This window comes from Podarcis melisellensis (assembly GCF_964234715.1).
Source record: "Podarcis melisellensis genome assembly, chromosome: 8".
In the NCBI taxonomy this organism is placed as follows: Eukaryota; Metazoa; Chordata; class Lepidosauria; order Squamata; family Lacertidae; genus Podarcis; species Podarcis melisellensis.
Window position 1 is genome coordinate 87,971,916 of NC_138540.1, and position 283,599 is coordinate 88,255,514.

At 48.7% G+C, this 283,599-nt stretch overlaps 7 protein-coding genes, 1 long non-coding RNA gene and 1 pseudogene across 18 annotated transcripts; 5 read left to right on the forward strand and 4 right to left on the reverse strand.

The window, feature by feature from the left end:
- Positions 1-3,302: 3,302 nt before the first annotated feature.
- Positions 3,303-9,715, reverse strand: LOC309375994 (kelch-like protein 6). 2 transcript variants are annotated; one of them, XM_081922109.1, is made up of 4 exons: positions 9,493-9,715; positions 7,179-7,257; positions 5,058-5,285; positions 3,303-4,932 (listed from the first exon to the last, which is right to left on the reverse strand). In XM_081922109.1, the coding sequence occupies exons 1-4, from the start codon at positions 9,578-9,580 to the stop codon at positions 3,393-3,395; spliced, it is 1,935 nt and encodes a 644-aa protein (XP_081778235.1). In that variant the 5' UTR covers positions 9,581-9,715; the 3' UTR covers positions 3,303-3,392. The 2 variants fall into 2 exon arrangements, with proteins under 2 accessions (XP_081778235.1, XP_081778236.1); XM_081922110.1 differs by lacking the exon at positions 7,179-7,257 and having other exon boundaries at positions 9,493-9,649.
- A 1,904-nt stretch (positions 9,716-11,619) lies between these two features.
- LOC309376718 (mitochondrial ornithine transporter 1 pseudogene) lies at positions 11,620-13,132 on the forward strand (annotated as a pseudogene). The gene has a single exon. The product of its transcript is annotated as a mitochondrial ornithine transporter 1 pseudogene (transcript).
- A 4,420-nt stretch (positions 13,133-17,552) lies between these two features.
- FBXO27 (F-box protein 27) lies at positions 17,553-31,046 on the reverse strand. 2 transcript variants are annotated; one of them, XM_081922304.1, is made up of 6 exons: positions 31,005-31,046; positions 21,978-22,418; positions 20,745-20,856; positions 20,334-20,429; positions 19,412-19,547; positions 17,553-18,117 (listed from the first exon to the last, which is right to left on the reverse strand). In XM_081922304.1, exons 2-6 carry the CDS (start codon positions 22,366-22,368, stop codon positions 17,881-17,883), a joined length of 972 nt encoding a protein of 323 aa, XP_081778430.1. In that variant the 5' UTR covers positions 22,369-22,418; positions 31,005-31,046; the 3' UTR covers positions 17,553-17,880. The 2 variants fall into 2 exon arrangements, with proteins under 2 accessions (XP_081778430.1, XP_081778429.1); XM_081922303.1 differs by lacking the exon at positions 31,005-31,046 and adding an exon at positions 22,564-22,986.
- On the forward strand, positions 29,468-62,360 carry ACP7 (acid phosphatase 7, tartrate resistant (putative)). Of its 3 annotated transcripts, none has more exons than XM_081922235.1 (14): positions 29,468-29,711; positions 32,574-32,852; positions 36,309-36,509; positions 37,643-37,825; positions 38,024-38,049; positions 39,075-39,172; positions 41,073-41,135; positions 43,596-43,710; positions 43,832-43,945; positions 46,123-46,180; positions 54,512-54,579; positions 55,973-56,044; positions 58,182-58,319; positions 60,377-62,360. In XM_081922235.1, exons 2-14 carry the CDS (start codon positions 32,744-32,746, stop codon positions 60,440-60,442), a joined length of 1,311 nt encoding a protein of 436 aa, XP_081778361.1. In that variant the 5' UTR covers positions 29,468-29,711; positions 32,574-32,743; the 3' UTR covers positions 60,443-62,360. The 3 variants fall into 3 exon arrangements, with proteins under 3 accessions (XP_081778361.1, XP_081778363.1, XP_081778362.1); XM_081922237.1 differs by having other exon boundaries at positions 29,619-29,806; XM_081922236.1 differs by having other exon boundaries at positions 29,619-29,791.
- LOC309376236 lies at positions 61,074-62,898 on the reverse strand. Its single transcript, XR_014171091.1, has 3 exons — positions 62,652-62,898; positions 61,471-62,424; positions 61,074-61,202 (listed from the first exon to the last, which is right to left on the reverse strand). It is a non-coding gene; the product is annotated as an uncharacterized lncRNA (long non-coding RNA).
- Positions 62,899-67,772: 4,874 nt separating this feature from the next.
- Positions 67,773-148,905, forward strand: PAK4 (p21 (RAC1) activated kinase 4). Of its 6 annotated transcripts, XM_081922007.1 has the most exons (10): positions 68,257-68,297; positions 68,800-68,839; positions 125,088-125,311; positions 135,030-135,737; positions 137,665-138,162; positions 139,793-139,926; positions 141,895-142,021; positions 145,285-145,410; positions 145,843-145,977; positions 147,863-148,905. In XM_081922007.1, exons 3-10 carry the CDS (start codon positions 125,108-125,110, stop codon positions 148,016-148,018), a joined length of 2,088 nt encoding a protein of 695 aa, XP_081778133.1. In that variant the 5' UTR covers positions 68,257-68,297; positions 68,800-68,839; positions 125,088-125,107; the 3' UTR covers positions 148,019-148,905. The 6 variants fall into 6 exon arrangements, with proteins under 6 accessions (XP_081778132.1, XP_081778133.1, XP_081778135.1 ...); XM_081922006.1 differs by lacking the exons at positions 68,257-68,297; positions 68,800-68,839 and adding an exon at positions 67,773-67,904; XM_081922009.1 differs by lacking the exons at positions 68,257-68,297; positions 68,800-68,839 and adding an exon at positions 74,621-74,642.
- An 11,032-nt stretch (positions 148,906-159,937) lies between these two features.
- LOC309376205 (sushi domain-containing protein 4-like) lies at positions 159,938-174,725 on the forward strand. Its single transcript, XM_081922475.1, has 5 exons — positions 159,938-160,130; positions 163,512-163,658; positions 169,653-169,868; positions 171,890-172,028; positions 173,573-174,725. Exons 2-5 carry the CDS (start codon positions 163,556-163,558, stop codon positions 173,910-173,912), a joined length of 798 nt encoding a protein of 265 aa, XP_081778601.1. The 5' UTR covers positions 159,938-160,130; positions 163,512-163,555; the 3' UTR covers positions 173,913-174,725.
- An 8,198-nt stretch (positions 174,726-182,923) lies between these two features.
- Positions 182,924-197,038, forward strand: NCCRP1 (NCCRP1, F-box associated domain containing). Its single transcript, XM_081922385.1, has 6 exons — positions 182,924-183,170; positions 188,701-188,772; positions 190,262-190,349; positions 191,611-191,706; positions 194,198-194,342; positions 196,411-197,038. Exons 1-6 carry the CDS (start codon positions 183,041-183,043, stop codon positions 196,549-196,551), a joined length of 672 nt encoding a protein of 223 aa, XP_081778511.1. The 5' UTR covers positions 182,924-183,040; the 3' UTR covers positions 196,552-197,038.
- Positions 197,039-199,040: 2,002 nt separating this feature from the next.
- SYCN (syncollin) lies at positions 199,041-201,239 on the reverse strand. Its single transcript, XM_081921644.1, has one exon. It carries the CDS (start codon positions 200,927-200,929, stop codon positions 200,531-200,533), a length of 399 nt encoding a protein of 132 aa, XP_081777770.1. The 5' UTR covers positions 200,930-201,239; the 3' UTR covers positions 199,041-200,530.
- Positions 201,240-283,599: the final 82,360 nt, after the last annotated feature.

Here is a 283,599-nt window from a genome sequence, read left to right on the forward strand (position 1 = left end):
TTCCATCCCACCGTCAGAACAGCTCTTACTAATTGGTCTTTGGCACTCACTGCAGCAGGATACGGCTGCATCTCTTGCATCAGTGGCTTGCTGTTGAATCTGCTTGTAACAGTGAATTGGCAGGGACAAGGGAGCCAGCAAGACAGACTTAATGTGCCTGACAAGCTGCTTGTGCGGATAAAAGACAATAAACTTCTGTATGCTACCTTGAGCATCTTGGAGGAAACACCAGGCCTATCAATAAAATTGGCACAGGTAGGCTGTCTCCAAACATGGCTGGAGGACACACTTGTGACTCTCTCCTACACTGCTTGGTTGCTGCTGCCTGTTTTTAACAAGATCTGTTGTGCCCTTTAAACAGCTCTAGTCCGCCAAAGCTTAGTAAAGGTAAAGGGACCCCTGACCATTAGGTCCAGTCGTGGCTGACTCTGGGGTTGCGGCGCTCATCTTGCTTTATTGGCCAAGGGAGCTGGCATACAGCTTCCAGGCAGTGGCGTAGCATGGGTTGTCAGCACCCGGGGCAAAGCAAGTAATTTGTGCCCCCTAACCCGTGGATTTGCGCCCCCTAACCCCCAGATGTTGCGCCCGGTGCGGCCGGCCCCCCACGCTATGCCACTGCTTCCAGGTCATGTGGCCAGCAGGACTAAGCTACTTCTGGCAAACCAGAGCAGCGCACGGAAACGCCGTTTACCTTCCCGCCAGAGCGGTACCTATTTATCTACTTGCACTTTGAGGTGCTTTTGAATTGCTAGGTTGGCAGGAGCTAGGACCGAGCAACTGGAGCTCACCCCATCACAGGGATTCGAAACGCCAGCCTTATGAACAGCAAGTCCTAGGCTCTGTGGTTTAACCCACAGCGCCACCCGCGTCCTTCTGCCCCAGTAAATCTGTTAGTTTTCCAGGTGCCACAAGATTCTTTGTTGCTTCTAACCATCAGGACTCTATTTCTAACTAGCTATTGCTGACGATGGATGGCCATGGGTTGGAGCTCTCCTTCTCCATGAGTCAATCTAATCCCTTGAAAGCCACTTCAGCAAATTGCTAACCCAACCTTTCAGTGGCAATGAATTCCATAAGTTAATTATGCCTTGCTTACAGAAGTACAGTACTTCATTCAATCCTTCCCACTTTATATTCATGGGTCTTTTGTGACATCTAGTGGCACAGTAAGGGAATATAACTCCAGCCCAATTGGCTACCGGTACTTCTGTCCGCTTTACCCATAAAAGATAAATCTCTCTTTGCCTTCTCTCACTCTTTCTCATGTCTTTTAGAAGACATCTGAAGGCAGCCCTGTTTAGGGAAGCTTTTAATGTTTAACAGACCACTGTATTTTAATACTTTGTTGGAAGCCGCCCAGAGTGGCTGGGGAAGCCCAGGCAGATGGGTGGGGTATGTATAAATAAATAAATAAATAAATAAATAAATAAATAAATAAATAAATAATATTTTCCTTCTAACAATAGACCTTTTACACAAAACGCAAAGTGTTTCCTTCCTTTCCTCCCTCATGCCCAGCTCTCCCACTTCCACCGAATATTACCTTGTCCTCTTTTCTCCTAACCTCCAGGTCTTCTTAATTCCATCCCTGTTAAAGAGGAGCATGTGAGCTCTGCATGAGTTGACTCCAAGACATGGAGATAAAAGTGGGGGTTGGAGAGAGAGAGAAAGGAGGGAAGATGCAACATGGAGCAGGAGCAATCAAGGCCAACTAAGGCATCAAGCAAGGTGTTGTTTAGTCGTTTAGTCATGTCCGCCTCTTTGTGACCCCCTGGACCAGAGCACGCCAGGCCCTCCTGTCTTCCACTACCTCCCGCAGTTTGGTCAGACTCATGCTGGTAGCTTCCAGAACACTGTCCCACCATCTCGTCCTCTGTCGTCCCCTTCTCCTTGTGCCCTCCATCTTCCCCAACATCAGGGTCTTTTCAAGGGAGTCTTCTCTTCTCATGAGGTGGCCAAAGTCTTGGAGCCTCAGCGTCAGGATCTATCCTTCCAGTGAGCACTCAGGGCTGATTTCCTTCAGAATGGATAGGTTTGATCTTCCTGCAGTCCATGGGACTCTCAAGAGTCTCCTCCAGCACCAGAATTCAAAAGCATCCATTCTTCGGCGATCAGCCTTCTTGATGGTCCAGCTCTCACTTCCATACATCACCACTTCGAAAACCATAGCTTGAATTATACGTACCTTTGTTGGCAAGGTGATGTCTTTTTTTAAAAAAGCAGAGACATTAGCAAGCTATTGTTGTTTTTTTTAGTACCTGCCCTTTACCCGAATGCCCCAGGGCAGGTTCCAGCATTAAAACATATTTAAAAAATTGAAACAACTTGCAACCATAAAATAAGTGGGTCCTTAAAACATGTGCCTCAAGTGTCAGAGACGTGACTTCAGCTCTATCTCAAGTTTCTGAATTGGTCGCATTGCCCTAAAACCACCTCTGCGCCAAAAGCTGTCTAATGGAGGTGCCCGGCACACCTCTGTGGGGAGGGAGGTCTACAGCTTAGAGGCCACCACAGAGAAGGCCTCATAGGCCACCCTCCCCCCTAAGCCTCTGAAGGAGAAACTACGGAGAGGGAGTTTGGCCAAAACATCTGGAGGGCCCCAGGGGAAGGCTGCCCTCCATTTCTTGATGTGAAGGCCAGCACGAGGGCAGATATGCAAGGAGGTAGCCCAGGGATGATTGTGCCGTGCTTCTCTCTGCGCATGTGTTAGAGGCCGAGGGGATGAAGATTTAACAGCCATGAATGATTAAAGACAATTTCCCTCCATCTTAAAAACTCTGCTCTTGGCTGGCGCAACAGAGGCTTAGTCAATGCTTTCTTCAGTCAGCAAACTATAATCTTCATTCTTCTGTCAAATGCCTTAAGTCAAAAGACGGAAGCTGGGTGAGGAGCCAGACTGCCCCAGACAGTTGTCACCTGTCCTGTAGACATATTGCTCGCAGTGTCTGCTGGCAGGTGACCTCATCCCAGCCACCATGCTTTATTGACATATACTGTGCTGTTAGGATTTTTTTTAATCTGAGATTGCTTTCCAGCTGAAACCGGTGGCCTGCATGTTTGCTTCCATGTCCCCACAATACCTGCTCAACCTGTACGTTTGTTAACAAAAAGATTACTACAGAGACACTAAGTTTCCAGTGCTTTTTGCTCCACAGGAAACTCCTTCTGCCCTGAACTCCCCATAGCTTGGGGGGGGGGGGATTGCTGAAGGTTGGGCCCTGAACCTGTGCAAAATGCTAATGTGTTGGCCCAGAATGTTTAGTGCCCGCCTTGATACAGGAAGAAGCTGACTGAGAGAGAAAGAAAGATAGATGTCCTAGGTTTTTAATGGGCTAAATACTGGAGGAGTCCAGGTGAAAATATCTCTTCCCTTTGGGGAATTTCTTCAGCTCTTATGGTGTGCCAGCTCCCAAAGATGTCAAGGGATCTGGAGGACAACTGGGGGCATTATCCTCCCTCCTCTCTTTGAAGGGGGCCTTGGTGTCTGCAAGCCCAATAGCCACCCGGCTTGCAGAATCGTCTTGGACAAGCGCCTTCAAGTTTGGCTTCAGCACCTTCAGGGTCACGCATTTCAGCACCCTCCGCACCACCGTTCCTTGGCCCGTCAGGCTCTCTGGGTACTGAGTCCAGGAACTTTCTCCAGGCTCCCAGTGGTAAATGGCATCGTGAGTCCTGGAGGTGCATACCCCTCCCATCACATAAATTTTCCCCTGGAAGTAAGCAGCGCCTGCAAAGGCAAGGGGCAGTGGCAGCGAAGGGATGGTGACCTCGCTGCTTATGACGCCATCCTCGCGCATGAAAAAGCATTTCGAGGTACACGGAAGAAGCTGGCTGAACCGGCTGTTTGGGTACGTCTGGGTGTTTTTTTTGGCAAAGAAGCCCCCTAGGACGCAGATCCCGGTCTCCATGGTGACAGCAGCTGCACCGTGGAGACAGAATTCCAGAGGCACCTGTACCCAGGTATCCAAGAGGATGTCATAGAGAAGGATGCCCTGGTAAACCACTTCGTCGGAATCTGCATCTCCTCCGATCAGGTACAGCTTGTTCTTGAACGAGGCCGAGGCAGAGAAGCGCAGGATGACGGGCAGGCTGGCGATGGGTGACCACGTCTGCTTCACCACGTCAAAACTCTCCGCGGAGGCGAGGGGGCCTGTGTCATTCCAGCCACTCAGGGCAAACAGCTTGTGCTTGCAAGTCAAAAGTATGTGGACGGACCGGGGCGTTGACATGGCGGGGAGCTGGAGCCAGTGGTTGGCTACGGAGTTGTATTCGTGCAGCGCCTGCGAGTAGGAGCCATCAGGGTGTTTGCCCCCTGAGATGTAGAGCTTGTGATCCAGGGCTGAGCATCCAGGGAGCGCCACGAGCTCTAAAGGTGGCAGTTTGGTCCTGGACCCCGTAGCTGGATCTAAGCACTCCATGTAGCAATCCATATCTTCGTTGACGGAGAGGATGTCCCTCAAGCGAGGCACTTTGATGCAGATGATCCTTTCCTGGTACATGCCCTGCCGGAGACCCCCACTTGCCTGCAGCCTCCCTGCCCCATCTAAGTCTCCCCACTGCAATTCCACTTGCTGGTCGAGCGTCGCTATGTCTTCCTGGACTTGTGCAATTTCCCTGGGCGTCAGGAGAGGGAAGCGGACATGTTGCAGGAGCGTCTTGAGTACCGGAAGGCGCTCAGCGGGTGCGGCCGCCACCCACCGCTGCACAGCCCAGAAGACGTACATTTCGGAGGTGATGACTAAGTGGCCCGAGGAGATGAGGCAGATCAAAGCTCCGAGGTCGAGATTCGGGAAATCCTTGTGTTCCAAGAGGGTTTCAAAGTTGAGGCCCAGGTAGTGCATTGTGCTTCGCAGCAAGGTTGGGTTGTTGTGATCGTAGGCCAGCATGTACAAGTGGAAACAGTTCTCCTTGGAGATCCTCTCTGATAGATATCTGCCAGGGAGCAATGGAAAGAAAGAACGTCACTGGAAATCCTGTAGGTGGAAGCCGCTTATTCCTTTGGCTTTCGAAACAGGTGTTGGGGAGAAATATAAGAGGAGCCAGACCTCTTGCGCTACCTGCTGATGTGTTCAAGAGCTGGTGTGACCTGGAGCCGGCTGGCTGCTGTGAACAGATCTTCAGCGTTCTCTGAAGTGAGGGCCAGTTCCCCCGAGTAGAGGTAGGCTAGCAGATTCTGGAGGAGGGAAGGATCCATGTCTTTCAGCAAAACTTCTCCATCTCTGGATTCCTTAAAGTCACTCGTAAACACAGCCTGGAAGTAAGGGCTGACGGAGGCTAACAGGGCCCTGTGTGGGAAATGGAGACCGTCAGATTGGCCGTGGAGCAGCTGGGTACCCTCAAGTACCAAACAGCCTTTTACCCTCAGTTGCCCCACCTGAAAAATGGGATAAATCATATCTCTTCTCTTGGAGGTATGTTGTGAAGAAGAAGAAGAGTTTGGATTGGATATCCCGCTTTATCACTACGCTAAGGGGTCTCAAAGCGGCTAACAATCTCCTTTCCCTTCCTCCCCCACAACAAACACTCTGTGAGGTGAGTGGGGCTGAGAGACTTCAGAGAAGTGTGACTGGCCCAAGATCACCCAGAAGCTGCATGTGGAGGAGCGGGGAATCGAACCCGGTTCACCAGAATACGAGTCTACCGCTCTTAACCACTACACCACACTGTGCTTATGCAAAAGAGAGGGTCTTTTCTGCGGTGGTGCTTCTGAGTACTAGCTCAGACCACGGGAGGGGAGAGTTGCTCTTGTGCTCAAATCCTGCTTACAGATTTCCCACAGGCCTTTGGCTGGCCGCTGTGAGAATAGGATGCTGGACTACGTAGGCCACTGTCCTGATCCAGCAGGATTTTCTTGTGTTTTTATGCTCTGACTCTGAACTGCCCCTTCTAAAGAGTCAGGCCAAGTGCTGACATTAAAAGCTGTTCAGCACCTGGTTAAGAGCTTCCTATTTGTCCATGAGTTTTAGACTGTAGATGGTTTGGGAAATTGTGCTTTATTCTGTTTTTTTAAAAAAATATTTTTTATTGAATGATTTTATGTTACAAAAAACATTACAACCATATTACCACAAAATATAATTGAGAAATAAAAATTACATACATCAGTATTTTGTTTGTTATTTGTTATTTACCGTTTTATTTCCTCCCAAACATTCCATACCCAACACACACACGCACACATACAGAAAAGAAGAAGAAGAAGAAATTAATAATGAAAATAATGAAAATAAATATTTTCCCCCTTTTATCTTACAAAATCTTTTATTCAATTTTGCCTTCCTGTCAAATCCCTTCGCATATGTTTTATCTTACAATTGAATGTACACAAAACAATAAACCTTTCTATATAAATTTTTCAATACATTCAGAAAACATAATAAATCCTTAATTGTTATCCACCTCCTTTTACTTCCTTTGTCACTCGAATGCTAGCATGGAGTCAAAACTATTATTGTATTTTTGAACCTATCTTCTATAACCATCCCATTTTCCCGCAAATTTTTGCTTTGAGTTTGCTAGTCAATTGAGCCATCTCCACAAATTCCTGTAATTTGATTTGCCAGTCTATTATTTTTGGAGCCTCCTGATCTTTCCATCCCTTGGCCACAAGTGTTTGAGCCGCTGCAGTTGCATACAAGAATAACTCTCTTGACTTTTTGGGGAAATTGTGTTTTATTCTGTTGGCGGGGTTTTCAGGCTTTTATTTTGTCTTCCCCTGTTTTGTTACTGTTTCCAGTTGGTTTTCAAATTGTATTTAGTCAGACTTTTGCATGCCACCCTGCGAATAAGACCTGAATTGAATAAATAAATTCCCATATCCAACGGCACTGCCTACACATTCCCACCCAGTGGGATATTAGGGAGGCTTCCAAACTTCCAAATTCCTGGGATTTCTTGGCACGGATGTAAGAGGTTTTTATTTTGCCCCACCGCTTTCTCTGGGAAAACACACTGTTTACCTCTGAATTGGAATAAACGTCAATCGGTTTTTCTACAGATTGTTCTGATTCAGTAGCAAACAGCAGGGAATGCGGAAGGACCAAAGGAAAATGTCTTGGATCTGTGCCTGGGAATCACAGGAGAAGCAGAAATGTGGAGGAACTCTAAGAAGGAGAAGGCTGCTTGGCTCCATTAGCTAAAAGGGCATTTCTGGCCCTCCTGTCCAGCATGGGACCCACCTGTTGCACGGAAACCGCTTCCCTCCAGCTACCAAGGTGGCATTGCAGAGTTCCTGGGTCTTATGCAGCTGCTTCAAACCTGAGGGAGAGGGAGGAAGATGAAAGCCTTCTAGGTCATTATAGCTGCTCACCTGAGGGGAAAGGGCAGCTCCCTAGAAAGGGGAGGTTAACGTATGGGCCATAGCAAACAATCCAGAACAATTGCTCAAAAGCCCCTGTCCAAGGAGAATGAAAGTTTATTTTTTATTTAATTATTATTGGAATTTTATTTACAATATAACACAACCCCCCCACCCCACCCCAATACACAAATCCACCCTCATTAAACGTGAACATAACATACAGTGAGCATAACATACAACAATACAAACAACCAAATAAAAGGCTTCCTTTATCCTGCATCTGGCCTCCTTATTTACTTCTTATAAACTGTTTCCTTTATGAGTAATTATTAAGATTTTTCTAATTATAACTTAAATATCCACAAAGTCTCCTGCAGACATTAATCGAAACAAGTCCAGGTATGTATTTTAGGGCACTGAAGTATTCTCTGCATCTTCCCCATGCTTTTTGTAACTCTTCTCTAATGTGATCTCTAATTGCCTCTGTTAATCTAGCCAGTTCAACATTCTCTAACAGTTTATCTTGCCATTCCTTTTTTGTTGGCACAGTTTCTTTTTTCCAGTTTTTAGCAATTAGGATCCTTGCTGCTCAAGGAGAATGAAAGTTTAGTGCAACTGGATTGTGCTCTATGGTCCCCTCTGCTAAATCACTGGGAGGGGAGAGGTGTCACTCAGGATAACTGTGAGTCAGATCACCAAAAAGAACTCCCCCCAAACACCAAAAACCCCTCCAGCCATTTGTGTTTTATTCTTTTATCTTTTATCTTTTGTTAGCCACACATTGAATGCATGCGCTCTACGTGGGGCTACCTTTGAAGGTGACCCAGAAGCTACAACTAATTCAGAATGTGGCAGTAGACTGGTGACTGAGGGCAGCCGCTGAGACCATATAACACCGGTCTTGAAAGACCTACATTGGCTCCCAGTACGTTTCCAAGCACAATTCAAAGTGCTGGTGTTGACCTTTAAAGCCCTAAACGGCCTCGGTCCAGTATATCTGAAGGATATACAACCCCCCACGTTCTGCCCGGACACTGAGATCCAGCGCCGAGGGCCTTCTGGTGATTCCCTCCCTGCGAGAAGCAAAGCTACAGGGAACCAGGCAGAGGGCATTTTCGGTAGTGGCACCTGCCCTGTGGAACTCCCTCCCACCAGATGTCAAAGAGATAAACAACTATCTGACATTTAGAAGACATCTGAAGGCAGGCCTGTTCAGGGAAGTTTTTAATGTGTGACATTTTAATGTATTTTTAATCTTTGTTGGAAGCCGCCCAGAGTGGCTGGGGAAGCCCAGCCGGATGGGCGGGGTACAAATAAATTGTTGTTGTTGTTATGAGTTTGTAAGTGCCAGACCTTTGAACACCTGGACCCAGCAAGTGTTAAAACATAAGCCAGGCTAGCTTCCTGATGAGCCATTAAGAGAACCAAGGATAGGGGCTCTGTGCCAGACGACAAATGGGTGGGCCCCCTCCTCCCTCTCTTAGACAGTTAGTAGGACAAAGCAGGAGATTGAGGGCAGAATTTGCTGTGATGTGACCTAGAGGGGAAAAGGTTACAGCCTGAAAAAGGCAGAGAGCAAGAGTGTGCCATGGCGGACTTCTGTTTGACTCCAAGGCTGTGGCTATGGGAGAAACAAGACCCATTTGGGGGGTTGATGCTGTGAGCCCCTCCATCACAGGATCAGGGTGTATATGTCTGTAAATAAACCCTATATCCTAATGACACCACAGTCTCTGCTGTGTCTCATTAACCCTGGGTAAGCGCCTGGAACCCCTGGAATCTTGCACTGATCAGAGTTTGGGGTGACATGTGGCAGTATATTATCGGGCAGCCTATATAAAAACTGTTAATGATAGCAGCGGCCAGAATAATACGTTGCTCTTATCCTGTCATGCAGAAAATTCTGCAATCATTTGCTGCTGCCGGGGTTTCAAGACCAGGAAAAAAAGGCTTTGCTCAGGTGGCCAAGGGAGATCAGAAGGCTGGGCTCCCAGCATTTATTCCAGGACTGGCGTCTTTCCACATCCCCTCCTACCCCCCGAAGAGGCTTTGGCCTCAAGGACAATGAGGCTGCCGGCTACAATAGAATCATAGAGTTGAAAGGGACCAGGAGGGTCATCCAGTCTGACCCCCTGCAATGCAGGAATATTTTGCCCAATGTGGTCCGAGTTTGAGGTCAGCCTCGGACTCACCCTGGCTGAAACAAGCTTTCAGTGAAGAGCTCTCTGGCTCATGCTCCTCCTCCTTTCTGCCGACTTCTGCCATGTCCGCTGGATCCATGCCTCCTGCCGCCAAGTCCCGAGGGGCTGCCACTCTCTCTGGGAACCTGCCCAGGGGGGACTCCGACCTGCCTCTCACTTGCCCCCTCAAAGTCTCTCTTAAAAGCAGCCTACAGCTCAGGCACCAGTGTCCCTGGGGCAGCCATCACCACCACAATGGTCGCCGTGGCACCTTGGGCCTCCTCAGGGCGCCCTAGGAATTTAGTGGTTTGCCCTGGCTCAACTTGCTGCCAGGGGAGCTGCAGCAACTGTTGTGAAGATGGCGCCTTTGGGAAGCCTGTGGGCCCTTGCTCCACTCCCTGAATGTGGGAAGAAGGTTGCAGTACCCGGGATAGCTCCTTGCCTCGCGGCAGATCCATGTGGCACCCTCTCCGCTGGATGAAAACTCTGTTTCTGATCACAACCCAATCTCTTAGTGCGTTTTCTTGTGCGGAAAGCTGGTTTTCTTTTTCTCCTGCAGATTGTGCAGGGGTAATCGTAGTACAGTGGTACCTCGGGTTAAGTACTTAATTCGTTCTGGAGGTCCGTACTTAACCTGAAACTGTTCTTAACCTGAAGCACCACTTTAGCTAATGGGGCCTCCTGCTGCTGCCGTGCTGCCGGAGCACGATTTCTGTTCTCATCCTGAAGCAGTGGCGTAGCATGGGGGGTGCAGGGGGGCCCGGCTGCACCGAGCGCAACATCTGGGGGTTAGGTTTAGGGGGCGCAAATCCATGGGTTAGGGGGCACAAATTACTTGCCTTGCCCCGGGTGCTGACAACCCACGCTACGCCACTGTCCTGAAGCAAAGTTCTTTACCTGAGGTACTGTTTCTGGGTTAGCGGAGTCTGTAACCTGAAGCGTATGTAACCTGAAGCGTATGTAACCCGAGGTACCACTGTATGTGTTTCGATAAAGACAGCTTACATAGAAGAGATGTGAAAACTGTGCCAAACAGAGGTCACTAGGAGAACCTGCTTATTTTAAGAATGGGCCAAGAATCATCATTTTATTTATTAAATTTGTATACCGCCCTATACCCCCAGGAATGTTTGTGCAGGAAAACTCAGCCTTGAGCTAGATAGAGAGAAAACAGGAACCCTGTCTAGGGCTGGGCAATATATTGATATATCATCCAACAATGGTTTGAAGCCCATATCATCATAGCGATTTCATAATTTTTGACCTGGCAATATATCGCGAATCATGACGTACATTAGGGGCTGGGCGATATATCGCCCCAAACCGGTTTGAAGTTCATATTGTGATATCAGATTCATAATTTGTGGCCCGGCAATATATTGCGAATCATGATGTGTGTGTGTGCTATGCAAAAATCACAATGCGGGGGAAACCGTGAAGACAGCCATTGCCTCTACATAGCTCCATCCTGACTTTAGATATCATGACATATCCGTATATCACGATGTTTAGCTGGTAATATATTGCGATGTTGAAAACCAGATACCAACTTGCCATGACCTTCTTGCTGAATTAATCATCCGGCTCTGATAACACAGGCATGCTTTTCCTCTGAGAAAGTGGCTCAACTTTTACACATGTGTAAATGTAAGCTATAGTATAGTCCGTATAGTTCAAGCCATGGTTTTCCCAGTAGTGATGTATGGAAGTGAGAGCTGGACCATAAAGAAGGCTGATCGCCGAAGAATGGATGCTTTTGAATTCTGGTGCTGGAGGAGACTCTTGAGAGTCCCATGGACTGCAAGAAGATCAAATCTCTCCATTCGGAAGTAAATCAGCCCTGAGTGCTCACTGGAGGGACAGATCGTGAAGCTGAGGCTCCACCTCAGGAGAAGAGAAGACTCCCTGGAAAAGACCCTGATGTTGGGAAAGATGGAGGGCCCAAGGAGAAGGGGACGACAGAGGACGAGATGGTGGGACAGTGTTGACCCAACTGCGGGAGGCAGTGGAAGACAGGAGTGCCTGGCGTGCTCTGGTCCAGGGGGTCACGAAGAGGCGGACACGACTAAGCAACAAAACAAAATGTAAGCCTCCATCTCTCTTAAGGCTTTCTACTTTATATGCCTGTGAACACCACTTTCCCCCACTGGGCGGCAGTTGTTCTGACCAAGTAAAGCTGCCTCAAACATCACAATGGGGCATTTGTTGGGGGGGGGACCCACTGCAATTGCTTATAGTTTATTATGTGAGCCACCATAAGTACTCCAAAGGAAGGACTGAAATACAGTAATTGTGGTAGAGGAAGGTAATAATAACAACCATCTAAGAAGAAGGGGGTCCAGGGCAGGCGATGCAGGTGAGTCGCTGGCGAGTTGGAGCTGGAGAGAGCTACCCATCACATCTCTTCGTGGGCTGCAGCAAACCTGGTGATTTAGAGCCGCCACAAAACCAGTGGGAAACATGAAAACCAACCCTGTCATCCAAGCTGCCATTGACCTCACGGCAGGGGCTGCAGGAGGCACTGCCCGTGTGATTACCGGCCAGCCATTTGATACCGCCAAGGTGAAAATGCAGACGTTCCCTGCCATGTACCGAGGGTTTGTGGACTGTTTCGTGAAGATTTACAAGCAAGTGGGGCTCCGAGGCTTCTACGAGGGCACCACGCCGGCTCTGGTCGCCAACATTGCCGAAAACGCCGTGCTCTTCATGTGCTACGGCTTCTGCCAAAGCGTTGTCAGGAGCATTGTGGGGCTGGACAAGAAAGCGACGCTGAGCGACCTTCAAAACGCCGCCGCCGGCTCCTTTGCCTCTGCCTTTGCCACCTCGGTCCTCTGCCCCACCGAACTTGTGAAGTGTCGCCTGCAGGCCATGCACGAAATGCAGTTATCCGGGGAGGTCGTGCGCGGGCGCAGTACAGTTTGGTCGGTAGTGAAAGGTGTCCTGGAAAAGGACGGTCCCCTTGGTTTCTACCGCGGCTTCTCCAGCACTTTGCTGCGCGAAATCCCAGGCTATTTTTTGTTCTTTGGAGGCTATGAGCTGAGCCGGACGTTTTTTGCATTTGGGAGGCCAAAAGAGGAATTGGGCCCTGTGGCGCTGATGGTCAGCGGCGGTTTTGGTGGCGTGTGTCTCTGGATTGCCGTCTATCCCATTGACTGCATCAAAACTAGAATTCAGGTCCTTTCCATGGATGGAAAGCAGGCAGGCTTCATGGTAACGTTTGCAAGCGTGCTCCGGAAAGAAGGTATCTTTGCCTTGTACTCAGGACTGAAACCTACCATGATCCGAGCTTTCCCAGCCAACGGTGCCTTGTTCCTTGCCTATGAGTACAGTCGGAAACTGATGATGAACCAGTTTGAGATGTAATATTTTTTATTACAATCATTGGAAACCTTTACAGGTCGTGAGAGCTGCTGCAAGAACAAAAGAAATTAATCAAGTTTTAAAGATTCTGGTTTAATTTTTTTAAGTATCTGATGTTTTAAATAAATATGTTGGGGGTTTTTTTCTAAAACAAACACAAATCAAAGAAGAAGAATATAATACTTGAACAGAAGTATTTGCATTTACCCCAGGGTCAATTTAAAAAGCTCCTGTTCCCTAAGCCACTTCATTAGACTGAATGAAATGCCATTATTAAAAATCCTTCCAACTCTTCCCCGACTTTTATTAAAGTACCTTTGGCTATAGGTGTGCAATTCTTGTTCCAATAACGGAAAAATACGATAATCTTTTGAAGGATTCTCTCTCCCCCATTAAAGCAATATTGCACAATTATCTCCACCCCTCTGAAGTGCATCACCTCCCGCGACCTAGGGTGAACAGCATTTGCTGTAATAAAAGGATAACAAATATAATATTTATTTAACACTTCTGGAATCTCCAGGTGTCTGAACATGTCTCTGAGGGCATGATCCAATTTGGCCTGAAACCCATTATCTCCAGAGTACATTTTCAATAGTGTCTACGTCGATGAGGACGACCTCGGAGGTTGTGGCCTCTCCTTCTCTGCAGGTTTTTAAGCAGAAGTTGGATGGCCATCTGCCATGTTTGATTTTTCCCTCCTCACGTTCCAGCAAAAGGGTTTAGGCCTGTGCATTTGGGTCACGAAACCACTGCAGAGTGTTGATTTTTCACAAAATAACTTTAATTTAGGCCTCGTTTTTGCGGACGGGTGTAGCCTACTCTCTGCACTGGGTGCGTCAGGTTGTGCATTTTTCTTTTCTGAACATCCCCCTGTTTGGAGGGCGTTGCAAAGCGATTCCCTCAAAAACGTTGGGATTTTCTGTGTCCGTTCCTTCCTTCCTCAGAGACCTAATAAGGAGCTGAAGAATATAATACTACCTAATAATCTGGTGAAGAATATAATACTACTTCTACTAATGATAATCGTTTTAATTTTTGTTCCAGGGTTGTTTCTGTGGAGAGGTTAGACATTTCTCCTCAGAACAGGCAGGGGTTTGAGCCAACGGGGCAGAGACCCTCCAGCTGAGGCAACTTTTTCCCGCCTTTTTCTCCCCTGCTGGAGCCAAGCTCAAAATGGTTCCCTTTACGGAGCTGCCTTCGTCTCTCTCCTCAAGGCCTGGAGGGGAACCTTTCCAAGGCAACGATTTCTAGAAGATCGCAGCCAAATAACATGTATAAACACTCTTTCCCTCAGGAATTTGTTCAGGAGAAGGTTCTCCCTCCTCCATTTCATTCATATATATATATATACACACACACACACACACACACACACACACACACACACACACACAGACACACACACACACATATATATATATATATATACATGCAGGTTTTGGTGTCCTCGGGTGTCTTCCCGTGTAAAAGTTGGGGTGTCTAGGCGACGTTTCGACGAGGTCTCACTCGTCATCTTCAGGCTGGTGCTTTCGGCTTCTTGTTACTGGAACAGAGCAGGATCTCAGTGTTTGAGTTCCTATAAATACTGTTGAGGGGGTGTGGTGTATAGCCTCCAATGTTCTGGGCAGAGAGGAAGTTCCCAGGCTAGTGTGCCTTTTCTTCTTTTGTTCCTTAATTACTTGAGGGATATCCTGAGTGATTTCTTGAGTGATATCCTGAGTACCACTTAGGTGGGTCATTAGGTGTGGATTAGTTGCTAAAGTCTTTGACACCTAATGACCCACCTAAGTGGTACTCAGGATATCACTCAAGAAATCACTCAAGATATCCCTCAAGTAATTAAGGAACAAAAGAAGAAAAGGCACACTAGCCTGGGAACTTCCTCTCTGCCCAGAACATTGGAGGCTATACACCACACCCCCTCAACAGTATTTATAGGAACTCAAACACTGAGATCCTGCTCTGTTCCAGTAACAAGAAGCCGAAAGCACCAGCCTGAAGATGACGAGTGAGACCTCGTCGAAACGTCGCCTAGACACCCCAACTTTTACACGGGAAGACACCCGAGGACACCAAAACCTGCATTCCTGTACCCGTGAAAATCTACGAAAGCATATATATACATATACATACACCCCCCATATTTTTCAGTGTATAAGATGCCCCCCATGTATGACGCTCCCCCCCATTTTTGGGGACTCCAAATTAAGAAAACACCCCTCAGCACTACCCGTGTATAAGATGAGCCCCAATTTTAAACCTATTTTTTTTGTTAAAAGAAACAAAACAAAACCTGGTCTTATACATGGAAAAATACAGTGTATACGTGTGTGTGTATATATATAATTTTATTTATTTATTTTCCATTTAATAATATACATTCACATCATTATTATCCACTTTACCTCCCTGGCTCTTTATACTGTAATAATAATAATTTAATAATAATTTATTATTTATACCCTGCCCATCTGGCTGGGCTTCCCCAGCCACTCTGGGCGGCTTCCAACAAAATATTAAAATACAGCTTTAGAGCTTATCGGCTTCCTTCTGTCCCGCCTCAGGGCTTTCAAAATTAACCTTTATATCATTGCATTTTGTACGTTTTCCAATTCCAATTGCACTCATTACAAAATAGCTCAAAATTTAAATAAATACAGAAAGGTAGAAAACTTCTCATTACAAAGTCAAGAAAACTTCTCATTACAAGTCATCGGTCAACCCTGCTAGTGATGTTAATCGCTTACGATAATCTGTCAGATATTGTATAAATTTATTCCAGTCCTTTTGGAATACTTGATCATGCTGGTTTCAGATTTTGCCCATAAGCTTTGCCAGTTCTGCCCAGTCCAACATCTTCATCTGCCACTCTTCTTTCGTTGGTACTTCATCCATTTTTGAGCTAAAAGAGTTCTTGCCATTGTTGCATAAACAGTCTTTTATCTTCCCTTGATATCTTTTCACCCACTATACCCAATAAAAAGGCTTCTGGTTTTTTAACAAAAGTATTTTTAAACATTTTCTTTAACTTATTATATACCATTTCCTAGAAAGTCCACCACATGTGGTAGAAGATACCTTCCCTTTCCTTTCATTTTCAGCACTCATTGGTTCTTGCCTTGCACATTTTAGCAAGTTTAGCTGGTGTTAGGTACCAGCTGTATATCATTTTCATAACATTTTCTTTAAGTGCACTGCATGCAGCAAAATTAATACCTTCCTTCCACAACCTTTTCCAGGATTCTAACTGAATATTATATCCAATATCTTTAACCCATCTCCTTCCTCCATTTCACCCCCTAGGGTTGTTCATATTTTATTTTGAAACTGAGGAATCCCACCCCATCCTTAGGGGATCTTGCTCTCTGCCACATCCTGTTCAATGAACGTCCTCTGGTCCACTCTGGCAAAAGTGGAAATTAGGAGGAATGTCATGGTCCGGTTTACAGGCAGTCAAAAGTCTTGGCTGAGGACGTCGGGACCGGGGGCAAGATGGCGGGTGGGAGCAGGAACGGGGGTCCAGAAGCCTGGAGTCAGGAAGCCAAGAGTCTGAGGGTCAGAGAGCCAGGAGTCATGAAGTCAAGGGTCCGAGGATCAAGAAGCAAGGAGTTACGAAGTCAAGCGTCCGGGGACAAGAAGCAAGGAGTCACAAAGTCAAGGGTCCAAGGGTCAGGAAGCAGGGAGTCACGAAGTCAAGGGTCCGAGGATCAAGAAGCAAGGAGTCACGAAGTTAAGGGTCCGAGGATCAGGAAGGAAGGAGTCACGAAGTCAAGGGTCCGAGGATCAGGAAGGAAGGAGTCACGAAGTCAAGGGTCCGAGGATCAAGAAGCAGGGAGTCAAGGAGCCTAATACAGCAAGGCAGGAAATTTGTTGCTGTGGCAAAGAGCCAAAGGGAAATGCTGACCTTAAATCCCTTCCCGGCTCTTGCCACCAGGTGCAGCAAGTTATCAATCGGCCTCACCTGTGCGGTTGCGTCTTGCCTCTCCGAAACAAACTTAGGAAGGTCCCTATCCTGCAAAGTCCTACTGGCCACAGGACCTGGCTCCTGCATGCACTCCTGACAAGGAATTTCTGTGGGCTGGAGGCTGTACGGTTGCCATATTGTCCTGTGTTTCCAAGGCGCGTCCTCTTTTTCATGAGCAGCCTCGTCATAGCGATCCACAGTTAAAACTAGAAGTTGGCAAGTGTGTCCTAATTTTCTGCTCTTTGAAATGTGGCAACCCCTAGCCAAGGACGTTCGCCATCTTCTTTCCTCCCCTCTGCATTCTCTCATGTCTTACGGAGTGTGGATTCATGGATTTTGGTTGTCCTGGTTGCCTGTTGTGGTTTACTGTAATTTTTTTGTGTTATTGGATATGATCACCCTGGCCTTTTTTGTCTCAGGCATGGCGCCTAGTTAGATCTTGGATGGATCCTGCCCCAGAAGTGGAGGCAGAAGACTTTGAAAGGCCCATCTGGTCTGGTGGGGGAGAAGATATCCCATGTACAGTGTACTCCAGCCACCTCTTCCTACAGAAGTTTGCAGTCAACGGGCAATTTCCATTTTTCTTCCATTAGTGATCTGCTTGGCTGGGTGCCCAAAGAACAAACGTTTTAATATTTTAAGACCAGCATGTTTGTCTTAAGAGAGAGAGCGGTTGGGCCAAGAACCAGGAAGATGCTGGTTGCTGCAAGCGGAATATTCAGTGTTTCAAGGAACCAGCCAAATCTTTTAAATATTTATTTATTGAGTGAGTGAGTGAGTGAGTGAGTAAGTGAGTGAGTGAGATTATTATAGTAAATTGAAGAAAGAATAGAAAACAAAAAAAATAGAATATAAAATATTTTTTAAAACAGCTTTTTCTCAAGGTCTCTTGTGAACTTAAGTTATTTTCAGAGTGCAAAAAAACCCCAGAACATTAGTTAAACAAAGATTATTTAATTTCACAGTAAAGGGTTTCTTTAATTCTATATATATATATCTATATATATATATATAATGTTTAGGTTCCTATGTCTCAAAACTCCTCCTTGCAAGCCATCAACGACGTCCTCTCATCACTTCAGGATTTTTCTCCACCTGGAAGAACGTGATCTGGGAGGAATATGATTTGGCGGCAGCGAGAAAAACACCCTGGTGGGAGACCGCAGGGGCTCCGGCGAGAGTTTTACCAGCACTGTAGAGTTTGTGATTCGAGCCCCGTAATGCCCTGCCCAGAATTGTGTGTCCACCCCTTTGTGCCAGAGCTGGATGTAGCGAACGCCGGGGCCGTAACTCCTGAACACGTGGGACACCTACAGAGGCAGGAGGAGGAGCAAAAAGTCAAGGAGGAGAACCTTTGGAAAACAGCAACACCTTAGAAAGCTTGCCACGGGTTTCTCGTGTCCTGCATCTTTTTTGCTTTAATTAAAGCCGTGCAGTGCTTCCTCCCGAGGCAATGTTGGCCAATGTTGCTCTCCGTACAGCCGGTCTTCCTCTGTTAAATAGATTTTTTTCATGGCAATACATGCATGGTCACACCAGTGCCTAGACTGTTTAACAGGTAGTTTGGATGAAGCCTTGGATTTCAAACAGTTTTGCAAGAGCAGGATTAAACAGTAAAAACTATTGTTGGTGTCTTTGCAGATAAGAGTGCATCGCGATACAGTAGGCTACCTTTGGAGTACATGATCGCCCTGATGTTTTGACGTACCCGTATTTTTCGCTCTATAAGACGCACCAGACCATAAGACGCACCTAGTTTTTGGAGGAGGAAAACAAGAAAAAAAATATTCTGAATCCCAGAAGCCAGAACAGCAAGAGCGATCGCTGCGCAGCGAAAGCAGTGATCTCTCTTGCTGTTCTGGCTTCTGGGATAGCTGCGCAGCCTGCATCCGCTCCATAAGACTCACACACATTTCCCCTTACTTTTTAGGAGGGAAAAAGTGAGTCATAGAGCAAAAAATACGGTAATTTACTTGTCCATTTTACTTGTGTTCAGCATCCATTTACACTCTGTACAAGCGATCTGAGTGCTAAGGTTTAGTGTTAAAACTAAGGGTACATGGACACTCTCGAAGGCGTTTTATCGCCTTGCAGATGGTTGTAGCGTTTAACAGACTATGCGAGGCTGCAAAGCAATCAATGGTGGAGGCTCCCGTTCCTGGATGTGAATTCGCCCGTTCTGTCCCCTTCAATGCTTCCATTTAAAATAACAAGATAATAATGCCAAGATCACGGGTTCGTTCCCTGTGCCTTATAAAGCAGCCACACTTTGGGGAGAGTAGTAAACCTGGCAACACATGGAGCAGGAATTCAGAATAAGTCTGTTTTAAGGAGCAATTGTGGGATCACCCAGTTTTAACTGAATGCTCTGACTTTATTATAATTAGCTCCAAAGTAATCTTACCTGACACTTGTATTTAGACTTTTTCTGTTTTGACAAATGAGGCTGCTATGCCTCTTTAGAGCACAATTAACTCCTCCCCCCCCCCCAGGTTTTGGCTTTGCACCTGCATTTGGATCAGTACTATTCCCGTGCAGCCCCTTGGCACCTACGATCTTTAATCCCAAAAGGAAGGAAAAGAGGCCTTGGATAGCAAAGAACACCTTTTGATACTGGGCATCGTTCCACTGCGGAATGGGATCCGGATTAGCGTTGAATTCGGCAATTACTGACCAATCTGCTGCCAGGAGCTCCACACGGATTTTGTATCTGCAGCCGCAGTCTTCCCGGGCACCCCACCTGAAAGGGATGGCGGAGAGGATGGGGTATAGCCAAGGCAGCGAAAGGAATGGAGCATATCTGAAGGAGCCTCTCCATCCCATCGTTCTACCCGGACACTGAGGTCCAGCGCCGAGAGCCTTCTGGAGGTTCCCTCCCTGCGAGAAGCCAAGTTACAGGGAACCAGGCAGAGGGCCTTCTTGGTGGTGGCGCCTGCCCTGTGGAACGCCCTCCCACCAGATGTCAAAGAGAACAACAACTACCAAACTTTTAGAAGACATCTGAAGGCAGCCCTGTCTAGGGAAGCTTTTAATGTTTGATGTATTACTGTATTTTAATATTTGGTTGGAAGCCGCCCAGAGTGGCTGGGGAGGCCCAGCCAGATGGGCGGGGTATAAATAAATTATTATTATTAATATTATTAATATTATGTAGGCCAGTGTTTTTCAACCTTTTTTGGGCGAAGGCACACTTGTTTCATGAAAAAAATCACGAGGCACACCACCATTAGAAACGGTTAAAAAATTTAACTCTGTGCCTATATTGACTATATATAAAGTAATTCTCTTGAATAGGAATCAAATAAACACAAAGAAAGTATTTTATAATTACTTTATTATGAAATAGTAAGTAAACAGAAATATGAAAAATTATAAAATACTTTATTTTAAAATCTTTCAAATTTTTCAATTTTCCCCACGGCACACCAGGCAACATCTCGCGGCACACTAGTGTGCCGCGGAACAGTGGTTGAAAAACACTGATGTAGGCTAATTCTCAGGAGATCAAAAGAAGAGTAGAGCTCACCAGTCACAGATAATAACATCAGGTTGGCAGGTATCCATGAGCTCCTCCGGAAAACCTTCTTTCAGCAAATCAATCAGCTGTGATTTTACACACCACCTGGGCAGGTGGGGGACAACAAAGACATTAATGCTATGTTTACAGCATGCTGGGCTCCTTGCGTCTTCCAGAAAGACAGCATCATTACAGAAACACAAAGCAGCTAAGACTTTGTGACCTGTAAGGGAATAGGCAAGGAAAAGTGGCAACTCAGAGAGGAGAAACTGGCTGTAAGGGAATAGGCAAGGAAAAGTGGCAACTCAGAGAGGAGAAACTGGCTGTGCCGCCAGCCGCAGTTAAAAAGGATGTCCCAGGCCACAGGAAAATGGAGCTGCCGAAAAAATTGGGATTGTGACGTCTCCCACATTGACTCACACGTATGATGAGGCAAAGCAAGTCTGGGCCTCTGCTCCTTCCACATGCTGTCTGTTCTCTTCCACTCTCCACCCATTCCCTCCATGCTGGATCACCCAGTGTTGAAACTGTTCTGTGGGCACAATAACGGGTATCAGTGGAGATGTCGTTTTCACATGCAAAGTGCGAGGGCTCATCTACACTAATTTCCTCCGCACTTTCTAGGTCCATTCTTTCCTGGATGCTGTCTGTTTTTGTTTCCTAGGAATGGGTGTCATAGGAATGCAGACTGGATTATTGTAACTCCCTCTACGTGGGGCTACCCTTGAGACTGACCCAGAAACTCCAGCGGGTGCAGAATGCCGTGGCGAGACTCCTTACGGGGTCTTCGCTGCAGGATCACATTCACCCGGTGCTAAACCAGCTGCACTGACTTCCAGTGGGGTACAGGATCAGGTTCAAGGTGCTGGTTTTAACCTTTAAAGCCCTATATGGCCTAGGACCCTTGTACCTACGGGACCGCCTCTCCTGGTATGTCCCACAGAGGACCTTTCAGTCTTCAAACAAAAACATCCTGAAGGTCCCGCGCCACAGAGAGGCTAGGCTGGCCTCAACTAGAGCCAGGGCCTTTTCGGCCGTGGCCCCAGCCTGGTGGAACGCTCTGTCACAAGAGACTAGGGCCCTGGGGGACTTGACATCTTTCCGCAGGGCCTGCAAGACAGAGCTGTTCCACCAGGACTTTGGTCAGGGCACAGCCTGACTCCCTCCTTTGGCAATCTTCACAGAACTTTAGCCTAATGGTTGCCATCAATTTGAGTTGAAATAATTTTAATGAAATGATTTTAGAAAGTTGTATTATTTTATTGTTGTTAGCCACACTGAGCCCGGCTTCGGCTGGGGAGGGCGGGATATAAATAAAATTTATTATTATTATTATTATTATTATTGAGAGCCTGGCCACTGGATCAGGCCCAAAGCCCATCTAATCCAGCGTCCATGAGTACAATGCACCACCAGTACTCAGCGCCATAATGCTTCTGCCTGGGGAGGACAGGATGTCGACATCATGGCTAATAGCTGTTTTTAGCTCCTGCTTTGGAAAGCATTGAGAATTGCCTCTGGGAATGTGCAGAGTACGTTTCCTCACACCACAATCCCAACAGTGTCTCTGATTAGAGTGCAAGCATTGGAAGGGATAAGTTCTGGACTTTAGACTCCCTGGGACCCACCTGCCTGACTCACCAGCTCCCTCACCTGTCCCACAGGGATTCTTGATCAGGTTCCTCCCAAAGGGCCGCAGGACCCCGACTCGGCGGCAGTCCATTCGGGGGCATCGTTGGGCAGCTTCAATGGCATCGTGCATGCGCGGGTCCCTCTCCCACTGAAGTTTCCAGACGGTGGGCCTGTCAATTAGGTCCCTCCACCTGCAGCACACCAGGCGGCAGCGGGTCACCAGTGTCCGGGCAGGCACCCAGCTCAGGATCAGCTCCAGCAGTTCCTCGGGCAACGGGTTCAAATCCACCAGGCACTGGATTTCCATTCCGTCAGCGGAAGTGCTCTTGCTTTTTACAAGTCCCATGTCTGGTCTCTGACTGCGGTCAAGTTTCGGAAATAAAAGTTGAAGACGTTTTAAACTAAAATACATTGGGACGGAGGCCTGTCATTCTCCCCCATACTCCCGGGAGTGGTGTTACCCTGGAAAGGAAAAAACCTGAGTCTGCTTTCTTGCTGCGATAATTAAGAGTGAACTGGAGTACAGACAACAAATTCAAGCTTGGTTCTCCCACCCGCAAAGTGATGCCTGCTAGTTTGTTTTCTTGCAGAAACCAGGTTTCTCTACCTTCCCCATTGCAGGCATAAACCTGGTTCTTTGCACCCAAAGGAGCAGGCAGCCCTCTCCCTTCTGCGCGCCCAGGGACCACTCCTTCCGCAAAAACAAACCGCGCCTGGAGGAAGAGCAGCGGAAAGGAAGCGAAGCCGGCCGGACCCGGTTCCCGTGTAGACAGGATAAGCCAATCAGCTGCCGGGGAAGAGAAAGGGGCGGACCTTCGAGCGCAAGAGCAAAGCTGGCGGGGATTGGCGGAAGGGAGGTTGATTGGCACTCGCCGCGCCCGTCATTTCCGATCACGGGCCTTGCAACGTCAAGCGGCAGGCAGGAATTCAACTGGTGGAGCTTCCTCCTGCGCCACGCGCTGGGGAAATGCAAACTTTGGAAGCCGCCCGCACCATGAAAATAACCATTCGCTCCAAACCAAGGAGAGCATTAAAACAAGGCAGTGTTGTTGCTTAGTCGCTTAGTCGTGTCCGACTCTTCGTGACCCCCTTTTTTATTTCAAAAAAGGAAAAGGTCTGTTAAGCGTATTGAGTTGTGCAGCAATAGGGTCCAGTTCAGTCTACCTTACAGGGTGACTTCCAGGATATATACACCATACATATCTTGTTTGAAAAGACCTGGTTGTAGCCTTTTTAATCCATGGGTAGGAATAATTGTTGCACCCGAGCAGAGACAAAAGGTGTCAAACAACACCAAGGGGTTAATCCAGAGAAAGAGCGTTTTATTCTGCCATGGGGGGGGGGCAGAGGCACCTGTGTGATTCAGTTCACAAAAGACAGGCCGCAGCGAAAACATTTTACAAGCAGGTTTTATCCTTTTTTCAAACCCCTTTTTTCCTCTCCCCCTTCACAGATTCTTACATAGAAATGTTGCTTTTCGTTCTCTGACTCTGTTCCCGGAAGTATGTTGCAAATCAATGTACCAGGACAAGGTTATCTTGGATCTGGGAAGCGAAAGCTTTACTGTTCTCAGCTATGGGTTTGTTACAGCGTTTTTGTTACAAAGGACTGCTTAGCTCGTGCTTTTTGTCTTAGAGGAAAATGCAGTTTTTTAAAATGCGTACGCCGAGGCCTGGCTGGGGGGGGGGGGGAATTCACAAAAAGTTTTTTTAGGGCTTTCTGGGGTAACCCTAACTGTACCCCTTCATGGTAACTGAGGGATAACCCAGGTGGCAGCTTGTGTCTGTGTAAACTGGGACCCTAAAACGGAAAAAGCATAGTCTTAATCAATGGTCAGCAAACTTTTTCAGCAGGGAGCCTGTCCACTGTCCCTCAGACCTTGTGGGGGGCCGGACTATATTTTTTTTGGGGGGGGGATGAATGAATTCCCATGCCCCACAAATAACCCAGAGATGCATTTTAAATAAAAAGACACATTCTACTCATGTAAACACACGCGGATTCCCGGATTATCCACGGGGATTGGGCTGGATCCGGCCTCCGGGCCTTAGTTTGCCTACCCATGGTCTTAATCAAGCCAGTTAGTTTCCCGGCCCAATTCAAAATGCTGTTTTTGACCTATAAAGCCTTAAAGGACTAAACAATTCCTCAAGGATCGCTTCTCTCCACACCCAGACCCCAAGATCATCTTCTGTTGCCCTCGGAGGGTGGCAACACAAGAACAGGGCCTTCTCTGCAGTGGCTCCCTGTCTTTGGAACGCTCTCCCCGGGGAGGTTTGCCTGGCGCCTTCATTCCATTCCTTTAGGCTCCAGATGAAAACGTGGCTCTTCAACCAGGCCTTGGGGGTGCATATAGTGTGGTGCTTTATAGCGCCTCGGCCTGTTTCTTCCTTAGCCCAATGCAGCATGCTCAGACCAGCAGCAGCTCCTCTGGAGCTCAGGCAGATACCCTGCTCGCTCGCTCCCAGATCCTTTTAACTTGGCTTGGGCATCTGTATGCAACGAAGGTGTCCTGATACAGACCTCTGGAAACCTCTCCTAGGCTGCCAGTGCTGGGAGAACTCTTGTGCTTAGAAATGAGTGTCTCTGAACATGTGCAGATTGACAGAGAGTAGCCACAACCTGGGACTCCTCTCCTGCACACCCTCTTCTTCCTGCACATGACCGGTATTGAAGGCCTTGGCTGTGCTTCCTGCACTGCAGAGGGTCAGACTAGATGAGCGTCGGTGTCCCTTTCAACTATGCCATTCTATTTCCCCCCCTTTGCAAGTCGCCTCTTTGTTTTTGAAAACTTAAGTGCCTGAAGGGAGAGAGCATCTGAGGCACTGCCCCCTCACCTCATAGGGCAGCGAATTTGGGGGGGGGGTGCATAGAGCACAATGCAGGCAAGCCGACAGAATAGAATCATAGATTTGGAAGAGACCACAAGGGCCATCGAGTCCAACCCCCTGCCAAGCAGGAAACACCATCAGAGCACTCCTGACATATGGTTGTCAAGCCTCTGCTTAAAGACCTCCAAAGAAGGAGACTCCACCACACTCCTTGGCAGCAAATTCCACTGTCCAACAGCTCTTACTGTCAGGAAGTTCTTCCTAATGTTGAGGTGGAATCTTCTTTCTTGTAGTTTGGATCCATTGCTCCGTGTCCGCTTCTCTGGAGCAGCAGAAAACAACCTTTCTCCCTCCTCTATGTGACATCCTTTTATATATTTGAAAATGGCTATCATATCACCCCTTAACCTCCTCTTCTCCAGGCTAAACATGCCCAGCTCCCTTAGCCGTTCCTCATAGGGCATCGTTTCCAAGCCTTTGACCATTTTGGTTGCCCTCCTCTGGACATGTTCCAGTTTGTCAGTGTCCTTCTTGAACTGTGGTGCCCAGAACTAGACACAGTACTCCAGGTGAGGTCTGACCAGAGCAGAATACAGTGGGACTATTACTTCCCTTGATCTAGATGCTATACTCCTATTGATACAGCCCAGAATTGCATTGGCTTTTTTAGCTGCCGCGTCACACTGTTGGCTCATGTCAAGTTTGTGGTCAACCAAGACTCCTAGATCCTTTTCACATGTACTGCTCTCAAGCCAGGTGTCACCCATCTTGTATTTGTGCCTCTCATTTTTTTTGCCCAAGTGCAATACTTTACATTTCTCCCTGTTAAAATTCATCTTGTTTGTTTTGGCCCAGTTCTCTAATCTGTCAAGGTCGTTTTGAAGTGTGATCCTGTCCTCTGGGGTGTTAGCCACCCCTCCCAGTTTGGTGTCATCTGCAAATTTGATCAGGCTGCCCTTGAGTCCATCATCCAAGTCGTTGATAAAGATGTTGAATAAGACCGGGCCCAAGACAGAACCCTGTGACACCCCACTAGTCACTCTTCTATATATTCAACAGGGGCAGCTTCCCCAAATATATGAAGGGATGGGGAAAGGCTGCCGAAATCCTGCCTGTTCCCCCCTCCCACTGGTACAGAAACAAGGGCAATTAAAAGAACAAATATACTTTCACAGGCCTTGGAGATAGTTGCAGTCATGGATGCTTTCGCTGAGATTACTGCATGGCAGGGCTTTGGGCTACATGACCCCTGGGTTACTTTCCAAACTCTACAATTCTATGATTTTCTGGTTCAATTAAGCCCAAATGTGGAGGAGACTATCAGGTACTTCTCCAGAATATCGTGGGTGTTTTCCATCTTGACAGCTGAATCACTTTCTCTTCTGCTTCTGTTCACACCTCTGGGCTCCATAAAAAGAAAATGAAGAGATGCTATCGCTTTGAATGTTATTTTCCTTGTAAGCTGAAAAGCGGTAATTGTACCCAGACATGGCTTGGTTCGAGAACAGATTATAACACGTCCTTTAAAAAGAAGGGTGGGGAGTTTAGCTCAACCCTCCTGTTAGTGTGATCAGAGCAATCCTATCGGAAAGACCTTTTCCTGGCTGGGTGGCTGGCCCCTGATGTGTGACCCATCCATAAATGTTTATTGCTGCATTATTTGCCCATTTGATTAATTCAGCCCCCAAAAGCAACTGTCAACGGATTCTGTGAAGCAAAGAATACTGTAATTGAATATAACCCTTCTTAGTTATTGTTAATGTTATAATAACACCCCCCAACGATGAACATAGCTTTTACAATAGGAGGGTGGGATACAAATATATATGTGTGTGTGTGTGTGTGTGCGCGCGCGCGTATACCTAAGCCAGTGACCTTTGCCTGGCCACATCTTGTGGCAGGGAGTTCCACACATCTATTCCTAGCTTTGGGGAGAAATGCTAAATGTCCCTGTTCCTGGACCCAGCAGATGCACTGGATGACCCAGAATAATAATAATAATAATAATAATAATAATAATAATAATAATAATTTATTATTTATACCCCGCCCATCTGGCTGGGTTTCCCCAACCATTCTGGGCGGCTTCCAACAAAACACTAAAATACAATAATAGAGATTGGTACATTTCCCCTTCTACTTTGGAGCGAAGGAGAAAAGCTCTCCCCAGGCAGAGAAGAAGTCACCCCGGAGCTGAACCGAAGACGGGAGGCCGGAGGATGGAAGACGCGCAGGGACAGAGTGGGTCTTAACAAGACTAGGACGGAAGACGGCCCCGTCCCCTGTTGGTCTTTGGCCGGGAGGCGTGGGGGCTCCAATCCAACCCCCCACCACCTTGACCGGACGAAGGAACTCCTGCACTGCAGGGGGTTGGACTAGATGACCCATGGAGCCCTTTCTTCCCACTCTGCAATCTGATGGGTCTGCGGAAAGAGGGTGAAAGGGCTCCTGCGCGCCTTCCACAGTTCTGGCTAAGGAGGATTTTAGCAGGGATCAGAAGGCTCTCCGCGCCCCCTCCCCGATATCTTTTTTTAAAAAGGGGAGATTGTTGGGATACTGCCAGGGAGACAAAGGCCATCATGCCCCCACGCCGTCTCCGGATGATCCATCGATCTCCCGTAGAAACACAGTATCAGTCAATTAGCGACACAAGCCTCAGAAATAGCATGCCACATTCCAAGACTAGTGCACGCTCCTTCAGCAGAGTTCGGACAACGAAAGATGCACTCAGGAGAGCATTATTTACAACTTTATTCAGCATTGATCAGAACAAAGAAAAAAACATGACGGCCTGCTTCGATGTCCCAGGCACAGAGAGAACACAAAAGCTATATACAAAAACAGAAACATCCTGTGAACAGGAAATACACAGGCTGTGACACAACAACCTGCTTCTTTCTTAAGGTGGAACGGAAATATCCTAACAGAGATATAAGTTACGTTTTGGGCATTTCCACTCTGATCTGCTATTGCTTGGTTCTACTGCCTTGTCTCCTGAGAAATCTCTATGTGGGACAAGAAGCTACAGTTAGAACTGGATATGGAACAACTGATTAGTCCAAAATTGGGGAAGGAGTACGACAAGGCTGTATATTGTCTCCCTGCTTATTTAACTTATATGCAGAATTCATCATGCGAAAGGCTGGGCTGGATGAATCCCAAGCTGGAATTAAGTTTGCCGGAAGAAATATCAACAACCTCAGATATGCAGATGACACAACCTTGATGGCAGAAAGTGAGGAGGAATTAAAGAAGCTTTTAATGAGGGTGAAAGAGGAGAGCGCAAAATATGGTCTGAAGCTCAACATCAAAAAAACGAAGATCATGGCCACTGGTCCCCTCACCTCCTGGCAAATAGAAGGGGAAGAAATGGAGGCAGTGAGAGATTTTACTTCTTGGGCTCCATGATCACTGCAGATGGTGACAGCAGCCACAAAATTAAAAGACGCCTGCTTCTTGGGAGAAAAGCAATGACAAACCTAGACAGCATCTTAAAAAGCAGAGACATCACCTTGCCAACAAAAGTCCGTATAGTTAAAGCTCTGGTTTTCCCAGTCGTGATTTATGGAAGTGAGAGCTGGACCATAAAGAAGGCTGATCGCTGAAGAATTGATGCTTTTGAATTCTGGTGCTGGAGGAGACTCTGGAGAGTCCCATGGACTGCAAGAAGATCAAACGTATCCATTCTTCAGGAAATCAGCCCTGAGTGCTCAGTGGAAGGACAGATCCTGAAGCTGAGGCTCCAAGACTTTGGCCACCTCAGGAGAAGAGAAGACTCCCTGGAAAAGACCCTGATGTTGGGAAAGATGGAGGGCACAAGGAGAAGGGGACGACAGAGGACGAGATGGTGGGTCAGTGTTCTCGAAGTGACCAGCATGAGTTTGACCAAACTGTGGGAGACAGTGGAAGACAGGAGTGCCTGGCGTGCTCTGGTCCAGGGGGTCACGAAGAGGCGGACACAACTAAATGACTAAACAACAACAATTTATGGACCTAATAGGTCCACACACAAAACAAAACACTGTTGCTGTACATTATGTAGGTTTTATTTCTATCTTTTTATCTTATATTTTGGAAATGTACATCCAGTGTTGTTGTTTTTTAAAGATATCTATTAAGATTTTATAAACAGAAAAAAGTTACAGAATGAAAAAGAGAAAAAATAAAAATAGAAAAAGTACAAAAATACAAATGAAAAATACAAAATAAAAAAGCACAATTAAAAACAAATCAGTCTTTTCATGTCTTAAGGTTCATTTACTTATTTTCCTGACTTCCTCACGCCTCCCTTTTTTGTATTCCAGTTTAAATGGTAATTCAGCAAATCCTTTATATTCTTTTCAGTGTTTTTTTTTTCCTTTTAATTTTTTGGGGGGCCCCCAAGAGAGTGGAGACCTAAGCTAGAGCTTATTTAGCTTGCACATAAATCCGGTATTAGCCCCCCCCCAAAAGAGGACGTGTCCGGGATTTCCCGGGCGCTGCGCAAAGAAGCCCCCCTTTCTTTCCTCTGCCTCCCCAAAAGATGCAAAGCGAGACCCAGCGACCACAGCTGCTGTCATCTTCCATTTCTGGGGCGGGGAGGGAGACGGGGTCCGGTGCTGCCCGATCGCAGGCACTCGCGGGCCGGGCCAGCCGTGCTCCTCCTCTTGCATCGCAGGAGGGTTGGACTAGATGATGCTTGGAGATCCCTTCCAACTCCTCTGGCTCTCGGCTCCCCCTCAATGGAGAGCGCCAAAGGCTGCGCAAAGAACCAGGAAATCCGGTGCGCAGAGGGAAGCGCATAGCGACGCGCTCCCTTCGGGGTGGGAGGATCTTTTCCCAGAGTCCAGAGAGCAGGAGGAGATCAGCCCCGGGCTTCCTTGCGATCGGAGGGACCTGCTGCTCGCCTTTGCTCTCCCCCAGCGCGCAGAGGCGTCGGGCGCAGGTCAGTGCTGGCAGGCGCTCTGCACACGCTCAGGAACGCCACCCCGTCCGGATTTGCGGCTTGATTTCCAGAAAGGAGAGGTGCCGGGGCTCAAGGCTGCCTGGGGAAGGTGGGGTTGGGGGAGATCCCATGTCTTCTGCTCCGTACGCTCCCAGATTTAGCATGCTAACCCCGGGATACTGTGGGCTTTCGTATGGGGTCGCCTAATAATAATAATAATAATAATATATTTATACCCTGCCCATCTGGCTGGGTTTCCCCAGCCACTCTGGGCGGCTTCCAACAGAATATCAAACTACAGTAACCTATTAAACATTAAAAGCTTCCCTAAACAGGGCTGCCTTCAGATGCCTTCTAAAAGCCTTCTATCTGAGATGCTGGAGTGCTGCTGCCAGTCAGTGTAGAGCAGCCTTCCTCAGTCTGGGGCGGATGGGACTTGTGGGCTAAAACGTCCAGTGGGCACCAGGTTGGGGAAGGCCGCTGTAGACACGCCTGAGCCAGATGGGCCAGTGGTCTGATTTGGTATACCCGGCGTTTTGCCCAAAGATGCTAGGGCATCTCATGGTGTGTGTGTGTGTTCGGTTGGCGAGCTTAGTTCCCCAATTACGCTAATGTAAGATACACAGAAGGGACTTGCTGATCAGAAGGTCGCCGGTTCGAATCCCCGCGACGGGGTGAGCTCCCGTTGCTCGGTCCCTGCTCCTACCAACCTAGCAGTTCAAAAGCACGTCAAAGTGCAAGTAGATAAATAGGTACCACTCCGGCGGGAAGGTAAACAGCGTTTCCGTGCACTGCTCTGGTTCGCCAGAAGCGGCTTAGTCATGCTGGCCACATGACCCGGAAGCTGCACGCCGGCTCCCTCGGCCAATAAAGCGAGATGAGCGCCACAACCCCAGAGTTGGCCACGACTGGACCTAATGGTCAGGGCTCCCTTTACCTTTAAGATACACAATGGCCCAAGTCTATTTTGGGGTGCACACACCCCAGTTTTTTCCTTGTGGTGGGACAAAGGCAGCACACTTGAGAGTGTCTTGCGCCCCAAAGTGTAACTGGGGCCAGAACAATGCCAGGACATCTTATTGGGCTCTGGGAATATTATCTGGGGTGGCTCATATCCTCTTTTTGAGGGTGTAAAATTGAATCCTCAGTTCCTTATTCCTGAGTCGGTGTATTGCACCTTGCCTTTTGAGCTTTTGACCAGAGAGAAAGCTGTTCCTGGAAAGTGGCAGTCTCCTAATTGTGTGTGTGTTTCCTATTTTGGGGTGCAGGGATAAGTAAACTTGGATTCCTTACTCAGTCTGTTCCTTCAAATCTGCGTCCAATAAGGGGATAAGATTAATTAATTAATTTGGGGTTTAGACACATCATACCTGTTCCACGTTTGTGAGAAATCCATCTTCCATTGTGATGGCAACTCAGAATTTGGAACTCCTTGTGTATTTACCACTTGCCAGAAACATTTTTGTTCAGGCGAGATATGTAGAGTGTGGGCATGTGTTTTAATCTGGTATTAGTTTCTCGTGGGTCTTAATTTCTTTTGAAAAGGTCTAGTTACTAGTTGTTTTAAACTGTTTTTATTGACAATTTTATCGTTTAATTCTCTCTATATAAAACAAATAAATGTTCACAAACTGGAACCAGGGACTAACATTAATATAGCCTTTCAGAGAACACGTGACTCTTGGAAGAGGTCCCTGCCCCAAAGAGCTTAAATAGTAATTAAAAAACCCCACAGCTGGAGAGATAACAAGGAGAAACCAGGAAGGCATTCTGTGATGATCTGACTTACAGGAAATGGGTCACTGGTCTCCTCCCAGTCATTATCTGGTTGGTAAACATTTTCTAGGCGCTGCATTCACTTTAATGGCACCCTCAGCCTAGATTGGCTTTTCCCAATTGTTGGACTTCCCCCTGATTTAAATTTGGACTCTCCCTTAATAACCGAAAACCCCGCCCTGTGCTATCTTTATGAGTCAGTGTTTCGGTGTGCACTGACCAATGGTCTTGGATCCCTGATACATGCAGAGACATAATGGGCACCCTCCTCTCAAGCTGCGCATTTCTGTTGCGTTCCTGCCTCAGGAGGAGTGGTTCACATTATACCTGTTGCTGAGATGCCACGGGATAATTAATTCCATGGCAGAGTGCCTTTAAGTGGTTTTCTGTTTGGGTTGGGCAGGTAGATTTCATAGAATCGTAGAGTTGGAAGGGACCCCTGAGGGTCATCCAGTCCAACCCCGGCAGTGCAGGGATCCTGCCCGCAGCTGTCCCTGGGTGAGTTCGAACCAGCAGCCTTCTGGTGAACAGCCAGCACACTGACTCGTTGCGCCATGAGATTCCACAGACAGTAAAGGTAAAGGGACCCCTGACCATTAGGTCCAGTTGTGTCCGACTCTGGGGTTGCGGCGCTCATCTCGCTTTACTGGCCAAGGGAGCCGGCGTACAGCTTTCCGGGTCATGTGGCCAGCATGACTAAGCCGCTTCTGGTGAACCAGAGCAGCTCATGGAAACGCTGTTTACCTTCCCGCCGGAGTGGTACCTAATTATCTACTTTCACTGGTGTGCTTTCGAACTGCTAGGTTGGCAGGAGCAGGGACCGAGCAACGGGAGCTCACCCCGTCATTGCGGGGATTCGAACCACCAACCTCCTGATCGGCAAGTCCTAGGCTCTGTGGTTTAACCCACAGCGCCACCCGCGTCCCTTCCACAGTAGAGCTAGAAAGCGTTCCTTTCTTCCAAGGATCAGCACCCACGGCTGGGCGTCTGCGTTTTGTCTTTGCGGCTCGTCCGGCTCTTGTTGTCCGCTGGCCTCGGTTGCCCTGCAATAATTCTGGACTCTCTCTGAACTTCTTTCTCCCCCAGCCTCGGGTTCCTGAGTTCAAAGCAGCATCAGCAGTTTGCAACGGAGGACATTATAATAGCCCTGTGACTTAGCAGACCGGCTTGCAGCCACGCTGCCAGGGTTTGCAGCTGGTCTGAGTTCTCTTCCGAAGGATTTCAGCGGAGAGGAGATCTTGGTGGGGGTGTGCAGCATGAGTCGACTAGGGAGGCTGTTTGGCTTCCTGTGCCTGTGGCTCCCTCACCTGCAGTGCGAAGGGTTCAGCTACACCCAGCCTGAGCAGGTGCACCTGTCCTATCCAGGTGAGTTTTACGGCTAAGGGGTTTTTGCGTGTCTTCAGTCTCTACCTATTTGATGATATTGGAGGATTAATATATTTATTACCCAACATCCCAGGACAGGTCACAGCATTAAAAGCAATATTATAAACAATTTAAAAGAACTTGCAAACATAAAATAAGCTAAAAAGAGAGCCAGTGTGGTGTAGTGGTTAAGAGCGGTAGTCTCGTAATCTGGGGAACCGGGTTCGCGTCTCCGCTTCTCCACATGCAGCTGCTGGGTGAACTTGGGCCAGTCACACTTCTCTGAAGTCTCTCAGCCCCACTCACCTAGAATCATAGAATCAGAGAGTTGGAAGAGACCACAAGGGCCATCGAGTCCAACCCCCTGCCAAGCAGGAAACACCATCAGAGCACTCCTGACATATGGTTGTCAAGCCTCTGCTTAAAGACCTCCAAAGAAGGAGACTCCACCACACACCTTGGCAGCAAATTCCACTCAGCTCTTACTGTCAGGAAGTTCTTCCTAATGTTTAGGGGGAATCTTCTTTCTTGTAGTTTGGATCCATTGCTCCGTGTCCGCTTCTCTGGAGCAGCAGAAAACAACCTTTCTCCCTCCTCTATGTGACATCCTTTGAACATGGCTATCATATCACCCCTTAACCTCCTCTTCTCCAGGCTAAACATGCCCAGCTCCCTTAGCCGTTCCTCATAAGGCATCGTTTCCAGGCCTTTGACCATTTTGGTTGCCCTCCTCTGGACACGTTCCAGTTTGTCAGTGTCCTTCTTGAACTGTGGTGCCCAGAACTGGACACAGTACTCCAGGTGAGGTCTGACCAGAGCAGAATACAGTGGCACTATTACTTCCCTTGATCTAGATGCTATACTCCTATTGATGCAGCCCAGAATTGCATTGGCTTTTTTAGCTGCTGCGTCACACTGTTGGCTCATGTCAAGTTTGTGGTCAACCTCACAGAGTGTTTGTTGTGGGGGAGGAAGGGAAAGGAGAATGTTAGCCACTTTGAGACTCCTTAAAGGGAGTGAAAGGCGGGATATCAAATCCAAACTCTTCTTCTTCTTCTAAAAAAAATTAAAATCCTTCCAGTAGCACATTAGAGACCAGCTAAGTTTGTTATTTGTATGAGCTTTCGTGTGCATGCACACTTCTTCAGATACACTGAAACAGAAGTCACCAGACCCTTATATATTGTGAGAGGGTGGGGAGGGGGGTATTACTCAGAAGGGTGGTGGGAATGGGGGAATGGGTGATTGACTGATAGGTGTGGTAGACCTGTTGACTGTTAACGACTGCAATTGGTCTTACAGGAAAAGCAAGGGGTGAGATGGCTAAAGCAGCTTTATTATGTATAATGAGATAAGAATCCAATGTCTCTGTTCACACCAGGTCTCTCCATGGTTTTAAGTTTGGTAATAAGTTGCAATAAGTTGTTTTTATTATTGGCTGTTAGCCGCCCTGAGCCCGGTCTTGGTTGGGGAGGGCGGGATATAAATATATTATTATTATTATTATTATTATTATTATTATTATTATTATTATTATTATTATTATTTTCAGCAACTTCTCTTTCCAGTCTATTTCTGGAAATTCTTTTGTAATAAGAAAGCTACTTTGAGATCTTGTATAGAATGTCCTGGGAGATTGCAGTTGTTAACAGTGGTCAACAGATTTACCACACCTGTCAGCCAATCACCCATTCCCCCATTCCCACCACCCTTCTGAGTAATACCCCCCTCCCCACCCTCTCACAATATATAAGAGTCTGGTGACTTCTGTTTCAGTGTATCTGAAGAAGTGTGCATGCACACGAAAGCTCATACCAATAACAAACTTAGTTGGTCTCTAAGGTGCTACTGGAAGGAATTTTTTGTTTTGTTTCGACTACGGCAGACCAACACGTATTTTATTACCCGTAAATAAAATAAGCTAGGTCTTCTTCATCATCATCTTCATCTTCGCATGGCCTTTCATCCAAAGATCTCAGGGCAGTTGACAGCTTAAAAATACAAGATAAAAACACAAAATGTATAATAAAAACAAGAACGAGAAGAAAACAAACCAATAACCTCCCACAACTAACATTTAACAGGTTATAGGATTTCAGTAAGCCCAAGGTCTGGTTGAAGAGGAACTTCTTTACCTGGCGGTTAAAGGTATATAATGAAGGCAGCGGCTGAACCTCCCTCTACATCTGCATCTGCGAGACAGATCTGACAGTGGTTTGCAGTGCCAGCAGCCATTCTCAGCGGCTTAACAATTATTATGGTTATTTTATTATTATGCTGTGTGTTTTGTTTTTATTATTAAGCTCCATAAATTATGTTCTTAGTGTTGTACACTGCCCTGGGATCTTTGGATAAAGGCAGAATAATAATAATAATAATAATAATAATAATAATAATAATAATATAATAATAATAATAATAATAATACAGTGGTACCTTGGGTTACAGATGCTTCAGGTTACAGACACTTCAGGTTACAGACTCCGCTAACCCAGAAATAGTACCTTGGGTTAAGAACTTTGCTTCAGAATGAGAGCAGAAATTGTGTGGCGGCGGCGCAGTGGCAGCGGGAGGCCCCATTAGCTGAAGTGGTACCTCAGGTTAAGAACAGGTTCAGGTTAAGAACGGACCTCCAGAGCGAATTAAGTTCTTAATCTGAGGTACCACTGTAATAATAATAATAATAGTTACAGGTAGGTAGCCGTGTTGGTCTGCTGTAGTCAAAACAAAACAAAAAAAATTCTTCCAGTATCACCTTAAAGGTAAAGGTAAAGGGACCCCTGACCATTAGGTCCAGTCGTGGATGACTCTGGGGTTGCGGTGCTCATCTCGCTTTATTGGCCGAGGGAGCCGGCGTACAGCTCATGTGGTCATGTGGCCAGCATGACTAAGCCGCTTCTGGAGAACCAGAACAGCGCACAGAAATGCCATTTACCTTCCCGCCGAAGCAGTACCTATTTATCTACTTGCACCTTGTGCTTTTGACCTGCTAGGTTGGCAGGAGCAGGGACCAAGCAACGGGAGATCGCCCCATCACGGGGATTTGAACCGCCAACCTTCTGATTGGCAAGTCCTCGGCTCTGTGGTTTAACCCACAGCGCCACCCGTGTCCCTCGTAGCACCTTAGAGACCAACTAAGTTTGTTATTGGTATGAGCTTTCACACTTCATCAGATAATAATAATAGCAACTTTTGATTTATTAATCACTTTCTCAACCACCATCTCAAGGATATTTACGCATAAGATAATTCAGGGCTAGAGTGGCTGGGGTCTGTGTCAGGCGCCTTTGTAACTGTGCTGTAGCTTATCATGGAGAAGAGGGTTTTTGATGCCTGTCAGTCATGATAGCTATGCTGTTCCTTCACTGGCAGCGGTGATCAGATCCTGTTTCCTTCTTTGGAAAAGGCATCTAGTTCTGATGTTCTTAACACAGCTGCCCTGTCCCTTCCCTGCAGGAGACCCCACCACCATGATGGTCACCTGGACCACCTTTGGCCCGGCAGAATCCATCGTGGAGTTTGGCCCCGATCCGGGAGAGGCCTTCACTCGCTCGGCCAGAGGAGACGCCACGCGGTTCGTGGATGGCGGGAAGCTCAGGCACACCATGTTCATCCACAGGGTCACCCTCCAGGGTCTCGTGCCAGGACAGCGCTATGGTAAGGCATGCCGGCGTTCTGGAGCTGTTTGGTGAGAGGCGCCAGAGACCCGCCGAGCCTCGACCCTAGCCACCTCTCTGTTGACTGAGCTGCAGATGTCTCTAGCAAGCAGGGTCTGATCCCAGAAGGAGCCACGGCGGAGGCAGGGATTAGGCCTCGGTGGTGTCCTCCACTGTCTTGCAAGACAGACAAATGCCACTAGTAATGGTGCCAATTCCACCGATCAAAGCGATCTCACAGGTAAAATGGTGCCAAGTTGTTCAGGGCTTTATGTGAGGCGTTTCCAAAGTAAAGGAAGAATTGAACTCTGATTAATAAGAACACACACAGAGGCTTGAACCAGCAAGACTCTGGGAAGGGTGCGTATAATAATCTCTGCGTCTCTCCACCCCTCGGCCCAGGTCATTTTATTCACAAAAGAACTTTTACAGAGTGTTCGTAAGAACCAATCAGATTCTTCTGAGCATTTCAACAAACCCCATGTGGGAACAAAGTTAGATCAAAAGAAATTCTTTTAACTACAAAGACTACTCTGAGCATGCATACATAATCTGAGAGTAAATAAATTAGGCTCTTGGTGTTATAGCGAGAGATGGTCAGTGCAGTGGAGCAGTAAGAAAAGGAGATCCAAGTTCAAATCTCTGCTTTGTGACAAAGCTCCAGGGGCGAATTTATGCCTCACCTGCCTCACAGGTTGTTCCTGTTCCTGTTCCTATACTCTTATCTTGGGGCAAGAAGAAGGTCACCAAATCTAAGAGCACTCCTGGCGCCGTTCCCGGGTCTCTTGTTAGACCTGACAAGGTCTGTGCGTCTTTGTGGTCAGGATGTAAGATAAGACCCAGACGCGCCATCCCTGCTCCACTCGGAACTGGCAAGGCCATCCATTGCCGTCACGAACTGATAAAGGAAAGGGTTTTGAGCACATGCTTATGCAGCTGGGTTTCTGTTTATAGATTGGCTCAAGAGCTCAAGTTAATGCATTTTAGAAATGCTCCTTTGGAGAAGGAAAATGGGGGTTTTGGGTCCCGTTTCAGACTGATTGCACAGAAACCCATTCCTTCACAGCCTGTATATCCCACCTGGAAAATTATCCTGGGAGCTTCCGAGCTGATCTCTCCTGTCCTCCTTTGCAGCCTACCGCTGTGGAAGTGAACAGGGCTGGAGCAGATCCTACGGTTTCTGGGCCTTGCTGAACGGCACCGACTGGAGCCCCCGCTTCGCCATCTTTGGGGACATGGGCCTGGAGAACCCCCAGTCCTTGCCTCGACTGCAGCAGGAGGCCGAGATGGGCTTGTTTGATGTGGTGCTGCACGTAGGTACGATCAGAGAGGGACTAGTCCCGTCTGAGGATTTATCTTGGGGGGGGGGTGTGCTAAGCCAGCTCTCCCTATGACCCCCTTCCTGATTTGGAGGAGAAGACCAGCATTTGTGCTTCTTAAAAATAAAGAAGTCCCCTTTTGTCCCCTGCAAATAGCCCTTCCCCTGTCTGACTCCAATCTGGTTTCCTTCTACAGGGGATTTCGCCTACGACTTGGACACGGTAAGAACTACTTAACTGTAGAATTGGGAGGGATCTAAAGGGCCATCTAGTTCACCCCCCCCCCCGGTAATGCAGGAATCACAGCTAAAGAGGACTTGCTACCTTTGGGATTGGGAATGGGTGGTTTAAAAATTGTTATTTACCGTATTTTTCGCTCTATAAGATGCACCAGACCATAAGACACACCTAGTTTTTGGAGGAGGAAAACAATAAAAAAAAATTCTGAATCTCAGAAGCCAGAACAACAAGAGGGATCGCTGCGCAGGGAAAGCAGCAATCTCTCTTGCTGTTCTGGCTTCTGGGATAGCTGCATTCGCTCCATGAGACGCACAGACATTTCCCCTTACTTTTTAGGAGGGAAAAAGTGAGTCTTATAGAGCAAAAAATACGGTACTTAGAGCAGTTGAATCCGGGTCAAAAAGGCTCCCAGCGTGGCTTATGTAGCAACAAAGCAAGACAGTCCCCATCCACAGGCTTACAATAATAAAGAAAGTAGTAATAATAATATGACATGCAAGGGGAAAGGGATGGGGAGGGAAGAGGAAAAAACAAAACCCAGCCACCGATTCTTAAGCAGTTGTTGGGTAATGGCAGAGTTGGCCTGTGCCCACAGAGCTGATAGAGCGATTCCTGCTTCTCACTGCTGGAATGGCTGCCCTCAGCTGCCCTCATGCCGGTGCCTGTGGAGTAACCACATCAGCGTGGCCGATGCCAAAGTCTGTGTGCTCCTCTGAGCTTACGAGAAGTCAAAATCCTCTGCCAAGGCAACTCCACATGAAGCAGATTTGCACAAGTTCTTTCATCTTGCGTTTGGCTTCCCTGTTTTGCATGACGGGGCTTATGTTGGCATGTCAACATCAGACCTCAGTTCCGTCTAGACTGTACTGTTGTGACACGCCGGAAACTTCATGGAAACATACAGGGGTGTGGAGCGTTGTTGTAGAATCCTTGTGGGTGGCTCTGCCTGAGATTTGGGGAACCAGACCCTTCCCCTCACCCCAAGCTTGCTTTTCCCTGTCTTGCAGAACAATGCCTACGTTGGAGACGCCTTCATGAGGAAGATTGAGCCTGTGGCTGCCTTGGTGCCGTACATGACTTGCCCTGGGAATCACGAAGAAAAATAGTGAGTAGAAACCGGCTAACTGAGAATAAACTGGTTTTAGCAGGCGCTTAAAAGAGTACAGTGGTACCTCGAGTTAAGTACTTAATTCGTTCCGGAGGTCCGTTCTTAACCTAAAACTGTTCTTAACCTGAAGCACCACTTTAGCTAGTGGGGCCTCCCTCTGCCGCCACATGATTTCTGTTCTCATCCTGAAGCAAAGTTCTTAACCTGAAGCACTATTTCTGGGTTAGCGGAGTCTGTAACCTGAAGCATATGTAACCTGAAGTGTATCTAACCCGAGGTACCACTGTACATTGAAGGCCCATCCTGGATGTCAGAAGGCAGGGCGCTTCAAAGATTGAGTTCTTACAGGTGTGGAACAGGTGCACCAGGAAGATCACATGGCAGGACAGAGTCTCAAACAAAGATGTGCTTCCCCAAGCCCACATTCCCACCAAGCATGTTTGCACTCCTGCCTCAGTGACGTCTACGCTGGCTTGACCATGTCCACAGAATCGAAGATGGCAGGAGCCGCAAGGATGTGCTCTTTGGGGAGTTGGCTTCCGGCATCAGGCCAACTTTGAGCTACAAAGATAATAATAATAATAAATTTTATTTATACCCCGCCCTCCCCAGCCAAGACCAGGCTCAGGGCGGCTAACACCAGGTATAAAAACAATTGATTAAAATACAGCTTAAAAACTAGATTCAAGTACAACATTAAAATGCAGCCTCATTTCAGTAGAAACTTTTTGGGGATGAAAACGTCAAATCTCCAACAAGGCCAACTATCCAGACTGGTCCTACATGGGCCAGAAGTCCCCAAATACAGTGGTGCCTTGCAAGACGAAATTAATTCGTTCCGCAAGTCTTTTCGTCTTGCGAGTTTTTCGTCTTGCGAAGCACGGTTTCCCATAGGAATGCATTAAAAATCAATTAATGCGTTCCTATGGAAACCGAACCGCCTTCAGACCAGGTCTGGGGACAGTCTGTCCCCTGACCTCTTCTGAAGGCTGGCGGGGGCGAACGTCTTTGCTTCCCCCCCGCCTGCCTTCCCGGGACAGTCCCGGGGGCTTTTAAAATGCTGGCGGGCGGCAGCGAAGGCTTCGCTGCCGCCCGCCAGCATTTTAAGATCGCCCAGGGACAGCGGAAAAGTCCTTCGCTGTCCCTGGGCGATCTTAAAATGCTGGCGGGCAGCAGCGCTGCCGCCCGCCAGCATTTTAAAATCGCCCCGGAACAGCGGAGGAATTCTCAGCTGTCCCGGGGCGATTTAAAAGCCCCCGGGGAAGGCAGGCAGGGGGACAAAGACTTTTGCCCCCCACCCGCCTTGGGAAGAGGTCCAGGACCTCTTCCCAAGGCGGGCGGGGGGCAAAAGTCTTTGCTCCCCCCGCCTGCCTTCAAAAGCCGTCCGGGATAGCGGGAAGCGCTTCCCTGCTATCCCGGACCGCTTTTAAAATGCTGGCGGTGGGGAGCAAAGCCTTTCGCCCCCGCCGGCCTTCCTGGACCTCTTCTGAAGTCCGGAGGGGGGGAAAAGGCTTTGCTCCCCACCGCCAGCATTTAAAAAAAGGTCCCCGAGATTTCCCTATGGGCTTTCGTCTTGCGATGCAAGCCCATAGGGAAAATCGTCTAGCGAAGCGTCGCAAAAACCGAAAAACCCTTTTGTCTTGCGGGTTTTTCGTCTTGCGAGGCATTCGTCTTGCGGGGCACCACTGTAAGAGTTCCATCACAGAAGGAGAACAAAATGCTTGATTAACCTGGAGGTAGGCTGTATGAATTGTGTATTGCTTTGTAACGATTTGTTGGGTCTCTGGACCGTAATCACGATTGTTGTTGTTATTACATATAAACTTCACAATGAAGGGCAGGGGCTTGCGACGTCCCTCTCCCCCCTGTGACTTTCTCCCTTCGCTTCCTCTTTCAGCAACTTCTCTAACTACCGCTTCCGCTTCAACATGCCCGGTGGCACGGAGAGCCTCTGGTACAGGTGAGTGTCGTCTAGCCCAGGCCAAGCGGCCGGATTTCCTGCTCGTTTGTGGCCGTCTTGCAAAATGCTGAAGAGGTGGCGTGTCACTAGAGCCATCCGGGTAATGTGTGCCTTTATGCTGATTTGTGTAAAATGCAAGCTTCCTGGAAAAGGGTCTATTGTAGAAGCCACCACCGTTACCTTGAGGGCATCACTGGCCATGCCCAGGAGAGCTCAGGGGTTCACAAAGTGAGTGGCAGCGCCCTCTGCAAAAGAGGTGGTATTCCCCAGGGGGCCCTAAGAGAGGCGGGGGTTTGCTGAAAGTGTAAACGACTCTCAGAGTTTGAAAAGCTGGTATCATGGGACCAAGTTCGCCCATTGGGTGAATTAATTAAACTAAATAGTTTTAATTGGATTTTGATTAAACAGGCAATTAATTGTTCCTGGCTTGAATTTTATTGTGTCACTATCTTCCTTAGTGGGTCTTGCAAAGCGCTTTTCTGAACGGTGCTTTTCATAGAGTAGAGCAGTGTTTTTCAACCACTGTTCCGTGGCACACTAGTGTGCCGCGAGATGTTGCCTGGTGTGCCGTGGGGGAAATTGAAAAATTTGAAAGATTTTAAAATAAAGTATTTTATAATTTTTCATATTTCTGTTTACTTACTATTTCATAATAAAGTAATTATAAAATACTTTCTTTGTGTTTATTTGATTCCTATTCAAGAGAATTACTTTATATATATAGTCAATATAGGCACAGAGTTAAATTTTTTAACAGTTTCTAATGGTGGTGTGCCTCGTGCTTTTTTTCATGAAACAAGTGTGCCTTTGCCCAAAAAAGGTTGAAAAACACTGGAGTAGAGGGCACTGGGGATGAGTTTATGGAACTGCAGGGGCAGGGATCCAAAAAAGTTTGAGAGCCACACAGCTTCTCAATCCTAGAATTGTAGGAAGGGACCCCTGTCCAGTCCAGCCCCCTGCAAAGCAGGAATCTCAACTCAAGCATCCATGACAGAGGGCCATCCGACCTCTGCTTAAAAACCTCCATGGAAGGAGAGTCCAGCAGCTTCCAAGGGAGTCCGTTCCCCTCTCAAACTGCTCTTACTCACAGAAGGTTCTTCCTGATGTTTAGACGGAATCTCCCTTCTTGTAACTTGGAGCCATTGCTTCGGGTCAATGACTCGATGCTGGGTAAATCGGTTGGAAGAATTTGGAGCATCCCCCCAGAGCAATTGGCTGGTTTTAACACAAGCCAAGCTGGGTGCACAGGAGCCTAGAGGAGAGGGGGCTGTGAGCAGCCCAGCCTGGTGCATGCTAGGCATAGCTGTCAAGCGTCCCTTATTTGGCGGGACAGTCCCTTATCCCAGCGCCATGTCCCGCTGCTGTCCCTTATTGATGATGTCCCTTAAATAAGCTACTGAAGGTAATGGGGCCCTTTCTATGTCCAGCTGTCCTTTGTCAACAACAAATTGTTGCCGTTTTTTTTTGTGTTGAATATATGCTATATGGTAATTTATGGACCTAATAGGTATCTAAAGCCATTTGCACACAACAAAATATGTATTTTATCAAAGTAATTGTTGATCCCTTATTTTGGTTGCTGATCCCTTGTTTTCGAGGCTGCTGGTCCCTTATTTTCAAATCTGTAAGTTGACAGCTATGATTCTAGGGCTGGGCCTTGCCATCTTGAAGTGTGACACTCATAATAATAATAATAATAATAATAATTTATTTAAACCCCGCCCATCTGGCTGGGTTTCCCCAGCTACTCTGGGCAGCTCCCAACCGAATATTAAAAACACGATAAAACATCAAACATTAAAAACTTCCCTAAGCAGGGCTGCCTTCAGATGTCTTCTAAACGTCAAATACTGTGGTACCTCGGGTTACAGATGCTTTGGGTTACGCATTTTTAGTTTGCAGACCGTGGGAAACCCGGAAGTTCCGGAAAGGGTTACTTCTGGGTTTCGCCGCTTGCGCATGCGCAGAAGACCAAATCGCATCGTGCGCAGACGTGGCGCTGCATGTTACGAACGCTGCTGGTTGCAGACGTGCCTCCGTCGCGGATTATGTTCGCAACCCGAGGTCCCACTGTAGTTGTTTATTTCCTTGACGTCTGCTGGGAGGGTGCCACCACCGGGCAGGTGCCACCACCGAGAAGGCCCTGTGTCTGGTTCCCTGTAACCTCACTTCTCGCAGTGAGGGAACCATTGGAAGGCCCTCGGAGCTGGACCTCAGTGTCTGGGCTGAACAATGGGGGTGGAGACGCTCCTTCAGGAATACTGGGCCTTTGAGGCCATTTAGGGCTTTAAAGGTCAGCACCAATAATTTGAATTGTTCCTGGAAACATCCTGGAAGCCAATGTAGGTCTTTCAGGACCGGTGCTATGGGGTCTTGGCGGCTGTTCCCAGTCTTTCCTTACATAGTGAGGCCTGTTGCTCTTCCCCTGGGGTCCCCTGACTTCCCATCTTTCCCCCTCAGCTGGGACATTGGACCTGCCCACATCATTTCCTTCTCCACCGAGGTCTACTTCTTCTTGAAATATGGAGAGCAGCTTGTGGCAGAGCAATTTCAGTGGCTGGAGAAGGACCTGCAGGTGAGGAGCAGACCCCTGTTTTTTGGGGGGGTGAGGTGGGAAGGGGGAAAGTGGCAGCTTGCCTCTGGGAGGGTTGGCGTCCCCCACTCACTGCTGATGGCTACCTTTCCCTCTTTGGCAGGAGGCGAACCAGCCTGAACGGCGCAAGGAACGTCCCTGGATCATTACCATGGGGCACAGGCCCATGTACTGCTCCAACAACGACCAGGATGACTGTACGCTGTACGAGAGCATTGTAAGTGAGAGGAAGGAATCATAGATGTAGAATAGACACCAAGGGTCATCTAGTCCAGGCAATACAGGGATCCCTGGCAGATGGCTACGCAACTTCTGCCAACACTCTCCAACCAAGGAGAGTCCTTTACACCTTCTGAGGGACCCCTTTCCTCTGTCAAACAGCTCTTACCGCCAGGAAGTTCCTCCTAAAGTTTAATGTGAATCTTCTTGCTTGTCATTTGAATCAGTTTTTTCGAGTCCTACCCTCTGGAGCAGCAGAAAGCAAGCTGACTCCCTCTTCCTTGTGACAGCCCTTCAGATCTTCTTCTTCTCTGGCGATCCCTCGTAGCCGAGTAAGATTGTCTTCTATAAACACGGTTTTAACAGTGAGTCCGTAAGTGACTGTGGAGGCCAATTCTAGACCCACACGTCTTTCCACAGTGGGGACATTGGTTCCTGGGTGGGAGTTGATCACGGTGTGGATTTGCCAAGTGTGCCTTCCTCTTGGCACGTTTCTCCCTTGAGTCCTGAGTTCGAGTGTCTTCAAAGCCCAGGACATCTTTGGTCAAGGCTGTTCTCCAACTGGAGCGCTCACAGGCCGGTGTTTCCCAGTTGTCAGTGTTTATACTACATTTATTTAGATTTGCCTTGACACAGTCTTTAAACCTCTTTTGTTGACCACCAGCATTACGCTTTCCATTTTTAAGTTTGGAATAGAGTAGTTGTTCTGGAAGATGGTAATCAGGCATTCACACAACGTGACCAGTCCAATGAAGTTGATGTTGAAGAATCATTGCTTCAACACCAGTGATCTTTGCTTCTTCCAGTACACTGGTATTAGTTCACCAGTCTTCCAAAGTGATGTGTCAAATTTTTCGGAGACCCCGTTGATGGAATCTTTTGAGGATTTGGTCTCTATTTCCCAGGCTAAACATACCCAACTCCTTCAGCCGTTCCTGGTTTGGTTTCCAGACCCTTGATCATCTTGGTCGCCCTCCTCTGCAAACCTTCCAGCTTGCCAATATCCTTCTTAAACGGGGGGGGGGGGGGGGTTATGCCATGTCCCATAGGCTGTACCGATTCACAGAGCATACAGCGTAGAGAAAGGGCTTTTCATGCTTGGCACAACTGATTCCATTTGACCCAGATACTAGGAAGAGGCAGGAGGCTGTGGAAGGAAGGAAGCCCCTTCCGCTCCTAAGATTTTACTAGGCATTAAGTTCCCACACTGCCAAGCATATCTTTGCCACCGTGAGGGCTAGAAATTTGTTTTTTGTTCTTATTAAAATGAGAGCTGAGGTTTTTTGGAAGCTGGGTTCTCTGTTCAGTACCACATCCTGTCTTCTGCAGAACTGAGGTGGGGGTGCATTCTTATAATAAAAATAAAAAAAATTATTTATACCCCACCCTCCACGGCCAGAGCCGGGCTCAGGGCAGCTAACACCAATAAAATCAAGGTAAAAACATAATGGGGGGGGGGAACCAATTTAAAATACAGGTTAAAATGCAATTTAAAATGCAGCCTCATTTTAAAAGTAGCCGATAAATCAAGACCCTAAGGGGAGGGAAACATAAGGGTCAGACTGAGTCCAAACCAAAGGCCAGGGGGAACAGCTCCGTCTTGCAGGTCCTGCGGAAAGATGTCAAGTCCCGCAGGGCCCTGGTCTCTTGTGACAGAGCGTTCTACCACGTCGGGGCCAGTACTGAAAAGGCCCTGGCCCTAGTTGAGACCAATCTAACCACCTTGCGACCTGGGACCTCCAAAGTGTTGTTATTTGTGGACCTTAAGGTCCTCCATGGGGCAGACCAGGAGAGGCGGTCCCGTAGGTACGAGGGTCCTAGGCTATATAGGGCTTTAAAGGTCAATACCAGCACCTTAATCCTGACCCTGTACTCCACTGGGAGCCAGTGCAGCTGGTAAAATACTGGATGAATGTGATCCTGCAGCAAGGACCCTGTAAGGAGTCTTGCCACGGCATTCTGCACCCGCTGGAGTTTCTGGGCCAGCTTCAAGTGCAGCCTCGCGTATAGCGAGTTACAATAATCAAGCAATTAATTTCTCTTAACTAAAAAGTCCTAAACATTGCAACCTTCTTTCACAGGGGAGCCTCGAGTAAGTAGTGGGCCGGCTGGCATGGATTAATCTGTTCTTTCTCTCTCTCTCTTCTCTCCTTTCCCCCCACCTCAACTTCCCAGATCCGCCGAGGCCTTGACCCACAGCAGTTTGGCTTGGAGGACCTGTTCTACAAATACGGTAGGTATTCTCCTCCTCCTTCCCTGCCCGCACCTCCATTCTGGCTATCAGATCTGTTGAGATTATTATACATTAAACCAAAGCTAACATAAATCAGCCCCCAAGAACTCCAACAGTGACACAGACCTCGGTCTTCTCACGGGAAACAATATCAACTTTTATAGCTTAAAGTTCTCTTCTCCAAACAGCCAGGTTTATGATAGCGTGATCCTGGAATAATAATAATAATAATAATAATAATAATAATAATAATAATAATAATAATTTATTATTTTTACCCCACCCATCTGGCTGTGTTTCCCCAGCCACTCTGGGTGGCTTTCACAGAGACCAAAAATACACTAAAATATCACGCATTAAAAACTTCCCTGAACAGGGCTGCCTTAAGATGTCTTCTAAATGTCAGGTAGTTGTTGTTCTCTTTGACATCTGGTGGGAGGGCGTTCCACAGGGCGGGCGCCACCACCAAGAAGGCCCTCTGCCTGGTTCCCTGTAACTTGGCTTCTCGCAGGGAGAGAACCGCCAGAAGGCCCTTGGCGCTGGACCTCAGTGTCCGGGCAGAACGATGGGGGTGGAGATGCTCCATCAGATATACTGGACTGAGGCCGTTTAGGGCTTTAAAGGCCAACACCAACACTTTGAATTATGTTCAGAAATGTACTGGGAGCCAATGTAGGTCTTTCAAGACCGGTGTTATATGGTCTCGGCGGCCGCCCCCAGTCACCAAGATAGCTGCCGCATTCTGGATTAGTTGTAGTTTCCGGGTCACCTTCAAAGGGAGCCTCACATAGAGCATGCACCACTCTGGCGAGACAGTCCGCGGGCAGGGAGGGTCTCATCCTGCATACCAGATGGAGCTGATAGACAGCTGCCCTGGACACAGAACTGACCTGCGCCTCCATGGACAGCTGTGAGTCCAAAATGACTCCCAGGCTGGAAGAACTTGGAGGGGAGCTTCTCTGACAAACTGGTGCAACCAAGCAGGGCAAAGGGCACTTGTGGAACAATCAAACAATAAAATAACATAAAATTGGGACGACCAAACAGTAAAATAAAATTGGCACAAGCTCCGAAGCATACTCTTTTGCAACTGAATGATGCGGCTTTATTATGTACACAGCTTAGAACAAAAATACAGTGGTGCCTCGCAAGACGAAATTAATCCGTTCCGTGAGGCTCTTCGTATAGTGGTTTTTTCGTCTTGCGAAGCAAGCCCATTGACAGCTTAGCGGATTTGCGCTACAGCTGTCAAGCGGCTTCCAGCGATCAGCTGTTAAGCGGCTTATCAGCGGAACAGCTGATAAGCAGCTTAGCGGCTTAAGAAAAGGGCGAAAAAAGTGAAAAAAACCCGCGGGGGGATGCAAGATTTTTTTCGTCTTGCGAAGCAACCCCATAGGGGAATTCGTTTTACGAAGTGCCTCCAAAACGGAAAACCCTTTCGTCTAGCGGGTTTTTCGTCTTGCGAGGCGTTCGTCTTGCGGGGCACCACTGTAGAGGGCTCCCCTCACATTATAAAAGCTGTTTTTATAATTTAAACTGTTTATCACCTTCTACGTAGATTATAATTAACATTATTTTGCATGTATTGCCTAAGGACCAGCTCCTGGTCTAGGGTGGTATAGTTCATTATTATTATTATTAATTTTATTATAGTTTTTATTAAGTTTTTCTAATTTACATTTCAAGATAATAATAATTTATAATAATAATAATAATAATTTATTATTTATACCCCGCTGTCAGGGAACTGACATCTAAAGCGCCGCAGGTGCAAAGGCTCCCTGAGGTTGAGAGAGCAGTAGCAGCGGAAGAGGGAACCAGTAGAGGGCGAGCAAGAACTCCAAGGGAAAGTGAGTCGGAGGGATGGCTCAGAGACGCTTCAAGCGAAACTAGTGGGGAGGTCTCAGGACCTCCTATAGGGACACCCACACCTCGACGGAAACTGTCACGCCGAGAGGCCAGACGACGTGTTTCCGTTAAGGAGCTTTTATGTTGGAAACGTTTCCGAAAGCAGCCACTTTCGGATTCTACTAGTGATTGACGCAGCCATGCTGGAGGGGCTCCGTCACAGGCAGAGGTTTAAAAACCTGATCAAACTCTGAGGGACTTGCATTTTACGCACAAGCAGCTCATCGTCCCATCACAGCAATCCGAAAGTCACCGAAAGCCAGCTTGTGCAGAGAGAAGCATCATGAGCAACCCAGCCGGAACCGGGGGTGCAGGAGCAGCTGGAGGGGGTCCAAGCCTGGAAGAAAGGTACAGAGCGTTGGAGATCCAGTTGGCGCTGCAAACGGCGAGGCTTGAGGAGAGGAGGGCTCAGGATGCAGAAAAGGGAAAGGAGAAAACCACCCCGCTCGCCAGAAAGGTACCAGGATTGGTGCAGAAATTCGGGGGGGATCCCAGGAACTATCATGCCTTTAGAACAGAGATGCAATACGCTCTAAACTTGCAGTTTGATGACTTCCCCGACGAGGAATCGCGAGTGGCGTATGTGATTGGCCATCTCGAATCCGGGGCGAAAGATTGGGTTAGACCCCTGATGGCAGCGAATAATGAGATCTTAAAGGACACGAGGAAGTTTTTTCGTGCCATGGACCTGATGTTTTCCAGCGATATTGAGCAGGGGGTGGTGCGAAGGCAGTTAATGGCTTGCCAGCAAGGAAGCAGATCTGTCCGTGAGTACTGGACTGAATTTACTATGCTGATTCATAAATTGGGGTGGGACCTATCGGCGGAGCCCATCCAAATGCTTTTCGAAGAGGGGCTTTCTTCAACCGTCAAAGATGAGCTTTCCCGGGGGCCCAGGGCGGAGTCTATGGACCAATTAACCAAATCTGCGCTGGCCATAGGAGCGCGCCAGGAGGCGAGGGCTTTGGAAAGGCGGGAAGGGAAAGGAGACCGTTGGAGGGAGTTCCGCATTCCAGACATTCCAGAGCCATCTTTCCCGCCGGCAGAGCCGATGGAAGTTGGAACAGCGCGGGCGCGCGCAGTTTCAAATCCCAGTGAAGGGCGGAAGAAGGAGGGAAAGAGCGCCAAGAGATGTTATCTCTGCCAACAGCCAGGGCACTTTGCCAGAGTCTGCCCACAAAGAAAGGAATGGCAAGGGATGGCAGGAGCTGTTGGGGGAAAGGAAGAGGAAAGCAAGGAGCAAGTAAAAGCCAACGCCTGGCTGCCACCGTCGGGGCACAGCAGCCAGGCCAAAGAGCAATGAAAGTGCCCATGCCAGAACCTCCCAGACCTGCTTTAGTGATAGAGGTGTTACTAGAACTGCCAAACGGACACCCACTAAAGGTCAAGGCGCTTTTGGATTCAGGCAGCTCCTGTAATTTCATGAGTAAGGAGTTTGCAGCTGAGCACCAGATACAGACCATCCCTTTAAGTAACCCCTTGCAGGTGACTACGATTGACGGCAGAGAGCTGTTGGGGGGAGAAGTTAGCCAACAGACTGTCCCGATGATAATGAGAGTGGCAAGGCACACCGAACAGATAGCGTTTAATGTGGCCATCCTGGGAGGAGCGCCCATCATTTTGGGGATGAGCTGGCTGGCGCTACACGATCCGCTAGTGGGCTGGCATCAGAGGGTGGTCTCCTTTGGGTCAGCGCATTGCCTAGAACACTGCAAGGAGGGGAAGGTCTCGGGAGGAGACAGAGTCACCCTAGCGGGGATGGAAGTGATGGGCAAAGGGAAGGTGCCCCCGCAATACGCAGATCTGAGCAACGTATTCAGCGAAAGGGAAGCAGACAAACTGCCACCGCATAGACCCTTTGACTGTCAAATCAACCTACTCCCAGGGGCCCAACTCCCAGTAGGCAAGCTGTACGCCATGTCAGACAGGGAGATGCAGGAGCTGAGGGAGTTCATTGACAAAAACTTGAAGCGAGGTTTCATCAGAGAGTCCCGAGCGGTGGGGGGCAGCCCAGTGTTTTTTGTGGACAAAAAGAACACAGACAAACCGAGACTGGTGTGTGACTTTAGGGCCCTCAATGCAGTGTCGGAGCCCCTGGCTTTCCCTATGCCCCGAATTGACGACATTTTGACCAGAGTAAGGAAGGGAAAGATTTTTACAAAACTGGACCTGCGGGGGGCGTACAATCTGATACGCATAAGGAAGGGAGATGAATGGAAGACCACCATGTTTACCCCTTTGGGAGCCTTTGAATACCTCGTTATGCCCTTCGGTCTACAAGGGGGCTCCGCCTGTTTTCAAGCTTTTATAAACCACGTTCTGGGACCTTTGCTCTACAAGAACTGTGTGGCCTTTTTAGACGACGTGTTGGTGTATTCGGAAGATGAGGAACAGCATGTGAGGGACGTTCGAGAAGTGTTGGGCAGGCTGCAAGCCAACCAGCTGTGGGTGAAACTGGAGAAGTGCCAGTTTCATACCAAGGAGGTGGAATTCCTGGGGTACCGCTTGTCAGACAAGGGATTGGCCATGGATCCAGGCAAGGTTCAAGCGGTACTGGAATGGAAGACACCGAAGACCAAGAAGGACGTGCAAAGATTCTTGGGGTTTGGGAACTTTTATCGGAAGTTCATCAAGAACTTTGCCCACTTGACGGCGCCCATCACCGACTGCCTCAGCAGCAAGAAGAAATTTGTTTGGACGGTGGAGGCGGATCGAGCCTTTGAAGAACTGAAAAGGGCTTTCGCCTCGGAAGAACAACTTCTGCATGTGGATTTACAAAAACCCATGAGAGTGGAAACAGATGCATCCGACCGGGCTATAGGGGCGGTCCTTCTTCAACCGGGGAGGAGTGCGTCGGAGTGGAGACCGTGTGCATTCTTCTCGCGGAAACTGAATAAGTCCGAGAGGAATTACACGGTGTATGACAGGGAACTACTTGCCATTCACGAAGCATTCCGGAGGTGGAGACATTTATTAATTGGGGCACAACACAAGGTGCAAGTGTGCACCGACCACAAAAATTTAGAGTATTGGAGAACAGCTCGAGTGCTCAACCAACGACAAGTGAGATGGGCACAGGAATTCTCCAAATTTAACTTTGAGATTTGTTATGTGCCAGGCCCAGAAAACGTCAGGGCGGATGCGCTCTCACGCAAACCAGAATATTGGGAAGGGGAGGAGGTGATCGAAGAGAGACATGTCATCCCGGAGGACCGCTGGGTGTGTGGGGCGGCGCTGGTGGGGCAACGGGAACTGGTGGAGGAAACGGAAAATGATGAATATGCCCAGGATAAGCTCAGAGGTCTCAGGGGGGAGGGCGAGAGCCCCGGAGGTTTTGAGGAAAGAAATGGGGCATTGTATTACAAAGGGGCACTGTATATACCCGAAGGTGAATTGAGGGGGAGAGTACTCAAGCAGTTGCATGATAGCCCCACGGCGGGACATTTTGGGCAACACAAAACCATGTGGTTGGTTACCAGGGAATTTTGGTGGCCTAAGGTGAGGGAAGATGTAAGGGAGTATGTAAGAGGGTGTGACCAATGTCAGCGAGCCAAAGGGGAAAGAAGGGCGCCGGCAGGGTTATTAGAACCTTTACCCACACCAGAACGGCCTTGGGAAGCGATATCAATAGATTTTATGACGGATCTGCCAAGGTCCAAGGGGAAAACAGCCATCATGGTAGTAGTAGACCTGTTAACTAAGATGTGCCATTTTGTAGCATGCTCACATGCAGTCACAGCGGAAGAAACGGCGAAGTTGTTTGTGGAACATATCTTTAGGTTGCACGGGGCTCCCTCGAGGGTGATCTCAGATCGAGGCAAACAATTTACTTCCAGGTTCTGGAGGAAGCTCATGAGCTTGCTACACGTGGAAGTTAATTTTTCAACTGCCCGGCACCCTGAAACCAACGGGCAGGCGGAAAGGGCAAATGGCATTCTTCAACAATATCTTAGGTGTTATGTCAATGACAGAGAGAACGATTGGGTCGAAAAGTTGGCGTTGGCAGAATTTGCCTACAATAATGCGGAGAATGTGTCCACAGGGATGAGTCCCTTTTTGGCTAATTACGGGTGTCACCCCAGGGCATTTCCAGGGGAAGGAGGGGAGAGATGGAGCGTTCCAGCGGCTGAACATTTTGTAGAAGAGATGGAAGCCATCCATCAGCAGCTCCAGCTCAACTTAGAAAGGGCCAAGGCACAATATAAGAAGCAGGCAGACAAGAACAGAAGGGAAGGTGAAACCATAAGGGTGGGGGATCAAGTGTGGTTGTCAACCCAAGGGTTGCCGTTCAAAGGGGGTTGTAAGAAACTGAGGCCCAGAAGATTGGGACCCTTTGAGGTGATTCAGCAGGTCAACCCGGTAGCTTTCAAACTCCGATTACCCAACCACATGAAATTGCACCCAGTGTTCCACAGGTCGTTACTGTCACCATACAGGGGGGGACGTGAAGGGGAGCACGTCAGGGGACCAGCCTTGGAAGAGAGGGAACGCCGCAACCATGTAGCGGAAATCCTCGATTCCAGGTGGAAGGGTAATCAGGTGGAGTATTTGGTGGCGTGGGAAGGGGAACCGGAGTCAGAAAACACCTGGGTAAGTGCAGAGGAAGTCAATGACGAGGTTTTAACAGAAACGTTCCACCAAAGGTTCCCGAGGAAACCTCAGCCTATAGCAAGGTTTAGGAGGGAGTATTTCGGCACCACCGATGAGGAAGAGGAAATGGAAGGGTTCGCGGAGTCGGAGTTGGAAGATGGAGTGGACTCTGATGACGAAGAGTACCTAGAGAGTAGGAACAGCAACAAGTGGAAGGAAGTGTTCGCGACGTCGGAAGATGAGGGAGGTTCTTTCAGGGGTTTTACCTCCTCACCGCCAGTAGGAGAGGAGACGGGAGGGGGTGAAGGGGGCCCTGGAGGGGAGGTGGATGTCAGGGAACTGACATCTAAAGCGCCGCAGGTGCAAAGGCTCCCTGAGGTTGAGAGAGCAGTAGCAGCGGAAGAGGGAACCAGTAGAGGGCGAGCAAGAACTCCAAGGGAAAGTGAGTCGGAGGGATGGCTCAGAGACGCTTCAAGCGAAACCAGTGGGGAGGTCTCAGGACCTCCTATAGGGACACCCACACCTCGACGGAAACTGTCACGCCGAGAGGCCAGACGACGTGTTTCCGTTAAGGAGCTTTTATGTTGGAAACGTTTCCGAAAGCAGCCACTTTCGGATTCTACTAGTGATTGACGCAGCCATGCTGGAGGGGCTCCGTCACAGGCAGAGGTTTGAAAACCTGATCAAACTCTGAGGGACTTGCATTTTACGCACAAGCAGCTCATCGTCCCATCACACCCGCCCATCTGGCCGGGCTTCCTCAGCCACTCTGGGCGGCTTCCAAAAGAATATTAAAATACTGTGATACATCAAACATTAAAAGCTAATCAATCAGACACCCTTAAATCAATGGCTTCTCTTCTTCTTTTTCCATGGTTCATTTGGCATACTCTACATCCTTGCATATTTTACGTAAACTAAACCATTCCATAATCCATTGTTATACCATGAAAACATATTTATACTGTTTATCTTAATGCTACCAGTGTTTTTAAATCTACACAACTTTCACCCAAATAATCAGTAAACATTTTCCAGTCTTCTTTAAATGTATATTCTTCTATTCTTCTATATGTTAAATCTCTGAGGTGTGCCTATTCCACCAATCTAAGTTGCCATTCTTCTATGTTTGGGACCTCGCTCATTTTCTTTTTGGGGCTCGCAAAACACGGGCTGCAGTAGTAGCATACGTAATGATTATGTATGATTAGCATACATAATCTTTTTCGACACCTGGGAATTTCCGACTGAATTATCCCCAACGAAAAAGGGACTCTGGGTTTTTTTTGGAAAGGTACTTTCAAACATTTTTCTTCAATTCATTATATATCATTTCCCAATATTCTTTTCCCCTTTTACAAGTCCACCACATATGATAAAACGTACCCTCTACCTCATTATTAATCTGTATGGTGTTGTATGTTGAAAGAATTTTCCGTAAGTTTTGCTCTATAAGACTCACTTTTTCCCTCCTAAAAAGTAAGGGGAAATGTGTGTGCATCTTATGGAGCGAATGCAGGCTGCGCAGCTATCCCAGAAGCCAGAACAGCAAGAGGGATTGCTGCTTTCACTGTGCAGCGATCCCTCTTGCTGTTCTGGCCTCTGAGATTCAGAATATTTTTTTTCTTGTTTTCCTCCTCCAAAAACTAGGTGCGTCTTGCGGTCTGGTGCGTCTTATAGAGCGAAAAATATGGTAATACAGTAATGAATACATAAATACAATGGAGCCAGAGACTTTGGGGGAGCAGAGATTGGGGCATGGGCTTCTCTGTCTGGCTGACACCAGCTGCTGTTCTCTGCCTTGGCAAAAGCCTCTTCTTCTCCTCCCTCCAGGGGTTGACCTGGAGCTGTGGGCCCACGAACACTCCTACGAGAGGCTGTGGCCGGTCTACGACTACAAGGTGATTCCAGGCTTGGCAAAGGGGCAGTGTCCTGTTCAGAAGCAGAGAAGGGCACCCGAGACCCGGGATAAGGTGGAGAGTCCTTACCCCACAGCAGAATCTCTGCAGTGGGAGATTCGGAGACCTTGCTGGGTTGGAATCTGTAGAATCTGGCTCTCTGCCACGCCGGCTTCAGTGGCTGGGAGCAGCGAGCATCATCCCAGAGCAGGCATCCCCAAACTCGGCCCTCCAGATGTTTTGGGACTACAACTCCCATCATGCCTAGCTAATGTGGATGATGGGAACTGTAGTCCCAAAGCATCTGGAGGGCTGAGTTTGGGGGTGCCTGTCTAAGAGTTTTGCCAGCAAATCCTGGGCCATGTGATCTCCTTTTGCAAAAGGGTTCCCTGCTCCGTGGAACTGCCCATCCTCAGGCAACTGGCCTTGAAGGGGCTGGTGCCATCCCACAGACTCACCAGCAGGAATATCACCACTGCTAAAAAAGTCCTGCTCTTCTTACTTGAACAAGCCCAATCTCATCTGATCTGGGAAGCTAAGCAGGGTCAGGCCTGGTTAGTACTTGGATGGGAGACAGTGTAGGAATACGGGCTGCTAGGACCTGGGAGACCAGAGTTACCTTGGCCCAGTCATGGCCGCCTCTCAGCCTAACCTACCTCGCAGGGTCGTTGTGGGGATTGAATGAGGAAAGGGGAAGGACCAGGCCCACCACCCTGAGCTCCTTGGAGAAAAAGGTGGGATATATAGGAAATACAGTAAATTTTAAGTACTGGAATGCTCTCCCCAGGGAAGTTTGCTTGGTGCCTTCATTACACACCTTTAGGCGTCAGGCAAAAGCATTGCTTTTTAACCAGGCCTTTGCTTGATCTGCTCCTATACCTTGGATAGGCAAACTAAGGCCCAGGGACCGGATCCGGCTCAATAGGCTTCTCAATCCGGCCCATGGACAGTCTGGGAATCAGCATGTTTTTACATGAGTAGAATATGTCCTTTTATTTAAAACGCATCTCTGAGTTATTTGTAGGGCCTGCCTGGTGTTATTTTACATGAGTAGATTGTGTCCTTTTATTTAAAATGCATCTCTGGGTTATTTGTGGGGCATAGGAATTCGTTCATTCCCCCCCCCCCATATAGTCCAGCCCCCCACAAGGTTTGAGGGACAGTGGACTGGCCCCCTGCTAAAAGTTTGGTGACCCCTGTTCTATACCCTTTTAAAATGTGGCTATTTCTGGGGGGGGGGGTTATTGGGTTGTTGTTTTTATATTGGTTATATATGTTGTGATCTTTTCTGTGAACCGCCATGAGACCTCCGGGTATTGGGCGGTATATAAACAATAATAATAATAATAATAATACAGTAAATGTATAATCCTCCTCATCTCTCTTTCTCCTTCAGGTTTGCAATGGCAGCACCGAGGCCCCTTACACCAACCCATGTGCCCCTGTTCATATTATCACTGGATCAGCTGTAAGTGTGAGGTTTTTGGGTGGGTGGGCAGACTTAATTTTAAATGGTGGCTTATGAGCTAATTACACCGTCCTTCTGAATATATACAGAGTTCCTCACATATCAGACTGTTTTGCCCATCTAAGCCTAGTGTCCTAGGGTGCTGTCAGCGGCTCCCGGCTGGCTGCCCAGGAAAGTATAAGACAAGGAAGAATTTCTTACAGACCTATTTTATTTCAGTCTTTACAGAGAGGCTGTAGAACCCAGCCTCTCGGATAATGACGTTGTCCCAAGTGAATCTCCACCTCCACCCCATCTCTTCCCCATTTGTCGTTCTCATCATCTCCTCTATAGGTCCTGCTATGTGCTCCCTGTCTTTGAGCTCTTTGTTCTCCTACTTTCAAGGCTCACCAGGTTCTGGGAGATGGAGGGCCTGGCATGCTTTCCGGTGATAAAGTGTCAGCCAGTGTTCAGTTTCTGTTAATTGATTCTCATGAAAACTTACAGATTCTGGCTTCACACAATTAACACAAGGCAGTGCCAATTTACTCTTGGCAGAAAGCCAAGGTCTGCTTGACCTAGAAACTACTTACTCTGATTGGTTAACGACCAGCACTCAACTCTGTTATCTAGGAATGCTAGCACAGTTTGTGTTTGGTGTTAGGGGTGTGTTAGGAGTAGAAGTGCTGTGTATGGTTAAGAGAGAGAGAGAGAGAAAGAAAGGATTTATTTTGCTTTGTTTTGTATGCAGAAACTCTGCTGGTTTTATTTTTCCTTTTAATAAATCCTGTAAATAGTTATTCTGAGTCTAGCTGACTAGTCATTACCGCCTCAACTAGCTTCTTCGCTGTGCAGAAAAACTCTGCTACGCTTGGGCTAAAGCCATTAGAGCTATGCCTGACACTTCAAAGTTCCAAGAGCCAGGTGTTGTTCTGGCTCTCCCACAATTCCCCAGCTTCCCCCCTAATCTGCCTCTGAGCTGCGACCTCCCGCAAACCCCTGTTATAAATCGACACCTTCTTCCTCTTCCTCCTCCCTGGAAGGGTCAGGATGAAGAGGTGGTTCTCCACCACTCCTCCTCTGCCCAGTCCCTGACACCTAGGGCAAAGCATAATATGAGTCTGCTAATATGATCAGGCCATTGGTCCATCCTGTGCATCATCCCGGGACCAACAAGATGCTTCAATGGGAAATCAGTGAGCACAAAAGCATTCTCCCCTCCTGTGGTTCTCAGCCACTGGTATTCCGAAGCACTGCTGCCTCAGGTTGAGGAGACAGAGTATAGCCATTGTGACTAGTAGCCACCGATAGCCCTCTGAATTTGTCTCATCCTCTTTTAAAGCCATCCCAGTTGGTGGCCATCGCTGCCTCCTGTGGCAGGGAGTTCCGTAGTTTAACAATGCATTGCATGAAGAAGTAATTCCTTTTATCCTTAATTCCTTAAGTCCATAAATAGCAGCACCCTAGAGGTTCCGGGCCCTAAGGAAGTCAGATTAGCCTCAACCAGAGCCAAGGCCTTCTCTGAACTGGCTCCGCCTGGCTCTGCCTCATGAGACCAAACCCCTGTTGTAAATCTATACTGTCTTCCTTCTCCACCACTCCTCCTCTGCCCAGTCCCTGACACCTAGAGCAAAACATAATATGAGTCTGCAAATACGATCAGGCCATTGGTGCATCTTGTGTATCATCCCGTTCTCACCGGGGCCAACGAGATGCTTCAATGGGAAATCAGTGAGCACAGTGATTTCGGGCAGAGAGGAGCCTTTGTCATCACCTTCCACCTGATAGCCTTCCAAATGGATATGCCACTCAATTGAACCTGGGACCTTCTGAATGCAACACATGTGCTCCACCTGACTTGGATTATTTACTATCTTCCTTAGTGGGGCATGTAAACCGCTATTCTCAATAATGTATTTACAGGGTAGCAGGCACTGGGGTTGAGCTTATGGAATCAGGGAGGCCCGAGAATGTTTGAGAACCCCTGGGTTCTCTGTTGTGCAGCTCGGTCAGCCCTCCCCAAGCGGGTGCCCTTCAAATGTTTTGGACTGCAACTCCCATCTGGAGGGCACCGCGTTGGCAAAGCCTGAAGAAGCTGTTCACTGTGGAAAACTCTCAGCTGCCCGGCCTTTGAGCCTCTTCCTTCCTCACCCACCAGGGCTGCAGAGAGCGACTTGACCCCTTTGTCCCCGACCCACGAGAATGGAGCGCCGTGCGGATTGAGGATTATGGCTACACCCACATGCAGATCATGAACAGGACTCACGTTTGGCTGGAACAAGTGTCGGACGACCAGGTAGGCAGCGCTTAAGTCCTGCGAAAGAGCAATGCAGAATATTATTATTATTATTATTATTATTATTATTATTATTATTATTATTATTAATTTATTTGTACCCTGCCCATCTGGATGGGTTTCCTCAACCACTCTGGGTGGCTTCCAACAAAGATTAAAAGTACATTAAAATGTCACACATTAAAAACTTCCCTAAACAGGGCTGCTTTCAGATGTCTTCTATACATCAGGTAGTTGTTCATCTCTTTGACATCTGGTGGGTGGGCGTTCCACAGGGCGGCTGCCACTACCGAGAAGGCCCTCTGCCTGGTTCCCTGTAACTTGGCTTCTCACAGTGAGGGAACCACCAGAAGGCCCTCAGCGCTGGACCTCAGTGCCCGGGCTGAATGATGGGCGTGGAGACGCTCCTTCAGATATATTGGGCCTTTGAGGCCGTTTGGGGCTTTAAAGGTCAGCACCAACACTTTGAATTGTGCTCAGAAACATACTGGGAGCCAATGTAGGTCTTTCAAGACCGGTGTTATGTGGTCCCGGCAGCCACTCCCAGTCCCCAGTCTAGCTGCCGCATTCTGGATTAGTTGTAGTTTCCGGGTCACCTTCAAAGGTAGCCCCACGTAGAGCGCATTGCAGTAGTCCAAGTGGGAGATAACCAGAGCATGCACCACTGGCGAGGCAGTCCGCAGGCAGGGAGGGTCTCATCCTGCGTACCAGATGGAGCTGGCAGACAGCTGCCCTGGACACAGAACTGACCTGCGTCTCCATGGACAGCTGTGAGCCCAAAATGACTCCCAGGCTGCGCACCTGGTCCTTCAGGGGCACAGTTGCCCCATTCAGGACCAGGGAGTCCCCCACGCCTGCCCGCCTCCTGTCCCCCCAAAACAGTCCTTCTGTCTTGTCAGGATTCAACCTCAATCTGTTGGCACATCGGGTTCAAATATAGGGCTTTGTAGAAACATTATTATTATTACTACTACTGCTGCTGCTACTACTACTACATTTATGTACCACCTTTTCTTCCGATGAGCTGAAGGCAATGCACATGGTCCTCCTCTCCATTTCATCCTCACATCCCTGTGAGGTAGGTTAGGATAAGATACAGTGACTGGCTCAAGGTCACCTCATGAGCTTTGTGGCTGAGTGGGGATTTGAACCCTGGTCTCCCAGGTCATAAAGGTAAAGGGACCCCTGACCATTAGGTCCAGTCGTGGCCGACTTTGGGGTTGTGGCGCTCATCTCGCTTTACTGGCCGAGGGAGCCGGCGTACAGCTTCCAGGTCATGTGGCCAGCATGACTAAGCCGCTTCTGGCGAACCAGAGCAGTGCACGGAAACGCCGTTTACCTTCCCGCTGGAGCGGTACCTATTTATCTACTTGCACTTTGACGTGCTTTCGAACTGCTAGGTGGGCAGGAGCAGGGACCCAGCAATGGGAGCTCACCCTGTCATGGGGATTCGAACCGCCGACCTTCTGATCAGCAAGTCCTAGGCTCTGTGGTTTAACCCATGTCATCCCAGGTCATAGTCTTATCCATCACTATAACCATTACGCCACCCTGGCTCTCAACACGATGCTGAAAACAATGCAGGGGCCGGACACATCTGGGGGTCCCAATTAGTAAACGTTAAATATTTCTTGAACATTTTTTGTGTCTGGAGCAGGGGAATGGGATCAGGGGCCCCAAGGCTTCTTCTCATCGGGGATCCAGTGGGTATGAATGGTTCCTGTGCTCCGACACGAGGCCATGGCAGGCCTGCTGCAACCCTGGCCGACATCGGAGTGCAGCTGAGCTGCATCATTGGAAACCACTGCATTCGCTTGGAGGGTGGATGGCGGCTAATGGATTGAGGTTGAATCCTGACTAGACAGAAGTACTGTTTTTGGGGGACAGGGGGCGGGTGGGTGTGAAGGACTCCCTGGTCCTGAATGGGGTAATTGTGCCCCTAAAGGACCAGGTGCGCAGGCGAAAAATACAGTAACTGCAGCCAGGTTGTACATCTTTTCCTGGAGGGACTCTAACCCCAAAGACACACTCTCTCACTCTCTCTCTTTGCTTTTCAGAGTGGGAAGGTCGTGGACGGGATTTGGCTGATCAAAGAACTGCACGGCCCAGAAGCCTGGCACTAGCAGGTCCTTGGTGACCTCCCTGTTCCCTTCCTGGTCTAGACGGTGTCTGGGGCCTTTGCCTTGTGACAACCAGCTTTCAACGCAGGAAGAAGAGGAAGCCACCAGAGCCATTTCCCCTATGAGTCCCAGAAGCAGTAAGAACATCAGATGATCACGGCAAGGGGATCAGGCCAATGGCCCATCTATTCCAGCACCCTCTTCTTGCCCCCAGAGGGAATCCCGCAATATTCCCTCCAAGCACAAGAGCACTTTCTGTGGCTTCCAGCAACTGGTATTCAGAAACATTGCTGTCTCCAGCTGGGAAGGCAGAGCACAGACATCATCGTCATCGATAGCCCTCAGTTTCGTTGGCTCACCCCATTAGGTTCTCCTGTTATGAAAAGTAGCATTTTCTCTTTTGGATTTGAGCTCAGGAAGGTCACCAAGGCAGCCGTGGGTTGCGGGGCAGGCCATTATAAGGGGCGAAGCTTTATTTTTGCAAATCCCTCCAGTGAGGGGTCTTAAAATTATGCTGTGGGGTGTGAGTGATTCAAATCTGCTATAATTTTTGTGACTGGGCAACATTCAGCCTGGTTAGTCTACGCTGGATGAAGAAGCACATAAACTGCTTTAGGAAAAGCAAAGAATTTAAATTGTACCTTCTGAAAATAACCATAATAATAATAATAGAAAATTAATATATATCGTAACTGCAAGTACTTGGAAATCATTTTTGATGGTTGCTATGCAATTCTGCACACAATCTGCTTACCAAGCAACACTAAAAAAGGTAAAGGGGCCCCTGACCATTAGGTCCAGTCGTGACCGACTCTGGGGTTGCGCACTCATCTCGCTCTATAGGCTGAGGGAGCCAGCGTTTGTCCACAGACAGCTTCCGGGTCATGTGGCCAGCATGACTAAACCGCTTCTGGCGAACCAGAGCAGCGCACGGAAACGCCGTTTACCTTCCCGCCAGAGCGGTCTCTATTTATCTACTTGCACTTTGACGTGCTTTTGAACTGCTAGGTTGGCAGTACTCCAAACAACACTAAATAGTATTAATTAAACCAAAATACATTTGGAGTTCCCAAGCCCGTCTGGGGAGACGGGGGCATTTCGCAGGCCCCCAACTGGCTCCAGCCACTGGCAGGCAGCCGGGTGAACTCCGGTTCTCAGAACAGTATCAATCAGCGACTCAAGCCTCGGAAACCTTTAGAGACTGAGCACGCTCTAATCAGCAGAGTGAATAACTCTTCACAACGGAAATGGCGGACAGAGGCATATGTAAGCATATTTACAGGTGTTTATTCAGCATCAGGACACAAGAAAAACATGTCTGTTCCCAGCAAGCTGTGGTGGAATGTAAACAGACATGTGACATACAACAGCTCCATACATCTGTTTAGGTGGAACAGAACATTATAATCCTAACAAAGCCATGTTACAACTTTTTAGCAACCCCTCATTTTTGGAAGTTGAAAAATGCAACCCTCCCCTCCCATGGGTAGGATCCTGCCTTGGTGTCTTTCCTGCCCTCTCTGCATTCGCCACTTCAGCAACCACAGCCTGGGATTTTTTCTCCCTTCATCGGTGCAGTCTTTTCCTTTGCTAGCTCCTCAGCCAACTGCTCTTCCTCTCTGGAAGCACAAGACCTGAGGCAGGAGTTTGATTTGCATCTCTACTAAGAACACGACTGAGCAGAAGGTGAAAGGAAGTCTTGTCACTACACAGATTTGCCGGTGAAATTAATATTATTAAATGGCAGGTTGTGAATGACGTGCAGCCACAAGCTTTTTGAAAGACTTGAGAGCCATGGGAATTGCTGTCATCTACGCAATAATCTGGTGTGAATTGTGTTTTCCTGTAGCGCAGGACAGAGACAATATTGTTTTTCCCCACGAGAAAGAAATCACTTGAATAAAAGTTTGAAAATAGGGAAGCCCAGAATACTACAGTTCTTTTTTAGATTCAGCAACCAGAAACAGTTGCTTGTACAGTGGTACCTCAGGTTAAGTACTTAATTTGTTCCGGAGGTCTGTTCTTAACCTGAAACTATTCTTAACCTGAAGCACCACTTTAGCTGATGGGGCCTCTTGCTGCTGCCGTGCCGCCGGAGCCCGATTTCTGTTCTTATCCTGAAGCAAAGTTCTTAACCTGAAGCACTATTTCTGGGTTAGCGGAGTGTGTAACCTGAAGCGTATGTAACCCGAGGTACCACTGTATAGATGACCCTTGGGGTCCCTTCCAAATCTACAGTTCTTTGATTCTATAACTACCTGCTCAAGCCAAGATATACTGAAACCTAAGAAGACAGATCGGTCACCTCTAAAAAGATGAGACTCAGGATATTCACATAAGGCACAAACTAGCCTGTATTAGTGCATTTTACCATGGTTTTGACATCATCATCATCATAATTTATTATTTGTACCCCGCCCATCTGGCTGGGTTTCCTCAGCCACTCTGGGTGGCTTCCAACAGAAGATTAAAAATACATTAAAACATGGGTAAGCAAACTAAGGCCCGGGGCCCGGATCTGGCCCAATTGCCTTCTCAATCTGGCCCGTGGATGGTCCAGGAATCAGCTTGTTTTTACATGAATAGAATGTGTGCTTTTATTTAAAATGCATCTCTGGGTTATTTGTGGGGCATAGGAATTTGTTCATTTCCCCCCCTTCAAAATACAGTCTGCCTCCCCATAAGGTCTGAGGGACAGTGGACCGGTCCCCTGCTGAAAAAGTTTGCTGACCCCTCCATTAAAATATCAGTCATTAAAAACTTCCCTAAACAGGGCTGCCATCAGATGTCTTCTAAACGTCAGGTAGTTGTTTATCTCTTTGACATCTCATGGGTGGGTGCCACTACCAGGAAGGCCCTCTGCCTGGTTCCCTGTAACTTGGCTTCTCATAGGGAGGGAACTGCCAGAAGGCCCTCAGGGCTGGACCTCAGTGTCTGGGCAGAACGATGGGAGTGGAGACGCTCACTCCCCCAAAAGACTACTTCTGTCTTGTCAGGATTCAACCTCGATCTGTTAGCCGCCATCCATCCTCCAGCCGCCTCCAGACACTCACACAGGACCTTCACCGCCTTCACAAAATTGTAGCGGTGAAAATCAGGATTCAGAAAACATGGGTCTCAGCTGTTTCCCCCTTGCTGCTACTTCCCCAGCCGGCAGCTTAGCTCTAAATCAGAACAAACCCAGCTGCTGTTTGCTCCGATCAAGAGCAGATTTTTTTGCTGGGGGGGGGGGGCGGGGCGCGTGAAGCATTAGGACAAGTGGAAGTGTGGATCAGCCCTAAGACACACACACAATACAGTCTTGAAGGCATTCTAGATTTGCAGTGTTGGTAAAAAGCAAATAATTTTTTTGGGGGGGGAAGCTTCCTGCCTTCAAATGACCTCCCCCTGGATTTACTGCACAAGTGGGGCATGAGAAGGCGAGGCGAAGGGGACGGGGTGGGGAGCAATGGCCTGGTCCCTTGGGGGGCTGGAGTATTTTTAGCCGGGTAGGTGACAGCATCTGTTTGACGCTTCCTCCAAGTGGCTTCAGCAGCCTTGAATCTGTAGTTTTTCTTAATATTTAGATACCAGATGCTGGGATTCAGGTGCAGGAATAGGGAGAGACGTGGCTCAGATTTTAAGTGCGGCTGGCTGCACCGCCAGGCCTTTGGCTTTCGTTGCTGCTGCTACTATTGGCAATTGCGCTCCCTTCACTCTGAGGGCAGGTTGCCACATTAAAATACCAAGATTAAAAACAGTTTAAGACACCATGCAGAAGTAAGCAGGTGCTCAAAGCATACACCTCAAGTGTCAAAAACTAGGGCAAAGAGGTTTGTCTTCAGCATTTGGTGGAAGCCGTATAATGAAGGGCCCAATGGGCACTTTGTGGGGAGGGAGGGCCTCAGCTTAGGGGCCACCACGAAGAAAGCCCTCTCCCATGGGCCACACCCTAAGTTTCTGGGGGTGGAGGAACTACTAAGAGGGCCCCCTCGGCCCATCTCAGCACCCGAGAGGGTATTGGGGTATTGATGAAGCAGAACAACGCCCTAAGGTCCACCGGTAAGTGGTAGAACATCTACGTACTATGCATGCAGAAGGTCCCAGGATCAAGACTAGGAACAATCATTGAATTCATTTATGAACTGCTTGCTATGGGGCATTCCGAAGCGATTTACCACCTTTGTTGTTGTTGTTTAGTCGTGTCCGACTCTTTGTGACCCGCTGGACCAGAGCACGCCAGGCCCTCCTGTCTTCCACTGCCTCCCGCAGTTTGGTCAAACTCATGCTGGTAGCTTCGAGAACACTGTCCCACCATCTCGTCCTCTGTCGTCCCCTTCTCCTTGCGCCCTCCATCTTTCCCAGCATTAGGGTCTTCTCCAGGGAGTCTTCTCTTCTCATGAGGTGGCCAAAGTACTGGAGCCTCAGCTTCAGGATCTGTCCTTCCAGTGAGCACTCAGGGCTGATTTCCTTCAGAATGGAGAGGTTTGATCTTGCAGTCCATGGAACCCTCAAGAGCCTCCTCCAGCACCAGAATTCAAAAGCATCCATTCTTCGGCGATCAGCCTTCTTGATGGTCCAGCTCTCACTTCCGTACATCACTACTGGGAAAACCATAGCTTGAACTATATGGACCTTTGTTGGCAAGGTTATGTCTCTGCTTTTTAAGATGCTGTAATAAATAATAATAATAATAATAATAATAATAATAATAATAATAATATTTTTTTATAAATTTTATAAAAAGCCAATTATAAATATAAAACCAGCTTAGAACAACAGCACAAACGTAACGACCAATTCAGTTTCAAAACAAGATGCCAGCTGAGGTGATTATTTTAGAAGGCTGGAAGAGGAATATCTTTCGCAGGTTCCAAAAAGACAACAGAGAAGGTGTGTGTCTGACATGCGGTGGGAGGGAGTTCCAAAGGTGCCACCACACTAAAGGCCACGAACCTGAAATTATGCACAAGGCAGCTGAGCAGATACGATCTGCAGAACACCCTCTCCAGCGCGACGCAGGGGTGTGTTGGGTACGTACAGGATAATGCAATCTTTTAGTTATCGTGGTCTCAATCTGCTAGGGAATGCCCCCAACCCTGAAATTCAGCATAGCTGTCAACCGTCCCTTATTTGGCAGGAAGCTCCCTTATCCCAGCGCTGTGTCCCGCTGCTGTCCCTTATTGATGATGTCCCTTAAATTTCCCGGGTTTCATGCTTGCCCGACTCAGGGTCCTCCGCCGCGCGAGAGAGCGCGCATGAGCTGCCGTGTCTCCATCTCTCCCTTTCCCCCCTCAGGGGCGCATCCTGAGGAGACGGGTGGCGGCGGGCGTGCAGGCAGCCCCTCTCTTGCGAGACTTCCGCTGCGCTGCCAGGGGAAGCTGGAGGCGGCAGCGGCGGAGGCGGCCTGAGGGAGGAGGAAGAGGAGGGGATGGGGAGAGACGCAGAAGGGCGGCACTTCAGCGGCTGCCACGGCGCAGCAACCGCCTCATGCCGGGCTCGCGGGCGGCGTGGGCGAGAGTCTCCCTCTCCCCCCCCTCTCGGGCGGGTAAGGGCCGATGGAACTCCTCGCGCCAGGACGACGGCAGCCCCGATGTGCTGCTTAGCATCCCCTCCAACCAGTGCAGCATCTTAATGTAGTGATTTCCCCCTCTGCATCCCTTTCATAACTCTATTTTTATGAATCATTTGTCCATCCACAGTTCGAATTTTTACTACAAGTTTTCTGTCAATCCTACCAATGTATGTAACTCTTGACAATAGCTTTTCAACTAAATTATAAACTTTCCCCATTTTTTATGAAAGTGGTCCTCTTCCTGGTTTCTAATTCTGCCTGTAAGCTTTGCCATCTCGACGTCGTTCATTGGTTTTGTCTGCCCCTCTTCTTTGGTGGGAGTTGTAGACCCTTAGGATCATCTAGTCCAACCCCCTGCAAAACACAGTCAGTGGCAGCCAAAGCAGCATGGCTCCATCAGTGCCGGATTTCTGTATAAACTAAGCCAAAAATCCCTTATTTTGGCTGCTGGTCCCTTATTTTCGAGGCTGCTGGTCCCTTATTTTCAAATCTGTAAGTTGACAGCTATGCCCTGAAAGTTTGGAGAGACGCTGCCAGTCAGTGTAGACAGTACTGAACTAGATGGAGCAGTTTCCTACATTCCTCTATTTGGCTTTTGCTGCACTGCCCACGAGGGGGCACCCTTGCTCTGCAACGGAGTCCCAAATTTAGGAGGACTGAACAGGACTTTAAATTTCCACTTACAGTACAAATTAACATGCCAGGCTTGTTTCATCCTCCCACCCAAAAAACAGCTCTGCGTTCATTTAATTGCAAAACAGGACTTATTTGCAGAAAGGTTTGGGCCAGGCCCCTGGCCTAGAACCCTGGAGAGAAACGGGTTCGAATCCCCATGCAGCCAGGATGCTTGCTGGGGGTAACATCTCTCTGGAGCCTACCCTACAGGGTTGTTGTTGTTGTGGTGATAAATACAGGGAGCAAAGCAGCACCCCAGACGAAAGGTTGCCTGCCCTAAAGTATGAATTTAGAAAAACAAAAACAAAACGGTCATGATGATTATTAAAATTAATACCATTAATCCTGAAAATCAGATTAATCATGTTAATGTGTTTTCTCTGATAATAACTTTTATACGATGGTTTTGATAAAATCAATGTCATTACTATTAGTCGTTCATGTTAATGTACTTACAGTTATAATTATTTTATACTTACGATGATCAAAATTAAAACTATCAGTATGCACGTTTAGGATAATTACACTAATATTTAGTTGCACTAATATATTTAGTTGCTCTTGCACTAATATATTTCGTTATCATTATTTTATGCTTACAGTTATCAATGTTAATACCGTCGATATGCGTGATTAGGTTAATTACATTAATGTATTCACGAGTATAATTATTTTATACTAATCATTACATAGATGAATGATTGGATTAATTACAAGGGTCATATTAATGTATTCACAATTATTTCATATTGCCGGATTTTAAATCAGTATTATCAATGTGAACAACAACAACAACAACAACAACAATACTAACAACAACAACAACAATAATGATAATATCAATGTACGTACAGTTAGGGTGATTTCCCTCCCACCCCTCCCTTCTCCTCTCCCCGTCAATCATTCCTTTAGGTAACCAATAGGCGTGCGGGCTCCTCCCCTCCCTTCCCCTCGCTCCCCAGCGCTGCTGGGCCACGCCCCTCGAGGAGCGCCGCCAATCGGAAGCCTCCCGGGCTGTGCGGCGGGGAGGGGGCGTGGCGGCTGTTGCCGTGGCGACGGCGGGAGAGCGGGCTTGTGCCCGGATGTTGCCTGGTTTCGGCTGGGCCGGCTCCCAAGATGGCGGCGGCGGCGCGGCGAGGGGCGCCCTGAGAGGAACCGGGAGGCGGCGAGGAGGAGGAGGAGGAGGAAGGGACGAGGCCGCAGCGCGGAGCCGAGAGCGAGCGAGCGAGAGAGAAGGCAGGCAGCGGGGAAGGAAGCGGGGGAGGGGGGGGAGTCTTCTCGGGGGCGGCCCACCTTGCGGGGTTGTTGTTGGCGGGGTTCATTTATCGAGATTCCCCCTCTCTTCTCGCCCCCCCCATCGGGACCTGGGTTCAAATCCTCCTCCCCGTTTTTATCCTCGCCACAGCCCTCCCTGCGAGGTGAGTGAGTGAGTGAGGGGCGCCAGGGCTGAAGTGGGGAAGGGTGTCAGGATTTGAACCCTGATCTCTCTCCCCCCAGGTCGTAGCTACGCCATGCACCCTGTGTAGGTAAAGGACAGGTAAGCGGGCCCCCCCTCAAGGTCAAAAACCCTGCCCCCCCACCCCGTGAGCTTCATGGCTGGGTGGGGATTTGAACCCTGGTCTCTCCCAGGTCTTAGCTGAGCCATGCACCAGGGAAAGGACAGGTACCTGGGAAAGGGCAGGTAAGGTAAAGGACAGGTAAGAAATGCATTCACAATAGTAGCAGCCATTCGCATCCCACCCTCTGGTCCAAGGAGCTCAAGTTGCCCCCCTCCCCATTTTATCCTCACAATAACCCTCCAAGGTAGGATGGGAGGAGGATAAGCGGATGCCCCCCCCAAGGTCACCCCCCCCACTCTGTGAGTTTCATGGCTGGGTGAGGATTTGAACCCTGGTCTCTTCCAGGTCTTAGCTAAGCCATGCACCCAGTGTAGGTAAAGGACAGGTAAGAAATGCAGTCACAATAGTAGCAGCCATTTGCATCCCACCCTCTGGTCCAAGGAGCTCAAGTTGCCCCCCCTATTTTATCCTCACAATAACCCTCCAAGGTAGGATGGGAGGAGGGTAAGCAGTGGCCCCCCCCAAGGTCAACACCCCCCCCCGGTGTGGGCATTTGAACCCTGGTCTTCCAGGTCTTAGCTAAGCCATGCACCCGGTGTAGGTAAAGGACAGGTAAGAAATGCAGTCACAATAGTAGCAGCCATTTACATCCCACTCTCTGCTCCAGGTGGGATATGTAGCTCTCTGCTCCCCCACCCCCTATTTTATCCTCACAGTAACCCTCCAAGGTAGGATGGGAGGAGAATAAGCTGATGGGTCACCCCCCCCCCCGTGAGCTTCATGGCTGGGGGGTGGGATTTGAACCCTGGTCTCTCCCGGGTCTGATGCTCTAACCACTAAACCAGCACTGGTTCTTTCTGGGGAGTGGAAGGGCAGCGGGATTTGAGGGGTACTAAGGGGCTGGGGTGGGATTTGTGGTAGGGGGATTTGTGAGAAGCAGCAGAAGGTGTGTGTTGGGTGAAGATCGCTGGGTTGGAATTCAGTGGGGGGGTGTCCTTGGCGGAGAAAGAGGGTGCAATGGGGGGATCCTGGGGGGACGAGGGGAGGGTTCTACTGACTCGTTTGTGGCATTCGTTAGCTGCCTTTTCCAGCTGAAGCTGAATGTTAAGCCCATGTTCATAAAACGATAGAATGCAATGGGAAAGAAGGAACTGCAGTGAAGCCATTTCGTCATCAATATGTATTGGGGGGGCGGGGGGAACACCACCACCTGGGAGAGGCAGGCGGCAAGGCCCCAAGGGCCATCCTAAAAAGGAAGAGGACATTGTCTTGATGACAGGCCTGCAGTGAAGGGGCCACACCACACACCTGCCAGTGTGGTGAGGTGTTGTCCAGGTGCAGTGCTGCAGCTAAAAAGTCCTTGCCCCGTGCCAACCCAACCTCTGGCAATCTCACCTGAGGACCTTAACACATGAGCTGCTCCCTATAGGGAAAGGGGTCTCTTTTTATTTATTTAATTTCAATACCACCCTTCATCTGAGGGGTCACAGGGTGGTTTACAATATAAAAAAACCACAAAAATACACAACGTAATGACAGACAAAACAATGTCCCCGCAACCCAAACACAGAATATTGTAGGGATGGCTACAATAGCTGCTAGAGGGGAGATGAAGAGGGGGCTGCTTGGGGTGGCCTAAGGGTGGACAGGTCACAATGACTGTCTTCTGTCTCCCCCCCCCTCAGTTATGAAACTCTCTTATTATGGGTTGGCTTGGGGTGAATTTTCTCCAAGGGGCTCTAAGTGGTGTACATAGTTCTCCCCCTTCAACCCCCACAACAACCCTGTGAGGTAGGTTAGGCTGAGAGGCAGTGACTGGCCTTCAAGATCACCAAGTGAGCTTTGTGGTTGAATGGGATATTGGAACCCTGGCCTCCCAGGTCCCAGACCGGCACTCTTGTCAACTAGACCACACGGTCTTTCTCTAGTTTCTTGCCATTAGACCTTTGTGACAGAACAGGCTATGCATCCGAAGAAATAATAAGAGCAGGTAAAGGTGGCTGTTTATGAGGTAGTGTGGGCATGAAGGGTCAAGGGGGCAGGAGCAAGGAAGCGTGGCATGTGGCTTATAAGAGTTTGGCACGTTCCAGATTCTCCCTCATTCTTTAATCCATAAACAGCATATGTTTTGCACTCACGGAAATGATCAGTCTGTATTTATTGAGCCTGAAATAATGTGCCAACAGTTTTCCGCCGCTGAAAATGGTAAAACACCCTTCTGCTACTTGGCAGGATTGGCCTTCTGCCGTTTCAAAGGCTGTCCTGCAACAGAAACCCTTGTCAACGGAGACAAATAACTACTGTCCAAAAAGCTGCCTGTGGTTATTATGAGCTGCGTATCCAAATTGAGTGGATGTATCAACTAGCCCAGGGGTCAGCAACTTTTTCAGCAGGGGGCCAGTCCACTGTCCCTCAGACCTTGTGGGGGGGGGGCGCGGACTATATTTTGAAGGGGGGGGAGAACAAATTCCTATGCCCCACAAATAACCCAGAGATGCATTTTAAATAAAAGCACAGATTGTGTTCATGTAAAAACACCAGGCAGGCCCCACAAATAACCCAGAGATGCATTTTAAATAAAAGGACACATTCTATAGTACTCATGTAAAAACACACTGATTCCTGGAACGTCTGCAGGCCGGATTGAGGTGATTGGGCCGGATCCGGCCCAGGGACTTAGTTTGACTACCCATGAACTAGCCAGAGTGGTGTTTGGAGAGTCCAGCATAGCCTGAAGGTTGATCGGCAGGGGGGCAAAGGACATTTCACGTGGGAAGGAATGCCACTTGAAAAAGCAGCAGTTTGGGGCATTGCAACACAGCTTATTGCGAGACGAAACGGAACCTTATCCATAACACTTCTTCACTCGTTTCATTGGGTGGGGCGGAATGCAGGGGGGCACTTCTGCCAGAGTGGCTGTAATCTCTTGGGATGGAGCTTGCATGAACTGACCCCTTTTTTCCTATCGTCCATTGAGCAGATGTCTCCAACAAGCGATTTTTAAATCTCCTTCAATTAGCTAGTGTGGAAATGCCTCTAATTGCTGGGAAGTGAAATGCAAGTGAAAATTTAAAAGTGAAGCAAGGCTTGGCCTCTGCCCACCCAGAGACGTTTCTGTTTATGAAGGAGGGTGCCGACCAGTCCCCTTTGGTGGATGTGCTTGAAAAGTATCGCCTTTCTCTAAAAGCATATTGATTGGTGGACGCGCTTCCGGAGGCTTTTCTCTTGGCAGAGTTGCTTCTTCTGATTGATACATCTCGTCCAAATGGACAGAGCGCTGGCTTGTAATTCACTTAGGAAGGGCAATTAATACATCTGGTGTGACAATCAAAGCTCTGCAGCAACACTCAGAGCGAGTGTGTTGTGTTGTTGTAGTTACAGACACCAGCAAGCAGGCTTCTCTTTGCCAAATGTGCAGCCCTGGGGATGTTCCACAGTTGTGGGGCAGCCGTTGTAAAATTTCCAGGCTGGGAGTGCAGCAAATCCAGGAGGTCCTTATCTAATCTTTTGGCTTGTGACAGAGCTAATTTGGTTTGGGATGGGGGTGTTCCTGTATCATCTGCAAAAGCTTTTTTTTTTCTTTGAAGTGAAGAGATTCCCCTTTTGGTTGCTTAGGATTTGCACTTACCACAGCAGCCCACAAGCCACATTCATTTCTTCAAGTGTTTGTATGTGGTTCACAGGCACCTGGAGAATCCATTACCGTAACATAATGCAATAATAGTAAACTCAGATCTCTGAGCGCTGGTCCTTGTGTGTCCAAAATGGCACCATCCATGTAAACGAAGGCGGTATCAGAAGGCTTTGGAATACATGAAGGGCAGGGAGGGGAGGCAAAACAGCCAGCAAGGTCTGAGCGTATTCAATGACATGAGATGCTGGCTCACTGCTTAGAGGCGAGGGAATGGAGTATCCTGGAGCAGGGCATAGCTGGTTAGGGCCCTCAACAGGAACACTCCATACAACAGTAAAGGTAAAGGTACCCCTGCCCGTACGGGCCAGTCTTGACAGACTCTGGGGTTGTGCGCCCATCTCACTTAAGAGGCCAGGGGCCAGCGCTGTCCGGACACACTTCCGGGTCACGTGGCCAGTGTGACATCGCTGCTCTGGCGAGCCAGAGCTGCACACGGAAACGCCGTTTACCTTCCCGCTGGTAAGCGGTCCCTATTTATCTACTTGTACCCGGAGGTGCTTTCGAACTGCTAGGTTGGCAGGCGCTGGGACCGAGCAGCGGGAGCGCACCCCGCCGCGGGGATTCGAACCGCCGACCTTTCGATCGGCAAGTCCTAGGCGCTGAGGCTTTAACCCACAGCGCCACCTGTGTCCCCCTCCATACAACAGTATATTGTTTTAATTCTAGCTCTCATGGTTACAGAAATGTAACTTGAGAAACAGACTTGGGGAAATAGGATCCAGCCTAAGGGCCAAATCCTTATCTCCCCTATGGGCCAAGTTTGACTTGGTGGGCCTTCACCAGCCACATTAGTTTAAATGATGTCCGAAATGTAACTTGTCAGCAGTGTGATACCAATATTTGTATCTTTGTTTTTCAGAACAGCTCAAAAGGGGTGTTTTAACCTGGCAGCAACAGTGTGACATAGATTAGCCAAGAGAATGTCACTTGCCCAGGGCCACCCTCTCTGTCTGGCAGCTTAAGAGGAGTCTGATTTGGGGTTTTCCTGATCCAAGCTCTGTGCTAGCTACTACACTAACTGCTAATATCTATCATGGAATCTCTTGGACCTGGTGAGCTGAGCAAGTGGTGGAAGAAATCTGCTCCCAATAAACCCTTGCTCAGAATAAAGAGGCGGCCTGTGTGTTCAGGTAGCTCCTTATCAGATGCATTTCTGCAGGCTTGTTTACCCAGTCATGGATCAGATGCTATCTCCAGTTAATTGGGGGAACAACTGGCTGCCTGCACCAGTAAGGCCTCCCAGGATGTCCCAGTCGTGTACCTTGACTGAGTGCTGTGTATTGTAGCTCTTTCACAAGGTCACTGGGTTTCTCTACGAAACTGATTTCTATCCACCAGTAGAACTGAGGCTGATGCTGATTGTCCCATGATATATATGAGATGGATGACTCAAAATTGTGTTTGTCTAGGTCTGTAGTAAAAGCGAGTCTAGTCTTGCCAGGAGTTGATTGTCTTCCAGATCATTTTAACCTCTTTTACCCCTTGGACATGCCAACCAAAAGAGAGGTTTGTTGCAGGGGCTTGTGCTCCATGATAATAACTAATCATGGAAGAAATACAAAAGCCCTCCCAAAATGTTTCACGAAATTGACAAACCCTCTGATGCAAAAAGCAGATCTGTAGCTCTTGGCCCCTTCTGGTAAGCTGACACTGTTGTGTATAATAACTAGCTTGGAACCACTTCAAAGGAGGAGAGGATCTCTCAGCAAGGAAGCAACCAAAGGAGAACCCAGGGAAACTGAAGACGAAACCATTTGTAAAGCTGGCAATAGTCCCTAAGGCATGTGGCACAATTGCAAATTCTTCATGAGGGGGAGGGAGAATTATTTGGCTTTGAAATGTTTGCCGTTGGAGTTGCCTCTCTACAGATGGTGAGGGCTAGAAACTTGCTGCTTTAAACAAGATGAAAACTAGAATTCTCAGGGTCTAATGAACCCTGGGGCAAAAGAGCCCTGGGGGTGAGCTGTGACTCTTACTGGGTATCTACAAATTTGCCGTTTTCTGGAAACCCCCAGCTGCAAGGTTGGAGGGGGAAGAGATGTGATTGACTCTGGCAACGCGAAAGAATGCTTTCAATACGAAGCACCAAACAAGGCCTGAAAGCTAGCCAAGAAGCAGCTTTCTCTTGCCAGCGAAAACATTAACTAATCCCAGCAACATTTTAAAGAAAATGCTCAACTTCTGGTAACGGAACAAACCTGCTGGATGAATAAATATATTGTTCTTTGCCTCTTACAACTCTGGCTGGGGATAAAAAGACTTGTGGAAATAAGACTCCGGAAGCATCGTTGTTGAGTTCAGGAAGCAGACTGCTTGTAGGCAGTGGGAGGAGAGGGGCCTGGCTATGAACAAGGTGGTCCGGTCTAGTATTACTCCAAAGTTCTGGTCATTCAGACTCCCTCCTGTACTACAGTGGTACCTCAGGTTACATACGCTTCAGGTTACAGACTCCGCTAACCCAGAAATAGTACCTCGGGTTAAGAACTTTGCTTCAGGCGCGGCAGCAGCAGGAGGCCCCATTAGCTAAAGTGGTGCTTCAGGTTAAGTACAGTTTCAGGTTAAGTACGGACCTCCGGAATGAATTAAGTACTTAACCTGAGGTACCACAGTACTGCATTTCCCCAAATCTCCCAATTTCCTCTCTTTAAAAGATACTGCTTGCATTGGCCATGAAGATTTGAATGAAAAATTCTGCTTGAGCTTCACTGCTTGTTCTTACGAGTGAGTAACTTCAGAACCAAACCCATTGCCTATTCTTGATCAGAATATGGTTCAGTCTATTCCACCTTTCCAACTCCTAGCAGTGGCCGGCTAGAAACGTACAAGCAAGTGGTATATTCTGTGGTATATTGCCTCTGCGTGAGGAGGGTCTCCTTTGTTGTCACAGGGGGTGGAGCCCCTCCCCATGGAAATAAGGAGCCAATGTTGGGGGTCTTTTAGTTTGTGGGGAGGAAAAGTGATAAAGGACATGATAAAATAACGCATGGTCTAGGGGAAAAGGAAGTTTTCATATGTCTCATAGTACCAGAGCCCAGGGCCATCTGATGAGGAAGCTGAACGTTAAAAACATGGAATCTTCTGCTACAAGGTGTGGTGACAGCCAGAAAGCTGGATGGCTTTAAAAGGGGTTTAGACCAGTTTCTGGAGGATAAGGCTATCGGCGGGTGTGAGCCGCAATGGCTGTGTTCTGCCTCCCCACCAGGAGTAGGAGGATTCTGAATCCCATTTGATGGGAATCCCAAGTGGGAAGAGCTGAGGTTGCTCTCTGGCCTTACTTATCACAGGGATCTGGCTGGCCACTGTGGGTAACATGATGCTTGACTAGGTGTAGATGAGACCTCTGCTCCATGAATTTATCTAATTTTTTAAAACCAGAAGCATTTGCTTCTCTCTTAATGAATTCTGTGTGTAAAATTGTACTTAATATTTTCAACTGTTATATGTATAGCTTATTGTTGTAGGGAGCCCAAAAAGAAAGGTCCCTGCCCTGAGATGCTTACGATCTAAAATTTGACCCTGGGGCATCGCTTACCTGGCACCTGTGATTATCAAGGGGGATATTGTTTGGTTTGTTGCTATGAATTTTTGTGGTTTTGTACTGTAAACCGCCCTATGATCCTTCAGATGTCCTCTAAATGTCAGATAGTTGTTTATTTCTTTGACATCTGATGGGGGGCTGTTCCACAGGGCAGGCACCACTACTGAGAAGGCCCTCTGCCTGATTCCCTGTAACTTCGCTTCTCGCAGTGAGGGAACTGCCAGAAGGCCCTCGGAGCTGGACCTCAGTGTCCAGGCAGAACGATGGGGGTGGAGATGTTCCTTCAGGTATACTGGGCTGATGCTGTTTAGGGCTTTCAAGGTCAGCACCAACACTTTGAATTGTGCTCGGAAACGTACTGGGAGCCAATGTAGGTGTAACCAAGTGCAGCCTGTATGTAAAAAAAAGGTCTGCTTTTTTTTTAAAAGTCTTCGTGTTGAAACCTTGCTACTTGATTTTTTGTCTTCTTTCAAATGAAAAATTTCATGGTTTTGAGTGGAAAGGAAGAGACGGGGGGGGGGAGGAGGAAGAGATATTTTTACATCTGAGTTGGAAGTCTCGTTATTTTGCAGAGCCTTATGCTCTAATTTTGAGTGCCTGAAGAACATATGGAAGACTGTCTCTTTGAACATCTATGCTCGAAGGGGGGGGGGAGTCTCCCATCTGTTCAGTGTACAGTTTGATGTGTTCATAGACTGGACAGGGTGGAAGCCTCTTGCCTGTGCCCTTTGTGCTATTCACAATTTCATGGATGCATATTGATAATGTGGTGGTATGGACAGCCAGGCATCTCAAAATCTGATACCTGGAAGCTTTAATTATTATTTTTTAAGGCTTGTGATGCAAGGTGCCTAAGTTTAATTCTATCACCTTAAAAAGCCACTTCTGGTTTCTAGGAATAATTTTAGCTCGTATATATATATATTTAGAGTGATGTTGAACTTGAATGGCATTACTTTGGTGACTTGCAGATGCAAATAGCCTGACATGTGGAAATGTGATAATTGGGCAGGGGAAGTAGACACAAGACAGATGGGGAGCCTGTTGTCTTAACACTGCAGGAGAAAAACGTAGCCTGGCTGCAATTTTAAGGCAGCGAACTCCGGATTGATTAAAAATGGAAGTACTCTGAGAATCCATTAGACTGTCTGTTGGTATGCCTGTACTTCCAACAATTTAAAGCTGCATTTTCTGCTAGAACGGCACTTGGAGTGACATGCAACACGGCAATGAAATAAAGCAGTAATAAAAAATTCACAAAACACCAACATAATCCTAAAAGCCAAAGACAGATATATGAAGCAGCAGCAGCAGTTAAGAACAGGGCACAGTCAGCCAGAAGGAATTCTTGAAAAAGAAGAAATGTTTTTGCCAGCTGTTGAACGGACAACAAGGAAAGATTTCCTGGGGAAGCAGGCTCTGCAGATGGAGTCGCACCACGACTGTATATGTTGAGTCCCTGCCTCTTCCAGCCACCCCAAATGTATCTCTTGTCAGTCTGAGAGAACGGGGCGGGATGTATGGGAGCAGGTGCTTCCTAAGGTACTCAGGACCCCAACCATTTAGGACTTCAAAGCTCAAAACCTGCATATTAGATTACATCCTGGAGCAATTAAGCAGCCAGTGAAGCTTCCCTCTGAAAATCAGATAGTGTCCATACATGGCTTGTAAAATCTCAAGGCAGGTCTGAGGCAGACGGAGGCTGGACGTGCTTGTGCAAGCTTGACCAAGCCCCACCTCCACAGAACTAACGGATCTGTGTTACAGGTGGGAGCCTAGTTATCCTTTGACACTCTTGAGTAATTTATCTTTCAGGGGCTGGGAGAATGGGCAAGTTCAGGGTGGTGGTGGGGCTCTGCCCCCCTGCTCAGCGAACTTGTCCGCTGCCTCCAGTTTTGCCTGTTAGTGCGTCTCTGATCTTCTCTAGCCTGGTTTGTTGGGGTTCCTCTTCCAGGGCATTTCGAAGGTCTGTTCTGAGCATCCATTATGGCACTGAGTCAGTGCCGGGCTCTAGTAGCATGGCAGCCAGGTTTGAGCTCTGTGATCTGCTGGGATGCATTTTGAGAATTCTCTTCTAATGGTAAGCGGTAGGAAAATATTATTAAGTTAACTAAATGAACTGTATATGTAATGGTTCTAGGGCTTGCTCGTGCCTAGGTTGTCGCCACACCTGGCTGGGTTACCTGGGTGAACCCTTTCTGTCTGGACAGACACCCATCCGTCAGTGGGCGTTTCTTGAACTTCTTCCAGCAAAGAAGTTCTTTGACGCCGAGTCTCCTCCTACTCTCCCTGCGCAGAAGTCTTCTGCGCAGGGAGGGTGTGGGCAGCGGAGGACCCGTGCTCTCCCCGCTGGTCTCCGGCAAGGAGTCCTGGAGCCCCCTCGCCGATTCCCCCATCTGCCCCCCTTCTCCACTGGTGTTATGCTGATTTCCTTCCCCAGCAGATGGGCTGCCTCTCTCCCTACTGGGACCCTCTCCGGCATCCCTCTGGAGCCTTCCCTCCGCCTCTGGCTCCGATGGCAGTTCCCTGACAGTATAGATTACATACCCCTAGCCTCGTCTTCTAGATGCTGTAGGTCTTGAAGCCAATTGGGGATCAGGTGGTTTTGTGAATGGATCCCCCAAATCCAAGGTCTCATTGCTGACTCTCTCCACCCTCCCGGCAATGGTGTGGGCAGCACTGGAATGTTAATGGCTTGCCCATTTCTACCGTGAATGACTTTTTTGTTGCTGTTGTGCAAGAAATTTCCTGGCTACCCAACCTTGCCTCTTGCCCTCGAGTTCAACTGCACCTGCGTCTCTTAATAAAAGCAGATTTTCTCTGGCACGGAGGAATTTGCAAAGTGGAGTCAGGCAGTCTGCTTTTGAAAAGCAACCGCTATGCATCGTCCTTGTGCAGCCGATATCTCCCGGCAGTTCTCCCAGCCTGCGCAAGGCTTTGCTCAGGATTTGGGCCTTGCTTTTCTCCAAGGTTTCCATAATTGTTAAGATGGAAGTGTGCTGCCTTAACTGTGCTCTTCTTCCTCCCTCCCTCCCTCTCCCCCTCCTTTTCTCTCCAGGCTTAATGGGAACACACTCATTCAGGAAAGAAAAGAGAGGCAATTTCTGAACGCTTTGCTGATTTGGCTAATCCCAGATAGCTAATTCTCTTGTATGGGCCCAGTGAGGCAGGCTGCTGCCTAAGTCCCAAACACAGCTCAGCAGCAGCATTTGTGCACCCGCATTGGGGAAAAAATATCTTTGTGCTGCTTTGCTCTCCTCCAAGGAAGAAAACCTCTGCTTTTTGCTGGCACCTGCTCCCTTTATGTGGCTTTAATGGGAGATTTCAGAACTAGGGCTGCTGCAGAGAGGATATTAGGGGGGCAGGAACCCCCAGCTCTCAGGGCCTTAGACTTCCATAATCCCACCCTTCTCATATTCCTCACCTTGTTGTTCTTTAACCCTTTTGAGTTGGCTCCTTGAAATAGCTGTGGTGTTCTGGTAATTGGGGAAGCGCAGGGCAGCCTCCGTTCCCTTAAGAAGATTCCAAAAAGACAGACAGCTGTGTTGATCTATTATTTTGCTTACACCCACAGAGCAAGAGCACTGAGCAGAAGGCCCAGTTTATTAGAATCAGCACAGCTGCATTCCTGAGCGTGATTCCCTGGGAGGGAGCGCCACTGATCTCAGAGGTGTTGACTTCTGGCTGAATCGGGTCAACTTGTACAACACCTTGAGCTTTAACAAAAGATACTCAGCCAGCTGAATTTCAGTCTCTAGTTTTTAACTGCAATTGCAGACCATCTTCCGAATAATTACTACTGTTTGAAATGCTGGTGTGAAGTTAGGAGCTGCATCAGATAAAAGGAATGGACCCGACCTCTTTGTGATTGTTGTCTTCATTCTCAGGCTGCTTTTATGCTAATTTGTCTGTCTGTCGCGCAATTAAACTGGAAAGTTTCATTATCTCTTTATTTGCTTCCCAGTAACTGTAGTGCTTGTGCAGGTGAGTTCATTGCTCCTGCTCTAATAATAATAATAATAATTTATTATTTATACCCCGCCCATCTGGCTGGGCCTCCCCAACCACTCTGGGCGGCTTCCATAGAAACCAAAAATACAGTAAAATATCACACGTTAAAAGCTTCTCTGAACAGGGCTGCCTTAAGATGTCATCGGAATGTCAGGTAGTTGTTTATCGCTTTGACATCTGCTGGAAGGGCGTTCCACAGGGCAGGCGCCACCACCGAGAAGGCCCTCTGCCTGGTTCCTTGTAGCTTTGCTTCTCGCAATGAGGGAACCGCCAGAAGGCCCTCGGCGCTGGACCTCAGCGTCCGGGCAGAACGATGGGGGTGGAGACGCTCCTTCAGGTATACTGGACCAAGGCCGTTTAGGGCTTTAAAGGTCAGCACCAACACTTTGAATTGTGCTCGGAAACGTACTGGGAGCCAATGTAGGTCTTTCAAGACCGGTGTTATATGGTCTCGGCGGCCGCCCCCAGTCACCAATCTAGCTGCCGCATTCTGGATTAGTTGTAGTTTCCGAGTCACCTTCAAAGGTAGCCCCACGTAGAGTGCATTGCAGTGGTCCAAGCGGGAGATAACCAGAGCATGCACCACTCTGGCGAGACAGTCTGCAGGCAGATAGGGTCTCAGCCTACGTACCAGATTGAGCTGGTAAACAGCTGCCCTGGACACAGATTTGACCAGTGCCTCCATGGACAGCTGTGAGTCCAAAATGACTCCCAGGCTGCGCACCTGGTCCTTCAGGGGCACAGTTACCCCATTCAGGACCAGGGAATCCTCCACACCTGCTCGCCTCCTGTCCCCTAAAAACAGTACTTCTGTCTGGTCAGGATTCAACCTCAATCTGTTAGCCGCCATCCATCCTCCAACCGCCTCCAGACACTCACACAGGAGCTTCACCGCCTTCACTGGTTCTGATTTAAAAGAGAGGTAGAGCTGGGTATCACCTGCATACTGATGAACACCCAGCCCAAATCCCCTGGTGATCTCTCCCAGCGGCTGCATGTAAATGTTGAAAAGCATGGGGGAGAGGACAGAACCCTGAGGCACCCCACAAGTGAGAGCCCAGGGGTCTGAACACTCATCCCCCCCCCCACTTTCTGAACACGGCCCAGGAGGAAGGAGCGGAACCACTGTATGACAGTGCCCCCAGCTCCCAGCCCCTCAAGACAGTCCAGAAGGATGTTATGGTCGATAGTATCAAACGCCGCTGAGAGATCCAGCAGAACTAGGAAACAGTTCTCACCTTTGTCCCTAGCCTGCCGGAGATCATCAACCAGCGCGACCAAGGCAGTTTCAGTCCCATGATGAGGCCTGAATCCCGACTGGAAGGGATCCAAATGGTCCGCTTCTTCCAGGCGTGCCTGGAGTTGTTCAGCCACCGCTGAAGATAAACGCACAGAAGGATCTGCACTTCTCTGCATTTCCCCTCCTCCACTTCACCAGTGATTGAAGCACCATCTCTTGTGCAAGCTGCTCTTGGAAATAAAATGCTGCAGGGGGGGGGGACTCCTGCTCTTCGAGCCAATAGCATCTGAGAGATGCACACTTAAGCCCAGGAACTGCAGAGGAAAAGGAAGCTCAAACCTCCCTCTCATGTGATGAAAGGTAAAGGTAAAGGGACCCATGACAGTTAAGTCTAGTCGTGAACGACTCTGGGGTTGCGGCGCTCATCTCGCTTTACAGGCCGAGGGAGCCGGCGTACAGCTTTCGGGTCATGTGGCCAGCATGACTAAGCCGCTTCTGGCGAACCAGAGCAGCGCATGGAAACGATGTTTACCTTCCCACCGGAGCGGTACCTATTTATCTACTTGCACTGCGTGCTTTTGAACTGCTAGGTTGGCAGGAGCAGGGACCAAACAACTGGAGCTCACCCCGTTGCGGGGATTCGAACAGCCGACCTTTCAATTGGCAAACCCAAGCAGCACAGTGGTTTAACCCACAGCGCCCCTCTCATGTGATTAGTCTGCTGCATATATCTTCATGTTCCTCGTTTATTTTACCATGCCAGTTGCCTCCCATCCCCCCTTTCACGTTCCTGCCACAGAGGTCTGCGTGCCCATGGTGAACTTGCCAGCATTACTACATCCTTGACCTTTTCTCCTTGGCTTTGCCCCAGAGAACCAAAGACATGTGTTTGGGAAACTTTATTCTCCTATGTGGTGCTATCTGCATACAGGCACGGGGTGGAATGCAACGATTGTCTCATCTTGCAGATGGGAGTCCGACAGGGAGAGGTGTGTAATCCGTCAGCCTGTTAAACGGAATTTTCGAGTCTGGTGGAGAAAGAGAAGAGCAGAGGCCCAATCGCCGAAGCAAGGTACCTCTTCCAGGTGTGTGGCTTCATGGTTAGGCCCAGGGCAAGAGCCTCACACATGAGTGAGCTACATATGCAAGTGAACCAGAGGGCCAGTGTGGTACAGTGGTTGGACTAGGATCTGGGAGGCCATGCACACTTCTGAAGAAGTGTGCATGCACACGAAAGCTCATACCAAGAACGAACTTAGTTGGTCTTTAAGGTGCTACTGGAAGGAATTTTTTTTGTTTTGAATATGGCAGACCAACACAGCTACCTATCTGTAACCCCCCATTCAGCCATGACACTCATTGGGTGTGACCTTAGGCCAGTCACTGCTTCTCAGCCTACGCTACCTCAGAAGGTGGGGATTAAATGAGATGGGGCAGAATTGTGTACGCCACCTTGAGCTCATCAGAGGAGAAGATTGGGATATATGTTGTTGTTGTTGTTTAGTTGTGTCCGCCTCTTCGTGACCCCATGGACCAGAGCACGCCAGGCACTCCTGTCTTCCACTGCCTCCCGCAGTTTGGTCAAACTCATGCTGGTAGCTTCAAGAACACTGTCCAACCATCTCGTCCTCTGTCATCCCCTTCTCCTTGTGCCCTCCATCTTTCCCAGCATCAGGGTCTTTTCCAGGGAGTCTTCTCTTCTCATGAGGTGGCCAAAGTATTGGAGCCTCAGATTCAGGATCTGTCCTTCCAGTGAGCGCTCAGAGCTGATTTCCTTCAGAATGGAGAGGTTTGATCTTCTTGCAGTCCATGGGACTCTCCAGAGTCTCCTCCAGCACCAGAATTCAAAAGCATCAATTCTTCGGCGATCAGCCTTCTTGATGGTCCAGCTCTCACTTCCATACATCACTACTGGGAAAACCATAGCTTTTACTATATATACAATATAAACTTGTGAATTGTGTGTGGTCCTAATAGTGCTGCTTGTTTGCACCTCTTGCTCTTAATCCAGATATCTAGGAAGTCTCTGGAAATTCCAGAAACTTCCTCGCTCTCAGCTTCATGCTAATCCACTGCTGGAGTGCACAGAGTTCCTAGGAATTTTCCTGTGCTTGAGATGGTTCAGTTGTTGCCTCCTTTCTGTGTTTCCCTTCCTTTGTTTACATTGTGCTTTGAAAAGTAATGAGGGTTTTGAATGTTGGGGACATGTTTGAATGAGCAAACTCTGGCAGACTCTTTCTGACATAGCCAGCCTTGCAGGAGGGAACTCGGAGTATTTAGAGTGAAAATGACAAGGCAATTGTCAAGAATTACTTTAATGGGTAGGAATTAGTTTTAAATTATTCGCATTATAAATAGCTGGTATCGTAGTTCCTGGCTCTGAAGCAAGCAAGATGGAATGATGTGTCACAGAAAGGAAAGGTTGTGATTAATAAAACGAATCTTAGTTAAACTAGCACAAAACACACACACACACACACAGAAAAGCTTGATAAATCAATTAGATTCATCCATTTCCCTACAGATCTGCCTTTAAGTAATTCTACAGGAGTTGGCTGAGACTTGCAGAGCTTTGTGGGATGGGGGAGAGAGAAAATGCTCAAGTATTAGGCTACATCTTTTAAATATATATTGACACCTACTTTACAGAGGAAAATAGGGAAGAGCTGACACTTCCTAGATTTTCTGTAGTGGGGAGGTGCCATTCTCTAGTGGAGAAGTTGTCCCAGCGCCATTGTGGTTGAGATGAGCAACAGGCGAGGAAAGGGAGGAGTTGTTTAGCAGCAGAACCTTCCCCTTAGACTCACTTAGATATTTTTTAAGTAATGGGTATACTTCCCGCTAATGAAGATTAGTAGCAATTGCTGTGAGTTCCACCAAACTGTCCTTCCCTCCCATCCCACGTGTGTGTTTTTAGCAGGGAAAATATGCTGTAATTTTGGTAACGATGTAAAGAGCTAATTAAGGGTCTTGCTCAATCAACTAGCAGCTTAATTACCACCAAATAGTAATCGCTTGCGGAAGAGCTGCTGCCGCCACAAGCCCTGTGACATTTATGGTTCTGCACCTGAGGGCGTTGTGCAAAATGGGGAAAGGACATACCCCCCCCTTTTAAAAGCCCATCGCAACTGGGATTTCTGGAGGTGGTGGGAGGAATCTGCTGAGGACTGTGATTCCTTAAACATCCACATCTTCCCTTTCCTCTGGGGAGTGCACAGGGTGGCCTATATGGGAGACCTCCTATAGGGAGGTCTGCTATTCAGACACCAGGCGCCTTCAGACCACCTCTTTGGCCATTCAAAGCAAAACAGTAAACCCCTGTAAAGGGGCGGGGGAGTGAGTTTTCCTTGCATATTTCCCTTGTCTTCAAATATTCCTCCCTGGGCCACTGCTCACTGGCAGAAGATCCCGGCTTCCACCCTCAACATTTTCCAGCAGGGCTGGGTCAGGCTGAAACCCTGGACTGCTGATGCCAAGCGGTGTGTAGACAATGCAGATTTAACTGGACCAGCGGCCTGACTGTGTACAATGCAACTTCCTGTCTGGCTTGTCTAACCTGACAGCACCACTGCTGTTTGTGGGTGGAGGGCTGGACCAGCATTTCTGTGGTTCAGCCTTCCCTCCCAGTTCCTGTGGCCCCAGGGAAGGCTTTGAGCCTGGTGTCTCCACCACAAGGCAAGGTGAGATGGTCACCTCCAGTGGTAAATTTTGGGTGGCCGAGTGAAAGAGAGGGACTTGACCCAGGGCGCAGTGTTGGGTTTTCATTTCCATGCTGCCTCAAAACAGCTGGATCGCATTCTGTGTTTTAAATGATGCGCTCTGTCCCACTCAAGCCCCCTAAGAACCGCCTTCTGGTAGTTTCCTTGCTGCATGAAGCCAAGTTACAGGGAACCAGGCAGAGGGCCTTCTTGGTACAGTGGTACCTTGGGTTAAGTACTTAATTCGTTCCGGAAGTCCGTTCTTAACCTGAAACTGTTCTTAACCTGAAGCACCACTTTAGCTAATGGGGCCTCCTGCTGTTGCTGCCGCACCGCTGGAGCACGATTTCTGTTCTCATCCCAAAGCAAAGTTCTAAACCCGAGGTACTGCTTCTAGGTTAGCGGAGTCTGTAACCTGAAGCGTATGTAACCTGAAGTGTATGTAACCTGAGGTACCACTGTAGTGGCGCCCGCCCTGTGGAACTCCCTCCCACCAGATGTCAGAGAAAAACAACTACCAGACTTTTAGAAGACATCTGAAGGCAGCCCTGTTTAGGGAAGCTTTTAATGTTTAACAGACTATTGTACAGTGGTACCTCGGGTTAAGTACTTAACTCGTTCTGGAGGTCTGTTCTTAACCTGAAACTGTTCTTAATCTGAAGCACCATTTTAGCTAATTGGGCTTCCTGCTGCTGCCGCGCCGCTGGAGCACGATTTCTGTTCTCATCCTGAAGCAAAGTTCTTAACCGGAGGTAATATTTCTGGTTTAGCAGAGTCTGTAACCTGAAGCGTCTGTAACCCGAGGTACCACTGTATTTTAATATTTTGTGGGAAGCCTCCCAGAGTGGCTGGGGAAACCCAGCCAGATGGGTGGGGTATAAATTTATTATTAATTAATTAATTAATTAATTATTATAAAATGCCATAGACTGGTCCTGGAGGCCACGTGACTGCTGAAGCGCTGGGTTCCCAGAGTGCAGCGGCCGGCCTGCTCTTGAGGTGGGATAGCTGGAGAGGCCTGTGTCAGATCTCTCTGCATTCCTGGCATGCCTGCTGGTCCCCCTGCCTCCCTCCTATGCCCCTCTTTCCTTTGAAGGCTGCTCAGGCGCTGACTGCAATTGGCCGGGGCCTCCTGCATCTCTCAGAGCTGCAGTCCATGCAGAGGCTTGTGTATGTGCTGAGAGATGATAGACCTCTTGTTGCCCTCCCTCCTTGTTTAATGCCTGCATCTACCCATTTGCCTTCTGGGCATGCTAATCCCTAGAGCATGGGTAGGCAAACTAAGGCCCGGGGCCCGTATCCGGCCCAAACGCCTTCTAAATCTGGCCTGTGGACGGTCCGGGAATCAGCGTCTTTTTACATGAGCAGAATGTGTGCTTTTATTTAAAATTCATCTCTGAGTTATTTGTGGGGCCTGCCTGGTGTTTTTACATGACAGAATGTGTGCTTTTATTTAAAATGCATCTCTGGGTTATTTGTGGGGCATAGGATTTCGTCCACCCCCCCAAAAAAAATATAGTCCAGCCCACCAAATGGTCTGAGGGACGGTAGACCGGCCCCCTGCTGAAAATGTTTGCTGACCCCTGCCCTAGAGAGAGGGATGAAATCAGAGGGTGCCTGGCTCTTTGAGAGGGAGGGAAGTGAGTGCATTTAGCTGGACCAGCGATGTCCAGAAGTCCAGTTTGGCACAGACCCATTCTGAGCTTGGCTTTTCCGAGGTCTCTCTCTGGCGTCCTGATGGCAAAAGCTCTGGGGCAGAATATTTCAGTGCCTCTTGAGTGAAGCTGGCAGCCAGACTCTTAGTGTCTGATAGTTCTCAAATATGACTAATAGAGAGTCACTCTCCTGGCAGCAGATGTGAGGGATTTCATAGGTCACTTTGCACACGCTTATCTGGTTACAGGGGAAAGAGTTTCCGCTGGTAAGAGAGGAGGGACTGCTTTTGAGGCCAGTGGGCTTGAATGGGCAGAGCCTGCTGAACCTTGAAGCTCACAGGGAGCCGGGTGCAAATCACTATTTCAGTTCGAACTATATTTGAGGATATATCAGGCATGTTCTGGCCTGCGGGAAGCAATAATTTCTTCTAGAGCTCTGATCTTACATCACAAGAGCCCACTGGATCAGACCAATGGCCCATCCAGTCCGTTATCCTGTTCTCACATTGGCTGACAAAATGCTCATGGTAAGCAGAACCCGAGCACAAGAGCCTTTTCCCTTCCTGTGGTTTCCAGCAATTGCTATTTGAAAGCTCGAACTGTGAAGGCAGAGCATAGTCATCATGGCAAATAGCTATCAATACCCCTCCTCATCATTTGTCTCAATCTTTCAGAGCCATCTAGGTTGGCGCCCATCACTGTCTCCTGTGCAAGCGAGTTCCATAGTTTAACAATCTTCAGCTGGTATGTTTGGACTCCCTACTGTAGTGGTTCTCAACCTGTGGGTCCCCAGATGTAGTTGGACTGCAACTCCCATCATCCCTGAGCTCTGGCCTTGCTAGCTAGGGATGATGGGAGTTGTAGTCCAACAACATCTGGGGACCCACAGGTTGAGAACCGCTGCCCTACTGGGTCAGGTGGGTTGCAACAGGAGCACCAGTACCATTCAAAGGTGGAGGCCTGGGTTTGAAAAGGTTGAAGACTACAGTGGTACCTCAGATTACATGCGCTTCAGGTTACATACGCTTCAGGTTACAGACTCCGCTAACCCAGAAATAGTAACTTGGGTTAATTGCTTCAGGATGAGAACAGAAATCGTGCTCTGGCAGCGCAGCAGCAGCAGGAGACCACATTAGGTAAAGTGGTGCTTCAGGTTAAGAACAGTTTCAGGTTAAGAACGGACCTCTGGAACGAATTAAGTACTTAACCCGAAGTATCACTGTACTGGCCTAGAGAGCTGGTAGGAGAGGTCTTGTAAGCAGGATGCGAAGGTATTCTCTGCTAGAAAATTCTCCATAGAATATTCTCCACAAACTGTAAATTCTAATGTAAGAACCAGCTTTACAACCCACATTAAAACAATCTAGCAAATATTAAGTCAAGCTGTGATATTGCCAGTTAAGTAATGAATAATATATTTTTTTTATCTAGTTACATTACTGGGCATTGTGTCATTCACCATTGGCAGTTGACAACATAATTAGAATGCAAAGTTGATGTTAAGTATACGGGTTAGTGGCAGGCTTAGTGATTAACATGAGACATTCACGTTGAATTTTCAATTTCAAGTTTGGTGCAAAAAATCAAAAAATGTGAATTCACTGCATTGCCTCATTGAATAGAAGTATCATTACAGTGTTTGGTTGCCACCTGAACAAGTTTACCCATGAATAAACATGTATATTAACTAATTATATCATTTTCAGTGCGTTAAAATTATATTTAAAATGAATATTCTCCTATTTTAAATGAAAATTCTCTAATATTCTCATTAATCGAGAATATTCTCCAAAAGATTATTCTCGAGAATTTAACATCACTGGTAATGAGGACTCCCTTTTTTACATCTTGCAGATACGACTTAAACAAACCTAAGGGCAAGTGGACCAGCAAGGCATTGTGGATTCACTGGCATCTTCAGCAATCCCACCTCAAGAGCAGGCAGGCTAGTTGCCCAGGTTCATCAGGCCCACAGATGCATGAATTGAATTGCATCTCTGTTCAGGACTTGCTTTTGACCTCCTTCCACCCCACCCCCCACCATAACATGGAATGACAAATACCAGGCGTGGCTCTCCAGGTATTGTTGGACTCCCAGTAGCTCCCATCCAGCGGCTCTGGCTAATGAGAATGGTAGTCCAACAATATCTGGAGAGCCACGGTTTCGCTATTCCTGCCATATGCAAACAGTTGTGTGGGTGAGGGGAGCCAAGATAACGCCTTTAAACCCTTTTAATTTTTACTTTCCTGTCGGGGGTGGCTCTGACGGGTTGTGATGTTCTTTATTAATGAGCACTTTGGAATCCTTTGGTGTCAAGTATATCTTTGTAGAATTGGGTAGGAAGTCGCTTGAGGAATGTGAGGAAGCCCAGGCCTGTGAAGCTTCAGCCTCTGCTCGTTAATGTCACAGGGAAGCCTTTATCTCTGACTTCCCCCCTGCACGATGTGCCGGCTTTCCCATCACAAATATTTCTGTTTGGCTGATTAAAAACAGATGTGCGATGTGTGGTGGACGCCTGGGAGAAGCGGGAGAAGCGTAATGACACCATTCTATGAAAAGATCAGCGAGAGGACTTCTGTCAAGGGGTCTTAGCGGAGGGACAAAGTATTTGGAAAGTTGTGGCTGCAGCCCTTGGATGCCTTTAGAGGTTGAGACGTAATTCCTCCTTCAGGCCTTGGATGCAGTCAGAATGAGTGGCAGGTTTTCAGAAAAGGTGATATATGTCTTGAGTTTTGGGGTGGAGACAATGGTTCACACGAAGCTCTTGTGTGCATAATAGGTAAAGGTAAAGGGACCCCTAACCATTAGGTCCAGTCGTGACCGACTCTGGGGTTGTGGCGCTCATATGGCTTTACTGGCCAAGGGAGCCGGCGTACAGCTTCTGGGTCATGTGGCCAGCATGACTAAACCACTTCTGGTGAACCAGAGCAGCGCACGGAAACGCCGTTTACCTTCCCGCCGGAGCAGTACCTATTTATCTACTTGTACTCTGACGTGCTTTCAAACTGCTAGGTTGGCAGGAGCAGGGACCGAGCACACCCCGTCGTGGGGATTCAAACCGCTGACCTTCTGATCGGCAAGCCCTAGGCTCTGTGGTTTAACCCACAGCGCCACCCACGTCCCATCCGCCACCCGTGTGCATAATAATAATAATAATTCTGTACTTTGATCCTGCGATAGTTCATTTCTGGGTTCACCATCTATGGTTGACTCGAAACAAGCTGCGTTTCAGAGAAGCTGTGTGAAGGCCACATATATGGTGCTTCCCCTTCACCCTTATTCATCCCCCCCCCCCCCGCGATCATCTTGAACCAGGGGTATGTTTTGAAGCATCACCGCAAAGCTCCTCATGTGCCCTGAGATCTGGGCTGCAGCTAATCACTCTTTCACATCTTGGCTTTTATGTGTGAATTCATTATGCAAGGTTTCTTTCTTTGTTTTTTAAGTCTGTGTCGATTTATTTCATACGAAATCCTGAGATTTTTCAAAGGAACAGGCTTGCAGATGGCTGGCGCTTTTCCATTTTTAAATGGTTAATTTCAAATCTCTTTAATTTTTTATTAGAAATGCGCTGCTTTCCCCGGTCTTACCTGATCCGGTGCCGGATGACTGTTTGCCATGTTTATGAAAGACACATTTAGTTTGGATATATTTCCTTTTCATCACAATGTTTTCCAGTTTGGGTCAGTGTTAGAAACTCAGATATATGAGTTGGAGCCAAATGGCTCTGTAAAACAAGGTTACAGTCGCTAAAATGGAATGTCTAGTTGCCATTTTGGGGCAAGACAGCTCTCAAGGCTTATTTTTCAAATGATGGACTGACTGTGATTAATTATCAGTAAAACATCTGTCTAGTTCAGATGACAACCTTGAGTTAGGTTAAGGCCTTTGAGAACTTAAAGAAGAAAAGTCCCTTGATCCAGGGACAGTGGTACCTCGGTTTAAGAACAGTCTGGTTTAAGAACGATTTGGTTTACAAACTCTGCAAAACCAGAAATAGTGTCTTGGTTTGAGAACTTTACGTCGGTCTAAGAACGGAATCCGAATGGTGGAAGGGCACCGGCGGCGGGAGGCCTCATTAGGGAAAGCGCACCTCGGTTTATGAACCGTTTTGGTTTAAGAACAGACTTCCGGAACAGATAAAGTTTGTAAACTGAGGTACCACTGTATTGGCTTATTCTGACTTCTTTTTCTTAATGGTGACATGGACCATTCATAACGCAAGAATATTTTTCACAACTGTGAGCAGGGCAGTGGGGTGGGGTAAGGCAAGGCAAGGCAAGCGATAACAATTAACTATAGCGTTGTTCACTGCTCCTGCTCAGGCTGCACAGAGAATGAATTTTTGGTTCCTGAAATTGATTCTGATTGTGCAGATATAATATAACGGATAAATAATGCTGTGGTATTAGCGTGTGAAAACAGTCTAGATCCAAGGATCTCCAGGCAGGCACCTCCAGGGAGTGGAGATGTCAGGCTAAATCCTGGCATCCAGGCACCTTCACTCGGTCGCAAGTGACTGATAACCAGGTGCAAAAATGTGCCCGGCGCCTGGCTAATTTCGAACACTGGTTTGGGTTTGAGCAGGCTCCGCGAAGACCCACCTAGGCAGGCTGCTGCTGCGTCTGCCTGAATTGCTTTCAGGCAGGTCTTTCAGTTTATCTGCTCAAGCAGCGAGAGGAGGCCAGCTAAACGGAGAGCTCTTGCACAGCAAAGCTGGTAGGGGAACAGCTGGAGAGACTAAATTAAGCTTAGGAGGCCTGCAAACAACCTGCAGGGGGAAAAATCTGTTTTCTGAACATTCTTCCCTCCATCCCTGCCAGTGATCTTTCCATGTCCTGAAATGCTTTCGCTGCATGACCCAGCTCGACAGGGTTGAATGGTTTCTGCTGTTCATTTTTAACTGTTCCTGTTTTGTTTAGGTTTACTATTTGTATTTAGCTTTCCCAAAATATCAGGTTGAGCTTGAAGTGGCTCGTAATAGTATTAAAAATGAGCAAACATCACTATCGCTAGGCCGAAGACGCAACAGCGTACAAATAAGGGAAAAGGAAACAAGCTCATGAGATAGCTAATACAGTCTCAAAGAGATCCAGAAATGGCTGCTGGGCACCAGCCCTGTACCAGTTGAAGGGGTTTCTATACCCACTACATGAGCACAATTGCAGGCAGTAGTCTCTGAAAATGCAAAGGTCGCCATTTCACGCCCATCCCACGAGGAAGGTAGGACTTGGTTTCAATCTCATTTCCGCTGGTGGAGACCCTTAGGGACTTGGTATCACTCTGAGAACAGAATCTTTCTCGGGAGGTCGGGAGGGGGAAAGAAAAAACCCACAACCTCCGTGTTGTCCAGTGAAAGGATAGATTTCGCGCGCACCCCCAACACAATTAGTGCTTAGCGGTATGGTCTGCTGCCAGACTGCATTAAAATCATCATTACAGCAAATTCCTCTTGGAAGCCATCGAGAGACTAAGATTGATTATACGTAAATGAAAAGGGACTTTGATTCCATCTGTGATTGCTTTATCGCTTAGAAAAATCTTAACGTTGCCGTTGGGAGTTTTGTCCAGGTTGGCATGACCTTGTAGGAGGTGAATTGTCACTGTGTTTTGTTTTTTTCTAACAACAACAACAACAACTTGGAAGCTGACCTTGACTTGTCCTTGAACAGAACCTGCTTCAGAGGCAAAGTCCAGTTTCTTGCTGGCAAAAAGTGCTTTGATTTTGTGTCCCTCATTTGACTGGAGGAACACACTTGTGTGGCATGACGCATCTTTCGGCTACTTGCTTCTCTGACTGGTCCTAACAGCTCCTAATTGTTTTGGGTTTAATTAGAACCGTCTTCAGTGAGAACATTCTAATTAAGCCCAATGTATAAAGAGACCTAAGGGTGGAAGCCCTTTTAAAACACAAGAGGCCTTCCGGAATGACCTTCCTTGGTACTGTGTAAGCTTCCAAATGCCTGTGCAGTGAGCTCAAACGAGCCCAAAGCGAAATCCTTCCTCCTTGCCCTTTCTGCCATCGCTAAGGGCCCCTGTGCCTTTTCCTGCGATTCTTGTGCAGTAGGGAATTAGCTACTGCACAACTTGGAAGAGAACTGGAGCAGTCCTTGGGGTCAAATCGGTTGCTTCTTGATTCGTGGCAAGAACACGAAGCTCATTCTCGTGCTCCATCCCAGTGCACGAGAGCAGGGGTCCCAGGCACTTACCCAGGGTTCATGTTTCCTTTTGGAAATGGGGTACAGCAGGGACTGTGGTGTCTTTACCTGGACCTGCGATGGAGGGGTTCAGAGCATTAACACACCAAGGGGGAGCCTTGCTTCTCCCATCTTGCAGCCTTGGATTCAAGCAGAAATCAAAGCTTGCTCTCAAACGTTGCTCTGACTCTCTGTCTAGCTTGCTGCTTTACTTCTAGATCGTATCACTGCAAAACTCTCTACTCCAAACTCTGGCTTGGTCGGTTAAGGGAGGGGCCCCAGCCCATTTGCTGTCTCACATTCAGCCCCTTAACCCCCCATCACCTCACCGGGAAGCCATCCTGGCTATTTTCGGAATTAGAAGGCTTGATTAGCTTTCAGCACTTGAGGGATCCAGGGATTAGAGGGGGTCTGGCATGCAGCCTACTTCACCAAACTCCTAACATTAGGTTAAATTTGGATTTCGCCTCATTTGGAATTGTGTGTTGTGTAAATGGCATTTTTTTGTTGGACCTTTTGGAGAAGGAGTAGAGCTGAGTGAGTTTGCAGGAGAGTTTGGATCAGAGGATTCAGGGAAGGATCAGGAAGTGCTGTGCCAGTGGTTTTCAGCCAGTGTGCCGTGGCACCCTGGGGTGCCTTGAATGATGGTCAGGGGTGCTGTGGGCAACACTGGCATCTGTCCCTCTTTCCTTCACTCCGTCGCGTCTCTGCCTCCCAAAGGCTTGCACAGCTGTTTATTGCAGCAGCGCTGGCTATAAGCTCCGCAGGCGAATGGTGCCTCTGGGAGACACCTCTCTTTGAGGCGGGGGGGGGGGAGCTCAGAGACTCCCAAGGGGAGAGGAATGGAGGCTGAGGGAACACTCCACAAGGGAGGGCTTTTGAAAAAGGGTGAGAGACTGCCAGCTCTGCAGGCAAGGGGTGACATAACTGGGCTCCTGGGGTGCCGCAGAAAGAATGTACCGTATTTTTTGCTCCATAAGACTCACTTTTTCCCTCCCAAAAAGTAAGTGGAAATGTGTGTGCGTCTTATGGAGCGAATGCAGTCTGCGCAGCTTTCCCAGAAGCCAGAACAGCAAGAGGGATTGCTGCTTTCACTGCGCAGCGATCCCTCTTGCTGTTCTGGCTTCTGAGATTCAGAATATTTTTTTTCTTGTTTTCCTCCTCCAAAAACTAGGTGCGTCTTATAGAGCGAAAAATACGGTAGTTGGTTAAGGGAGCCGTGGACTCAAAAAGGTTGAAAACCTCTGTGCTATGCAGAACCTAGTTGACTCAGCCCTGGTGAGTTGGCCTGTGAGCTGCCTGAGACTTGCACCTGTCAGGAGGAGGACCAGGAAACCTGCTGGTTTCAGCCCCTCGCAGTGTTGATGACTAGAAGTTGAGTCATCGTGTTGCTTGCAATTTGGAGGCCTGAGTTGGAAGATCAGAATGCCGACCCAACCCCCCTAAAGTTTCAGCTGACAAAGCACCTGTGTTTTTAGAGTGCAAAAGGTTAACGTACCTGTTTAGAGTTGGTCGTTTCAGCCTGCTTCGTAAGCCAGCTCTTGTGGCTGCCCACTCAGTGGAAATGGAGCAGGGTTAGTGGCTAAGAAAAGGGTCTTTGTCAGTCTCCACAGGTAAATTGCTCCACTCAGAATTGTCCTGATGAACGGGACGGAAGCCACTGAGCCAAATTAGGCTGGTTGCTTGGATACCAGTGACCGGATAGGGTTGAGCCAGTGTGATCTAGTGTTTAGCTTTGACAAGGAAGATCCCGGTTATGAAGATGATGGGTGTGTCCCTTAAGTCTCCCTTGCCCGTATACTTTCTATGGGGCAATTAAAAATTAGCTGGGGGAACTCCTTGCCCATGCCTGGAATCCAACAGCTGTTAATTGGCCACTTACCTGAATGGCTCATCCTTGCAGATGCTTTTGAGGTTGTGCATTTCCTCTGCTGTGCAATGGTGCAAAACTGGAATCGCTTGGATATTCCTTGCCTCAGACTTGCTCTTTCCAGACAGAGACCTGTTGTACCCAACCTCTTGATTCAGGTCAGAGCTGGAATACTGGTCATACACAACATTGCAGGGGATGCCGACTCCCTTTATGGGGTGGTTGTAATGATTGCTGAGAAATTTTTAAAAATTGCATTTATCTTGTGAAGCAACCTGAGAGCAATTGATGAAGGGTGGGGTAGGTTGGGTGGGTGGGTGTACACAAACAGAGAGAGAGAATTTTAACATCGACATTGTGCATTCTTTGAACAAATCAAGGTGATGTTGTTCACCTTTAAAGCCCTAAACAGTTTCTGCCACTTTGTGTGGAGTAAGGGGAGTAGAGGAGTATAAGGGAAGTTTTTAACGTGGGACATTTTAGTATATTTTTGGTCTTTGTTGGAAGCCGCCCAGAGTGGCTGGGGAAACCCAGCCAGATGGGCGGGGTACAAATAATAAATTATTATTATTGTTATTATTATCATTAAGTCAAGGACCCAGACAACTCTGGCTAAAGGGCATAGCTGACCCAGAGACAAGGGAGCTGCAGGACAGACAGATGGACGGACAGACACCCACACCCATCTATTATTATTATTATTATTATTATTATTATTATTATTATTATTATTATTGCCATCTGGAGATCTAAACCAGTGTTTTGAGCTTATGTTGCTATCTAAGCAGCTCGTGGACTTGCCTCCTGAATTGCACATGGGATGAGGCCTTGGATCTGCAAGGAATAAATGGCATTCTTTCCTTGGTGATGGGGAACACCTGAGTGCTTTCTTCTTTTGAATTGCACTCCTCTGTGGTGCAAGGATGTTCCTAGATGGGCACCTCAGGATCTACCACTATGTTGTCCTTTTCCCTGAACCCCCCTTTCCCTTTTGATGTTAAACCACCAGGTGCGGCTCCTGATTGGCCGTCCTTGTTTCAAACGCTGCCGCCTCATTGGCTGCAGGCAGAAACCTCTGTGTGCTTTTCTCCCTTCTGGCTCCGGTCCCTCTTTCAGTTAACCCCTTTCTCTCCTGCAAGATCATGGCATGCCAACAGGCTCGAACACAACCAGAATCTGGCAGATGGAAGAGCTGCCAGAAGAAACAATAACAAGGAAATCATAGGAGCCTGGAGTCATTACGGGGGTGGTGGGGTGGAGGAAGCCGAGCAGGGAAATCCTTTGAAACCCTGATACATCTCAAGGCACAGGCTGGGGCTTAGGGGAATTTGTGCCTCTTAGGAAATCTGGATAAGTTGTTTGTACCATAAAACCTCATTTGTTCTGTGTGGGTAAAAAGTGCCTGTGCATTTCTAACACGTGCAGAAAGTTCTGGTGTCCGGTCCACAGCAGGCCAAGAACTTGGCCTCTCCCCCCAGTAGGGATATGAGAGGACACCCCCCAGGGAAGAGCCGTTAGCCGGATGGTGAACAGATCACAGTACACGTTTCATGTTCCTTTGAGCCTAGAGACCATGTTACTGTCCTCCGCAGGATATATCTCAAACTCTTTAAAGGCATTGGCGAAGTAGTGCTAAAAAGAATGATTCCTTTGCTAAAGATGAATGTTTCTGCCTACAATGGTACCTCAGGTTACAGATGCTTCAGGTTACATATGCTTCAGGTTACAGAAATAGTACCTCGGGTTAAGAACTTTGCTTCAGGATGAGAACAGAAATCGTGCTCCGGCGGTGCGGTGGCAGCAGGAGGCCCCATTAGCTAAAGTGGTGCTTCAGGTTAAGAACAGTTTCATGTTAAGAACGGACCTCCAGGACGAATTAAGTACTTAACCCGAGGTACCACTGTACTTAAAACCCATTGCCCTGGACATTGTGCATAGCCCAGGGGTTCCATTTTAAAAAATAAAATAAAAGCTCATTTACTCTACCTGGCTTCTGAATCTCAGGTTTCATATCTCTCAGTGATAATGCCCATCTCCTTGCTAGATAGAACCCATTCTGATTTTCTGTGGCTTGTGTTAATTGCTTCCTAAGTGGCCGGAAGCCAAAAAGTTGAGGTGGGTTCTTTAATATTGTATCTCTGAAAACAGTTACAAGCTTAAAATTGGAAACTTGTAACTTGAAAGGTAGGATTTCCTATTCTATCTCTCCCCCCCCCCCCCTGTGTGTGTGTGTACACTGACTGGCATATTTTCCCTTGGCTTTGGTTTCTTCGATTCCATGAACTTCAGGCCGCTCCTTTCCTTGCCTCTGATAACTTTCAGTCCTAGTATTGGTAACCCAGCCAAGTGAAACTGTGAGAGGCTGGGAGGGTCCAAAGTCCCCGTTCTGTTGGATCTATGTCCCAGAGCAGAGTAGGGTTACCAGCTTCCCAAGATGTGGGAGATTGCTGTAGATTTGTGTCCATTTGAATTAATATAAGTAAAGGAGGAGGGAGATTATGTTTTAAGATGGTGGGGAGCAAAGAGTAGAAACAGGCAGGCCCTTTTGTGTCCTGGGAAAAGGTGCCAACTCGCCCCTGGAGATAACAGCTGGAGGAAAAAGGAAGTGCCTCTTGATCGAAACTCCACGTTCATAGAAAGGTGTACAAAGATCAAGTGACTGTATAGTTGGCAGGGTCCTGGGGTGTTCTGCCCCTGTAATCTAGGGACTATCGATGAGGCAATTGATGAGGACAGGTGATTTTCTAGATAGCTGTGTCTTTCCCACCTTGTTTGGTAACGGGCATTGAGTGCGAAATGTGTGCTCAGTCCAGTGAACGGCATTTTGACATTTCAAGCGCCATAGTAAGGGGTGAGATGGGGGGGGGGAGACTGAGCTTGAGTGTGTCATTTGGGAACGGCTCTGCCATTTGCACATCTGCATTTCCTGTTTGCACATCTGCACATCCCAGTCTCTCCCACAGATAATAATAGTAATAATAACACTTTTATTTATACCCCGCCCTCCCCAGCCAAGACCGAGCTCAGGGCGGCTAACAACCAATAATAAAAACATGTTGATTAAAATACAATTTAAAAAACAAGATTAAGATACAACATTAAAACATTAGGATGCAGCCTCTTCACAGGAGGAGAAAGGAAAAAGAAAGAGGGGGGAGGGAATCAAACTGATTCTAAGCCAAAGGCCAGGTGGAACAATTCTGTCTTACAGCCCCTGCAGAAAGAAATCAGATCCCGCAGGGCCCTGGTCTCATGAGACAGAGCGTTCCACCAGGCCAGAGCCAGTGTTGAGAAGGCCCTGGCTCTGGTTGAGGCTAATCTGACTTCCTGGGACCACTAGGGTGTTGCTATTTATGGACCTTGAGGCTCTCCGTGGGGCATACAAGGAGAGGCGGTCCCATAGGTATGAGGGTCCTAGGCTGTGAAGTATTCAAATGCCCAGGGTGTGAGGGCTCCCACCTTTCCCACTCTGCAACGGAGCCTAATCTGAGCTAAACCTCACTGGCGTTCCATCGCACTAGACCCAAATGTTGGGCTCGGGCTCTGGGCACATCATTTTTATTCATTAGTCTCTTTTCCCCCCAGAAGGGTGAACTGAAAGCGACTTTACGCCCTCAGTCTTAAAGTTTGCACTTGTAGTATACCTGAAGGAACGTCTCCACCCCCATCATTCTGCCTGGAAGCTGAGTTCCAGTTCCGAGGGCCTTCTGGCGGATCCCTTGCTGCGAGAAGCCAAGTTACAGGGAACCAGGCAGAGGGCCTTCTCGGTGGTGGCGCCCTTCAGGTGTCAAAGAGAAAAACAACTGCCAGACTTTTAGAAGACATCTGAAGGCAACCCTGTTTAGGGAAGATTTTAATGTTTAACAGACCACTGTATTTTAATGCTTTGTTGGAAGCCGCCAAGAGTGGCTGGGGAGGCCCAGCCAGATGGGCGGGGTATAAATAATAAATTATTATTACAGTGGTACCTCGGGTTAAGTACTTAATTCGTTTTGGAGGTCTGTTCTTAACCTGAAACTGTTCTTAACCTGAGGCACCACTTTAGCTAATGGGGCCTCCCACTGCCACCGCCACGCGATTTCTGTTCTCAACCTGAAGCAAAGTTCTTAACCCAAGGTACTATTTCTGGGTTAGCGGAGTCTGTAACCTGAAGCTTCTGTAACCTGAAGCATCTGTAACCTGAGGTACCACTGTATTATTATTATTATAGTGTTTACTTCTGAGCATGTACAGAGTGTTTTCTCTTCATATTTCCTTTCCTGGGTCGCCATTCCACACCCTTAAAACCAAGAGGCTTTTGAAGCTCATTTTACAAATGATTCTGCTGTCAAGGGGGACCCTTCCCCACAAATAATCTTGGCCCCTTCCCTTTGCATTCATCCAGAGGCCCAAAACGGCACCAGGCTAGCCCCAAAGTTTCCTTCGCCTTTTCCCATCTTCCTCCTCTTCCTCTTTGGGTGCCGCTGCCTCCCTCCTCCAGCGAGGGCAGTGCTGCTGCCTTTCCCCTCCTTTCACCCAGTTCAGAGTGCTGGGAAGGGAGGGGTGGAGCTTCTAGCCTTGCAACGTCAGGAAACTTGTGTGTAAGCAGCCGAGCGAGCGAAGAAGGGAGTGTGTGCGTCCCTGCCCGGATCAAGTGTCTCCTAGTCAGGGAAACCAACTGACTCTCCTCTCCTGGGCAGAGAAGAAAAACCCAATCTCCTCTTCCGGATGAGAATCGTTCTCTCCCCCACCCTCTCCTCTGCCGTGTGATTTATTCCTCTCCAGCACCCTGCGGCTGACTTTTCAGGAAGTACAGCGATGGTGGAGGTAAGTGAACTTGCTGGCCAGTTGCTCACCCTCCCCCACGGGGCACTTTCAGGAAGGGTGGGATCCCTGTCCGTGCTGGGCGAGCGAGGGGGACGCCAGGCTCTCCCCTTACCCCCCCCAAAAAACAGTGTGTTTAAGCAGGGCATTGGCTTCTGGTGGAAGCTGCTCAACTCAGCGAAAAGGGAGAGGCTCTATTTTCAGGGTGGTCTCTTTCTTTGTGCATTTAATTTCAATTTTGTGCAGAATTTTCTCTCTTGCAAAAAAGCTTCCGGAGAAAACTTTTTAGAATGGAAATCTAGTGTTGTGGGTTTACTCCTCCCTCCCTCCCTCCCTCTCTCTCTCTCTCTCTCTCTCTCTCTCTCTCTCTTTCTGAAATGGCTTATTGCATTTTTAACAACAGAGTTGCCCACCCATTTCTGAAATGGTTGCCTAGAGGTTGAGGGCAGGGAAGGGCAGGATGTAGCCTACCTTCACGGTCAAATAATCTTGAGTTGGACGTCTGCACCGCCCAGTCGACTGCGGCCTGTAAGGCTGGGGAGGCGGGGAGGCTGTGGCCAAATGGGTGAGGCTTCGTGATAAGAGTTGGTGAACTGCTCCTGTACCTCTAAGCCTGTGGGCCTAGGAAAGGGCTGTGGAGATTAAAGGCCCCAAGAATAACAGTGCAAACTTCAAAGTGCCTTTGGGTATAAACCTATCCCTTGGCCCAGTTTGCTCATGACCAGACTCAATTTATCAGCATTGCAAAACTCAAGTGTGTGGTTGCTCCAAGGAGTTTACAATTAAATGGAGAAAGGGGAGGGAAATGGAGTTGGGGCCAGAAGGGAGCGTGTACGTTTATTTCAGTTCTGTGTAGGTAAGCCTAGTTACCGTGGGGTATGGAGATGGAGGGGTTCTGCCAAGAGCTTCGTGCAAAAGGTGGGTCTTGAGAAGGAATTGGGGAAGCAATGGCGAGGTATTCTGTGAGGGAGCTTGTGGCATCAGAGGCAGCCAAAGGAAAAGTAGACCTTCAGGCGACTTGGAGTGGTGAGGCTGGACTCCTGAATGTCTTAGGTGAGATGATGTAGCAAGAGGAGGGATGGGAGAAAGAGAATTTGGGGACCACAGAGGGCTTTGGAGGTACACGCATGTTTGTAGTAGCAAGAACCCACCCTTCAGCTTTGGCAGAGAGAGTTCCTAAGAAAGTGGGGGTCCCTGGCTCCAGGTTTTTGGGTTCCACACTAGGAGAGGCATTCCCAAGGCTCATAGCACAGTCCTGGCTTTGCAGACCTCAAGATGAGAATTGTTGCATGCAGCTATTTATATGCAATTTGCAGCTTTCATTCCCTGCCTACCAAGGGCTGAGCGTTCTCTTGCTTTCTCCCTTCCCCCCATGCTTTGCCTGCAGCAGTGTGGTGCATAAATGCTGCTGCTCTTGAATAGGCCTCTGCTAAGAATGAAAATTCCACTATTGAGCCCAAAAAAGGGGACTGGCTGAGCAGGGTGCTAATGGCGGGGTAGTGTTGCAAGCATAGGCAGCTGCCTGCTGATGCTTGGTAGCTGTGGGTTTTCTGGGAAATTTCTATTGGAATTTTTTCCTGATGCCCATGTGTGATCTAATTTAGCATGTTTGTTTTACTTGTGTTTACTAAACAAATCTAAACATGTTGAAACATCCAAGCTTACCTAATACCGTATTTGCGTTTGGCACCTGTTCATTGTTGCGTACCCAGTACATTTCCGAGCACAATTCAAAGTGTTGGTGCTGACCTTTAAAGCCCTAAACGGCCTTGGCCCAGTATACCTGAAGGAGTGTCTCCACCTCCATCATTCAGCCCGGACACTGAGGTCCAGCGCCAAGGGCCTTCTGGTGGTTCCCTCCCTGTGAGAAGTGAGGTTGCTGGGAACCAGGCAGAGGGCCTTCTTGGTGGTGGTGCCCGCCTTGTGGAACACCATCCCATCAGATGTCAAGGAGGAAACAACTATCTGACTTTTAGAAGACATCTGAAGGCAGCCCTGTATCAGGAAATTTTTAATGTCTGATGTTTTACGGTTTTTTATGTGCTGTAAGCTGTCCCAGAGTGGCTGGGGAGATGGCTGGTGGTTCCTGCAGATGACCTTAGTGATCGAGCTGGGATATAAGGATTCGGGCGCTCCCTGAGATACCCAGGACATAATTTGTTAATAGCTTTGCAGATTAATACAAGAACCTTCAAGCTGACCTGGTAGTAGATGGGCAGACAGTTTCAGATGCTTTAATGACCACATGTTCTTGACCTGGTATCCCCATCAGCAGTTTGGCCTCAGAGAACGAGAGCTGGAGTTTCCAAACCAGACCCTAGGGCAGCCCCACATGGAGCACATTGCCATAATCTAGCCTCGAGGTTACCTGTGCATGGACTACAATGACTAGTGTTCTTGTATTTGCTGTGCTTCAGCTGGCGATAGGTGTGGGGATTGGATAGCAGGAATGTGCTCAGAAGCTAAAGCCGAGCAACTTCTGCCTTGTACCATTTTGTACGCTGTGTTGAACTGCCCTGAGAATTTTGCACGCTGCTGCCACTTTGGGGTGGCATAGCATTACAGCTGCACAAAGTCGCTTCACTGTGGAAGAAGAGTCTTGTGCTGGAAGCAGAACAGCTAGTGAACTCCTCAGGCTGCAAGCGGAAGGCAGGTGCAAGATGCTCTCTGAGGGTTGTCTGGTGCCTGCACCCAGGGATGTGGGGCAGAAAGGTTTCTGTGGGAGAATTTCCATTTCATAAAATAATTAGCAATGATGGAATGCCAAATGGCAAGCTTAACAGTTTTTAAATTTGTAGCCTCTTTTAAAAAAAGAATTACAAGGAGAATAAGCATGCTGAATAAGATAACTATCAGGCAGTGGTTCCCAGTTAGCTAAGTACTGTAAACCCCCTGTTTTTGAAAAGCCAAGCTATGGACCCCCTACCTTTTTAAATGTTGATACCTCTATTGTGGTATTTGTTGTGTGAATGGTGCCATGGACCCCCCCTGGGTGGGTTACGCAGACCTCTGGGGTACACAGACCACCAACTGGAAACCATTGCTCTAGGGCATTGGAAAATTACCCTATGCAGATTTGCCGAAGAAATCTTTCCATCAATTTTTCAATTTCAGATTTTTTTGGAAAACCCATTGTTGCCTTAGGCTTTCCTGTGGAAACCTGACCAACAGCAACCCAGTAACTGAAGCTTCCCCTTTCACTTTGCTGCAAACAGGATTTTGGCTGGGGCCACATACTGTATGTGGATTGGGCCCTCTGCTGTACTCACTAAAGAAGACTTTATGTCATGTGCAATTTTGTACCCTCGTTTGCAGGTGGGGTGGAGTGCCCCAAAATAAATCTGGAGTCACACAACTCAACAGAATGTCAGCCAGTGACACTTTTCCTATAATTGTTTCATACTAGAAAAGGCTTGCCCTGTTTAATTTCTGCCTGCCACATATCTGTTAAAGGCACTGAGCCCTTCTGTCCTCCAGTGCCACCTCTAAACCATTCAAAGAACTCAAGTTTAATGGATTGTAAACATCATATTTCATCAGCCAAACTTAGAGTGGCAATACTACATTCAGTGCAAGACCAGGCATGGCATTTCAGATGGAGGGGGGTCAAAAGTGAATTGAGATCTACTACAGTTCTTTTCAAACGGGACGCGGGTGGCGCTGTAGGTTAAACCACCGAGCCTACGGCTTGCCGATCAGAAGGTTGGCGGTTCGAATCCCTGTGACGGGGTGAGCTCCCGTTGCTCGGTCCCTGCTCCTGCCCACCTAGCAGTTCGAAAGCATGTCAAAGTGCAAGTAGATAAATAGGTACTGCTCCGGTGGGAAGGTAAACAGCATTTCCGTGCGCTGCTCTGGTTCGCCAGAAGCGGCTTAGTCATGCTGGACACATGACCCGGAAGCTGTACGCCGGCTCCCTCGGCCAATAAAGCAAGATGAGCGCCACAACCCCAGAGTCGGTCACGACTGGACCTAACGGTCAGGGGTCCCTTTACCTTTACAGTTCTTTTCAGATGCTCGTGCCTGAATCAATTCAAAGTGTAAATGGTTAAAAAGTAAGCACTCTATTCATTTCTTGTGTCCATTTATTAATATAACAACTGTGGCAATTTTTTCTTGTGACGATGGCAGCATCTCTGGATCTAGAAATGGATCTTGAATTTCATTTATATTTACATAGCAGACACAGGAATTTGCATGCTGATGTTGTAGATTCTTGCATAAAAGTCTTTGGGCAGCACGTTTTTTTCAATGAGTAAAACCTTGTTTACCAGGCAAAAACATTCCTCGTTAACCAGGCCTTTGGCTGATTGACATCCAGTGCCCTTTTTGTTTTTATCTTGATTTTGTATTTTGTGTTTTTATATTGTGATTTTATCTTGCGAGCCGCCCAGAAACCTGCGGATATAGGACAGTATACTACTACTACTACTACTACTAATAATAATAATAGCATTTCACTTATCCCAGAAGAGTGTTTTCATATCTCTAGGTGTAGACTATATGCTTTTTGTGTGGAAGGTCCCATAATCAGTCTCCATAGAACTGTGAAAGATCCCACCTGATCCCTGGAAATCCACTGCTGATTCTTGTAGACAGGGAAGCACAGATCCAGGGGCCCCCATGTTCCTCCTTGCTCTAAAGCAGTTCCCTAAGGTGTTGCGAGCATGTTAATTTCAGGGGCCCGCAAATGTTTCTAAAATATTATGGTTGCATGCCCAGTAGGGGTTTATCTCCGCAGATGGTCTTAGACTCCTTTTCGCACAATGCCTGTGTGTTGACGCTGTTGTTGTAACTCATACACAGTGTTCCAACTTCTTTTTAAAAAGCTGCACCACAGAACCAGTTTATATCTGATCCTGAAGAAACTAGTTTTGTCAGTCTCTTCCAGTTTCCCTCTCTCTCTCTCTCTCTCTCTCTCTCTCTCTGTCTTTTTTTATTTTTAAGGTGGTGGTTATATTTTCAGCCAGTGGCAAGATCTTAACGGCTGGGTGTGTGCTGGTGTGTGCTAGTGGACGTAGGCGTGCTCGCTCTACTCCTCTGCTTATCCAGGGCCGTGAAAAAGTGTTGGTTTATGGCTGACTAATTAAACAAGGCAGGGAGATAAAGGGAATTTGACCTAGGTTAAGGTTGGTGGATGTGGCTAGTGGGGGGGGGGGTCCTTGGAGAGTAATTTGACCTTCTCCTCTCCTTCAGCAAACATGTAGGTCCCTTTGCAGAGGTGGCAAAAGTGAAAAAAGCGTTAGCTCTGAACTTAACCTCCCCCCCCCCCGCCCCAATCTCTGGAAACTGGGTGGGAATCTGTCTTTAGTTGCTTAAATGTATTGGGACTCGGCTTTGTGCATCCCATTAAAGACTGCCCAGCCGTGAAGATTGCTGCTGAAGTTATTCTGGGAGTTAAAGTTCTTCATTTTGGTACAGTTTGCATGGCTTCCTCTGTAGCAAGGGGGGAATTGAATGGCTGCTGATACTTATGGATTTAAATGCAACGGGGGGTTGTACAGCGGTACCTCGGGTTACAGACGCTTCAGGTTACAGACGCTTCAGGTTACATACTCTGCTAACCCAGAAATAGTATCGCGGGTTAAGAACTTTGCTTCAGGATGAGAACAGAAATGGCGCGGTGCGGCAGCAGCAGGAGGCCCCATTAGCTAAAGTGGTACCTCAGGTTAAGAACAGTTTCAGGTTAAGAATGGACCTCCAGAACGAATTACCGTATTTTCCGCCCTATAGGATACACCGGCCCATAGGACGCACCTAGTTTTTTTTGGGGGGGGGAATAAAGAGAAAAGAAATTATCCCCCCCCCACGCTCCGGGCAGCAGGCTGCTATCCGCAGCCTAGGGAGCCCTGTGGGTACTCCCGCAGGGCTCCCTAGGCTGTGGATATCTGCTTCAGCACGCCCCGCGCTCTGGCCAGCAGGCTGTGGATATCTGCCCAAAGCGCGGGACACTCTGCTTCAGTGCGCCCCATGCTCCGGGCAGCAGGCTGCCATCCGCAGCCTAGGGAGCCCTGCAGGAACTCCTTGCGGGCTCCCCAGGCTTGCTGATAGCTTCCTGAAGCCTGGAGAGCAAGAGGGGTCGGTGCGCACCGACCCCTCTCGCTCTCCAAGCTTCAGCGAAAGCCTGCATTCGCCCCATAGGACGCACACAGATTTCCCTTTCATTTTTGAAGGGGGAAAAGTGCATCCTATAGGGCGAAAAATACGGTAAGTTCTTAACCTGAGGTACCACTGTAATTGATCTGAGGCTGCAGATTGACCTCCCCAGTGAGGCCGGCCTTTTCGAGAGGGTGCAAAACCTGGAAAGGGGAGATTTTTGTTTGACCATTTAATGAAGTCTTTTTGTCCCTGCTGTGTAGTGTTAACATTTTGCTGGATTTCCTCAAAAGACAGTTGGAATGGCACTTTGTACTCCTCCTTCCGGCAACTCCTGCAGCCAAACTGGTGCCAAACGCACTGCTCTGCTTTCCTTTGGACCCCACGAGCAAGGCTAAGGGGGGGGGGTCTTGTCGTCTGGGCAGACCAGGACCGCCAGGCACACTGCCCAGGTTTGCACCCTGGGGAAGTCATTTCAGTGCTGCTAACACAGCAGTTTGACTTCACCCCCAGAGGCGCACTCCGTTGTCTCTCAAGACAGACAGATGCCAACAACAACAATATGTTCCCATTGCACAGCAAGAAAATTGTTTTACAGTATGTCAGAAATATCTCTCTAAGTCATAGAATAATAAAATGCAACAAGTAAGATGAGTGAGGTGGAGTAAAAATATTCCAAATTAATTATTTTTACCTTATATTCTGGGAGGTTCGCTATTGGCTAACCCATATTCACCAGGCACCAAGTAAAGTGGTAGCTCGGTTTAAGAGCAGTCCTGTTTACGAACGATTCGGTTTACGAACTCCGCAAAACTGGAAGCAGTGTCCCGGTTTGTGAACTTTACCTCGGTCTAAGAACGGAATCCGCACGGTGGAAGGGCACCGGCAACGGGAGGCCTCATTAGGGAAAGCGCGCCTTCATTTAAGAACGGTTTTGGTTTAAGAATGGACTTCCGGAGTGGATTAAATTCGTAAACCGAGGTAGCACTGTAATGGCAGATGTACTTGAGCTCCAAGGAGAAAAAGGTGGGATAGAAATGCTGCAACAACAACAACAGCTACCTTTTCAATAGGGGATCTTCTAGCTGCCCTTTTCTGACCAGACTTGCTTCTTCATTTGAATCAAAAATAGTAAGGACCTCACTGAGCATTTATTTACAGTGGTACCTCGGGTTACATACGCTTCAGGTTACATACGCTTCAGGTTACAGACTCCGCTAACCCAGAAATAGTACCTCGGGTTAAGAACTTTGCTTCAGGATGAGAACAGAAATTGTGCTCCGGCGGCATGGCAGCAGCAGGAGGCCCCATTAGCTAAAGTGGTGCTTCAGGTTAAGAACAGTTTCAGGTTAAGAATGGGCCTCCAGAATGAATGAAGTGCTTAACCCGAGGTACCTCTGTATTTCATAAAATTTATATATGGCTTGACTATAGACAAAAATGAAAATGGTATTCTAGCCCATGGCAATGTTGTCTGTCTGAGCAAGGTATATACTACATCCCAGTTTCCAGAATCGACTTTTTCAGTGGTGGTTAGACTTTTCCTCCATCTCCCATCACCCCCCCCCCCATTAATGGTTTTAATTCCAGCCTACTTTTTCTGCAGTAGAAACTGTGTCTCCTTCTTTTGGTGGAAAACTTGGAGAATTTCTCCCCTTTTAATGAACAGAACATCAGAGTCAATGCAGGGGTAAATCTCATCAGGATTGCAAAGCACGCTGAATGTGTCAAAGGAATTCAGTGATTGGGATATTTCCAGCATCACCTGGAGACCAAAAATATTATTGCATTTCTTTTGGTTAAGCTTCTTTTTTTTTAAAAAAAAATCCATTTTATAATGTAGTTTATTTTTTTCTGATCCATCAGCATCTGGAGTCAGGAGGAATTTTCCTTCACACTGGCCTTTGCCTGGGTGTGTTACTGTCCTCTTCCGACATGCTCCGGCAATCTACATTTTCATCAGCCTCCGGGCATTTCTGATAAGATTCTCTCCTGCTCCTTTTGTGGAATTCCTGTGAGAGCTGGGCTCCTCCAAAAGTGGAGAGTGGAGGGATCTGATTTTGCCTGGAGCTTTAATCTTAAATCACATAGGGAAACCTGGGCTACAGGGTGGATCCTGATTTACCCTAACCCTGACCCACTTTTGACGGGTGGGTGGGTCTGTCCACCTGCCAGTCACTTGACATCGCCATGACACTGGCCGCCTCAACTTCAAAGGGAAGAATATGCTCAAGGTCAGGCACAGGCAAACTCGGCACTCCAGCTGTTTTGGGACTACAACTCCCATCATCCCTAGCTAACAGGACCAGTGGTCAGGGATAATGGGAGTTGTAGTCCCAAAACATCTGGAGGGCTGTGTTTGCCTATGCCTGCTCAGGGTGGACTCAAGAGGAAAACAGTGCTCCCTTGCAATAGTGCCGTAAACAAGATCAGCTCTGGAATGATAGATTTGTCGGGTTGGAAGGGTACCCTAAGGGCCATCTAGTCCAACCCCCTGCAGTGCAGAAATCACAGCTATTCACAAGTTGCTGAACTCTGATTTCCATTGGCCCCAGCCAGCGTGGCCAGTGGTCGGGGATTATGGGAACTGCAGTCCAGCAAGATCTATCCGCGCTCCTAGTGCACAGGCAGGCGGGAAAGCCAGGGAAACGGGAACCAGCCCACTTTCCACAAAGGCAGCAAATAAATGCTGTGTTTCTGAAGCATGGGTGTGGCTTGAGTGCTAGTTAGACCCACACAAGCATGTTTCAAAGCAAGTCTTGTGATCTGCTGGGGTCAGCCAGCAGTGGGACTTGAGGGCAAACGTACCCAGAGCTCTTCTGTGGAGCTCCAGCAGGCCAGATTCCCTCATGGACCCTCTGCCAATTGACTGGGATGGGCCGGAGGGACGGGAGAAGGGAGGACACCCCTTTCCGATCCTGGATTGCTTTGTTACATTAGGTCACCCCTCCAGAATGATGCGCAGAAACATCGGGGAGCATGTGGCGGCGGAAGGGTTATAAGAGAGGTGGGCTGGGCATGCAAACAGATAATAGACTTGTCTTTGTCTTTCCCCCTCATGTTTCATATGTTGATCTAGTGGCAGGAGTGGCCAAAGGCTTCCTTTCACTTCCAGATACAATTCTGTCTTTGTTTAGACAGCACATGTGGGGAACGCCATGCAAATGGTGTGAAATTGCTAATACACTCCTTAAGGGGTAGTGGTGTGGTTCCTTCCTGGCTTTTCCCACAGTACAAAGGGGCCCCCAAGCGATGTTTTCCCTTTGCCATTTGTCTGGGTCAACAGGGGGCCAGTAGAGCAAGTTTCATTGGGCCCAAATGGTGGTCATATGACCAGAGATTTTGGGGGGGGGTGTGTGTGAACGGGTTCAAGAGGAGCGCTGCAGGCATGGGCAGCACCAGGTAGGTCTCGCTGAAGCCCCTAGGCAGGTAACACTGTGGGGGTTGCACACAGCTAGTATTTTTAGTTTGTGGCTAATTGTTATTTATTTATTCATTGCATTTGTATCCCACTTTCTTCTCCCAAAAGCTCAAGAGTGGCGCACACGGCTCTTGCCCTCCTCCTTTAATCCCCACAACAACCCTGTGAGGTAGGTTAGGCTGAGAGGCAGTGTGAATGGCCCACCGTCACCCGGTGAGAGCTTCATGGCCGACAGGGGATTTGAACCCTGGTCAACCATGTCCCAAGGGATGCGGGTGGCGCTGTGGGTTAAACCACAGAGCCTAGGGCTTGCCGATCAGAAGGTCGGTGGTTCGAATCCCCGCGATGGGGTGAGCTCCCGTTGCTCGGTCCCTGCTCCTGCCAACCTAGCAGTTCGAAAGCACGTGAAAAGTGCAAGTAGATAAATAGGTACCACTCCGGCGGGAAGGTAAACGCCTGCTCTGGTTTGCCAGAAGTGGCTTAGTCATGCTGGCCACATGACCTGGAAGCTGTACGCTGGCTCCCTCGGCCAATAAAGCGAGATGAGCGCCGCAACCCCAGAGTCGGCCACGACTGGACCTAATGGTCAGGGGTCCCTTTACCTTTACCACCAAGTCCCAGTTCAACACATGAACCGCTACACCACACTGGCTGATTTCTCTTTGATCCTGGGTGCTCATGTCTCATTCATGTAAACGGGTTATTTTAATTGCAAGGTGCTGAGAGAGGTGTTGGCCAAGTTTGAAGGACAGGTAGAAAACGTTAGAAATGGTGATTTGCAGAGCTGTGGTCAGCTTGTGTACCTGGTCTTTTGCTGCTTTGAGGCTTTCCGTTTATTTAAAGCGACTGACAGACACAATAAATAATATTCCCTCCGTTGCCCAGCTCTGGGGGAAAGTGAAGTTACCTGCAGTTGTCTTTGCGCACACCCCTCCCCAACTCTAGGCTGCTTAGAGTATTAGGAAAGCCCAAGAATGCTCCCTTGACTCTGGTTGCAAGACCCCACATCCCAGTTCTGGTGCATGCAGAAGGCCCTGTGTCTAATCCAGTGTTTCCCAACCTTGTGCCTCCAGCTGTTTTTGAACTACAACTCCCATCACCCCTGACTAGCAAGACCAGTGGCAAGGGATGATGGGAATTGTAGTCCAAAAACAGCTGGAGGCACAAGGTTGGGAAACACTGGTCTAATCCAGGGCATTCTCCAACCAAGAGGTACTTGGTGAGCAGAACTGGGAAGTTCTCCCTGATTTGGGATCATGGAGATCTGCTGCTCTTCAGAGCAGACAGTTCAGGCCTAGATGGATGTAGTGCTTTGCATTTGTGGACAGCAGCTGCATATAAGGTCCCCATTGCAAATGTAGGCATATGTTTCCATTTCTGTTCTGCCCAAGAGCCAAAGCTCCCTGGGCGGCTCACAGGACAGAGGTTAAAACCGTAAAATGCAAGGACGTGTAATGTTAGATCTAAAAGTAAAACGGGCACAGAAGTAAAATCCAACAATACTGTGAGGTTTCCTTCCTTGCTCTTTGAGTAACTGCATTTATCAGGCTCTACACTGCAGTAATCAGTAACCACTATCAAAGAAGAAGCTCCACTTAATCCTTCTGTTCGCTTCTGGGCTTCCCTTTTTGCACTCCATACTGGGAGCGGCTGCTATTCTCTGTCTGTCTGTCTGTCTGTCTCTCTCTCTCTCTCTGTGTGTGTGTGTGTGTGTTTGTGTGTGTGTTGGGGTGGGGGAATGCTTCTGGTCAGCAGGACAATAGTCACTGTCAGCAGGAAACTTCTACAGCGAGTCTTCTCCAACCTGGAGTCCTCCTGATGTTCTGCACTCTCGACTCCCATTGGTCCCAGCTGGCTGATGAAGATGGGAGCTGCAGTCCAAACCATCTGGAGGGCACCAAGTTGGGGGAGGCTGTTTTTAAAAGGAGTTAGGAGCTGACGCGGTATGTTGACAACAGGCAGGTGCCTTAGCTGTACTCTTTTCCCTATGTGCCAGCAGTTCCCATTTCAGGGCCCCACCTCCTTGGTTCCATAAACTCCTCCCCAGGGCCCCTTACTACCCTACCATGTAAAAAAAATAATATGCCTGACCCACTAAGAAAGATAATGACACAAAAAATTTCAAAACGCAAACAATTAATTGCACATTTGTTAAAAATCCTATTAAAACTGCTTAGTTTAATTAATTCAACACAGTTGATCCAACTTTTCAAATTCTGATAATTACTTCAGTACCCCCCCTGCTTCTTAGCAAACCGCCCCCCCCCCATAATTTCACTGCCCCAAAGGGCACTGTGCTATGCCAGTGCTAGTGATTTTAAGAACAAGGGCAAAGGTGGTCATGTTCTGTTGAATTGAGGGTGGGATGCAGAATCGGACATGTGTTCAACCCAAACACATTTTTGCCACATCAGGGCTGAGCGGAGCCTGGAAGCTAGTAAAAAGGTAAAGGGACCCCTGACCATTAGGTCCAGTCGCGGCTGACTCTGGGGTTTTGGCACTCATCTCGCTTTATTGGCTGAGGGAGCCGGCGTACAGCTTCCGGGTCCTGTGGCCAGCATGACTAAGCCGCTTCTGGCGAACCAGAGCAGCGCATGGAAACGCCGTTTACCTTCCCGCCGGAGTGGTACCTATTTATCTACTTGCACTTTGACGTGCTTTCAAACTGCTAGGTTAGCAGGAGCAGGGACCGAGCAATGGGAGCTCACCCTGTCGCGGGGATTCGAACCGCCAACCTTCTGATCGGCAAGTCCTAGGCTCTGTGGTTTAACCCACAGCACCAGCTAGTAGGGATGCATTATTTTTGCGAGGCACAAAACGGATCACGTAGCCCCTTGGTGTTGAAGGTTAGTTCTGGGCCTGGAAAACACTTCTTGAAGGTGTGTGCAAGAGGCTTCTGAGCTCTTTGGTGGTCTCTGGGAGTGGCCCTTGAGACGCCTGCCAGGGTTTGTGCTTCCAAGAGCAGATGTCAGGAAACTTCCACCCAGCCAATGGACTGAGGAGAAGGGAGGGGTCACCAGCCATTTAATTGAACAGAGGATGGGCCAAAAAGTCATAAACAGGAGCTTAGTCTTGGTTACTCCCATTTTGACGCTGCAGCCTGTGGAGGAGCGCCGAGCAAGATGAAGTCTCACGAGGAGGAATGGGATTGTAAGTCTGGCTGCATCTTCACTGCTTTGTTCAGCACCAGTAACACTGAGAGCCTTTCTTTTTTGCTGGGTTTGTCCAGATCTCTCGGTAGCGAAACTTCTCTGCAATCCTCTTTGTAGTTTCTTCTTCCTTAGCTGTGACTAAAGGCGGCCACCCGCCTGGAAATTCTTGAGCTATGCTCCCGTAATCATTACCAGGGAAGGGAAGGAGGGTGTGCATCTTTCTCGGGTGGCTCAGATGCTGTATCTCTTAGAAGTTGCAGCCGGCCTGGTCTGGAGTTTGTCAGCTCTTTTTGCCTGGTGAAGATCTGTGTTCGGCCGAAAGCTGGTATATAGTATTCCTCTTTGTGGTCTTGCTGTCGGCCCGCAGTTGGGCAGCTTTGGCACTTCTTAGAGCTTAAGGTTGCAATCCGGACTCCGCTTACCTGAGAGTAAGCCCCATTGAATTCAGTAGGACTTAGTTCTTAGTAGACATGGTGAAGATTGTGCTGTTTGTTGAGGAGGCACTACTTCTCTGTTGCGATTCAAAGATAGCCCTGTTTCTTGTTTTCTGGGACAATTTAAGGCATCAAATTCTTCATACCACAAGTTAAAGAGGAGAGCAGGAGTGAAGCTGGGAGTTGGCTTTGGTTGAGAGTTAGCTGCACAGTGGGCTGTCTTAACTCTTGGTCTGCGCTGGATGGAAGGAGCGTTGGAGAGACGTGGCTTTGTAAGGGAAGCGCTTTATGATTCTGGTGGTTTTCAGGGTGTGGAAAAAGCAGAATGCCACAGAAGAAGCGCAAGGGACCTGAGAAGTGCAAGCTCAGCCCTCGGAGATCGAGTTGGTGCTGTCTTCAAAGCAGCTTTTGCAAGCCTTCTGCTGTTTATTGGCTGTTCCTGCTGTAATGTGTCATTGGAAACTGGACGGTGGCTGCACAGAAATAGGAGGAGGAAGTGGTTACTGACTCCACTTGGAAGGCTTTTATCCCATATGTGTTCTTTAATTTAGCAACCCAGGAAGCAAAATGGCTATAGTGCACAAAAAGACTCATCCGCTCCCCTGTTCTTTCAGATTTCTCTGTGAGAATATATGGTTGCCATCTAGCTGGCTGTTCTATCGCATACATTGATAATTGTTGGGGAGGGCAACAAGTTTCAGGGGTCACTAATATGTCTGGGGATGATTCAGTAGCCAGAGGTGAGACTTTCCAGTTAAGAAATTGAGGCTTAGGATAAGTCTTGCCCACCCCAGTGGCTAGTAGAAGCCGAGGAAATTATGCCGGTTTAACTTAATTTGCTAATTGCACCTTAATTTGCACCTTTTCTTCGAGATGCACAGCTTGGCTGTTCTATTGGTGAAGATTTCTGAATTTTCATTCTCTGGCAGAGTGTTTGTTCGCTCCCATCTGCATTTTTTTAAAAAAATGATATTTATTACTTTTTAAAAATTACAAAAAAGGAAAGGAAAAGAATACAAGAGAGAAAAAAACCAAAGAGAAAAAAAAATACAATACAATATATAGACAATACAAAACACAACCTAAACACATTAACCTAAACACATTAAACTAAACTAAACCCAATCCCCAACCCTAACCCTAAATAAAACAAAACAAAAACAATTTAAAAACATACATCACACCTTTTCCATACTCTATCTTTCATTCCCTTGTTGCCTCGACCTCCTCACACCTCCCTTTTTGTATTCCACTTCTATTAATTGTTTCAGTAAATCCTTTCCATCTTTCTCTATTTTCTGTCATATTATAAATATCTTAACATATTTTTTAACCTTATTTTCCATTAAAACTAAAATACTTATATATGCTTAACTGCTTATAACATTTCTGCTAAGGCCATAAAATTTCATTCCACCATTTTTCTATCACTCATTAATTTTACAGTATTTCTATATATAAACTTTAAATTTTCCAATCTTCTTCCACCATCTCCTCTCCCTGGTTTCGGATTCTGCCAGTCCTTTCCGTCAACTCCATATAGTCCATCAACCTGGAGATCTTATGTCCGAGGCTCTTAACTCTTTTCCAGGTCCCTTCTGCAGGTCTTCTTCATATTCTTTAATGCTAAAGAGCAGATCTCAAGAAGACTCCAACCTAACAATACTTTTATTCCTTCTGGACAGGTCAGCCAAATTTCCATACTTGAAGCTAAGGTCCATAAAGTGTTTCAAGACATGTTTCAAAATTCCTCCAAATCCAAAGGCCCCCAGAACTTCAATCTCCTCCAGACCCAAGTCCATGTCCCAGAAGTCAGTTAATCCCTGTATAGAGGGATCTTTCCAACTTTCCTTCTTCAGTCCAAGCCGGGATCCGATCCTCAAAATCTGACTTCCATCTGCATCTAATTTTGCAGTGAGCCAGGTCTCCCTCACCATCCTGCAAAATGGAGGGTTCCCTCTAGGCCTACTGCCGCCGCCACCACCCCTTCGCAACAGGGAGTGTGAAACAACTGGTGCTATTCCAGGATCTGGATTTGGCTCTGGGATCAGCAGTTGCCAATCTGGAATGTTCAGGACATTTCTAGGGACCAGCCCCAAATGTCTGGCATTTGTTCCTGTACAAGATTGCTGACACCTTTGGTGCTCACATCAAAAGGCTTGGGCGAGCCAGGGACATGGGCCTCTTCCAGACCTGTGGATGGGTGGTGCCCGTCTGGCAACCTGGACAGATTATGGGCAGGCCCCAAACAAACATCCTCCTTATGAAATTGCTATTGTTTGTTAATATGGATTAAGTGCTCATATTCTTGCTCTGATTAGCAATATCCTCAAGACTGCCAATTACAGGATATTGGCAATTCAGGTATGCTGGTGTTTCGCCTTCCGGGTAGCAAGGTGAGGTTGTTGGTTCTGCAGAGCAAGAGGCAAAAAGTACATGAAATTATATCTTGTCTGGCCAGCTAATAAAGCATTGCAAGCTGTTGATTCCAAGGGGTGTTTCTTCAGCTGTGCAGGAACTTGGAAGAACCATCTCTTTGGGTTGGAAAGTTTGCCAGCCGCCTTGAACTTTGATGAAGATCTGTTCTTCACCCTGTATAATCAGGAGATAGTAAATTAGCATGATGCCCAGCGTGGTAACCTTTTGGTCTTGCTGCAGTTCCTGCTGCTTCCTATTACAGTGGTACCTCTACTTACGTGCTACTTATCCTTTGGGATATGCAGGGGGCTAACCGGAAGTATCACTACTGGGAAGACCATAGCTTGAACTATACGAACCTTTGTTGGCAAGGTGATGTCTCTACTTCTCAAGATGCTGTCTAGGCCTGTCATTGCCCTTCTCCCAAGAAGCAGGCGTCTTTTAATTTCGTGGCTGCTGTCACCACCTGCAGTGATCATGGAGCCCAAGAAAGTAAAATCTCTCACTGCCTCCATTTCTTCCCCTTCTATTTGCCAGGAGGTGATGGGACCAGTGGCCATGATCTTCGTTTTTTTCTGTTGAGCTTCAGACCATATTTTATAGTTAAAGCTCTGGTTTTCCCAGTAGTGATGTATGGAAGTGAGAGCTGGACCATCAAGAAGGCTGATTGCCGAAGAATTGATGCTTTTGAATTATGGTGCTGGAGGAGACTCTTGAGAGTCCCATGGACTGCAAGAAGATCAAACCTCTCCATTCTGAAGGAAATCAGCCCTGAGTGCTCACTGGAAGGACAGATCATGAAGCTGAGGCTCCAGTACTTTGGCCCCCTCATGAGAAGAGAAGACTCCCTTTAAAAAGACCCTGATGTTGGGAAAGATGGAGGGCGCAAGGAGAAGGGGACGACAGAGGACGAGATGGTTGGATAGTGTTTTCGAGGTTATCAGCATGAGTCTGACAAAACTGCGGGAGGCAGTGGAAGACAGGAGTGCCTGGCATTCTCTGGTCCATGGGGTCACGAAGAGTCGGACACAACTAAACGACTAAACAACAACAACAACAAAACCGGAAGTATATTTTTGGGTTTCGCCATGCGCAGAAGCGCTCTATCGCACTGTGTGCAGAACAGGCACCTCGGGTTACGGAAACCTTGGGATCCAACCAGAGTTCTGGAACAGATCCACAACTGGAGGTACCACTGTATGCTTAATTCTCCAATGCAGGAATTCACAGGCCTTGTTCCCTTTACCCAAGTTCCAAGAAGGTACAGGAGGAGGAGGAGGAGGACTGCTCTTGTGCTCAGATCCTGCTTGCAAGTTTCCACATCTGGTTGGCTACTGTGAGAACAGGATGCTGGAATAGATGGCCATTGGCCTGATCCAGCAGGCTCTTCTGATGTTCAGCTAGCCATATGCCCTCTACTTAACTTGTAACATGGGGTCAAAGAAAGGGCTATCTACCCAGAGGCTCACTTCAGACACAAGGGCAAGACATGGTTTATACTTAGGAAAACGAGCCACTTCTTCCTTTGCGGGAACGTTTTGCTGCAGACTTAAAATCAGAACCTTTGGGTGCCCTCCCCTTGTTCATGACTGAAAGGGAAAGAGGGGCCATGAGAAGCAGTCCTCCATGAATTGGTCTAATCCCCTTTTTAACTTGTCCAAGTGAAGAAGTGCTTTACAGTCATACCTCAGGTTGAAGCCGCTTCAGGTTGAGCGCTTTCGGGTTGCGCTCCGCGGCAAGTAACGGAACGCATTACTTCCGGGTTGCGCCGCTCGCACATGCGCAGAGTGTCGAAATGCCATCATGCGCAGAAGCAGCGAATCGCAACCCGCAGATGCGCAGACGCAGGTTGCGTTTACTTCAGGATGCGAACGGGGCTCCGGAACAGATCCCATTTGTATCCAGAGGTATCACTGTATTTTGTCTGCCCTGAATCTTTCAGTATTCAGCTTCATTGAATGACCCTGTTGGGTTTTAATATTATATCCCCGCTCCAAATGTGGTGACCTTTCCTCACATGGGAGTTGCTTCACCCCCTTGATCATTTTGGTTGCCCATTTCTGAATCTTTTCCAGCTCCACAACATCCCTTTTGAGGTCTGGCAACCAGAACAAAACACGTTATTCTGTGTGGTTGCACCAAATATTTGTAGAACGCCATCATGCTATTGGCAGTTTTACACCAGCAATTCTGCATGTGAATTCTTCTAAGAGCTCTCAGGTAGATGTCATCTGGACCCATGATTAGTTCATTTCTAATTTGCCAGGCTGTGACTGAGAAACATGCTTTGCAGGTATGGCACAGGTACGTTACATGGTGGCTGCGATGTACCTTAATAGGCTTAAGGAGTGACATCCCTGCAGCCAATTGGATCCAGCAGTGCATCTGGGGTCGTGGCATATCTCCAGCCCTGCCAAGGAAGCATGAGGTTTCTCTTGAAGGATCCTCTAAGGGGATCAAAGGCTTCTGCAAACTTTTTGTAGGTCACCAGTTCAGATCCAGAGCAGGTCCGCCAGATGGTTCCTGCGTGAATCGCAAAGTGGCTGGCTCAGAACTGTTCCTGCTGGCTAGATGCCAGTGTGTTGCCACTGGCAACCTGGGCATCAGAGTCACTGAGGTGGCAATGCCAGGTCACTCCTGATCCTTCCCAGCTTTGGGGTCAGGCACTCTGCCAAACTTGCCCTGCTCGTTTCAACCGCATTTCCACACTGACCCTGCAAAAGATCCCACCTTGACCTGTTCAGTGTGTCAAACCCTGGCTCTCAGTTTTAAAGAGGGTTTTCTTGTCTCAGGCCACTCAACACAAAATGGAAGGAAGCGGGGAGAGGTTGTGTTTATCCTGCGTTACACTGGCTGGAGTCTCGTGCTTATGTACCCAAAACCACAATGCCCACATGTGAGAGAAGTGCCTGCGGACTTGTGTGTAACCCCAAAGTAGAAAGGTAAAGGTAAAGGGACTCCTGACCATTAGGTCCAGTTGCGGACGACTCTGGGGTTGCAGCGCTCATCTCGCTTTACTGGCCAAGGGAGCTGGCGTACAGCTTCCGGGTCATGTGGACAGCATGACTAAGCCACTTCTGGTGAACCAGAGCAGTACACGGAAACACCGTTTACCTTCCCACCAGAGAGGTACCTATTTATCTACTTATACTTTGTGCTTTCGACTGCTAGGTTGGCAGGAGCAGGGACCGAGCAACGGGAGCTCACCCCATCGCGGGGATCTGAACCGCCGACGAACTTCTGATCAGCAAGCCCTAGGCTCTGTGATTTAACCCACAGCGCCACCCGTGTCCCTAACCCCAAGGTATACACAAGTACAAAAAGCCTACAGAGAAAAATTAATTTATAGGAGTGGTACTCAGAACGACCCTCATAACTCAAGTGGCACAGGATGTTGAGAGATTGATAAGGGAATGACCGGACAACTGCATGGTGGACAGCTGGGGGCTAAAATGCAGTGGTATAGATATAGTGCATATGTTTTGTATGGATAGAAAGAGCCATAGGTTACTTCCTGGTTCACACTGAAAAGCTGTTTCTCAGCATCCCCAGGAATAGAAGAGAGAGCTTCCCATAGACATCACTGGAGAAATTAAAAGAAAGCAATATATCTTGAATTGGACACAAGTGTGTTCCTCCCTAAATAAATAATGGAGGATAGACTGGAGTGGCTGGAGCCCTGAACAGAGGCATTCCATCCTGCAATATTTTGTTGTAAGGTCCCAATGGTTTTAAAAATCATTTATATCCTTCCTTTTGACCTCAGAAATTAAAAACATTTCTCAGTCTTAAAATTGCCTGGTCGTGCTGCTTCTATTTCAAGACGGCACCGTTTTCTTCCCGGAATTTTGGCTGCAGTTTTATCTGTGTTTGCTGCAGCACATGGTTTGAGGCGACTTTGACGAGAGGTGCCTGCAGGTCAAGCCCTCTGGCCTTTAAAATCTCGGTTGGGGTGAGAGAGGAGGGATCTTTGTACGTGCAAGGGGCATGAACTCCAGATCCGTGTTTTGTGGATTAGAGATTTGAGTCTACCTTGTACCGCTTCACAGTCAACTCGCGCACTAGCAGAACTTCAGTGAAATCCTTCGCAGGATTTTGAGATGCCTTTGTGCTCAAGTTTTGCCAAAGGATCAGACTTCCTCTTGCTTCCCCACCCCTCCAGAAAATCTGACCCGCTTCTGTGCATTCGCTTTGTACTTGAAAGCGAAAATGTCAACCAGGGCAGATCATTCATGCTTTGGTTTTCATTCTGCTCCATACTTTTATTTTGGTCGAGTGGTGTTGTAAAAAGTGATCTGGGAAGGTCAGGAGTTAACACTTTCTGCACGGCAGAATTACACACACACACACACACACACACACACACCCGGCGTCTGAGAAATCTGATAAGGGGGTTGCCTCAGTGCCCTCATAAACCAGAAATCAAAGTGCTGTTAAGAATCGAAGTGTCTGTTTAATAGACACAGAGAGAAGCCAGCCGTGATTCACATTTACAATGCATCTTAATAATGGGTCAGTCCAGGGTAGAGAGATTGTTCAAGGAACAGGGTTCCCACTGCAAATCCCTTTAGCGCCTGGTGGGTTAGAATGCCAGTTTTCTATAAGGTTACTTTCAGTTTTCTATAACATACTTCTATAAATACAGCATGTGCATTTATTCAGGAGTGATAAATAGAAGTCCTTCTTCACAAAGCACATTGTTAATCTATGGAACTCGCTTCCCCAGGAGGCAGTGATGGCTACTGACTTGGATGGCTTTAAAAGAGAATTGGGACATCTAGTTGGCTGCTGTAAGAACAGGATGCTGGACTTGATGGGCCACTGGCCTTGGCCCAGCAGGCTCTTCTTACGTTCTTATTTATTTTGTTTATTTAAAAATAAATATGCTGCTGTCTGTCTCTCTCTCTCTCTCTCTCTCTCTCTCTATATATATATATATAGTGATTTACAGCAACAAAACATAAAGCCATACAATAAGAACCATAAAAAGGTTAAGATCAGACATCAATTAGCCTTTATGGAAGGATACATTCTTAATTGCCTGCATAGGCCTGGGAGAATAGAAGTTTTAAGCAGGCATTCAAAAGTTGGTACAGAAGGCACCTGATGACTGTCTAGTGAAGCCTTTCTCAACCTGTGGGTCCCCAGATGTTGTTGAACTACAACTCCCATCACCCCTAGCTAGGAAGCCAGAGCTCAGGGATGATGGGAGATGTAGTCCAACAACATCTGAGGACCCACAGGTTGAGAACCACTGGTCTAGTGGCAGAGAGTTGCACAGGACTGGGCCAGTGATACTAAAGGCTTGGTTTCTTGCTGTCAAACGAGCCTCAGCAGTGGCACTGCTGGAGATGATCTTGGCTATTGTGCTGAGATATAAGGGTTCAGGTGGTCCCTGAGGCTCGGTAGTGGGTAGGCAGCCACTGCGGCTGTTTTAACAGTGGAGTCACGTGTTCTCATAGAATCATAGAGTTGGAAGAGACCACAAGGGCCATCGAGTCCAACCCCCTGCCAAGCAGGAAACACCATCAGAACACTCCTGACATATGGTTGTCAAGCCTCTGCTTAAAGACCTCCAAAGAAGGAGACTCCACCACACTCCTTGGCAGCAAATTCCACTGTTGAACAGCTCTTACTGTCAGGAAGTTCTTCCTAATGTTTAGGTGGAATCTTCTTTCTTGTAGTTTGGATCCATTGCTCCGTGTCCGCTTCTCTGGAGCAGCAGAAAACAACCTTTCTCCCTCCTCTATGTGACATCCTTTGAACATGGCTATCATATCACCCCTTAACCTCCTCTTCTCCAGGCTAAACATGCCCAGCTCCCTTAGCCGTTCCTCATAAGGCATCGTTTCCAGGCCTTTGACCATTTTGGTTGCCCTCCTCTGGACACGTTCCAGTTTGTCCGTGTCCTTCTTGAACTGTGGTGCCCAGAACTGGACACAGTACTCCAGGTGAGGTCTGACCAGAGCAGAATACAGTGGGACTATTACTTCCCTTGATCTAGATGCTATACTCCTATTGATGCAGCCCAGAATTGCATTGGCTTTTTTAGCTGCCGCGTCACACTGTTGGCTCATGTCAAGTTTGTGGTCAACCAAGACTCCTAGATCCTTTTCACATGTACTGCGCTCAACCAGAAGCTCTCAACAGCAGCCTAGCCGCCACATCCTTCATGATCCAGGGCCCTGTCGGAAACCTGGCCACTTGAGACCTGAACTCTGGTGATGCCTCTTTCTTCCCTGGATGGAGAAAAAGTCACATGTTGCTCCACCCACTTTTGCTCCTGCTCTCCTAAGGTCTGGCAACCCACAAGGTGGCTTGATTTAGTATCAAAAGAAGTGTGACCCAGAATAGGAAGGCTCTTACCGTATTTTTCGCTCTATAAGACGCACCTTACCCCTCCTAAAAAGTAAGGGGAAATATGTGTGTGTCTTGTGGAGCGAATGCAGACGGGAGGCTCTGCTCAGCACTCCCTTTAAAGAGCCGCGTGGAGTGTGTGTGCGGCTCCTGGGGGCATTTCCCCCAGGAGAGAGAAGGGCTGCCCTTCTCCCTCCTCGGGGAAAAGCCCCCAAGAGCCACACACACACTCCGCATGCTCTTTAAAGGGAGCGCGGCTTTTGGGGGAGCCTTCATCCCGCTGCCTGGGAGAAGCTGCACGCAGCTATCCCATAAGCCAGGACAGCAAGAGGCTATCCCAGAAGCCAGATCCCTCTTGCTGTTCTGGCTTCTGGGATTCGGAATATTTTTTGCTTGTTTTCCTCCTCCAAAAACTAGGTGCGTCTTATGGTCTGGTGCGTCTTATAGAGCGAAAAATGCGGTAGTAGCTCCCACAGCCTCTTCTGGTCAGTGGCATTAAGTCTGGATCTCCATTGAGGTTGAGGCTACCTGGTTGAAGGGAAGGCAGTGGATGATCAGCAGGTGCGATACCAGGAATACATAACCATTTTGACCACTGCAGCCATCTTCTTTGTCCTGATCTTCAGTCTGCCTTGAGCAAAATGTTTGCCTGTTCTCTTGTCCTGCCTTTGTCTTTCAAGGATGCTCCATCCTACGGATGTAAACAAGCCAGGCCTTTCCTTATTTACAGCAGCTCGGGAAGACCTGCTTAGATCTCCCTTGGTGCCAAAGCTTCCTTGCAGCCCAGGAAAATCCGATTTCCTCAGGTCTCTCTGCGGTGTCGCCCTCTGCTTTTGGGTCTAGTGCAGTACAATCACACCCTGCATGCATTTGTGTGATTTCAACCAGGCGTGATTGAAGGCAGGCTGGTTGAAACGGCCTAAGTTAGATCCAAGCAAAAAAACTTTTGTGTCAGGTCTGTTTGGGGTTACCTGGTGCAGAAGGAGCTTTTAAGCTCTCCACCTTGCTTGGGGAGCAAGACGCACTCAGCACACGGACTCTAGAATGCTGCTGTGAGGTCATTGCATACGATCTCACATGAGGACCCCAGCCTCCTTGAACTGGCATCCTGAGCAAGCCTTGCCCCCCAAGCAAGTCAGAGAGCATAAAATCTCTTTCCACACTGGTTCCTCTTGGGTTACCTGGTGCAAGCAGCTCTTTTAAGCTCTCTGCATTGCTTGCTGAGAAGGCCCACTCAGCGCATGGTCTCTGGGAGTGTGGGGATTTCTCTCTGCCCCACACCCGCTAGCTGCAGGGCAACTCCAAGGATTTGGGTATACCCTAGGAACCAAACGCGGGTGGCGCTGTGGGTTAAACTACAGAGCCTAGGACTTGCCGATCAGAAGGTCGGCGGTTCGAATCCCCACGACGGGGTGAGCTCCTGTTGCTCGGTCCCTGCTCCTGCCAACCTAGCAGTTTGAAAGCACATCAAAGTGCAAGTAGATAAATAGGTACCGCTCCAGCGGAAAGGTAAACGGCGTTTCCATGTGCTGCTCTGGTTCGCCAGAAGCGGCTTAGTCATGCTGGCCACATGACCCAGAAGCTGTACTCCGGCTCCCTAGGCCAGTAAAGCGAGATGAGCGCCGCAACCCCAGAGTCGGCCACGACTGGACCTAAAGGTCAGGGGTCCCTTTACCTTAGGAACCAAACCCATGCATAAAGTGTGATCCTATTGTGCAGGAAAAGTTGTGAGGCGATGCTCTCTTTATCATCCCTGATCAGAGTCTCTTGGAAGTGGTTTGCAACTCCTCCCTTGGCCTGGTTCAAGAGAGGGCCACTGTCATTGTGCAATAAGAACCGGATGTGTCTGCCTGTTTGCGATTAAGCCGCCAGCCGGGATTGACATAGATCTGATCCTACAAAGTGCTGAGCGCTTCCGATTGCAGTCAGTTTTAGGAATGCTTTCCGGGGTCATCAAGGGCTCAGGCACCTGTGGGACAGATGAGTCAAAACAAAACTGTTTCTCCAAGGAGGAGGAGGCTCTCCCCAAGGATGCGCTGAGGCAGGGGTGTGCAGGCAAAAGCAGGACAGAGGCTGGGAAAGGACCGGGCTGGCATGTGGAGCAAAGAAGAAAGATCCTGCCCCACCTTCAGAACATATTTGGCTTGCTGTGGGGAGTCTGGCAGTGGCCAGGCAGATGCCTCTGGAAGGGGCGGCTCCCAGAGTTCCTCAGGAGAACTATTATTATTATTATTATCATTATTATTACTATTACTATTACTACTACCATTATTACCATTATTATTACTATTATTATACGCCACCCAGCCACTCTGGGCGGTTTACAGCATATATAAAAACATAGTAAAACATCAAACATTTAAAACTTTCCAATACAGGGCAGCCTCCAGATGTCTTTTTAAAGTTGTGTACAGTGGTACTTCGGGTTAAGAACTTAATTCATTTTGGAGGTCTGTTCTTAACCTGAAACTGTTCTTAACCTGAAGCACCACTTTAGGTAATGGGGCCTCCTGCCGCCGCGGCGCCGCCGGAGCACAATTTCTTTTCTCATCCTGAAGCAAAGTTCTTAACCCGAGGTACTATTTCTGGGTTAGCGGAATCTGTAACCTGAAGCGTCTGTAACCTGAAGCGTCTGTAACCCGAGGTACCACTGTAGTTCTTTATCTCCTTGATCCACATCCCCTCCCTATTCCTAGCATCTGGTGGCCAAGAGATATTTTCAGAAGCATGGGAATGTCATCAGGAGTCCTGTGGGTTTTTTCAAGCACTACCTGTACACATTGCCTGCTCTGACTCTATTAAAGAGAGCTTTACTTGTATCCACCCGATCCTTATCCTCGTGGCTAAAGTCTCATTTCAAAACACACTTTGTTTGTATGTCTCGTAAGTGGCTTTTGTATCTTCGAGTTCCCTCTGAGAATGTTTGATGTGCTGCTGTATTGATCTCCAAGGTTTCCCTTGGAGGAGGCTTTTTTCCATCCCGTTTTGTGACAACAAAGGCAACCTGCAAATGCTTTAAATGAATGAGATAAATAAAAATACTTCTGTCATGCCATGTGCTGGGCTGTTCCTTTTCTCTTGTGTAGTTGTGTGTACTTTTTTTGGCATTTCAAGAAATGCCTAGTTACAAACTTTTTTGGTTTTTTAAACTTTGGATTAAAGGTTATCTCCGCTTCCGCCAGGAGAGTAGATTCTCCAAATGTGTTTGTAAGGCTTTTGGTTTCATCGCTGGAGGAAGGTTCATAGGCAGCCAGCTCTGTAGTCCTTTGTAGCCAGAATTCAAGGGTTCCCAGTGTTGTGACTGGGAATAAGTTTGCCCTGATTACACTGCTGGCATTTGAAGCAGTGATCCTGCAAGGTGTCTTGCCCCGAATCTTACTGACCTTGTGGCTCTATTCTTTCTCATGTGGAGGGACTATAAATCAGTGCAGAGCACATGTTTTGTAGGCAATAGGTTTGAGGCTCAGTCCCTGGCAGAGCCTCCAGTTAAAAAGACCTGAGTAGCAGGTAACGGGGAAAACCTCTCCCTCTCTCTGAGCGCAAGGCCCTGGAGAGCCATCGCCAGCTAGAGGAGAAAGTACAGAACTAGATGGACAAACATCCCAAACTGATAACAGCCGATTGGTATTGCAGAACTTGAGCTTGGATGCCAATGGCTTGCCTTGCTTTTCTCTTAATATTTTTGTCAAGCGCCTTAATCGGTTTCTTCATTCTGCAGCGACTGCAAAGGAAGAGAGAGCACCTAAGAGCGTCTTGGGTCACACCAATGGCCCATCTAGTCCAGCATCCTGTTCCGGCAGTGGCCTAATTAATGCCTGTGCGGAGCAGGATTCGGGCACAAGAGCACCCCTCCTCTCCTGTGGTTTCCAGCAACCTATCAGTCTTGAGCAAAGGAAGGGAATGACTGGGACGTTTTTCCAGCTCCTGCAACAAGCCAGAGCTTCATTTGCTTGAAGGTTCTTGAGGCTCATCCTTTCCCCAGCCTGGTACCTTCCAGATGTTTGGGGCTACAGGCACTGTACTGGCTGGGGCTGATGGGAGTTGTAGTCCAACATTTCTGAAGCCTGGTCCTAGGAGAGCCTTTGAGTTCTGCTCCCTTTTAGTTTGCTATATTCTGTGGATGCCTGACCCATACGTAGGACGTTTCTGCAAAGCCGTTGCCCATTTTCGATTTCAAGCCAAGGCTTTATACTGACCCTTATTTGCCTGTTTTCTTCTTTTCCTATGATTTCCTCTCGCTTTTTGCTTTTCTAAACCGCCTTCTGTGTTTCCTTTCAGGTCTGCTAGCCAACATCACCATGTTCAGCAAGAAGAAGAAGCGCATTGAGATCTCCGCCCCCTCCAACTTTGAGCACCGGGTCCACACGGGGTATGACCAGCAGGAGCAGAAGTTCATAGGGCTGCCGAGGCAATGGCAGGGCATCATCGAGGAGTCTGCCAAGCGGCCGAAGCCGTTGGTGGATCCGGTGTGCATTACGGCCGTCCAGTCTGGCTCTCAGAAGGTAGGGGGCACTGGCTTTGCTCTCGGGTGGGACCTGAACTTCATACGTTTCTGTCGGAATGGGAATGTGCTTCTGAGCGGTGGCTTAGCGAGTAAGCCATAAGATGGCCAGCTGGTAGCTGCAGCCTGCTCTGATGTGACAGGTGCTAGCTGTAGACCTTTTGATGCTGTGTAAGAAGGGGGCGGGGGGGGGGGACGACACATCCTGAACCTAGAGCTTCAAACCGCTAGAGGAGACTCTCAAAGTAACCTTGGGGTCATTTCACCCAACCACTTTGTCACCAGCCATAAGGTTGGAGTGGTTTTTGAGATCTCAGCGTCTCTCCCAAGACTGCAGTTTGCTGCCGTCTGGCAAAACTCCTGGACATGTGAGTTGAGCCGGGTGACGGATTCCGGTTGCAGCGTAACCTTGAAGGCTTTGGGGTGCGTTCACAAGACTAAACGTAACATCAGAACAGCTTCCTGAATTTCTTTCTGATGAAGTAATGAGCGGATTCTGTAGGACTCGAGTTCTGTCCATGTCAGAAGTTTGCTACCCTCACCCACCGGGTATCCTGTCTGTCGTTTGTGCTGGGATATAGGAGTGACTGGAGTTTTAGACCCCCATCTCTGGGGTGTAGCGTAAGAGGCTCCCCTTGCCGAGCATGCAAAATGAGATGTCGTCTCTGAACGACTGCTTGGTTCAGGCATAGGTCCTGGAACAGCCCCTTCCATTCGTGGAATGGGGCGATGTATGTGTCCTGCGTATAATGAGTTTGCAGCTCAGCTAATTTTTTTTCCAGGGTGAGGTGGGTTGGGGGAGAGAGCGGACCGCAAGCCTGACACATTTCGGAGCTGCGGGACAACCAGGCCTGAACGCCAGAGCCAAAATCTGGACATTGGAGTGGAGTCCCAGTGCAGCAGACAAGGGGTCTAATGCAGCGTATGTGAGGCAGCTCTGAGTTGGCCTCTGGGGGCAGAAGCGCCTGGCTCTTTCAGAAGCGTCACGAGGTTCAGCTTGAGGCGGAGGAGCCGAAATGCCTTCTGCTGGAGGGCGCGGGGGGGTGGTACAGCGCTGCGTGTTAGCAGGCCAGGAACTTGATCCTGAAAACAACGTGATTTGTGTCCTCAAGTCAACAGTGATTCACCCAGATCTGGAAACCGACAGGCTTTTAAAGGTTCGTGTCCGATGGGGGAAGGGGTTTGCTGGCTGGTTTTCCGGGAAGAGATTTGTCGCACTTCCTGTACTATGGGGTGCCGGTTTGGGGCTCATCCTGATAGCCAGCCCACCCTCGACAGCTTACCAGTATGAACATCCATAGCAGTAAGGAGAATGCCTGTGTTTGTCTATTTAGCCGAGGAGGCAGCAAGGGGTGCCCTGCTTCAGCTTTTAGTTCTAGCCAGGAGGAGATAGTAACAGGCAGCCCTGTCAGGGTTAGCTGATGGAGAAGGTGTCTATTTAGGCATGAGGATATCAGCGTCTGGCTTTCTATGGGCTAGCAGGATTCAAGGACAACAAAGTGTATTGCGAAGAGTTAAATAAATCATTGTACTGCCAGGTAGAGGGCAGGAAGAAGTGGTGGGCTCTCCTTCACAGGAGGTTTTTAAGCAGAGGTTGGAGGGCCACCTGTCAGGAGTTCTTTAGGTGTGATTGAGGGTTGGACTAGATGACCGCTAGGGTTCCTTCCAACTCTACAATTCTGTGACGCTTGGTTAGGTCTGAATGCTTGCATGGCATTGAACCTGGCCATGAGGCTTCAGCGTTCATACCAAAATCGATTGGAATGCCTTTTTGCGTGTCCAGCTATTTTGTATGTGGTTTATCTCTTGGTCGCTCTGCTAACAACATTGCATTTTAAAATGGCATGTGCATGGTTTTTTTTGCATTTATTTTTGTAAGCCCAAAGTGGATGTTGTCCTTTTAAATAAAGCCGGCTGGCTGGCACGTCCAGGCGCCACCTGCTTGCTGCCCCTGTCCCCAAGTACAAGGTAGGGACGGAAGTCCTGTCGCACCCCTGACCACAGAGGAAGTGGCATGGGACATTCAGGTCACAGCAAAGGCTGCTCCTCCGTGTAATTTCAGCAGAGGGTGACTCAGCCCGTGTTGCCTTCCTGGAGAGAAGCGAGGGAAAGGCTTGGGTCTGAATAAAAGCCAAAGACCTGTTGTTCCAGTCCTGCCGCTGCGGCCTGGTGTGGGGCTTGATGAGACTGGTCTGCTTGGGTCGGGAGGCGCTGATGGCAGGGGAATTTGCCTCTTAGCCAGAGCCCCACCTTGTTGGAAGTGCCAGCGATTCACCAGAGATTTACAGAAGATTGGAAGAAGTATTTGAATTATTTGAAGAGCAACTGTAATCAACAAATTACGCTAGTAGGACTACAAGAAGTTTTGTAAGGAGAAATATATGAAGCATTGCAAAGTAGAGAAAGAATAGAGATATTGATTATGAGATTGAAATGTAATAGGGAAAATAAGAAATGCATACTAAGAGATTAGATTGGAAAATTTTCAGACAGGACTGATGGAAGTCAAAAAAATTGAATAAGATGTAAAAGTATGTTTAATTACTGTTGAAAATGATATGTTAAAAAACATATATATACAGTGGTACCTCGGGTTAAGTACTTAATTCGTTCCGGAGGTGCATTCTTAACCTGAAACTGTTCTTAACCTGAAGCACCACTTTAGCTAATAGGGCCTCCTGCTGCTGCCGCAACACCAGAGCACGATTTCTGTTCTCATCCTGAAGCAAAGTTCTTAACCTGAAGCACTATTTCTGGGTTAGCGGAGTCTGTAACCTGTATGTATGTAACCTGAAGCGTATGTAACCCGAGGTACCACTGTATAAAGGAAGTGCCAGCTCAGATCTCCCCCTGCCCCATGTCCGAGCTTCAATATTCCAGTAGGGCCATCTTGCTGGCTGTTCCCTTTCTTGGCTGTTCTTCGAAGCCTCTTCCCAGCTTTCCCCTTGACCACTCACCCACACCTTTCCCTGCCTCTGGTGTTATCCTGCCCCCAGCCCCATCTCTCCTGGCAGCCTAATTTGCCCAGAATTTGGGACGTGCCTTGTTTAGGGAACTAAACAACCCCTCCCTGCCTTCCCAATAAAAGCCACGGCAGTTTTGCAGGGATTGCTTGTTTCCCTTGGAGGCGCAGCGCTGCATTTCTGGGGAGGGCGAGGCACCTTGTCCCAGGGGTGCTCTGGGAGCTGCAGTGGGGAGGGGCCCCTGTTGCCGCCTCCGACGAGCTGGGCTCCCATTCCGTGTCTTGCAGCTGCAGGGTGGGATCTGCAGGCCTCTGCAAATTGCCTCTTGTTTACCCAGGAGAACACTTCAGAAACTCATTCAAGGCAACACGCTGTGCATTGCTGCTTCAGGCCGAACGGCATTTGGAGCTCAGAAGCCCATCCCTCTCCCTCTTGCTCTTTGTGCTTAGGCACAGAACCTGCTGTGGAAGGTTCAGCTCTGAGAAACGCAGAACTGTAGAGCTGGAAGAGACCCCCAAGGGTCATCTAGTCCAGCCCCCTGCAATGCAGGAATTGCAGCTAAAGGATCTCTGGCAGATGGCCACCTGGCTTCTCTTTGAAAACCTCCAACGAAGGAGAGCCCGTTCCATTGTCGAATAGCTCTTACCACCAGGAAGTTCTTCCTGATGCTTAGTGTCGTCTGAGCGCATGATGTGTTCTTCCTGATGTGTCGTTTGAGCACATTGGTTTGGGCCGTCCCCTCTGGAGCAGCAGAAAACAGGCTTGCTCCCCTCTTCCATGCGACTTTAGGTACTAGAATCTCCCTTTTCCCTTTATCCAACAAAACACCTGCCATTGTAGAGAGAGCAGTTTCCATGCATGTGGGAGCAGTTAGCGCACGGCACTTGGGCATTTCTCTGACACCAGGCACAGCTCCTGCACGGCTTGTGTGGACTTCAGTGTGGTTTTGTCAGACGAAACCCCTGAGCAAGTCCAACCACACACACCATCTGCTTCTCTCAGGGGGAGCAAAGCTTGTGTCGCTTAGTCTGTAGCCCGCGCTTCTCCCAGGACCCCCTTACACTCAGCCTTCCCCTACTCCCCGTTGCCACATAGATCTCCTCCTGCTGCCACATGCCCACGCGGAAGAAACCTTCCAGTTCTGCCCCTTTGGGTGCTGCATTGGACTAGAGCCAGTTTGTGCTTGTGCAATGGCACGTTATAGCGGTAAGGAGTGTTCTTGGCCCAGAATCTGGACCTTCGGGATGGATTCTCCTTCCTTGGAGGTTTTTAAGCAGAGGTTGGATGGCCTTCTGTTGTGTCTGATTCATTTGAGACCCCTGCATTGCTGGGGGTTGGACTAGATGGCCCCTGGGGCTCCCTTTCGACTCTGCAGTTCTGTGATCTTATGTTGATCCTGCAGCTCAGATCTCTCTCTCTTCCATGAGCACATTCCCTCTCTTCCCCCCACCCCACGCCCTCCGGCAAGCCCGCCTCCTGGGAATCTTTGCCTCTTGACGTTTCCAGCTGGCTAGATGAGCCTGAGCGCTCTCTGATAAGGAAATCTTTATGCGCTCGCACATCTCTCCAATGAAAGAGGTTCCACAGTGTGGAGCTATGCATTGTGTAGGCTGGGGGCAAAAGGCAGCCGCTCTTGGCATACTAAACACATTCATTGAGGACGGCCCACATTGACCAAAGGGGCTTCAGCGGGGGAGAAGGGCACGTGCATGGATTTTGTGCGCTGGTGCTCTATAGAAGTGGCCCTCCTCTCTTCCCCATCTCCATCAGCCACTTCCTTTTCGTGGGGGGGGGGGTAAGGCCCTGAATGGCTCCTAGTCACGCTGGCTGTGCATCCTGCCCCCAGAATCAGAGACAGCATGCGCCTTAAATTCTGGCAACTGCAAGCGAGGAGAGTGGCGTTGCATTTGGGCATCTGGTTGGCCACTGTGAGAACAGGATTCTGGGCTAGGTGGGGCCCCCTTGGCGCTCTTAGGGTCTTAGGTCCTCACCTCCAGTGATGCTGTGCGGCCCCTTTTTGTACAGTCTGCAGGATTATGGACTAAAATGGTGCCGTTTCGGGCTACTGAAGTTTTGCACATAGACCCTGTTACATATAGAAGAGTACAATGGTGCCTCGCAAGACGAAATTAATTCGTTCCGCAAGTTTTTTCTTCTTGCGAGTTTTTCGTCTTGCGAAGCACGGTTTCCCATAGGAATGCATTGAAAATCAATCAATGCATTCCTATGGAGACCGTCCAGGGACAGAGGGGAAGCGCTGCATGCCTTCCCCTCTGTCCCCGGACCTGTTTTAAAGCAAGGGAAGGGGCAGCGGGGAGAATCGCTTCTCCCCGTTGCCGCCCCTTGGTTCAAAAGGGGTCCGAGGAGAGAGGGGAAGACGCGCTGCGCTTCCCCGCTATCCCCGGAGCTTGCGGGGGAAGCTTCGTTTTGCGAAGCAAGCCCATAGGGCAGTGTTTCCCAACCAGTGTTCCGCGGCACACTAGTGTGCCGCGAGACGTTGCCTGGTGTGCCGTGGGAGGGAGGCGGGCGAGTCGGGCGGCGAGAGGCCTTAGGCGCCCTGCAGAAAGGCGTCCTCTTTGTGGGTGGGTTCTCCCCCCTCCCTTAGCGCATCGTATTTAGTTGGGGATTCTGGAGAGGGGGGCGGGGGCACGCTGGCCCCGAGCGGAACAGACGCGCCGTCGTCCCCACCTCCCTCTCCTCAGTAGCTCCGAGCCGACTGACTGAGGGTGTGACGCGGCCAGCGGCGTCCTCTCTCTCTCTCTCCGCCTCCCAGCACCGCTTTTCCCGAGGCGGGCGCGCGCCTAAGGCTGAATGGGAGCAGCCTGGAGGCTTGGCGGCCTCTCAGCGGCTCATGACGGGTGTCCCCGAGGCGGGAGGTGCTGAGCAGGGGCTCTGCGAGAGGGCGCGAGCGATGCGTGGTGGTGCCTGCGCGCGCGTGACTTAAGAGGGCAACCTGCTGCCTCTCCTCTCTCTCCCCTCCCTCCCCTCATGGGCACGGAGTCCCCGGCACAGCTTGGCGCTACTACAGCTACAGCTGCTGCTGCTCCTGCTTGGATGAAGGCGGCTGCTTCTTCCTAACGCCCAGCCTCTGAGGGACCGCAGTCTCCCGCCCTTTTTTTTTTTTGGCGGGATGCTGAGGTAAAGGATCCCCTCGCGCGCGGGCGGGCATCTCTTTGGGCAGGGCGCGTGTGGAGGCTTAAGGTGGGGAGGGTTCATATTGCGAGGGGAGGGTTCATATTGTATTGGGCTGCGGTGTGGGCGACACGGCTCTCCAATGGCCAGCCCGCGGAGGAACATTGAGTTGGAGCATTTCGAGGAGAGGGACAAAAGGCGCACTGAATAAAGTATTTTATAATTTTTCATATTTCTGTTTACTTACTATTTCATAATAAAGTAATTATAAAATACTTTCTTTGTGTTTATTTGATTCCTATTAAAGAGAGTTACTTTATATATAGTCAATATAGGCACAGAGTTAATTTTTTAAACGTTTTCTAATGGTGGTGTGCCTTGAGATTTTTTTCATGAAACAAGTGTGCCTTTGCCCAAAAAGGGTTGGGAAACACTGCCATAGGGAAATGCGTCTTGCGAAGCGGCTAAGAAAACAAAAAACTCCTTCGTCTAACGAGTTTTTCGTCTTCCGAGGCGTTCGTCTTGCGGGGTACCACTGTAGCAGGTTGGTGAGGCTAGGCTGCAAGCTCTCCTCCCTGCCTTGGTAATAATCATAATTTTATTATTTATATGCCACCCATCTGACTGGCTTGCCACAGCCGCTCTGAGCAGCTCCCAAGAAAATATTAAAAGCACAATAAAGCGCCAACCATTAAAAACTTCCGTACGCAGGGCTGGCTTCAGATGTCTTCTAAAAGTCAAATAGTTGTTTATTTCCTTGACATCTGGTGGGAGGGCATTCCACAGGGCAGGTGACACTACCCAGGAGGCCCTCTGCCTGGTTCCCTGTAACTTGGTTTCTCGCAGTGAGGGAACTGCCAGAAGGCCCTCGGAGCTGGACCTCAGTGTCCGGGCCGAACGATGGGGGTGGAGACGCTCCTTCAGGTATACAGGGTCCATATTCCTAACTTCCTGTGTAGAGGCAATTATTTCCAGGGGGGAAGCATTCTCCTCTCTCTCCCCACCCCCTGCCACCATAGCCTGAAGTGGTACAGTCCACGAAAAAAGCCTGCTGGTTGTGTAAACGGGGACAGAATCACTCTTTGCAGAAAGATCAGGGATCCTTGGGAGGGCTGCAAGCGCTGAGGTCAGGTTTTCAAATCCAAGGGAGCAAGGAGCGAGAGTGCATTTCTGGAATATTTATTTATAAATGCATTCTCGCCGCCATCATCCCCTGTATAACTGTACAGTCACCGAGCCAATTACCCGAAAGCTGTACTTTTCTCTGTGGGTGTGGGTGCTTATTTGTGTTGCTGCTTTGGCCCAAATGTGCGTCTCTTGGCGGAGAGCGTTCTTTAAGCTCCTGATCTGAGGAATCTGCACATTTCCTCCCAGGGTAGAGTGAAGATGGCAGCATCTTGCTTGCTTTGGATTTGGGCTGGAGGAGCATTCATGACAGCAGTCGGGTGTCCCCATGCTAAGCGTCTGGCTTACGAGTCCTGTTTTGGCAGAGGCGGAATAACAGAAGTTTGTGTGCCCACTCGTCTAGTCTCCTCCTCTCCTTCACCAACCAGCCTCTCTGAGCTTAGGAGCCGTTCTGAAGGCAGAGTGTGAGACTTCCTATCCAGCCTTCCTGGAGCCTTAGCGCTGCTTGTTCTGGGAATAAAGCGTTGCATGTAGGCCGCAAATAGAAGGCAAGTTCTTGGTTCTAGTAGGTCACAGATAACTGAATGTTGACTTGCACCATTTGCATCTCTGTGAAACCAGTGTTAGAAACTCAGGTCTGAAAGCTGGGTGCCAAATGACTCCTTAAACCAGGGTTATAGTTGCCAATACGGAATGCCTAGTTTGCCATTTGGGGGCCAGGCGGCTTGAAAGTTGTATGTTTCAATGTGACTTTTTGATCCTGAAATTTGTTCTGATTAGGCAGAGAGAATATCACTGATAGAATTCTAAAGGGTGTGTTGTTAGCGTGCGAAAAACAGGCAAGATCTCAGGCATGCACCTCCAGACGGGGGAGATGTCAGGCACTGTCCTGGTGCCCGGGTATCTTCACATGGTTGCAAGCGACCGATAGCCAGGTGCAAATGCTCCCAGCAAATTTCAAATGCTGTGTGAACCAATGGTTGTTACGTTGGTGCTGGAAATTTTTCCTTAAACTCCTCCGGTGTAAAAGCAGCTCCACCAGGCCTCCTCTCCTGCAACTGTCATTTGGGGCAGCCATTCCACCAGACTGCATCAGTAGGAGAGATAGGAAGCAGGGCTCTCACTTGATCAGTTTTACTGAAAGGCCAGCTCCATCAGGCACTTCCTGCCCCTGAACTGTGCCTGCTGGTCAGTACAGAAACAGCTGTTTAGAAATGGGTGCCTGAGTTTTGATTTTTCCTCTTCCCTCCTCGTTCTCTTCCCCTTGAGTGCCTTTTCTTTGAGATTGTAATCTGGGGGGCAGGGACTGTCCTGTTTTGATGGGATGTAAGCCGCTCTTGTACCTGAAAATGCTCTAAATAAATCAGCGTGGTAGAAAAGGGCCTCGTGATTAAAAGGATCCATGGATTCCATGGAAGCTCTCCTGCTAACACCCACAGATCTATACTGCAGGCCTCGCACAGGCCTTGCCTCCCAAATCCTTCAGCGCTCTTGCAGGAGTTTCTTGTGGTGATTGTGGTGTGGTTGGGGTTGGGTGTCTCGGTTCCAGACACCGCAATCTGTTTTCAGTCTGGCAGGGTGTCCTTCAGAGTGTTCTAGCAGATGTGTGGGTCTGGTTTTGAAAGGGAAAAAACAATAATCTGCATGCCTGGCCTGGCTGTTGTGTCCTCTCGCTTGCTTGCAGCATGCAACTGATCTGTGCGTTGTGCAGAGTGTGATAAGAGCCGGCGCAAAAGGATAGGATCAGGCCTTGAGGAGGGGAGGGGGGAGCAAAGCAACACATCTCTGCTTCGGAAGCCAGTGGAAAAGGTGGGATGTGAAAGTTGCTTTGCATTTGAAGTGCTAGGCAGGTGCAGTGGGAAGGGGAGGGAAAGGTTCTTGCATTGACCCCAGAGGATGTGTATATGGTATGTGAGGGAGGAGTGGAAGGCCACATGAGTGTGGAGTCTTGCAAATCCCCCCCCCTTTTTTTTCCTGGCAAGAGGAAGAGACGGTGGCCATGCTGTGATTGGAAGGCTTTGAAATTAGAGCTTTGCAGACTGATGCAACATAAATGACGGCAATGCATTTTACGTAGATTGCATCTTGGTTTGTGCCTTCGGATAACAAATCCAGAGGCCTTGCCGTTTCCTTTAAGCCATTGCTTTTCGAGTCAAGCGTTGTTATCGCCTGCATTTGTGGTTTTCAGGGAAGGTTCAATGCACGGATGGAACGGGTGTATATGGGGAAATTACTTTGGGGTTAAGAGCAGCTTCCTTAAAGGCCTTGCTTCTCCAGTGTGTGAGCAACAGCGCCCCCTCCCGATGCCCGCATGCTTCTGTACGCTTCATTTTGTGTGTGTGTGTGTGTGTGCCAAAACTGACCAGCTGCCAGGCATCCACCAGGCCCCTTAATTTCTTTTTTTTGTTTTTGTGTTGCTCACCTTATTTTCTTTTGTGTTTGTGTTTGTCTTTTTTCTCCCTCCCCGCCGCTTCCGTTTTCCATGCCCCGCGCATAAAGACCATCGTGCGGGGGAACAAGGCAGCCAAGGACGGCTCCCTGGCCTGGCTGCTGGATGAGTTTGAGAACATGTCCGTGTCGCGCTCCAACTCCCTGCGCAGGGACAGCCCCCCCTTCCCGCCTCGGCACGACCAGCTCTACCAGGAGAACGGTCTGAGCGAGGCCCTGGCCAGGCCCTCCCGCCACCACCACCACCACCACTACCATGCTGCCGTCACCGAGGAAGACTCCGGGGGCAGCAGGAGCAAAGAGCTGAAGGAGCGGAACCGCCATGGCTCCCGGAATGAGCTGGACCAGAGCCGGGAGAGGAGCCGGGAAGACAGGACAGCCACACAGCACCCCCGGGGGCAGGAGCCCACGGGCAAACCTCACCACCGGCCGCCCCCTCCAGACTACCACAAGCCCTTCTCGGACCACAGGCACAGGCCGCACGAGCGAGACGGGAGGAGGGAGACGGCCGCCGAGAAGGAGCCGTCGGAGCGCGTGGTCAGAAGGGAGCGTGCGGACGGCCCCGACAAAAGACCCAAATCGACCTACACCGGGGAGACCAGCCCGCAGTCCCCCCGGGAAAAGCGGCCCCTTTCGGGACCCAATATCCGGACCCCAAATATCCCCATCTCTGAGGGGGTCATGAAAACGGCACAGCAGACCGGGCGGCCTTTTAACACGTACCCGCGAGCGGACACAGATCCCGTCCGGGGTGCTCAGGTAATGTTTCCCCATACCCCCCGCCTTGTAGGTTGTGGCTCTCTAGCCCTGGCCGGCCAGGACCGACCCTCCGCAAGTGCCTTTTCCCTGGAGCACAAGCTCACCAGCAAGTGAAGACGCCTCTTGCTTTTCAAAGGGATTTGCGTCTTACTGCCAGCATCTCTGAGTGGCTGATGGTGTGATGGGCAGTGGGCACCTTCTGAGCCGCGAAGCCAAGCTCTTCTGCAGAAGCCCCACCCTGTAGAGACCTCCAGAGGCTGGCTCTTTGCTCCCTGCCGTGTCGCTGTGTCTCCTCTTTCTCGGGCCTTCCTTCCTCCTCGGAGCAGCGCTCCCTCGCTTTGCAACCCGCTGTCTTCCTGCAACGTCTGGGTGTCTCTCCTGCCTTTCCTCTCCTCTGCTGTCACAGCCCTTGCTCCCACTAACCTGAGCTACTCTGGTGCTGCCCGCCTTCTGAAGGAGACACTCCTCTCTCTGCTCTTCTCCCTCCGTGTGTCTTTCTCTAACCGCCCTCCGCAGCCCCACGGCCTCCTGCACAGTGACTCTGTCTCTCTCTCTCTGTAGAAACACTTCAGCAAAGCAGCCACATACTGCGCTGTGTGTGCCGCAAGCCTCCATCGCAAGGGAATCTACTGTACAACTGTCAGGTGTTTGGAACCCTTTTTTCTTGCACCTCTGCCACTTTTCTTCCTCCTCTTCCTCTTCCTCCAAGGGCACCGCCATCCTTAGCTTCAACTTTCTTTTGTGTCTTGCTAACCACTTATCATCTCCGCCTCGGTTCCTGTCCTTTGTGCTAATCTAGCAGGGGGTCCTGCCGCTTTCCTGTTGTGTGCGTATGTGTGTGTTTGTGTTCTGGGCATAACTCTGCCACGGGCTACAGGAGAGATGAGCTACAGAGGACAGATGCAGCTCCTGCTGCTTTCTGGGTCCTCCCCCTGCTCCCATTTGCAGGCTTCATCTCTGCCATCTCCAGTTAAAAGAGAACCTGGTTTGTGGGCTTTCCAGAGAGCATCTGTTTCGACACTGTGGGGAGGAAAATGCAGGGCTAGGTGTAACTCTAGTCTGATCAAGCAGGCTGTTTTTACTTTCTTACGGCATAGGTTAAAAGGGCTGGGGAAACACCTCTGTGTGTCTGGGTCTCTTGAGGCGTTACTGAATTGCAGGGGGCTGGACTAGATGACTCTATGGGTCCCTTCCAACTCTACAATTCTATGATTCTGCTGTTGGGCAGAGAAGACGGCCCTGGGCTGAACGGATCGGCAGCCTGTTACTCCATATTAGGCTGCAAGAGCTACCCACAAATCTCTCTCCATCAGTGGTCTTCAACTGTTGGGTGCCCAGGTGTTGTTGGACTACAAAACCTATCACCACCACCCGTTTAGCTAATGGTCAGGGGTGATGGGAGTTGTAGTCCGGCAACATCTGGGGACCCAAGGTTAGAGGGCACTGCTCAACCGTGAAAAGGGAACATGCAGAATGACTGACACACAGACACACCACACACACAGACACAGATTTCACCTAGGGAATCAGATAACGTAATTTCTGGAGCAGGTGGGGGTTTCAGAACACATGACCTGCTTGTGGGCGAGATCCATACTTCACATATTATCAGAACCGGTGGTGGTGAATCTCAAGTCCTAAGGCACCAACATCACCATATTGGTTTCTGGCACTCAGTGCTCCGGTTGAGGGTCCTTTGGCAACCGGGCAGCTGGAGTGTGACCTTCTCTGCCCCTTCCCTTTGTAGTGAGTACTTTGAGGGAATTGTCAGCCCTTCCACTTGCCTAAAAGTAGACACTGCTGGGGTTTGGATTAGATGACCCTCCTGGTCTCTTCCAGGTTTACAGTTCTATGATTCTCTGATCTTTTCTGTCCTTTCCAGTTGCTGATGTAACCGTTTCACCCCACCCAACCCTGCTTTTTTTAGGCAGAGCACAGGCCCGGGAAACCCCAAGAAACAGCCTCCAACGGCCCCATAAGTGGAAACAGCAGCTCCTCCAGGCCCCCACCATCGGGCCCAACGAGATCCCGGAACCCAGAGCCGCCCCACCCAGGACTCTCCCAGCACGCCTCGGACCCCCACTTGACGCACGTCCCGCCGCCCGCCCACCAGCCGCCGTACTCTCAGCAGCCCCCTCCCCAGCACCCACCCCCGCAGCCCCCGGGGCCCCCTCCCCCGGCCCCGCAGCAGCCCCGCTCCCCACAGCGCGAGCCCCAGCGGGTCTCCCACGAACAGTTCCGGGCCGCCTTGCAGATGGTGGTGGACCCGGGCGACCCCAGGACCTACCTGGACAACTTCATCAAGATCGGGGAGGGGTCCACCGGCATCGTCTGCATCGCCACCATCAAGAGCTCCGGGAAGCTGGTGGCCGTCAAGAAGATGGACCTCCGCAAGCAGCAGCGGCGGGAGCTGCTCTTCAACGAGGTGAGGGGCTGGGAGGTGGGGTGGAGAAAGGCCCCTGCTCCGTAGCCTCGCTTCCTGTTCTTCTTCCTCTGTGTGTGTGTTGAGAATGGTGTTCCCCTTCCCCAAAGGGTATAGTGTGGGATGTCCTGGCAGCAGAGGCGGCTAGTATAAAAAGGGTAAAGGGACCCCTGACCATTAGGTCCAGTCATGACCGACTCCAAGGTTGTGGCGCTCATCTTGCTTTATTGGCCGAGGGAGCCGGCGTACAGCTTCCGGGTCATGTGGCCAGCATGACTGAGCCGCTTCTGGCGAACCAGAGCAGCGCACGGAAACGCCGTTTACCTTCCCGCCGGAGAGGTACCTATTTATCTACTTGCACTTTGACGTGCCACAGGTTGGCAGGAGCAGGGACCGAGCAACAGGAGCTCACCCCATTGCAGGGATTCGAACTGCCAACCTTCTGATCGGCGGGTCCTCTGTGGTTTAACCCACAGCGCCACCGAAAGCCCTTAACACAGCCTTTCTCAAACTTGGGTCTCCGGCTGCTGTTGCACTGCAGCTCCCATCATCCCTAGCTAGCAGGACCAGCAGGCGGGGATGATGGGAGTCGTAGTCCAGCAACAACCGGGCACCCAGGTCTTCACAATTTGGAACCAGTTCACCTGCGAGATTGCCTCACCCCCTTCGACTGCTCTGCGGAACTGGCATTCTTCCAGGTGCCATGCAGTGCTTTTTTTCCTTAAAAAAATGTTTAGGGGATACCCTCGTTTTCCTACTCATATTGAAATACTGCCCCTCAATGAAGCCAAACTGAGATTCACAAAATGTTTAGGGGTATGCATACCCCTGCGTCCCCCCAGAAAAAAAGCACTGGTGCCATGTAACACCCATTCCATATTTTGACATAGCAGCACTTACACTTTGGAACTCCCTGCCTCTTAAGATCAGACAGACGCCTTCACTGTACTTTTTTGGGCACTTATTAAAAACATTTTTGCTTCGACAAGCCTGCCCAGACGTCTCAAAAGTTGATGCGAGTGTTAATCTGTTCTTAAAGGTAACGGTACCCCAATCATTAGGTTCAGTTGCGGACGACTCTGGGGTTGCAGTTCTCATCTCACTCTATAGGCCGAGGGAGCCGGCGTTTGTCTGCAGACAGCTTCCATGTCATGTGGCCAGCATGGCTAAGCCGATTCTGGCGAACCAGAGCAGCGCACAGAGACACCTTTTACCTTCCCGCCGGAGCGATGCCTATTTATCTACTTGCACTTTGATGTGCTTTCGAACTGCTAGGTTGGCAGGAGCGGGGATAGAGCAATGGGAGCTTACCCCATCATGAGGATTTGAACCGTTGACCTTCTGATCATCAAGCCCTAGGCCCTGTGGTTTAACCCACAGCGCCACCTGCGTCCCTAAATCTGTTCTTAGTTTGCTGTTATTTTGACTTGTTACTTTAGCCGCAGGAGGGGAGAGTTGCTCTTGTGCTCAGATCCTACTTGTGGGTTTCTCTTTGCGGCACCTGGTTGGCCACTGCGAAAACTGGATGCTGGGCTAGATGGGCCACTGGCCTCATCCAGCAGGCACTTTTTGGGTCCTTATCCAGCGGCTCTTCCTCCCTCCCAGCTGCCACTGTCCATTTTCCCCCTTTCAGGTTGTGATCATGAGAGACTATCAGCACGAGAATGTGGTGGAGATGTACAACAGCTACCTGGTGGGCGATGAGCTATGGGTCGTCATGGAGTTCCTGGAAGGAGGCGCTTTGACGGACATTGTCACACACACGAGGTATGGGGAGCGGAAGTCTTGAGCCCCTTCTCTCCCAGGACTCTGCTGCTGTTTTTCCCATTTTCCTTATAGGGTTTTCTTGACTCCACCTGGACAGTAGGGCTGGGCAATGTATCTATATATCGTCCCAAACCGGTTTGAAGTCCATATCATGATATCGGTTTCATAATTTTTGACCTGGTAGTGTATCGTGCAAATCACAGTGTGTGTGTGTTTGTGTGCACTATGCAAAAATCACAATGCGGGGAAAACTGTGAAGCCAGCCATTGTCTCTACGTAGCGCCATCCTTATTTCAGACATTGTGATATATCGGTATATCGCGATGTTTAGCTGGTTATATATCACAATGTTGAAAACCAGATATTGCCCAGCCCTGCTGTACAGAGAGCCTTGTTCTCCCAGGCATACACTGACTTTTGTGACCAGCTAAAAGAAGCCAGGAGTGTGCATGTGTTGATGTAAAGGCCTTTAGGGAAAAGAAGCATTTCCGAAGCTTTGCAGCGTGGGCAGGGAGAGAAGTGTTTGTTTTTAAGTGCTCCACAATGGCCTGACCTTGCTCTTTCTTCACTTGAAAGGCAGTCCCATGTGGCTGAGTTGGAACTGGGACGCAGTTGAAAGCCCCTTTTCTCCTCCAGCTTGGAGCAGAGCTTCAGAAGATGGTTCTCTCTCCGACCTCGGGGCTGGCTCCTGCCAGATGTCCAGAACTTGTGGACACGCAATGGAGCTGAATAGTGGAAGATTGAGGACACACAAAAGGAAGTCCTCATTCACCCACCCCTAGTTAAACTGTGGAACTCACTCCCACATCTTTCTCCTAGTTAACTGCGTATAGAATTTCAGCCTGCACAGAATGACTGTTAAAATACATAACTTTCCCCCCTAAGGATTATGTTTTTAAAGGAAAAATTATCTCGGTATGAAATGTCAAAAGGTATAATTGAAGCAGATTATCGAAAAGAGCAGCTATGCAGAGAGCAGCATGTAGATTCAGATGTTGGCCAAATTTTGCCCAAAGATGAACCTTAGGAAAACAAAGGTAGAAGCCAGATGAGTGAATATTTGAGAAAGTGCAACTTTAAAAGAGGATAAGACAGATTCATGGAGGAGGTGGCTCTTGATGGCTGCTAGGCAGGATGGCTGTCGGAGGCAGCAGTGCATCAGAATCCCAGTTTCTGGAAACCCCATGGTGGGAGATGGCTCTTGCTGGTCGAATCCTGCCTTCAGGTTTCCCACAGGTACCTGGTTGGCCACAGAAAGGGATGTCTTGGAGAGACTGGAAGACTAACCGAAGTTTTTATTCCACATCACCAACTCCTCTTTAAAAGGAAAGCAGTGGGATGTTTTTCTCACGCTCTCCAAATGCCAGAACTTGGGTTTGGGACAGGCCACAGGGAGCCGGCGTACAGCTTCCGGGTCATGTGGCCAGCAGAACTAAGCCACTTCTGGCGAACCAGAGCAGAACACGGAAATGCCATTTACCTTCCCGCTGAAGTGGTACCTATTTATCTACTTGCACTTTGACGTGCTTTCAAACTGCTAGTTTGGCAGGAGCTGGGACCGAGCAATGTGAGCTCACCCCATTGCGGGGATTCGAACCACCGACCTTCTGATCGGCAAGCCGTAGGCTCTGTGGTTTAACCCACAGCACCACCCGCATACCTGGCTTAGGAGACTTTAAAAGGCAGCTTCATAAATCCGTGAGGGAGCAGGAGGGAGAGGCCTGTCACTGGCTATTTGCCATCTTAGCTAAATGGGACCCACTCTAAGTCCAGGAGGCGCCTGACTCAGGATTTTTGCCGCTTGGGGAAACAAGGATGGGCGAAAGGTTGTCACCTTGATGCCCTGATTGTGGGCTTCCCGGATTGTGGGGATCTGGTTGACCTCTAGAAGCTGTGGGCAAGGTGGACCCACCGAGGTCTGAACCAACCACTCTTTTAACGGGTGCTGTGTTCTTACTCCACTTCCAGGATGAACGAGGAGCAGATTGCGGCCGTCTGTCTGTCTGTCCTCAAGGCGCTCTCCGTCCTCCATGCCCAGGGTGTCATCCACCGAGATATCAAGAGTGACTCCATTCTGCTCACACATGACGGCCGGGTGAGTTGCACGTGGTCCCAGGTGCTGATTTTATGTTTGAGGAAAAAGTAGGAGGAGGTGCCAACTAAACATCAGGCAGAACTTTCTGACAAAATAAAGAAATTCCATCCAGTAGCACCTTAGAGACGAACTAAGTTTGTTATTGGTATGAGCTTTCGTGTGCATGCACACTTCTTCAGGTACACTGAAACAGAAGTCACCAGACCCTTATACCGTATTTTTCGCTCTATAAGACGCACCAGACCACAAGACGCACCTAGTTTTTGGAGGAGGAAAACAAGAAAAAAAAATATTCTGAATCTCAGCAGCCTGCATTCGCTCCATAAGACGCACACACATTTCCACTTACTTTTTAGGAGGGAAAAAGTGAGTCTTATAGAGCAAAAAATACGGGTATAGTGAGAGGGTGGGGAGGGGTATTACTCAGAAGGGTGGTGGGAATGGGTGAATGGCTGATAGTCGTTAACAGGTTTACCACACCTATCACTAACTTAGTTGGTCTCCAAGGTGCTACTGGAAGGAATTTTTTTATTTTGTTTCGACTACGGCAGACCAGCACAGCTACCTACCTGTAACTAGAACTTTCTGACAGAAAGAGCTGCTCCCCAGTGGAACGCTCTCACAGTGGAGAGCCAGTGTGGTGCAGTGGTTAAGAGCAAGAGACTCGTAATCTGGGGAACCGGGTTCGAGTCTCCGCTCCTTCACATGCAGCTGCTGGGTGACCTTGGGCCAGTCACACTTCTCTGAAGTCTCTCAGCCCCACTCACCTCACAGAGTGTTTGTTGTCGGGGAGGAAGGGAAAGGAGAATGTTAGCTGCTTTGAGACTCCTTTAAAAAAGGAGTGAAAGGCGGGATATCAAATCCAAACTCCCCTTCTTCTTCTTCTTCTTCTTCTTCTTCTTCTTCTTCTTCTTCTTCTTCTTCTTCTCTGAAGGTGGTGGACTCTCCAACCTTTCCCTGCAGGTCCCGGGGCAAATTGAAGCAATTTAAAACTCAGAATTCAAAACAGTTAAAACAAGTCTCAGGAATTGGGTGGGTCATGAAAATACACATCTCCAGGGTAAAGAGGAGCACCTTCAACATTCGCTGAAAGCTGTGTGCCGAAGGTGCCAGTTGCGGTTCTGAGTTCCACAGCCCAAATATTTGCAGGCGGTTTGCTCCTATCACACCAGTTTACATCAGTTGCATTGGTTATCCCTTTGTTTCTGAGCTTAAACCCCTCATGAGGTTGCCTGGGCTCTGAGGTTGGCCTCTTTGGCGCTGTCACTAAGGACATTCGGATTGTTGGGGACCAGGAATCAGGACTCTTCAGTGCTGGCCCCACACCGGTGGAATTCCCTCCCCTGAGAAACACTGCCTGACCTTATGCAGTCACTAAAGACTTGTTATTTCTCCATGTTTTGATTGATTTTATTGCTGAACTGCTACATACGATTTCATCTGATGCTTTTTTTTAATTGCAAGCCGACTTGTAAGAGGTGGGAGTAGAAACAAATGAGTAAAACAGGGGTAGGCAACCTAAAGCCCGGGGGCCGGATGTGGCCCAATCGCCTTCTCAATCCGGCACACGGACGGTCCAGGAATCAGCGTGTTTTTACATGAGTAGAATGTATGCTTTGATTTAAAATGCATCTCTGGGTTATTTGTGGGGCATAGGAATTCGTTCATTATTTTTTTCAAAATATACTCCGGGGCCCCCACAAGGTCTGAGGGATGGTGGACCGGCCCACGGCTGAAAAAGGTTGCTGACCCCTGGAGTAAAATAATGTCCCTGCCCCTGTTAACCTCTTGCTGAAATTGCCTGGTCCTGCAGTGCCACCTGGAGGCGACTCTTCAGTGGTGTCAGGGAGCCCCAAGACCTCTGAGGAGAACTTAAAAACGTAGAGTCCTAGAGTTGGAGGGGACCCCAAGGGTCATCTAGCCCAACCTGAATGCACTGCAGGAATCTCAACTCAATCATATGCAACCCCCAATGAAAGAGAGTCCACCACTTTCTGAGGGAGTCCGTTCCACTGTCGGCCAGCTCTCACTGTCAAAAAGTTCTTCCTAATGTTTAGTTGAAACCCTAATAATAATAATAATAATAATAATATATTTATAACCCGCCCATCTGGCTGAGTTTCCCCAGCCACTCTGGGCAGCTCCCAATCAAGTGTTAAAAACAATACAGCGTCAGACATTAAAAACTTCCCTAAACAGGGCTGCCTTCAGTTGTCTTTTAAAAGTAAAATAGTTGTTTATTGGCTTGACATCTGGTGGGAGGGCGTTCCACAGGGCGGGCGCCACCACCGAGAAGGCCCTCTGTCTGGTTCCCTGTAACCTCACTTCTCGCCATATTCAGACTTGTGAGAAGGCAGATTTTTTAAAGCACCCTCTGGAATCTCAATTGCTTCCTCTGTCTTCTCTCCCCTGGAAGTCCCAATAATGGTTTGAAATTTCTGCCGATATTTTTTTAGAACCTAGTGGGGTTCTAAGAGGCAAGGGGTCAGCATGGGGGCGCTGAAAATGTAAATGACTATCAGACTTTGAAAAGCTGCTATCCTAGGATCAACCAAGCTCACCCATTTCGTTGACTTAATTAAACAAAATAGATTTAATTGGGTTTTGAATAAATGCTCAATTGCTGTTTCGATTTTTACTGTGTTACTATCTTCCTTAGTGGGTCGTGCAAACTGCTCTTCTGAATAATGCTTTTTATAGGGTAAGGGAGGGTTGAGGTTGAGTTTATGGCTGGGGAAACCCAGCCAGATGGACAGGGTATAAACAATAAATAATCATTATTATAACCAAGGTGGGGGCTGTGGACCCAAAAAGTTTGGGAACCACTGGCCTGGGGGTGGGACATGTTAGGCCCTTGAACTATAGTTTAGACTAAGTATGGAATTGAGCCTCACGTTAGTGGGGTGGGGGGAATCGCTCAGTGGCAGAATGCAAACTTTGCACACGGAATAAAAGTCCTTGGTTCGCTCCTTGCCATCTTCAGCTTCAAAGGACACCTGGTAGCCAGGATGAGCTCCCTGTCGCTTGTCAAAATAGAGAGAACTGGGCTAGGCTGACCAGAGGGGTGATGCATCGCGATAAGGCCAAGCCCTATATTTGTGGGAGTTTGTCCACCTCTCGTCGCTTCTTTTAAAAAAAGGAATATTGCTGATCTGCGCTGCGAAGGCTGGAAAGATGCTTCACGCCGCAGACCTCGTGACCAAACTCACCCTGAGCCTGCTCCAGCCACTGACAGGCTTCCTTCGCTTGTCTCTCCCTCCCAGGTCAAACTCTCCGACTTCGGGTTCTGTGCGCAGGTGAACAAGGAGGTTCCGCGACGCAAGTCCCTGGTTGGGACCCCTTACTGGATGGCTCCAGAGCTCATCTCCCGGTTGCCCTATGGGCCAGAGGTAAGAGGGCTTCAACTTCCTAAACCTCCAGCTTTGCCTAAACAGAAATGTTTTCAGCAGATGCCGAAAGAATGCCGTGAAGGCGCTTGCCTGATATCAAGAGGCAGGGAGTTCCAGAGGGTATGTGCTGCCACGTTCCACTGATCAAAGCAGTCAAGAGGCCATTTACGTGGTTTTGATGAAGTTCTCATTTTCTCTAATCAGCAGATTTATTTATTTTTTCGCCTCCATCGTCCATCCTGAGCTTTCAGGAAGCTGTAAAATCCAAATAGAACGAAAAGTCTGCTGCCGGGTAGACTTGCTAGTCCAGTAGGGTTCCCATTTTGCAAACCAGTTATAAAACTGTCCAGGCTGGGGAGGGAGGCGGAGGCACCTTTGCTCTTGTTCCCCTTTCTCAATTCCCCTCTCCCCCCCCCCATCCTTCTGTTTCAGGTGGACATCTGGTCCCTCGGCGTGATGGTGATAGAAATGGTGGACGGGGAGCCCCCTTATTTCAACGAGCCCCCTTTGAAGGCCATGAAGATGATCCGGGACAACCTGCCCCCCAAACTCAAAAACGTGCACAAGGCAAGAGACTCCTTTTCCTGCTCTCTTCATTTTCCTCACTTGACTTCCCCACCTTAGAAGGATCAGATTCAGGACCGAAATTTGATTTCAGGCCTCTAAGGATGAGGATCACTGGGTCTGGGTCAGGTCATATGACGAGAGGCAGTCCTGAGCCATTTGGGTTGAGAGCCAGTGTGGTGGCGGTGGTGGTGATGATGATTATTATTATTATTATTATTATTATTGGTGGGTTTTTTTGTACCCCGCCCTCCCCGGCCAGAGCTGGGCTTAGGGCAGCTAACATCATAAAACTAACACAGTATACAATGAACATAAAAACAGGCAATCAGTTAATTAAAATACATCTTAAAATTAGTTAAGAGCAAATTAAAATCTGGATAGATGGCCGTCCACGGGTAAAATTGAGAGTGGTTAATATTCTTCAGGGCCAACTGTTACCACTGGTCTTATAAAGGACCTGTGAGCGGGCTAGAAGGCTTGTTCTTATACAGAAAGAAAAGAATCAGACTGAACCCCGACCAAAGAACCGGCGGAACAGCTCCGTCTTGCAGGCCCTGCAGAAAGATGTCAAATCCAGCAGGGCCCTGGTCTCTTGTGAGAGAGTGTTCCACCAGACCAGGACCACGGCCAAAAAGGCCCTGGCTCTAGTCAAGGCCAGTCTAATTTCTCTGGGGCCTGGGATCTTCAGGGTGATATTATTTGCAGACCTTAAGGTCCTCCGTGGGGCATACCAGGACAGGCGGTCCCGTAGGTACGCGGGTCCTAGGCCATATAGGGCTTTAAAGGTTAAAACCAGCACCTTAAACCTGATCCTGTACTCCACCGGGAGCCAGTGGAGGTAGTATAGCACTGGATGAATGTGATCCCGAGGTGAGAACCCCGTGAGGAGTCTCACTGCAGCATTCTGCACCTGCTGGAGTTTCTGGGTCAGTCTCAAGGGCAGCCCCACGTAGAGTTACAATAATCAAGCCTGGAGGTGACCGTTGCATGGATCACAGTGGCAAGGTCAGGGCGAGAGAGTTAAGGAACCAACTGCTTAGCTCGGCAGAGATGAAAAAATGCCACCTTTGTTGTAGCTGTAACCTGCGCCTCCATAGAAAGGGAGGCGTCAAAGATTACACCCAAACTCTTGACGAAGGCGCTGGCACTAATTGCACCCCTGCAAGGGATGGGAGTGGTTAGAGAGCTGGGCTAGGACCTGGGAGAGACCAGGGTTCAAATCCCCAATCGGCGAGGATGAAGCTCACTGGGTGACCTTTGGCCAGTCACTGCCTCGTTCAGCCTAACCTACCTCACAGGGTTGTTGTGGGGATTAAATAAGGACCTGAAGGAGCGTCTCCACCTCCACCATTCTGCCCAGACACTGAGGTCCAGCTCCAAGGGCCTTCTGGCGGTTCCCTCGCTGCAAGAAGCCAAGTTACAGGGAAGCAGGCAGATGGCCTTCTCGGTGGTGGCACCTGCCCTGTGGAACGCCTTCCAACCAGATGTCAAAGAGAAAAATAACTACCAAACTTTTAGAAGACATCTGAAGGCAGCCCTGTTCAGGGAAGCTTTTAATGTTTAATAGGTTATTGTATTTTAGTGTTGGAAGCCGCCAGATGGGTGGGGTATAAATAATAAATAATAAATTTTATTATTATTATTATTATTATTATTATTATTATTATTATTATTATATTATGGGGCATGTATAGAGGCATCCCCCCCCCAGCTTAACTTTATACGTGCATAGAAAATAAGCCATATTCTTAGAAGAAAAGCATGCCTCCATTGAAGCATATACTATAATTCCGACCACAGGTGCTCCCCCTTCCTTTTTCTGCCCTCCTTCCTCTTCTGCCCCAAATGTGGCTCATGCCCCTCCTTTCCCCTCCTTTCCCCGCAGGTCTCTCCCTCCCTGAAGGGCTTCCTTGACCGCCTGCTGGTCAGGGACCCGGCCCAGCGAGCCACCGCCAACGAACTCTTGAAGCACCCCTTCCTGGGGAAAGCGGGCCCCCCTTCCTGCATCGTGCCCCTGATGAGGCAGAACCGGATGAGATGAAAGAGGCGACAGAAACTGGACCATCTTACCAAAGAGAGAGAGAGAGAGAGAGAGAGAAGACATCTCCGCCGTCCCTGGCCAACCCCGCACCCCACCCCAACGGCAGCTAGAACCTCTCCAGGGACAACGGGCACCCCGTGGCATCTCCCTGCTGAAAGAGAGGGCTTCTCTTTCTTCCTCCGGGCAGCGTGGCCAGGGAGACGTCTCACCTCTGCGTCCCACCCTCAGGCCGATCCTCCCTTGACAGACTCCTCTGCGTCCGCCGCTGATGCCGGAGACACAAGTCCCACGAACAAGGCCCACCTCCGGCGAGGAGAATGCCCTCTCTGCACCTCACTTCCGTACTACTGAGCTCGGAGCAGGGTTTAGTGCCCTGGAGGGAGGGGTGTGTGTGTGTTTTTTTTAACAAAATACTGTAACATTTCCGATTGCTGTTTAGCCGTTCATATCACACAGGTCTGGGCCAGCAGCGATTTGGGTGGGTAGGGGAGAGCTGGAAACGCAGCCCCTCTCCAGTCCGTGGTTTCCGAGTCCCCTCTCTCGTTCTTCTCGGTAGCACGTCTTTCCTCCCAGATAGCGAGAGGACAGAGGTGGTGGGGTTCATTGGCAAGGAGTGTCCCAGAGAAGGGGGAGCAGGGAAGCCCCCATCCCCACAGTCCGGTCAGATTTCTGGGGACTTCAGCTGAGCCAAGGTTGCCTCTCCCCCTCCCTGAAGAATCCTCTCCCTGCCCCCCAAGAGCCAGACCTGCCTCGGATTTTTAAACTGGGGAGCAAGACGGCTTCTCTTGCTATTGGAGAGGAAGGGGAGGAAGCGAGGTGGGTTTTCTCAGGGTCTCCCATCTCAGGCAAACGAGACTCTCAGCTCTGCAACGCAGTCCTTTTTTTTTTTTAGAAAAGAAAAACCTCCTTCCGTAATTTCCTCCGTGCTCTTAACTGCCAGTTGAAGAGTTTCAGGCCCTCTTCCCAAATCGAGATGGCCGCTTCCACCTACCCAGCCCAGTTCTCTCGTTTTTAAAACGGTCCCGCTTCACAGGGGATGTGCCCTTCCTGAGCTCCTTCCCCAGCCCACGTCTCTTGCTGCTCAGGCAGGAACTGCAGTCGTCACGGGGGATCCTGACCCGGGAAGGCTGCTTTTAATCGCAAGCCTCTCTCTTCGTCCCTGGTCTCTGCGCCTCTTGTCGCCGCTTGGCCAGGATGGAGCTGCCCTGGCCCCTCTCTCCCCCCGCCTTGTCTTCTCTTTCCCCTTTGCTCTTTCTCCCCGCCTGACGTTGCCGCGCTGAGCTTGCTTCCTGCCTTCGATAGTGGCAGCCGTTGCCCCTCCGCTTGCTCTTGAGCTTTGTACTCCCCACCCCAGGCAGAACTGCGACTAGCAAGTTCCTTCGGCCTGGAGGGCAGGCTGGATTTTTGGAAGTCCCCCTTGTGGGCTTTGTTCTGCTCTTGGCCTAGGGCGTGCCAAGAACAGGCCCTGTTCTGGTTTTATTTTTTGTCCTCTCTCGCAGCGGGGAGGCTTCCTCTGGACTTCTCCTTTGTAGCTGGTGACGCTCAGCTTGGAGGGTGATTTCGTCTGCCGCTCGCAATGTCAGAAGTGTGACGTGGGGCTCCTGGGGTCAGGCAGCTGCGCGCCTCTTGGTGTTGCTCACCGGACCTGGACACCTTGAGCAATGTTAGGAAGAAAAGGGAGCAGGAAGAGCAAATGAGCTTCCTGGGCATTTCTCTGTGAGACTGAACCCCTCCGTGGTTGTGATGCTCTGTCGCTTTGCTCCCCTCCGGCTGAACAAGCAGTGGGATACTAGCAACAGGGTCTCTCCTGTCATTGTCCCCCACCCCAGCTTATTGCTAGGCTGGGGGGCAAGGAGATAGAGAGATCACTGCTCCTACGTTCCTAGTCTTTAAAACAGAGGCCAGTACGAGCTTGCAAAGTGGCACTTCCCTAAGCTCTTGCATTGTTGGCTTTTTAGGGGGGGGGGATCTGCCTTGCCAGTTGTTGGGAAGACCGCCCCCTTGGCTCCCGACATGGGCAAGGCAGGAATGTCAGGACAGAGGCTTGAGAGAAGAAGGCCGCCGGGTTCGCTAGCCCTGGGTTGGATCGGAAGCTCAGGTCCGTCCTTCCCTCAGGGTTGGAGAGGGCTTGAGCCCCCTGTGGCAGGAGAGTGGGGAAGGTGTGGCATTCGCAGGGCTTTCTGGAAAGAAGGCTTGCTTGGGGGCCCAGGAGACACCGGGAGCAGGCAGAGGTCCCTCCCCTTTGTAAACTAGGCGCAGCTGCCTTGAGCAACAGAGCTGGCCTCCAGAGGTCTCCACCCCCCTCCTTGCATGCTTGTACATACAGGATGGGCTTTTATGCATGCAGGGTTACAGGGGAAGGGTTTTGCGGGGTTTTCTTCTTCAAGAGTTTGGGGAACTTTCTTGCTTCCTGGTTTTAGGTTCTTACGGGTATAGGTTATGCATCACATTTGCCCTGGAAATGTTTTTCGGGGGCAGGGAGGAAGCATCCCGCTTTCTGATGCCCCTCCTAGGGCTCAAAGGGCAAATATTTCTCACGTGCCCCTCCACGAAACCAGGATCCGCCTCTTGCTGCTTTTGCCGCTCTCCTGGCAAATTTGCTGTCAGTTGCAACCACTCTAAGGGGGAAAACCCAGGTGTTTGGTTTTTAAAATCCTGTGGGTTCCACTCCTCATCTCCACTGGCATTAGCCAGGTGCAAGCTGGCATATTTTAGGAGGGATTTGCAGGTGAGAAAGAGCCAGCCTTGGTCCACGCAGGGTCCTGGACTGAGCCCCTTCCCGCTGATGCTGTTGGCCTGCAATGCAGCTATTCCGCAGGACATCCCCTTGCCCTGTTTGCTTCCTGCCTCTGGTGCTTTTCTTCTCAAAACTGGACAGTGTTTCATCTCTTCCAATCTCTAGAGGAACCCTTGCTTGCTACTGACCTCACCTGGACCTCCCTTCCTAGCGCACCTGGCTTTTGCCTGCAGGCAAAGGCTGCATTTGTGGATCTGCTCTGTTCTGCAATAAAGCCCAGGGGCTTTCCTGGAAGGCTTTCTCGGCTTTGAGCCTCAGAACAGGCTAGTGCCAGGACCCAGCTCCCCAGCCCTCGTGACTTGGCATCACCGCTCCAACCCCTTTCTGAGAAGCTGGGTTGTCCCACCTCTGGGAACAATTCTTTTTGTAACTCTATATACTGCAGCTTTAAATCTGAGCCACCCCACGGACTGTTCATCTCCTGGTAGCTTGCTGACAAATGGAAGGAGGTGCCAGCCTTAGAATCTCTGGCTCCTGAGTGCTCATTTCCCCTCTTCTCACAGCCGTCTGCTGCCTCCGCTCTAGGAATTGCTTTCCCCCATGCACACAGGGGGAAAAGAAACTATTTTTTTATGCCACTAACACAGATGCACAAACACTACACTTTCCCTGCAGGGGAAAAGACTTCAAATCTCATCCTTTCAAGGTGGAGGGTGATAAACTCTCAGCCTTCCCAGATCCCACATAACACTATATATTCCCCCCAGTTTCCTGAGATGCAGGACTGGAATTTTAACCACAGGCCCTGGCAGAGAAGCCTCGCCCTGTCCCACAGAACTGGCCCCAGAGCCACTCCCTCATTCCTTTCCCCCCCATATCCTGCCTCCTTGTAGCTTGAAGATTTTTATATGACTGGAGGTTTAGGAATGGGGGGTCTTGCTCCCCTCCCTGTGAGAATGACTACTGATTCATTTCTGTGGGTTTTTGTTACTTTTTTAAAAAGAGAAGTTATTTATATTGCATTTTTTTAAAAACACACAACAGTATTTTGCGTTGGGGTGATTTCCCCCCCCCATCCCCTTTGGATCTGTTGTTTCAGACAGACTGCTGTGACAAATTCTAGTAAGACGTTCTCGCCATGAGTTGTATTGTATAAAGAACCAGGATTCTTCATGTGATGAGATTTGGCTGTGGGTTTCTTTGGTTTGGTTGTTGTTTTCCCCCCTCCCCCCCCCCTTTTCAAATGTGGTGTTTGAATTTTGGGTGAAAAGTTTTAAATAGTCAAAATTCTAGTTTTACAATTACAGAGGTGTGCTCCTTCCTTTGTTTTTAACTCTTATCGGGTCTTTCTTGGGAGGTTCTGTCTTCTGGGTTGGCAGGGGTGCGCATTAAGAGCGAAATTAAGACCACGAAACATACCTCTTCCTTACAGATGCAAGAGGACAGAATTGTAGAATCAGAAGGGAGCCCCTTCTCGAGGGTCATCTAATTCAGCCCCCTGCATTGCAAGGATCCCAGCAAAGCAACTAGGTACTGAGAACGTGCTCTCGTCCTCCTGATCGAAATGCTCAGGGGGGGGGGAGACCCTTATGAAGAAGAATGAAGGAAGCATTACAAAAAGGAAATGTTGCAATTGATGACTTCAGCTACAGGCTGGCCGGCTATATATCTTCCAGCCATGATAAAGTGGTGAAATCTCTAGATACCCTAAATGACTGTACCCAAGTGCAAGGAGCTGACCAGAGGGACGGTGGCCCTGGAGTCGTGCGGCACCCATCTGCTGCGAGATGTTACTGAACTGCTTGGCAACAATGGCCATAGTTTTATTAAATGGCCAGTTGCCAAGAAGATCTAGCACAGGCAACCAGAATGATCGAGTGGGTGGAGAATCTTCCCCTATGAGCACCTGGGTTATTTTTAGTTTAGGGGAAAGGTAAGAGCTGATCTGATTGGAGTGTACAGTGGTACCCTTGGTTGTGAACATGATCCATTCCAGAGGCCCTTTCACAACATGAAAAGCGCGCAACCCACAGCGGCGCATCTGCGCACACGCAGGTTGCGATTTGCCACTTCTGCACATGCGCGTGACATTTTGTGCATCTGCGCATGCGCGAGCGGCAAAACCTGGATGTAACCCTTTCCGGTACTTCCAGGTCGCCACGGGACGTATCCTGAAAGAACGTAAAATGAAGCGGAAGTAACATGAGGTATGACTGTATAAAATGATGCATGGCGTGGAAAAAGAGGATAGAGAAACCTTCCTTTCCCTCCTAATACTGGAACTCGTGGGCCTCCAATGAAGCTGAATGTTGGGAGGATGCAGGGCAGATAAAGTCCTCTTCTACACAGCACAGTTAACTTGCGGAACTCCCTCCCACAGGAGGCAGTGGTGAACACCAACTTGGAAGGCTTGAAAGAGGATTAGATGAATTCGTGGAGGATATTGCTATCAGTGGCTGCTTCTAGCCTTGATGGCTGTGTTCTGCCTCCACTGGGCAGAATGTCTCTGAATACCGTTTTCTGGAAGCCCCGGGAGGAGAGAGGGATCTCGTTCTCCGGTCCTGCTTGTGGGCTCCCCTTTTGGGAATCTGGCTGGCCACTGAGAACCAGATATTGGCTTGATCCGGCAGGCTCTTACATCCTTGTAAAAGACACCATATTTTGAACCCTCTAGTTGCCTTCACGTGGGGCAGTAAGCTGGTCTGAAATCCTCTATGATGTGCTACTTTCGATGTGAAAAGCTGTTTAGACGGTTTAGCATCCCAATGCGTTTCCTTGGCCTCTGCGCCCGAATCGATGCAACCATGAGACGCTCCTACTTGTGCAGCCACAAAATGTTCCTGGTATTGGAGGGCATTTGCCGCCGGCGATGGATTCAGGGCAACCATTTTGTCCTCCGTATGAGATCACTCTTGCAGGCACCAGGTGCTGTAAATACAGACCAGTAACTTCCCCGCTGGGAGTGGTTGCTTTCAGTATGGCTAAGAAGAGATCTCTCCTCTCCGGGGTATAAATTAATGAGTCGGATGAGCTAGCAGTGCACTCGCCTTCAGAGCACACACACACACTTCCCAGTTGGGTTTTGAAACAAAGAAAACAAGTTGCACCAAACGACTATAAAGCCCTTTTTCTGGCAACACTTGGAATTTCCCCTCCTTCCCTGGAGCTGCTTTTAATAGCCTGCAGCCGTTGCATCAAGAAACCCCAAAGCGCAGCGAAAAGATTCTAAATTAGTTTAAAGCGTCTGGGCAGGTGAGGGGGAGAGATGCACTATTAATACTAAGAGTACACAGTGGTGGATTTTATTTTATTTTTAAAGAGAGAGTCCATTGCTTGGAAGGGCACCTGCAGTGATTCTTGCAAAGTTCTTGTCTATAATGACAATGCATGCTGTTGCTGGGTCCATTCAGAAAGGCAGGCTATATACTGAGAGCTGCTCTGGAAATAATAATAATAATAATAATAATAATAATTTATTATTTATACCCCGCCCATCTGGCTGAGTTTCCCCAGCCACTCTGGGCGGCTCCTAATCAAGTGTTAAAAACAGTACAGCGTTAAATATTAAAAACTTCCCTGAGCAGGGCTGCCTTCAGATGTCTTCTGAATGTCAGGTAGTTGTTTATCTCTTTGACATCTGATGGGAGGGCGTTCCACAGGGCGGGCGCCACCACCGAGAAGGCCCTCTGCCTGGTTCCCTGTAACTTGGCTTCTCACACTGAGGGAACCGCCAGAAGGCCCTCGGCGCTGGATCTCAGTGTCCAGGCTGAACGATGGGGGTGGAGACACTCCTTCAGATATACTGGACCGAGGCCGTTTAGGGCTTTAAAGGACAGCACCAACCCTTTAAATCGTGCTTGGAAACGTACTGGGAGCCAATGCAGATCTCTCAGAACCGGTGTTATGTGGTCTCGGCAGCTGCTCCCAGTCACCAGTCTAGCTGCCGCATTCTGGATGAATTGCAGTTTCCAGGTCACCTTCAAAGGTAGCCCCATGTAGAGCGCTTGCAGTAGTCCAAGCGGGAGATAACTAGAGGATGCATCGTTTGGGGAGAAAAGCAGATATTTTAGGTTAAATGAACAAAGCTTTCTAGCAAACCAGTCGACTGCTTTAGTGTCGGCTATGAGACTTAAAACAGTTTGAGTAACTCGTCGGTAGCTGACCTATAAAAAGTGTAAATATCCACAGGTTTCAGAACATCACTCTCGACCTCCAGTCACTGCCATTTTTATCACATTTATATCCTACCTTCCTCCAAGAAACAGTTCTTCCGTTCCCCATTTTATCCTGACAACAGCCCTGTGAAGTAGGTCAGGCTGAGAGACAGTGACTGGTCACCAAACGAGCTTCATGGCTGAGCACTCTGGGGGGCTACCTTTGAAGGTGACCCGGAAACTGCAATTCATCCAGAATGTGGCAGCTAAACTGGTGACTGGGAGTGGCCGCCGGGACCACATAACACTGGTCCTGAGAGATCTGCATTGGCTCCCAGTATGTTTCCGAGCACAATTCAAAGTGTTGGTGCTGACCTTGAAAGCCCTAAACAGCCCCAGTCCTGTATAACTGAAGGAGCATCTCCACCCCCATCGTTCTGCCCGGACACTGAGGTCCAGCGCCAAGGGCCTTCTGGTGGTTCCCTCATTGTGAGAAGTGAGGTTAGAGGGAACCAGGCAGAGGGCCTTCTCGGTAGTGGCGCCCGCCCTGTGGAACACCCTCCCTTCATATGTGAAGGAAATAAGCAGCTATCCTATCTTTAGAAGACATATGAAGGCAGCCCTGTTTAGGGAAGCTTTTAATATTTAATGCTGTATTGTTTTTAACATTCGATTGAGAGCTGCCCAGAGTGGCTGGGGAAACTCAGCCAGATGGGCAGGGTATAAATAAATTATTATTATTATTATTATTATTATTATTATTATTATTATTATTATTTATTATTATTAAACCCTGGTCTCCCAGGTCCTAGTTGTCCAATCCTCTTAACAACCAAACTGCACCACACAGTTCACTGCCTGCTTTAGGTGCCCAGCAAGATAATGGTTTAGGATGTGCTGCTGCGTGGGCTTGTGGGAGAGACTCCTAAGAGTTTGCTCATGCTGTAAAAAAAATTCCCTCTGTGGCTTTTGCACACATCCATCGACACTGACCTACTTTCAGACACATAAACATCATAGGCTGCAAAGGCGGTTGCAGGAGTCTACGGAAATTTGAACCCACTGCCTTCTAAGGAACTGGCTGTCTGGTGAGTGGGTGGGTTGCCCCCATACCTCAGGACTAAAAAAACCTTTGAGCCCAGATATGTGGGGAGGTTTTATTCTGGTTTTGCTGCCATTTAAAAGGGGAGCGTTTCTCCCACCTCTTCACCCAGCCGCCTCCAAGCGCTCCAGTCCTGCTGCAATGGCTGTGATGCTGTGTTTGCCACCTACCCAACAGGTAAGTTAAGGAATTCCAGGTGTTAGGTTGTGGGTGAACATATCAGACGACACAGCGATTCTTCAAACGGCTCTTGTTTATTCACAGGCCAGAGCAGAACTGAACTGAAGGGTTCAGCCAGCCTGCTTATATAGAGCTCTGCTACAACGCAACTGTAACCACTTTCTGTAACTATCCAATCACTGAACGTCACTTTCAATCCCCTATTTGCATATGTGGACCTGAGTGAAAACTATCTACAGTATCCCCCTGCTGGCCCAGGGTGAGAACTTCAGTACAGAACACCTGGTATCAAGGTCCCACCCAAATCTACCTAAGCAACACCTGGGAGCAGCTGTAAAGCTGCTTTCGCCAGAATCCCAACCAGTGTTAAGAAATCAGCCAGGCTCCGTGTGCGATTTGCGACTGGCATAGGTCCAATTGCGACCACATGGAAATACCTGGGTGCAAGGCTGGCGTCTGACCTCTCCATCCCACTGACCCCTCCAACTTCCTTAAGCAGCTCAGCAGAAGAGCATATTTTTTGCTTGTATATCCCACCCTTTTCTCCAATAAGTACATGGTTCACCCCATCCTTCAATTAATCCCTACAACGACCCTGCAAGGTAGGTTAAGAGGGATCCAAGGAGTCAGATGAGCTTCACAACTGAGTGGGGTTTTTGATCTTCGAGGTCCTAGTCCAACACTAACCACTGCACCCCACTGCCTTCCTAGAGTCGTCCTGCTATGAGGCAGCTCTGTAAATTAGGTAGGCAAACAAATATGGGGAAAGCCAAATGTCGCTTGGAGCAGGAGCTGAGATATTTTCCTTGGGAGCTTGGCTTATTCTCGATTGTTTTATTTGATCGTAGAATTGTAGAGTTGGAAGGGCCCCCACCGGTCATCTAGTCCAACCCCCTGCCATGCAGGAATGGTGTCTTAATGTGTTGCAAACCGCTTTGAGATTTTTTTTCTTTAAAATATAAAGCGGTATAGAAATGAAATTAATAATAATAAACTCCATTGCAGAAAAAGGTGCCAAAACATTCTTTTGTGGTGACCATGACCCAGGTTTAAGGTGCCATTTGGTATTAGCATATATCTGAGTTTCTAACACTGAATTGGGACGTGGGTGGCGCTGTGGGTTAAACCACAGAGCCTAGGGCTTGCCGATCAGAAGGTTGGCGGTTCGAATCCCCGCAACAGGGTGAGCTCCCGTTGCTCGGTCCCTGCTCCTGCCAGCCTAGCAGTTCGAAAGCACACCAGTGCAAGTAGATAAATAGGTACCACTCCAGTGGGAAGGTAAACGGTGTTTCTGTGTGCTGCTCTGGTTCGCCAGAAGCGGCTTAGTCCTGCTGGCCACATGACCCGGAAGCTGTATGCCGGCTCCCTCGGCCAATAAAGCGAGATGAGCGCCACAACCCCAGAGTCGGCCATGACTGGACCTAATGGTCGGGGGTCCCTTTACCTTAACACTGAATTCCCAGCAGAACTGTGCTCTTAGGTGCTCGGCTGACACCTGGCTCACCTGTGGCCTTTGACTCCCAATGTCCCTTCACCCCTGACTACTTACTGGTCCTGCTTTGGGGGTGTGAGTTGTCATTCAGCAACACCTGGGGGCCTGCATGTTCCCTATCCCTGCCTTGGGGATATGCTTGCTCCCCACTCAAAACCCGGGGGTGTGTGGGCGCACGTGCAAAATGAAAGCAGGTTGGCACGAGCCAATAGCCGCAGAAAAGATCTTCGTTTGCACAGTGCAGAATTACCCGCCATGAACTGAGATGGTGCCCTTGGTTCATTTTATTATTGTTTAGTCGTTTAGTCGTGTCCGCCTCTTCGTGACCCCCTGGACCAGAGCATGCCAGGCACTCCTGTCTTCCACTGCCTCCCGCAGTTTGGTCAAACTCATGCTGGTAGCTTCGAGAACACTGTCCCACCATCTCGTCCTCTGTCGTCCCCTTCTCCTTGTGCCCTCCATCTTCCCCAACATCAGGGTCTTTACCAGGGAGTCTTCTCTTCTCATGAGGTGGCCAAAGTATTGGAGCCTCAGCTTCAGGATCTGTCCTTCCAGTGAGCACTCAGGGCTGATTTCCTTCAGAATGGAGAGGTTGGATCTTCTTGCAGTCCATGGGACTCTCCAGAGTCTCCTCCAGCACCAGAATTCAAAAGAATCCATTCTTCAGCGATCAGCCTTCTTTATGGTCCAGCTCTCACTTCCATACATCTCTACTGGGAAAGTTATTACTGGTTTGCTATCCCACCCTTTCTCCAAGGAGCTAAAAGCAGCGTTCCTGGTTCTCTCACCTCCCCATCTTCTTATCGTCATAGCAGCCCAGGTTAGGCAGAGAGGCAGTGACTGTGACCCAGTGAGCTTCATAGCTGAGCAGGGATTTGAGCCGTGGTCTCTCCCGGGTCCTAACCCAACACTCTAACCACTGCACCACACTGCCTCACATGCCCATGTTGGCAGGGAGAGCTGGTCTTGAACCCTTCCTGCTTCCCAGGAGCTCCTTTGGCTTAGCAGCCGTTTGGTCTACTCAGGACGGCGGGGGGTGGGGTGGAATCTGCCCTCCAGGCCACCAACAAAAAACAGAATAATGGGAGATCAAGGCAAATTCCAGGAAAAGCAGCCGGAAGCTCACTGAAGCATGCAGCGTGCTCCAGAGTTGCACAATCCCCAGGCGCGCTCCTGTGCGCTCTTATTTAAAAGAGGAGGCGCACCAGGTCCAGAAGGGCTGGGGGCTGATGGGAGTTGTAGTCCAACACATCTGGGCTGCACCACGTGGGCTGGGGCGCGCTCCTCCCTAGCCAGAGCAGCCTCGGGTCCCCAGGTGTTGATGGACTACAACTCCCACCATCCTTAGCTAGCCGGACCACTTGGCCAGGGATGATGGGAGTTGTAGTCCAACATCACGTGGCGACCCAAAGTCGAGAAAGGCTGGATTAGAGTGCCGGAATGGGAGCTGGGAGAGACCAGGGTGCAAAAAGCTCACCCTGGGTGTGATCCTGGGGGTGGCAGTCACTCTGCCCCTCTCAGCCCTAACCTACCCCACCGGGTTGTTGTTGAGATGCAGGGAGATTCGAACGATGTGCGCCAGCTTGGGAGTTGCGCTGATGGGAGTTGTAGTCCAACACATCTGGGCGGCACCACCTGGGCTGGGCCCCGCTCCTCCCTCGCCAGAACAGTCTTTCTCAGCCTCGGGTCCCCAGGGGTGGATGGACTACAACTCCCATCATCCTTAGCTAGCAGGACCACTTGACCGCTTGGGGGAAATGGTGGGAAATTTAAATGCAAGAAAGAAAGAAATGACCCGGGACAGCTGCGGAGCCTGTTCCTTTGCCCAACAACGCGCCCAAGGTCAAGAGGAGCCGGGGCCAATGTGGTGCTGGCAAGGCAATGACGGCAGGTTCGATCCCCGTATGGGACAGCTGCATATTTCTGGCATTGTACTGGGCTGGACTAGATAAATGGTTCCCAACCTTTTTTTTGCCATGCCCCCCAGCACCTCTAAAATCCTGATGCCCCCCGTGACATATAATAATAATAATAATAATAATAATAATAATAATAATAATAATTTATATCCCACCCTCCCCAGCCAAAGCTGGGCTCATATATAATTCTTATTATTCAAAAAATGAGCTCCTATTCACCTGGAGGAAGCCTAAAAAGCACATTAACTGTTTATAACTCATTCTCGAATTGCCACCCCCCTCTAAAAATCAAATTCTCCCCCTGTGCCCCACGTTGGGAACCACGGGACTAGAGGATCCTCAAATCGATCCCTTCCAAATCGACGATCCTGCTAATCCGGATTACCTGCGCGAGAAACAAAGAAGGGGCGGGGCTTGGCTCCGGCCCCTCCCACACAGGGAGGATCCCCTCCCTACTTAAATCCACCTCCCGCTCCCACGCGGCTTTTGGATACCTTCTCCGAGGAGATCTGCGCGCCGGCGCTGGAAGTGGGTTCGTCTTGTTGCCTTTCCCTTTCCCTGCCTCCCCCCAGCTCCTGTCCCCCCCCATACCCCCCACCTCCCGCCTTCAGGGGCGGCCATAGAGCCGCTTTACGCGCACTTTACGCGGAGACTGAGGATGGGGCGCGCAGAAGCCGCGGGCGCCTCGCGGTCGGTGCGCAGCGCGCAGCGCGCAATCTCTGAAGCGCCCCGGGGCTTAAAGAGGGATTTCCTCGTTTTTCCTTCTCTCTTGTCGCTTTAACTTTTTGTATGTCTTACAATCATCTCCGATTGTTAGCATAGCCTCGTCCAGTCGTCTTTCGCAGAGGTCTTTGGGGGTCCCCAAATTCTGCTGCCTTTCACCGCCAAGATACCCCGTTCTTTGCCAGGACACCGCAGCAAAGACCCCTTTCGACCTTGTGCCCTTTGCCCAAATGTGCTCCTCTTCCTGAAGCTTACTAAACCTGTTCCATTGTAAAGGCAAATTGGCACCTCCTTATATATATACATTGAATGTATGCCAGTGTCTTCACTGCATATGTTTAGGTGCCGGAAGAAAACATTTCTCTTCAAGCGGGTATTTGGTTGATAAACTTCTGATGGCTTTGGAAACGTGTTTGTGGGAAGGGAGATAGTGGTTTGGTTTTATGGCGTGTTTTGTTTGCTCGTTTTGTATTTTTCTGTTGTGAAACACCCTGGGAACCTCAGAGGAAGGGAGATATATTACTACTAGTAGTATTAGTACAGTGGTACCTCAGGTTACATACGCTTCAGGTTACAGACTCCGCTAACCCAGAAATAGTGCCCCAGGTTAAGAACTTTGCTTCAGGATGAGAACAGAAATCGTGCTCCGGCGGCGCAGCAGCAGCAGAAGGCCCCATTAGCTAAAGTGGTGCTTCAGGTTAAGAACAGTTTCAGGTGAAGAACGGACCTCCGGAACGAATTAAGTTCTTAACCTGAGGTACCACTGTACTAGTACAAGATGAGCGCCGCAACCCCAGAGTCCGTTACAACTGGACCTAATGGTCTGGGGTTCCTTTACCTTTTTACCTCTGGTTAAGTACTTAATTCGTTCCGGAGGTCCGTTCTTAACCTGAAACAGTTCTTAACCTGAAGCACCACTTTAGCTAATGGGGCCACACGATTTCTGTTCTCATCCTGAAGCAAAGTTCTTAACCCAGGGTACTATTTCTGGGTTGGCGGAGTCTGTAACCTGAAGCGTACGTAACCTGAGGTACCACTGTACTATTATTAGTACTATTAATACTACTATTAGTAGTATTACTAATGCTACTACAAGTAGTAGTAACACTAAGCATCCTCCTGCCTCTTCAAATTCCCCCCCCCCTTGGCATCTGGATAGTAAGCAGTGAATTTATTCCCCAAGGTTTGATTTGGAGCCCAGGGAGGGAGCAAAGGTCACCGGGGAGCTTCACGGCTTAGTGGGGGATTTGAATCCGTGACTCTTCCCTGGTCAGAGTCCATTTCCCTCCTCCTCCATCTTTGAGCCCTTGATTGGCTTAGCCTGGGGGCGTGTGCATTGTGGTTCTTGCAGCGCAGTGAGACTTGCACCTTGATTGCGGGCTGGAAAATGGGTTTAAGAGCGGCCCCTTTTTCAGAGCCCAAGATGCTGCTGCTCCCTGTTGCTTTCTTGCTGACGCTTGAGTTTCCATCCCACATGGTTAGTCAGTGGGGCTGACTTCTGAGAACTGGAGGAAACGGGGAACTCCTCTGTGGCTAAAACTTGCCCAAGAGGCAGGGCGGTCATGAGTTCAAGAACTTCTTCATTGGAAAATGGCAGGAGCCAGGAGAAATTGTGCATCATCTGGACTGTTCTGTGGAGACAGAAGAGCGTGGATCAGGCCAGTGGCCCATTTATGCCAGCATCCTGTTCTCACAGCAGCCACTCAGATGCCCCAAAAGGGCTGCCTGGGAGCAGGATCCGAACACAGGTTCACGTTCTGACAGTAAGAGCTGTTCGACAGTGGAGCAGCCTCCCTCGCGAAGTGGTGGGCTCTCCTTCCTTGAAGGCACTTAAGCTAAGGTTGGATGGCCATCTGTGAGGGATGCTTTATCCGAGATTCCTGCATGGCAGGGGGTTAGACTGGATGACCTTTGGAGGTCCCTTCCAACCCTACACTTCAATGATTCTCTCCTCCTGTGGTTTCCAGAAACTGGTGTTCAGGATGCTGTGGTGGACTGGAGGAAATGGGCTGGTTGCCTGTTCAGGGTGGGGTTGAGCTCCCTCTGGAAGGTTCAGAGTTGGGGGGCTGGATTCATCTTGGCCTCTGGAGTAGTAGTGTTGTTGTTTAGTTGTTTAGTGGTGTCCGCCTCTTTGTGACCCCCTGGACCAGAGCACGCCAGGCACTCCTGTCTTCCACTGCCTCCCGCAGTTTGGTCAAACTCATGTTTGTGGCTTCGAGAACACTGTCCCACCATCTCGTCCTCTGCCATCCCCTTCTCCTTGTGCCCTCCATCTTTCCCAGCATCAGGGTCTTCTCCAGGGAGTCTTCTCTTCTCCTGAGGTGGCCAAAGTCTTGGAGTCTCAGCTTCAGGATCTGTCCTTCCAGTGAGCACTCAGGGCTGGTTTCCTTCAGAATGGAGAGGTTTGGTCTTCTTGCAGTCCATGGGACTCTCAAGAGTCTCCTCCAGCACCAGAATTAGTAGTAGTAGCAGTAGTAATAATAATATATTTATATCCCGCCCATCTGGCTGGGTCTCCCCAGCCACTCTGGGCGGCTTCCAACAAAATATTAAAAATGCAATAAAACATCAAACATTAAAAACTTCCCTAAACAGGGCTGCCTTCAGGTGTCTTCTAAAAGTCATGTAGGTTTTTTTTAAATTTGTTTTTTCCCTTTAATTTTTTGGGGCCCCCAAGAGAGTGGGGCCCTAAGCTATAGCTTGCTTAACTTATACATACATCCGGCACTGGCTCTAATGATTAATTGGATCAATGCGGTAGCCCTGTCCAGAAACCCATCTCCCAGGGCCCAACACCCTTCCTTCCTTCCTTCCTTCCTTCCTTCCTTCCTTCCTTCCTTCCTTCCTTCCTTCCTTCCTTCTTGCCTTTATATACCACCCTTATCTTCCAAGCATCTCAAGATGTTCATGGTTTGCCTCTTCCCCATTTCACCTTCCCAACAACCCTGTGAGGTAGGCTACCCAGGGTGTGGGGATTTGAACTCTGCTCTCTCTTGAACACTCTTAAAACCCTTCATGGCACACTTGCTGTTTTCATTGGCCTCCTCAGCTGGGTGCCCTCTGCCTGTTTCGGACGTCCGGTCCCTTAGCTGGCGCAGGGTGGGGTAGCCCCGTCCTTGAATGCTGAGTCCGGGTGTTTTTGGGGCGTGCAAATATTGATCCGTTCTTTCTCCTCCTCTGCCACAGGGTCCTTGGGTGACCTTTGTCCTTTCCCCTGCTTGCCAGAGCTGATGCTCAAAATGTCCTGCTCTCACGAGAAGACCACGAGAAGCCTCTTCGTCTGCCTGGCTCTCGTGACACTGGGCGACACCCGGCTTTCCTTCCGGAGAAAAGGTAAGCATCCACCAGTCGATGGGTGAGCAACCTTGGCAGTTCCTACATAGTCTGTGTGGTTTTCATCCTCTGGCATCAAAATCGATGGCTGTGATGGGATCTTTGTCTAGACTGAGCAAGGTTTTCCCAGCTTGGGTCCCCAGCTGGACTACAACTCCCATCATCCCTCGTTACCCAGTGGCCAGGGATGATGGGAGTTGTAGTCCCAAAACAGACAGACCCAAGGTTTCGGAAACACTGGGATTCCAGACTTTTTCAGATCCCCCATCCCCATTCCGTAAACTCATCCTCATAAACCTGCCTATAAAAAAGCGTTGTTCTGAATAGCGGTTTGCCTGACCCACTAAGGAAGCAGATAACACGGTAAAATTCAAAGCAGTAGCAGTTAATTGCACATTGATTCACGGGTTGCTGTACATCTGCGGTAGGTGAAATCTTGTGCATTTCTAGTAGGCAGTTATACATAAATATGTTATGCTACGAATTTCCTTCACCCTTACGTTTTTGTCCGTAAAAAATGTGCAGATATGTATTTTTTCATGCAACTTTCTCTGCTGTATGTTATGTTTTTAGCTACAATATTAGTGGTGGACATGCAAAAAGGCTAGAGCATTCAAGGAAATGATATATAATGAACTGAAAAAAATGTTTAAGATAACTTTTGTAAAATTCAAACAAATCCAGAAGCCTTTTTAATAGACATTACAGGAGAAGAAATATTCTGAACGAAACAGTGGATGTATGATTTTTGTGGTTCATGCTGTGGCTGCAGCCATGTGATCTGATGGTGAATTTGGGGTGACCCAATGCGAAAATCCTGGGAATCCACGTGGATCCGTGCTTTGTAACCACATTTTTGCACCATTGCAGCCCCAGGAAACAGTGGATGCGTGTTTTTTTTTGGTGCAGGCTGTAGCCATGGACATGCTATTTGATCTGATGGTGAATTTGGGGTGACCCAATGTAAAAATCCTGAGGATCCATGGGCTTTTACCTCCCCCCTGCCAGGCAGCCTTCTTTATCAGCGTCCCTTATCTCCCTCCCGATCCCACTGATCAGCTGTTTCCTTTCAACACTCCCTTCCCTCTTGTTTGCCTTAGTGTCTTTTCCTTGGCTGGAGCAGTTTTTTGCTCCTCCTTTTCTTCTAATTTCTCTCCTCCTTGCTTTGGTCTTCCCGTTTCCCCCCTTTGCAAGTTTGCTGTCTTTACCTCCCCCCTCCCAGGCAGCCTCCTTTATCTCTAGCATCCCTTATCTCTCTCCCCAATCAGCAGCTTTGTTTCAACACCCACTTCCCTCTTTCGAAAAGAAAAGAAAAGCATGATCTGCTTTTTGCCCCAGGGCAATTCAGCTCCAGGGACCACGCATTCACTCCATAAGATGCACAGACATTTCCCTTTACTTTTTTAGGAAGAAAAAAGTGTGTCTTATGGAACAAAAAATACGGTACTTCTTCACATTGTTGAACTATGGAACTCTCACCCACAGGAGGCAGTGATGATCACCAATCTAGCTTTTAAAAGGGGGTTAGGCCATTTAGGGCTTTCAAGGTCAGCACCAACCCTTTGAATTGTGCTCAGAAACGTACTGGGAGCCAATGTAGGTCTTTCAGGACTGGTGTTATGTGGTCCCGGCGGCCGCTCCCAGTCACCAGTCTAGCTGCCACATTCTGGATTAGCTGCAGTTTCCGGGTCACCTCCAAAGGTAGCCCCATGTAGAGCGCATTGCAGTAGTCCAAGCGGGAGATAACTAGATAACATTTTTGCAGATGGCTTCCCTGGGGAGACCCCTGGCTTCCTCTCCCCTCTTGGGAACAGGACTCAGGTGGAAACTGAGGTCTTGTTGCACGTCTTAGAGCTCAAAACCTCAAGCGTCCAGTCCTGGGGGTGAACGGAGCCGAGTCGCCAGTCGGAAGCCGTCAACTGAGGCCGTTCGTCATCTGCATTCCCAGGACTACATGGCCTTGCCTCATGCCAGCACTTCAGCCACCAGAAACGTTCACAGAATGGGGTTGTTGCAAGTTTCTTGAAAAACAGGTGTGTTGCAAGCTGAATCTGGAGACTGCTTTGGTCACAGGAGTTGGGTCGTAGACTTCCTGTGAGAAACAGCGCTGAGGCTGAAGTGCAAAACCGGGAAGAGGTTCAGCGAAGGCGGCGCCTCCTTTTTTTATCCTGAATTCGTGGATTCTCTGTTTTGCAATGTGTCTGTCTGCGTGTTGCCACATTGAGCCGTTAGACGGAATGAGGAAGAGCATCAAGTTCTGACGTTTTGTTGTGCTACGTAATTCTTTATGTTGTCGCTCTGTGCTCAGCTTCCGAGGCCTGCTGGGCATTGCCCACTCTCTCTGCCAATTCTCTTTCTCTCCCCCACCCCCACCCCGGTAAAGGTTTTTTTTTTTATTTCATTGGTAAAGGTAAAGGGACCCCTGACCATTAGGTCCAGTCGTGGCCGACTCTGGGGTTGCGGCACTCATCTCCCTTTACTGGCTGAGGGAGCCGGCGTACAGCTTCCGGGTCATGTGGCCAGCAGGACTAAGCCGCTTCTGGCGAACCAGAGCAGCGCACAGAAACGCTGTTGACCTTCCCGCCGGAGTGGTACCTAATTATCTACTTGCACTGGTGTGCTTTCGAACTGCTAGGTTGGCAGGAGCTGGGACCGAGGAACTGGCGCTCACCCTGACGCGAGGATTTGAACCGCCGACCTTCTGATCGGCAAGTCCTAGGCTCTGAGGTTTAACCTGCAGCGCCACCCGCGTCCTCCCAGGTCATAGTCAGTCCATCACTATATTCATTACACCACCCTGGCTCTCAATATGATACTGGAAACATTGCAGGGGTTGGACTTGTTTTATACACATTTTTAAATGTGTATAAAACAGGGAACAATTATAGGAGCAGAGGAAAATGGAAAATTGAGAAACGAGTGTAGAATGAGGCACGTAGAATGAGTAAAGCAGTTGCACATGGCATGGCTTAAATTAACACAAAAAACCCTCCCGTGTAAATAATATCATTATCTGATTATCAAGTCTACTTCCATATTTGCCAGGCGTGTGACAAGGGAAGTTTTGAAAATGATGGTTTCGTTGTATAGGAGGGGCTGCCAAGTCGTTTAAAAAGCATCTGGAGGTTCTAGTCCCTGTTGAAATCTCAAATGATGGCTAATTTTCTCCAGCGCGGCTACATTCCAGAATGAGTAGTAGCCAAGCATCTGGTGCAAGATTTTGGGCTGTTTTCCACCGAGTAGCAATTACTATCTCTTGAGCTGCTAAGATCATATATAACGCTCTGCCAGTTGTGATCTTTGCAATGATGAGTGTTTGATATATTTTGGCTCGGTCGGCAGAGCGTGAGATCATTTATCTCAGAGTTGTGGGTTTGAACCTCACGTTGGATGAAAGATTTCTGCATTGCAGGGGGTTTGACTTTTACTGTATTTTTGGTTTTTATGGAAGCCGCCCAGAGTGGCTGGGGAAGCCCAGCCAGATGGGCGGGGTATAAATAAATTATTATTATTATTATTATTATTATTATTATTATTATTATTATTATTTTATTTTATTCGACTGGATGACCCTTGGTGTCTCTTCCATCTCTACAATTCCACAGTGGTTAATAATAATAATAATAATAATAATAATAATAATAATAATAATTTATTTGTACCCCACCCTCCCTGGCCAAGAGCTGCTGACATCATAAAAACAACGCAATATGCATAAAAACAGACATCAATTAGTTAAAATAAATCTTTAAATTAATTCAGACGAGTTAAAAACTGGGCAGGTGGTAATTATCAGGTTGGAGTTGAGAGTGGTTAATAATTGCCATGACCAACTGTTTCCACTGAGCATACAAGGACCTGTGAGTGAGTTCGGGGCCTCCTTTGGGCTTGTTTTATACAAAGGAAAGTACATAAGTCAAACTGCATCCTGCTCAAAGGCCTGGCGGAACAGCTCCGTCTTGCAGGCCCTGCGGAAAGATGTCAGATCCTGCAGGGCTCTAGTCTCTTGTGGCAGAGCGTTCCACCAGATCCGGGCCACGGCCGAAAAGGTTAGAGTCTTGGACTTGGGCCTGGGAGAGACCAGGGTTCGAATCCCTCCTCAGCCATGAATCTCACCTTGGACTGCCCCTCAGCCTGAATTATAGGGAGATATGATCTTCCCAGCATCTTAAAAAGCAGAGACATCACCTTGCCAACAAAGGTCCGTATAGTTCAAGCTCTGGTTTTCCCAGTAGTGATGTATGGAAGTGAGAGCTGGACCATAAAGAAGGCTGATCGCCGGAGAATTGATGCTTTTGAATTCTGGTGCTGGAGGAGACTCTTGAGAGTCCCATGGACTGCAAGAAGATCAAACCTCTCCATTCTGAAGGAAATCAGCCCTGAGTGCTCACTGGAAGGACAGATCCTGAAGCTGAGGCTCCAAGACTATGGCCACCTCATGAGAAGAGAAGACTCCCTGGAAAAGACCCTGATGTTGGGAAAGATGGAGGGCACAAGGAGAAGGGGACGACAGAGGACGAGATGGTGGGAGAGTGTTCTCGAAGCTACCAGCATGAGTCTGACCAAACTGCGGGAGGCAGTGGAAGAAGTGCCTGGCGTGCTCTGGTCCAGGGGGTCACGAAGAGGCGGACACGACTAAACAACAATGATCTTCCCAGTAGCCTGGACCTAATCTATATGTGGCAGTGGCTCCCAAAGTGGGGGGGGGGCGCTGTAGGATTACTCAGGGGGACACTGAGAGGTAAGGGGGCCGCGGGGTGGGGGGTGGGATCCTGGAGGGGTACACAACTTTCAGGCTTTGAAAAGCTGCTATCATTGGATCAAGTTCATCTATTTTGTTGAATTCCTTAAACTAAGTGGTTTTAATTGACTTTTTGCATAAAATGGGCAACATTTGGTATTGTTCTGAATTTTATTGTGTGATTATCTTCCTTAGTGAGTTCTGCTAACTGCTAGTCGGAATAATGCTCTTTGTAGATTTTGGGTGAGGGGTGATAGGGATGAGTTTATGGAACCAAGGTGGGGAAAAGTCTGGGAACCACTGGACTAGGGTTTTATGGGTCATAACCAGCATTTTGAAATTGTCATAGAAGTTACAGAATCCTAGTGTTGTTAGGGGACCCCAAGGGTCATCTAGCCCAACCCCCTTCAATGCAGGAATCTCCCCCCCCCCAGTGTAGGAATCGAACCCACAACTCTGAGATTAAGAGCCTCATGCTCTACCGACTGAGTTGTCCCAGCTTGTCTGGATGATTCTCTCGGCTTCTTAGATGCCTTAAGCAAGCTATTTTGAATAATATAATTTATTATACCCCGCCCATCTGGCTGAGCTTATCCAGCCACTCTGGACGGCTTTCAACAGAATATTAAAATACAACAATCTTTTAAACATTAAAAGCTCCCCTGAACAGGGCTGCCTTCAGATGTCTTCTAAAAGTCTGGTAGTTGTTGTTCTCTTTGACATCTGGTGGGAGGGAGTTCCACAGGGCGGGTGCCACCACCGAGAAGGCCCTCTGCCTGCTTCCGTGTAACTTGGCTTCTCTCAGTGAGGGAACCGCCAGAAGGCCCTCGGCGCTGGACCTCAGTGTCCAGGCTGAGTGATGGGGGTGGAGACGCTCTTTCAGGTCTACTGGGCCTTTGAGGCCCTTTAGGGCTTTCAAGGTCAGCACCAACACTTTGAATTGTGCTTGGAAACGTACTTTGATATCCTTTTAGAGCCTGTTGCAAGGTTTCTGTTTCTGATGGCTCAGGAACTGGGCCACCAAACACACTTGGGGATTTTGGGTTTGCCCAGTGGCGTAGCGTGGGTTGTCAGCACCCGGGGCAAGGCAAGTAATTTGCGCCCCCTAACCCGTGAATTTGCGCCCCCTAACCCCCAGATGTTGCGCCTGGTGCGGCCAGCCCCCCCTGCACCCCCACGCTATGCCACTGGGTTTGCCCATTTCCTTTGCGCTTCTTTACATCCCTCCCCTCTGCTTTTCCCTCTGACCCCAGGGTGTAGACCACCAGAGCCGCCCGCTCACAGTGCCTACCGATGTCAGGCCCCCCTATGCCAGATGCCTCTTCCGGACTCAGACCTGTTCGGACCCGAAACGGTGCTGGAATTCTACTGCCTACCTGGATACGTCACGACCAGCCTGCCAGCCCTCGCCTTCTGCCGAGGAGGGCAGTGGAATATGCTGAGAGACCTCGCTTGCATGCCCCCAGGAAGTAAGTGTTGTGACATCCTCTCTCTCTGCCCCATACCCAGAATAAAAATGCAAAGAGAAGAATAATTTGTGTATCCGGTTTGCCAAATCAGAGACGACCCAACTGCATGAACAGCCCCTTGAGGCTTCGACTGACTCCCCCGCAAAGAAAGATTGTGGCATCTTGTTCTTTTTTTAAAATAAAAAAGTTTAGTCCAGACTTTCCCAAACCTTGGGTCCCCAGTTGTTTTTGGACTACAGTTCCCATCATCCTTGATCACTGCTTCTGTTAGCTAGGAATGATGGGAGTTGTAGTCCAAAAAGAACAGCTGGAGACCCAAGGTTTGGGGATTTTCCAGGCACAGGTATGTTAGACTTCTGAGCCCCTCCAAGCCAAAGGCAGAAAGCCCAGCCAGCAGCCAAATGAAGCCTCAAGCGGTGGTTCCCACAGCGCAGCAACCCAGCAAAGGGGATGCAGCAAGGAAAACCACCGTCACCTCTCCGCTGGGAAGCGCTGAGCAAAGGCGAGTCCCCAGGCAACGCGGCCGATTTGATCGGCACAAGGCATGCAAGCTCCACCCCCCAGTCGTTCTTAGACTCCTTATTGGGTGAGCAACGCAGCCAAGCAACACAGTTGGAGCCTCCCTCCTCCCTGGCCAGCAGGGAGGGAGGGAGAGAGAGAGAGGAGCTGCTTCCTTTGAAACCCAGGAAATTTAAGGGACATCATCAATAAGGGACAGCAGCAAGAGATGGCGCTGGGATAAGAGAGATTCCCACCAAATAAGGGACGGTTGACAGTTATGGTTCTCAGGCAATATTTCAAGTGGTGCGCGATCCATGGTGCCGTGCGCACTCCTAGCGTTGCACCCCACACCCTCCGATGTTGCAAGTGGGGGGGGCTCTCCTTGTGTTGCACAGTCGGTGTGTTGTGCCCCAATCCTGAGCGCCATTCATGCAAGATGCAAAATTCGGATTCCCTGGGCTCAGAATTCAAGCCTCTCCACCGGTTTGGTTGCCACCTTGTGGACATAACCGCAACAACAGTTCACCCACCGTTTTGCAGGAAGCTGCCATTAGCTGCCAAGGAGAAGAAGAATCTGACTTTGCAGATGATTGTTGGGCTCAGGGATAATGAGGCAACTCGCAGCCCAGCAACATTTGCAGGGCACCAGATTGGCTTTTCCTGCAGCCACCGAAAAGGAGAAATTTCAATCCCGGGGATATGAATTCAGACTCATTTCTGATTCGCATTTATTTGGGCCCAGTGTATTTGAGAGGCTTGTCTGCTACGCAGAGTTGCTTAGGATTTGGTTGGGGGCCTTAGTGAGCCAACTTTCAAGTATGCAAGCTTTTGAGTCCAACAGAGATCTTGGCCTATTGACAACAGTGGGTAACGGTTGTGCTGCTATAGCGATGGTAGCTGCTGACCTTGTGTGTTATCATCCTGCCAGGGCACTCAGGGTGGTCTAAGACAGGGGTCAGCAAACTTTTTCAGCAGGGGGCCGCTCCACTGTCCCTCAGACCTTGTGGGGGGCCGGACTATATTTTGAAAATAAAAAAGAACGAATTCCTATGCCCAACAAATAACCCAGAGATGCATTTTAAATAAACACACACATTCTACTCATGTAAAAACATGCTGTCCGTGGGCCAGATTTAGAAGACAATTGGGCCGGATCCGAACCCCAGGCCTTAGTTTGCCTACCCATGGCCTAAGATTTAAGATATTCCAGCAGTGAAATGAATCTGTGTTTGGGTGGCAGAATGATTTCAGGCTTCTCAAACCCACCGCCCCTGTTCGGATGGGCAGCTGGCCTGGATGGGCCAGTTTGGGTCATTCCTGCCGCCACAGACATTTTTGACACCTCTTGCCCTAACGTTGATTGACCCACCAAGAGGCATCTTGACTTTTTCTTCCATCTGTGTAGGTCTGCTCTCCCTGTTTAGTTTTGGGCACTGATACCCGCAGCCTTAACCAACAATTTTCCACCTGCCTAAGGGTCTCCATTATATTTCTCCTGCCTCCCCACCCAACCCTTGCAGCTCCACGTCCCGACGCCTTCCTCTCCGCTGCCTCCGTCCCCATGGTGCTGGCTGCCGCCGTGATCTTTTCCGCCATCCTGGTGACGGTTGTGGCTTGCGTCCTCCTGAAGTCGAGACTCCACTTCTGCCGCTGCCTCAGGTGAGCTGGGAAAACTCCAAGAGTGGATCCTGTTTCTAGTCTGGTACCTTCCACTGTTGAAGTGTATTTATTATACAGTATGTTTACTGTATTAGGGACGCAGGTGGCGCTGTGGGTTAAACCACAAAACCTAGGGCTTGCCGATCAGAAGGTCGGCAGTTCGAATCCCCACGACGGGGTGAGCTCCCGTTGCTCGGTCCCTGCTCCTGCCAACCTACCAGTTCGAAAGCACACCAGTGCAAGTAGATAAATAGGTACTGCTCTGGCGGGAAGGTAAACGGCGTTTCTGTGTGCTGCTCTGGTTCGCCAGAAGCGGCTTAGTCATGCTGGCCACACAACCCGGAAGCTGTCTGCCGGCTCCCTCGGCCAGTAAAGCGAGATGAGCGCCGCAACCCCAGAGTTGGTAACGACTGGACCTGATGGTCAGGGGTCCCTTTACCTTTACCTTTATGTTTACTGTATTACGTGTTATAAGAAAAAAACAACCCTGCTCCCTTTCTCTTATGGGGTATCCAAGGCCCGTATAGAGTCCTCAAGTGGGTTCCCTATCGGTAGGAGAAAATAACACAGGCCAACCAGAGAATATTGAGAAGCAAAGCAGCTAGTAAGCCTGATCTTTATTCAACTGTTGCAACAGGGTCCCCACTCACCACATGCAGGAGGGAGGGGAGGAACGCAGAACAATGGTGCACAAGCCCTTATATAGACTCTTGATATTGCCTGCCCTGTAGCCCAAGACCACCGCCCAAAACATCATACATGCATCACAGAAGGGGGCAGTCTACAGCAGAAATCCTGTCTCCCAGGATACTGACAATGGTCACTGATTGCTTTTCCTGGGCAGCCTTGCCATTCTTTTGTGATGGTAAATACTTTTAGTTCCTGAACTCAGATCACAGGCTCACCCTATTCATACACAAATACGCCCTTAAGGCAGGATTTGCAAGCAAAAAGACAATGGGAAGACTTACCCCATTTGCCTCCCTCCTTGCAAAGAAATATTTGAGGTCATTGGGAGAGTCAAAATGGCTTCAGGATTGCTCTCCTCTAAGATTTCAGACACATGGCTCATATATTTAGATATGTGTGCATTTATGAATACAGTGGTACCACAGGTTACATACACTTCAGGTTACAAGCTCCAATAACCCAGAAATATTACTTCGGGTTAAGAACTTTGCTTCAGGATGAGAACAGAAATTGCGCAGCAGCAGCGGGAGGCCCCATTAGCTAAAGTGGTGCTTCAGGTTAAGAACAGTTTCAGGTTAAGAACGGACCTCCGGAACGAATTAAGTTCTTAACCCGAGGTACCACTGTATTTGTTCTATATTTGACACCTTAAAAATCTTATAACATACTCTAGACTTTTTTTTAAAAAAATGAATAGCTGTATAGAGATTTTTTTTAAAAAAAAACGAATAGATTGGTCCTTCTTACACACCCTTCCTCCCTTTTGCAAGCTGCGGGGGTCACACTTTGCTCGGGCTTGTACAGAACTTTGGTGCAAAGACCCTCACGGTGCTGTTTCTCTCCCCCCCCCCCAGTTCCTACGAGCCCCTGGACGACCCGTTGGAGCAAGTGGAAGAACTCGATGTGCCCGGACTGGACTGCAGCGGAGGCCCCCTCCCCTCGTACGAAGAGGCCGTCTACGGTCACACGGGGTGCCCCTCGCCTCCGGGGGCGCAGGGCCCGACCCCTCTGGTCCTTTCCCAGGAAGCCTGGGCCCCCCCAGATCTCTGCAGCCTCGGAGAGGAGCCCCCTTCGTACGAGGACTCCTTGGTGGCAGCTTCTGCCGAATTGGGACCCGCCCCAGGAAGAGAGTCATCCTCCCGGCTCCCCACATCGCTGTTGCCCCCGGGTGTTGGAAAGAAGGACGGTCCTTAGCCCAGGTTGCAGCGCTTTTGTTGATCCGCCTTGGAGCCACAATTTCCTTCCTCCTTTTCCCCTCCACCCTTTTCCAAGTGGCTCCCTGTACATTCTTGGAGGGGGGCGGGAATTACGGGGGTGCCCTAGGGAAGCCCTGCCCCTCCCTGATCTAACGCTGCTATTGGAGGGCTGTGGTGGGCGGAGCAATGCATCCGCCAATGAGGGACTGACTTAATACCCCCGGCCAATGGCCCTGCGGCAGGGGAGCCATATTGCAGATTCAATGGGCTGGTTGGTTTTCCGTGTTGGGACACAAGTAGGAATTCTGTCCTGAGAAGTTTGGTTGTTGTTTTTCTTAATTTACTTTTTAATTTTATTTTAAAGTCTTTTTCTTAATTCATTTTATTTCCCAAAGCAAAACGTGAGTGTGTGGATATGGGAGAAGCTCATAATTCCTTCTCTCCAAAGCCTTCCTTGCCTGCTGAGCTCAGAAATCACACAGCTTGGAGGCTGCACTGGGTGACTCGAGGGGACCAGTTTGGACCTGCCCCTGACTGCTCCCTTGCCCCAGTAACAGATGGAAGTCTTGGCCCAAATGGACCGGGGGAACTGTTCATACATTGACTCCCTCTGCTGAATTTGGTTCTGCAGGAACAGACTTGTGACTTTGCTGAAGAGGCCAGCCCGAAAGCAGTATTGATATTTGCAAGAACTCTGGGTTAATCGCCCCACGTTGTCTGAGTGTACACTCTCCGATATACTTTTGAATGCTGTTTGTCGTGTTCAGAGATTTATTTTTAAAAAAACAATTAAAACTTTGTTCATTCTACACTTGTGGACTATTTTTTACATCTGCCTAGAGTGTGTGGACTTTTTGAAAAAAAATCTGCAAAGTGTTAAAGTCTGGACCGGGATGAGTTTTGGGGGTGTATAAAGCCCCCCCTAATGTACCGATTACAAATTGTTTTTGAACGGCCAGTTATCTAGATGTTGACCCTGTGTGCAGCAGCTGGGAAAAAGGCAAATTCCATGTGAGGGATCATTAGGAAAGGAAGTGAAAAATAAAACTGCTGGTGTCATAATGCCATTGTTCCTGGCCTCCCACTTCCAGTTCAGACTCCGTAAGGGTATATGTCAAATTAACATTATTGTATTTTTGCTCCAACGGGCATCACTTTGCCCTCGCTTACGTTGAATTGCCTTTGCCATTTTGCTGCCCGTTGGCTCGGTTTGGAGAGATCCTTTTGGAGCTCTTTGCAATCTCGTTCCGTTCCGATAGTTTAGTGCCGTCAGCAAAGCTGGTCACCTCACACTGCTCCACCCCTAATCGTCTATGAACAAGTTTCAAAGCACAGACCCCAATACTGGCTCTTGGGGGAGGCTCAACCCCCTAACCCTAACTCAGCCACTTGGGAGGGGTATATATAAAATTATTATCATCAGGAAGAACTTTCTAGCAGTAAGAGCTGTTTGACAGCGGAATAGACTCCCTTGTGGACCCTCCTTACTTAGAGGTTTCTAAGCTGAGGTTGGATGATTTACAGATGATTTAGCTGAAATTCCTGCATTGCAGGGGGTTGGACTAGATGATCCCATAGGACCCTTCCAACTCCACAATTACATGAACTAATTGGGCTCATAGAATCCTAGAGTTGGAAGAGACCACAAGGGCCATCGAGTCCAACCCCTGCCAAGCAGGAAACACCATCAGAGCACTCCTGACATATGGTTGTCAAGCCTCTGCTTAAAGACCTCCAAAGAAGGAGACTCCACCACACTCCTTGGCAGCAAATTCCACTGTCAAACAGCTCTTACTGTCAGGAAGTTCATCCTAATGTTGAGGTGGAATCTTCTTTCTTGTAGTTTGGATCCATTGCTCCGTGTCCGCTTCTCCGGAGCAGCAGAAAACAACCTTTCTCCCTCCTCTATGTGACATCCTTTTCTATATTTGGACATGGCTATCATATCACCCCTTAACCTCCTCTTCTCCAGGCTAAACATGCCCAGCTCCCTTAGCCGTTCCTCATAAGGCATCGTTTCCAGGCCTTTGACCATTTTGGTTGCCCTCCTCTGGACACGTTCCAGTTTGTCAGTGTCCTTCTTGAACTGTGGTGCCCAGAACTGGACACAGTACTCCAGGTGAGGTCTGACCAGAGCAGAATACAGTGGCACTATTACTTCCCTTGATCTAGATGCTATACTCCTATTGATGCAGCCCAGAATTGCATTGGCTTTTTTAGCTGCCGCGTCACACTGTTGGCTCATGTCAAGTTTGTGGTCAACCAAGACTCCTAGATCCTTTTCCCATGTACTGCTCTCAAGCCAGGTGTCACCCATCTTGTATTTGTGCCTCTCATTTTTTGCCCAAGTGCAATACTTTACATTTCTCCCTGTTAATATTCATCTTGTTTGTTTTGGCCCAGTTCTCTAATCTGTCAAGGTCGTTTTGAAGTGTGATCCTGTCCTCTGGGGTGTTAGCCACCCCTCCCAGTTTGGTGTCATCTGCAAATTTGATCAGGATGCCCTTGAGTCCATCATCCAAGTCGTTGATAAAGATGTTGAATAAGACCGGGCCCAAGACAGAACCCTGTGGCACCCCACTAGTCACTCTTCTGGCTCAATAATAAGAATAAAATACGGTAATTTTTAAAATTTATATCCCACCCATCTTGCTGGGTTTCCCCAGCCACTCTGGGCAGCTTACAACATATATAAAAACACAACAAAGCATCAAACATTGAAAGAACAAAATATCTTATACGAGCAACAAACCAACCAACAAATCAATAGAAACCAACAACAACAACAATATTAACAATAATAAACAGTTTGCAGCTATACCCAAATTAAAATAACCGCCAACGCCAACTAAACATTTAACCAACACCAACCTGACGAAAGCAAAACAGAGGAACCAAAATTAGAACCATTTAAAACATTTTAGAAAGTAAGGTGGGGGATTTCTAGACCTGAATAACGAGTGACCTGACTTTTAGCTTTGTTGATGTTGCGTCCTGATGGCACAAGCTTTGGCGATCCTCTGATACAGTGGTACCTCGGGTTACATATGCTTCAGGTTACAGACTTTGCTAACCCAGAAATAGTACCTCGGGTTAAGAACTGTGCTTCAGGATGAGAACAGAAATCGGGCTCCGGCGGTGCGGCAGCAGCAGCAGGCCCCATTAGCTAAAGTGGTGCTTCAGGTTAAGAACAGTTTCAGGTTAAGAACGGACCTCCAGAACAAATTAAGTACTTAACCCGAGGTACCACTGTACAACAATGTTTGCCTCTTGCACCAGGTCCTGGGCACAACTCAGGATCAAGTCCAGGGTCGCCTCTTGCCCTCTGGTTGGTTCCAGCACCAACTGTTCTAGTGCACAGTCATTTTAGGGTATCTAAAAACTGCACCACTTTGGTATGACTGGGACGCAGATGTAGCCAGTCGGAGTCATCTTATTAATTCAATGTTTCTCCTTTTAGATGTTCCCTTGAGTTCATTCTTCGTTTCAAGGTCTCCTTGGGCATCTTGATTGGGCGAAGATAGCATGTCCCCAGTACAAGTGGACACTTGGGTTAAGTACTTAATTCGTTCCGGAGGTCCGTTCTTAACCTGAAACTGCTCTTAACCTGAAGCACCACTTTAGCTAATGGGGCTTCCAGCTGCCACCGCGCTGCTGGAGCACAATTTCTGTTCTCATCCTGAAGCAAAGTTCTTAACCCGAGGTACTATTTCTCGGTTAGCGGAGTCTGTAACCTGAAGCGTCTGTAACCCGATGTACCACTGTACTAAGCTGCTCTTGGGCCCTTGAATCTGTTGTATTTTCAGACTCCTGTACACAGCGGAAGGATGAGCAGTACGTGCCACATACTTAACTTTACTTTATTTACACTTCAATGCTGAGAGATTACAAACATGCATCTTGCCTCTGTGAGAGCAGAGAAGCAACTCCTCTCCTCGGAAACAAAGAAACACCGAGAGAACAGTGAAAAACAGGAAACCAGTGTACGTCACATCCAGTCTCCCATTCCCGTGGGAAACCCAACAGTACTCTGACTGTGGAATGCAAAACATTGTCCCATGACAAGCACTTCGCTGCACAGTGAAGGAAGCAGAAACCAACAGAATCTCTCCCCGCAATGATCCTGCAGAGACCAGGGCCGGATTTAAGTTTGATGAGGCCCTAAGCTACTGAAGGCTATGGGGCCCTTTCTATGTCCAGCTGTCCTTTGTCAACAACAAATTGTCACTGTTTTTTTTGTGTTGAATATATGCTATATGGTAATTTATGGACCTAATGGGTATCTAAAGCCATTTGCACATCACAAAAGATGTATTTTATCATTTGCAGGGCACCAGATTGGCTTTTCCTGCAGCAACCAAAAAGGAGTGTTCAAATTTCAATCCCAGGGATATTAATTCAGACTCATTCTGATTCGCATTTATTTGGGTCCAGTTTATTTGAGAGGCTTGTCTGCTACGCAGAGTTGCTTAGGATTTGGTTGGGGGCCTTAGTGAGCCAACTTTCAAGTATGCAAGCTTTTGAGTCCAACAGAGATCTTGGCCTATTGACAACAGTGGGTAACGGTTGTGCTGCTATAGCGATGGTAGCTGCTGACCTTGTGTGTTATCATCCTGCCAGGGCACTCGGGGTGGTCTAAGACAGGGGTCAGCAAACTTTTTCAGCAGGGGCCGCTCCACTGTCCCTCAGACCTTGTGGGGGGCCGGACTATATTTTGAAAATAAAAAAGAACGAATTCCTATGCCCAACAAATAACCCAGAGATGCATTTTAAATAAACACACACATTCTACTCATGTAAAAACATGCTGATTCCCTCTGATACAGTGGTACCTCGGGTTACATACGCTTCAGGTTACAGACTTTGCTAACCCAGGAATAGTACCTCGGGTTAAGAACTGTGCTTCAGGATGAGAACAGAAATCGGGCTCCGGCGGTGCGGCAGCAGCAGCAGGCCCCATTAACTAAAGTGGTGCTTCAGGTTAAGAACAGTTTCAGGTTAAGAACGGACCTCCAGAACAAATTAAGTACTTAACCCGAGGTACCACTGTACAACAATGTTTGCCTCTTGCACCAGGTCCTGGGCACAACTCAGGATCAAGTCCAGGGTCGCCTCTTGCCCTCTGGTTGGTTCCAGCACCAACTGTTCTAGTGCACAGTCATTTTAGCAGAAACCAACAGAATCACCCCCCGCAATGATCCTGCAGAGACCAGGGCCGGATTTAAGTTTGATGAGGCCCTAAGCTACTGAAGGCTATGGGGCCCTTTCTATGTCCAGCTGTCCTTTGTCAACAACAAATTGTCACTGTTTTTTTTGTATTGAATATATGCTATATGGTAATTTATGGACCTAATGGGTATCTAAAGCCATTTGCACATCACAAAAGATGTATTTTATCAATGTAATTGTTGAACTGAAATATAATTAAGAAGAATCATATCAATAGTGAAATACAATTAAGAAGAAGTATATTAATAGTGAAATCATTATTAAGCTCTAACTTAAAATGATTTTTTTACTCATAACAAACTTAATAATGCAAGCACATTGGCATTTGGCAATAAGAAAAGTTCCTTTAGAAACACAGTTTACAAGGACTCATAATCTAGTCTCTAGAAACGTGCTATAACATGAAATAATAATAATAGGTGTAAATATTTGATGCAAACTACTAATAATGATAAATAGCTTTATTAATACGAAAGTAAGTGCTATAACCTGTACAATGCAATTGTAGTTAATTGTTGTTGTTGTTGTTGTTTAGTCGTTTAGTCGTGTCCGACTCTTCGTGACCCCCTAGACCAGAGAACGCCAGGCACCTCTGTCCTCCACTGCCTCCCGCAGTTTGGTCAAACTCATGCTGGTAACCTCGAAAACACTATCCAACCATCTCGTCCTCTGCCGTCCCCTTCTCCTTGTGCCCTCCATCTTTCCCAACATCAGGGTCTTCTCCAGGGAGTCTTCTCTTCTCATGAGGTGGCCAAAGTACTGGAGCCTCAGCTTTACAATCTGTCCTTCCAGTGAGCACTCAGGGTTGATTTCCTTCAGTATGGAGAGGTTTGATCTTCTTGCAGTCCATGGGACTCTTAAGAGTCTCCTCCAGCACCATAATTCAAAAGCATCAATTCTTCGGCGATCAGCCTTCTTTATGGGCCAGCTCTCACTTCCATACATCACTACTGGGAAAACCATAGCTTTAACTATACGAACCTTTGTTGGCAACGTGATGTCTCTACTTCTCAAGATGCTGTCTAGGCCTGTCATTGCCCTTCTCCCAAGAAGCAGGCGTCTTTTAATTTCGTGGCTGCTGTCACCATCTGCAGTGATCATTGAGCCCAAGAAAGTAAAATCTCTCACTACCTCCATTTCAAATACAATGCATTTTTTAGTGTAATATGAGTATCACCAGAGTAGTCCACACTGTTCATTGGAACAGCAGATCTTTGTACCCTGTACTAAGTGTGAGTGTAAAGGTAAAGGGACCCCTGACTGTTAAGTCCAGTCGTGGCCGACTCTGGGGTTGTGGCGCTCAACCCACTTTACTGGCCGAGGGAGCCAGCGTACACCTTCCGGGTCATGTGGCCAGCATGACTAAGCCACTTCTGGTGAACCAGAGCAGTGCACGGAAATGCTGTTTACCTTCCCGCCAGAGCGGTACCTATTTATCTACTTGCACTTTGACATGCTTTCGAACTGCTACGTTGGTGGGAGCAGGGACCGAGCAACGGGAGCTCACCCCGTCGCGGGGATTCGAACCACCGGCCTTCTGATCAGTAAGCCCTAGGCTCTGTGGTTTAACCCACAGCGCCATCCGCGTCCCTTTAAGTGTGAGTGTGAAAGACGGTATTTCTTTCTTTCAGTATAAATTGGGGGGGGGGAGAGAGTGGGCCCTAAGCTATAGCTTGTTTAGCTTATATGTAAATCCTGCACTGGCAGAGACATGTGCCCCTTTGCGGATTTCTCGCTTGCCGGACTGAGCCCTTGCTTTGACATACATGATGATACATCTCTGCCGGCTCACTGCTGAGCTCTGCAAGACAAGACTGTCGTTCTAAAGCAATGCAAGGCGGGGTTCGCTCGCTGCGGGACACTTGACGGCCTAAGTTCTCCCATTGATCAGGGAAGGTAAACACTGTTCTGGGTGCGCCCCTAGACAGATGCACCTGTGTGGATCCACTTCCTTTTAGGCTGGGTGGGATCAGTTAACCACTTGCTGAACCTGTTTCGTAGGCAGGTCTCCTTCATGCAGCTTTACCCTGGAATGCAAAAGACAAAAACGGTGGCATGAATGGTGCAGAGATCTTCTGTTGCAAGTGGTTTTTGTTACAGACCAACTGTCCGGGACATCTAGGCTTTCAAGAGTGGGGGCATTTTGGCAGCTGCAAATTCTATCAAGTCTGCTTCCCACAGAGTCATCGGACGGCTGGTCCACCTAGTTCAGTGTTGCGTACAGTGGTACCTCGGGTTAAGTACTTAATTCGTTCTGGAGGTCCATTCTTAACCTGAAATTGTTCTTAACCTGAAGCACCACTTTAGCTAATGGGGTCTCCTGCTGCTACTGTGCCGCCAGAGCACGACTTCTGTTCTCATCCTGAAGCAAAGTTCTTAACCCGAGGTACTATTTCTGGGTTGGTGGAGTCTGTAACCTGAAGCGTCTGTAACCTGAGGTACCACTGTACACTGGTTTGCAAACTAATGCCAGTGTACCGGAAGAAGCAAAGATCACCAGTGTCAAAGCAATGATTCTTCGACATCAACTTCGTTGGGCTGGTCATGTTGTGCAGATGCCCGATTATCGTCTTTCAAAGCAACTACTCTCCTCTGAACTTAAAAGTGGTGGTCAACAAAAGAGATTTAAAGATTCTCTCAAGGCAAATCTTAAAAAAAATGTAGTATAAACACTGACAACTGGGAAACACTCGCCTGCGAGCACTCCAGTTGGAGAACAGCCTTGACCAAAGGTGTCCTGGGCTTTGAAGACACTCGAACTCAGGACGCAAGGGAGAAACGTGCTAAGAGGAAGGCACGCTTGGCAAATCCACACCGGGATCAACTCCCACCCGGAAACCCATGTCCCCACTGTGGAAGGACGTGTGGGTCCAGAATTGGCCTCCACAGTCACTTATGAACTCACTGTTCAAGCCGTGTTTATGGAAAACAATCTTACTTGGCTACGATGGATCACCAAAGAAGACAACGACACTGGTTTGCAGCAATGGGTATTTTAAGTCAGTGGTTCTCAAAGGAGAGAATGGCAACTGCAGCAAGAAGATTCAAGGACAAAGAAACACTTCAGTGTCGTATAACATCAAAATAATTCATATACACACATACACACACAAACACACAAACAGAAGCAGTATCCACGCCTCTCCTCAAGAACATTGACTATTTCCCCCCTAAGCCTCAGTTTTCCCTCTCTATAAAATGGGAAGGGGAAACCCATTTTCTGGGATTGTTGGGAGGATGAAATCCAGGGACGATGGGAAGACGCTGCTAATTTTCTTTGTCTTTTTCTAAACCCCAAACCATCTTGTGCCCCAGCTGGAGTCGCCTGCTGTGCATGAGCAGAGTGCTTTTACCTCCCTGCAAGTTTAGTCAGCCCTTCGTCTCCAGGGCATGCCGTGTGTATCTAGAGTTGGGGAGGAGGGCGCCCCAATATTTGATTTTGGAAAAAGAGAGGCACTGTGGTGTGGTGCTTAGTGTGTCGGACCTGGACCTGAGTTCAAATCCCCCCCCCACTGGACATAATAAAGATCGCTGACTGTGGCCTTGGGGACTACTAGTTACCGCCTCTCACCCTGACCTCCCTCACAGGGGAAGGAGACCCGTCATGCGCGCCACCTTGCGCTCCTTGGAGACAAAAGTCAAATATATAACAAACAGGATAGAAATAGACGGGTGGAGGTGAGGCAGGTTGCTGGGCGGGTCTCCTCGGCTGCAGAAGGCCGTTTTGCACCGCTTTCCGCCCTCCCTCCGGGAGTTTCTGTGTCCACTGGCCCGCCTCTCCCCTCCCTCCAGCTTCCAACGTAGGACAGCCTTGCGCAAGCCGCCCGCCGGCACTTTGCAAAACTTCTCCGCTGCCGCCTCCCGGTTTTCTGCCCTGCAGCTCCTGCCGTTGTCCCGATGGCTTCGGAGAAGCAGCAGCTACAGAGGAAGCGAGCCCTCAAGCAGCCGCCTCCGGGGGTCTCCGTCGCCCCCGACCCCGCGCTGAAGCCCTTCGAGAGAAACCTGCTGCGGAACCCCAACCCCGAAGGTACCACGCGGCTCCCCCTGGCGCACGCTTCTCCTTCAGCCCCTGCGAAGGGACCTGGGGGGGTGGCGATGGAGGGAGGGGTGCCTGCTTTGCAAAAGAGGGGGATTGACCACCTCCACCCCCAATGGCCTTTCTAAGGGTCAACATTGCAAGAAGTGGTCCCCCAGTTCCGCAGCAAAGCGTTTTTGGCAAGACCCCTTTGGCACTGCTTAGCCGCGATTGCTGCCTCGAACGGGGTTGGGCTGGATGACCTTTGGGTGCCCCGTACAACTCTATAAGCCTGTGGTTCTAGGAATCTATGACATATCAAGGATATTTCTATCTCCCAAGCCTCTGCATCGGGGGTCCCCAAACTAAGGCCCGGGGCCCGGAAAAGGCCCAAGGGACTCCTTTATCCGGCCCGCGGCGACCCCCGCTGCCCGCTCTTACCAGCGCTGTGCTGCGCGGCTGCCCACTTAGCTTGTGTAGAAGCAGGACTAAGATGTGGAGATATGCTCCAGAGATCCAGACCATGGGGAGCCCCAAGAAATTAATAAATACAATTTGGACTATGATTTGATCTTTTTATTTCGGTTTTTTAATTGAAGTATTATGATTGGATATTTAATTGGATGTTCTTTATTGGAAAATCAATAAAAATGATTTTTAAAAAACCCAGAAAAAGCTTGTGCCCATGTGCAATAGTTATTTGCACATGCGCAAGCGTTATTTGTGGTGCCCATCCGGGTCAGAGGAGGCCCGTGCACATGCGCACAAGTGATTTCTGGTGCTCCTCCGACTTGGAAGTGTGCCGGAAATAGCGTGTGTGCATGCGCTCCCCCACCCTCTGGCCCAGCCCGAGGCGCGATAAGTTTGCTGACCCCTGCTCTACATGTTAAAAAGGTAAAGGGACCCTTGACCATTAGGTCCAGTCCTGCCCGACTCTGGGGTTGCGGCGCTCATCTTGCTTTATTGGCCGAGGGAGCCGGCGTACAGCTTCCGGGTCATGTGGCCAGCATGACTAAGCCGCTTCTGGCGAACCAGAGTAGCGCATGGAAACGCCCTTTACCTTCCTGCCGGAGCAGTACCTGCTTATCTACTTGCGCTTTGATGTGCTTTCGAACTGCTAGGTTGGCAGGAGCTGGGACAGAGCAACGGGAACTCACCCCGTCGCGGGGATTCGAACCGCCGACCTTCTGATCGACAAGTCCTAGGCTCTGTGGTTTAACCCACAGCGCCACCCGCGTCCCCATGCTCTACATGTTACTGAAGTTATATTCCAGCCTTCGTCCACCCGGCGTTCTCCTGATGTTGTCAAACTACAACTCCCATCAGCCTCAGTTTGGGGTGCTGATGGGAGTTGTGGTCTGGCAACACCTGGAAGAAGACAGGTGGGCAAAGTCTGCTCTGTTCCACTTCTCTTTCCTTTGCAATAGCACCCCTTGCTGTGCCTGAAGAGCCAAGCCAGAGTTGCCTCTTAATCTTAAACTTGGAGAAACTAGCAATCCAAAACAAACAAACACCTTAAGAGCTCCGCAGAGGAGATGGAGCCAGACCGCGCTCTGTGTGGTGTCTTTCTGGCGCGCCTCTGTGTTTACACGGAGTGTGTTCTGGAGCCAAGATGCCCCCCCTCGTAGATTTAGCTTCCCGAGACCCCGAGAAGAGAACTGAACTCTGAAGAATGACAATGCTGGCAAGAAGGCGCGAGAGGAATTCTAATAAGGCATTCCTCCGCCAGACGGTTGCTTTATCAGAGACTAGAAAGCAGGGACACGTTTGCCCATTAAAAGATACCTCTAACTGAAGTGGATTCTTTCCCAGCAGGGATCACTGTTCAATGGCTATTTGCTAGACTTGCCCTTGCAGGAGTCTGAGATAGGAAGACGGCTTGACTTGCCAGCCAGCTCCTCACTCAGAGCTACAGTATTGAGCAGCTGGCTTATCGGGTGACAGGCATGTACAGTTTTGCACTGATTAAATTTTGCGTTTTGCTACTAGGAGTTAGCATCCGAGCTAGCTTGTTTTCCTCCTCCCTCCCCTCACCTTTTCCTCTTGTGCCATGTCTCTCATTTGCAAGCCTGGAGGCAAACAGGCTCTTCTTACTAATTTTGTAAGTTGCTCTGTGAGCCATTATATTATTATTTTTACTGTGGCATATGGGTGAAAATCTTTAGATGATTCAAAACGTATCTGGATGTGGAGACCGAGGGAAAAATAACGGGGATATGGCATGCAGGATTTAGGAGGGAGGTTTGCAGGAATTAGGTGTGCTTGTCAGTTGGGTAGGTTGGGTAGATATTGCAAGAGCTGAGTGATGAGCGTTGAGAGGACTTAGCATTCTGCTGGGGTTACGAGTCTACGATAACGTCCATATTTGAGTTAGAGCATCTGCCGGAACATAGAGGCGGCTCATCCCTTGCAGGCAGAGAAGTCTCCACCTTCAGCCACCTTAAAGGTAAAGGGACCCCTGACCATTAGGTCCAGTTGTGACCAACTCTGGGGTTGCGGCACTCATCTTGCTCTATTGGCCGAGGGAGCCGGCGTACAGCTTCCGGGTCATGTGGCCATCAGGACTAAGCCACTTCTGGTGAACCAGAGTAGCACACGGAAACTCTGTTTACCTTCCCGCTGGAGTGGTACCTATTTATCTACTTGCACTTTGACGTGCTTTTGAACTGCTAGGTTACATTACCAACTGCTAGCCACATTACCAAGGCCACAAATACTTGAGCTTTGTTCTAATAGTCTTAGCTGAGTTTAGGAATCAGTTGCCTGTCACTTACAGGCCTACCTGCAAGTACCTCAGCCGATACCATTGGCAGCAACTGCTGTGATGTCACGGAACACTCTGGAATATTCTCTTCCTTCTACTCTCTTCTTTTCATCCTTCTCCGGATCAGCGCACCCCACCTCATTGCACACATATGAAGGAAGGATACACACACACATACCCCAATTTACATTTCCAAGGGCTCAGGGTAAAAGTCAGATCCAGCAGAATCCATCTGAGACTGAAATAATAATAATTTATTATATATACCCCACCCATCTGGCTGGGTTTCCCCAGCCACTCTGGGCGGTTTCCAGCAAAAAATTAAAATGCAATAATTCATCAAATATTAAAAGCTTCCCTAAACGGGGCTGCCTTCAGATGTCTTCTAAAAGTCTGGTAGTTGTTTTTCTCTTTGACATCTGATGGGAGGGCGTTCCAGAGGGCGGGTGCCACCACCGAGAAGGCCCTCTGCCTGGTTCCCTGTAACTTGGCTTCTCGCAGGGAGGGAACCGCCAGAAGGCCCTCGGAGCTGGACCTCAGTGTCTGGGTAGAACAATGGGGGTGGAGACTCTCCTTCAGGTATACAGGATCGAGGCCGTTTAGGGCTTTAAATATCAGCCCCGACACTTAATTGTGCTCGGAAACGTACTGGGAGCCAATATAGGTCTTTCAGAACCGGTGTTATGTGATCTTGGTGGCCGCTCCCAGTCACCAGTCTAGCTGCCACATTCTGGATTAGTTGCAGTTTCCAGGTCACCTTCAAAGGTAGCCCCACGTAGAGCGCATTGCAGTAGTCCAAGCGGGAGATAACCAGAGCATGCACCACTCTGGCCAGGCAGTCTGCGGGCAGGGAGGGTCTCATCCTGCATACCAGATGGAGCTGATAAACAGCTCCCTGGACACAGAACTGACCTGCGTCTCCATGGACAGCCGTGAGTCCAAAATTACTCCCAGGCTGCGCACCTGGTCCTTCAGGGACACAGTTGCCCCATTCAGGACCAGAGAGCACATAGATCTGAAAGAGGAGGGAAATACTTTCACTCTTCCAACGTTCTCCTTTAGCCAAAGGTCCATTTCAAGAGAGGAACAGGGGGCTGCCCTCACCACCTGCTGGCCCAAGGGGCTGTGGGGCATGTGGGTGAGCTCAGAGGCTTGTTATCGCCACGTTGGCAACCTCTATCCCAGCTGCTTAAATGCCTCATCTTGACCGTTCGCCTCTGAGAAGTTGGAATGTGCGTAGTCATTCTGTTGCATCCCAGCCAAGAAGGTTGGTGATCAGCTGGCAGATCTGCACAGTATTTATGAATGGGCTGATATTCTCTCTAGAATCCTTCCAGCCAATGGACTGCAAGCATGCAAAGGAACGTGGTGGGGAAGAGCAAGGAGGTCGCTTGCGAGATCCGACAGTGTCAGCCTTTAATGAAAGGTCCTTTGCCTGTTTCCCTTCCGGAAAATAGCAAACGGCTTTTTCTGATGTTGAGCCAAGAAGAGTTTTTACTGTTCTGGCTAGTCAGGGTTCCAGGCTGGTGCAAGGCAGGGCAGATACCTAAACATGTTAAAACTTGCTTGTGCAGGAGATTAACTCCCAGAGCTCTGAAACAGGTTGTCTTTGGCCTTGCTGGTGCTGCCTGCCTGGGGGTGCGGGAAGGTCTCCACAATTACCGTAATTAATTGGCAGTCATAATCCTTGCGCGCTTGCAAGGAGGCCTTGTAGCTTCCAGGCCTCTTCTCGTCACCCCCAATTAACACAGCCCTTTCTTAAGAACGCAGTAAGTGTCTGCTGGATAAAGCCCAAAGGGGCCCATGTAGTCCAGCATCCTGATTTTACGGGGCAAACGAGATACCTATAAAGAACTGTTTAGTTAGAAGGGAACCGCCCATTCCCTTGCAATGCAGGAATCGCCTATGTATGTGAGAGAGGTTCAGGGCAGGGCAGTGGCGTAGCGAGGATTGCTGGCTCCCGGGGCAAGGAAAGTATTCTGCTCTGTAACCGGCACTTCCATACGGCGCTGCTGCCAGATAGCTGCAGATCAGCTGCAAGACATGGATGGGGATCTCCTCTTAAGGTGGCAGCTGCAGAGGTGCACCCATATTTATTTATTTTTGCAGTTGCCCTGGGGTCCCCACCCTCATGCTATGCCACTGGCTGGGCTTGGTGCTAAAAGCAATCCTTATGGGGTCCTCGCTGCGGGATCACATTCACCCAGTGCAATACCATCTGCACTGGCTCCCGGTGGAGTACAGGATCAGGTTTAAGGTGCTGCTTTTATAGCCCTATACGGCCTAGGACCCTCATACCTATGGGACCGCCTCTTCTGGTATTTCCCATGGAGGACCTTACGGTCTTCAAACAAAAACATCTTGGAGGTCCCGGGCCAAGGGGGGGGTAAGGCTGGCCTCGACCAGAGGCAGGGCCTTTTCAGTACTGGCCCCGACTTGGTGGAACGCTCTGTCACAAGAGACCAGGGCCCTGCGGGACTTGACATCTTTCCACAGGGCCTGCAAGACAGAGCTGTTCCTCTTGACTTTTGGCCAAGGCACAGCCTGACCTCCTCCTTTGGTAATTCTTCACAGAACTCTAGCCCAATGGTTGCCATCAATTTGATTTGAACTGATTTTATAATGAATTGATTTTAGAATGCTGTATTATTTTGCTGTTGTTAGTCGCTCTGAGCCCGGCTTTGACTGGGGAGGGTGGGATATAAATAAAATGTTATTATTATTATTATTTATTATCAAGGTTCAGTGCATTTTCCTCTTCCCCCGTTTATTTTACAGGTGTGAATATTTCTGAGCCAGCGCCCCCCCTGACGCTGCCCAGGGCAGCTTGGAATCCCCTGGACCCCAAAGGTGAGGTAATGCGCGACAGCGGGAGGCGATTGGGGTTGTGGGCCTCTCCTTGCAAGGCCAGAGCTGGCTTGCATGTGCAACTTGTTAATTTCCTCCTGAGTGGAAGTTATCGATAGAAGCCGAAAACTCACTCCTTAGGAATAAAAACACACAGCGAGCGTAAAAATCAGTTTATTGATAATAAAACAAACTTGACATGAGCCAACATTGTGACGCGGCAGCTAAAAAAGCCAATGCAATTCTGGGCTGCATCAATAGGAGTATAGCATCTAGATCAAGGGAAGTAATAGTGCCACTGTATTCTGCTCTGGTCAGACCTCACCTGGAGTACTGTGTCCAGTTCTGGGCACCACAGTTCAAGAAGGACACTGACAAACTGGAACGTGTCCAGAGGAGGGCAACCAAAATGGTCAAAGGCCTGGAAACGATGCCTTATGAGGAACGGCTAAGGGAGCTGGGCATGTTTAGCCTGGAGAAGAGGAGGTTAAGGGGTGATATGATAGCCATGTTCAAATATATAAAAGGATGTCACATAGAGGAGGGAGAAAGGTTGTTTTCTGCTGCTCCAGAGAAGCGGACACGGAGAAAGAAGATTCCACCTAAACATTAGGAAGAACTTCCTGACAGTAAGAGCTGTTTGACAGTGGAATTTGCTGCCAAGGAGTGTGGTGGAGTCTCCTTCTTTGGAGGTCTTTAAGCAGAGGCTTGACAACCATATGTCAGGAGTGCTCTGATGGTGTTTCCTGCTTGGCAGGGGGTTGGACTCGATGGCCCTTGTGGTCTCTTCCAACTCTATGATTCTATGATTCTAAAACTCAAACCAAAAACCACAAAATCATATTATGGGACGCTTCGGAACAGCAGTTCTCTGACCCAGGTCACTGACGGCCGTAATCCTTTAAGCGTGACAACAACATAGCAGGACCTGTCAGGGGGACAGATTACGGTTTCACAATGGGAGGAAGAGCATAAATCGAGCCATCCATAGAGAGATGTTTGAACAAGCAATCAGATGACTCAGGCCAGACTAAACGGATCAGAATGTCAAAAGGAAACGGAAGTGAGGGGTCCAAGGTGGGAGACAAAGACTTACAAGATGACTTAAGGGGCAAGTGTCAAGTCACAGGTTCAGATTTCTGACTGATACCTGTGATGTTTCTGTGTTGCACATCAATCTTGCGTTTCCAAGGAGGTGTTTCTGTGATGGGGGAAATGGAACTTTTAAAAGATGCCGTAAACCAGGGGTCAGCAAACTTTTTGGGCAGGGGGCCAGTCCACTGTCCCTCAGACCTTGTGGGGGGCTGGACTATTTTTTTGGGGGGGGGAATGAACGAATTCCTATGCCCCACAAATAACCCCTTAAATAAAAGCACACATTCTACTCATGTAAAAACACACTGATTCCCGGACCGTCTGCGGGCGGGCCCCCGGATCTACTAAAACCATTTCTCCTTCCTCTTGGGGGTCCCCTTTCCATCTCTCCCCACAGGTATTTTCAAAGGCTGGCAAGTCAGCATCGAGCCCTTGGAGGCAGACAAGGCAGAGGTCACCCCAAAGACTGTCTTGCCACGCTATAGGTGAGTGGGGGACTGTGTCTCTGGCAGGGCCGGATTTAGGTCTGATGAGGCCCTAAACTACTGAAGGCAATGGGGCCTTTTATATGTCCAGCTGTCCTTTGTCAACAACAAATGGCCGCTGTTTTTTGTGTTGAATATATGCTATATGGTAATTTATGGACCTAATAGGTATCTCAAGCCATTTGCACATGTTGCAGTGCAACCAGTCCATGCAGAATGTCGGCACTCAAATATAAAAGGTAATGTCCAGTCGTGGCCGACTCTGGGGTCGCGGTGCTCATCTCGCTTTATTGGCCCAGGAGCCCGGCGTACAGCTTCCGGGTCATGTGGCAGCAGGACTAAGCTGCTTCTGGTGAACCAGAGCAGCGCATGGAAATGCCGTTTACCTTTCTGCCAGAGTGGTACCTATTTACAGTGGTACCTTGCAAGACGAATGCCTCGCAAGACGGAAAACTCGCTAGACGAAAGGTTTTTTTGTTTTTTGAGCTGCTTTGCAAGATGATTTTCCCTATGGGCTTGCTTCGCAAGACGGAAACGTCTTGCAAGTTTGTTTTCTTTTTCTTAACACCGTTAATACAGTTGCGACTTGACTTCGAGGAGCAACTCATAGCATGCGGTGTGGTAGCCTTTTTTGAGTTTTTTGAAGACCTTGGTGATTTTTGAAGCTTTTCGAAAACTTTTCCGACACCGTGCTTCGCAAGACGAAAAAAATCGCAAGACGACAAAACTCGTGGAACGAATTAATTTCGTCTTGCGAGGCACCACTGTATCTACTTGCACTTTGACGTGCTTTTGAACTGCTAGGTTGGCAGGAGCAGGGACCGAGCCACGGGAGATCACCCCTTCGCGGGGATTTGAACTACCGACCTTCTGATTGGCAAGTCCTAGGCGCTGTGGTTTAACCCACAGCGTCACCTGCGTCCCTACCCTATATATAGAAAGGAGCAAACCAGTGATATTTTAGGTAGCAGGCTAGCAGGTGGGGTCCATGACTTACATCACAGGAGCCTACACAACACAAAACACTGTTGCTGTATGTAAGTTTTATTTTATTTGTTGTTTATCTTATATTTTGGAAATGTGCATCCAGGTGTTTTTGCTTTAATTTTTTTTGGGCCCCCCAAGAGAGTGGGGCCCTAAGCTATAGCTTGTTTAGCTTATACGTACATCCGGCACTGGAGTCCCTGTGATCTGGTCTTGTCTCTTTGAGTCTCATTGGAACAGCTCACCTGCTTCCTTCTCTCCCTTTTCCCCTTTCTAGTTGGTGCGTTAAGCAGCAACACATAGACCTGGTGGCCGAAGGATTTTGGGAGGAGCTGCTGGATTCATACCAGCCAAACATCACCATCATGGACTGGTAAGTGTGTGTGGCCTGGTGGTGGTTAGTTCCCCCTGCATTCCTGCATTGCAGGACTGGATGACCCTGGATGTCAGGAGCTCGTCTACACTCGAGTAGGACCCTGGCAGAGACACATTCCCGACTGGCATGTTCTCTCCCTCCTGGCCGATCGTTCGGGAGCTTCAAAAGCTTTTTTCTGCCCGAACATCACAGCGACCGATGCCAACAGACATCGGCACACTTAGGGATCCGCAGAGTTTGCGCAGCTTGCGTAACAGACCTCAGCAACTCAGCATTTTGGCTAATCTACTTTATTTACATATAAACACTCACGGAGCACTGCAACATGGCTCCCTCTCTCTCTAGCATCAGACAGCAAAGAGAGAGAACAAAGGACAATAGATCCACTTCACGAAACACAGTACAGTGATACCTCGGGTTAAGTACTTAATTCGTTCCGGAGGTCTGTTCTTAACCTGAAACTGTTCTTAACCTGAAGAACCACTTTAGCTAATGGGGCCTCCTGCTGCCGCCACGCCACCGGAACACGATTTCTGTTCTCATCCTGGGGCAAAGTTCTTAACCTGAAGCACTATTTCTGGGTTAGCAGAGTATGTAACCTGAAGTGTATGTAACCCGAGGTACCACTGTAACACAAACATCCTGTCCCCGTCACTTCCCACTCTGTGGAGTCAAAACATACACCGTCATACAGCAATCCCATGACTGCGATCACGGAGCAGGAATTCTAACACCTTGAGGGTCCCTTGCAAGTCTACAGTTTTATGATTCTATGACCCGGTTCTTTCCTGGCCTTGTTTGGCAAGAAGCACACTGAGAGCGTCACTAGGTCTCTAAAAATAAGTGCTGGGGCTTGATGCTACCTAGAAAGTTATGCTGTTTGAACTGGAAGCCTGTCCTTCAATTCCAAAACAACTTGAGCTCTGCTTCGTAAAATAAGTGATTTGCACAAGGGCCGTGCAGACGGTCTGTGGCAGAACCCTTCCCATAAGTCCCATAGTTTAGGGAATGTTTAATGTCTGATGTTTTATTGTATTTTTAATATTTTGATGATGGTGGTGGTGATCTTTTACCTCCCCTGTCCTGGTTTCAGACCTGATCCCTTACCCCTGGCTCTCTGTCAAAGATTCTCCCTGACTGATGAGCAGCCTATTTTTAGGGGCAAGATCCCCAAGGCTGGCAGTTCCACAGGAGTGAGGGAAATAAACTTTGTACGTGCTCAGATGCATTCACCCCTTGCTTATAATATATTCCAGGCATGTCCAACAGGTAGATTGCGATCTACTGGTAGATCGCGGGGTGCTCCTGGTAGATCCTGGTTGATCTCCAGCCCCTCAGCAATTTCCTTACAGAAAAGCAGAACGGGGAAAAAACCCCAAATCTCCACAACTTTGGCTTCCTAAAATTACTGCCAGTTTTTTTACATTGTGAGTAGATGGCAGTCTATTGGGAGTTGGACATCCCTGATATATTCTGATAGCAAAATTCCAGGCTAAGTCTTGGAGAGCCCTGGTTCAAATTGTTGTTGTCTAGTCATTTAGTCATGTGCACCTCTTCGTGACCCCCTGGACCAGAGCACGCCAGGCCCTCCTGTCTTCCACTGCCTCCCGCAGTTTGTCAAACTCATGCTGGTAGCTTCGAGAACACTGTCCCACCATCTCGTCCTCTGTCGTCCCCTTCTCCTTGCGCCCTCCATCTTTCCCAACATCAGGGTCTTTTCCAGGGAGTCTTCTCTTCTCAGGAGGTGGCCAAAGTCTTGGAGCCTCAGCTTCAGGATCTGTCCTTCCAGTGAGCACTCAGGGCTGATTTCCTTCAGAATGGAGAAGTTTGATCTTCTTGCAGTCCATGGGACTCTCAAGAGTCTCCTCCAGTACCAGAATTCAAAAGCATCCATTCTTCGGTGATCAGCCTTCTTTATGGTCCAGCTCTCACTTCCCTACATCACTACAATGTGGGTTTTTTTTGAGTGGGGCGTGATGAATGGGAGGGGCACATCTTGCACAATTTCATTCAGTTTGCCTTCAGCCACATATGTTTGAAATTGCAGAGGTTAAATGCATGTAAGATGCAATTGCACCGTCACTAAATACCGTATTTTTCGCTCTATAAGATGCACCAGACCACAAGATGCACCTAGTTTTTGGAGGAGGAAAACAAGAAAAAATATATTCTGAATCTCAGAAGCCAGAACAGCAAGAGGGATCGCTGCGCAGTGAAAACAGCAATCCCTCTTGCTGTTCTGGCTTCTGGGATAGCTGTGCAGCCTGCATTCGCTCCTTAAGACGCACACACATTTCCCCTTACTTTTTAGGAGGGAAAAAGTGAGTCTTATAGAGCAAAAAATACAGTATATCTAGTAAATCAGGTGCAAAAGTGTCTTCACACATGCTTTATTTCAGACCACCAGAGGGCAACAGTTCTGCAGTGATAAAGTCAGTTTTGCGGGGACAAAACCATCAGCCCCAACACGACTGCTTTCTCTCTACAGGTACGAAAACAGCAAACTGGCCGACTCTGTCTATGAACTCCACGTCCGGCTCCTGGGAGCAGACAGGACCACGGTGATGGGTGAATTTCACTACGTGGCGCACGAGGGCGAGCAGGACGGGCAGGAAAACAAGAACTGGCATCACGTAAGAGCTGGGTTGGGTGGGCAATCAGGATTCGAACACAAGACACACTCCACTCCCACAGTTTCCAGCAGCTGGTGTTCAGGAGCACTGCTGCCTCTGACTGTGGAGGGCAGAGCATAGCCATCAATAATGCCCCATGAATTTTTCTAACCCTCCTTTAAAGCCATCCCAGTTGGGGGCCATGGCTGCTTCTTGTGGCAGGGAGTTCCAAAGTTTAACCACATGCTGTTTAAAGAAGGACTTCATTTTCCCTTTCCTGAATCTTTCAGCGTTCAGTTTCTTGGATGCCCATAACTTCTAGCACTACGAGAGAGGGGAAATCTTTTCTCTATCGGCTAATAATAATAATAATAATAATAATTTATACCCCGCCCATCTGGCTGTGCTTCCCCAGCCACTCTGGGCGGCTTCCAACAAAAGATTAAAATACTGTAATGCATCAAACATTAAAAGCTTCCCTAAACAGGGCTGCCTTCAGATGTCTTCTAAAAGTCTGGTAGTTGTTCTTCTCTTTGACATCTGGTGGGAGGGCGTTCCACAGGGCGGGTGCCACCACCGAGAAGGCCCTCTGCCTGCTTCCCTGTAACTTGGCTTCTCTCAGTGAGGGAACTGCCAGAAGGCCCTTGGAGCTGGACCTCAGTGTCTGGACAGAACAATGTGGGTGGAGATGCTCCTTCAAGGTATACTGGACCGAGGCCGTTTAGGGCTTTAAAGGTCAGCACCAACCCTTTAAATTGTGCTCGGAAACGTACTGGGAGCCAATGTAGATCTTTCAAGACCGGTGATATGTGGTCTCGGCGGACACTCCCAGTCCCCAGTCTAGCTGCCGCATTCTGGATTAGTTGCAGTTTCCGGGTCATCTTCAAAGGTAGCCCCACGTAGAGCGCATTGCAGTAGTCCAAGCGGGAGATAACTAGAGCATGCACCACTCTGGCGAGACAGTCTGCGGGCAGGGAGGGTCTCATCCTGCGTACCAGATGGAGCTGGCAAACAGCTGCCCTGGACACAGAATTGACCTGCGCCTCCATGGACAGCCGTGAGTCCAAAATGACTCCCAGGCTGCACACCTGGTCCTTCAGGGGCACAGTTGCCCCATTCAGGACCAGGGAGTCCTGCATGGCAAGGGGCTGAACTCTTTCATCCAGCATCCTATTCTCATGGTGGCCAACCAGATGCCTGTGGGAAACTGGCAATCAGGATTCGAACACAAGACACACTCCACTCCCACAGTTTCCAGCAGCTGGTGTTCTGGAGCACTGCTCCCTCTGACTGTGGAGAGCACAGCATAGCCATCGATAACCTTGTCTTCCCCCATGAATTTTTCTAATCCTCCTTTAAAGCCATCCCAGTTGGGGGCCATGTGGCAGGGAGTTCCACAGTTTAACCGTGCACTGTTTAAAGAAGGACTTCATTTTACCAGAGAGGGGAAATCTTTTCTCTATCTGCTTCCTTTCTGCCCTTCGTAATATAAAGCACCGTGTCTCCTCAGTTGGCTAGAGCGCTGTGCTGATAAGGCCAAGGTTGCAGGTTCCAACCCCCTCACGGGAAAGTTGCAGGTTCGATTTCCCCCACGGGAAAACCTCCTACATTGCAGGGGGTTGGCCTGGATGACCTCTGGGTCCTTTCCAGCTCTGTAATTCCATGATTCAAAACTTTAAAATGCCAAACACTGTAACCGTTCTTCATAGGGGAGTTCCTCAATCTTCTTTTGCAAACTCCTGGATGTCCACAAGTTCTTGTGGACATGCACAAGCAATGGAAGAAAGCTTTTTCCTACCCACTTCCCCCATGACATGTACAATTTGATAAAGTTCCATCATGTCGCCACTTCCTCGCTTTTTCTCTACACTAAAACGCCCCAAACGCTGACTGATCTGGGTCTCACTGGGTTGGCTGAGCCGCATGGCCTGCTGTCATAAAAAAAACCCCTAAGGACTCAGTTTGCCTGTCTGAGAAATGGGTACATATGTGTGCATTAAGCTGGAGGAACTGTGGGGTCTCCAGCCCGGCACCCCTGTGGTTGTAGCCTTGTGGACTGAGACCGTCCCCCCCCCCGATCTCTTTCAAGGTCTCCCACGTATTCCAGCGCTACGGAGCAGGACTGCGCCATGTCCACTTCCTCCACAAGGCCAAAGAGGTCGAGACGCCAGCAGGATTCCTCCGGACGAGAGTGACGGACAGCAGCGTCTCTGCCCAGCTGCGGGACTGATGGTGTTTGGGGGAGCAGTGGAGTGGTCAGGCATTGTGTGGGGCATCAAAGTGGGGGTTCAGGGGGGTTCCCTGAGCCGCCCAGATCCTGTAGGAAGACCCACCCGCGAAAGATGTTTTCTTGCATCTTGATTAAAAGCAGATGTGAAACTACAAACAGCATCTTTGTAGTATATAGAGGAAGACACTCTGCCCATGTTCAGAGGCACCGTTGTTCTTCCTGACGCCATTTTATTCCAGGTCAGGGATATGGCTTGCTGGGGAAAAGGTTTGGGGGTGAATCCCTGGTTCCTCGCTTTCTCGGATCAACCCCTCCCTGTAGACCTGACACCTCCCCAGCTAAACTGGGGGCTTTCTAGCAGGTGACACCTACCCTTTGCACTCCTCATAACGCAGTCCTGCGCAGGCTTACTCGGAAACAAGTCGGCGAGGCTTCTTCCCTACTAAATGCATTTAGCGCTGCAACCTCAACGCCCAGTTTCCCATCTGTGCCATGGCAGTAAATGTAGATGTTCAATTTCGTTGTTTTGTATGGGACAATGACAATAAAGATTATCGTATCCTAACGCTGGCTGGCCTGCCTTGCAGGGGTGGTTATTTGGGGGGAGAAGATGGGGTTCAGTGCTCCATAGCTTAGGTCCCAACTTTGACTGGCAGCATCTTCAGGTAGGGCTGTGAGACACCACTATCCTGGTTAAATATATGGAAATTTTCTATGCTTTGTTTTCAAGGAGATGCACAGCGGCCCTCCAGACTCCGAATATATTGGAACTGGCTGTGGTTCCGTAGCAGAGAGGGAAGAACAGAGAGGGCCTGGAAACCGAGAAGAGAATCACAGAATTTTAGGAATGGGAACCCCAAAGGACATCTAGTCCAACCCGCTGCAATGCAGGAATCTCAGTTGAAGCATCCATAACAAATGGCCACCCAACCTCTGCTTAGAAACCTCCAAGAGAGGAGAGTCCACAACCCCCCAAGGGAGACTCTTCCACTGTCGAGGGAGTTGGGAATATTTAGCCTGGAGAAGATATGACGGAACCACAGCGGCTCCAATATATTCGGAGTCTGGAGTGCCGATGTTCATCTCCTTGAAGCCAGAAACATAGAAATTTTCCGTATATCCCTGAAACAAGAGGTATTATCTTCTAGAATTAAACTAAATAACAAAAATCAAAAAGTTTAAGGGGGAAAATTAGAAAAACCTGGAATTGAACAAAGCCTTAAAAATTAGAAAAACCTAGAATTGAACAAAGCCTTGACAGGATGCCGGCTACAAACCTCGTTTCACTGGACTATTCAGTTTCCTCAGAAGGAAATAGAGGAATCATAAACCTTAAATGATTTTAAACAAACTCAAGAACAGGGCTAGAACGCTCCCCTGAGTTTACAAAAAAGGTTTGGAAACCTCAGTGGCAAGTTTTAGACATAGCATTATTTAAAGAAAGCCAAGCAGTTGGAATAAGGAGTTAAGGACTCGGCTGTGTAAACTCTAGTACTGCCTTTGCAAAACGGTTTTTAAAAACTTACAAAGGAATACGAGATAAGCTGTTTTAGATTTTAAGCAAACTCAAGAACGAGGCTGAAACGCTCCTTTGGTCTAGATGTAACTGCTGATGTTAAAGAAATTGAAAACCTACATTTACTGCCATGGCACAGATGGGAAACTGGGCGTTGAAGTTGCAGTGCTAAATGCATTTAGTAGGGAAGAGGTGATTGCATAGCCATCTTCCAATATACCTGAAGGACTCTCCCCTGGAAGACGATGCCTGCATTTATTTATTTTTTGCTGCTACGGAGGGCAGGACCAGAACCACCGGTTTCAAGTACTAACGAAAGAAGATTCTGGCGAAAAATTTGGTCAACCTTTCTGAAGGTAAAGGCCGTTCAACAGTGGGCAGTGGTGGGTTCTCCTTCCTTGGACCTTTTTAAGCAGAGCTTGGGTGGCCACCTGCCACCGATCCTTTATCTGTGATTCCTGTGTTGCAGAGGGTTGGTCTGGATGACCTTTGGGGGTCCCCCACACCTCGCTAGAATTCTATGATCCTTTGGTTCCAGGCGGGGACAAAAACCTCAGGGCATTAAATAAGACAGGTGGAGGTTGTGTCTCTGCTCCCCACCCCTGGATCAAGGCTAAGGCGGCTTTTTGGCCTGATTCTATGACATTTTCATAGGACCCTGAAGGGACCCTGAGGGTCATCTAGTCCAACCCCCCTGCGATGCAGGAATCTTTTGTCCGATGTGGGGCTCGAACCCGCGACCTTGAGATTCAGAGTCTCAGCTATCCCGTCTAAGTCGGGTGGGGGGATTTCACCGGTCAGAAATCCTGCGATTCCTGCCTTGCGGTGCTTAGATTTGTTGACCCGGGGGACTCCTTCCAGCTATACAGTTCTGTGGCACTCTGCTGGTGCTCAGAGGCACCCTCACCCTGCCCAAACTTCAAGCGTTGATCTCTCTGGCATTGAAATTGGCAAAGTGGCAAGCCCTGGGTCAAACTGCTCATCTCGCACCCCACCCTCTTTTGGAGGTGCCCAGTTTGGAGCTGCCTCGAAGGAAGGGAGTTAAATTGAAAACAATTTGGTGCGGATTATTGTATTCTGCTCTCGGCTCGCTGAAAGCTCTTTCCAATTAAATGTTTACAAGAGGCGAGAAAAGAGTAGAAGCTACCCATCATTTGCTGACCTTGAGCTACAAAAAAGAGAGAGAGGCGGAACGTGTTCCGAAAGCCGTGTTCTTTCGCTTTTAATTATGTTTATCGTGGTGACGCAGAAGAATAGTGGCCTAGACGGAGCAGAAGGAGCGCTTGCTGCAAAGCGGGTCTCTGGGGAAGCAGCTGGGGGGGGGAGAGAGAGAGAGCGAAAGAGAGACACAATGGCTTTGAAGATGGAAGGCCTGTCTTAAAAAGCCAAAAAAAAAAAGCCAAAACACTACACCCAGAACAAAGTGGGGAATGTGGGAAAGATCTTAAAAGCACCAGAAGCTACATATATTTCGAGCGAGGTGTCCAACTTGGAAATCGTCAAAGCTCAGGGAGAAACCCCTTTCTCTGCCGCGGTTGTGAAAAATAAATTCAATTGCCGGTTTCTGCTTTTTTGTGGCGTCGTTCCTGCTCCCTGTAGGTGAATTGCTTGCTATCAGACGATGAATTCTTTTTTCAGGGGTTTGCATTTCGTTTGGGTGCAGAGCTTCCCCGGTTGGGAAGAGGTTTTGCCATGGCCAGAGAGGAGGATTCTGGGAGGGAAATCTTCCAGTTGACCAGAGAATTTGCTCTGGAGACGTGACGAGAGCGGAGGATTCTGGGAAGGAAATCTTCCAGTTGACCAGAGAATTTGCTCTGGAGACGTGACGAGAGCGGAGGATTCTGGGAAAGACTTTCCCCAGTTGGCTAGAGATTTTCCCATGGGCAGCGCAGAGGATTCTGGGATGGAGATCTTCCAGTTGACCAGAGAATTTGCCCTGGAGACGTGGCGAGAGCAGAGGATTCTGGGAGAGACTTCTCTCAGTTGGCTAGAGATTTTCCCATGGGCAGCGCAGAGGATTCTGGGATGGAGATCTTCCAGTTGACCAGAGAATTTGCTCTGGAGACGTGACGAGAGCGGAGGATTCTGGGAAAGACTTTCCCCAGTTGGCTAGAGATTTTCCCATGGGCAGCGCAGAGGATTCTGGGATGGAGATCTTCCAGTTGACCAGAGAATTTGCCCTGGAGACGTGGCGAGAGCAGAGGATTCTGGGAGAGACTTCTCTCAGTTGGCTAGAGATTTTCCCATGGGCAGCGCAGAGGATTCTGGGAGGGAGATCTTCCAATTGGCAAGAGCGTTTGCCATGGCAAGAGCAGGGGATTCTGGGAGGGAGCTATCCCAGAATCCTTAGTGGCAAGCGGTGCAAGCCCTGTGGGAACATCGCTTGGAGTGCTGCAGGGTCAGGCTGGCAAGAGCTGCTCGTGGCCACGGGGTCCTATCTCGCACGGCTCTGGCGTGGGCACCTCAACTGCACTTGCAATAGTAGGCGGAGATCGCATTGGCCCAGTCACCGAAGAGGCCCTTCCGGATTTCCTGGAGACGCGGGAAGGCGCCGGCTTTGAACTTGCGGGTCTTGCCCCCTTTGCCCTTGCTGGACCAGACCGTCAGCTCACATCTCTGCCCCACCACCAGCGAGGTCACCTTGTTGTTGAAGGCAGATGGCATGTAAGGCTGGTCCTCGCCCGGCGGCACCACCAGAACACTGCCAGCGCAGCACTGGTCATAGTAGGGGCTGTTCTTGGTGTAGAGCTGGGCGCAGATCTTGGTGCCATTGGCAGTCTTCAGATCGGTCGGCGCCGGGCATTGGGCCCAGGCCATGGCGAAGAGCAGCGGGACAAGGAGGAACGTTGGCGAGGTCTTCATCGTTGCAGCGGTTGAGGGAGAAGGAAGGTTGCAGCCTGGGGCGAAGAGGCTCGCTTTTATAGAGCGCTGCCCAGGGCCGAGGCGGGCACAGAGATAGCAGGAGGGAGATATGGGTGGGAAGGTGGCAAGCTGGGCTGCCCTGTGCCAACCCAGGTGGCTGGCAAATCAAGGCGCCCACCCACAACCGCCTGTTTTTTTGAGGTGGACATTCTGGGAGCTGGGCAGAAAAACACCGTTGTGTGCACAGAAGAAAATAAAGATTAAGAGGAACTGGGGAACCTACAGCGATATACAGTCACACCTCGGGTTGAATACGTTTCAAGTTGAGCGTGTTCGAGTGGCGCTCCATGGCAACCCAGAAGTAATGGAGCGCGTTACTTCCGGGTTTCGCTGCTTGCGCATGTGCAGACGCTCAAAATGTCATCACGCTCAAAATGTCATTATTACTACTACTACTACTACTACTATAAAACTGATCTAAAATATATATATAATGTTCCATTAACATTATATGGGAAACAAAAGATGAATTGGTGAATTCATCAATGATACACCGGACCTAAAGATTTAGGTCACAGAGAGTTAAGGGGCCAAAGGCCTGGTGGTTATAGAGAAAGGTACCAGGCGAGCCGCTCTGGGGAGAGCATCCCGCAAGCAGGGAGCCACCGCGGAAAAGGCCCCGTTCTCGCGTTGCCACCTCCTGGACCCCTCATGGCGGAGGTACACAAGAAAGACCCTCATAGGGCCTAGATATATAAGTGTTATTATTATCCAAAAACATATATGGTTATTTATAGCCTACTACAGTCTGTCATAGATGGGTTCCAAATAACATTATGCTTCTCCATTCAAAGTCCACAACTGTAATTAATCCATTCATAAGTTGTGAGTCTTGTCAAATCTTCATTGACTAAAGTGGAGCATAGGTTCTTTTTTCCAGTGCATCAATACCAAGTCTTTTTGCTGTAGTAAAGGCATGGAAAATGAATTTACGTCGTCAAATTCCATCCAGTGGGTATGTAATTCAAAATAATAATAATATAATAATAAATGTTACTTATACCCTGCCCTTCCCAGCCAGAGTTGGGCTCAGGGCGGCTAACACCAGTAAAAATACAGTAAAAACATAATAGGAAAAGAAAAAACCCAATTTAAAATACAGGTTAAAATGCAATTTAAAATGCAGCTTTGTTTTAAAAGTAGCCCATAGATCAAAACCATAAGGGGAGGGAAACATAAGGGTCAGACTGAGTCCAAACCAAAGGCCAGGCGGAACAGCTCTGTCTTGCAGGCCCTGCGGAAAGATGTCAAGTCCCACAGGGCCCTGGTCTCGCGTTCCACCAAGTCGGGGCCAGTACTGAAAAGGCCCTGGCCCTAGTTGAGACCAATCCAATCACCTTGCGACCTGGGACCTCCAAAATATTGTCATTTGTGGACCTTAAGGTCCTCCACGGGGCAAACCAGGAGAGGTGGAAGATATTTTCCTCTGAAAAGTTCAACATTTCCTGCACAGTCACGTTTATACAATCCAAATGTCCCCCCCCCCAAACTTCAGAAGTGCAGGATGTTGTAAAACCGTGAGGCTAATGGGACGTGGGTGGCACTGTGGGTTAAACCACTGAGCCTAGGACTTGCCGATCAGAAGGTTGGCGGTTGTAATCCCCACGATGGGGTGAGCTCCCGTTCCTCGGTCCCTGCTCCTGCCAACCTAGCAGTTCAAAAGCACGTCAAAGTGCAAGTAGATAAATAGGTACCACTCCAGCGGGAAGGTAAACAGCGTTTTCGTGCGCTGCTCTGGCTCGCCAGAAGCGGCTTAGTCAGGCTGGCCACATGACCTGGAAGCTGTATGCAGGCTCCCTCGGCCAGTAAAGTGAAATGAGCGCCGCAACCCCAGAGTCGGCCACGACTGGACCTAATGGTCAGGGGTCCCTTTACCTTAATGGGTGAGCTTGGACTAGAGGACCCTGGTGAAGGGGGTCCCTCCCAGCTCTAACCAGACAGAGGGCCTTCTCGGTGGTGGCACCCACCCTGTGGAACACCCTCCCTTCAGATGTGAAGGAAATAAGCAGTTATCCTATCTTCAAAAGACATCTGAAGGCAGCCCTGTTCAGGGAAGTTTTTAATACTTCATGCTGTATTGTTTTTAACACTCGATTGGGAGCCTCCAAGAGTGGCTGGGGAAACTCAGCCAGAAGGGCGGGGTATAAATAATAAATTATTATTGTTATTGTTATTATAACCCTGACCCAAATGGGGGTCCTAACTTGGACACAATGTGGAGACATTTCTTTCCCCTTCCTTTCTCCCCCCTCCCCACCTTCCAGCAGGTAAACAACAGAAACAGCACCTTTCCCCAAAATAACACCTGCAGAAACTATCGTCTATCTAATCTTTCCACATTGGAACATTTCTATTTTTGTTTCCCTCCGCCCTCCACCTGCTGCCTCTCCCAAGGCCCAGGTGCAGATTTCTCCTGGGTGGGGGCACCTCGCCTCCCTTGTCTCAGCACCCACCCACCTGCGTCACCCTCAAGGTCACCCTGATGGATGAGTTGCAGCTGCCAAGCCCTGATGCTCTTATTCCAGCTGCCTTTTCATCTTGAAAGCAAGGTGGGGTGGAGAGGTCAGGGCACCTTCAGAGTCAGACCCTGCCTTCATTTCTCTCCATGTCACCTACACTGACCGGCAGCAGCTGTCTGGCGTTTCGAGCAGGAAGTCTTTTCTGCAGCGGACGTTTTGCTCAGGATTTGAACCTGGCACCCTGGGCGAGGCACGGGCTCTGGTTGCCGCTGACCCGTGAACCTGAAAATAAGGATTCCAGTCCTCATGACTTTCAACACAGATTTTAAATGGGAGCGGGAGAAGTGGCCTTATATTGGTTCCTTGGTCCTTCTAGTTCAGTACTGTAAGCACTGACTGGCAGCATCTCTCTGGGGTTTCAGGCAGGGGATATTCCCAGTTCTACCTGAAGAGGCAACCAGAGATTGAGCCCGGGTCCTTCTACTCCTGAGCTGCCACCCTTCCCCAAATTATTATGATTTGAATCCCTAGCCGGAATTAAGATTGCTGAAAGAAATATCAACAGTCTCAGATATGCAGATGACACAACCTTGATGGCAGAAAGTGAGGAGGAATTTGAATTCTGGTGCTGGAGGAGACTCTTGAGAGTCCCATGGACTGCAAGAAGATCAAACCTCTCCATTCTGAAGGAAATCAGCCCTGAGTGCTCACTGGAAGGACAGATCCTGAAGCTGAGGCTCCAAGACTTTGGCCACCTCAGGAGAAGAGAAGACTCCCCGGAAAAGACCCTGATGTTGGGAAAGATGGAGGGCCCAAGGAGAAGGGGATGACAGAGGATGAGATGGTGGGACAATGTTCTTGAAGCTACCAGCATGAGTTTGACCCAACTGCTCCTGCCAACCTAGCAGTACGAAAGCACCTCAAAGTGCAAGTAGATAAATAGGTACCACTCCAGCGGGAAGGTAAACGGCGTTTCCATGTGCTGCTCTGGTTCGCCAGAAGCGGCTTAGTCCTGTTGGCCACATGACCCGGAAGCTGTCTGTGGACAAATACCAGCTCCCTCGGCCAATAAAGCGAGATGAGCGCCGCAACCCCAGAGTCGGTCACGACTGAACCTAATGGTCAGGGGTCCCTTTACCTTTATGTTGGCCTTTAACTCCCACCTAGTTTACATCTTGAGATTATTATTATTTTTTGGGGAGGACGTGTTTGCCCAGAGAGGAAAAAATAAGAGCTCAGAGACATGGAATGGGGTGCTATGGTGTGGTGGTGGGCAGAGAGGCAAGCCCCTCCCAAACAAGGAAATTTCTCCCATGCCCCCCCCTCCAGGTCTGGAGCGAGACATAGCCTCATTGTACCTATAAGCAAAAGACATTAACTTTTTTAAAAAATACTCTGATTACATGTTGACTGAAAGTGTTGAGGTCACTCGTGTGTCTCGAACTGAAACATATACACGAAATATTGGTGCAAAATGTTAAGTGTCGCTATTTCTCTGGGTGGACTGGTTAATAGCTTCTCAAAATATCTTCGGCAAATGGAGCAATACTTTTGTTCCCATATTTTTTTTAAAAGGCAATTTGGCCTAGTGGTTAGATGGCATTGGACTTTGTCCAATGAGATCCGAGGGCACATCGGGGTGACCTTGACCCAGCCGCCAACTCTCCCTGGACAGTCTACCTCGGAGGAGCGTCGTCTGGAAGTCTGAGCTCGCTGCAATGCAAACTTATGACTGTTTGTTCGTTGAGAGATTCCCCGCCGTCACAATAATACCTCTTTGGAAGGCTGGATGCGGTTTTCGTGACTGCGGCAAATTAAGACCTACTTGAGGAGCAGAATGGGTGATGAATCACTAAGTAACATTGCTGTTGGATTGGCAATTGAGAATAAATGATCAAAAGCCCTCGACCTTGAAGCTGTTGTCAATCATTTTGCAGAAGTGCATGAGAATCGGTGTGTTCAGCTCCCCCCCACCGCCCCGATCTACATCCTCTTCCATTGCCTCTCAGTGATTGACAATCTAATCAGCCAGAACTGATGCAAAACTTTAGGTGTATCCAGATGTCTCAGTTGGCTCTTGCTGGGAGTCTGAATTCCTGGTTCTGCCTGCGCTGAAGAAGAAATCTTTCCTTACAGGCAGCCTGTTGTGTGTCTAATAATAATAATAATAATAATAATAATAATAATAATAATAATAATTTATTTATACTCCTCCCATCTGGCTGGGCTTCCCCAGCCACTCTGGGTGGCTTCCAAAAAAATATGAAAATACTGTAATACATCTAACATTAAAAGCTTCCCTAAACAGGGCTGCCTTCAGATGTCGTCTAAAAGTCTGGTAGTTGTTGTTGTCTTTGACATCTGGTGGGAGGGCGTTCCACAGGGCGGGTGCCACTACCGAGAAGGCCCTCTGCCTGGTTCCCTGTAACTTGGCTTCTCGCAGGGAGGGAAGGGTCAGAAGGCCCTCAGAACTGGACCTCCACGTCCAGGCAGAACGATGGGGATGGAGACGCTCCTTCAGGTATACTGGACCGAGGCCGTTTAGGGCTTTCAAGGTCAGCACCAACACTTTGAATTGTGCTCGGAAACGTGCTGGGAGCCAATGTAGATCTTTCAGGACCGTTGTTATATGGTCTTGGCGGCCACTCCCCGTCGCCAGTCTAGCTGCCACATTCTGGATTAGTTGTAGTTGCCGGGTCACCTTCAAAGGGAGCCCCACGTAGAGCGCATTGCAGTAGTCCAAGCAGGAGATAACCAGAGCGTGCACCACTCTGGCAAGACAGTCCGCAGGTAGGTAGGTGTTATGTAGTGTAGTTTCACCCTGGGCCAACAGGGGGATACTGTATATAGTTTTCACTCAGGTCTGTAGATAGTTTTCACTCAGGTCCGCATCAGTTATTTTAGGCGGGAACTCTGGGCTGTTGTTGTTACAATGTTGACAGCCGGCTGCCTATAAAAGCAGGCCGGCTGAGCTGTTTGGAGTCAGTTCTATTCCAGCTTACAAAATAAAGAGCTACTTGAAGAAATCGCTGTGCCGGCTGCTATGTCAACCCACTACTTAATAGTAGGGTCTCGGCCTGCGTGCTAGACGGAGCTGGGAGACAGCTGCCCTGGACACAGATTTGACCTGCGCCTCCATGGACAGCTGTGAGTCCAAAATGACTCCCAGGCTGCGCACCTGGTCCTTCAGGGCACAGTTGCCCCATTCAGGACCAGGGAGTCCTCCACACCTGCCTGCCCCCTGTCCCCCCAAAACAGTAATTCTGTCTTGTCAGGATTCAACCTCAATCCATTAGCCGCCATCCATCCTCCAACCGCCTCCAGGCACTCACACAGGACCTTCACCACCTTCACTGGTTCTGATTTGAAAGAGAGGTAGAGGTAGGCTAATTTGTACGTCAGTGAAACCCTGTGTGGTGTGATGGTTACGAGTTTTAGGACTAGGATATAGGAGAGACCTGGGTTCGAATCCCCAGCCGTGGGTGCCAGTCACCATCTCTCAGCCAAACCAACCTTCCAGGGCTGTTGTCAGGAGAACCACGTACACCACCATGTGCATCTTACAAGTGTAAAAATTAAATAAATGGTTGTGGAGTAACTCTGCCTCGTTTGAAAGCCCCATTCTCTTTCTGCAATTTGGATTTGGTTAATGTATGCTATATGAAAAATATTATCATCTAAATTAATCAATGTATATCTTTTTTTGGGGGGGGAATGTTTAGAATGGCAGTTTTAGCATCAAATATCCAGTTATTTCTCTCTCTTTCTGGGGGACAGTCACACAACTGGAAATATACTTTGCCACTTCCAGGTAAAGGGACCCCTGACCGTTACGTCCAGTCGCGGACGACTCTGGGGTTGCAATATCAAAAGCAACAAGATGGCCAGAAACAATAACAACGTGGAAAACTTTTGGAATAATTCAAAACATCAAAACTAACAAACTGAAGTCTCTGAAAGTCCTTAAATGAATCACACTGCTAGAATTTAACTGGCAGAGAGTAAGCTGTGAAGCTTTGTATAATCAGCAAATTAGTTCAACACTTGGAAGTCGAAAGATATGTGATTTCTTCATTAAATGAGTATTTTTCATTATATCTATTCAAAAAAAGATTGGGTATGTAACTTTTTTATGTTACAGTATGTAATTTCTACGCTATTTGAAGTTGTTGTTATGCATGTGCAGGTCATCGTTTGAATATTTTATTTTCAGTTAATGAAGAAATTACATATCTTTCTACCTACAAGTGTTGAATTAATTGGCTGATGAAGAATTCAATGAAACAGTAGTGGTTATCCGAAAACACTGTTCAACAGAGTTCAGAGCTGGACGTCGTAATTGGACGTTTGCTGATTATACAAAGCTTCACAGCTTGCTTTCTGCAGGGTAAAGTCTGGCAGTGTGATTCATTTAAGGACTTTCGGAGACTTCAGTTTGTTAGTTTTGATGTTTTGAATAATTATTATATATAATTATATATTGTTGACTCTGGGGTTGCGGCGCTCATCTCGCTTTATTGGCCGAGCACTTTATTGGTACAGCTTCCGGGTCATGTGGCCAGCAGGACTAAGCCGCTTCTGGCGAACCAGAGCAGCGCACGGAAACGCCGTTTACCTTCCCGCCGGAGCGGTACCTATTTATCTACTTCACTTTGATGTGCTTTCGAACTGCTAGGTTGGCAGGAGCTGGGACGGGAGCTCACCCCGTCGTGGGGATTCGAAGCCGCCGACCTTCTGATCGGCAAGCCCTAGGCTCTGCGGTTTAACCCACAGCGCCACCCGCGTCTCTTGCCACTTCCAAGCCCCCCCCCCCGTTGTAAACAAAAATTGCCCTTTTCCCTTATGGGGTATCCAAGAGCCCATATAGAGTCCTTACATAGGTTCCCTATTGGTAGGAGAAAAATAACAGAGGCCAACAAGAGAATATTGAGAAGCAAAGCAGCTAGTAAGCTTGATATTTATTGATCTGTTGCAACAGGGTGCTCCCCTCACCCGCAGGAGAGGAGGAACCCAGAAAAATGGTGCGCAAGGCCTTATATAGACTTTTGAAATTGCCACCCTGTAGATAAAGATCACCCCCAGAAACATCATACATATGTCACAAAAAGGTGGTCCAAACAGAAATTTGAATGTTGTTTTTCTCCTGTCCTTGTTTATCTCCTGTCTGGCAGGTTACTTGATTGGATACCCTGGGTAGCCTGGCCATTCTTTTGTAGTGATAAATACTTAGTTCCTGGGCCAGGTCACAGGCTCACACCTTATTCAAACACAGACATACCCTTAAGACAGGATTTGTGAGGAAAGAGACAACGGGGAGGGTTTTCCATTTTGATCTTGCAGAGAAAAGATTTGGTCAGTTTAGGAATAAAATGGTTCCAGGTTGGCCTTCCTGTGCTGATCTATGTATATGCTTGGTTAGAATCATAGAATTGGAAGAGTTACAGATAGGTAGCCGTGTTGGTCTGCCATAGTCCATATCTGAAGAAGTGTGCATGCACACGAAAGCTGGAAGGAATTTTTTTTGTTTTGAGAATTGGAAGAGACCCCAAGGGCCATGGAGTCCAACCCCCTGCCAAGCAGGAAACACCATCAGAGCACTCCTGACATATGGTTGTCAAGCCTCTGCTTAAAGACCTCCAAAGAAGGAGACTCCACCACACTCCTTGGCAGCAAATTCCACTGTCAAACAGCTCTTACTGTCAGGAAGTTCTTCCTAATGTTTAGGTGGAATCTTCTTTCTTGTAGTTTGGATCCATTGCTCCGTGTCGGCTTCTCTGGAGCAGCAGAAAACAACCTTTCTCCCTCCTCTATGTGACATCCTTTGATATATTTGAACATGGCTATCATATCACCCCTTAACCTCCTCTTCTCCAGGCTAAACATGCCCAGCTCCCTTAGCCGTTCCTCATAAGGCATCGTTTCCAGGCCTTTGACCATTTTGGCTGCCCTCCTCTGGACACGTTCCAGTTTGTCAGTTGGTACACTTATGAACATTACCATATATCTAAGAGCATAAAATTCCTATCACACCCCCCTATTATTATTTTTCCTGGTGTTGCCACTGCATGCAAAAAGCCTGGCAGCATCTCAGCGTAGGCTTGGATCCATGCCTGTGAACCTGGACAGCTGCTGCCAGCCAGTGCAGGGAATACTGAACTAAATGCGCCAATGGGTTCAACTCGGTGCAAGGAGCTTCCTCAGTTCCGCTGCCGAGCGCTGCATGCGCTCTTGGTTGCAAAGTATTGCAACGGCTGCAAGAAATCTACGTTATTGCATCTTTCCTCCTTTTTCCTCCTAAGCAGCAAAAAAAAAAGCAAGGTCTGTGACGCAATGGGGCGGAGCTCCTAAGTCCCCGCCCCTTCCCATGCCCTTTAATGATTGGCTGTCCTCTTACCCGCTCTCGCGCCTTTCATTCATTCCTCCCTCCCTTTCCCGGGAGGGGGCGGGGAGTCGATGACGCGCATTGCTCATATGCATACGGCGCCCAGCGTGCTTTGCGGCAGCCCGCCGGCGCTACAAACCGGAGCAAAAGCGGCGGGGGTCTTTTCGAGAGGGATCCGGAGCGAAGGCGAGAACGGGGGGACACCGTAGAGGGGCTTCAGGTTCTAGTTCAGCTCCGGAGAGCGGCCAAAATCGGCTCGCCCTCACCTGACTAGCCCTCTGACGGCAGGGCTCCAGCGCCGGCCGCTAGGAACGGTAGCTTTGCGCAGTGGCAGTATCGTAGCCAATGAGGTTAATCCGAGGCGCGATTATTGCTAATTGAAAACTTTTCCCAATACCCCGCCATGACGACTTGAAATATAGTCGGCAATGGCAATTTTTGACAGTCTCTACGGAGACTGAGTTTTCGCCTGTTCCCAAAAATAGAATTAAGTTTTTATTGGAAATACTAGTCTGTTTGTTACCTGGTTTCTGTGCAGGTTTTAACTTGTGATGCGTGTTTCGCACGGGAGTCTTAGAATTATTTCTGCAGAAGTTGATTATATTTTATTGTTACCCTGGATTCCTTCTTTTTATTCTCTGGAGATCTCTCCTAGCAAAGTAAGATTGTCTTCCACAAACAATCTGAAGAAGTGTGCATGCACACGAAAGCTCATACCAAGAACTAACTTAGTTGGTCTTTAAGGTGCTACTGGAAGGAATTTTTTTATTTTGTTTTGACTGTGGCAGACCAACACGGCTACCTATCTGTAACTTCCACAAACACAGTTTGAGAATGAGTCCGTAAGTGACTGTGGTTCCACACGTCCTTCCACAGTGGGGACATTGGTTCCCTGTCTGGAGTTGATCCCGCTGTGGATTTGCCCAGCATGCTTTCCTCTTAGCACGTTTCTCCCTTGTGTCCTGAGTTCGAGTGTCTTCAAAGCCCATGACACCTTTGGTCAAGGCTGTTCTCCAACTGGAGCGCTCGCAGGCCAGTGTTTCCCAGGTGTCAGTGTTTATACTACATTTTTAAAGATTTGCCTTGAGACAGTCTTTAAGCCTCTTTTGTTGACCACCAGCATTACGCTTTTCCATTTTTAAGTACAGTGGTGGGATGCGGGTGGCGCTGTGGGTTAAACCACAGAGCCTAGGACTTGCCGATCAGAAGGTTGGCGCTTCGAATCCCCGCGACGGGGTGAGCTCCCATTGCTCAGTCCCTGCTCCTGCCAACCTAGCAGTTCGAAAGCACGTCAAAGTGCAAGCAGATAAATAGGTACCACTCCAGCGGGAAGGTAAATGGCATTTCCGTGCGCTGCTCTGGTTCGCCAGAAGCGGCTTGGTCATGCCGGCCACATGACCTGGAAGCGGAGGACCTTAAGGTCCACAAATGGCAACACCTTGGAGGTCCCAAGTCACAAGGTGGTTAGATTGGTCTCAACTAGGGCCAGGGCCTTTTCAGTACTGGCCCTGACTTGGTGGAACGCAAGACCAGGGCCCTGTGGGACTTGACATCTTTCCGCAGGGCCTGCAAGACAGAGCTGTTCCGCCTGGCCTTTGGTTTGGACTCAGTCAGACCCTTATGTTTCCCTCCCCTTGTGGTCTTGATCTATGGGCTACTTTTAAAATGAGGCTGCATTTTAAACTGCATTTTAACCTGTATTTTAAATTGCTTTTCTTTCCTATTATGTTTTTACTGTAATTGTACTGGTGTTAGCTGCCCTGAGCCCGGCTCTGGCCAGGGAGGGCGGGGTATAAATAAAATTCATTGTTGTTGTTGTTGATGTTGTTGTTGTTATTGGATGGGGGAGGCTTCTTCCTGAAATCCTGGAGAGCTGCTGCCAGTCTGTGTCTGCAATACTGAACCAAAATGGACCTGTGGTGTAACATAATCTGCCTGACACTAAGGCAAGATTCCTGTGTTCATCAACTGTGAAACTAATTCAATTTAACCAATTCATTTTTTCCTGCACATGCCTACTCAGAAGTAAGACCGGGTGTTTTAAATGCTGCCTACTCCCAGGTACAGGACTGCAACCTGAAGGTTACATTCTCTCCATCAAGCGGCGGCTGGTTTTCCTCTGGCGTGAAAATACCTGCAAATTCGCCCGCACCTGCCCATTAGATCTGCATTTCTGCAGCGTCTGAAATGATGCTTTTAACAGAGGACACAGCAGAACGGTCCCCGTTGTCACTTGTAACACGAACCATTAATGCACAGCCCTCTTCCTTTCTCCCCCCTCCCCAACCTCAATTAATTTCCATCCCTTTTATCCTCCCACAGCTGCTGGCGGCGGGAGATGGTGGCGTGCCCGGGCCTGGCAGCGCCAATTACACCGGCCGTTTTCGCTCTTGTACCTCCGCCCTACCTCCAATCAGGCAACAGGCACCGACTCCATTCTGGGACCCGGTGAATGGGAACAAGAGCCGATGCGCTTTGCAAATTGGCGCAATTTGGAGGACGGTGTGAAAAAGGTGCTGTGTTCCCTTCCTGGACCACAGGCTGCTCCATCTGACTGGCTACACGGCTCGCCTCGCGCCCGCGAATGGGGAGGCAGGCAATTTATACACCCATTTCACATTTCCTCACCTAATAGTTTTATGTCTCCGGACAAGCTCCAGTTATTTCTTTGAGAGCCACTGCTAAGTAGTTTTCTGCCTTCTGCGGGTAAGGTTGAGTCGCAAATTAGTGCAGGGAGGGTGGGGGTCTGGGGAGAGAAAGCTCTCTCTCACACACAAACACACACACACACACCACAGGCTACAGAGATGGAAAAATTCAGAAGGAACATCAAGGTGAACCTCAGGGATGTGTGTATTTTAATGGATCCTTAATGGACAACTCTAATGATGTAAAAAGCAGAGGCATCACCTTGCCAACAAAGGTCCATATAGTTAAAGCTATGGTTTTCTCAGTGCTGATGTATGGAAGTGAGAGCTGGACCATAAAGAAGGCTGATCGCCGAAGAATGGATGCTTTTGAATTCTGGTGCTGGAGGAGACTCTTGAGAGTCCCATGGACTGCAAGAAGATCAAACCTCTCCATTCTGAAGGAAATCAGCCCGGAGTGCTCACTGGAAGGACAGATCCTGAAGCTGATGCTCCAAGACTTTGGCCACCTCATGAGAAGACTCCCTGGAAAAGACCCTGATGTTGGGAAAGATGGAGGGCACAAGAAGGGGACGAGAGGACGAGATGGTGGGATAGTGTTCGCGAAGCTACCAGCATGAGTTTGGCCAAACTGCGGGAGGCAGTGGAAGACAGGAGGGCCTGGCGTGCTCTGGTCCAGGGGGTCACAAAGAGGCGGACACGACTAAATGACTAAACAACAACAACAATGATGTATTCGCATCACGAAAGGGGCCTGTCCATAATAGAGGATGCTGAATTTATCTTGGTGTGACTTTGATTTTGTCTGCCTCTCCCCTGCAGTAAGGATGGTTGGCATCAGGAAGAAATACAGAGATACTGCAGGTGAATCGTGGGTGAAGACAGATATATTGCAGGTGAAAAAGTGTTCTCTAAATAGCTTGGCCACTGCTTCTCTCTCTCTCATTGCAAATGCATCAGAGTGTGCTTTTTAGTCTAAAGGCTTTGCAAGCGTAAAAACAAGAAATAGCGTCCGTTATTAAAAAATAATTGCAAAACAGCAGCACAACCAGAGAAGCCTTCTTAATTTAAAAGAGCTTGAGCTGAAAGGATTGAGAAGGAGGAGAGGTTTGGAGAAACAGAAAACTCCTTTGCAGACACTGAAAAGACCCCACAGGGGGTCTTCCTGGAGAGAGAATTTTGGACCTGGTGGATATTTTTTCCTGGTGTCTACCAACCTTGATTTGGGTGTCTGGTGTGGATTGCGGGGTGAGGAGACCCAGATGAGGAAGAGGCCTCCTGGGATGATCTGTTCAATACCTGGGTGAATTCACGTGGACCCTTCAAGTGTCTGTTGGTTTATTTATTCCATTTCTACCCCACCTCCAGTAGTGATGTATGGAAGTGAGAGCTGGACCATCAAGAAGGCTGATCGCCGAAGAATGGATGCTTTTGAATTCTGGTGCTGGAGGAAACTCTGGAGAGTCCCATGGACTGCAAGAAGATCAAACCTCTCCATTCTTAAGGAAATCAGCCCTGAGTGCTCACTGGAAGGACAGATCGTGAAGCTGAGGCTCCAAGACTTTGGCCACCTCATGAGAAGAGAAGACTCCCTGGAAAAGACCCTGATGTTGGGAAAGATGGAGGGCACAAGGAGAAGGGGACAACAGAGGACGAGATGGTGGGATAGTGTTCTTGAAGCTACCAGCATGAGTTTGACTAAACTGCGGGAGGCCGTGGAAGACAGGAGTGCCTGGCGTGCTCTGGTCCAGGGGGTCACAAAGAGGCAGACACAACTAAACGACTAAACAACAACAACACAACTCTAGGATTCTATGTATTTGCTGTGACCAACTTTCCCATTCTGCCACCTTTGGGGTGATGTTCCTGGACCTTTGGGGCCCACCAGCACCCCTTTCTCCCTGACGCTGCCTATCTGGGAAGCCAAGATTTCCCTCCCCCTCACCCGCTGGGGAAGTATCATTAACCGTTTTCCTTTCAGCCCCCACCTGCCACTGATTCCGCCCGCACATCGACGAGGCTGCGGAGAATTATTTCAACTTAATGTCAGCATTAATCACCCAGGAGCTAACGACGCATTGATGGGATTAGTAATTCCCCCCCCTCAACATGTAATTCAATTAAACACCTCCACTTGTTTCTTTTTTCCATTTAAATAAATTAAGTCTTCTCCATCTCCTGCCAAAACACCAATGTAAAGGTTAAGCCGAAGAGGGAGGAGGGAGCGGGTCGCAGACAGAGCAGCGCCGAATTTTGCTGTCCCCGTTTTTCATCCCCGGCAGAGCGAAGGGAACCGGTGCTAAACGGAGATCAGCTGCGAATTTTCAGCTCAGACAGCAGACGGGTCGGCAGGAAACTCTACAGACTCTCGCAGCAAAAGCGAGGAGCCCTTTGTAGCCGGAGGGCCGCATCTGCCTCTGGGTGAACTTCCAGGGGCCGGATGTCAGGGGTGGGCGTGGCCAGGGGCAAAAGTGGGCGGGGCAGCAGGCGAGAACTTCACCCCTGCAGAGTAGGCTGGTTTCTGCACTCACATCTGTATCCTGAATCCAACCTCAAAAGAGTCATGGTCAAAAATCGAGGACACATCGCAGCCGGCAAATGCACCCAAAGCAGGGTGGGTGAGCGGTGCCCATCGTGAGGGACAGTTTGGCGCAGTGGTTGACCTTGGGAGAGCAGGGTTCGAATTGCCACTCAGCCATGACAGTCAGTGGGTGACCTTGGGCCAGTCAAAGCCTCTCAAACTCAAATACCTTGCAGGGCTATTGCCAGGACACAATGGGGAGAGAGATTACCTTGAGACTGAAGGATAGGTGGGGCTGTTGTTGTTTAGTTGTTTAGTCGTGTCCGCCTCTTCGTGACCCCCTGGACCAGAGCACGCCAGGCACTCCTGTCTTCCAGTGCCTCCCGCAGTTTGGTCAGACTCATGCTGGTAGCTTCGCGAACACTGTCCCACCATCTCGTCCTCTGTCGTCCCCTTCTCCTTGCGCCCTCCATCTTTCCCAACATCAGGGTCACAGAAGCACGTCGGGGAAGAAGATTAATGGAAGGCTGGCATGTAGATGTTATTTGCCTGGGGGGGGCCCTGTCCTGCCTCCTGCCCCCCCCCGACAGACCTCACCCCTAAAGGCTCCTCCATTGTCTCCCATGACAGCTTTGTCCCCTGGAAGACGGAAGAAGCTTGCATGGCAGGACCCAAATCAATGGATTGTAATGACTGGCAAGGAGATTGCGACTAAACCTTAGGAAGAACCTTCTGGCATTGTGGGCCGCTCAGCAGTGGAATGGACGCCCTCGGAAGGTGACAGACCCTCTGAAATAGACTTGGAGTCGAGAGTGGATTTCATGCTCTTTATTCAGCTCATAGTGGTGAGGAGGAATGAAAGTTCCCCCAGAATGTCTGCTTTATGTACATTATTTACGCAATGGGCCTCACGTGATTGGCTAATTCCGGGATTCTCCTGTAGGCCAATCAGGCTGTGGATTCACTTCCACCTGGAGCTGGATTGGGTGGCTCCTGTGAACCAATCAGACTGCTGCATTCTGAATCCTATTGTTCTTGGACCAATCAGACTGTTGCATTCTGAATCCTATTGTTCTAGGACCAATCAGACTGCTGCATTCTGGATCCTATTGTTCTAGGACCAATCAGACTGCTGCATTCTGAATCCTATTCAACTCAGTACATAACACTCTCCTTGGTTGGAAGTTTTTCAACATACGTTGGGTGAGTACAAGAAGGGCAAGGAATCTTTGTACGCTCAGGGAAAGCGGGGATATGATCACAAGCAGAGTGGCTATGGTGGCCAAACAAAGTCCATCTTCCGCAAAAAGGCAAAGACCACAAAGAAGATCCTGCTGTGACAGGAATGTGTGGAGCCCAATTGCAGGTCAAAGAGGTTGTTGGCCATTTAGAGGTGCAAGCACTTTGAGTCGGGAGGAGATGAGAAGAGAAAGGGCCAGGTTATCCAGTTCTAGGCTTCTGTGGAAGTCATGGTTGGTTGGTGTATGAAATGTTATAAAACTCTTATTGGATCATCCCCCCCCCCAAAAAACCCCCAGATGTTGGGTGGCCATCTGTCAGGGCGTGTTTAGTTGCAATAATAATAATAATAATAATAATAATAATAATAATAATAATTTATACCCCGCCCTCCTAGGCCAGGGTGGCTACCATCAAAATATAAAATAAAATTTTATATGCAGGACTTGACATCTTTCCGCAGGGCCTGCAAGACAGAGCTGTTTCACCAGGCCTTTGGTCAGGGTGCAGCCTGACTCCCTCCTTTGGCAATCTTTACAGAACTTTAGTTTATGGTTGTCATCAATTTTGATTTCAATTAACTTTTATAATGTTTTTAGAATGTTGCACTATTTTAGTGTTGTCAGCCGCCCTGAGCCCGGCTTCGGCTGGGGAGGGAGGGATATAAATAAAATTTATTATTATTATAAAAAGGTAAAGGGACCCCTGAACATTAGGTCCAGTCGTGGCCGACTCTGGAGTTGCGGCGCTCATCTCGCTTTATTGGCCAGGGGAGCCGGCGTACAGCTTCCGGGTCATGTGGCCAGCATGCCTAAGCCGCTTCTGGCGAACCAGAGCAGCGAACAGAAACACCGTTTACCTTCCCGCCAGAGTGGTACCTATTTATCTACTTGCACTTTTGACGTGCTTTTGAACTGCTAGGTTGGCAGGAGCAGGGACCGAGCAACGGGAGCTCACCCCATCGTGGGGATTCGAACCTCCGACCTTCTGATCCGCAAGTCCTAGGCTCTGTGGTTTAACCCACAGCGCCACCCGCGTCCCTACATCAAAATATATAATACGTTAAAGACATAAAGTCAAACTATCAATTAAAATACAGCTTAAAATCAGATTAAGATCAAAACAAAAGCAAATCGGATGGCAACCCACAAATTATAACTATAGGGGTTGGGGGCATTAAGTGCTCACCAGGCCCAACTATTTGTGCTGGTCTTATATAATAATAATAATAATAATAATAATAATAATAATAATAATAATAATAATTTATACCCGGCACATCTGGCTGGGCTTCCCAAGCCACTTTGGGCAGCTCCCCAAAAAATATTAAAATACTGTAATACATCAAACATTAAAAGCTTCCCTAAACAGGGCTGCCTTCAGATGTCTTCTAAAAGTTTGGTAGTTATTTTTCTCTTTGACATCTGGTGAGAGGGCGTTCCACGGGGCGGGTGCCACCACCGAGAAGGCCCTCTGCCTGGTTCCCTGTAACTTGGCTTCTCGCAGGGAGGGCCGGTGGGAAGAGTTAGGGAGGCCACTTGCATGCAGGGGCTTATAAAAGGATCTTGTAAAAGGAAGGGGGTGTCAAACTTTGCAGCGGGTTCAGCTGGATGACCTTTGGGGTCCCTTCCAACTCTATGATTTTGTCATTTCAGCTTGGCAGAAATACTTAGCCAGGAGTGTGTGTGGCCCGGGAAGGGGGCCAGAGAGAGTGGACTTGGTTCCCCCCACCCTCCTGGGGGGTCAGGGAGTAGATGGCATCTTGACCCACTTTTGCCCTGTGTAATTTCCAGGTTTTTTTTTATTATTTTACATGTAGGTGGCAGAAAGACACGAGTTTTGGTTCCCATCTTTTTATTAGGATTTAGAGCCATTGCAAAAGAACAACAAGAAAGACGACAGTTTTGGTTGTAACGTACAGTATACAAATATATTTTTATATATAAAATAAATAGTAAGAAAATATATCTTTTAATAAAAATAACATCAAATCGCCACTGGCCATGGAGGACGCGGGATAACAAAGAACAAATAAATTATTATTACTTTTATAATGAAGCTTATCAGTACCTTAACAGTCTTCGAGACAATCAATTATTTGTCCTGACTTTTCTGCGGCCATGAGCCCACCTTGGAAGATTTTCCTGTGCAGTTTATTTTAGTGGGATTCAGAAAATGAGAAATATTATTCTTCATTAGACTTACAGCATAGGGTGCCCCATTTTATGCCCACAACAACCCTGCGAGGTAGCCAGGGTAGTCTTTCCGAACCCCCCTGCCTTTTGCCAAATTGTCATTATTGGCCACAGTCTGCAGTTTGTTTTCTCTACAGCAGCTTCGACTAAGCTAAATCCAAAAGGTGCCTAGGTTGGGAGAAAGCTGCTCTAGAGTAATACTATTTTAAGTGGATTCCTCTGAAGTAAGAAGACGGTGGATTTGCTGCCAAAACAATTTAGCAAAATATCGCAGCCTTTGATTTTACTCCAAAACCCAGGTTTGAATTCTGGATTTGCTGAAGCAATTCCGATGGTGTGTGCAAAGCATAAGTTCTTCCAGCAGGGGACAGCATGCCTTGTCCGTTCCAAGAGAGAGAGAGCCCTCTTAAACCACTTTTGAAATAATAGCTATTCTGGGCAAACAGACGCAGATGCATGAATAAATAACATTTTTATGAACGCGCTGCACTTTAAATAATGATTCCCCTTTCCCCCTCCTCCCTCTTGAACTTGTTAATTCCAGGCCCAAGGAAATTAAAATAAATGACATAGTTTATTTTCTGCAATAGAGTTCCGTCAGGATTTGCAAGCGCTCGGTTTTCCTTGGGCAATATTGCTTTTCTCTTGCCGGAAGAGAATTGCATCTGAATTGCAACTTGGTCCGGGTGTGGAAGGCTGCTGGCAAATGCTTTGCAGGCAGGCGTTGAAACTTCGCAAATCCAAAAAGATGCTTGTGCCAGGGCCTTTGTGGTCCAGGCTGGCTGCGAAGGATGGGATTTCTGGTCTAGAACGGCTGGAGGGCTGTTGAGTGGGGAAGTCAAGCATTTGGTCCAAATCTGCAGGCGGAAGCATTGTGATGAATGAGGGCGGGTGGTCTTCCAGTTCCAGCTGGTCGTTTTGGAGAAAGAGTGGGATAGAGAGGTCCTGGGTTGGCACAATTGGGTCGAGCTGGGTCTCAGTCGGAGGAGGGGCGTGGGTGATGGTGGTGCTGGGCGATTTGCCTTATATCTCTGTTCAAGAAACCATATAGATGCAGGCCCACAGCTACTTCCAGACACTCTGGAGATGGCTGGGATGGAGAGAGAGAGAGAAAATATATATGAGAACGAGAGCATCTGTATACCTATCGCAACAATTGGCCGTGCCAGGCTAGGAAATTCCGTAATAAAATAATGCCAAATCATCTGTTAAATTATGCCAACTTATGTCTATGCAAGGGACGCGGGTGGCGCTGTGGGTTAAATCACAGAGCCTAGGGCTTGCCAATCAGAAGGTCGGCGGTTCGAATCCCCGCGACGGGGTGAGCTTCCATTGCTCGGTCCCTGCTTCTGCCAACCTAGCAGTTCGAAAGCACGTCAAAGTGCTAGTAGATAAACAGGTACCACTCCGGCGGGAAGGTAAACGGCGTTTCCGTGAGCTGCTCTGGTTCACCAGAAGCGGCTTAGTCATGCTGGCCACATGACCCGGAAGTTGTACGCCAGCTCCCTTGGCCAATAAAGCGAGATGAGCGCCGCAACCAGAGTCGTCCACAACTGGACCTAATGGTCAGGGGTCCCTTTACCTTTACCTTTTATGTCTATGGAATAAAAGGATGCCAAATCATATTAAAATTGTCTGGATGTTCTGGTCCTTGTTGAAATCTCAAATTATGAGCACAGTGGAACCTTGGTTCTTGAACTTGATCTGTTTCGGGAGTCCGTTTGACTCCTGAAACCATTCGAAAACCAAGGCGCGCCTTCTGATTGGTTGCAGGAGCTTCCTGTACTCAAGCGAAAGCCGTGTCGGATGCTTGGCTTCTGGAAAATGTTTGAAAACTGGAACACTTTTGGCGTTTGGGAGTCGATTTGTTCATCAACTAAGCCGTTCGAGAACCAAGGTTCCAATGTAATTTTCTTCATTACAGTTATATTACGCCCTGTGTGAGTCAACCATTGCAATGTTGTTGGGGTCAACTATTTGTTGTTTAGTCATTTAGTCGTATCCGACTCTCCATGACCCCCTGGACCAGAGCACGCCAGGCACTCCTGTCTTCCACTGCCTCCCACAGTTTGGTCAAATTCATGCTGGTAGCTTCGAGAACACTGTCCCACCATCTCGTCCTCTGTTGCCCCCTTCTCCCTATGCCCTCAATCTTTCCCAACATCAGGGTCTTTTCCAGGGAGTCTTCTCTTCTCACGAGGCGGCCAAAATTCTGTTATTCTATTTGCAAGGCTCCCCACCCAGTCCTCTCTATCCAACCCTCAAAGCTTTTCCCAGACCCCCCCCCCTCTTTGCCGGTCCTGTCTCGCACCCTGATGAAATCTAGCGGGCTCTCACCTGGACATTTGTGGTGTTAAACGTCTGAAGCTTTTCCTTAAATTCCTGCAGGTGACTGGAGGCTCTGTGATCTGAAGGCTTGTGCTTTATCTGAATGAGAAAAGGGGATGTGGTTTAGAAATTCCCCTTCCTGGTGGAACTGGGGGCAGTGTGGGTGAGTGGGACAGGAAGGCGCTGAGAAACTACTTACGCAGTTCGCGAGTCTCCCTTGGAGGGCCATCAAGTACTCCTCCAACACGGGCTTGACGATTTTGGCAGACACAGTCTGGCTGTGGTTCCGCAGGACGGAGATAACCAAGTCGAGCTTCATCGCCAAGGCTTCTCGTTTATCCCATATCTGTCAAAAGAAGAGAGTTCAAGTCCTACCTTGTTGTTGTTTCTGCCTGGCGAGGCAGATTCCTAGAATTGCTCTTGGAGGGACTGCACAGCTGTTTAAACTCCACACCTCCCTGCAGAAGCATCCTAAGAGCCACAAACAGCACTTATCACCTCTAATGCCCACCGGCGCTGGGGGATCCCTCCAGCGGAGAGGTCCGCGTCTAAGGTGGCACTGAGAAGCATTTCTGCCTCCGACTGTGGAGGCAGAGCAGAGCCATCCTGGCTAGGAGCCATCGACAGCCTCCTGTGGCAGGGAGTTCCACAGGCTAACCGCATGCTGTTTGGTGGTTTCTTTCACGTGAATCTCCCAGCAGGATGTCCACAAGCTCTCATGTTATGAGAGAGGTAGGAAAATTTCTTCCTCTCTCTCCACTTTTCCCGTGCCATGTATAACTTCATAAACTGCTGTCTCATCTGCCTCTCTTCTCCTCTGAAATGTCCCAAATGCTGCAACGTTCCCTCACAGAGGAGTCTCTCTATCCTCTTGGTGGCTTTGGTTGCCTGGGTTATGGCTATTTGTGGCCAAAATAGGCTTCCCCAAATCTCTCTTGGGACGTGGGTGGCGCTGTGGGTTAAACCACAGAGCCTAGGACTTGCCGATCAGAAGGTCGGCGGTTCGAATCCCCACGACGGGGTGAGCTCCCGTTGCTCAGTCCCTGCTCCTGCCAACCTACCAGTTCAAAAGCACGTCAAAGTGCAAGTAGATAAATAGGTACCGCTCCGGCGGGAAGGTAAACGGTGTTTCTGTGCGCTGCTCTGGTTCGCCAGAAGCGGCTTAGTCCTGCTGGCCACATGACCTGGAAGCTGTACGCCGGCTCCCTCGGCCAATAAAGCGAGATGAGCGCCGCAACCCCAGAGTCGTCCACGACTCTACCTAACGGTCAGGGATCCCTTTACCCTTTATCTATATCTCTCTTTGATACATTTTCCTGCATCTAAACGAGGACACCCCACCCGTCTCAGGTCCTGGCTCTCTCCGCCATGGCAGGCGGCGTGTGGGACAGAATGGGGCTCATGTGCGATGCTTCCCCACCCCCAAGGAAAACAGGGCTCACTCACGTTGTCCAGAGATGCTTTGGGCCACCTGAGATGCTCCCCAGAGCAGTTCATCCATGGCTGAGACTCTTTCCTCAAGTCCTCCTGGAATGACAAGGCACAGAAGCAAAGTTAGGGCCTCATTGACGGCATGCCGGGATCAAAACAGGTCACAGAATCCTGGGGTTGTAGAGATGGAAGGGAACCCAAAGGTCATCCAGTCCAACCCCCTGCCATGCAGGAACTATGCAGGTCGGTGGCACGATGCTGTCAGGAGAACAGGGCATATTTCGACATGCAGTGGTACCTTGGTTTACGAGCACAATCCGTAAATCTGGACATCAGTTCGTAAACCAAAACAGGTCGTAACCCAAGGCACGCTTTTGCCAATGGGGCCTCCCCCAAAAATGTGTTCATAATCCAAAAAAATTAGTTTATAATCCAAAAAAAATTGTTCGTAATCCAAAAAAAGTTCGCAAACTGGGACACACGCTTTCGGTTTTGACGTGTTCGTAATCCAAAACGTATGCAAACCAGACTGTTCGCAAACCAAGGTACCACTGTATTCTCCCAAACTGGTTTGAGTCCATATCCTGAGATCAGTTTCGTAATTTTTGACCTGGCAATATATCGCGAATCATGATGTGTGTGTCTGCGCTATGCAAAAATCGTGATGTGGGGAAAACCGTGAAGCTTCTGCATAGCTCCATCCTTATTTCGGACATTGTGATTTATCGGTATCTTGCAATGTTTGGCTGGTGATCTATCACAATGTTGAAAACCAGATATCGCCCAGCCCTGCAGGTGAATTCTCCTTCCTCAACCTGGGTGCTTTCGAAACCTTTGCGGAGCACCCAGTTTACGGCAGCCTGCCTTGTAGGTTGTTTGGCGTCATGCCTGCCTTAACACACATTTGTTTAAAAACCCTTTATGAAAACATAAGAACCTCTATTTAAATGACAAGCAGGTTTAAGGCGGGGATAAGCCACTAATTGGATTTTTCTTGCTGGGTGCACATAGGGTTATATTGCTACAATCCAGGAGGGCTTAAGAGGTGAGGGAAATGGGAACTCGGTGCAAGAGAGGGTGGCATATCGCCCTTACAGAAAAGAAAAAAACGAAAATGGTGCGCGAATTGAGACTGGCAAGAGGATCGAAGCAGAAAGGCAGCTTTGCGAGAGAATTTGGGAGCTTCGTTTCGTCTGGAAAACTAAAGGCCGGTCGGAAGGGACCTCAAGGGTCATCTGGTCTGACCCTCTGCAATGCAGACTCGAATCCACAACCCTGACGTTATGGGTTTCATGCTCTACCGAGGGACCTATCCTAGGTGGGTTTATGCTAGCTTGTGAATCGCTTGATGATAAAAGGTTTGGTAGATGGGTACTGGGGTAAGTTGAATGTGCTGTGGGTTAAACTACAGAGCCTAGGACTTGCCGATCACAGGGTGAGCTCCCATTGCTCGGTCCCTGCTCCTGCCCACCTAGCAGTTCAAAAGCACATCAAAGTGCAAGTAGATAAATAGGTACCGCTCCAGCGGGAAGGTAAACGGCATTTCCATGCGCTGCTCTGGTTTGCCAGAAGCAGCTTAGTCCTGCTGGCCACATGACCCGGAAGCTGTACACCGGCTCCCTCGGCCAGTAAAGCGAGATGAGCGCTGCAACCCCAGAGTCGTTCGTGACTGGACCTAATGGTCAGGGGTCCCTCTACCTTTACCTTACTGGGAGAAGCTGAATGTGTGGGAATGTATGTTTTCATAATGTATTTTGGGGGTTCTCCATGGGTGAGGCCAGTCATTCAATCTCAGCCTATCCTACCTCGCAGGGGATTAAACAAGGAGGTGCAGGAGAGCCACTTGAGCTCTCTGGAGAAAACGGAGGGGTGCAAATCACATAAGAAACGAATAATTCATCCTACTTACGTATTTGTACGTAAGTTCTTTGAAGGCCTTCGTCGCTTTCGGGGGCGAGAAGTCGCCGAAGAAGCACCGGTTGATGGAAGCTCCATCCGCCCGATAGATTTCCAGAAACAAAATCACGGCCGCGGCTGCCAGCAGGATCCGCTTCACAGGAGCTGAATCAAGAGAGGCAGGAGATGAAGGTTGTCCCTCAAACCAGGAATTCCCGATATCCCATTGATATCACAGAATTCCCGATATCCCATTGTTCTAAAAGCTTTGTAAACAGACTCCCAATTTACAGGACTGCTGCCTTTTTGCATAGCCAAAGCTCAGGGCTGGTGGGAATTGTAGTCCGGCAACAATTGGAGGGCACCAGCTCCCCCTCCAAAAAATCCTGGGAACTGTAGTTTGATAAGGGCGCTGAGAGTTATTAGGAGATTCTGGGAGAGGAATTGGGGGGGTGTGTCTCCTAACAACTCTCGGCACCCTTAACAAACTACAGTTCCCAGGATTTCCTTCCAGAGGTTGTGGACGGTCCTTCCTTGGAAGTTACTGAGTAGAGGTTGTGTGGCTCTCTGTCAGGGATTCCCCCCCCCCCAGCTGAGATTCCTGCATTGCAGCGGGTTGGACTAGATGACCCTTGGGTGCCCCTTGCAATATATCTATGATTCTGTGATTCTCTGGCGGAAGAATCCCTGCCTCTTTAAAATGGTGTCACAGCATTTTAAGTGGAAGGTATGTGGATGTGACCCTAAGGCCTTCTGTTCTTGGGAGAAATTAAAGGCCCTCTCTCTCTTTCCTTCAGCCTCGTGCAAAGAAGAGGGGAGACCAAGGTGATCTGGGAACGAGCCTTTTAAGAACCACCTGAACGGCCTCCCTGGGGAGGTGGTGAAGGTTTTTGAGTAAAGGTTGGAGGTCCACCTGTCTGGGATGCTTCAGCTGAAAAGATAAGTCTGTGGGGTGGGCTAGTCTGGTGTGAGAGAGTGAGAGAAAATTTGTTCAGAGGAATCAGTCAAACAGTTGAGAGAATCTGTCAGAAGGTATTAGGAATGTAAAGGTAAAGGTAAACGCCGTTTTCCTTCCCGCCGGAGCAGTACCTATTTATCTACTTGCACTTTGCTAGATTGGCAGGTATAGGCTGGTAAAGAAATTAAAGTTAAGATACTGACAGGAATATAAACTTGTAAAATAAACTTGTTTATTGGTTCACTTTTAACAACTGACTGGACTCAGTGTTTTACCAGAAAGGAACTGGAGGGCGCGGGAGGCAGAGGACGCGGGTGGCACTGTGGGTTAAACCACAGAGCCTGGGACTTGCCGATCAGAAGGTCGGCAGCTTGAATCCCCACGACGGGGTGAGCCCCCGTTGCTCGGTCCCTGCTCCTGCCAACCTAGCAGTTCAAAAGCACGTCAAAAGTGCAAGTAGATAAATACCGTAGGTACCACTCCGGCGGGAAGGTAAACGGCCTTTCCGTGTGCTGCTCTGGTTCACCAGAAGCGGCTTAGTCCTGCTGGCCACATGACCCGGAAGCTGTACGCTGGCTCCCTCGGCCAATAAAGCCAGATGAGCACCGCAACTCCAGAGTCGCCATGACTGGACCTAACGGTCAGGGGTCCCTTTACCTTTACCTTAACTGGTTGGTGGCAGTGGGGAAGCGATCACAGTGGTGGCACAGGGATCAATAGACGGTTAAACGTCCGGGGACCCTGTGTGATCGCCAACAAATTCTCTCCCTCTCTCACACCAGACTAGCCCAACCCACAGACCTATCTTTTCTGTTTTTCCTAACTCCAGACTGTCTTCTCAACAACTGTAACTCCTCTCTAAAAAAACCCTTCCGTGCTTGAGATTTGGGGTTTGGCTGGATGACCCCAGGGGTCCCTTCCACTTCTATGATTTTATGATTCCCTGCCCTTTGGCAATGGCATTTGAAGGCAATCACTTCTCGGGGCTTCGCCCTTTGTTTCCGCACCCGGAACCCGTTCCAAAGCAATTCCACGCTGAGCTGGGACCCGCTCAGCGCAGATTCCTATGCTCCTTAATCACACAGCCGTTTGCAGCCAGATTCCTCTCTGCTTTGCATCCTTGGGTTTATAGTTCCTGAAAGGCCACTAATCTGTGTCATTATGGAATCACAAACAGCTCTGGTGTTGTGCCCTGAGCCAGGCGGCTTGGCTTTGTGTGAGATCTAAAGGAACGCCTGGCAAGGCCTGCCGTTAATGGCTCCCAGCGCAGACACGGGTGGATTCGGGACATTAATATCCCCCTCGCAGGCCGGTAATTAAAAATCCCACTTGGGTTTACCGGCATCTTAAACCGACACCGTATTTTCTCAAAGGAGGGTGTGTGTGTGTGTCGGGAGGCAGGGATGAGGTTTGGCTTGAGCTGGGGCAAAACCCAGTCCTCCAAAATTCTGCGGTAAGGGCAGAATCCTGACCGCCACTAATTGACGCCAAACACAGCGGACGGCGTTGCTCACGAATGAAATTGGCAGGGAGTCTCACATTGTTGCCGCGTTTAATGGAGCCTGGCAGACGTTTTGATAATCTGGGGGTGGGAGAAGAGAAGGAAGATGGCAAGGTGGGGAATAGCTGGAAGGTGAATTGTTTTCACGAGGCAGCGAGGGAGTCGGTTAAGCAACAGGGGCACCAACTACAGGAGGCCCTCAGCACCCACATCACAGGGCCCCCCGATGTAACTTTTGGTGCCATGCAAAGCCACCAGAAATCAGGCTCCAATACCTTATGAATAATAATAATAATAATAATAATAATAATAATAATAATAATAATATTTTTATTTATACCCTGCCCTTCCCGGTTCAAAAACCAGGCTCAGGGCAGCTAACAACAAATTTAAAACACTTTAAAACACTTAATTATAAAGCAGCATAAAATACGGTATAAAAACATGAATAACAATAAAATTCAAAAATAATCAATCAGATAATCCCCAGGGCTAGCTGGTTGAATTAGTCCTACTTGGGCCAGCGAGGAGACCAGGGGAGAATTAGCTGTGGGGTCTCAGAGCAGGGTCTTCATAAAAGGGGAGGGGGAGGGAAGAGAAGGGAAATAAAAGATCAGGCTGAATTCAAATTAAAGGCCAGGCGGAATAGCTCTGTCTTACAGGCCCGACAGAAGGAAGTTAAATCCTGCAGGGCCCTGGTCTCATAGGACAGAGCATTCCACCAGGTCGGAGCCACCACTGAGAAGGCCCTGGCCCTGGGGGAGGGTAGTCTGTCTTCCTTAGGGCCCGGGACCTCTAAACTATGATTATTCATGGACCTTAAGGTCTTCTGCGGGGCAGACCAGGAGAGGCGGTCCCGTAGATATGAGACCTTGGACAGCATCTCTGAGGCCTTGTGAGACTGGAAGCAGAGGCACAGCAAGGTCAGCTGTTTTTCAGGAAGGCTGCCCTTTAGCTTTTTTAGGATACCCCAAAGTTCCTGCGGATCGCACAAATCCAACCGACGGTCACATAAAACCATGTCAGCACTGCACATCGGCGTTGTGAGCCAATCACACCAATCACGAAAATCCGCCCTCCGGGGTTGTGAGTGCCACAATGCCAATCCTCTTGGGGGGATTTTGTCACACACCCACCCCAGCCGTGACACCTGGGCCGGACCACCCCTCCGCACCCCCTTTGCAACACCCCAGACCGGAAGTCAGTTTCCGAGGCTGCGGGGCGCGTGATGTCATGATGTCATGTCAAGACGTCGCTGCATGCTGGGCACCCATAAGCTGGGCCCCAAGTCAGCGCCCCTGCGAAGCAGCACAGCAGTGGAAGGGGAAAAAGGGGGCCATCACTGAGAGTGCCCTTTTCAAATGCTGCTTTGGTTTCTTTTGCACAGTTCTCTTTTTAGCCACGATTCCTGCATGACAGGGGGATGGGCTCGATGGCCTTTGGGTGTCCCTCCCTGCTCTGCCGTCCCGTGACTCTAATTCCCCTGTGGTTGGTTATAACCACAGGCCAAATCCCATACTGATTTGAAGGGCTGGTTTGCTCGCCTCCAGAGTGCGATTTCCAGAAACTGGCTTTCCCTTCTGCGAAATGGGTGTAATAACAAAACTGGCGTTCAGAGGCATTTACTGGCTCCAGCAGTGGAGGCAGAGTCCAGCCGCTATGGCTAGTAGTGCCTGAGAATCTCCACGAGATGGGGAGAAGTAGGGTTTTTTGGGGAGAGGATGACTTGCAAACCGTTGCAGACTTTCCCTGGGATTGCAAAGCTGCAAATCAATGCACTGGGCGTCTTTAGTGTGAATTAGGGACTGTGGGGTAAGCCAGCCTGGAAATAGACCCCCGTTTCTGCAGACCTTAGGGCTCAAAGCAAGCACTTTATCCTCCTCAATACTCCTGCCGAGACATCCTTGATCCACTTCCTCGTGGCAGAAAGCCCATTGCACCTTGCCCGGGTGAGCGTGGCTTTCAGCGACAAGGAAGAATAATAGCTTTCTGTTGCCTTCATGACAGCCTTTTAAAATCTGAAGAGCATCATTAAACGGGCTGGGCACATAATCGCCTTTCCCTTCCTAAGCCGAGCGTCGCCAGGGGCTCCAGCCTCCTCTGCTAAACCCCTGATCCTACTGGGTGCTCCCGTCTCCGACTCGCAGTTTCGGTCACCTCCAACTTCCTTAAAACGCAGCGTGTGGAAAGGAGGGCGCCCACCAGCTGCGATGGCGCATGTGGGGCAGCAGAATTAATTGGTACGCTTTGCTGCTGCTGTGGCTAATCCAGTTCTTCAAAGGCGAGCGGGCGCCTTTGGGAAAAAGCACCGTGTGGTGAATCATAGACTCATAGACTGGGAGACCCCAACAGTCTCTAGTCAAAACCCCCTCCAATGCAGGAACCACAGCTAGAGAATCCCTGGCCTTTGTTTAAAAACCCAAAAAACTCCAAAGAAGCCTAGATAGTGCACTTGGTTCGAACATAAAAAGGTAAAGGACCCCTGGACAGTTAAGTCCAGTCAAAGGCAACTATGGGGTTGCAGTGCTCATCTCGCTTTCAGGCCAAGGGAGCCGGCGTTTGTCCACAGACAGCTTTCCGGATCATGTGGCCAGCAGGACTAAACCACTTCTGGCACAGCGGGACACTGTGACGGAAACCAGTGCGCACGGAAACACTGTTTTACCTTCCCACCGCAATGGTACCTATTTATCTACTTGCACTGGTGTGCTTTCAAAGTGCTGGGTTGGCAGGAGCAGGGACCGAGCAACGGGAGCTCACCCCGTCACGGGGATTCAAACCGCCGACTTTCTGGTCAGCAAGTCCTAGGCTCTGTGGTTTAACCCACAGCACCACCCGCGTCCCTGGTTCGAACTTGGTGCTGATAATGCCAAGGTTGTAGGTTTGATCCTCATAAGGGACAGTTTCACATTCCTGAATTGCAGAGGGTTGGACTAGATGATCCCTGGTCTCCCTTCCAAATCTACAATTCTATAATTCTATAAAGGAGAGCTCTACTTCTTCTGAAAGAAAGGAGGGCAGGAGCTTCCATGAAATTGCCTGCCCACTGCTAGATCCTGGACTAAACAGGTGCACAGCTCATGGGATCATGACTCGCTGTGGATTTCTCTTTACATGATTTTTGCAATTGAAACCTCTGCGTATAAACCAGCAGGAGCCAACAATGCTTTGCAATTTGCCCTCTTTTGCTCTCGTTTCTTTTTGGAGGAGGGTAACGTGCAACTGAAAGCCATGAGAAACATCACCTTGCCAGCAAAGGTCCGTATAATTCAAGCTCTGGTTTTCCCGGTAGTGATGTATGGAAGTGAGAGCTGGACCATAAAGAAGGTCCAGCCAAAGAATGGATGCTTTTGAATTCTGGTGCTGGAGGAGACTCTTGAGAGACCCATGGAATGCAAGAAGATCAAATGTATCCATTCTGAAGGAAATCAGCCCTGAGTGCTCACTGGAAGGACAGATCGTGAAGCTGAGGCTCCAAGACTTTGGCCACCTCAGGAGAAGAGAAGACTCCCAGAAAAGACCCTGATGTTGGGAAAGATGGAGGGTGCAAGGAGAAGGGGATGACAGAGGACGAGATGGTGGGACAATGTTCTCGAAGCAACCAGCATGAGTTTGATCAAACTGCGGGAGGCGGTGGAAGACAGGAGTGCCTGGCATGCTCTGGTCCAGGGGGTCACGAAGAGGCGGACACGACTAAACGACTAAACAACAACAACGTGCAACTGCTGCTCTAACCAAAATGGTGTCGCTCATGCTCTGTTTAGAAAGTTCGACCGTAATGTCCCTGAATTTGATGAAGTGGAAGGGTAGCGTTCCCCATAACCTGGTGTCCTTCAGAGGTTCTGGAGTACAACTTTCACCACCAGCTGATGGGAATTGTAGTCCAAAACCTCTGTATTCCACCAGCAGGAGACTGGCTGTGTTAGTAAGATCAGACGCTCACCCTCACTTTGTTTTTTAAACCGGGATAAGCAATCCCATCCAGAAGAGTTTTCTCCATTCGCTAAACAAAATTCACTTTTAAATGACAGGAGACGATGAGCCCAGGGTGTGTGGTCTGAAATTGCCAGGGATTTATGATTCCCATGGATGGGGGCCATCTGATTATTCCTCGAGGGATTGTGTGTTTCTTATCTCTGAGCAGTGTCTTTCTTTCCCTCTGTTTAAGACACTTAAATAAATGGGGATTGTTATTATGCGATTAATATTTGAAGGGCTGTTACCTCTTGATCAACGGTGCGGAGATAGCAAAAAACAACAACCCGGGATCTGATGGCGTAAACCGGCTCTGATTAAAGAAGCGGGGAAGGCACGCCAATTTGGAGAATGAGCGTTTCCCTGACCCCTTTCAACGCCTGGCCAGGGGGATGCAATCACAGTTTGCCTTCGCGTTGATGCCAGGATGAAAGGGGGGGCGCTGAGTCACTGAAAGTCAGCGGGGACCACTTGCTTTCATCTCCTTTCAGAAGGACGCAAAACTCAAAGCGAGTTCAGGCTGATTAAACTGGGTGTTCTCTGCCAAAAACCATGGCTCCAGCCATGTTGCTCTCTGGCTGCTGTGGACTAAAACACCCATCACTACTGGTGAAACCATAGCTTGAACTATACAGACTTTTGTTGGCAAGGTGATGGTCTCTGCTTTTTAAGACGCTGTCTAGGTTTGCCATCGCCTTTCTCCCAAGGAGCAGGCGTCTTTTAATTTCGTGGCTGCTGTCACCGTCTGCAGGGATCATGGAGCCCAAGAAAGTAAAATCTCTCACTGCCTCCATTTCTTCCCCTTCTATTTGCCAGGAGGTGATGGGACCAGTGGCCACGATCTTCGTTTTTTTGATGCTGAGCTTCAGACCATATTTTGCGCTCTCCTCTTTCACCCTTTTTCTTTCACCTCTTTCACACTTTTCCCCAGTAGTGATGTATGGAAGTGAGAGCTGGACCACAAAGAAGGCTGATCGCTGAAGAATGGATGCTTTTGAATTATGGTGCTGGAGGAGACTCTTGAGAGTCCCATGGACTGCAAGAAGATCAAACATATCCATTCTGAAGGAAATCAGCCCTGAGTGCTCACTGGAAGGACAGATCCTGAAGCTGAGGCTCCAAGACTTTGGCCACCTCATGAGAAGAGAAGACTCCCTGGAAAAGACCCTGATGTTGGGGAAGATGGAGGGCACAAGGAGAAGATGACGACAGAGGACGAGATGGTGGGACAGTGTTCTCGAAGCTACCAGCATGAGTCTGACCCAACTGCGTGAGGCAGTGGAAGACAGGAGTGCCTGGCGTGCTCTGGTCCAGGGGAACACGAAGAGGTGGACACGACTAAACGACTAAACGACAACAACGCAACACCCATCAACCACAACAGTTGGTCACGCTGGGTTTGAGGGGTACTGTTGGGATTTGGAACTTCTCAAGGTCATTGGCTACCTGTGGCAAGGCCTAGTATCATGGAACAGTAGAGTTGGAAGGGACACCCAGAGTCATCTAGTCCACCCCCTGATTGTTGCACAGTGGGGGCTGGACTAGATGAGCCCGGGGTTCCCTTCTAACTCTACAATTCCACGATTCTGTGATTCTACGAGAGTCATTAAGAGACAGATCCTGCCTGGTCCTAGCCCCCTTTCCTTGGGATTACATCTTGGGGTCCCCAACTTCTAGGCATGTGGGTATTTTGGGGTGAAAGGCATGTGACTGAGATTCCAGGAGGAGATTTTGTTGACTAGGGAGGAGGAAGACTTTGGGGCCAAATGGATGCCCTCGTTCCCCGGCCGCCCCGCTGGGTATTCCTGGGAGACGGCTAATTGCACCATTACCACCACGGAGAGGGAAAACTCTGATAAATAAAATATTGGAAAGGAAAGATGGGTTTTGAGAAGCGCTGGGAGATAATTGCCTCGACGCTTCTCGTCCTCCGGAGCCAGAATCATTTGTCACTGTTTAGGGCTTCAATTATTTCTCTGTAGCTACATTTGCATGGGGAAGGTGAGTAATTGGGCAATTAGCATAAGGTGAAGAGGGATCTCACCGCCGGGGTGTCCTGGCAAGGAACGGGGGTCTGGGGTATACGTGTTTGTGTGGTGGGGGGAAGGCAGCAGGGTTTGGGGAGCTGACCCTCCCGAGACCTTTGTGAAAGGGGACTGGCGGGTTCTTCAAAGAGCAGAGAAACCGGCAGGTGTGCCGTGACACCTGTCCTCCGTTTCTGGCAGCGCACACCAGGCTTCTTTAACCTGCAGCTCTGGATTACAGGTTCTGACCCACCAGCCCAGCTGTGGTCCAAGACATCAGTATTATTATTATTATTATTATTATTACTACTATTATTATTATTATTTGGAGCAGTAATATCTTTTGCATTTGGCTCTCTTCAATATCCATGACTTCTAGAGTGGGAAGGGACCACATAAGTTATCTAGTCCTAACTTCTTGCAACGCAGGAACCTTTTACCAGTGTAGGACTCGAACCCAAGACCCTGAAATTAAGAGCCTCGCAGAATCCTAGAATTGTTGGGTTGGAAGGGATACCAGGGGTCATCTAGTCCAACCCCCTGCAATGCCCCAACTGAGCTCATAGAATCACAGAATCGTGGAATTGTAGAGTTAGAAGGGAACCCCAGGGTCATCTAGTCCAACCCCCGATTCTTGCACAGTGGGGGCTGGACTAGATGATCCAGCTATTTATATTTATATTCCACCCGTTTCTCTAAAGAGCTCAAGGCAGCAGGCGTAGTTCTGCCCCCTCCTCACTTAATCCTGGGAGCCCAAATGCAACAGGCGCAGCTCTTCTTGTTACTCTCCCTGTTGAGTGGGGTGGATTCGAACCAGGTTCTCTCCCTGGTCCTAACCCATCACCCTAACCGCTACACCACCCCTGAAAAGCACCGGGTTGGAGAAGGCTGCTGTGCACTTACGCCACCCCACCTGCCCCACAGAGATGCCCTGCCTTTAAGAGCTGTCCGGCAGGTGGAAATCCAACAGGTGCAGCTCCCTTATAAAAAAATCTGTACGGATTGAATTTCTGCCCGTCTCCAGCTGCTAAAAGGCGCACAGACGCTGTTGGGAATGAGACCCTCTCCTCTTCCCTCCCTTTCACACTTTCGCACCCACTCCATTCCAGCTGATTACTTGTATAAGTTTTAGGCGGTTAACTGAGCCAATTAAAATCTGCATGCATTTGCATATGAGGGGAATCAAGAACTCTAGAGGAAACAGCATGCTGCCTTTGCTTCTGAAACGAATCTCTCGCCTGTTTCTCCCACCAGGCCTCCTCGTAGGAGGGGCACACTTTGCTCCCCAACTCTGTCTTTGTCAACCTGGTGCCCTCTAGCTAGTTTGGACTCAGTAATACACTGGGAGCCACTCAGATTTCACCCCCGTGTTTTCCACCAACCCCCAAACTGAGTACAGTGGTACCTCTGGTTATGGATTTAATTCATTTCGGGGTGCCGTGCGCACCCCCAAAAATGCATAACTAGAGGCTCCGCTTCTGCACTTGTGGGCAGCGCGATAGAGCGCTTCTGTTCATGTGCACCTTGCACAGAGTGCTTCTGCACATGTCTGAACGGCAAAACCTGGAAGTATACATTTCTGGGTTTGCTGCGTTCGCAACCCGAGGATTACGTATCCAGAGCGATACATAACTCGAGGGTCCACTGTAACTGATGCAGCAAACCAGGGTCATAGTCAGGGGCATAGGAGGGGGGGCAGTGGGGGTGGTGCGCCCTGGGTGTCATCCCTGAGGGGTGTGTGTGACAAAATACCCCCCGGTGGATCGCCGCTGATCAATCCGCCCCCGAGCGGCTAGCTCCACTGCTGCTCATAGGTAAAGGTAAAGGGACCCCTGACCATTAGGTCCAGTCGTGGCCGACTCTGGGGTTGGGGCGCTCATCTCGCTTTACTGGCCGAGGGAGCCGCCGTACAGCTTCCGGGTCATGTGGCCAGCAGGACTAAGCCGCTTCTGGCAAACCAGAGCAGCGCACAGAACACCATTTACCTTCCTGCCGGAGTGGTACCTATTTATCTACTTGCACTTGGACGTGCTTTTGAACTGCTGGGTTGGCAAGAGCAGGGACCGAGCAACGGGAGCTCACCCCGTTGCAGGGATTTGAACCACCGACCTTCTGACCGGCAAGCCCTAGGCTCTGTGGTTTAACCCACAGCACCACCTGCATCATAGTCAACACCAAAAAGCTAACATAGTCTGATTCATTCCAAACAGGTGCCAAACGTTTGCAAACTTGCATCGCAAAACCCATGGTTTGCCTCACCCTCCCCGTTCTATGCCAAGGTGAATGATTCCAGGGCGGTGAACCAGACGGCACGCCTATTTTTCCTCTTCCTGCCAGGGCAGAATGCCTTCTGTGCTGCAAGCGTGACATCACCTCTAGGCACTGACTTGGCTAACAACACGTGGGAATTACGCTGGCTCACAGCCAGCACCTGTCACCTATTTTCGCTTTGCTCTGCTTGCTTTCCAAACATCGTGGCGGGAGAGTTCGCCGGCTCGCTGTGTCGAGTCCTGGAAACGGAAAGCTGTGCCATGTAGTACCCAGTAAACTCCGATTGGGTGCCAAACTTTTGCAGTTGTTTGGAGTGAAGAGGACAATGCTGAAGTTATTTTGGGGGGGACCTTGGTTTGAGCCTCAATTACTCTGTTTGGGGGCTGCTGCAAAATGGCGCAAAAGGGTGCTAAACTATTGCAAAAATTTGGCACCACTTTGGAATGAATTGGACAATGTTGGGGTTTCGTGGGATACCAATTACCCCTGAGTGCCAGTTCATTGGTTTGGGGTCCGGTGCAAAACACGGGGTTCACAGTGCAAAAGGGTGCAGAATGAGTGCAAAAGTTTGGCACCAGTTTGTTTCAATTGGACAGCTTTGGGATTTTTTGGGGGGATACCTCGGACCCCTGGTTTGAGCATCAGTTCATTGGTTTGGGGTCCGGTGCAAAACACGGGGTTCACAGTGCAAAAGGGTGCAGAATGAGTGCAAAGGTTTGGCACCAGTTTGTTTCAATTGGACAGCTTTGGGATTTTTTGGGGGGATACCTCGGACCCCTGGTTTGAGCATCAGTTAATTGGTATGGGGTCCGGTCCAAAACATGGGGTTCACAATGCAAAAGGGTGCAGACTTAATTAGCATCATCGACCTGCAGAGTTGCAAGGTTTCCTTGGGGTCATCTAATCTAATCGCCTGTGGTGCAGGAATCACAGCTAAGGAATCCCCGACTGATCGCCGCCCAACCTCTGTTGGAAGACCTCCAACGTATCATCGAGTGGTACAGTTGGAAGGGATCCCAAGAGTAATCTAGTCCAACCTGCTGCAACAAAGCCATCACAACTTAATTGCGGTTGTTACGATCCGGAGGAGTTGATCCCCGACACACACCAGACTCTGCAAAATGAGCCGCAGTGTCGAAGCGTAGTATACGCCGTGTCCTTACCTGTTCCCATCATAATTCTGTCGCGACGTCCTCTTCGTTCCCCGGAGCAGATCTGAGTGTTTTGGGTTCTCCATGGCCCAGGTATTTATACCTGCGCAGCTTTCTGTTTTCAGGACACAAAACAGCGAACTCGACCATTTGAATAACGTGTCGGGGAATTCTTACAACATGATGTTCCGAAAGCAGTCAAAGGAAAGTGAAAAAAGTCGACAGGTGCTGGCTGTGAGCCAGAGAAATCCCCAGGTAATCTTGGTTGAGTGTCTAGAGGTGATGTCATGCTTGGGGCATGAAAGGCCTTCTACCCTGGCAGGAGGAGGAGAAATAGGCGTGCCCGACAGCATGACAACACATGGGAGTCCCGCTGGCTCACAGCCAGCACCTGTCACCTATTTCCGCTTTGCTCTGCCTGCTTTCCGAACATCGTAGAGTACGACAACATCGTAGAGTACGACAACATCGTAGAGTTCGACAACACGTCGAGTCCTGAAAACAGAAAGCTGTGCCGACAGCATGACAACACATGGGAGTCCCGCTGGCTCACAGCCAGCACCTGTCACCTATTTCCGCTTTGCTCTGCCTGCTTTCTGAACATCGTAGAGTACGACAACATCGTAGAGTACGACAACATCGTAGAGTTCGACAACACGTCGAGTCCTGAAAACGGAAAGCTGTGCCATGTAGTACCCAGAACACTCCGATCGGGTGCCAAACTTTTGCAGTAGTTTGGAGTGAAGAGGACAATGGTGAAGTTATTGGGGGGGGGAATATCTATGACCCCTGGTTTGAGTGTCAGTTACTCAATCTATGGGGCCGCTGCGGAATGTGGGGTCCGTAGTGCAAAAGCAATTACAAATGTTTGGCACTGGTTTGAAGTGAATTGGAGAATGTTGAGGTTTTTTTGGGGGGGATAACGATGCCCCCCCAGTTTGAGTATGTTACTCAGTTTGTGGGCTGGTGCAAAACACAGGGTTTGTGGTACAAAAGAGTCAGGACAAGTGCAGAAGTTTGGCATCAGTTTGGAGTGAATCAGACAATGTGGGGAGGTTTTTTGGGGGGGATACCTCGACCTTGGTTTGAGCCTCAATTACTCTGTTTGGGGGCTGCTGCGAAATGGTGCAAAAGGGTGCTAAACTATTGCAAAAATTTGGCACCACTTTGGAATGAATTGGACAATGTTGGGGTTTTGTGGGATACCAATTACCCCTGAGTGCCAATTGATTGGTTTGGGGTCTGGTGCAAAACACGGGGTTCACGGTGCAAAAGGGTGCAGAATGAGTGCAAAAGTTTGGCACCAGTTTGTTTCAATTGGACTGCTTTGGGATTTTTTTGGGGGATACCTCGGACCCCTGGTTTGAGCATCAGTTCATTGGTTTGGGGTCCGGTGCAAAACACGGGGTTCACGGTGCAAAAGGGTGCAGAATGAGTGCAAAAGTTTGGCACCAGTTTGTTTCAATTGGACAGCTTTGGTATTTTGGGGGGGGATACCTCGGACCCCTGGTTTGAGCATCAGTTCATTGGTTTGGGGTCCGGTGCAAAACACGGGGTTCACGGTGCAAAAGGGTGCAGAATGAGTGCAAAAGTTTGGCACCAGTTTGTTTCAATTGGACAGCTTTGGGATTTTTTGGGGGGATACCTCGGACCCCTGGTTTGAGCATCAGTTAATTGGTATGGGGTCCGGTCCAAAACATGGGGTTCACAATGCAAAAGGGTGCAGACTTAGTTAGCATCATCGACCTGCAGAGTTGCAAGGTTTCCTTGGGGTCATCTAATCTAATCGCCTGTGGTGCAGGAATCACAGCTAAGGAATCCCCGACTGATCGCCGCCCAACCTCTGTTGGAAGACCTCCAACGTATCATCGAGTGGTACAGTTGGAAGGGATCCCAAGAGTAATCTAGTCCAACCTGCTGCAACAAAGCCATCACAACTTAATTGCGGTTGTTACGATCCGGAGGAGTTGATCCCCGACACACACCTGACTCTGCAAAATGAGCCGCAGTGTCGAAGCGTAGTATACGCCGTGTCCTTACCTGTTCCCATCGTAATTCTGTCGCGACGTCCTCTTCGTTCCCCGGAGCAGATCTGAGTGTTTTGGGTTCTCCATGGCCCAGGTATTTATACCTGCGCAGCTTTCTGTTTTCAGGACACAAAACAGCGAACTCGACCATTCAAATAACGTGTCGGGGAATTCTTACAACACGATGTTCGGAAAGCAGTTGAAGGAAAGTGAAAAAAGTCGACAGGTGCTGGCAGTGAGCCAGAGAAATTCCCAGGTTATCTTGGCTGAGGGTCTAGAGGGGAGGTCATGCTTGGGGCACGAAAGGCCTTCTACCCTGGCAGGAGGAGGAGAAATAGGCGTGCCCGACAGCATGACAACACATGGGAGTCCTCCTGCTTCACAGCCAGCACCTGTCACCTATTTCCGCTTTGCTCTGCGTGCTTTCTGAACATCGTAGAGTACGACAACATCGTAGAGTACGAAAACATCGTAGAGTTCGACAACACGTCGAGTCCTGAAAACAGAAAGCTGTGCCGACAGCATGACAACACATGGGAGTCCCGCTGGCTCACAGCCAGCACCTGTCACCTATTTCTGCTTTGCTCTGCCTGCTTTCCGAACATCGTAGAGCACGACAACATCGTAGAGTACGACAACATCGTAGAGTACGACAACATCGTAGAGTTCGACAACACGTCAAGTCCTGAAAACGGAAAGCTGTGCCATGTAGTACCGAGAACACTCCGATCGGGTGCCAAACTTTTGCAGTAGTTTGGAGTGAAGAGGACAATGGTGAAGTTATTGGGGGGGGATATCTATGACCCCTGGTTTGAGTGTCAGTTACTCAATCTATGGGGCCGCTGCGGAATGTGGGGTCCGTAGTGCAAAAGTGATTACAAATGTTTGGCACTGGTTTGAAGTGAATTGGAGAATGTTGAGGTTTTTTTGGGGGGGATAACGATGCCCCCCCAGTTTGAGTATGTTACTCAGTTTGTGGGCTGGTGCAAAACACAGGGTTTGTGGTACAAAAGAGTCAGGACAAGTGCAGAAGTTTGGCATCAGTTTGGAGTGAATCAGACAATGTGGGGAGGTTTTTTTGGGGGGGATACCTCGACCTTGGTTTGAGCCTCAATTACTCTGTTTGGGGGCTGCTGCGAAATGGTGCAAAAGGGTGCTAAACTATTGCAAAAATTTGGCACCACTTTGGAATGAATTGGACAATGTTGGGGTTTTGTGGGATACCAATTACCCCTGAGTGCCAATTGATTGGTTTGGGGTCTGGTGCAAAACACGGGGTTCACGGTGCAAAAGGGTGCAGAATGAGTGCAAAAGTTTGGCACCAGTTTGTTTCAATTGGACTGCTTTGGGATTTTGGGGGGGATACCTCGGACCCCTGGTTTGAGCATCAGTTCATTGGTTTGGGGTCCGGTGCAAAACACGGGGTTCACGGTGCAAAAGGGTGCAGAATGAGTGCAAAGGTTTGGCACCAGTTTGTTTCAATTGGACAGCTTTGGGATTTTTTGGGGGGATACCTCGGACCCCTGGTTTGAGCATCAGTTAATTGGTATGGGGTCCGGTCCAAAACATGGGGTTCACAATGCAAAAGGGTGCAGACTTAATTAGCATCATCGACCTGCAGAGTTGCAAGGTTTCCTTGGGGTCATCTAATCTAATCGCCTGTGGTGCAGGAATCACAGCTAAGGAATCCCCGACTGATCGCCACCCAACCTCTGTTGGAAGACCTCCAACGTATCATCGAATGGTACAGTTGGAAGGGATCCCAAGAGTAATCTAGTCCAACCTGCTGCAACAAAGCCATCACAACTTAATCGCGGTTGTTACGATCCGGAGGAGTTGATCCCCGACACACACCCGACTCTGCAACCTGAGCCGCAGTGTCGAAGCGTAGTATACGCCGTGTCCTTACCTGTTCCCATCGTAATTCTGTCGCGACGTCCTCTTCGTTCCCCGGAGCAGATCTGAGTGTTTTGGGTTCTCCATGGCCCAGGTATTTATACCTGCGCAGCTTTCTGTTTTCAGGACACAAAACAGCGAACTCGACCATTCGAATAACGTGTCGGGGAATTCTTACAACATGATGTTCCGAAAGCAGTTGAAGGAAAGTGAAAAAAGTCGACAGGTGCTGGCTGTGAGCCAGAGAAATTCCCAGGTAATCTTGGCTGAGTGTCTAGAGGTGATGTCATGCTTGGGGCATGAAAGGCCTTCTACCCTGGCAGGAGGAGGAGAAATAGGCGTGCCCGACAGCATGACAACACATGGGAGTCCTGCTGGCTCACAGCCAGCACCTGTCACCTATTTCCGCTTTGCTCTGCGTGCTTTCTGAACATCGTAGAGTTCGTCAACACTCCGAACATCATAGAGTTCCGAACATCGTAGAGTACAACAACATCGTAGTGTACGACAACATCGTAGTGTACGACAACATCGTAGTTTTCTGAACATCGTAGTGTACGACAACATCGTAGAGTTCGACAACACGTCGAGTCCTGAAAACGGAAAGCTGTGCCATGTAGTACCCAGAACACTCCGATCGGGTGCCAAACTTTTGCAGTAGTTTGGAGTGAAGAGGACAATGGTGAAGTTATTGGGGGGGGGAATATCTATGACCCCTGGTTTGAGTGTCAGTTACTCAATCTATGGGGCCGCTGCGGAATGTGGGGTCCGTAGTGCAAAAGCGATTACAAATGTTTGGCACTGGTTTGAAGTGAATTGAAGAATGTTGAGGTTTTTTTGGGGGGGATAACAATGCCCCCCCAGTTTGAGTATGTTACTCAGTTTGTGGGCTGGTGCAAAACACAGGGTTTGTGGTACAAAAGAGTCAGGACAAGTGCAAAGGTTTGGCATCAGTTTGGAGTGAATCAGACAATGTGGGGTGTTTTTTTTGGGAGGGGGATACCTCGACCTTGGTTTGAGCCTCAATTACTCTGTTTGCGGGCTGCTGCGAAATGGTGCAAAAGGGTGCTAAACTATTGCAAAAATTTGGCACCACTTTGGAATGAATTGGACAATGTTGGGGTTTTATGGGATACCAATTACCCCTGATTTGAGTGCAAAGTTAATTGGTTTGGGGTCCGGTGCAAAACACAGGGTTCATGGTGCAAAAGGGTGCAGAATGAGTGCAAAAGTTTAGCACCAGTTTGTTTCAATTGGGCAGCTTTGGGATTTTTGGGGGGGATACCTCGGACCCCTGGTTTGAGCGTCAGTTAACTGGTTTGGGGTCTGGTGCAAAACACAGTGCAAAAGGGTGCAGACTTAATTAGCATCATCGACCTGCAGAGTTGCAAGGTTTCCTGGGGGTCATCTAGTGCAGGAATCACAGCTAAAGAATCCCCAACTGATCGCCGCCCAACCTCTGTTGGAAGACCTCCAATGTATCATCGAGTGGTACAGTTGGAAGGGATCCCAAGAGTAATCTAGTCCAACCTGCTGCAACAAAGCCATCACAACTTAATCGCGGTTGTTACGATCTGAAGGAACCTATCGCCGACACACACCCAACTCTATAACCTGAGCCGCAGTGTCGAAGCAAAGAAGTCGCCGTGTCCTTACCTGTTCCCATCGTAATTCTGTCGTGATGTCTCGGGGTTCAAGATGCACGTCCTCTTCGTTCCCCGGAGCAGATCTGTGTGTTTTGGGTTCTCCATGGCCCAGGTATTTATACCTGCGCAGCTTTCTGTTTTCAGGACACAAAACTGCGAGCTGGGGAAGTCGACCATTCGAATAACGTGTCGGGGAACTCTTACAACATGATGTTCCGAAAGCAGTCGAAGGAAAGTGAAAAAAGTCGACAGGTGCTGGCTTTGAGCCAGAGAAATTCCCAGGTAATCTTGGCTGAGTGTCTAGAGGTGATGTCATGCTTGGCACACAAGAGGCCTTCTACCCTGGCAGGAGGAGGAGAAATAGGCGTGCCCGTCAGCCCTGGGATTTTGCAACTCAGCACAGAACGGGCAACCGGCGGCTGGCTTGGGCAGGTGTTTCTTTTCCGGTCCCTTTGGGGTGATTTGGAAATGGGTTTTGGGGCAGCACCTTCACTTATGGGGGAAGAAAGCTCAGTGGAGCAGAGAGGTGTGTGGGTGTGAGATGGTTTGTGGCTATGTGCCCTTGCGCTTTCATGCGACGCGATTGTGGAACTGCTGAGCTTGTGGGGGAGAGGTGGAAAAGGAAAGCCGTCTGAGAGCCTGGTTTGCGGGGAACTTCCTAGGGAATCGAGAGGCGAAGCGCCGGACTTTGAGCTCTGACCTTTGAAATGCTTTTGGTTTTTCCTTCCTGTTTTCTTTTTCCACTCCTGACTGGCGACTGAGCTCAGGGGAGCCAGGACTGCGTTTCTCATGTGATGTCTTGTGGCCTTCGAACATTACGAAGGTTTGCTTTGCCCCGGCAGCCTGAAGGTACGTAACCTGACGCTTTATTCCGCCTCGGTCAGACCTCTCCCCCCCCAGTTCTGGGTACCCCAGTTTAAGAAGGATATCGACAAGCTGGAAGGTGTGCAGAGGAGAGCAGCCAGAATGATGACGGGGATGGAAGCCAAGCCTGATGAGGAACGGTTGAGGGAGTTGTGTTTGTTTATCCTGGAAAAGAAGAGACGATATGAGCGCCATCTTCAAATATCTGAAGGGCTGTTGATGATGCAAGCTTGATGCATCAGAGAGGATTACCTAAAGGAAATGATTCAAATGACAAGGAAGGAGAACTTTCTCTTTGACAGTGGAAGCTGGTGGAGTCTCCTTCATTAGAGGTTTTTAAGCAGAGGTTGAAAGTTGGGATTCTTCAGCTATGCCTTGCAGGGGGTGAGACTAGATGGCCTTTGGGCTCCCCTTCCAACTCTACAAATTCACGTTTCTATTATTTTTATTTTTGTTATTAGTTACCCGTCTTTCAGCCTAAGGTCCCAGGGTGCACTGCAGCATTAGAACACAAAGCCAAGTGGATAAAATAAAACAAGAGAGCGAGAAATCTGGAATCTCTATGCAGTGTTTCTAGAAAGACAGTTGTTTTCTGGGTGTCCCTGGGACATAAATAGCTTCACAGCTTTCTGAAGCTGTCAAAAGCACAGCCAAGGATTTCTGGGGGGGTATTTTTTATTTTTTTTGCTTGCACATGAGCAAGTATTCAAACCGCAAGCCCTGTTTTTTAATTCCTTGCAGAGGCAAGAACGGCTGTTTTGTCTCTCTGTTCCTTCCACTCTGTCTCCCCCGGTTTCATTGCAGAAGCATATTCTGGTTTATTAAAAACCAGGCAATTTCTCCAACAGCTCTCAAGGGAGGGAGGGAGGGAGGGAGGGAGGGAGTGGGAAGCATGAATCGGAGAGGTCCAGAGTCCACATCGGCGCTTGCAATTACGGAACCAGCCGTGGTAATTAGGCCGGCTTAATTAATACGGAGTGGGGCAGTGGAACCGGGAGAGCTTATATTTGCCCAGCTTATTTGTTTTATAAAGGACACATTATGTATTTATTTGTTTTTATTATTATTTACACACACACACACGTACAGAGTGACAAGTACAAAAACAGACGCCGTATAAATTCAAAGCAGAGAGGGATATCCGGAAGTTTAATCACAGGAGCAAATTTCCATGCCAAAATCAAACGTCGTAAATCAATATCGCAAGGTTGGGAGTAACAGAAACGGCTTGACGTTATCCTGTCCCTTATTGCTCCAGTTACATTATAAAAAGGCTTTGTTTCTCGATAAAGACCTAATCTTGTTTTTCTGTTGTGCTCTGCTCCTCAACCATACATATAAGCTTCGCGCAATGTCCCAGATTTCAGCCATCTATTCTCTTACGCACAGAGCCTCTCATTTCAACCCCTCCAGTTTTGACAAATAATAATTCTGGCAGCAGTTAAGAGATGGCACATTAAAACCCTGTCCTCCATTAGCACAGTTTCTTTAGCCTAGCCAAAGAGTAAAATTAGAAGATCCATAATTATTTTCGTTTTGTTCTGTATTCCATGCACTCGCTTCCTCTAAGAGGCTCGGAGAACAACCACAGGAGACAGGTCAGGCAGGGTGAGAGCGAAAGCGATCAGTAAAAAGGAGAAGGAAGTCTCCCCAGACAGTGGAAATTGAAAGCAGCAGATGAAGGATCTGATGCCTCAATGGAGCCATCTATTCTCCCCCCAAAAAAAATTAGCCTCCAACATTTTTTGGGCTCCACTTTGCAGAATGGAAACTCACGGGCTGGACCTGAGAGTGTTATTGTTCGAGTCAAGAGTCATGGGATTTCTACAAAAACAGTTTTGCCCCTGACTACTGGGGGAGATAGGAAGCCCTGAACACATAAGTAAGCTCACAGTCTGAACACCCCGTCTATAATAAAGGAGATGATATGGGCAGGAGGGGAGAGAGGAAAGGGGCAGGGCGGCTGGTGGCTGTGGAGTTCAGTGGTGAGAGAGCCCAGATGCAGGGTTGGTAGAAAGAAGGATGCAGCCCGCAGACTCTAGTGGCTATTGCTGCTGGAGGGGCAAAAGGAGGACAGGGAAGTATCAAGAGGCAAGGAGTTCCAAAGGAGAGGTGTGGTGCCACCAAAAGGTAGATTTACTACGAAGGCAGCATGTGCTTATATAGGAAGAAAGAGAAAGAATATTATGCAGCCACCAGAAGAACAAGCACATGGGTGCCAGGCACTCCTGTCTTTCACTGCCTCCCAAACAAAGCTTAAAATAAAGTAAAGGGACCCCTGACCATTAGGTCCAGTCGTGGCCAACTCTGGGGTTGCAGCGCTCATCTTGCTTTATTGGGCGAGGGAGCCGGCGTACAGCTTCCGGGTCATGTGGCCAGCATGACTAAGCCGCTTCTGGCGAACCAGAGCAGCGCACGGAAACGCCGTTTTCCTTCCTGCCAGATCGGTACCTATTTATTTACTTGCACAGGTGTGCTTTCGAACTGCTAGGTTGGCAGGAGCAGGGACCGAGCAACAGGAGCTCACCCCATTGCGGGGATTCAAACTGCCGACCTTCTGATCGGCAAGTCCTAGGCTCTGTGGTTTAACCCACAGCACCACCCGCGTCCCTATAAAATAAAGCTTACTTGAGAGTAAATTTACCCATTGAAGCACAGAAGTAAGAAAAAGCCTCAAAGAGATAGAAACTAAAGGGGTAAAAGACCCATTTACAAAAGGAGGCCAGGGGTCCTGGCCGATCTTTCAGAAACTGATACTATCAGCCTTCCCATAACTCCCTTAGCCAACCAAATCCAAGCCAAAACCTACACCCAGATACACAGTCACTGCCCATGGAAGTTCTACTTTTGAAAAACAAATTACCGTATTTTTCGCTCTATAACACGCACCCGACCATAACATGCACATAGTTTTTAGAGGATGAAAACAAGGAAAAAAATATTCTGAACGAAACAGTGGATGGATGATTTTTGTGGTTCATGCTGTGGCCACAGACATGTGATCTGACGGTGAGTTTGGGGTAGCCCAATGCAAAAATCCTGAGGATCCATGTGGATCCACGCTTTGTAACCACGTTTTTGCACCACTGCGGCCCCAGGCAACAGTGGGTGCGTTCTATGTGATCTGATGGTGAGTTTGGGGTGACCCAGTGCAAAACTCCTGAGGATCCATGTGGATCCGTGCTTTGTAACCATGTTTTAAGTGGGGAGGGAAGGAAAAGCACTCAAGGGTCAAGAAGCACGCGTGGGGTGTGTGGAGAAGGATGCTGCTAATAATGCAGGAGAGGGGTATAAGAATAGAAGGCTCCTCTCCCACTTTGCTCCTTTAAAGAAGCAGGCTCTCTGTCCCTCTCTCCTCCCCACTCAGCAGCTCTTCTCCCGCTTTGCTGTTTCAAAGCGAGCCACGGAGGAGGGAAGGAAGGGGAACCATGGATCCTCTGCTCACGACTGCAGCAGATCCCCCCCGCCACCCATAGGCATTCGCTCCATAACACGCACAGACATTTCCCCTTACTTTCCAGGAGGAAAAAAGTGAGTGTTATGGATCAAAAAATACGGTACTTTCCCCACCCCCAACTCATTTTTGCTCATTTTTCCTATGGTCATACATTCACAATACTTCTTAGGATTCCTCACAAGGCCTTTTACTTCATGAGGAGACCTGCTTAAGGCTAAAGGAGCGTCCGACACTACATTTAACGTATAAGAGCCATTTTGCTCAGCTAGACTATTTGCAGAGGAAATTTGCGTATTCCAGGAGGCTACTTTGCAGCATATTGTAAAAGGAGACTAGAACATTGCTGTAGGTAAGTTCTCTCAGAAACTCCCAAGTTTCAACAATTATTTTTTTAAAAACAAAAAATCAAAGTTACAAATGTTCTTCCTCCCTTAAGCTGTAGAGGGAAGAGGGGGCAGTTTCCCCTCTCAGACCACAGGCATACACATACAAATGATTTTTTTACTACTTGGAAAGAGATTCTCCCTTTCTAGACTCCCTCAAATAACAAACATTTGCACACCTCATTTTTTCTCCCCCCCACCAATATTTGCCATGTTTAAGGTTGATCAGGCCCAACACGGCTTCTTTAAACTAATATTTTGAAGCAAGCTTGCAATTTAAAACTGTGCATGTAAGATAGCAGCCATAGGATGTTACCTGTGAAGCCAATTTAAACACACACACACACACAAACATTTCTAGACCTGTGAGTACAAAAATTATTTGCTCCAAGGGAAACAAAGATTTCTAACAAGTGGTTTTTTTTTTTTTGTTTTTTTGCTGCCTTCTGAGCACATTAGGTTTACAGTTTCATGTCCTGGCATTCTCTTCCTGTTATGTACTGAAGTTCTCACCCTGGGCCAGCAGGGGGATACTGTCGATAGTTATGCAAATGAAGGATCGAAAGTGACGTTCAGTGATTGGATAGTTTTAGAAAATGGCAACAGTTACATTGTTCTCCAGCTCTATATAAGCAGGCTGACTGAGCTCCTCAGTTCAGTTCTGTTCCAGCTTACAAATAAAGAGCTGCTTTGGAAGAATCGCTGTGTCGTCTGATATGTTCGCCCACAACTTAACACTTCCAGTTTAACGACGCAAACTGAAAAGGCAAATCTGAGGTGGAGGCTTGTGAAAAACTTTCCTATCAGGGGGAACCCGGTCACTATACTTTGAACAAAGGGTACCCAGTATAACTAGAAGCAAGTAGCACTGATAATAGAAAATAAATAATAACAAAAAACCCGCAAAAGGAATCACTAAAGAAAATTTAAGACCTGGGGCTCAGCTGGGAGTCACAGGTTTCTGAGCTGAGCTCCCTTTGCAGAGATGTTGCTGTTATAAGAATAAAACTGTTCCTTTCCCCCATATGGGGTACCCAAGAGCCCTTATAGGGTCCTTATGTAGGTTCTCTATCGGTAGGAGAAAATAACAGAGGCCAAGCAGAGAATATTGAGAAGCAAAGCAGCTAGTAAGCCTGATCTTATTAAGTGTTGCAACAGGGTCCCCACTCACCACATGCAGGAGGAGAGAGGAGGGACCCAGAACAATGGTGTGCAAGCCCTATAGACTTTTGAAACTGACCACCCTGTAGCTCAAGACACCCCCCCAAAAAAACCCCATCATACATCTATCACAGAAGGGGGTGCTCTACAGCAGAAATCCTGTTTGCCAAGATATCTGTTAATGGTCACTGATTACTTTACCTGGGCAGCCTGTCCATTCTTTTGTGATGGTAAATAGTTCCTTAATTCAGATCAAGTTGTTCTTGTTGTTGTTGTTGGTGTTGAGTCGTTTAGTCGTGTCCGACTCTTCACAACCCCCTGGACCAGAGCATGCCAGGCACTCCTGTCTTCCACTGCCTCCCGCAGTTTGGTCACACTCATGCTGGTAGCTTCGAGAACGCTGTCCCACCATCTCGTCCTCTGTCATCCCCTTCTCCTTGTGCCCTCCATCTTTCCCAACATCAGGGTCTTTTCCAGGGAGTCTTCTCTTCTCCTGAGGTGGCCAAAGTCTTGGAGCCTCAGCTTCAGGATCTGTCCTTCCAGTGAGCACTCAGGGCTGATTTCCTTAAGGTTGGAGAGGTTTGATCTTCTTGCAGTCCATGGGACTCTCAAGAGTCTCCTCCAGCACCAGAATTCAAAAGCACCCATTCTTCAGCGATCAGCCTTCTTTATGGTCCAGCTCTCACTTCCATACATCACTACTGGGAAAACCAGAGCTTGAACTAAACGGACTTTTGTCAGCAAGGTGATGTCTCTGCTTTTTAAGATGCTGTCTAGGTTTGTCATTGCTTTTCTCCCAAGAAGCAGGCGTCTTTTAATTTCGTGGCTGCTGTCACCATCTGCAGTGATCATGGAGCCCAAGAAAGTAAAATCTCTCACTGCCTCCATTTCTTCCCCTTCCCCACTCCTGTCTTCCACTGCCTCCCGCAGTTTGGTCAAACTCATGCTGGTAGCTTCGAGAACACTGTCCCACCTTCTCGTCCTCTGTCGTCCCCTTCTCCTTGTGCCCTCCATCTTTCCCAGCATCAGGGTCTTTTCCAGGGTGTCTTTTCTCATGAGGTGGCCAAAGTCTTGGAGCCTCAGCTTCAGGATCTGTCCTTCCAGTGAGCACTCAGGGCTGATTTCAGGGCTGAGTCCAGGTCACAGGCTCACCCTATTCATACCCAAATGTGCCCTTAAGGCAGGATCTGTGAGCACAGAGACAATGGGGAGGCTTTCCCCATTTTCATCCAAACTGCAGAGGAATATTTGAGGTCACTGAAAGAGTCAAAATGGCTTCAGGATTGTTCTCCCGTTCTATTTCAGACATGTGGTTTATATATTTATGTATGTGTTTGCCTGGTGGGACGCGGGTGGCGCTGTGGGTTAAACCACAGACCCTAGGACTTGCCGATCAGAAGGTCAGTGGTTCGAATCCCCGCAACAGGGTGAGCTCCTGTTGCTTGGTCCCTACTCCTGCCAACCTAGCAGTTTGAAAGCACGCCAAAAAGTGCAAGTAGATAAATAGGTACCACTTCAGCATTAATATGAGAATTATAAGGTCTAAGATATAAAATAAATGTTCATAAATGTACCAGGCAAAAGGTAAAGGTAAAGGGACCCCTGACCATTAGGTCCAGTCGTGGACGACTCTGGGGTTGTGGCTCTCATCTTACTTGGCCGAGGGAGCCGGCGTACAGGTTCCGGGTCATGTGGCCAGCATGACTAAGCCGCATCTGGCGAACCAGAGCAGCGCATGGAAACGCCGTTTACCTTCCCACCAGAGCGGGACCTATTTATCTACTTTGACGTGCTTTCGAACTGCTAGGTTGGCAGGAGCAGGGACCAAGCAACGTGAGCTCACCCCGTCGCGGGGTTTCGAACCACCGACCTTCCGATCGGCAAGCCCTAGGCTCTGTGGTTTCACACAAATTATGCCCCAAATCCCTCTCCCAGTGTCTCATGACAGATTTAACCTGCGTTCATCCTTTGTGTGCCATTCCAGAAGCAATTTATACATTTTCGACAGGAGTTTTATATTATTTGTGAGTGAGTGGTTTGTTAATGTGCAGCGGAGACTCTTTGTCTTTTCCTGCTGGTTTGGAGAGGCAAGACTCGTGGGGCGGGGATGGGGGGGGTGGTCTCTCACCCCACTTCCAATTTCCTGGCAACACCTGTAACAGATCCAGCTCCATCAATCCAGTGGGCACCTGTGGGGGAAGGGATACTTGTAGGCAAACTGCTCCCAAGTTAAGGACTTAATATATCAACAGTACTTTATTTTCAAATAACCTTGAACTTGGCCTGGCGGAAAATCGGCAAACCCTTGTAAGTCTCTGGGCTCAGGGGTTTACGTGCTGACAAGGCCTTGCTCCCGTCAGCAATCGTGCTGAAGCATTTAATTGGCTATATCCAGCGTTCAATTGGTGATGGTTCTGCTTTTCCTGCTGGGAGGGAGAGAGGCACTTGTGGGATTTTTCTCCAAGACCAAAATAACTTAACTGGCTTGGTCCGTGCCTCGGCGTGGCGTTGTTGTCGGAGATTTGCTTCTCAGCCTGAAGCAGGGAAATACCTCGGGACGACTCTGTCTGCGTCACCCGTCACCGGAGGCTCCTCTTTGCCTCTGTACCGTTTTCCTTTATCCTGAAAGAGCCCTTTCCTCGCCTGATTTGAAAGCCAAGCGTGTCAAAATATTCACTGGGTGCAAATCCATCAATAAACTCTTTTTTCCTTCAAAGAAACCACCTCAGATTTTGCTGAAGTGTGCAAAATGGCAGGCTGTGTGTATACCATGGGTAGGCAACCTAAGGCCCGGGGCCCGGATCCAGCCAATCGCCTTCTAAATCCAGCCCGAGGACGGTTCGGGAACCAGTGTGTTTTTACATGAGTAGAATGTGTGCTTTTATTTAAAATGCACCTCTGGGTTATTTGTGGGGCATAGGAATTCGTTCTCCCCCCCTCAAAATATAGTTCAGCCCCCCCAAGTCTGAGGGACAGTGGACTGGCCCCCCGCTGAAAAGGTTTGCTGATCCCTGGTGTAAACCTAAGTGCTCATGCGCAGGGTGCTTATCTGTGTGCTGGATAATGAATGCACCCATTTCCCTGCTTGGAGACTGAGGTTGAGAAGGTGCCAGGAAGGGCGACCAGAAAGATCAGGGGAAAGGTGTTAAGTTGTGGGTGAACATATCAGACGACACAGCAATTCTTCAAACAGCTCTTGTTTATTCACAGGCCAGAACAGAACTGAACTGAAGTGTTCAGCCAGCCTGCTTATATAGAGCTCCAGTACAACGCAACAGTAACCACTTTCTGTAACTATCCAATCACCGAACGCCACTTTCAATCCCTTATTTGCATATGTGGACCTGAGTGAAAACTATCTACAGTCTCCCCCTGCTGGCCCAGGGTGAGAACTTCAGTCCATAACAGAAGGAAAGTCTGCAATCTTTAGTTTAGATAAAAGAGGAGTAAGCGGAGACAGGACAGAGTCGTATAAAGTTATGCATGGTGCTGGGAAAAGGGGATAGGGAGAGGTTTTTCTCTCCCAAACCATAGAATTGTCAAGTTGAAAGGGACTCCTGAGGGTCATATTTTGCAACCCCCTGCAAGAATCTCAACTAAAGTAAAAAAGATCATGCAACAGAAAGTTCTTCTGAATGTTTAGTCAGAATCTCCTTTCTTGTTATTTGAATCCATTGGATTGGGTTCTCCGGCGAAAAACAAGCTTACTCATATCTCCTCTCGGTCTCCTCTTCTCCAGGCTAAACTTACCCAGCTCCTTCAACCGTTCCTCATCAGGCTTGGCTTCCAGACCCTTGATCATCTTGGTCGCCTTCCTCTGCACATTTCCCAGCTTGTCAACATCCTTCTTAAATTGGGGTGCCCACAACTGGGCGCAGTACAAATTCATGGCCATTCAGTGAAGGCGAATGATGGAAGATTCAGGGCAGGGGAAAAATAAGTACGTACTTCTCCACCCAGCGCATAGTTAAAATATGGAACTTGCTCCCTTTCTTTAGAGGCCAAAAAGCACCGGGCTGCCCTGCCGTGATTAAAAATATGAGACTTCCTCTCCAATAACTATCATTATTATTATTTATCAGATTTGTATATCACCCTTCATCCGACAATCACAAGGCAGTTCACAATGCAAAAACAAAAAATGCGAACGCAAAATACAAAATGAAAAGGGAAATAAAAACAAACCAATGCCTGGATAGCTCAGTGTGGTGCTGATAATGCCAAGGTTGCAGTTTTGATCCCCGTGTGGGGCAGCTGCATATTCCTGCCTTGTAGGGGGTTGGACTAGATGACCCTTAAGGTCTCTTTCAACTCTGCAATTCTATGATACCAATAATCCCCCTCCCACAAGCACATTTAAAAGGGCATAGATTGATTAATCAGCTAAAGGCCTGGTTGAAGAGGAAAGCACCTAAAGGTACGTGATGAAGGTGCCAGATAAACCTCCCTGGAGACAGCATTCCACAAACAGGGGGCCACCACAGAGAAGGCCCCATTCTCATGTTCCCGTCCTCCAGATCTGTCATGGAGGAGACACACAAAGAAGGGCCTCAAATGGTGATCTCGGGATCCGGAGAGGTGATCCTTAAGGTATTGCAGTCCTGAGCCGCTTAAGGCTTTTTAGGTCAAAGCCAGCATTTTGGCTGCCTTTCTGCACCAAGTGTGAAAGATCACAGCAGGGTGGGTTTGCACCGATGTGTGGGGACATCATGGAGGCTTTAACCCTTCCTGTCTTCCTCAGTGGGGCAGCCGTGTTGTGTTGGGGGATTGGAACAGCCTCTGCTGTACGGTCTGAGCCTGGAATGGAGAGAGGACTGCAGGGGCCATCTGCTGTGGCCGGCTGAGGCATCCCCCCCCCCCCGCCAGACCTAGCAGCTCCCCTGTGGGCTGAGACGAGGGAAGCCGGCTTCGTAAGAGTCACTGAGCTGGGTCTGACGGGAGGCAGCCTGAGCACAGCCTCGTCTGGGTTTTCTGACAGGAGCCAGACTGATGCACAGCGGGGAGCCCAGCTTGCAAGATGCATGAGAAGGAAACTCCCCTGCCCTTGCCAGAACACCCTGATGCCAGTCTCCAGCACGGGCACGACCAGCCCACACTTGAGGCAAGCTGAAGGGACCACTGTAGTGATCAGGTGGGATTGTTATGCAGAATTATAACAAATATGGAGTAAGCCATTTGTGTCAGCAATGAAAGCATTGCGTTTAAGCAATTTTGATATGATTTCTGATCAATGCATGCCTTTTATATAGACTCTTGAAATTGCTCACCCTGTAGCCCAAGGAAAAGGTAAAGGTAAAGGGACCCCTGACCATCACGTCCAGTCGTGGCCGACTCTGAGGCTGCAGCGCTCATCTTGCCTTATTGGCTGAGGGAACCGGCATACAGCTTTCGGGTCATGTGGCCAGCATGACTAAGTCGCTTCTGGCGAACCAGAGCAGCGCACGGAAACACTGTTTACCTTCCCGCCGGAGCATTACCTATTTATTTACTTGCACTTTGACGTGCTTTTGAACTGCTAGGTGGGCAGGAGCAGGGACTGAGCAACGGGAGCTCACCCCGTCGCGGGGATTCGAACCGCCGACCTTCTGATCGGCAAGTCCTAGGCTCTGTGGTTTAACCCACAGCGCCATTCAAATTATGCCCATGCGAACCTTTCTCTGAACACCAGAGCAGATTCCCAGCCTGGGTCTGCCGGGGGCAAAGTGAGCTACCAGCGCTGAGCATCTTTTGTTCTTTCCCACGCACCTGCAAGCCTTTGTCTGCGGGAAATGTCAAGGGCCCTGAAAGCCCAGCCGCACCTCTCGCTCTTCAGTTGAGAGGCCTCGTTGTGGCCGCCCACGTTTCATGGAAGTTGGGGGGGGGGAGGAGGACAGGGCCATGAGAAGACCTTGCTGGGCCAGGCTAAGGTCCCCGATAGTCCAGTATGTTTCCGAGCACAATTCAAAGTGTTGGTGCTGACCTTGAAAGCCCTAAATGGCCTCGGTCCTGTATACCTGAAGGAGCATCTCCACCCCCATCGTTCTGCCTGGACACTGAGGTCCAGCTCCGAGGGCATTCTGGCGGTTCCCTCCCTACGAGGAGTGAGGTTACAGGGAATCAGGCAGAGGGCCTTCTAAGTGGTGGCGCCCGCCATGTGGAACTCCCTCCCACCAGATGTCAAAGAGAAAAACAACCACCAGACTTATAGAAGACATCTAAAGGCTGCCCTGTTTAGGGAAGTTCTTAATGTTTCATGTTTTTTATTGAATGGGTAGGCAAACTAAGGCCCGGGGGCCGGATCTAGCTCAATCGCCTTCTAAATCCGGTCCACGGATGGTCCGGGAATCAGTGTGTTTTTACATGAGTAGAATGTGTGCTTTTATTTATCTCTGGGTTATTTGTGGGGCATAGGAATTCGTTCATTCCCCACCCAAAAAATATAGTCCAGCCCCCCACAAGGTCTGAGGGACAGTGGACCAGCCTCCTGCTGAAAATGTTTGCTGACCCTTGTTTTATTGTATTTTAAATATTCTGTTGGGACCCACCCAGAGTGGCTGAGGAAACCAAGCCAGACGGTGGTTGTTGTTGTTGTTAAAAACTTCCCTAAATAGGGCTGCCTTCAGATGTCTTTAGGATAGCTGCTTATTTCCTTCACATCTGAAGGGAGGGCGTTCCACAGGGCAGGTGCCACCACCGAGAAGGCCCTCTGCCTGGTTCTTTGTAACATGGCTTCTCGCAGTGAGGGAACCGCCAGAAGGCCCTCAGCGCTGGACCTCAGTGTCCGGGCAGAACGATGGGGGAGGAGACACTCCTTCAGGTATACTGGGCCGAGGCCGTTTAGGGCTTTCAAGGTCAGCAACAACACTTTGAATTGTGCTCGGAAACGTCCTGGGAGCCAATGAAGATCTCTCAGGACCGGTCTTATGTGGTCCCGGCAGTTGCTCCCAGTCACCAGTCTAGCTGCTGCATTCTGGATTAGTTGTAGTTTCTGGGTCACCTTCAAAGGTAGCCCCATGTAGAGCGCATTGCAATAGAACTGTCTTTTCCTCGCACTGTTACACACTGCTGAATTGACTTGGCCACAACTCCTCCGTTGCAGAGGGTTGGTCTAGATGACCTCTGGCGTTCCCTTCCGATTCTGCGGTTCTATGATTCTATGTCTCTGCTCCACCTTCTGTGGACTCTATTCGCAACTGCCTGCCTTTCACCAATTGCCGAGCCAGGGGAGGGTTCATTCGGTTAAATATCTCCCCGAGGGACACAATGGAGCCTGTTAACATGTTATCAACAGTTCAGAATAGACCTCGGGGAGGGTTCAGTGTGTGAAATTGCAGGCTGGGAACTGTGCTGTGCTGCTGCGGCCCTGGTGGGTGGGTGTCGACAGAGGAGGGGCTGAAATTATGGTGAGTAAATTTGAAATTTAATGATTGTATGCTAATAATAATAATAATAATAATAATAATAATAATAATAATTTATTATTTGTACCCTGCCCATCTGGATGGGTTTCCCCAGCCACTCAGGGCAGTTTCCACAGAGACAAAAAATACACTAAAATGTCACACATTAAAAACTTCCCTGAACAGGGCTGCCTTCAGATGTCTTCTGAATGTCAGGTAGTTGTTTATCTCTTTGACATCTGATGGGAGGGCGTTCCACAGGGCGGGCGCCACTACCGAAAAGGCCCTCTGCCTGGTTCCCTGTAGCTTTGCTTCTCGAAATGAGGGAACCGCCAGAAGGCCCTCGGTGCTGGACCTCAGTGCCCGGGCAGAACGATGGGGGTGGAGATGCTCCTTCACTGGACCGAGGCTATTTAGGGCTTTAAAGGTCAGCACTAACACTTTGAATTGTGCTTGGAAACGTACTGAGAGCCAGTGTAGGTCTTTCAGGACTGGTGTTATATGGTCCCAGTAGCCACTCCCAGTCACCAGTCTGGCTGCCGCATTCTGGATTAGTTGCAGTTTCCGGGTCACCTTCAAAGGTAGACCCACATAAAGCACATTGCAGTAGTCCAAGTGGGAGATAAATAGGGCATGCACCACTCTGGCGAGACTGCGGGCAGGGAGGGTCTCATCCTGCGTACCAGATGGAGCTGGTAGACAGCAGCCCTGGATACAGAATGGACCTGCACCTCCATGGACAGCTGTGAGTCCAAAATGACTCCCAGGCTGTGCACCTGGTCCTTCAGGGGCACAGTTACCCCATTCAGGACCAGGGAGTCCTCCACACCTGCCCACCCCCTGTCCCCAAAGAACAGTTCTTCTCTCTTGTCAGGATTCAACCTCAATCCATTAGCCACCATCCATCCTCCAAAATGATGTACCTTTGGTATACCACGCCAATGAACATGGCCAAAATGTATAGAGCAAGCTCCAATAAGTGTTGGAAGAGTACAATGAAGAACGGTACTTTTTATCATCTATGGTGGAATTGCAAAATAGTTAAAAATTATTGGGAAATGATAGATAAGGAAATGAAAAAAAAATGTTTAAGATAACTTTTGTTAAAACCCCAGAACCTTTGTTGTTAGGAATTTTAGGTCAAGATTTGCCAAATGAGAATCACACACTCTTTATGTATGCAACACCTGCGGCAAGGATGTTATTGTCTCCAAGATGGAAAAGCGATAAAATGCCAGCTGAAGAAGTTTAGTATTTTTGTAAAGTGATATGTCAGGCTGGTCATCGTAAACTTTTATTTTCAGTTTATGAAATAATTCTATATTCTCCCACACGCTGATGAAGATCTACAAAACAGCAGGAAATATCTGGAATCTCTGTTCAGTGTTGCACATTATATCTGCTGAATACACAAAGCTTCACAGCTTGTCTTTCATCGTACAAGTTTGGTACCTCTCTTCATTTAAAGACTTTCAGAGACTTTGAGCTCCTGGTCTCTCCTCTGTAATAAGAAGAGCATAACGTCCGTCTCTGGTTTCCATGTTGGAATACATAGATGGTCTAGAAATTGTTGGCGGAGATCATCATACATTTTACATTTAAGGGCCATGTGAGTTAGAGTTTCCACCAGGTGGGCATCGCAAGGTCAGATCCTATCTCCTTCCGCCAAACCCACAAACCTACCCCAAAGGAGGTTAGAAGGATTAGAATTGAACCTAGCCAGCAAAAAGGCCTAACAGAGCTGTTCGACAGTGGCAGAGACACCCTCAGAAGGTGGATTGGAATGATTAACAACTTGCTGCGTCTTTAAACTTCCAACGATAGACTTGGACAACAGCCCGGATTGGAAGACTGGAATGGAGTCAGGGAAAGCTGAGCTGGCAAGTAGACAGTTGAAAATATATATATATATGTATACACAAATAAAGCTGTATTCGATGGACGAAAGGATATATGATTTCTGACATGACTGAGAATTGTAGAGCCAGGGACAGAGAACTTTAAAGTGTTAAGATCGGGATGTGGAAAATATGCAAACAACAAGAAGTGGCAGGATCAAAGATGATAATAATAATAATAATAATAATAATAATAATAATAATTTTTTTTTTTAAATATACCGCCCTCCCCAGCCAAAGCCGGGCTCAGAGCGGCTAACAACAGTAAAAGTAACACAAGTTTACATAAAATCACAATCAATTAATTGAAATGCATTCTAAAATCAATTCATTCTAAAATCGATTCAGATATTGGAGATACACTTCAAAGGTCCAGACATGAAAAATTTATAATTAATAATTTGGATGGTAATTTGGTTGTGGTTTTTTTATTTTAGTTTATTGTTTATACTGTAATTGGATTATGATGGATATGTTAATTGGCTGTTTTTATTGGAAAATCAATAAAAATGATTTAAAAAAAGAAGAAGGTGGTGGGCTCTCCTTCCTTGGAGGTTTCAAAGCAGAGGTTGGATGGCCATCCTTCAGGGATGCTTCAGCTGAGATTCCTGCATTGCAGCGGGTTGGTCTAGATGATCCTCAGGGGTCCCTTCCAACTTTACGATTCTACGACTCCTCTCTCCAAACGTAAACCCAATGTTTCTTTGTAGGCAAACCACACTCAAGGCAAACCATGCAATGTGAGGAAGTTTACATAATTCACTAATAAAATTTAAAGGGTCATAAACAACAGGCTAATGAAAAGGCATCGTATTAATAAACATGCAATAAAATTATACAGCCCACAGAAAATTCATAACCGAAGTCTAGCAGTGAAGATACAGGAATATCATCCAGGTAGCAGCAAAAAATAAGACACCTCCAAAATTAAATATCGACACCCCCCCCACCACAGCAGCCGCTAACCAATAACCTGCTCTGATAGTACTTAATTGGCATAATAGAACAAAAAATTAAGGGGAGGACAAATCCCAAAGGGAATACTTTCTGGTACGAATGGGAAAGACACAAGTGTCTCCTCATGTATAGATTCAAATATGTACAAGTGTAGAAAACTCTGGTCCAATTGAAATGGGCTAAATAATGCTCATAGAATCAAAGAACTGTAAAGTTGGAAGGGAACCTGGGGTCATCTATTGCAACCCCGGCAGTGCAGGAATCGCAGCTGAATAATTCCTGCCAGATGGTCAAGTAAAACTTCCAAGTAAGGAGAGTCCACTCCCTTCTGAGGGAATCTGGTCTTCTGCCTTCAGCTCTTGCCTTCAGAAAGTTCTTCATAGTGTTTAGCTGAGATCTCCTGTCTTGCAATCTGAATATGGGAAAATGTGAGGCCCATGACCAATACCAAGATGAAGGTCAACCAGGCTTCTGTGCTGAGCAGCTGCTTTATGGAAGTCGGTCACGGGCAACTTGCAACTGTCAGGAGTCCAGGTTCCCAGCTTGATAACACGGTTGTTGTTGTTTGGTCGTTTAGTCATGTCCAACTCTTCGTGACCCCCTGGACCAGAGCACGCCAGGCCCTCCTGTCTTCCACTGCCTCCTGCAGTTTGGTCAAACTCATCCTGGTAGCTTCGAGAACACTGTCCCACCATCTCGTCCTCTGTCGTCCCCTTCTCCTTGGGCCCTCCATCTTTTCCAACCTCAGGGTCTTTTCCAAGGAGTCTTCTCTTCTCATGAGGTGGCCAAATTCTTGGAGCCTCAGCTTCAGGATCTGTCCTTCCAGTGAGCACTCAGGGCTGATTTCCTTCAGAATGGAGAGGTTGGATCTTCCTGCAGTCCATGGGACTCTCCAGAGTCTCCTCCAGCACCAGAATTCAAAAGCATCAATTCTCCGGCAATCAGCCTTTTTATGGTCCAGCTCTCACTTCCATACATCACTACTGGGAAAACCATGGCTTTAACTATACAGACCTTTGTTGGCAAGGTGATGTCTCTGCTTTTTAAGATGCTGTCTAGGTTTGTCATTGCTTTTCTTCCAAGAAGCAGGCGTCTTTTAATTTCGTGACTGCTGTCACCATCTGCAGTGATCATGGAGCCCAAGAAAGTAAAATCTCTCACTGCCTCCATTTCTTCCCCTTCTATTTGCCAGGAGGTGATGGGCCCAGTGGCCATGATCTTCGTTTTTTTTGATGTTGAGCTTCAGACCATAATTTGCGCTCTCCTCTTTCACGAGGTTTTATTGCAAAAACAAACAGATAGCTCTGGGCAGCTCAAATAAAGCCTCCAGCATCATTACTCAAGATGACCCTTCTGAAGACTTCTTCCGGTGTCTACAGAATATATTGAACTTTCGCACCTTAAGGTCTCTTGTTTTGCTTCCTGTCTAACAGCTCTCCCATTCACCGACTCCGCGGACTTATTGGATCACCCCCGCCTCTTCCTTTTCCAAAAGTCTCTCTCTGTGTCCTTTTGCTCCTGTTTGAGCTCCCTGAGAGCTTTGGCTGTGTTCCAACCCACTCTCAGCTATAACCTTATAAGCTGGCCCATCAAGGTCAGGAAGAGTCAAAGTCTGCAGCTGCCCGCTCTCCCCTTCCTGGCTCACATCTAAGCCTCTCTGTTCCTGGCTGCTTTCTGCCATTGGCTGCAAACCTTGGCTGGGAGCTGGCTCATTCCTGACAGCACGCCTCCATGCCTTCCACATACGCTGCGTCAGGAAGAGTTTGGGCATCGCATGGCAGGCCAGAGTCTCAAACCATGAAGTGCTCTCCCCAGACGATGTTCCCAGCATGTGCGCACTCCTGTCTCAGCGACGTCTATACTGGCTTGGTCATGTCTGCAGCATGGAAGGTGGCAGGATCCCCAAGGATGTGCTCTGCGGGGAGCTGGCTTCAGACACCGTTGGCAGAACTTTGTGCTACAAAAATGTCTGCAAATGTAACATGAAGGGTGTTCTGTGTGTGGGAATCCCCTGCAGACGACCACAGTGCCTGGAGATGGACAGTCAGTTTGCACTTCCACAGCAGTGACCAGAGGAGGAATGACTGCTGGGAGGAGGGCAGAGAGTGTGGGAATGTGGAGGGTGGCAGGAGAGGATATATTGAGAGCACGTAACTTGTGCTAGCAAGTTTCTTCACTTAGCAGAGTGCATCCCCCTTCTTACGCAGCAGAAAACTGGTTGCAAACTCCTGTGAGTTCCTTAAAACAATGAGCAATTCAATCTGGCTTGCTCTTTCTTCCCCATGATGGACCTTCAAGTTTTTGAAGATGGCTCTCATGTCATCTCTTGGTCTTCCCTTCCACAGGCTAAGCCTACTCAGCTCCCTCGACCATTCCTCATACGGCTCAGATGTCGCCATGTCACATAACATCATCATCATAATTTATTATTTATACCCCACCCATCTGGCTGGGTTTCACCAGTCACTCTGGGCGGCTTCCAACAGAATATTAAAATACAATGACGGGCTGTGCTGAAGCTCAGCGGTCAGGATGGGATATCCTGATAGGAGTTCTAGTCCCAAATGCCTGCCTTTGCACCCTGCTTTTGGCTATCCATCTATTTGAGCTCCTTCAGACAACTTGCTTATGGAGCATTCATCCTGATTAAATTCTGCAAAGCTTCCATGGAGGTTAGAGGGCGCCTGGCCTTTATTGAGCATTCATTCTGATTTCCTTGCAGAGAGGTTAGATGACAACGCGCATTTGTCCTGATTTGCTGGCACAGTCTTTTAATATCTTCCCATTCATCAATTGTTTATCCCACACATTTTAGGTGCATTTTCGCTGTACTTTCCTAACCACAGAAACAACTATTTTCTCTTAAAACCAAGAAAGGCTGATTTGTTGCGACATAGCGCCTTTTGTACACTTCCGTTGCAAAAGCTTGGGCCACATTCAAACCATACGTTTAAAGTTCTATCATACACTGCTTTAAACAGTCAAAGCTTCTTCCCCTCTAAATAATAATAATAATAATAATAATAATAATAATTTATTTTTTATTTATACCCTGCCTATCTGGCTGAGTTTCCCCAGACACTCTGGGCGGCTTCCAATAGAGTGTTAAAAACAATACAGCATTAAATATTAAAAACTTCCCTAAACAGGGCTGCCTTCAGATGTATTTTAAAGATAGGATAGCTGCTTATTTCCTTCATGTCAGAAGGGAGGGGGTTCCACAGGGTGGGTGCCACCACCGAGAAGGCCCTCTATCTGGTTCCCTGTAACCTTACTTCCCGCAATGAAGGAACCGCCAGAAGGCCCTCGGCGCTGGGTATCAGTGTCCGGGCTGAACAATGGGGGTGGAGACACTCCTTCAGGTATAGTGGACCGAGGCCATTTAGGGCTTGAAGGGTCAGCACCAACACACTGAATTGTGCTCAGAAATGCAGGTTTTTCAGGACCGGTGTTATATGGTCTAGCTGCCGCATTCTGGATTAGTTGTAGTTTCCGGGTCACCTTCAAAGGGAGCACCATGCAGAGCGCATTGCAGTAGTCTAAGCGGGAGATAACCAGAGCATGCACCACTCTGGCGAGACAGTCTGCGGGCAGGTAGGGTCTCATCCTGCATATCAGATGGAGCTGGGAGACAGCTGCCCTGGATACAGAATGGACCTGCGCCTCCATGGACAGCTGTGTCCAAAATGACTCCCAGGCTGCGCACCTGGTCCTTCAGGGGCACAGTTACCCCATTCAGGACCAGGGAATCCCCCACACCTGCCCGCCCCCTGTCCCCCAAAAACAGTACTTCTGTCTTATAAGGATTCAACCTCAAATACTGTGGGAACTGTAGTTTTTAAGTGTGGTGAGACTTGTTAGGGGAGACTCCAATTCTCCTTCCAGCACTACAATTCCCAGAGTGTCTCAACAATTAATCCAGAGGTACTTTTAGGGTAGCACAATTGATTCGGTCACTCTGGGCCGGCACCACACTGCAAGGGGCGCCACAACAAAGGTGTAGAATGGAGCATGAGAGATGGGGGACCGCTAAATTTTAGCGTTGCACAGGGTGCCACTGAAATTTGAGAGCCCAAAGTCCACCGCTGCCTGCACCCAAGGAATTTGGGAGCTGTAGTTCTGGGAAGGGAACAGGGGTCTCCTAACAACTCCCAGCATCCTTCACAAACTACAGTTCCCAGGATTATTTGGGGGAGGGGAGCTATGAATGTTTAAAGTGGTACCATAGTGCTTTCAACGTATGGCGCAAATGTGGCAATAAACCGCTAAGGGGTTGAATCCATTACATTAAAATGTTGGCAGCCTGGAGGGGACATTTGTCACAGGGAACAAAATTGTAGAGCTGGAAGAGGCCAAGGGTCATCGAGTCCAACCGTTTGCACTGCAAGAATTATAGGTTAAGGGATGAACTGACCAAGTCCATTTGTTTTCTCCTGTTCTGAAGGGTAGGATCCGAACCCATGGCTTCAAATTACAAGAACAGGGATTCCAACGAAACGTCAGGAAGAACTTTCTGACGAGAAGAACGTGGTGGAGGTTTTGAAGCAGAAGTTGCATGGCCAACTGCCATGGATGCTTTACTTGAGATTCCTGCATTGCAGGGGGTTGGACTAGATGACCTTTGGGGGTGCCCTTCCTGCTCTACGACTCTAGAAAATTAAAAATAAATCAGTAGCCCACCCAAGTGAGTTCTTTAACGCACATGCTATCAGATGTGCTGGAAGCAGACACAGTGGACCTGGGCAGTGATGCCCTGCTCTGCAGCCGGGTTGGGTCAGCCCAAGCCAAACCTCTCTAATCCTTGCTGCCTCTCTCAGCCAAAGCTTTCCCTGTGTCTCAGCACTCCAGGGCAGAGGAACAATGAGAAAAGTGACAAGTGGGGAGCTGCAGGGTTCTGTCCTGGGCCCGCTGTCGTTCACTTGGATGAAGGAATTGAGGCGATGCTCATCACATTTGACACCAAACTGGGAGGGGTAGCAGCTCAGGGGTCAGCAAACTTTTTCAGCAGGGGGCCGGTCCACTGTCCCTCAGACCTTCTGTGGGGCTGGACTATATTTTGAAAAAATAATAACGAACCAATTCCTATGCCCCACAAATAACCCAGAGGTGCATTTTAAACAAAAGCACACATTCTGCTCATGTAAAAACACGCTGATTCCCGGACCGTCTGCGGGCCAGATTTAGAAGGCGATTGGGCCGCATCCAGCTCCCGGGGCCTTAGTTTGCCTACCCATGGGGTAGCTAATGCCACAGAAGAGAGATTCGGGATTCCAGGTGACTTTCACAGATTGGAGAACTGGGCCCAAACTAGCAGGATGAATTTCAGCTGAGGCAAATGTGAGGTTTTGCACTTGGGCAGGAAGAACCAGCTGCACCAGTATAAGATGGGGGACACCTGGCTTGCCAGTAGTACATGTGAGAAGGATCTAGGGGGGTCTTAGTAGTGCACAAGCTTAACAAGAGTCAATGGTGAGATACAGCAGCAAAAAAATCAAATGCTATTCTTGTGTTGAGGAAGGTAAAGGTAAAGGGACCCCTGACCATTAGGTCCAGTGGTGGCCGACTCTGGGGTTGCAGCGCTCATCTCGCTTTATTGGCCAAGGGAGCCGGCGTACAGCTTCCAGGTCATGTGGCCAGCAGGACTAAGCCATTTCTGGCGAACCAGAGCAGCGCACGGAAACGCCATTCACCTTCCTGCTGGAGTGGTACCTATTTATCTACTTGCACTTTGACATGCCTTCGAACTGCTAGGTTGGCAGGAGCAGGGACCGAGCACCAGAGCTCACCCGTAGGGATTTGAGCCACCGACCTTCTGATCGGCAAGCCCTAGGCTCTGTGGTTTAATCCACAGCGCCACCTGCAAGGAAGGTAGGAGAAGATATATTGATTAAATATTATCCCTCCTCACTCATGCTAGTGAGCAAAGATCAGAGCACATTCTCTTGCACGTTGCTGGAAGCAAGTTGATGGATTCGTTAGAATCATTTAAGTTGAGCGATCCAGTCTGGATTGTTCCTGGTAAGTTTCCCCTTTTATTTCCCTCTTAAAATAATAATAACACGACAGTCTTCTTTCAAAGTGAGAGTAAAGTATACTTACTTTCAGCTCACAGCAGTGCTATGAAGGCAGGCTTTGTCTTGTGGTTACAGTTACATTTGTAGAGAAAAGAAGTCTGAGTTAGGCCTCTGACTTTCTACCTTGTGGCCTCCATCCTCTGTAAGGATGAGCCGTGTGCTGCTGGCTAAGAGCCAGCAGAGAGGAAGAAGAAGCGTTTGGATTTGATACCCCGCTTTATCACTACCCGAGCGAGTCTCAAAGCGGCTCACAATCTCCTTTCCCTTCCTCCCCCACAACAAACACTCTGTGAGGCGAGTGGGGCTGAGAGACTTCAAAGAAGTGTGACTGGCCCAAGTTCACCCAGCAGCTGTATGTGGAGGAGCGGGGAATCGAACCCAGTTCACCAGATTACGAGTCTACTGCTCTTAACCATTACACCACACTGGAAGATGGCAAGAGAACCAAAAAGTCAAAGAGCCAAAAGAAGATGGCTATGTGACTGGCCCTTTATCGTGTTTTTAATATTCTATTGGGAGCCACCCAGAGTGGCTGGGGAAACCCAGCCAGATGGGTGGGGTATAAATAATAAATTATTATTATTATTATTATTATTATTATTATTATTATTATTAGAGTAAATCTGGATCAGATGGCCGGGAAAATATGAGCTGGCATTCTGGCGACAAGGACATCATGTGGTTGTTGGGAAAATAAATAAATCTTGCATGCATGAGAAATATTGATCCCACAAGAAGAAGCAGTCTGGAGTCTCCCTATTTTCATGCTTCAGATGGCTCTGCAAGCCCATCTCCTGCCACAGAGACACATTACCGGAGGCTTTCCCCTGCCTTGGTATTCTGCAAGAGTCGCCTTCTCTGCTGATTTAAAAAACAAGAGGCGATCATTCTTTCGGCGGAGGATATATGAGGAAAGACCACAGTATTGAGGGCTTTTTAGTGCAGAGGGAACAAATAAACAAGGGGGAGCCATGAGAGAAGTGTATAAAAACTGCATGGTGTTGAGAAAAGACAAAGCGATGTTGGCACCTGGAAGGTGCGCAGAGGAGGGCGGCTAAGATGATCGAGGGACTGGAGACCAAGCCTGATGAGGAGCGGTTGAAGGAGCTGGGTATGTTTACCCTGGAGAAGAGGAGACTGAGAGGAGATAGGATGTTGTTGGAATCTCATTTCTTGCAATCTGAATCCATCAGTTTGAGACACACTGTCCAGACCAGGAGAAAACAAGCATGCTCCTTCTTCCATGGTACAACCCTTGAGATATTTGAAGATGACTATCCAACAACCTCAGATATGCAGATGACACAACTTTGATGGCAGAAAGTGAGGAGGAATTAAAGAACCTTTTAAATAGGGTGAAAGAGGAGAACGCAAAATATAGTAAATATATATATATATATATATATATAAACAAAGATCATGGCCACTGGGCCCATCACCTCCTGGCAAATAGAAGGGGAAGAAATGGAGGCAGTGAGAGATTTTACTTTCTTGGGCTCCATGATCCCTGCAGATGGTGACAGCAGCCACAAAATTAAAAGACGTCTGCTTCTTGGGAGAAAAGCGATGGCAAACCTAGACAGCATCTTAAAAAGCAGAGACATCACCTTGCTGACAAAGGTCCATGTAGTTAAAGCTATGGTTTCCCCAGTAGTGATGTATGGAAGCGAGTGTGCTTTGTTCTGTTAATGTAGTGGTTTGGCACTGAGGGGCATAGCGTGGGGCATGCCAGGGGGGGCTGTGGTCCCGGGCACACAATTTTTGAGGGGGTGCAAACCAGCCCGGCCTGACCTGGTGCCCCTCTCCGCCTACCAAGGGCTGTGTCAGCCGGGTGGGCTCGTCCTGGCATGGGCAGGCGGGCAAGCGGCTCAGTGTGGCCCCACTTTGCTCCAGTGAGGGTAGGATCGCTCCAGTGGCATTGGCAGCGAAGCCTAGGCAGGCAGACCCACTGCCTAGTGCAAGGGTGCATGTGTGCCCCAGGAACCACCAAGCGATGCTATGCCACTGGCAGCACTTCTTCTGATTGGAAAAGCTCTGCAGGAGGTTGTTGTCGTTGTTTAGTCATTTAGTCGTGTCCGACTCTTCGTGACCCCCTGGACCAGAGCACGCCAGGCCCTCCTGTCTTCCACTGCCTCCCACAGTTTGGTCAAACTCATGCTGGTAGCTTCAAGAACACTGTCCCACCATCTCGTCCTCTGTCGTCCCCTTCTCCTTGCGCCCTCAATCTTTCCCAACATCAGGGTCTTTTCCAGGGAGTCTTCTCTTCTCATGAGGTGGCCAAAGTCTTGGAGCCTCGGCTTCAGGATCTGTCCTTCCAGTGAGCACTCAGGGCTGATTTCCTTCAGAATGGAGAGGTTTGATCTTCTTGCAGTCCATGGGACTCTCAAGAGTCTCCTCCAGCACGAGAATTCAAAAGCATCCATTCTTCGGTGATCAGCCTTCTTGATGGTCCAGCTCTCACTTCCATACATCACTGCTGGGAAAACCATAGCTTGAACTATACGGACTTTTGTTGGCAAGGTGATGTCTCTGCAGGAGGTAGAAACCAAAAAATATTGGGTTGAGGAGGAGGATCAGTTGTGGAGGGAGTAAGAAATGTCCCTGTTTCCATCTGAGGAATGTTGGAGGGTATGGCTTGGGGCTTTGAACATCAGGGGCACATTTCGAAGAGCAAAAAAACCGGATGCAAAAGTTGATGAGCTGTTGGGGGGGGTGTTTGCTTTAATAAGTTTTAAAACTATTTTTAAGGAAATTCCTCCAAAAAAAATCAGCACTTCCGACATGAGTTGCCACACAGCCGGTTTTCCAGGACATTTTTGCCGATATTCGCAAATTCCGCCCAGATGCTATTTCCTCCCCCCCCCCAAAAAAATTATTGGTTTTCTCTTATAACACACAGACAAAAACGCAAAAGAAAAACATTACATTTGACACAACGTAAAAACTTAAACACCAATAAAACCACACAAAATAAAAGAAGAATTTTTCCTTCTTATTCCCTGGTGTAGTTGCATTGCTAAAAGACTTCCTCGACACCCTCCAATCTGGATTTCATAATATCACATATTTAGCAGTTCCCAATTTCATATTTATAACATCAGTATCTTCTTTCATTACATACATTCTGTGACCTTTAAAGCCCTAAACGGCCTCGGTCCAGTATACCTGAAGGAGTGTCTCCACCCCCATCGTTCTGCCCGGACGCTGAGGTCCAGTGCCAAGGGCCTTCTGGCGGTTCCCTCCCTGCGAGAAGCCAAGTTACAGGGAAGCAGGCAGAGGGCCTTCTCGGTGGTGGCACCCGTCCTGTGGAACACCCTCCCATCAGATGTCAAAGAGAACAACAACTACCAGACTTTTAGAAGACATCTGAAGGTAGCCCCGTTTATAGAGGCTTTTAATGTTTGATGTAGTACAGTATTTTAATTTTTTTTTTTAAGCCGCCCAGAGTGGCTGGGGAAGCCCACCAGATGGGCGGGGTATAAATAATAAATTATTATTATTATTACTACTTCTTAAGCTTACTTCCAATTGTAATCCATAATAATCTTTATTATGAATCTTTTTTTCTAACCCTTAGCCTAATCTGTTACTTCCAAGAATTTCTTAATTATCTTATATTACAATATCTTACTAAATATTCTTTAAATTTGGATGCTATTTCCCACGGACAAATCCCAGACACGTCCGGGAAACCACGGACATATAGCAACCCTACGATAGTGGCCAAAATAGCGGCTAGGGGCAGGGTGAGGGCGTGGCGGCGCTGGCAGCTACCCAAAGGTTCCTGGCGCCAACATGCCCCCCGGTCATTGCACCAGGCCCTGACACCAGCCGGCTTATCCTTCTTCTATGTACAATTTTAATGAAAACCCTAATAGACTTGTAATCTTTCCATCAGTATTCTGGCGGCATCCTTCAGCATACTCTGGGTCACCTTTAAGCCGCCGACAACATTCAGGCCTGCTTGGGTTTGATGTTCCGGGGGGGCGTTGGATGGGGCGGCGGCGAATGATGAACAATTTATCCCGTTCTTCTCCTTATATTATTTTGATTGTCCGCTTTGCCTGCTGAGCCGGTTCTCAGAGCAAAAGAGGGAGGGGCTGTCACGAAATGTCTGGGAAACTGGCCGCCCCGCCCCTAAGCACCACAGCCTCTTTGCCTCTCGCCCCTGAAGATGCACGCACCACGCTGAGCCCCAAATTGAGTCTGGGAGTCAAGGGATATAATAATAATAATAATTGATTATTTATACCCCGCCCATCTGGCTGAGTTTCCCCAGCCATTCTGGGCATCTCCCAATCGAGTGTTAAAAACAATACAGCATTAAATCTTAAAAACTTCCCTAAACAGGGCTGTCTTCAGATGTCTTTTAAAGATAAGATAGCTGCTTATTTCCTTCACATCTGAAGGGAGGGCGTTCCACAGGAGGGTGCCACCACCAAGAAGGCCCTCTGCCTGGTTCCCTGTAACTTGGCTTCTCGCAGGGAGGGAATTGCCAAAAGGCCCTCAGGGTCCGGGTAGAATGATGGGGGTGGAGACGCTCCTTCAGGTATACAGGACCAAGGCCATTTACTTGAGACTTGATGGTCGCCTCTCTGGGGTTGGACTAGATGACCCTGTGGGGTACCCTTCCCGCTCTGAAATTCCCTACTCCCTAGCCGAACCTCAGCCGAGCCCAGAGAAGTTGCCTCTCCATTCAGCTGCCTCTTCCACTCTTTTCAGCATCTGTGAAGCAAGCCTTTAATCTGTCGAAATCTTGTTATCTCTTCCCCCCCCCCTGAAATGGGGTGTGTGTGCAAATGGGAACGTATTTCCACCGCCACCCCTCCAACAAGGGGAAAGGGGGGGAAATTGTCTCCCTGGCTTGTCTTCCCTCCAGTCGCTTTGCTTTTAACCTTCCCTTTCAGCCGGCTGGAAAACATGATCTGAAATCGTTAGAGAGTTCATCAACGGAATTAATCAGGGCATTTGGCTCCATGGGATTTTAGGCCGGGATGGAGGAGGCAAAGTGGTGGCGGCGGCCGACTCTGCTCTGCTCCCCCCGCCTCTCTTTTCTTTTTGCAGAAAAAAGAAAATCTCCCCTCGACTGCTGTTCCTTCTCCGCTGCTGGAATAAATCAGAGGCGCTGGGCGGCAGAGAGAACGCAGAAGCTGTTTGGCGTGCTGGAAAATCAAAGAGGTTTAATAGCTTCGCTGGGTAGTTTGCACCAGAGAGGGATGAGGTTTTCAAGCAGAGTTTAGAATGGGCATCTGCCAGGGATTCTTCACTTGCAATTCCTGCATCGCAGGGGTGGGGGGTGGAATGGATGACCCCTGGGGTTCCCTCCCATCTCTACAATCCTACGAATTGGGACGAAAAGGAGAGCAGGCCGTGCACAAAGCCCCTTTCTACAGAGGGCCTCAAAAGCAGGCTGTTTTGACATGGTTGTGAGGGCAGTGCGCTCTGCACATGCTCCAGGGCACTCTGCTGGAGCCAAGAGCAGCTCGTAGAACATCAGAAGGTTCCTGCTGGATCAGGAAGAACGCCCAGTCCAGAGTCCTGTTCTCACAGTGGCCAACCGGATGCCTGTTTTGGGAAACCCTCAAGCACAACAGCATTCTCCCCACTTGTGATTTCCAGAACCGGGTATTCAAAGGTCTGCTGTCTTTGTTGGAGATGAGAGGTTTGGAAGAGTTTCCTTACTCTCTCATAGCAGAGTGTGCTAGACCACAGGGCTAACCGTGTGGCGAGGACCGAGTCCAGTCCAAGGTTGAGGGTGTGGTATGGAGGCTGTCCGTCAAAGCTGAAGCTGGGTCCAAGGCAGGGAGTCGGGTGAGGTCAGGAACTCTGGCAGAAGAGCAGGACAGGGTTCAGGCAGGAACAGGCTACCAACAATGTTGCTCCCGCAACCTGGGACTGGGGCTGGCCGGCTTTTATCTGCCCCGAGGCATAGGGCGGCCCCAATCCTCAGGTGACTCGCCTCTCCTGGCCTGGAGGCGAGCCCTCTTCCTGCGGGAACTTAGTTCCCTCCGCCTCTCTGCCCTGAGCCTCTGCAGCTCAGGAGAGGCTGGAGGGTTACTGGACCCAGAGGCAACCTCAGCTTCCTCTGACGGGGCTGAGAGTGGAGCACCTGCAGGCAATGGGTCCTCCATCACCTCCGGAGCCAGAGCAGACTCAGCTGGTGCCTGCACCTGAGGATCCAGCACAGGTGAGGACCCTTCAGGCTCAGGCCCCGGCTCAGCTGGTTCTGGAGGCGGGGAATCCTGTGCAGGCTGGGATCCCTCAGGTTCAGCCTCCGAGTCTGAATCCCAGGCCATCACACAGAGTTAGCACAATGGTGATTTGCTCCAAGCACATTGAACTTGGTTAGAATTGCCACTTTTAAACAAATGTTCCCCATGAAAATACCTAGGCTAGAATAAATCACAGACATTTAGCTTTGTAAGCAATTGAAGGTTTTACTCAGTCGTGGTCCGTGGGAACATTAATGCCCCCAACAGTAGAGGGCAGAGCACAGCCATCGTGCCTAGTAGCCATTGATAGCATTCTCCTTTCTCCTTTCTAAAACTCCCTCAGTTGGTGGCCCTCTCTGCCTCCTGTGGCAGTGAGTTCCACATGCGTGACGAAATTCTGTCCTGAATCTTCCAACATTCAGCTTTGTTTCATGCCCACGATTTCTAGTATTATAAAAGTATTATAAAAGTAGAGGAAGCAGATAAGGTTGTGCTTGGATGTCCCCGTGTTCTGGTATTGTACATGGCATGGAGAAAAGGGCAGGGGGGCCTCTCCCTATCATAGAATCATAGAATCACAGAATTGTAGAGTTTGAGGGGACCCCAAATGGTCATCTAGTCCAACCCCTTTCAATGCAGGAATCTCCACTAAAGCATCCTTGACAGACAGACAGCCAACCTCTGTTCAGAAGCCTCCAAGGAAGGAGTTCAAAAGCACATCAAAGTGCAAGTAGATAAATGGGTACCGCTCCAGCGGGAAGGTAAACGGCATTTCCATGCGCTGCTCTGGTTCGCCACATGATCCGGAAGCTGGACGCTGGCTCCCTTGGCCAATAAAGCGAGATGAGCGCCGCAACCCCAGAGTCGGCCATGACTGGTCCTAATGGCCAGGGGTCCCTTTACCTTTACTGAGTTGAATGGGATCCAAAATGCAGCAGTCAGATTGGTCCTAGAGCAATAGGATCCAGAATGCAGCAGTCGGATTGGTCCGCAGGAGCCACCCAATCCAACTCCGGGTGGAAGTGAATCTGCAACCTGATTGGCCTACAGGAGAATCCCGCAATTAGCCAATCACGTGGGGCCCATTATATAAATAATGTATATAAAGCAGACATTTTTGGGGAACTTCTATTCCTCCTCACCACTATGAGCTGAATAAAGAGCATGAAATCCACTCTCGACTCCGAGTATATTTCATTTACAAAAAGTCACACCAATAAATTTTAGAAAAGGGCAAGATGAGCTGCAAAATGCACAAAGCATTTTTTAAAGGCAGCAGCCTCTCCTCCTCGTCGCTCGCTCTTTCACGCAGCGAGCCCCACACTGGGTGAAAGATTCCTACGTTGCTGAGGTTTTGACCTGCTGACTCTCGTTGTTGTTGTTGTTGTTGTTTAGTCGTTTAGTCGTGTCCGCCTCTTCATGCCCCCCTGGACCAGAGCACACCAGGCACTCCTGTCTTCCACTGCCTCCCGCAGTTTAGTCAAACTCATGCTGGTAGCTTCGAGAACACTGTCCCACCATCTCGTCCTCCGTCGTCCCCTTCTCCTTGTGCCCTCCATCTTTCCCAACATCAGGGTCTTCTCCAGGGAGTCTTCTCTTCTCATGAGGTGGCCAAAGTCTTGGAGCCTCAGCTTCAGGATCCGTCCTTCCAGTGAGCACTCAGGGCTGATTTCCTTCAGAATGGAGAGGTTTGATCTTCTTGCAGTCCATGGGACTCTCAAGAGTCTCCTCCAGACCAGAATTCAAAAGCATCCATTCTTCGGCGATCAGCCTTCTTTATGGTCCAGCTCTCACTTCCATACATCACTACTGGGAAAACCAGAGCTTTAACTATACAGAGCTTTAACAATACAGAGCTTTAACTATACGGACCTTTGTTGGCAAGGTGAGGTCTCTGCTTTTTAAGATTCTGTCTAGGTTTGTCATTGACTCTCATACTCCTCTCCAATGCTACAATTCTATGATTCTATATCTTGCCCAAGGGCTTTGCAGCTGACTCGGCATTTGAATCCTTCTCTTCCAGGTCCTAGTCCCACGCTCTAACCGCTGTGCCACACTGCCTCTCCTAACTAGCTCTCTGCCGAAAGCAAAAGGCACGCCATTTAACCTCCCTAGTCAAAACACCGCATCTGCCTCTCCGCTGCGGCTCATGCAGATGGGCTGGGCCATTTTGTGGCTTCCAGGGGCCGGGCAGACAGGCGTCAATCAAAGTCATGCTGTCGACAAACGAGGGGGCTGGAGGGACTGTTTTATGCTCGGGTTTCATGGGCCATCAACCCTTCATCCTGACTGTCAGGGAGGGCCTGGTGAAGGGTGGCAATGGCAATAGATTATTAGCGGGCTTGACGTTTATCTGTTGGGAGAAGGATCATAGTTGCAAACGCTGTCGCTCTCCAGCGCTTAGAGGATATTGCAATGCGCTGTGTTCTGCCCTTGAGGTTAACTCAGTGGTTATTGCAGGGTGTGGCGCATGCCTCCCTGGTGTGGCCGGAGAGGATGGCAACTGTGGCAGGAAGATTCGAGGACAGCCAATATCATATTTTGGGAAGGATCTGTGTAGCTGCATTGCATAATAATAATAATTTATACCCTGCCCACCTGGCTGGGTTTCCCCTGCCACTCTGTGTGGCTCCCAAGAGAATATTAAAAACACGATAAAACATCAAACATTAACAGCCGTCAACAGGTTTTCCATGCCCATTGAGTCAGTCACCCATCTCCTTCTACCCTTCTGAGAAAAACCCCACCTCACCCTCCCACTATATATAAGGGTCTTATGACTTCTGTTTCAGTGTATCTGAAGAAGTGTGTATGCACACGAAAGCTTATACCAAGAACAAACTTAGCTGGTCTCTAAGCTGCTACTGGACAATTTAAATTTTATTTATTTATTTCATCAAACATTAAAACCTTTCCTAAACAGGGCTGCCTTCAGATGTCTTCTATAAGTCAGGTAGTCGTTTATTTCCTTGACATCTGATGGGAGGGCATTCCACAGAGAGGGCGCCACCACAGAGAAGGCCCTCTGCCTGGTTCCCTGTAACTTGGCTTCTCACACCGAGGGAACCGCCAGAAGGCCCTCAGTGCTTGACCTCAGTGACCGGGTGGAACAATGGGGGTGGAGACGCTCCTTCAGGTATACTGGGCCAAGGCCGTTTAGGGTTTTAAAGGTCAACACCAACCCTTTGAATTGTGCTCGGAAACGTATTGTGGGCCAATGTAGGTCTTTCAAGACCAGTGTTATGTGGTCTCTGCGGCCGCTCCCAGTCCCCAGTCTAGCTGCCGCATTCTGGATTAGTTGTAGTTTCTGGGTCACCTTCAAAGGTAGCCCCACGTAGAGCGCATTGCAGTAGTCCAAGCGGGAGATAACCAGAACATGCACCACTCTGGCAAGACACTCCACGGGCAGGGAGGGTCTCATCCTGTGTACCAGATGGAGCTGGTGGACAGCTGCCCTGGATGCAGAATGGAATTGCGCCTCCATGGACAGCTTTCTGGATGTTCCACGAACACATTAGAAAGCAGCCATGTTCTATGTCATAGAATCATAGAGTCATCTAGTCCAACCTGCCACAATGCAGGAATCTCAGCTAAGGCATCTATGACAAGAATGATTAAAAAAACTATTGCCTGCTGCCCAAGATCAATGTTACTGAACGTTTTCGATGATGCCATTTGTAATGTACTAACCTTGGATCCTAGAACAATAGGCAAGTAGGATCCTAGAATGCAATACAGTAACTGATTGGCCTGCAGGAAAAGACCAACCTGGCTCCAGGATGGAAGCAGAATCAGCCAGTCAGATGGGACTCATTGTGTGTTGTTGTTTAGTCGTTTAGTGGTGTCTGACTCTTCGTGACCCCCTGGACCAGAGCACGCCCGGCACTCCTGTCTTCCACTGCCTCCCACAGTTTGGTCCAACTCATCCTGGTAGCTTCGAGAACACTGTCCCACCATCTCGTCCTCTGTCGTCCCCTTCTCCTTGTGCCCTCCATCTTTCCCAACATCAGGGTCTTTTCCAGGGAGTCTTCTCTTCTCATGAGGTGGCCAAAGTCTTGGAGCCTCAGCTTCAGGATCTGTCCTTCCAGTGAGCACTCAGGGCTGAGTTCCTTCAGAATGGAGAGGTTGGATCTTCTTGCAGTCCATGGGACCAGTGGCGTAGCGTGGGTTGTCAGCACCCGGGGCAAGGCAAGTAATTTGTGCCCCCTAACCCGTGGATTTGCGCCCCCTAACCCATGGATTTGCGCTCCCTAACCCTAACCCCAGATGTTGCGCCTGGTGCGGCCGGCCCCCCCTGCACCGCCGACGCTACCCCACTGCATGGGACTCTCAAGAGTCTCTTCCAGCACAAGAATTCTAAAGAAGAAGAGGAAAAAGAAGAGTTTGGATTTGATATCCCGCCTTTCACTCCCTTTAAGGAGTCTCAAAGCGGCTAACATTCTCCTTTCCCTTCCTCCCCCACAACAAACACTCTGTGAGGTGAGTGGGGCTGAGAGACTTCAGAGAAGTGTGACTGGCCCAAGGTCACCCAGCAGCTGCATGTGGAGGAGAGGAGACACGAACCCGGTTCCCCAGATTACGAGATTACTGCTCTTAACCACTACACCACACTGGCTCTCATTCTTCGGCGATCAGCCTTCTTTCTGGTCCAGCTCTCACTTCCATACACCACTACTGGGAAAACTCATTGTGTAAATGTATATAAAAGCCTGAGGTTTGGGGGGCAATTAAACCACTGTTTTGCAAGCTGCAATAATGAGCCTGACATCACTACAGGACTCAATATATTTCACCATTGTAGATACAGTCATACCTCGGGTTACAGACCCGCCAAAACGTGGAAGTACCGGAACGGGTTACTTTTGGATTTCGGTGGCCGCCCATGCGCAGAAGTGCCGAATCACAACCAACGTGTGCGAAGATGTGCAGCTGCGGGTTGCAAATGCTGCGGGATGTGAACATGCAGCCCGCACGGTTCACCTTCACACTGCATATCATAGAAAGAACTGGTCTTATATATGATACTGGCAGCTTCAATAGTTAAATCTCGAGCAAGTTTTTATTCAGAAAGCGTGGCCCAGAGAAAAACAGGTTGAGAACCACTGGGTTAGATCTTGAGCGGAGAGAGATTCCCACCCCCTGCCATCTATGACCCAAATGGTGGAAACCCCCAGAGCTTCCCCTGTATAATGGATTCCGGGTGAGGAGACAGCCAGACAGCCAGACAAGCCTCCTCTCCCAGACTGACAGATATGTCTCAAGCCGTTTTCAGTGCCTGGAGCTGGAAATCCACTTGATAAGTTGGGAGCGTCGAGCTAAATAATTCAGCTGTTTCCCCTGCGTTTAAATGGCAGACGGGAGACAGGCTGTCTCTCTGCCCCTGCCTAATGGTAGGGCCGGGCCTGTCAGAGCCCACTCACCCACACCGTACGAGGCTCGCCCGCTGCGAAGAAAGGTTGCAGCGTTTGGGACTTTCCCATTTAGCAGAAAGGCGGGCGGGAGGGAACGCGACAGAAGATGCTCAAATGGCGTGGGAAAGTGGATGGGAAAGGCTTTCTCTCCCGCTCTTGTGACATTAGAACTCGCACGAGAAAAGAAAGGGCTTCTTTGTGTGGTGCAGGTTTATCATAGAGTTGTAGTCAGAAGGAGTCCCCACAGGTCATCTAGTCCAACCCCCTGCAATCCAGGAATCTCACATCCATCAGGTCCCACTTGCAGCTGGGTGGCCACTGTGAGAACAGTATGCTGGAGTAGGTGGGCCCCCTTTGGCCTGATCCAGCCAGGCTCTTCTGCTGTTATGGGACCTCCAGTTGTAGGAGCAGTCTATCTAGACCCCTAGATCCTATGGGGCATTTGGCCACTGTGAGAGCAGGAAACTGGACTAGACGGGTCGTGGGCCTGAGGCTCCTCTGATAGGCATATCCTCCAAATGAAACTCATTATGTGCTTCCCGTTAGCCTTCCACTTCCCTGGGGATGTTGTTGTGAGGGCGTGGTGGGTCTCTGCTGAATGCCAGCGCGTTTGGGATGCCCTCGTTGCCCTCCCTTTTGTCAGTAAAGTTAAAGGGACCCCTGTCCATTAGATCCAGTCATGGCCAACTCTGGGGTTGCGCGCTCATCTCGCTTTATTGGCCGAGGGAGCCGGCGTACAGCTTCCGGGTCATGTGGCCAGCATGACTAAGCCGCTTCTGGCGAACCAGAGCAGCGCACGGGAATGCTGTTTACCTTCCCGCCAGAGTGGTACCTATTTATCTACTTGCACTTTGATGTGCTTTTGAACTGCTAGGTTGGCAGGAGCAGGGACCGAGCAACAGGAGCTCACCCCGTCGCTGGGATTCGAACCACTGAACTTCTGATCGGCAAGTCCTAGGCTCTGTGGTTTAACCCACAGCGCCACCTACGTCCCTCAGTGCCAACCCATTTATTTGAAAAGGAAGAGAAAAAGAGGAACCTTTTTCCTACCAGTCGTGCCCCCAGCCAGGTATGCTGTACCTGCTCCCTCCAAGACACTTCATGTTTGAGTCTAAATTATTCCGCTCCCAGGCATACAGAGTGAGAGGGGGGCATCTTTTAGGGCAGGTGGCAGGCAGGTAAAGAGAAGCCGCAGGCAGAGGAGAGAGAGAGCTGGGATTTCTCTCCCCTGCTAACTAGGAGTAGGCCTGGAGGCTTGCAGAGCCCTGTTAGCAGAACAGACGTGGAGCCCTGTGGCGTCTGAAGGATGACGTTTCACAAATGCATCGTAGCAGGAGGCAGAAAGCCCACGCCACAGTGAATCTCTTCGTCTTTCCGGGTCACGTAACGTCTCAGCTAACCTGGAGCCCTGCAGATATTTTTTTGGGACTACAACTCCCATCAGCCGCAGCCAGGACAAATGGGAGTTGTAGTCCCAAAACAGCTGCAGGGCACCACTTGTTCTCTGCCCGCGGACTGTCTCGCCAGGGTGGTGCATGCTCTGGTTATCTCCCGCTTGGACTACTGCAATGCGCTCTACGTGGGGCTACCTTTGAAGGTGACCCGGAAACTGCAATTAATACAGAATGTGGCAGCTAGACTGGTGACTGGGAGTGGCTGCTGGGACCATATAACACTGGTCTTGAAAGACCTACATTGGCTCCCAGGACGTTTCCGAGCGAAATTCAAAGTGTTGGTGCTGACCTTTAAAACCCTAAACGGCCTCAAAGGCCCAAAATACCTGAAGGAGCGTCTCCACCCCCAATGTTCTGCCCAGACACTGAGGTCCAACTCCGAGGGCCTTCTGGCGGTTCCCTCACTACGAAAGCCCCAAATGGCCTTGATCCTGTATACCTGAAGGAGCGTCTCCACCCCCATCGTTCCACCCGGACACTGAGGTCCAGCACTGAGGGCCTTCTGGCGGTTGCCTCGGTGTGAGAAGCCAAGTTACAGGGAACCAGGCAGAGGGCCTTCTCGGGGGTGGCACCCGCCCTGTGGAACGCCCTCCCATCAGATGTCAAAGAGATAAACAACTACCTGACGTTCAGAAGACATCTGAAGGCTGTTCAGGGAAGTTTTTAATGTGTGGCATTTTAATGTATTTTTAATCTTTGTTGGAAGCTGCCCAGAGTGGCTGAGGACACCCAGCCAGATGGGCAGGGTACAAATAATAAATTATTATATTGTTATCTGCACCTTTGGAAGCCCTTAAGGGCATAAGGAGAGCTGGCTGGATCAGGCTGATGGTCCATCTAGGCCAACATGCTCTTCTCACAGTGGCCCTACAAAGTTAGGTATCTGGATAGACTGCCTCTGGAGCTGGAGGTTGTATATGAACACAAGAAGAGCCTGGCTGCTGGGTGAGGCCAATGTGGCAGGGAGTTCCACAGTTTAACTATGGACTGCATGAAGGACTTTCTCTTATCCCTCCTGAATCTCCCAGTGAAAAAAAGCACCACATCAGACAGGAGGACTCGGGGCTAGACAGCCTAACGAAAACATATAGGATGTGCACTCAAGCCTCAGTTCCACACGTGTGGAACTCCTTGCCACTGGAAGTATGCCCCAACCCAAACCCAGCCCCCATAAACTGGTGCTCTCTAGATATTTTGGATTACAACTCCCATCCCTTCCGGCCGAGGCTCATGGGAGTTGTAGTTGGTGGAGGTGCACAGTTAGGTATTGTGAGCGTAATCCTTTTTTTTAATAGGATATTTATTAAGATTTTTTAAAGTATTACAATAAAAATGAAAAAACAAAACAAAAATACAAAATAAAAATAGTTAAAAACACACAGATTTTTCATTGCTAGTTTTCCTTTAGCTTATTTCCCGGACCTCCTCATACCTCCCTTTTTTGTATTCCACTTCAAATTGTTGGTTCAGCAAATCCTTACCATTAGATTTTTACCTGTTTATAACCCTTTTTTCATATTCTCTTAAAGCATTACAGCTGGAAACCACTTAATTTCTATCCAACATCATTCTAACATTCATTAATTTTACAATATTTCTGTAGATAGTCTTTGGTATTGTGAGCGTAATCCTGTTCAGGACTCTGAGGCCTCAGTCCAACTGAATCGAATACAAAAGAACTCCCAAGCCCGTTTTACTCATAGGTGCTAGTGGTGCGGGGCACCCAGGCGCCGGGCTCTCAGGGTGGGCGCACCGGGCGGATCTTTGCACCCCGACGCCGCATATGCGTAAGACAGCCCTGAGAACTCCACTCCACTCCTTGAATTTGTCGAATTCTTTTTCTTTTAAAAGAAAGAGAGCAGCTGATGCTATGGCCATTGCAGAACATCCTGCTGCAATGAATCCCGAAGGTTAATTGTAGGTTAATTGCCTGGAGTGTGAATAAATTCCTCCTTCTGTTCTTTGCCCTGTTGCTAATTGGTTCTGCTGCATCACGGCGCAGGTTCCACTTGCTTGATAGACCAGGAGGCATTTTTTTTTTTTTTTAATAAAAATTTTTATTAAGATTTTTTACAGATACATATTTAACAAACAGAATAGGTTTCATAACATCCTTTCATTCTATTGTGGACTCCCTCACGTCTCCCGCTTCCACTTTCATCATTAAAAACGAATTTTTCCAAGCAAATTATCATCTTGTTTATGCTCTTAAGTGCAGTATTTAGGTTAAACTCAAATAAAAAATTATAATTTAATGGTAGACAGTTATTTCTGCTCTGGCTTCCTTGTTAGGATTCAACCAAATTACAGTACTTTTGTAAATAGATCTTAAATTTCTTCCAGTCTTCTTCAACCCTCTCCTCTCCCAGGTCGCGGATTCTGCCAGTCATCTCAGCCAGTTGCATATAGTCCATCAGCTGCATCTGCCATTCTTCCAGTGTGGGTAGATCTTGGGTTTTCCAGCTCTTAGCAATAAGTATCCTTGCCGCCGTTGTAGCATACATTAAAAATGTTCTGTCCTTCTTTAACACGTTCTGGCCGACCATGCCCAGAAGGAAGGCCTCTGGTTTCTTGGTGAAGGTATACTTAAATACCTTTTTTAACTCATTGTATATCATTTCCCAAAAGGCCTTCACTTTAGGGCAGGTCCACCAGAGGTGAAAGAATGTTCCTTCATTTTCCTTACATTTCCAACATTTGTTATCAGACGAATGGTATATTTTAGCCAATTTCACTGGGGTCATGTACCATCTATATATCATTTTCATTACATTTTCCTTCAGAGCATTACATGCTGTGAAGTTCAGCCCGGTGGTCCATAACCTTTCCCAGTCCTCAAACATAATGTTGTGCCCAATATCCTGGGCCCACTTTATCATAGCCGATTTAACCAATTCGTCTTGTGTGTTCCATTTCAGCAGCAAGTTATACATTTTTGAAAGTACCTTGGTCTTAGGTTCTAGCAGTTCTGTTTCCAGTTTCGATTTCTCCACCTGGAATCCTAACTTTTTATCAATCTTAAACACTTCCTTAATCTGAGCATAGTGTAACCAGTCTCGCACTTTATCTTTCATTTTCTCTAAACTCTGCAGTTTCCAATTGTCTCCATCCCTTTCTAGTATTTCCCAATATTTTGGCCAATTGGCCTCCATATTGGGTCTTTTTCGGGCCTTAGCCTCCAAAGGTGACAGCCACCTCGGTGTTTTGTTTTCTAATAAGTCTTTGTATCTTGTCCAGACATTAAATATTGCTTTTCTGACAATATGGTTCTTAAAGACCTTGTTAATCTTAACCTTGTCGTACCATAAATATGCATGCCATCCAAATGCATTGTTAAAACCTTCCAAATCCAGCACATCCGTGTCCTCCAGAAGTAGCCAGTCTTTTAGCCAGCAGAAAGCTGCGGCTTCATAGTACAACTTTAAGTCTGGCAGGGCAAAGCCCCCTCTTTCTTTTGCGTCCGTTAATATCTTAAACTTAATTCTGGGCTTTTTGCCCTGCCAGACAAATTTGGAGATATCTTTCTGCCACTTCCGGAAGCACTCCGTTTTATCTACAATCTGCAATGTCTGAAACAAAAACAACATTTTTGGCAATACATTCATCTTAATAGCAGCTATTCGACCTAACAATGAAAGTTTCAATTTTGACCAGCTATCCAAGTCTCTCTTAATTTCAGACCAACATTTTTCATAATTATCTTTAAACAGACTCAAATTCTTTGCTGTTATGTTTACCCCTAGGTATTTAACTTTCTTAACCACAGTTAACTCTGTCTCTCTCTGAAACCGTTCCGACTCAATATCTGTCAAGTTTTTTCCCAACACCTTGGTTTTTTGCTTATTTAGTTTAAATCCCGCCACCCGACCAAAATCTTGGATTAGTTGTAGTACTCTTTTCGTACTAGATTCTGGCTCCTGTAATGTCAGAACTAAGTCATCTGCAAACGCTTTAAGTTTGTATTGTTTCGCTCCGACCTGTATCCCTTCCACCAACCTGTCCCCTCTAATCGTGTTCAAGAGCACCTCCAGGACCGAAATAAATAATAACGGGGAAATCGGACAGCCTTGTCGTGTTCCTTTTTCAATTTTAAACTCTTCTGTAACCACATTGTTAACTATCAGTTTAGCCTTTTGTTCTGAATATATTGCATCAATCCCATTCTCAAACCCCCGGCCCACTCCCATTTCTTTTAAATTCCCTTTCATAAACTTCCAGGATATATTGTCAAAGGCCTTCTCCGCATCTATAAAAATTAAAACAGCTTTAGTATTTATGTCTGTTTGTAAAAGCTCCAATATATCTATAATGTTCCTTGTATTAGCAGACATATGTCTACCTGGGAGAAAGCCTGCCTGGTCTTTATGGATTACTTTGTTTAAAACCCTCTTGAATCTACTTGCCAAAACGTCTGCAAATATTTTGTAATCCACATTTAAAAGGGAGATGGGACGGTAGTTCTTAAGCTGTGTCTTTTCAGTTTCCGATTTTGGTATCAATGTGATGAAAGCTTCTTTCCACGATTCTGGCGCCTTCTTCCCCTCTAAAATTTCATTGCTGACCTCCATCAGTGGTTGTATCAAATAGTCTTTCAATGTCTTATAGTACTTGGAGGTCAGCCCGTCTGGTCCTGGTGATTTGCCCTGTTTCATGTTTTGGATGGCCTGCTCAATCTCTTGTCGTGTTATTTTGCCATTCAGAATTGATCTATTTTCTTCTGACAACTTTGCCAGTCCATTTGTCTTTAAAAATTGTTTAATCGCTGCTTCATCTTGTGGCCCTTGAGTGTATAATTTTTTGAAATATCTCTGGAAACACTTTCTAATCTCTCCGGGGTTCTGGATACATCTTCCTTCAATCTCTAAATTTGTCACTGTATTTAACTTTTGTCTCCTCTTCAACTGCCAAGCTAGCAGTTTTCCACATTTATTAGCCGACTCAAAAGTTTTTTGTTTCATTAGTTTGATTTTCCATTCTATTTCCTGATTTATCAGTTTGCAGTATTGTGCTTGGTAAAGTTTGATTTCTCTCAGAATCGGCTGAGACTTCGGATTAAGTCTTAACTTCTTCTCCAACTCCTTGATTTTTTCCAAAATTTTATCTTTCCTTTCGTTTTGTTTCCTTTTCTTTACCGTGTTCTGTTGTATCAGGAACCCCCTCATCACGGCCTTACTTGCGTCCCAGATAGTTCTTTTTTCCACTGTGGTGTTCATATTGATCTCAAAATAATCCTTTAGAGCTTTTTGGGCCTTCTTAGTAATCTCCTGATCTCTAAACAGGCCATCATTCATCTTCCATCTGAAGGAACCGGTTGGAATCAATGTCATGTCCATTCTCAGTGCGTTATGGTCGGAGCATGTCTTTGGGCAGATTTCCACCTTTCTGATCTTAGGTGCCAGACCTCTAGTTATCCATATCTGGTCGATTCTTGTCCAAGTCAGTTGGGCTTCAGAGAAAAATGTTCCTTCCCTTCCCAAGGGGTTTCTCACTCTCCAAATGTCAATCCAGTCCATATTGTCTGTCATTTCAAAGAAGGTCTTTGGTAGTCTCCCATCTTTAGAAATTTTTTGGCTCTGTGACTTATCCATGTTGGTTGATACAACTCCATTCATATCTCCCATCATAATGATGTTGTTGTAGTCCAGATAGTCCAGCATAGTCTCATGCAACTTCTTATAAAATTCCGATTTTCCTTCATTTGGAGCATAAATTCCTAATATCAGTATTTTTTCCCCTTGATGTTGTATTTCTATCGCCAAAATTCTTCCATGCTCATCTTTAAACAGAAATTTAGGTGAAAGGCTCTCTTTTGCATAAATTACCACACCTCTCTTTTTAACTGTATCCGAAGATATAAATTCCTGACCAAGTCTTTTATTTATTAACACTTTTCTGTGGAGCCTGGTCACATGTGTTTCCTGTAAGCAAATAATGTCCAAATGTTCCTTTTTTAAAATGTGAAAGATTTTTCTCCTTTTTCCTGGAATGTTACAGCCATTTATGTTCCAGCTCAAAAGTTGCAGAGACATCCTGAATATATCTGGTTATTCTTGCTGTGGGGGTACCTTATTCTCCGATTTTCGGGGGTCCGGGGGTGCAGGAACCCCCGGAGGTTCAGGCCCTGGGGGTAATCCAAGTCCCTTATGAAGATCTTCTCCGTGTGCCACCAAAAACTTGTCTCTATCCTCCGGCGTTCTAATTTTGGTCTTCCTCCCTCTGAAAGTAAACGATAAACCTTGGGGAAACTCCCACCTGAAGATGATTGAGTTGCTCCTTAGCAATTTTACTAATTCCGAGTAGTCTGCTCGAAGATCCAACAGCTGTTTAGGAATATCCTTATAAATTTCAATTCTTTTGTCCAAAATATCCAGTGACTTTCCGTAGTGCAGGCCTAGAATCTTGTCCCTTTCCTCCTTTGATCTCAATATTATCAAACAGTCTCTGGGCTTCTCCTTCTTTATAAGTCTTCCAAGCCTAAAAGCAGATAGTATTTTAAAGTCTTTTTCTTCTAAGTTCCAAAACTTGGAAAATTCTTTGGTGAGGAACTCAGTTAAGTTACCTTCTTCCACTTCTGGAATTGAACGTATCCTTAAATTGGCCTCCCTGTTCCGAAGTTCTGTCATGGAAAAGTAGATCTGGTGTTCTCCTACTTGTTTGCTGAGTGGTCTTACTTCTTTTTCAAGCTGTCCCAATCTTTGGCTAGTGTCTTCCGCCAGTTTCCGATTTTCACCTACAGCCTCCTTCAATTCTCCAATAGATTGAACATTCTGTGCAACTTGTCCAGTTAGTCTATTTAAACTTTCTGTGTTTAA

Coding starts and splice junctions, on each gene's coding strand:
- PAK4 (XM_081922006.1), top strand. CDS start 125,108: ATGTTCAGCAAGAAGAAGAAGCGCATTGAGATCTCCGCCCCCTCCAAC. Junction 125,312..135,029: donor TCCAGTCTGGCTCTCAGAAG/GTAGGGGGCACT, acceptor CCGCGCATAAAG/ACCATCGTGCGGGGGAACAA. Junction 145,978..147,862: donor AACTCAAAAACGTGCACAAG/GCAAGAGACTCC, acceptor CTTTCCCCGCAG/GTCTCTCCCTCCCTGAAGGG.
- LOC309376205 (XM_081922475.1), top strand. CDS start 163,556: ATGCTCAAAATGTCCTGCTCTCACGAGAAGACCACGAGAAGCCTCTTC. Junction 163,659..169,652: donor GCTTTCCTTCCGGAGAAAAG/GTAAGCATCCAC, acceptor CTCTGACCCCAG/GGTGTAGACCACCAGAGCCG. Junction 172,029..173,572: donor CACTTCTGCCGCTGCCTCAG/GTGAGCTGGGAA, acceptor CCCCCCCCCCAG/TTCCTACGAGCCCCTGGACG.
- LOC309375994 (XM_081922109.1), bottom strand. CDS start 9,580: ATGGATCCAGCGGACATGGCAGAAGTCGGCAGAAAGGAGGAGGAGCAT. Junction 7,258..9,492: donor GAAAGCTTGTTTCAGCCAGG/GTGAGTCCGAGG, acceptor CCTCTCCCTCAG/GTTTGAAGCAGCTGCATAAG. Junction 5,286..7,178: donor AAGCGGTTTCCGTGCAACAG/GTGGGTCCCATG, acceptor TTTCCCACACAG/GGCCCTGTTAGCCTCCGTCA.
- NCCRP1 (XM_081922385.1), top strand. CDS start 183,041: ATGGCTTCGGAGAAGCAGCAGCTACAGAGGAAGCGAGCCCTCAAGCAG. Junction 190,350..191,610: donor ACTGTCTTGCCACGCTATAG/GTGAGTGGGGGA, acceptor TCCCCTTTCTAG/TTGGTGCGTTAAGCAGCAAC. Junction 194,343..196,410: donor AAAACAAGAACTGGCATCAC/GTAAGAGCTGGG, acceptor ATCTCTTTCAAG/GTCTCCCACGTATTCCAGCG.
- FBXO27 (XM_081922304.1), bottom strand. CDS start 22,368: ATGTATTTTAGTTTAAAACGTCTTCAACTTTTATTTCCGAAACTTGAC. Junction 20,430..20,744: donor TGCTTTGCCTCATCATACGT/GTGAGTCAATGT, acceptor CCACCTGCCCAG/GTGGTGTGTAAAATCACAGC. Junction 18,118..19,411: donor ACGATGCCCAGTATCAAAAG/GTGTTCTTTGCT, acceptor CTGCCTCTGTAG/GTGTCCCACGTGTTCAGGAG.
- ACP7 (XM_081922235.1), top strand. CDS start 32,744: ATGAGTCGACTAGGGAGGCTGTTTGGCTTCCTGTGCCTGTGGCTCCCT. Junction 38,050..39,074: donor TCGCCTACGACTTGGACACG/GTAAGAACTACT, acceptor CCTGTCTTGCAG/AACAATGCCTACGTTGGAGA. Junction 39,173..41,072: donor GGGAATCACGAAGAAAAATA/GTGAGTAGAAAC, acceptor TTCCTCTTTCAG/CAACTTCTCTAACTACCGCT.
- SYCN (XM_081921644.1), bottom strand. CDS start 200,929: ATGAAGACCTCGCCAACGTTCCTCCTTGTCCCGCTGCTCTTCGCCATG.